This window comes from Canis aureus, chromosome 7 (genome assembly GCF_053574225.1).
Source record: "Canis aureus isolate CA01 chromosome 7, VMU_Caureus_v.1.0, whole genome shotgun sequence".
Taxonomy (NCBI): domain Eukaryota; kingdom Metazoa; phylum Chordata; class Mammalia; order Carnivora; family Canidae; genus Canis; species Canis aureus.
In genome coordinates, this window is record NC_135617.1 from 69,702,380 (window position 1) to 69,961,735 (window position 259,356).

At 47.6% G+C, this 259,356-nt stretch overlaps 15 protein-coding genes, 8 long non-coding RNA genes and 1 pseudogene across 79 annotated transcripts; 13 read left to right on the forward strand and 11 right to left on the reverse strand.

Moving 5' to 3' along the window:
• Nucleotides 1–211: 211 nt before the first annotated feature.
• On the reverse strand, nucleotides 212–16,512 carry LOC144317677 (uncharacterized). Of its 3 annotated transcripts, none has more exons than XR_013383702.1 (3): nucleotides 16,233–16,512; nucleotides 3,625–3,808; nucleotides 212–1,771 (listed from the first exon to the last, which is right to left on the reverse strand). It is a non-coding gene; the product is annotated as an uncharacterized LOC144317677 (long non-coding RNA). The 3 variants fall into 3 exon arrangements; XR_013383700.1 differs by having other exon boundaries at nucleotides 3,638–3,808; nucleotides 16,233–16,508; XR_013383701.1 differs by lacking the exon at nucleotides 16,233–16,512 and adding an exon at nucleotides 16,002–16,211 and having other exon boundaries at nucleotides 3,638–3,808.
• Nucleotides 15,891–36,670, forward strand: LOC144317676 (uncharacterized). Of its 5 annotated transcripts, none has more exons than XR_013383695.1 (6): nucleotides 15,891–16,034; nucleotides 16,242–16,533; nucleotides 17,082–17,841; nucleotides 18,202–18,278; nucleotides 26,090–30,942; nucleotides 36,295–36,670. It is a non-coding gene; the product is annotated as an uncharacterized LOC144317676 (long non-coding RNA). The 5 variants fall into 5 exon arrangements; XR_013383696.1 differs by lacking the exon at nucleotides 36,295–36,670 and having other exon boundaries at nucleotides 17,082–17,125; nucleotides 17,756–17,841; nucleotides 26,090–27,685; XR_013383697.1 differs by lacking the exon at nucleotides 36,295–36,670 and having other exon boundaries at nucleotides 17,756–17,841; nucleotides 26,090–27,685.
• On the reverse strand, nucleotides 19,448–20,852 carry LOC144317678 (uncharacterized). Its single transcript, XR_013383703.1, has 2 exons — nucleotides 19,941–20,852; nucleotides 19,448–19,488 (listed from the first exon to the last, which is right to left on the reverse strand). It is a non-coding gene; the product is annotated as an uncharacterized LOC144317678 (long non-coding RNA).
• A 2,740-nt stretch (nucleotides 36,671–39,410) lies between the features above and the next one.
• On the reverse strand, nucleotides 39,411–57,146 carry LOC144317691 (uncharacterized). Its single transcript, XR_013383711.1, has 3 exons — nucleotides 57,031–57,146; nucleotides 44,965–45,071; nucleotides 39,411–43,390 (listed from the first exon to the last, which is right to left on the reverse strand). It is a non-coding gene; the product is annotated as an uncharacterized LOC144317691 (long non-coding RNA).
• A 20,795-nt stretch (nucleotides 57,147–77,941) lies between these two features.
• ZBTB9 (zinc finger and BTB domain containing 9) lies at nucleotides 77,942–80,788 on the reverse strand. Its single transcript, XM_077904454.1, is given in 3 exon segments — nucleotides 77,942–78,963; nucleotides 78,965–80,398; nucleotides 80,570–80,788. Coding segments are annotated over 2 exon segments (1,386 nt in total). The 5' UTR covers nucleotides 80,318–80,398; nucleotides 80,570–80,788; the 3' UTR covers nucleotides 77,942–78,930.
• A 107-nt stretch (nucleotides 80,789–80,895) lies between these two features.
• LOC144317688 (uncharacterized) lies at nucleotides 80,896–90,008 on the forward strand. Of its 2 annotated transcripts, XR_013383707.1 has the most exons (4): nucleotides 80,896–81,118; nucleotides 87,591–87,730; nucleotides 88,338–88,656; nucleotides 89,220–90,008. It is a non-coding gene; the product is annotated as an uncharacterized LOC144317688 (long non-coding RNA). The 2 variants fall into 2 exon arrangements; XR_013383706.1 differs by having other exon boundaries at nucleotides 80,903–81,118; nucleotides 88,338–90,008.
• On the reverse strand, nucleotides 81,615–115,183 carry SYNGAP1 (synaptic Ras GTPase activating protein 1). 16 transcript variants are annotated; one of them, XR_013383704.1, is made up of 20 exons: nucleotides 115,053–115,181; nucleotides 109,561–109,682; nucleotides 107,359–107,464; nucleotides 101,040–101,131; nucleotides 100,497–100,618; nucleotides 98,539–98,692; nucleotides 98,216–98,314; nucleotides 96,102–96,728; nucleotides 95,812–95,956; nucleotides 95,440–95,584; nucleotides 93,712–93,948; nucleotides 93,364–93,565; nucleotides 92,977–93,155; nucleotides 92,282–92,323; nucleotides 90,816–91,890; nucleotides 90,237–90,410; nucleotides 88,350–88,561; nucleotides 87,149–87,239; nucleotides 86,262–86,339; nucleotides 83,413–83,549 (listed from the first exon to the last, which is right to left on the reverse strand). XR_013383704.1 is itself a non-coding variant. In XM_077904418.1 (19 exons), the coding sequence occupies exons 1-19, from the start codon at nucleotides 115,156–115,158 to the stop codon at nucleotides 83,403–83,405; spliced, it is 4,074 nt and encodes a 1,357-aa protein (XP_077760544.1). In that variant the 5' UTR covers nucleotides 115,159–115,183; the 3' UTR covers nucleotides 81,615–83,402. The 16 variants fall into 16 exon arrangements, 14 of the variants coding, with proteins under 14 accessions (XP_077760544.1, XP_077760542.1, XP_077760543.1 ...); XR_013383705.1 differs by having other exon boundaries at nucleotides 83,489–83,549; nucleotides 87,149–87,252; nucleotides 115,053–115,182; XM_077904418.1 differs by lacking the exon at nucleotides 86,262–86,339 and having other exon boundaries at nucleotides 81,615–83,547; nucleotides 87,144–87,239; nucleotides 88,350–88,555; nucleotides 115,053–115,183.
• Nucleotides 115,184–115,299: 116 nt separating this feature from the next.
• On the forward strand, nucleotides 115,300–116,955 carry CUTA (cutA divalent cation tolerance homolog). Of its 7 annotated transcripts, none has more exons than XM_077904458.1 (6): nucleotides 115,300–115,454; nucleotides 115,846–116,054; nucleotides 116,235–116,294; nucleotides 116,399–116,444; nucleotides 116,566–116,615; nucleotides 116,735–116,955. In XM_077904458.1, exons 2-6 carry the CDS (start codon nucleotides 115,873–115,875, stop codon nucleotides 116,859–116,861), a joined length of 465 nt encoding a protein of 154 aa, XP_077760584.1. In that variant the 5' UTR covers nucleotides 115,300–115,454; nucleotides 115,846–115,872; the 3' UTR covers nucleotides 116,862–116,955. The 7 variants fall into 7 exon arrangements, with proteins under 7 accessions (XP_077760584.1, XP_077760583.1, XP_077760587.1 ...); XM_077904457.1 differs by having other exon boundaries at nucleotides 115,452–115,586; XM_077904461.1 differs by lacking the exon at nucleotides 115,300–115,454 and adding an exon at nucleotides 115,461–115,515.
• Nucleotides 116,956–117,058: 103 nt separating this feature from the next.
• Nucleotides 117,059–121,908, reverse strand: PHF1 (PHD finger protein 1). Of its 7 annotated transcripts, none has more exons than XM_077904447.1 (14): nucleotides 121,076–121,905; nucleotides 120,902–120,983; nucleotides 120,698–120,793; nucleotides 120,167–120,267; nucleotides 119,925–120,073; nucleotides 119,629–119,724; nucleotides 119,383–119,451; nucleotides 119,159–119,282; nucleotides 118,986–119,053; nucleotides 118,713–118,817; nucleotides 118,399–118,588; nucleotides 118,215–118,309; nucleotides 117,859–117,936; nucleotides 117,059–117,697 (listed from the first exon to the last, which is right to left on the reverse strand). In XM_077904447.1, the coding sequence occupies exons 1-14, from the start codon at nucleotides 121,232–121,234 to the stop codon at nucleotides 117,409–117,411; spliced, it is 1,701 nt and encodes a 566-aa protein (XP_077760573.1). In that variant the 5' UTR covers nucleotides 121,235–121,905; the 3' UTR covers nucleotides 117,059–117,408. The 7 variants fall into 7 exon arrangements, with proteins under 7 accessions (XP_077760573.1, XP_077760572.1, XP_077760575.1 ...); XM_077904446.1 differs by having other exon boundaries at nucleotides 117,859–117,939; nucleotides 121,076–121,904; XM_077904449.1 differs by lacking the exon at nucleotides 118,986–119,053 and having other exon boundaries at nucleotides 117,859–117,939; nucleotides 118,399–118,577; nucleotides 118,713–118,806; nucleotides 121,076–121,907.
• A 1,321-nt stretch (nucleotides 121,909–123,229) lies between these two features.
• Nucleotides 123,230–136,077, reverse strand: KIFC1 (kinesin family member C1). 6 transcript variants are annotated; one of them, XM_077904444.1, is made up of 11 exons: nucleotides 135,920–136,077; nucleotides 130,667–130,804; nucleotides 130,449–130,548; nucleotides 129,679–129,732; nucleotides 129,510–129,560; nucleotides 128,904–129,301; nucleotides 127,619–128,398; nucleotides 126,803–127,093; nucleotides 126,645–126,718; nucleotides 126,425–126,500; nucleotides 123,230–123,419 (listed from the first exon to the last, which is right to left on the reverse strand). In XM_077904444.1, the coding sequence occupies exons 2-11, from the start codon at nucleotides 130,691–130,693 to the stop codon at nucleotides 123,375–123,377; spliced, it is 1,896 nt and encodes a 631-aa protein (XP_077760570.1). In that variant the 5' UTR covers nucleotides 130,694–130,804; nucleotides 135,920–136,077; the 3' UTR covers nucleotides 123,230–123,374. The 6 variants fall into 6 exon arrangements, with proteins under 6 accessions (XP_077760570.1, XP_077760567.1, XP_077760566.1 ...); XM_077904441.1 differs by lacking the exon at nucleotides 135,920–136,077 and adding an exon at nucleotides 135,727–135,877; XM_077904440.1 differs by lacking the exon at nucleotides 135,920–136,077 and adding an exon at nucleotides 135,727–135,877 and having other exon boundaries at nucleotides 130,667–130,807.
• Nucleotides 136,078–136,282: 205 nt separating this feature from the next.
• LOC144317690 (uncharacterized) lies at nucleotides 136,283–146,786 on the forward strand. Its single transcript, XR_013383710.1, has 3 exons — nucleotides 136,283–136,782; nucleotides 141,592–141,699; nucleotides 145,904–146,786. It is a non-coding gene; the product is annotated as an uncharacterized LOC144317690 (long non-coding RNA).
• On the reverse strand, nucleotides 137,770–184,771 carry LOC144317689 (uncharacterized). 2 transcript variants are annotated; one of them, XR_013383708.1, is made up of 4 exons: nucleotides 183,070–184,771; nucleotides 148,559–148,636; nucleotides 147,726–147,840; nucleotides 137,770–140,351 (listed from the first exon to the last, which is right to left on the reverse strand). It is a non-coding gene; the product is annotated as an uncharacterized LOC144317689 (long non-coding RNA). The 2 variants fall into 2 exon arrangements; XR_013383709.1 differs by lacking the exon at nucleotides 137,770–140,351 and adding an exon at nucleotides 147,050–147,286.
• LOC144317684 (diphthine methyl ester synthase pseudogene) lies at nucleotides 143,870–145,216 on the forward strand (annotated as a pseudogene).
• On the forward strand, nucleotides 164,844–177,466 carry LOC144316906 (uncharacterized). Its single transcript, XR_013382734.1, has 3 exons — nucleotides 164,844–164,900; nucleotides 169,854–169,934; nucleotides 177,366–177,466. It is a non-coding gene; the product is annotated as an uncharacterized LOC144316906 (long non-coding RNA).
• SMIM40 (small integral membrane protein 40) lies at nucleotides 177,956–183,569 on the forward strand. Its single transcript, XM_077904462.1, has 2 exons — nucleotides 177,956–178,252; nucleotides 183,253–183,569. The coding sequence occupies exon 1, from the start codon at nucleotides 177,971–177,973 to the stop codon at nucleotides 178,211–178,213; it is 243 nt and encodes an 80-aa protein (XP_077760588.1). The 5' UTR covers nucleotides 177,956–177,970; the 3' UTR covers nucleotides 178,214–178,252; nucleotides 183,253–183,569.
• On the forward strand, nucleotides 183,903–188,639 carry DAXX (death domain associated protein). Of its 7 annotated transcripts, none has more exons than XM_077904433.1 (8): nucleotides 183,903–184,041; nucleotides 185,210–185,468; nucleotides 185,624–186,452; nucleotides 186,578–186,792; nucleotides 186,950–187,160; nucleotides 187,314–187,782; nucleotides 187,944–188,166; nucleotides 188,377–188,639. In XM_077904433.1, the coding sequence occupies exons 2-8, from the start codon at nucleotides 185,262–185,264 to the stop codon at nucleotides 188,434–188,436; spliced, it is 2,214 nt and encodes a 737-aa protein (XP_077760559.1). In that variant the 5' UTR covers nucleotides 183,903–184,041; nucleotides 185,210–185,261; the 3' UTR covers nucleotides 188,437–188,639. The 7 variants fall into 7 exon arrangements, with proteins under 7 accessions (XP_077760559.1, XP_077760562.1, XP_077760557.1 ...); XM_077904436.1 differs by having other exon boundaries at nucleotides 183,906–184,041; nucleotides 185,213–185,468; XM_077904431.1 differs by lacking the exon at nucleotides 183,903–184,041 and adding an exon at nucleotides 184,184–184,331.
• Nucleotides 188,640–188,956: 317 nt separating this feature from the next.
• On the forward strand, nucleotides 188,957–192,643 carry ZBTB22 (zinc finger and BTB domain containing 22). The gene is made up of 2 exons (XM_077904474.1): nucleotides 188,957–189,398; nucleotides 190,076–192,643. Exon 2 carries the CDS (start codon nucleotides 190,145–190,147, stop codon nucleotides 192,065–192,067), a length of 1,923 nt encoding a protein of 640 aa, XP_077760600.1. The 5' UTR covers nucleotides 188,957–189,398; nucleotides 190,076–190,144; the 3' UTR covers nucleotides 192,068–192,643.
• A 156-nt stretch (nucleotides 192,644–192,799) lies between these two features.
• TAPBP (TAP binding protein) lies at nucleotides 192,800–204,360 on the forward strand. Of its 2 annotated transcripts, XM_077904477.1 has the most exons (8): nucleotides 192,801–193,021; nucleotides 193,144–193,314; nucleotides 193,522–193,782; nucleotides 200,673–201,071; nucleotides 201,461–201,802; nucleotides 201,907–201,996; nucleotides 202,112–202,149; nucleotides 203,227–204,360. In XM_077904477.1, exons 1-8 carry the CDS (start codon nucleotides 192,985–192,987, stop codon nucleotides 203,236–203,238), a joined length of 1,350 nt encoding a protein of 449 aa, XP_077760603.1. In that variant the 5' UTR covers nucleotides 192,801–192,984; the 3' UTR covers nucleotides 203,239–204,360. The 2 variants fall into 2 exon arrangements, with proteins under 2 accessions (XP_077760604.1, XP_077760603.1); XM_077904478.1 differs by lacking the exon at nucleotides 193,522–193,782 and having other exon boundaries at nucleotides 192,800–193,021.
• A 907-nt stretch (nucleotides 204,361–205,267) lies between these two features.
• Nucleotides 205,268–212,819, forward strand: RGL2 (ral guanine nucleotide dissociation stimulator like 2). 2 transcript variants are annotated; one of them, XM_077904472.1, is made up of 18 exons: nucleotides 205,268–205,409; nucleotides 205,617–205,816; nucleotides 207,025–207,108; nucleotides 207,344–207,522; nucleotides 207,653–207,703; nucleotides 207,793–208,090; nucleotides 208,358–208,609; nucleotides 208,702–208,805; nucleotides 208,891–208,975; nucleotides 209,053–209,130; nucleotides 209,331–209,405; nucleotides 210,038–210,070; nucleotides 210,191–210,312; nucleotides 210,409–210,504; nucleotides 210,601–210,712; nucleotides 210,821–211,111; nucleotides 211,906–212,020; nucleotides 212,133–212,819. In XM_077904472.1, the coding sequence occupies exons 2-18, from the start codon at nucleotides 205,658–205,660 to the stop codon at nucleotides 212,342–212,344; spliced, it is 2,346 nt and encodes a 781-aa protein (XP_077760598.1). In that variant the 5' UTR covers nucleotides 205,268–205,409; nucleotides 205,617–205,657; the 3' UTR covers nucleotides 212,345–212,819. The 2 variants fall into 2 exon arrangements, with proteins under 2 accessions (XP_077760598.1, XP_077760599.1); XM_077904473.1 differs by having other exon boundaries at nucleotides 209,056–209,130.
• Nucleotides 212,820–213,601: 782 nt separating this feature from the next.
• Nucleotides 213,602–215,088, reverse strand: PFDN6 (prefoldin subunit 6). 2 transcript variants are annotated; one of them, XM_077904484.1, is made up of 5 exons: nucleotides 215,067–215,088; nucleotides 214,554–214,701; nucleotides 214,233–214,303; nucleotides 214,029–214,153; nucleotides 213,602–213,822 (listed from the first exon to the last, which is right to left on the reverse strand). In XM_077904484.1, the coding sequence occupies exons 2-5, from the start codon at nucleotides 214,615–214,617 to the stop codon at nucleotides 213,693–213,695; spliced, it is 390 nt and encodes a 129-aa protein (XP_077760610.1). In that variant the 5' UTR covers nucleotides 214,618–214,701; nucleotides 215,067–215,088; the 3' UTR covers nucleotides 213,602–213,692. The 2 variants fall into 2 exon arrangements, with proteins under 2 accessions (XP_077760610.1, XP_077760609.1); XM_077904483.1 differs by lacking the exon at nucleotides 215,067–215,088 and adding an exon at nucleotides 214,847–214,999.
• Nucleotides 214,977–223,191, forward strand: WDR46 (WD repeat domain 46). Its single transcript, XM_077904475.1, has 15 exons — nucleotides 214,977–215,357; nucleotides 215,459–215,671; nucleotides 215,780–215,860; nucleotides 216,005–216,117; nucleotides 216,242–216,329; nucleotides 216,458–216,519; nucleotides 216,778–216,882; nucleotides 216,970–217,120; nucleotides 217,238–217,373; nucleotides 217,567–217,666; nucleotides 221,718–222,031; nucleotides 222,180–222,274; nucleotides 222,435–222,530; nucleotides 222,684–222,797; nucleotides 222,930–223,191. Exons 1-15 carry the CDS (start codon nucleotides 215,289–215,291, stop codon nucleotides 223,029–223,031), a joined length of 1,839 nt encoding a protein of 612 aa, XP_077760601.1. The 5' UTR covers nucleotides 214,977–215,288; the 3' UTR covers nucleotides 223,032–223,191.
• On the reverse strand, nucleotides 216,987–225,341 carry B3GALT4 (beta-1,3-galactosyltransferase 4). 2 transcript variants are annotated; one of them, XM_077904480.1, is made up of 2 exons: nucleotides 225,187–225,341; nucleotides 216,987–224,933 (listed from the first exon to the last, which is right to left on the reverse strand). In XM_077904480.1, the coding sequence occupies exon 2, from the start codon at nucleotides 224,908–224,910 to the stop codon at nucleotides 223,759–223,761; it is 1,152 nt and encodes a 383-aa protein (XP_077760606.1). In that variant the 5' UTR covers nucleotides 224,911–224,933; nucleotides 225,187–225,341; the 3' UTR covers nucleotides 216,987–223,758. The 2 variants fall into 2 exon arrangements, with proteins under 2 accessions (XP_077760606.1, XP_077760605.1); XM_077904479.1 differs by having other exon boundaries at nucleotides 225,060–225,193.
• Nucleotides 225,342–225,792: 451 nt separating this feature from the next.
• On the reverse strand, nucleotides 225,793–231,371 carry RPS18 (ribosomal protein S18). Its single transcript, XM_077904482.1, has 6 exons — nucleotides 231,228–231,371; nucleotides 230,689–230,787; nucleotides 226,395–226,481; nucleotides 226,215–226,316; nucleotides 226,020–226,111; nucleotides 225,793–225,911 (listed from the first exon to the last, which is right to left on the reverse strand). Exons 1-6 carry the CDS (start codon nucleotides 231,228–231,230, stop codon nucleotides 225,836–225,838), a joined length of 459 nt encoding a protein of 152 aa, XP_077760608.1. The 5' UTR covers nucleotides 231,231–231,371; the 3' UTR covers nucleotides 225,793–225,835.
• A 13-nt stretch (nucleotides 231,372–231,384) lies between these two features.
• VPS52 (VPS52 subunit of GARP complex) lies at nucleotides 231,385–246,710 on the forward strand. 7 transcript variants are annotated; one of them, XM_077904464.1, is made up of 20 exons: nucleotides 231,390–231,949; nucleotides 232,599–232,683; nucleotides 232,818–232,870; nucleotides 233,054–233,129; nucleotides 233,320–233,387; nucleotides 233,687–233,862; nucleotides 234,256–234,406; nucleotides 234,704–234,804; nucleotides 234,917–235,049; nucleotides 235,188–235,245; nucleotides 235,605–235,738; nucleotides 236,204–236,359; nucleotides 236,825–236,943; nucleotides 237,337–237,460; nucleotides 237,753–237,848; nucleotides 237,964–238,071; nucleotides 238,290–238,355; nucleotides 245,427–245,538; nucleotides 245,747–245,865; nucleotides 246,062–246,710. In XM_077904464.1, exons 1-20 carry the CDS (start codon nucleotides 231,674–231,676, stop codon nucleotides 246,206–246,208), a joined length of 2,358 nt encoding a protein of 785 aa, XP_077760590.1. In that variant the 5' UTR covers nucleotides 231,390–231,673; the 3' UTR covers nucleotides 246,209–246,710. The 7 variants fall into 7 exon arrangements, with proteins under 7 accessions (XP_077760593.1, XP_077760596.1, XP_077760595.1 ...); XM_077904465.1 differs by having other exon boundaries at nucleotides 231,391–231,868; XM_077904466.1 differs by having other exon boundaries at nucleotides 231,393–231,763.
• The last annotated feature ends 12,646 nt before the right edge of the window (nucleotides 246,711–259,356 follow it).

The following is a 259,356-nucleotide window of genomic DNA, read 5'->3' on the forward strand; positions in this document are numbered from 1 at the left end:
ATTGCTTTTATTTTTATACGAAAATTACAAGATTTCTAAATAGAACATCAAAGTTATGCAAGTTCAACTTAAAAACTTAAGAAAATCTGTTTGTAAATTTACAACTTTAATTAATTGAAAATTGATTTAAACACAACCAATTGCCAATGCTGTAAATGAACCCAAGTTTGTCTGCCCAATGCATGGCAAAACCAATCACTGAAACATCAAGTACGCAGCAGGGAAAAGATTTATTCGAAAGGCAGCAAAAAGAGGAAACAGAGGTTGGTTCAAATCTGTCTCCCCTGAGTGAAATTAGAACAAATGTTTATAATCTTAGGGGTGGGATTACATACACATTGATGCAAAAGACAGGGAGATTTATGACTATTCATGAGGAAAGATGGAGCATGCGCATCCCATGTTCACTTTAGGGTGGAGATACAAAATTAAAACGAGGCACAATTGGGTGCCTGATGTCAGGAAGTCAACTGTAGGACAAGAGGGGCTATGCCCATCTCTGAAAGGAAGTATATACTGCATAAGTTCTTGGGCTCATTATCACAGGGAAGGAATGCAGGGCATTGGTGTCAGTGAGCCTCATTTATATCAGTCCAAGCCTCAATGGAAACAGTTACTGGATTTGTTGTGGGGTCTGAAACGAAACAATAGCTGATTAGGGAGAGACAGGCCTCTGAAAAACAAGCTTTAAATTTCCTATTAGTCTTAACCTCATTAATCCTATGGGGCACATTTTCAGTCCCTCCAGAATTATGATCATTCCTCAGTCTTGAAGGAATTGGGACAATGACTGCTCTGGCTACTTCCTGCAGTTTTAGGGTTTGAGGAATGAAACAATTTTGCACTTTGTTGGAAGTATTCCCTAGTATTCGGCTTAACATGTACATTCTGCATGACCAAAACATTAGTTTCTTCTTTGGCCATTTTAGAGCAACATTGGAAAGCACATCTTATTAGTACAGATACAATTAATGAAATAAAAAGTATAGATAACCCAAATCTGAGTAGTCCTTGTAACATTGCTAATCCCTTGGGGAATCCAGAAAAAGAGTCCAGTAATCCAGTCACTTTTTCCAGGCACCTCTGGCGAAATTTGCTATGGCCAAGTGGCTTGCTCTCTGATTTTATCTAAAGGAGATTTTAGTTTTTACTGCAGCAGAAGCGTTAATATAAACACAGCGAGTTGTGCTAGCAATGGCATTCTATCCTGTTCTGCAAGAATATAGTGCAAAGCAATGTGATTATCAAGTGCTACCTTAGCTAACAAATTTACTTTCTTTTTAAGTTGGGCAACAATGGTAAGAGCAGCTTTGTTGGCCAACTAAAAATGTTCTCCCAAAAGAATACCAAGATCTAGCCTCTTGATAACCAGGCAAGTAATCCCTATCTGGTGTCGATTCCCTTTTCGCTCAATAAAAGGTCTAAAAGTTCACTGGAATAGTGAACAGAGAAAGGAGTAACCAAATTTCCCTAGTGTGTAGACCCCTCCAATTCTCCAAATGTCAGTACCTAGCTAGATAAGCCCAGGATTGGTTAGGAGTAATGAGAAGATCCCTCTTTTGACCAAGATTTTTTTCTTACAAAAACATCACAAATCAACACTGTTCCCTCATATTCATTCTGGACTGTAGGTACAAAGTCTGCTCCATACATCATGAACCAGTCTCAGTCTTGAGAATAGGTCAGTTCAGTTAAACAGCTGGGTCATCTCAGGAGGTGGTTCCTGCAGGTGGGTTCTCAGGCCTATATTAAGAGGCAATAAGAAATATTTCTGTGGAAACAAAAAGAAAAACACAGGTTAATGTTATAAATCCAATGTTTGAGTCCCGAGTGCTGCCAGTGAGAAGATTTCTAGATGTCAGGCTTCAAGCATCTTCAGATGGAGTGAGGGCAGGCAGCGGCAATCTGATAGTTTTTCCCCATTTGCAGTTTGAATGTCTCTGGTCATCTTCTTGAGTGGCCCATACGGTAACAGGCACTAAGATTGTCTACACATGACCATTGTGGCAATTTCTCTAAAATTTACTTCAAATTGTTCAGCTTCAGTTTTTCAGGGCTTTAGGAAAAAGGGCAGTTTTGGTTCTCAATGATTCCAAGTCAAGAGAATGGGGAAAAATTTTAGTTTTAGAGAGTCGTAGTCAGGTATTTGAGGAAACCAGAAGAATTCACTATCCAGCCCATTAGTTCTGGAAATTCTTTCTCAGCTTAGTTTTATGATCTTAAAGGTATCAAAAACTTGTATTCGCCGAGTCCTTTCTGTGAATCTCTCTGAAGCTGAAATACATTTGCAGGAGCAACAGATTAAAACAATAACCGTAAATGATAAGACTCAAAAATGGCCATGGTTAAAGATCTGATGAGAGTTCATTATAATGCAGGTGACAAAGAAATCTGGTTATTTCTGTGACACATAACACTTCAATAATTAGAATTACAAATGGCTGGCTCAGTTGGTAGAGCATGTGACTCAATCTCAGGGTCTTGAGTTCAAAACCCACATTAGGTATAGAAATTTCTTAAATAAATTTTTAAAAAGTTTTTTGACAATCTGTGAGAACTTCTCTGAACAGTATGCAAAGGCTTAACCCAACGTGTAAAAGTCTACAAATACTAGCAAACATTGAAAATTATCTGTTATTCTCCGCATCATGGTGAAGACCATCTGCTGGTCCTCTCCAGGTTCAGTGCTTTTGAGTTCTATGTATGTATGTATGTATGTATGTATTTAAAGTAATGTCTACACCCAACATAAGGCTTGAACTCACAACTTCAAGATCAAGAGTTGGATGTTTTACTGATAGAGACAGCCAGGTGTCCCCTAGTTTTATACCTTTTAGGACTGGTGGGGACACAATCCTAGAATTATTCTTAGCACAAATGTCACATTTCTAGACTATCTTTTGGATAATTCTCTGGAGTTTGGGGTTCACAATATATCTTATACCCACTGAAAAGTAGTATCTCACTCATAATGGTGCTTTGGTGAATATGACTATTTCTTCCATAAGATGTTCTGGGATAAGGAATACTCCTTATTCACTATATTTCTGCTGACTTTTTTTTAAGATTTTATTTATTTGTTCTGAGAGAGACAGAGAGGAGAAGCAAGCAGGCCTCAGGGAACCCGATGTGGGGCTCGATCCTAGGACTCCAGAATCACGCCCTGAGCCAAAGGCAGACACTTTAACCGCTGAGCCACCCAGGCATCCCTTCTAGCTGACTTTCGTGCCAGCATTGTTCCCAAATCCCCATTCCTTAGCTCTTCTTAGGTCTTCCAAGGAATATCTGGATTGGCATTTAGTTAGGCCTATGTCTGGCACTAACGGCATCATAGAAGGTTTTGGAGACTTCATATGGGCTGCCACCTTGGTGACAAGATCAGCCTGATTATTTCTTTGAGCTATATAATTATTAGGCTTCTTATATCCTGGGCAAAGAACTACTTCCAGTTCTGGTTATATTATAAGCATAATTCTCTCAGTTTCATTACTGCAGTTGATAAGTTTAGAACTTCTTCGGTGTGTCTAATTTGTTTCTTATAGTTAATAATTCTCTTTCTTTCCATATGGACCCATGTGCATGAATCACTGAGAAAGCATATTTTGAATCTATATATAAAGTTACCTTTTTCCCCTACCAAATAAAGGGCCCTTGTTACGGCAATGGGTCCTGCCTTTTGAACAGAGGTATCTGGTGGAGGAGTTTCCACCTCCAAAGTTCCTTAGCTGGTAATCTCTGCATATCCAGTTTTCTGTTGTCCTTGGCCCATGAAGCTGTTTCCATCAGTAAACATTTCCATGTCAGGATCCTACAATGGCACAACAGTTAGGTCCAGACAGCTAGAATAAGCTTGCTCAACTATTGAATACAATCATAAATGGGTTCTTCTGCACTAACAAGTAGCAAGGTAGCAGGATTTAAAGTGAAGACAGCCTTCAAAGTAACATTGGGGTTATCTAGTAAAGTGGATTGGTATTTGTCCAGTCTTCTAGATGTTAACCAATATTCCTCTTTTTGCTTTAGTAAGAGAAGCACACAGTGGAGGGAGTATAGACAGTGATGGGTTGGCCCAAAATAAAATTTTCTGCTGCTTTTACCAGATCACAAGTGGCAGCTCTTAAGCAGACAGGCCATCCCTTGGTAACAGTGTCCAATTGCTTTGAGAAATAAGCATCAGATCTTCTAGTACAGCCAAGATTTTGGGTTAAGACTCCAAGGCTATGGGACACCTGGGTGGGTCAGCGGTTTAGTGCCTCCCTTCAGCCCAGGTCATGATCCTGGATTCCCGGGACTGAGTCCCACATCGGGCTCCCTGCGTGGAGCCTGCTTCTCCCTCTGCCTGTGCCTCTGCCTCTCTCTCTGTCTCTCATGAATAAATAAATTAAAAATCTTAAAAAAAAAAAGACTCCAAGGGTAATAATTCCTTGTCATTCATGAACAGATAGATCAAAAGGCTAATTCTTAATATCCAGGAGGCCCAATGCAGTTAACAACTTTTCTCTGATAATCCAAAAGGTCTTGTGACATTCTCTAGTCCAATCAAGAAGACTCAGTGGGTCAATGGGAAGCTGGGGCGAGCAAAGTTGGTGACACTCATGCATATTAAACTTTATGGCAGGGCAGCCCCCGTGGCGCAGTGGTTTAGCGCCGCCTGCAGCCCAAGGCGTGATCCTGGAGACCCTGGGCCTGCTTCTCTCTCTGCCTGTGTCTCTGCCTCTCTCTCTCTGTGTCTCTATGAATAAATAAATAAAAATCTTAAAAAATAATAAAATAAAATAAACTTTATGGTGGTGTAGAGATTCTGAATCTCAGTACCCATCAAAGGAACAAGCGAAAGGGAGCATTCAGCCCATTCTCTCCGCCTTCTTGGAATTTGGCCTCATTCAGCCCGTGATTGATCTCCATACAATTCACCTATTTTTCCTCTACAAAAATCAGGCACTCAAGTGCTTCATAAAGGGGTTTAGCTAGCAGGTCAAACAAAGTTAGGTATCCAAATTCAACAAAACCCAGTCATTCATAGAAACCTGCACAATTGGGCAGTCCCAGTGGCGCAGCGGTTTAGCGCCGCCTGCAGCCCAGGGGTGATCCCGGAGACCTGGGATCCAGTCCCACATCGGGCTCCCTGCATGGAGTCTGCTTCTCCTCTGCCTTTGGCTCTCGCTCTGTGTCTCTCATGAATAAGTAAAATAAAATCAAGAAAGAAAGAGAGAGAGAGAGAGAGAGAGAAAGGAAGGAAGGAAGCAAGCAAGCAAGCTGCACAATTGTCTCTTGCACAATTGTCTCCTGCACGGTAGGGACTACCACTCAGACTAGAGCCTCCCTTCTATCAGGGAGCAGATTTCTTTGTCTCTTTGAAAACTCAAAACCGTGCTATTTCATTGGGAGATTTGGGCCTTTGTGAGATTTGGGCCTTTTTCCTTGAAACTTTGTAACCTCCCTCAGCCAAAATGTCTAGAGTCAAAATAGTATTGAAGTGTGAAGACTCTTTTGTTTTACTCAGCAATGAATATATCATCCACGTAATGGAGGAGAGTCTCCATCTCTAATTAGAGGTTTCTCAGATCTTTAGCTAGGACTTCCCCAAAAATGGTGAGGGAGTTGTTAAAACCTTGGGGAAGGATTGTCCAGCAATACTGTTGCTTACTCTTGGTCTCAGTGGTCTTCAGTTCACACAAATCTAAACCAAGAAAAATGCAAAATAAAGCATCCTTTAGATCCAGAGCAGTGAACCACCTAAAGTCCCCAGACAAGGTTGTTAAGAGAGTATGTAGATTGGGTAGCACCCAGTGGATATAGTCTGCAATATGAATAGCTCTTAAGTCTTGAGTGCCTGATTTTTGTAGAGGAAAGATAGGTGAATTGTATGGAGATCATCACAGGCCGATGAGGCCAAATTCCAAAAAGGCAGGGAGAATGGGCTGAATGCTCTTTTTTTCACTTGTTCCTTTGGTGGGTACTGAGATTCTGAATCTCTACCCACCACGAAGTTTAACATGCATGAGTGCCACCGGCTTTGTTCGCCCCAGCTTCCCATTGACCCAAACATCTGATCTTAGCTTGTGTGTGTGTGTGTGTGTAAAGTGATCTTACCTTTTGGATAACTTCTTCAGGAAGCTTTGATAGGACTTATCCACCTTCATGTAGTAACATTGCTTGAAAGGCACAAGCTTGCTCTGGGGGTACTTTTTTGTCCAGGTGACCAGGTACAGAAGAAGTAGCTTCAGCATTAAATTTAGTTAACAGGTCACATCCCAGTAAAATAATGGGGCATTCAGGCATATACAAAAACCTGTGTTTAAAGTGAATTTGTTCCATCTGTCAGGCTAGTGGTTGTAAGAAGGTTTTAGCCAACACTTCTCCCTGAGACTCTTGCTACAGCCATGGTTTGATCTGATAGCAGAGAGAGCCAGGAGTTCAGTACTGACTCTGTGTCCCCAATATCAATAAAAAAAAGTCTGTAACTTCATTTTCCACCTTCATTGTTATCTGGGGTTCCTTGTAGGAAATGATGACAAGCTTTTCAGGGTTTAAAGGAACCCCTGAGCTCCTTCATTCTTGGTCACTATCAGTCAATTCAGGCATCTGGTGGGCAGTTTGTTGTCCTGTCCCATTAAGAGACCTTGTGAACTTGGGGCATTCCTTTTTCCAATGGCCTTCCTTGAAGCCCCAAATTGAGACATCCTGTGGGGCCCAAGAACCTCAAATTTCTTATCTGGGTACACCTCATCCTCATTGTGGTCCTCAGCCTGGTCTTGGTTTTCCTTGAATTAGGGCAACAAATAGCAAGGTAGCCTGCTGTTTCATTTTCTATGCTATTTTCTCTTTTGCACATGGTCTGTTAAAAACTTTAAAGAAAAAAAAAAACTTTAAAGATAGGGCCACCTGAATGGCTCAGTCAGTTGGGCATCTGACTCTTGATTTCAGCTCAGGTCATGATCTTAGGTCGTGGGATTAAGTCCTCCATTAAGCCCCACACTGGGCTCTGTGCTGAGCATAGAGTCTGCTTGGGATTCTCTCCCTCTGCCTCCCCACCTTCCCTCTCTAAAAAAACAAACAAAACAACATTAAAAGCAATCTCAACCAATTGTGACACAGACATTCCTACTCTCTAGACTTTGGAGTTTCTTTTGAATGTCTAGGATATTTTGCCCCCGCCATGTCATATTTATCATTTTTAAATTCTCTGGTACCACAGGATCCATATCAGTATATCTCCTATATATCTCAAAAATCCTTTCAAGAAAGTCTGAAGGCTCCTCATTCTGTTTTTGCTTTATTTCTTTTTTTTAAAACAATTTATTCATTTGACACAGAGATAAAGAAAGAGAACATGTGCACAAGCAAGGGAGTGGCAGGCAGAGGGAGAGAGAAAAGCGGGCTCCCCACTGAGCAGAGAGATGGGGAGATGGGGCTCCTTCCCAGGACCCCAGGATCATGACCCAGGCTGAAGGCAGAAGCTCAACAGACCGAGCCACACAGGCACCCTATCTTTTTTTTTTTTTAAGATTTATTTATTTATTTGAGAGAGAGAGAGAAAGACAACGAGCAATGGGAGGGGCAGCAGGAGAGGATCACAAGCAGACTCCCTGAGATCATGACCTGAGCCAAAATCAAGAGTCAGATGCTTAACTGAACAAGCCACCCAGGCACCCATTGCTTTATTTCTTAAAACTCACTCAAACTTCTTTGTTTAGGGACCCCCTTTCTTTTTCTTTTTTTGTTCAAGTATAATTAATATACAGTGTTTTCTTAGTTTCAGGTGTATGATATAATGATTCAGAAATTCTATGCATTTTTAGCGCTCATCAAGATAAATATACTCTTTTTTAAAACTTAGTCACAACTTTATTTATTTCAAGTAATCTCTATGCCCAATGTGGGGCTCAAACTCAATACTCAGAGATCAAGAGTCACGTGCTCCACCAACTGAGCCAGTCAGGTGCCTCAAGGTAAGTGCACTCTTAATTCCCTTCATCTATTTCACCCATCCCCCCACCTGCCTCCCCTCTGGCAACCACCAGTTTGTTCTCTGTATTTAATTAAGAGTTTGTTTTTTGGGGCAGCCCAGGTGCTCAGTGGTTTGGCGCTGCCTTTAGCCTGGGACCTGATCCTGGAGACTTGGGATCAAGTCCCACGTCGGGCTCCCTGCATGGAACCTGCTTCTCCCTCTGCCTGTGTCTCTGCCTCTCTCTCTCCCTCTCTGTGTCTCTCATGAATAAATGAACAAAATCTTAAAAAAAAAAAAAGAAAGAAAGAAAAACTATTTTAAAAAGTTTGTTTTTTGTTTGTCTCTTTTTTCTTTGTGTTTTAAATTCCACATATGAGTGAAATCAGATGGTATTTGTCCTTCTCTGACCAATCTACCTATTTCACTTAGCATCATACCCTCTAGGTCCATCTATGTAGTTGCAAATGGCAAGGTGTCATTCTTTTCTTTTTTTTTTTTCCTTTGGTGTCATTCTTTTTAAGGCTGAGTAATATTCTATTGTATAAATATATCATATCTTCTTTCTTTTTTTAGAGATTTATATATTTATGAGAGAGAAAGAGCATGAGTGGGAGGGGCAGTGGAAGAGGAAGAGAGAATCTCAAGCAGACTCCTTGCTGAAGGTGGAGCCCAATGTGGGGTTTGATCCGACAACCCCAAGATCATGATCTGAGCCAAAATCAAGAGTTAGTTGCTTAACCAACTGCACCACCCAGGTGCCTTTATTCATCTATTGATGGACATTTGGCTTGCTTCCATATCTTGGCTATTGTAAATAATGCTGCAATAAACAAAGGGGTGCATATATCTTTTTGAATTAGTGTTTTCGTTTTCTTTGGGTAAATACCCAGTAGTGGAATTACTGGATCGTATGGTAATTCTATTTTTAATTTTTGGAGGAACATTCATACTGTTTTCCACAGTGGCTGCACTGATTTGCATTCCCACCAACTGTGCATGAGGGTTTCTCTTTCTCTACATCCTTGCCAACAATTGTTATTTCATCTGTTTTTGATTTTAGCCATTCTGACAGGTGTAAAATGATATCTTATTGTGCTTTTGATATGCATTTCCCTGATGATTAGTGATGTTGAGCATCTTTTCATGTATCTGTTGGCCATCTGTATGTCTTCTTTTGAAAAATGTTTATTCAGGTCTTCTGCCTTTATATTTATAAATCAATTTATAATCGAATTGTGTGTGTATCTTTGTGTGTGTAGAGTTGTATAAATTCTATATTTTTTTAAAAAGATTTTATTTATTTATTAATGAGAGACACAGAAAGAGAGAGGCAGAGACATAGGCAGAGGGAGAAGCTGGGAGCCCAATGCGGGACTCAATCTCGGAACTCCAGGATTACTCCCTGAGCCGAAGGCAGATGTTCAACCGCTGAGCCACCCAGGCATCCCAAGTTCAATATATATTGTAGAGTTGAAGAAGTTATATGTTTTCAGTATCAACCCTTTATCAGATACATCATTTGCAAATATCTTCTCCCATTCCGTAGGTAGTTTTTTTATTTGTTAATGGTTTCCTTCACTGTATAAAAGCTTTTTATTTTGGTGTAGTCCCAATAGTTTAATTTTTAAATTCATTCTACAAGGCCAGAATTTTCCCAAAAGCCAGACAAAGGCAAAGAAAGAAAGAAAGGAAGGAAGGAAGGAAGGAAGAAAGAAAGAAAGAAAGAAAGAAAGAAAGAAAGAAAGAAAGAAAGAAAGAAGAAAAGAAAGAAAAAAAAACAAAGGAAGGAAGCTAGCTATAGGCCAATATCTCTGATGAACATAGATACAAAAATCCTTAACAAAATATTAGCAAACTAAATCCAACAATATATTTAAAAAGTCATTCACCATGATTAAGTGGTATTTATTCCAGGGATGCAAGAGTAGTTTAATATTCACAAATCAATCAATGTGATACACCACATTAACAAGAGAAAGGGTAAAAACCATCTGATCATTGCAATAGATGCAGAAAAAGCACTAAACAAAGTAAAACATCCATTCATGATGAAAACTCTCAACAAAGTAGGTTTAGAGGTAACATACCTCAATAAAGGCCATATATGAAAAATCCATAGCCAACATCATACTCAGTGGTGAAAACCTGAGATCTTTTCCCTCTCAGGTCAGGAACAAGACAAGGATGTCCACTCTTACCACTTTTACTCAACATAGTACTGGAACTCCTAGCCACACCAATCAGACAAGAAAAAGAAATAAATGGCATCCAGATTGGTAAGAAAGAAGTAAAACTTGGACTATTTTCAGATGACATGATACTATATATAGAAAACCCTAAAGACTCCACCAAAAAAATACAGGAACTGATAAATTAATTCAGTAATGTCACAGGATACAACATTAATACCTAGAAATCAGTTGCATTTCTATACACGAATAATGAAGTAGTAAAAAGAGAAATTAATGGGATGCCTGGGTGGCTCTACAGTTTAGTGCCTGCCTTCAGCCTGAGGCGTGATCCCAGAGTCCCAGGATCAAGTCCCGCATGGGTCTCCCTGCATGGGGCCTACTTCTCCCTCTGCCTGTATCTCTGCTTCTCTCTCTCTCTCTCTGTCTCTCATGAATAAATAAATAAAATCTTAAAAAAAGAGAGAGAGAAATTAAGAAAACAATCCCATTTACAATTGCACCAAAAAGAACAAAATACCCAGGAATAAACTTAAACAAGGAGGTGAAAGACCTATACTCTGAAAACTATAAAACACTGATGAAAGAAACTGAAGATAACACAAACAAATGTAAACAAAGCTATACCATGCTCATGGATTGGAAAAACAAATATTGTTGAAATGTCCATACTGCTCAAAGCAATCTGCAGATTTAATGAGCTCCTATCAAAATACCAACATCATATTTCACAGAACTAGAATAAATAAATCCTAAAATTTGTATAAAACCACAAAAGACCCTAAGATAAGACCCTAAAAGATAGCCAAAGCAATCTTGAAAAAGAAAAACAAAGCTGGATGTATCACAATCCCAGATCCCAAGATATACTACAAAACTGTAGTAATCAAACATTATAGTACTGCACAAAAATAGACATATAGATCAATGGAACAGAATAGAAAGTCTAGAACTAAACTCATGCTTATATGGTCAATTAATCTATGACCATGGAGGCAAGAATATACAATGGGAAAAAGTCTCTTCAACAAATGGTGTTAGGGAAACTAGATAGCTACGTGCAACAGAATGAAACCGTATCACTTTCTTTCTTTCTTTTTTTAAGATTTTATTTTTAAGTAATCTCTACACTTAATGTGGGCTCTAACTCACAACCCTGAGATCAAGAGTCACATGCTCCACTCAGCAAGCCAGCCAGTCACCCCCCACTTTCTTATACTATACACAAAAACAAACTCAAAATGGATTAAAGACCTAAGTGTGAGACCTGAAGCTATAAAACATGAAGAAAACATAGGCAGTAATTTCTTTGATATCAGCCACAGAAACATTTTTCTAGATACATTTTCCTCAGGCAAAGGAAATAAAACTAAAATTAAATTATTGAGACTACATCAAAATAAAAACCTTCTGCACAGTGTGGGAACCCCCTTTCTTAATCTAGCTAAAATACCATCAATAGTATTCAAACTTACCTTGGTCTCCAATGTTGACATTCGAGTTGGGATTCACAGTAGGAACAGGCATCATGGCATTAGCTCTTAGGGAGTTATGGGGGTTTTAGCATGCAGCCAGGTAACTTCCCTAGCTTTTTTTTTTTTTTTTTTTTTTTAGTATTAAGTGTCATTCCTCAGAAGTGAGGAGAATACTTAACAAATTTTGTATATCTGCAAAAGTGGGGTTCTGGGTGACAAAAATAGATGTGAATGAGTTTCCATCCTCTTGGGGTCATCTCTGTAAGTAGGCATATTGTTTTTCCAGTTACACAAAGTGGAGAGTGGACCCAAATCATCCCTACAGGAAATCCCCCTTTCCCCTGCATTTAAGCCTCAGACTGGGACCTGCCTTAGCAGATATTATCCTCCCTGGGAACTAGCTCAATTTGACCAAATTGAGTTAGGGTATAAGAAGGGGAGATCATTCCTACCTGTTGGCCCCCTGAGGCTGAGGGTCATGGTTTGGGCTCTGTAAGGGGTTCAAGTTGTTGGGACTGGGACTGCTGAGGACAGGCAGTAGCTCTGGTGCCCCCCAGAGTAGAAGGGGAGTTTAATCCAAGTAATCAATAAATCATCCTCCTCTCCCTGGTGAGGATTAGGCAACACGGGCTTTTTAGTGTTACTGGTTTGTTGGAATAGAATTTTACATCTTTTCTGAGCTGGCTTATTTGATACAAAAGCAAAAAATGACTGAACATCCCATTTACCTTCCCTTTTACAAAGGCAAATCTAATTGCAAGATGATATTATAATTTAAGGATCCATTAATTGGCTATTTTTTTCCAGAGTCTAATGAATATTGTAGTCAAGCAGTGTTGCAAAAGATCATTTTTTTTCCTTTTCATAGGTTCACAACTAAACATTGTCCAATTTTTGAGAATAAAATCCAAAGGGCTGCATGCAGTGATCAAATTGTTATTCCCCATTTCTCAATTAGAACACAGCCAGTTTTATTCAAATACACCACAAACTGCAGGAACAAATGAGGCCAAGAGTACCTCTGTGAACAAAGATTCACTAGTTTCATTCTAAAAGTTGGGGCTTTACCAACTGAGTAAATGGTTTGCTAGTCAACCTTTTCTTAAGTAAACAAGAAAAAGGCCAAGAGATCTAAAGCCAAACCCCCTATTCATTCCACCAAATGAGAGGAAGAAAGAATTTGGTCACTTGTACTGAGTTACTCACTAAAGGGATGTCTGTCTATACGGAAACCAAAGGGATTTCCTTCCCAGAAGAGTTAAATTAAGCGCCTGAGGTCAGTGGAGTCAAATTGGGGTGTGGCCCCAGGACAAAGAGCCTATGTGGCTTCTTGGACTCCTCACCAGACTCCCTTTAATAGGCTGGTGCAGTGGAACCAAGATCAAAGAGCTCCTGGCTGGCTCACCAAATTTGTGACCAATCCAAGTTCATATGACTAAAGTACAGCAGAGCCAATCACTGAGATATGCAGCAAGAAGAGAGTTTATTCAAGAGGCAGCCAAAGGAGGGGAGACTGGCTGGCTCAGTCAGTGGAGACTGTGACTTTTGATCCTAGGACCATGAGTTGGGGCCCCAGGTTTGGCATTGAGCTTATCTGAAAAAAAAAAAAAAAAGAAAAGAAAAGAAAAGAAACAGGCAAAGGAGAAGGGAACTCAACCCTCAAAATCCTCTCTTCAAGGGGGAAGAGTCAGGGATATTTAAAGGTAAATGAAAAAGGACCTGGGTATAGGGAAGAGGAGCTACATGATTTTACAATCACATAAAGGAGGGGATCCCTGGGTGGCGCAGCGGTTTAGCGCCTGCCTTTGGCCCAGGGCGCGATCCTGGAGACCCGGAATCGAATCCCACGTCAGGCTCCCGGTGCATGGAGCCTGCTTCTCCCTCTGCCTGTGTCTCTGCCTCTCTCTCTCTCTCTCTGTGTGACTATCATAAATAAATGAAAAAAAAATTAAAAAAAAATCACATAAAGGGAGTTAACAAATAAGGGAAGGGGGCAGCCCAGGTGGCTCAGCAGTTTAGCGCCGCCTTCAGCCCAGGGTGTGGTCCTGGGGACCTGGGATTGAGTCCCATGTCAGGCTCCCTGCATGGAGCCTGCTTCTCCCTCTGTCTGGGTCTCTGCCTCTCTTTTTCTCTGTGTGTCTCTCGTGAATAAATAAATACAATTTATAAATAAATAAATAAATAAATAAATAAATAAGGGAAGGGTTGAAGTGATCTCACTGTCAGCATCTTCACAGATCTTCTGCTTGCCTCTTCATATGACTCATGATGAGAAAATAGCCCACTTGGTATGATTCCAGGGTAGGGTTTTAGGCCCTTCTATATCAAATATTCATCCATCAGACATTTGGTGCATGCTCCAAGAGAAGGTTGGGGGTCCTAACTTGTTCTGATGGGTTTCTACTGAAACCCGAGTCTCTGCAAAATAACTAAACCATATTGTTATGCCAGGCAAGAATGTTATCTATAGAAACATGGCAGCAGGGCAGCCCCAGTGGCACAGTGGTTTAGCGCCACCTGCAACCCTGGGTGTGATCCTGGAGACCCAGGATCGAGTCCCACGTTGGGCTCCCTGCGTGGAGTCTGCTTCTCCCTCTGCCTGTGTCTCTGCCTCCTCTGTGTGTGTGTGTGTGTGTGTGTGTGTCTATGAATAAATAAATAAAATCTTTAAAAAAAAAAGAAAAAGAAACATGGCAGCAGGTTGAATTCTGAGAATAGATTTGGGTAAAAAGTTACCCTTGCATTTACTGGTCCCCTTAATCGTTAGGTAAAATTTGTAGTTAGCTTTCTCTCTCTCTCTCTCTCTTTTTAAGATTTTATTTATTTATGAGAGAGAGAGAGAGAGAGAGAGAGGCAGAGGGAGAAGCAGGCTCCGAGCAAGGAGCCTGATGTGGGACTCGATCCCTGGTCTCCAGGATCAGGCCCTGGGCTGAAGGCAGTGCTAAACTGCTGAGCCACCTGGGCTGCCCTCTCTCTCTTTTTTAAGATTGTATTTATTTATTCATGAGAGACACAGAGAGAGAGGCAGAGACACAGGCAGAGGAAGAAGCAGGCTCCATGCAGGGAGCCCAATGTGGGACTTGATCCGGGGTCTCCAGGATCATGCCCTGGGCCAAAGGCAGGCGCTAAACCGCTGAGCAACCCAGCCATCCCTCTCTTTCTTTTCTTTTTTTTTTTTTTTTTTAAGATTTTATTTATTTATTTGACAGAGAGAATGAGAGAGCACAAGCAGGAGGAGCAGCAGGCAGAAGGAGAGGGAGAAACAGGCTCCCCACTGAGCAGGGAGCCCCTCAATCCCAGGACCCTGAGATCATGACCTGAATGGAAGGCAAACACTTAACGGACTCAGTCACCCAGGCCTCTCCCTGGCTAGCTTTCTAATAGCCTACTCAACTCAAATTCAAAACTCCCTGAGTCCATAGGCCAAAACTAACCAGTTGCTCTATTAAACTTTTCTTGATAGCAAGACCATAAAAATGTCTTCTTTTGAGTGATTACAGAAAGGGGCTGTGTAACAAAAGTACAGTCCTCCTCAGAGATAAACAGTGGTGAACTTCATAGCACTTCCCCGAGGACAGGCTGAGATGCCACTAGGTGTGCCATTCAGTGGAAGGCTGGTTTCCTGGGCTCAGTTTGAGTGATTTGATATAGAATGAATCCATGATGATAATCCAGTTAAGAGTATCACAACGGGGGTCACAATATGGGGGGAGAGAGTGCTTATATGACAAAATCAAGTGGGGAAGTTGGAGACGACAGAAACACAAAAATATCAAACTATATGTAGAAAATTATAGGAGTAAAATTCTCTAAAATGTTAACAGTAATTATTTCCATATATTTGGTGTGCCACAGGCTTTTCTCTCCCTCTCTCTTTTTAAAAGATTTTATTTATTCATTCATGAGAGACACAGAGAGAGGCAGAGACACAGGCAGAGGGAGAAGCAGGCTCCCTGTGGGGAGCCCGATGCGGGACTCGATCTCGGGACCCCGGGATCATGACCTGAGCGGAAGGCAGACGCTCAACCACTGAGCCACCCAGGTGCCCCCCTCTCTCTCTTTAGTTGGAAAGAGAATGGGGGGAAGGGAGTTTTAAAGATGACTGGCGTAAAACGTGAGGAGTGGAAGGCCAAGCGCCCAGGACCCTCCCGGGCGGTGTTGGCGGTCCCAGGCCGCCCCGCTACCCACGTCCCAGGGAGCGGCCCACCGAGAGCGAGGGGCGAGGTCCTCCGCGCAGCCTAGAGAGGCCGCGGTGGGCAGGGGCGGGGCCGAGGGCCGGCGGGCGCGCGGGCGAGCCGCGGTGACCCGGCGGCTGAGGGTCGGCGCGAAGAGTGCTGTGCTGCGGGGGGCGCGCGTCCTGCGCTTTGCCCTCTGTTCTCCCGTTACCTCGCCTTGGCGGTGCAGCGTGGCCCCAGCGCAGTAAGTGCGGGTTCCGAGGCCTCGGGCGGGGGTCATGCCCGGGTGGTCGGTGGTCTGTGGTCGGTGGTCGGGGCCTGCCCCCCTCGGCGCCCCTCCGCTCCCCGCGCCCGCCGCCGGACCTCCCTCCCCTCGAGTTCCCAGGCCTCCTTCCCCTTCGAGGAGCAAGTGTTGGTACGACCCGGGCCATAGCGGACCAACCTGTTGCAGGGGCCGTGACCTTCGATGATGCGGACGTGGGCTTCAGAGACCAAGGGTGGAGTCACCTGGACTGGCCTGGGAAGGCCTTTGACACGGACAAGCCGGGGCGGGGGCGCCGGGTCAGGACACCCCTGTGGCCCCCAGGCAGTGCGACTGGAAGGCCTCATTGCGGCTTCTCACTAACTGTGGACCTCTCTCGGCATTTTCGGCATTTTCCGTTTCCAATGTTGTGGAACGCCTCAGGGTCTGGAGAGCTTCCAGAACTTTCTGGATAGCAGAGCTCAACCTTCTTCTGTTTTTGGTTGTTATTTTGGTCTTGTCTTGTCTTTTCTTTTCTTTTCTTTTCTTTCTTTCTTTTTTCTTTCTTTCTTTCCTTTCTTTCTTTCTTTTTTCTTTCTCTTTCTTTCTTTCTTTCTTTCTTTCTTTCTTTCTTCTTTCTTTCTCTCTCTTTCTTTCTTTCTTTCTTTCTTTCTTTCTTTCTTTCTTTCTTTCTTTCTTTCTTTCTTTCTTCTTTCGATTCATTTGAGAGAGAGGAAGAGAGCACGAGTGGGAAAGGGGCAGAGGGAGAGAGTATCCAAGCGTGCTCCCACTGAGCCCCAAGCACCCGCTGGGGCTTGGCCTCATGAGCTGTGACATCATGACCTGAGCCAAATCCACAGACGGATGCTTAATGTACCGAGCCACCTAGGCGCCCCGAAAGTCGACAATCTTCTGAGCTTTGTCAGTTCTTACCTTTCTCACAGCTGGAGTTCTGTGTAAGCACTCCACGGGTCAGGGTCCCAGGCCTGGGACTGACCCGTAGGTTTCTAGGGCAGCTGCCCACTGCCACTGTCTTTTTTTTCATTCCAGAGGCACAAAAAGGATTTGCCTGCCAGGTCCATCCCAGCCTCAGAGTATGTTATGCCCCTCAGAGCATATTTCTCCAACCTCTCTCGAATACAGGGAATCGGTCTTTAGTTCCTTTTATCACTATAATCCTCTGTCATCAGAATGATTTAATTAGATTAAATTTGGAGGGCTATTAAGGTGAAAGATTCGCATCTGGAGTTTCTCAGCCCCCACCCCCACCCCCATATTTCGTAGTTACAAAAGAAGTCCCCCAGTATAAATGTTGGAAAAAGTATGTACTAATGGATGGAGTTGAAATCCAACCTTGATATGAAAAAGTGGCAGAAAAGAGATTCCCAGGGTATCTGGAATGCCAGAAACATAGCCCAGGCTTTCTACCCATTTTCTGTATTTCTCTGGTGATCAGCAGAAAAACCTTCATCTGAGAAGCTTATTTTAGGTTAGCAAGGACAGCAAGATAGTGGGAAGCTGGGAAGTCTACAGTTGGTCATGGGAAGATAGGAAAGAAGGAAGCAAATGGAATATCTGGAGCCAGTGAGAAGGAGCCAAGGGGCAGGAGCAAGGAGGAGGACAGTTTGCCTGCCTGGAGCCATGAAATTAGGGGGTTCGTCAGCAGAGTTGCCCTCATACCCTGATTCCTTAACATGCTGACCCTTTTCCTTGCCCATAAATAGGATTTTCAGTCTATAAAACTGAAGCAGTAAGCTATTTGGAAAGTGGGGAAGCCTTGTGTATCTGGACTGGACAAAACCATAGCCAGGTACGTGCAAGAAGGCCTTTGGGACCCCTGTCTTGTCTGCCTTCAACTTATACCCATTATAGTAGTAATTCTAAAGGCTTGTTAAGAATTAGGTTCATCCCAGTTAATTTTCTCCTCCTGGTTTATTTTATTTTATTTATATAGTTTGGTTTATTTTACTATTACCAATGACTATCCAAGCCTTTTCCCTCAGCACTGAACTCTGGTTCAGAGTCACTATGAAGGAAGACTTAAGATGGATTTCTTCCCACCCTCCTCAGGTCCCAGTGGATTTAAGATTTCTAAGTGAGCAGAGTGTAGTAGCATTTAAAGGTTTTCTTTTCATATGTTGTTAATTAACTTTTTTTTTTTTTTTTTAAGTAACCTATGCCCAACATGGGGCGCAAACTCAGGACCGTGAGATCAAGAGCACATGCTCTGCTGACTAAGCCAGCCAGGTATTCATAGCACTTACAGTTTTTATGTGTTCTATTTAGAATCTGCATTTTCATTTTTCTTTGGAAATGGAGGCAGAGTAGAGAATGGGAGTTTGGATCTGGACCCCCTCAAATTCTCAGAACCCTCATGTTCAAATAAGCACCAATCTGAATCTGGCCCCTATTCTGACTTTGGACTGAGAAAAGGTCTCGGTGATGGCAGTGGGACCTCCAACCCTCCTTCCTCACCTCTGTCCTCTTAGTGAAATTACTGGGACTTCTCATCCCAGTGAACAGGAAGAGGACAGACTGTTTTGCCTATAGAAGGTGAAGACCTTTCCTGGTTGCTTGAAGGGCCAAGAGCCCATTCCTGTTCAACTTCTGGTTGCTGGGGCTTGATACCTGGCCCCAGTGTAGGATTGATGCACTCCCTATGACTCAGACAGCTTGGGTCAGTCCTCTTACAGATTTGCTAAAAGCAAAAAGAATAACTTCAACCATCAGACATTGAAACAGTTGGTGCTTTATTGCTGATAAAATTAATTTAAACATTTGATTGTCAAATTCTCTTTAAAAACAAAATCCAATAAAGCCACTGTTTTTATTCCTTTTTATCTCCATGCTCTTATGAATAGACAAAGTTGCTAGTAATGAACCTCTTCCTGGCTTAAGAATGAAAAAATCACACCTTCCAAAAAAACCTACCATATCTATTGAAATAGTGCTACTGGGACTACAAATTATTATTATTATCATTTTAAAGATTTTATTTATTTAGAGAGATCGAATGTGTGCAAGTGGGGGGAGGGGCAGAGGGAGATAGAATATCAAGCAGACTCTGAGCTGAGCATAGAGCCTGATGTGGGGCTCGATTTCATGACCCTAAGATCACTATCGGAGCTGAAATCTAGTGTTGGACACTCAACTGACTGTGCCACCCAGGTGCCCCTCAGGATTACAAATGAAGTAACCAATCAGAATCGTCGATATTAAATTCTTTAAAATTTACAGACTTTGAAGATCACTTTCCCAGGATGTAGTAAGTGTCTGAAGTCCAGGAGTTTGAAAGACTCCTTAAAAATAACCTCAGCAAGAACACTTTCGGGACATTGTATGGTGCTTGCTTTTCTGCAGCTGTAGAAGAGAGAAATATTTTTTCCTCCCGATTTCGCTGAGACTTTTTTCACCGGTAGTTGGGAAGTTCTGTAGTTTCAAAGCCAGACTTGGGATTCTGTTAATTAGTACAGGAGGAGGGAAGAGAGAGGCAAATTTAAGAAGCTAAAAATTCACAACATAGGAAAAGGGCTGGGTAGGATAATTGTCAAAAAGACCATGGGAATGTAAAGGAGTCCGTTTTCCATCTGTAGAATGCAGAAGACACTTGTTTGGTAGAACATGCATCAAATTTAAGTCCCATCTGGTGTCAGCTATGGACGTGGTCTTTGGCCTGAAATCATGGCCTCCTGTCATTATTGTATCTGTGGCTTCTGACATTATATTGCGGCTGTAACCCCTGGAGTCCAGTGGGAAAAGGGGAACAGAGGTTCACTGGTGGCATAGACTCTGACCCTGCTGAGTTCAGATGGAGCTGCTACTCAGAATAGCTCCCTCCCTCCCCTCCTCACTGAGGCTGGGGTGGTGTCAGGGATCTCTGGAGGACCAGGGACTGAGAGATCAACTAACCTTTCCTGCCTTTCCTTCTGAAACACTTTTCACTCTATCAGCTCTGGGAAGCTGGGCCCTCATCCTGGTTGTAAAGCCTCTCTGCTTTCAGTCCAGGGATTTCAGAGATGAAGATCCCAAACTCTTGTGGGTAGTAAGCCCTTGAAATAGGTCTTCTGGATTATTTTCTAGTAAACAGTGGTTTGAAAAGAGTGGTTTCTTCCTGCCACGTAAGTAGATGGTTTTCAGGTGAAGAGCTGGAATTTACCCAAGGCCTCAGGGAATGCTTTGATTTTAACTGGGTAGCCGCATATCCCAGTTTGTTTGAGGCATTTCCAGTCAAGACCCAGTGTCCTGGTGTAATTATTAATAGCATTCCCTTCCACTCTCAGAGGTAAGAAGTATCCCCATTGTGACAACAAATTATATGGTCCCTGGAGTTCTAAGGCAGCTCACATTTGCTGAAGGATTAGTTCCTACTCTCTGAATTACCTCTTCAGTCGTTCAGGCCGGAATCAGTCAGACTGACTTGCCTTCAGACCCCTCAACAGGCAAGCTTTGGAATCTCTCTCACCACAGGTAGGTCATACAGTTGGTTTCCATCATTAATACAGCCTCTGGCATGTGAGTATGGGAACTGTAGGTTGCTGTGTGCTTTAACAACTTCCTCCCTGAGGGAACACTGACAAATATTTGAAACCCAGTCATAAACACCCTAAAGAGAATGAAGCATTGACTGGAGTGGCTTATTAACAACCTCTAAAATCCCCATCACTTTAAATTTTTTTCTGTGAGACTTTTTTGTTGTTGTTGGAACATTTTATTTATTCATGAGACACAGAGCGTGCCATGGGGAGCCTGATGTGGGATTCAGTCCCAGGACCCTGGGATCATGAGCTGAGCCCAAAGCAGACGTTCAACCACTGAGCCACCAGGTGCACCTTCTGTGGATACTTTTTAATGCACGGTTCAGGCAGCTCCAGGGCAGATGTGCTGTTGGGCCAGTGCAGGCTTTTAAAATAAGCTGAACTGGGGCACCTGGCTGGGTCAGGCAGCAGAGCATGCAACGCTAGATATCGGGGTTGTGAAATCGAGCCCTCAGGTGGGTGTAGAGATTACTTAAAAATGAAATGTTTAGGGGTACCTGGGTGGGTCAGTTAAGTGTCTGGCTCTTGATTTCAGCTCAGGTCATGATCTCAGGGTTGTGAGAACGGGCCCTCCAAGCTGGGCATGGAGGCTGATGGAGATTCTCTCTTTCCCTCTGCCCCCCCTCCCCCCACATACTCTCTCTCCCCCTCTCTCACACACACACAGAAAATCTTTAAAAAATAAATACAGTGTCTGGGTGGTGCAGTTGGTTGAGCGTACAACTCGATTTTGACTCAGGTTGTGATCTCATGGGTTGTGGGATCAGCCTCCTTGCTCAGCACAGAGTCTGCTTGAGTTTCTTCCTCCCTCTCCCTCTATCCTCTCCTCACCTTGTGTGCTTCCTCTCAAATAAATCTTTAAAATATATATGTAGGGACGCCTGGGTGGCTCAGCCATTGAGCGCCCACCTTCAGCTCAGGGTGTGATCCCAGAGTCCCGGGATTGAGTCCCACATCAGGCTCCGTGCATGGAGCCTGCTTCTCCCTCTGCCTCTGTCTCTGCCTCTGTGTGTGTGTGTGTATGCATCTCATGAATAAATAAATAAAATCTTTTAAAATACATATGTGTATATAAAATAAATAAGCTGGGATCCCTAGGTGGCGCAGCGGTTTGGCACCTGCCTTTGGCCCAGGGCGCGATCCTGGAGACCTGGGATCAAATCCCATGTTGGGCTCCCGGTGCATGGAGCCTGCTTCTCCCTCTGCCTGTGTCTCTGCCTCTCTCTCTGTGTGTGTGACTATCATAAATAAATAAAAACTAAAAAAAATATATTAAAATAAATAAAATTAAATTAAATAAGCTGAATTGAGCTACTTTTGGGGAGTCTTACCCTCTCTGGGGAGCCATAGGGTCCCCCCCCCCTTTGTCAGATTCCCAGCTGCTTCACTCACATTTACATTTCTTCCCTGGTGCCTAGAGACTGGGGAATTTGTGAGCTCAGCCCTCAATTTCCCTTTCTACCTCTGTTAGCTGTTAGTAGAAAGAGCTGAAAGCACCTATGGGCTTCTTAGGCTGACTTTACAAGGAGAGTCCCCACAGGTGAGACAGGCCTGGTCCTCAAGCACATAACCCCGTACTCGCAAGAATTTCAGAGCCAATAGCCAACCTTTACTAAGCAATTTCCACTTGCCAGGGACTGTTATAAGGGTTTACGTGTTCTAGTAACCTAAGGGCTGGGGTGCTTTTGTCCCCATTTACAGGTAAAAAAACCAGCACAGACACGCTGATTAACTTCCCTAAGGTCATATGAGTGAAAATTGAGAAATTATTGCTGCTTATTTTCTGATTACAGAAGTAATTATTGTTCAGTTATAGAAAATTTGGAAAATACAGAAAAATAAGACCTAAATTTATGAAACTACAGAATAAAACAGATAATCTCTAATTGTACCCTAAGGCATACATAACCCTATGCTTAGTAAAATTCTACCAGGTTTTTTTTTCCCTCTTGAGTAGGTTTTTTAAACAGCTGGGATTATTTGATGCATCTGTTTTATAACCTGATTTTTTATATGCCCTCTATTTGTGGATATTTTCCTGTTGCAATAATCTACTTTTGCATCATGTTTTTTAATGGCTGCGTTGTCTTATACATATGCACTATAATGAATTTTATTCTTAACCAATTCCCTATTGTTGGACATTTATGTAACTTCCAAGCTGTTATAATTAGCCAGCATGTGAATTTACAATGAGAAATAAATCTGGCAAGCGAACAAGACTATTTCTGCAAGTTGGGCACACATCATTTCCCTATAAAAAGGATATAGAAAGTCAAATTATATCATAGAATTTAAAAAAAGGGACATTGATCTTAATAACCCGTATCAGCAAGCTACGTGGTAGCCTGTTAATACAGATTTGAAGATGTTTGAATAAGATTGTCTATATCACAGCTTTCCAAGTTACATCAAAGACAAAGCCCAAATCACGCACATCGGGGTCTTCTGATCCTCACCTTTAAATCTAGCCTGAGGTGCGTGAGTTTGCAAGTGATTAATCTTGTCTTTCCTTCCACTCTTTGGGTCCTGAGTGCCTGTTCTCATCCCCATGGTCTGGCACCTGAATATCTTCACAGTTGTCCATCATGTGTACATGCTGCCTCGTCATCTTTCCCCCACCCCCATAATTTACATCTCATTGCCTTGTGTGGGGAAAATCCATGTGTTTGTAACATCTAAGTATTTGATTGATAAGATTTGTATTCACTTTATACACTTAGATGAGTACACAGATTAGTGGGAACTTATTCAATACCCTTTACTTCAAGCAGAGACTTTGTTTATTGCTATGTAGTCCTTCCAAAAAAATTTTCCCCCCACACCTCCTATGTGCCACATCCTGTTCTAGATGCTTGAGATCATCAATGAACAGAAAAGATAAAAATTCTTTCCCTCATGAATTTATGTGTAAGTGAGTCAGATGTGGGCATTATTGAATTTCACTGGGTGGCATCAATATGCTAGTATCTACAGAGCCACTCTCCTGTTACAGTTTTAGTTTAGTTTGAATTTTGCCAATTTGGATTGTTACATACACATTTTAACTTTAGCTGTATTCAAAAGACAGCTTAGTGTGTGTGTGTGTGTTTTAGTTCTTGAAATATTCTTATATACAGAGTGTGGAGAGCCGTGCAAGAAGGAAAGGGAGAGAAGGGAGTGCACACAACAGGAAGCTGCATTGCTTCCTTTTTAAATGTGTGTGTTTCAACATTTTCCCCTTAAAGGAGGGATCCTGGAAGGCCCTACCTACTTCATTTAGTTTTACTGTGCTGGCTCAAGTGTTTTTTGAGCTGCCTTTGCAATGGATACATATATGTGAGCCTGAAATGTGACTAGTCTTTATCTCTTAAGGATCCTTTTATTTTAAAATGTAGCCAAAAGTTATTTAGTAAATCTGAAAACCAAGGACTTACTCAAGCCAGTGAGTAGATGTTTAATCAAAAATGTATGTGATGTGAGCTGGAAGTTTTTTGAACCTTAGAAGTAAAGGGTGTGCAAATTATACTCCATTTGAGGTCTCTTGTCACCATTAGTTAAGCAAGGTCTCATTTACTTTATTCCCTATTTTCTCATCAGCCCACACCCAAAAGTAGACAATTACTTTTTTTTTGGAAAAAAAAATTTAAATAATATTATATTAAATTTAATATAATCTAAATATAATAGTATATTAAATAATAAATAATTAAATTTATTTAAATATTAAGTAATAAATTTATTTAGATTATCTGTACTGGGACGCCTGGGTGGCTCAGCGGTTGAGCGTCTGCCATCAGCCTGGGGCGTGATCCTGGAGTCTGGGGATCAAGTCCCACATCAGGCTCCCTGTGTGGAGCCTGCTTCTCCCACTGCCTCTCTCTCTGTGTTTCTCATGGATAAATAAATAAAATCTTTTTAAAAAAATGTGTTTCTGTTAGTAGGAAAGAAGAGAGAGGTGTTTATAGGTGACTAGCAGCCTCTGACAGAGTGCTCAGATCACATTGAAGCAGCTTTTTGAAAACTGTCCTGTTAATTGTCACAGTTCATTTTTGGTAAGAAAGTATGATTTCCACTGCCTACCCTTTGTAGAAATTTTTTCTGAGGATGTTCTCAGTAAAACCAAAATAACTTTGTAATATATATGAAGTGATGGCCCTTGTCACTATTCCCAGATGCAAATTCTCTCTACTAGAGTTTTCCCACTCTGATTTGTGAAGTGACCATGGCGGAGGGCTGGAGGGGCAGAGATGGGCTAAGAGACTAACTCTCTTGCTTAGCTTTGCATATTTATTCTGCCTTTACATTCAGCCTGTGATGCTGTTCTAACTCCAGACGCAAACATCTAGGATCCTTTGAGATATGCCATTTCAAAATTAAAAAAAAACTAAGAAATCTCCAAAATCCCAATCCAAATGTAAACAGTATTCTTGAATTGTAGGCATTTTCTGTGCAAAAGGTTTTTTTTTTTTTTTTAATTTTTATTTATTTATGGTAGTCACACACACAGAGAGAGAGAGAGGCAGAGACACAGGCAGAGGGAGAAGCAGGCTCCATGCACCGGGAGCCCGATGTGGGATTCGATCCCGGGTCTCCAGGATCGTGCCCTGGGCCAAAGGCAGGCACCAAACCACTGCGCCACCCAGGGTTCCCTGTGCAAAAAGTTTTTTAGAAAGTTTTTAAAAATTGAAAGTCATCCAAAAATATACAAAATACTCCTACAATTAGGGATGCTTGCCTGGCTCAATTGATTAAACATCTGCCTTCTGCTCAAGTCATGATCTCAGGGTCCTGGGATGGAGCCCCGTGAGGAGCCCCCATCAGGATCCCTCCCTTCTGAACATCCAGAAGGGAGCTCCCTTCTGAACAGGGAGTCTGCTTCTCTCTCTCACTCTGCCTCTCCCTCTGCTGCTCTCCCTTGTGCTCTTGCTATTTCACACATGCTCTCTCTTTCTCAAATAAATAAACTAATAAATAAAATACTCCTACAATTAAAACCAAACAACTCCATTAATCAACGGGCCAAGCAAGGATATGGAGAAAGGGGAGCCCTCTTCACTGTTGGTAGGAATGCAAGCTGGTGCAGCCACTCTGGAAAACAGTATGGAGGTTCCTCAAAAAGTTGAAAATAGAGCTACCCTGCAATCCAGAAATTGCACTACTAGGTATTGACCGCCAAAATACAAATGTAGTGATCCAAAGGAGCACATGCATCCCAGTGTTTATAGCAGCAATGTCCACAATAGCTAAACTATGAAAAGAGCCCAGATGTCCATCGACAGATGAATGGATAAAGAAGATGTGTATCTATATACAATGGAATACTATTCAGCCATCAGAAAAAAATGAAATCTTGCCATTTGCAACAACATAGATGAACTAGAGAGTATTATGCTAAGAGAAGTCAATCAGAGACAATTATGATCTCACTCATGAAATTGAAGAAACAAAATAGGATTATAGGGGAAAGGAGGGAAAAAATAAAAAGATGAAATCAGAGAGGGAGACGAACCATAACAGACTCTTTCTTTTTTTTTTTTTTAGGTTTTATTTATTCCTGAGATACAGAGAGAGAGGCAGAGACACAGGCAGAGAAAGAAGCAGGCCTCTGCAGGGAACCCAATGTGGGACTCAATCCCGGGACTCCAGAATCACGCCCTGAGCCAAAGGCAGACAATCAACCACTGAGCCACCCAGGCGTCCCAGAGACTCTTAATCATAGGAAACAAATAGGGTTGTGGGAGGGGAGGGGAGTGGGGGCTCGGGTAACTGGAGTATACACTATATGTTAATTGAATTTAAATAAAATTCTATTTTATCAAAAAATATGCATAAAAGTACTTTGTAAACACTAAATCACTATACAGAAGTAGACAGTAGGGCAGCCTGGGTGGCTCAGCGGTTTAGCGCCGCCTTCAGCCCAGGGCGCAATCCTGGAGACCTGGGATGGAGTCCCACAGCGGGCTCCCTGCATGGAGCCTGCTTCTCCCTCTGCCTGTGTCTCTGCCTCTCTCTCTCTCTCTCTCTCTCTCTCTCTGTCTCTCATGAATAAATAAATATATTTTTAAAAGTAGTTAAAAAAAGGGGGGGCCAAGGACTTGAGTAATAGACATTTCTCCCAAAGAAGATATGCAAATGGCAAAATAAGCACTGGAAAAGATGCTCAGTATCACTCATCATTAGGGAAATGCAAGTCAAACCCACAGTGAGATGCTACTTCATACCCATTACAATTACTATTACCAGAAAAAACAAACTACAAATGTTGGCGTGAGGCTATGGAGAAATCACAACCCTTGTGCATTGCTGGTGAGAATGTACAATGGTGCAGCCACTCTGAAAATGTCATGGCAGTTCCTCAAAACAATTAGAATTACCATATGACCCAGCAACTCTACTTCCTGGTATATTTCCAAAAGAATTGGAAATAGGGACTCTAGTTATTTGCACACCCATGTTTATAGCAGCATTAGTGATAATAACCAGAAAGTGGAAGCAACCCAGGATCCACCCGTGGGGGACTGGAGAAATGAAACACAGTATCTGTACACTGGACTGTTACTCAGACTTTTAAAGGAAGGACATCTGACCATGCTACTACAATGGGGATGAGCCTTGAGGACATTATATTAGTGCAGTAAGACAGTACAGAGGACAAATACTGTTTGACTCCACTTAAGTACCTTGAGGAGCCAAATTTTTTTTTTAAGATCTTATTTATTTATTCATGAGAGACACAGAGAGGGAGAGGCAGGCTCCATGCAGGGAGCCTGACATGGGACTCAATCCTAGGACTTGGGAATCATGCCCTGAGCCAAAGGCAGACGCTCAACCACTGAGCCACCCGGGAGTCCTGAGGAGCCAAATTCTTAAAGGAAAGTAGAACAGTGCTTGCCAGGGGCTGGGAGGAAGTTATTTAATGGATATGGAGTTTCAGTTTGGGTAGATGAGAGATGAGAAAAGTTCTGGAGATGGATGTTGGAGATGGTTGCCCAGCAGCTGGAATGTCCTTAATGCTACCTAGCTGTATGCTTAAAAATTACTACAACGGTAAATTTTATGTTCTATACATCATACCACAACTTTTTTTTAAGAGTGGTTGAAAAAAAAAATAAGAGTGGTTGAGGGACACCTGGGTGGCTCAGTAGGTTAAACATCTGACTCCTGGTTTCAGCTCAGATCATGATCTCGTAGACCTTGAGATCAAGCCCCGTGTTGGACTCTACATGGGCTCCGCGCTCAGTGGAAAGTATGCTTGAAGATGGTTTCCCCCGCCCCTTTTCTGATTGTCTCTCTCCCTCAAACAAATAAATCTTTAAGGGGCACCTGAGTGGCTCTGTCAGTTAAAGTGTCTGCCTTCTGCTCAGGTCATGATCCTAGGCTTCTGGGATTCAGCCCCACTCCGGGCTCTCTGCTCCTGCAGGGATCCTGCTTCTCCCTCTCCCTCTGCCTGCTGCTCCCCCTGCTTGTGCTCTCTCTCTCTCTCTCTGTCAAATAAATAAAATATTTAAATCAACCAATCAATCAGTCTTTTTAAAAAGTGGTTGCTGGCAGCCAGGGTGGCTCAGCGGTTTAGCGCCTCCTTCAGCCCAGGGCCTGATCCTGGAGACCTAGGATAGAGTCCCATGTCAGGCTCCTTGCATGGAGCCTGCTTCTCCCTCTGCCTGTGTCTCTGCCTCTCTCTCTCTCTCTCTCTGTCTCTCATGAATAAATAAATAAAATCTTAAAAAAAAAAAGTGGTTGCTGGTTGGGCTCAGCCATGAGAAAGTTTTGTTGGGGTTCTTTCAGCCTGAGTGCCATGGAGCAAAGCCATAGCCAGCCACAGCCCTTCTATAACATGAGTGAAAAATAAATCTTTGCTATTGTTTAAAAAATCAAGAAATAGGGATCCCTGGGTGGTGCAGCGGGTAAGCGCCTGCCTTTGGCCCAGGGCACGATCCTGGAGACCTGGGATCGAATTCCACGTCGGGCTCCCGGTGCATGGAGCCTGCTTCTCCCTCTGCCTGTGTCTCTGCCTCTCTCTCTCTCTCTCTGTGACTATCATAAATAAATAAAAAAAAAAAATCAAGAAATACATTTTATGTTTATATATTACTTAGCATAATAAAAGAATTTGAGAGAAAATGTTTTTCATAAAGCTCTTTGTGTAAAAATGTGGAAAGTGAATGGATACCTTTTTAAATCCTTTTTTGAAAGAATTTAGAATAAAATCCAGATTTTAGGTAAGCATATATGTTTTTGGTTTTATTTATTTACTTATTTTAGAGATTTTATTTATTCATGAGAGACACAGAGAGAGAGGCAGAGACATAGGCAGAAGGGGAAGCTAACCTTCCCACAGGGAACCCAATGCAGGACTCGATCCCAGGACCCTGGGATCACGACCTGAGCCAAAGGCAGCTGTTCAACTGCTGAACCACTCAGGTGCCCCAAGCATATGTGTTTTTTAAAAGGATCAAGCCAAATCTTGGTTTTCCACTTATAGCACCTTACTACATCATGAAACATCTCCAGGTCTTTCCATGTAAGTCTACTTTATGCTCTTTATAGCTCATGGATTTCACAGCAGAGACATGCCATATCCATCTGACCGATGGAGATTTATTATTTGTGATACTTTTAGCTGTTTACTTATTTAGCAGCCCAAGTTAAGATGGTTAGGGTACATGTGGGAAGATTTTTAAATTCTAGAGTGAAGCCTACTTGTCTTCCACATGAGGGATGCTGGGTACTTACTGTCCATTGCTGCCTCAAAGCCTGGTTTCTGAAGCAGATTTGAATGCAGGGTCAGAACTACAGGGCTGTGCACACTCCCCCTCTGTAAATATTCCTGTTCTGTGTGTTTGGTCCCTCCGTGGGCATTGGGAATGGGTCAGGGTACAAGGTAGAGGGCTGCCTCTCGTGTGTGTGTGTGTGTGTGTGTGTGTGTGTGTGTGTGTGTGTATGTGTATGTGTGTGTGTGTGTTCCTCAGAAACTTGCCCATTGTGGCCCTGAAGCCCCCACCCTCTGCAGAAGAAAGTCCTGAGGCCCAGTCATGGTGGCTGCAGCCCTAGCACTTGGATCTGGTAAGCTCTGTTTCCTCTGCTCCTTCGGGAGACCTTGGCTGGCGAATTAATCAATTGGAATTTGCATTCCCTCCCACGGTATAATAAATATATTTGGTCTTCAGCCCTGATTCCTGGCACTGAGCTTCTAAAACCCTTGGACTTGCCTGGGTGATAGGATTGTCTCTTGTTACTCTTAAGGAGTCCCTTTCCAAGAACACAGGAGTTTATGCTGATGAGGGGACTTAGGGCAGGTAGGGTCCCCGGACAGCCTCAGGATGGGACTGGCCACCAGAGAGACCAAGTAGTTGGAGGATTGCAATTCCCAGCCCCACCTGCCAACCTATGGGAAGGGGAGAGGGCTGGATATTAAGCCTGATAAGAACTGCTGGGCAGTGAGATTTGATGAGCTCTTCCTGGGGCTCATCCTTCTGCAAGGAGGTGGCACAGCCTAAGTCCACTGGGGACAGAAGTATCTACACTCTTCATCTAGCCATTTAGTCATATCTTTTAACATCCTTTGGAATAGGCTGGCAATCATAAGTAAACTGTTTTCCTGAGTTCTGAAAGTGGCTCTAACAAATTGATTGAATCTGAGGAGAGGAGAGGGTCATAGGAACCTCTGATTTTTAGCCATTCAATCAGAAGTGCAGGTGACGACTTGGACTTGTGATTAGCATCTGAAGTGGAGGCAGCCTGGTGGGGCTGAGCCCTTCACCTATCGGATCTGATGCTCTCTCCACTCTCTTGGGGCACTTGCCTGGCTCAGTCGGTGGAGCTTGAGACTCTTGATCTTGGGATGGTGAGGTTGAGCTCCATGTTGGATGTGGAGATTCCTTTAAAAAATAAATAATAATAAAATTTAAAAAATGAAGAAAAAAAAATTTCAAAATTAAATCTTTAAAAAAAATTGAGGGACACCCAGCTGGTGTCAGAGAACTGTTTGGTGTGGGAACACCCCCCTACACACATATTTGGTGACCAGAAGTATCAAGAGTAGGGGAGGGAAATACAGTTTTCCCTTGCACTTTCATTGCTGTGGCGTTTGCTGGACACAGCAGCCCTAACCACTCCCTTCCCTGCTGGAAGACCCTTGTCTTGTTCCATATCTGTCCTTGCTCATCAGGTATAAACACAGACTCAGAGCCTCCTCTTTATCCTGCTGAATAATTCCCCAAGGATTCTTCTTCTGGTGACAGCAGAAATCCTGTGTTTCAGGATTGGGTGATCTTTGAGGATGTGTGAGGCCATGGCCATACACTTCACTCATAGGAACTGGAATTGTGTGACCCTTCTGAGAGGAATCTCCGTTTAAGACGTGATGGAGAATGTTGGGAATGTGATCTGATTGGGTAAGGGCTCTCTGTGTGACTCTGTTCCTCCACTGCTAAGTCATTGTCACCACCCATTTGTTAGCAGCATGGTCTAAAGACTTCAATTTAGGGAAGCCCAGGTGGCTCAGCGGTTCAGTGCTGCCTTTAGCCCAGGGTGTGATCCTGGAGACCTGGGATCGAGTCCCACGTCGGGCTCCCTGCATGGAGCCTGCTTCTTCCTGTGCCTCTGTCTTCTTCCTGTGTCTCTGCCTCTGCCTCTGTCTCTCTCTGTGTGTCTCTCATGAATAAACAAATAAAATAAAGATTTCAGTTTAGTTGATTTTAGCTTCTGAATCCTTGTAAGCTGCATGCTCCCTCCTGATGAAAAGTGCACTATTTTTGCTTCCCATAAACGTCATACTGTGATATCTCCCTTACTGGAAATGGGCACCTTTCCTGTGATCTGAGTCTATGCTCTCCAGCACCCAGTGATCTGCCTTTGTATGGAAGACCTTGCCCATGGGCATTTTACTTCTGGCCTGAGATGGTCCCCCCCTTGGAGAGCAGCCCCTGGCCATATCTATTTCATGTTGGCAGAAGGACTAAGCCTGGTTTGGGCCCATTATCTCCCCTTTCCTGTTTTCAGTGCTATGAATAGGATTTCATTTTTCCTAGCCTGATCTGATCATCTTCCGGGAACAAGGAGAGGCATGGCAGGTACCAGATCTGCTGGCCACTGAGGATGGAGGGCTTCACCTGCATGGCTGAGTGATGGGAGCCCACTAGCACCCCTCCTTGTGGCATTGCCTTCCCTTGTGCCTTTTGAAACATTGACGCACCGAGGGCAGAGCCCCGATTTAGGTGACTCCTCATTTTTCTCTCAGTCTCTTAGCCAGTAGGTGGAAATCTGATAGAAACCTCCACAGTAATACGGTAATACGCTGGTGCCCATCTCCTCTCCCCTGGGTTAGCCCTCGGCACCCAGAGGATGCTGGCTGGTGCCATGCCTCTACCGACCAGTTGCTGAAGACACCGAGGACCTCCGCCCACAGCCGTACCCCTTTTCCTGCAGCTTTGTTTTCTTACCCCGTCCTCCTGGGGGTTGACTTCCCCTCTACCCATCAGCTGACTTCCCTGTTCATTCCCTGCGTCTTTGCCCAGCCCTGTGTTCCTCCCTCCTAGTCTCTGCATGTTATCAGTCAGCACCGTGGGCCTTCTTTGCCTGCCGGCTCCTGCCGCATCCCAGGCCCCTTCCCTCCCTTGCTGTGAAGGGTAGGTAGAATGAGGGCCACACGCCTCCGTTCTCTCTTTGATTGTTCTGTCCTCAGGTGGGTTTTTGCTCACAGAGAGAGAGCCCTCTTCTGTGGCAGGTGTGGGAAGTCTTGTGTGCAGGCCCGTGACCATCCACGACAGTCAGAAGGCCTGTGAACAAGTGCAATGTGGCAAAACCTTTAGCTCTAGCTCCCAGCTTCCGACTCGTGGGGAGAAGTCTCCTGAGTGCTGAGGATGGAGAGGAAGTACCAGGAGTCAGTCATTCAGGCTTCGCATCAATACTTTGTAATCAAAAAACCTCCATAAATGTAACAAGTGTGAGAACCTTCCAGGACAACGAGGCCCTTTCTCCTTTTCTTCCTGATGGGAAGAAGTATGTGTGTATTGGTGAGCGCAAAGAGGCCTTTGCTCAGGAGGCTGCTTTTTTTGTTGTTGATCACACGGTGCATGCTAGAAAAAAGCTGTAGAGGCCTCAAAGAGACAGGTCCCACCTCATCACACACCAGAGGGTTCATACCCCGGATAGGCCACATGTGTGCAGCAAGGGTAGAGGAGCTTTTATGGATTATATCAACTACTGAGCCCCATAGAGTTCACCCTGAAGAGAAGCCCCACAAATGTCAAAGCTCCCAATACTTGCTTCCTCTTGAGTAGTCTCTGGGGAAAAGCCTTTTACCTGTGGCGGGTGTGGGAAAGCCTTCAGGGAGCAGTTCCATGTCATCACTCATCAGGCTATTCATACTCCAGAGAAGTTTTTAAGATTTTTATTTACTTATTCATGAGAGACACAGAGAGAGAGAGGCAGAGACACAGGCAGAGGGAGAAGCAGGCTCCCTGTGGGGAGCCCAATGCAGGACTCGATCCCAGGACCCTGGGATCATGACCTGAGCCGAAGGCAGACACTCAACCACTGAGCCACCCAATGTTCCCTCCAGAGAAGTCTTGAGTGCCAGAGGCATGGAAAAGCCTTTAGCCAAACCGAATCGAAGGTTCCATTGAAAAGCCCACACAGGGGACGCCTGGGTGGCTCAGTGGTTGAGCGTCAGGCTCCCCGCATGGAGCCTGTTTCTCCTTCTACCTATGTCTCTGCTTCTCTCTCATTGTCTTTCATGAATGAATAAATAAAATCTTTTATAAAAAATAAAAGAAAGAAAAGAAAAGTCCACACAAGAGAGGGATCTGGGAGTATTGCCAATGTGGGAAGGCCTTTCTGAGGAATCCCAGCCTTATTGATCACCAGACACACCACTCTGGGAGGAGGCCTCGGCTGGGAGGGAGGAGAGAAGAAAGGTGGTTAACAATCACGAAGACTGTCACTCACGTAGTAGATTTCATACCATTTCGAATCCTGGGAGTGTGATGTGTGGGAAAACAGAAAAAGATCACACCTTCCTTCTCCCAGAGTGGATGTAGGAGACGGATTGTGCAAACATAGCAGGAGGGGAAAGCCTTCCCTGTGACTAATTCCAGAGCAGGGGCCGCCAAGCCACTTCTGTAAAGGGCCAGAGAATAAAAACGTTTGGCTCATGCGCTCTGCAGTCTCCATTGAAGCGACTCAGCTCTGCTGTTGGAGCACAGAAGCACCAGAAATATGTACCCTGATGAATGTGGCTGCCTTCCCGTATGGTTTGCTTTACAAAAACAGAGAACCGGCTGGATTTGGCCCACAGGTTGTATGTGGCCAACCCCTGTTCTAGAGAGGAAGCCTCTCAGGAAGCCTTGATAGTCAGAGTACAGTCACTAGACGGGATTCCTCCTGCAGAGAAATCTTGCCACTGCAGGATCAGTGGAGCAGAGCCTTCCGGGGGTGCTCCGGCCTTGTCAGAGAGGCTGTCAGAGAGGCATGAAAGATCCAGAAACCTGGGTATTACCACAAAATAGCTGAAGGCAAGCACTGGGTCATTTAAAAGCCACAGCGCTTTTCTAAGAAGAGCAAGAAAGTATATCTGAAAGTGCTTCCAAAGTGAATATGGTAAACACATGGATTAACTTTTTTAAGTCATCTCTACCCCCATCGTGGGGCTCGAACTCACAACCTCGAGATCAAGAGCCCCATGCTCCTCCAGTGGAGCCAGCAGCTGGGCGCCCCTCTACGGTAAACACATTTACAATGGTGATTTATGTGAAAAGGTTCTACTCTTCCAAATAGGTTTTGAGCTCCTGCTGGGCCAGGTTCCTGCAGAGGGAAATAGGGAGCGTCCACCCGTGTGCCGAGGGCGTTTGGAGCCGTGAGACAGGATGAATTTCACCAAGGGGAATCACGAAGGTCACGCTGGGGCCTCGGGCAGTTGGCTGCAGAGAGAAGACAGGTCTCAGCGGGAAAGACTGCGAAGGCTTCCAGAGGCAGGCCAACGGCTGGAGGGGCCAGGACAGCGGCGAAGGGCGCATCGGGGGATGGGGCGGGCACCCCAAGGGCGCTGCTGCTGCGGGGGCGGTGCGCCCGGAAGGCCCAGCTCGGAGCTGCCCAGGCACATGACCACCAGCCGAGCCTAAAACAGGAGGAATTCTCAGGCCTGGGGGGGGGGGGATTCCTTTGCCTCTGCCAGCTCCCAGAGCTCCTGGCGCTCCTCGGTGTGCCACCCGTGCAGGAAATCCAGGCTCCTCAGGTGTCTTCTCAGGCCCGCTATCCTGTCGTGTCTCTTCCATGGCTCCTAGGGCACTTGTCTTTGGATTGAGGGCTCATCTCATAATCCAGGATGATCTCTCTCAAGATTCTTGATTTAATGACATCTGCAAACACCCGCTTTCCCAAATCCGTTTGCATCCATAGGTTCCAGGGGCACAATCCAGCCCATGCCAGGTTTTGTTGGCGAGGAAATGGTAACAAAGGACAGGAAAAAAAAAAAGAAGGACAGGAGCCAGTTCTGGGAAGAATGGGGGCGGAGGTAGTGTAGTCCGCGAGTGAGTCTCAGCTGGAGGGTACGACTGAGTCACATTTGCCTGATGAAAGCAGGGATCCTATGATACCCGGCTCTCTGAGTAGGATGCAGCACCCTGTGCCCCTCCACACACGCACGCACGCACACGTATGCTGCACACATTCTCAGGAGCAGGGGACAGAGGAAGTGGGGAGGTGTAGCAAAGCATTCCTGTTACACAGCCAAACTTGTGATGGCCCAACTTCCGTGGGCCCCTCTGGAAGGGGCTGTGCGGGGGGGCTCGCAGAAGCCGGTTACCTGCAATCTGAGGCAACTATCCATAAAACCGTTGGCACGTCCTCCCCACAGCCACAAGAAACCTGTCCTCACATAGTTAAACCCACTTCCCAAACTTGCAGGACGAAGAGGTAGTCTTCTTGAATGCAGGGCACCCCGCGTTAGTTAGGCTTGCCCTCTCCGATGGCAATTGCTCACCCCAGCTCTATTGTCTAGGATTTCTTGAACAGTGCCACAAATGGTGGTGTGCTTTCGGGAATTGCGAGTTGAGGTCATCTCGGCTTGAGCAAAAGAGAGCTAAGCAGAAGGTCTGAGGCAGAGGCCTTGGCTGCAACAGGCCCTGTTGAGAGGAGACCGATGGTGATGGCAGGAGGGATGGAGGGAGAGCACCTGGGGGAGCACGGCTGGTGGGGAGGATCTGTCTCAAGTCTCAGCCTAGCTCCACCATGGAGGACCAGCCCAGCATCCCTAACGCTGACCGCATGAACCGGAGAAGGGGAGGCGCAACCTGCCGGTCCCCATGTCCCTTGGGGAGGGCTTCATCCTGAGCAGTCACTCTGTGCTGCCAGGGGGACCACTGCCGCCTGCCCGCCCGCAGGCGCCCCACAGCCCCAGTGGCAGGGTGCACGGGGCAGTCTCCTAAGGTCACTGAGGGCAGGGTGTGTGCGACCCTCTCTCTGCGCATTTGCCTCTCCTGACGCCTCTTGTGGCCGCAGTGATTGCTTGCCACCTCCCAGCTCTTTCCCTTCCCTGTCCTTAGTCCCAGACTGACGAATGGCATAAGGAGGAACACCCCACACACACACTCCCAGTCACCAGCTCTAGCTGAGAGACAGGGCAGGGCTGGCAGGGTGCTGCCCCGAAGGCTGGCATAAGGTCCTCTGCCCCCTGCATTCTCCCCAGGCAGAAGTACTTCAAACCATCTAATGGAAGCAAACATTTGTCCTTTTATTTCTTTTCAAAGAAATTACTTATCTTATTTGAGAGGAAGAGAGAGTCTTAAGTAGACACCACACTGAGCACGGAGCCCAAAACGGGGCTCGATGTCACGACCCTGAGATCATGACCTGAGCTGAAATCAAGAGTCGGACGCTTAACTGACTGAGCCACCCAGACGCCCCAAACATTTCTAGTTCTACGTGTGCTCCTGGAAGTGTTCATGCACCGGCATCTCTCTGTTCCCTACGAGGTGGGCCAGACAGGCAACTGTTTCTGAAATTTGATATTGGAAATGGAATTACTGGAGAGCTCACTTTCTGTGTCATGTGCGTCTAATGTATTTTGTAATCAGAAAGAGAAATTAAAATACTGAAAAATATGTGTACCAACCATGAGTTACTAGTATCTTTTATATGTACTGTTTTCAGGATGAGGGCTCTGCTCCACTGATCTTTCTATACACCTATTTCTCTTGAAATTTAATTTTGACACACCAGGTCCACATGGTATGTAAAGCACAGATTAAAAACAATTTATCAGGGCAGCCTGGGTGGCTCAGCGGTTTAGCTTTAGCGCCTCCCTCAGCCCAGGGCGTGATCCTGGAGACCCGGGATCGAGTCCCACATCAGGTTCCCTGCATGGAGGCTGCTTCTCCCTCTGCCTGTGTCTCTGCCTCTGTGTGTGTGTGTTCTCTCTCGTAAATAAATAAAATATTTTTTAAAAATTTTATCACATTTTTGTGATAAAAGGAAAGTTGAGAGAAAATAGTTTCTATCTAATCAAGTTGGCATTTTTAATAATCAAAGCCTAGTTCTAATGGGATTGCTGAAAATGGTATATAGTCTGGGAATATTTGAAAAGTATCCATTTTGGTGTACTGACAGCAATACTTTTTCTAAGTTATATTTATCTGCGAGTTGTGAACAGAGGGGGGGTGTCCCATGGTCAGCTAGGGACCCATTCCCAGACGAGGAGCAGACTTCATGACCTAGGGTCTTCTCTGTGTGGTGCTGTGTTCAGCGTGGCCCAGAAGGGATGTTCTGGCTTCCACCCCGCTCCTGACACCCAGCGCTCAATGTGTAATCTGAAAAGAAAAACAAAGATGGTTTCTGTTTTACAATTGAGGAGGAGAGTCCCTGAAATGCTTTTTCAAAAGCAAACTCTCATCCTCCACATTTCTTTGATCCTGCTTCTATCAGACTATAAACTGTGACATATTTGAATTCAAATTTTATTGTTAAGAAAGGTGATTTCCACTGTTAGAGGTTCCCTTCTGGGTGACCTCCTGCAGGTATCCCCGCCCCCTGCACCCATTGCTTGATGCAAACCTTTTCAAGGAGGGGCATTAAAGACTAGGCCTAGACTGAGCTAGGGCTTGTTGTTGTTGTTGTTGTTGTTGTTGTTGTTGTTATTGTTTTAAGATCCTACTCATTTATTAGAGAGAGAGAGAGAGCAGAAGCCGCAGGAGGGGCTGAGGGAGGAGAGAAGCAGGCTCCCCGCTGAGCAGGGAGCCCCACATGGGGCTCGACTCCAGGACCTAAACCGATGGCAGACGCCTAACCCACTGAGCCACCCCCAGACTCCAGACTGAGCCCCTGAACGCAGAGAGCCGTCCTTCGTTCATCTTGGTACCTCCAGCCCTGGCTGCGGATGAATGAGAGGCTGCGGGGCTTTCACGTGGGGAGAAAGCCAACCAGTCAAGCCAACCCGGTGCTGCTCCTGGCAGGAGCTGGGCTTTTCCGTCTGCCCACCCGGCTCTTGGATCCCGGCTCAGGGATCCCTCAAACCCTGGTGCCAGCTGTCTCCAGCGCTCGGGGTCTGAACAGCGAGAGCCCTGGGATGAGGATGCAGAGGGCGTGGGCTGAGCAGCAGGGGTTCCGGGAGGCGGCAGAAGGGAAAAGAGGCCCGGCCCAGGGAATGCGGGAGAGTTTACCCCTCTGGGAGGACAGACAGGAAAAGGTTTCCATTCCTCAGAGGAAAAGGAAGGAGAGGTAACAAGGGCCCAGGAGGCGGGCCTCCAAAGGACGGTGGGCGGGGGCCGGCCCCAAACTACAGGCAGCACAGGCATCGAGCCCCAAGAGAAGCAGGTTTATGAGCCTTGAAACCCTCTGAGATGTGAGAGATAATATCCATGAAATCCAGGATTGCTAGAAAGCCACAGACTTGCTTCTCCAAACTGCTGAAAATAGAAAGTAGGAAGTGAAATTAATAGCGCTGGGGATGAGAAGGAAACCAGGCCATGTGTGCATATCTTCAAAGCAAGAAAACAAGCCCATCTTCGGAACACATTACATTCCAGGTGCTGAACCAAGCAATTTCCACTTATTATTTCATTTAATCCTCATAAAAGCCCAAGGAGATAGGTACGACAATCCTGCTTTATTGATGAAATTCTCTTAGGTTGGGTAACAGACTCCAAAGTCACAGAGCCGAACCCTGTTCTAGCAGACTCAAGAGGATGGATTTAATCACTGTGCCTGTAGCTTTGGAACCTCTGCCATGAAGACCCACAGTAAAAGACGGATCTTAGATCTGAACCCACCGCACATAGATCTAATATATAACTGAAAGGAAAAGTTCATAAAACAGCAGGTACCCTTACCACCTGCAGGGCTCGCTGATACCTTCTCTTCGTTCTGTTTTATTTAAAAGGAAATGCTAGGAACGCCTGGGTGGCTCAGTGGCTGAGCAGCTGCCTCTAGCTAGAGGGGCGATCCCAGGATTGGGGGAATCAGTCCTGCATCGGGCTCCCCGCAGGGAGCCTGCTTCTCCCTCTGCCTGTGTCTCTGCCTCTCTCTGTGTCTCTCATGAATAAATAAAATCTTTAAAAAAAAAAAAAAAAAGTAAAGAAAAATGCTGGTCACGGCCTGCTAAATGCATTTTTTTTTTTAGATTTTATTTATTTATTCATGAGCGACACAGAGAGACAGAGAGAGAGGCAGAGACACAGGCAGAGGGAGAAGCAGGCTCCACGCAGGGAGCCTGACATGGGACTCCATCCCGGGTCTCCAGGATCACACCCTGGGATGCAGGCGGCACTAAACCGCTGCACCACCCGGGCTGCCCTAAATGCATTTCTTCATCCATTAATGGGACAGGACCCCCAATGGCCCCCCCACCCATGCCCATCACACTTGGAGAAGCCCAGCATCACTGCCTCTGGCCAGTGGAGGAGGTACCCTGGACCCAGAAGAGGGCTTTACCAAGCCCCCTGAATTGCTGGGCAGGAGGATAAACATCTCCCCAGATAAACAGAGCGGACTGCAGGCCCCTCTGGAATCTCCGGGTCCTGATGAATCACACCCCAGCACCGCAGGAGAACGTGCCTCCCAGACCTTTCAGGAGGCACTGCAGGTGAGACTGGCAGTGAATGATGAACAAAGAATTAGCAGTTATGAGGGGGAGGGTGCGCACCCGCCAGGAAGCCCTTGGGCCAGGTCTGTCCCGCTGGCAGCAGGTGCCCAGTCCCGGCCACGCAGGAACTTCAGCAAAGTGCGGGGCTGACTCCCCAAAAGCCCTGCAAGGTAACTTGGGACACGTGGGCTGCTTTGTGGCTAAGTCCACTTGCTCCCAGGTGCCTGCCCATCCCAAACAGAGCACAAAAGAGATCCTCCGTGAGCGGGTTCTCTGTAAAAATGAAATCACAGAATGAGTGGAAGTGATCATTTATAGATGGCATGCCTCTGCCTCCTCCGCCAGTGTGTGAGCCCTGCAAGGGTGGGGGACTTGTTTGCCCCGCCGCCTCCTCCCCAGCACTAGCGCAGGATCGGCACTCAGTTGCGCCTGGAGAACTCAGGGGGAATGTTATCATTAATTAATCGATACCTGCCCAAAAGGACTCCAGGGACGTGGGCCAAGGTTCTGGCCTTCATCCTCTCTCCTTGCTCCTTCTTACCTGTGACTTGGGTGGAGGAACGGATGACATATTTACCAAAGTTTCAGGTGGCCAAAAAACTGGGACAGCCGAAGCACTGGATGAGAGAATCGAGGTCCAAATATAACTTAGCAGCCTGGATGGTGGGCTGACTCAAGATGAAAAATAATAGAGCTGTGTTCTCCCTCTGGGTCTCAGACTCAGCTTGCGGAACACAGGATGGGGGTGGGTAGACCTCACAGCCACATGTGGCAGGGACTTTGGTTTTTATTGGACGCTAACAAATGAGGCAGTGATGTGGCAAGGTCACCAACACTGGAGACTCGGTGCAAATACAGGCTTAGTGAACAACAGAGGGAGGTCAGGGCCCCTCTACTTATGCGGGTCAAATGACGCTGGAAGACCTGGTTTTGAATCATGAAGGGGGATTTATTAAAAGATTTATTTCTTTATTTGAGAGAGAGAAAAGGCAGGAGTGGGAGTGGCAGGGAGAGAGGGAGAATCTCAAGCAGACTCCTCACTGAGCATGGAGCCCTGCTGGAGGGCAGGATCCCAGGCCCCTGAGATCATGACCTGAGCTGAAATAAGAGTGGGATGCTTAACTGACTCAGCCACCCAGGTGTCCCATGAAGGGTGATAGTGACACATCACAGACCTTAGAGAGGAGAATATGCTGAATCTGCCCACATCAAAATCAAGGATTTCTGTTCAGCAGAGGCCACCAGAAAGGCACTGACTGGCTGGATAACATGCCAGGAGAAAATGTTATATACAATTAACACAGAATTAACATCTAGAGTTTTTAAGGAACACCTTCACGTCAATGAGAGAAAGGCAGGAAACCGGGAGCAAAGAGGCACAGGGGGTGAGCAGGCATTTCGCAGGAAAGGAAATTGGAACTGCGACCAGAGAGGCTGGGATTCACCGCTAATCAAAGGACTGCAAATTAAAACAACGGGACTCTCTAGTAATAAGAGGATAACTCTCTCCAGCAACCCTCCTGCTGAAACAACTAAATAGGCTGGATAAAATGTCCAAAATTGCATCTGTAAGGAGCTGACAAGCTGGAAGGCACAGGGCACAGGGATCAAGGAGGGAGGAGCTCAGAGGTTGCTCTCTTCCTGAGGACCTCTGCCCACCGTGGAGGGTTGAGCTCTCTTTCTGATGGCCTCTTGAGATGAATGTGTCTCCACCACAGCCCTGCGGGGGCGGGGAAAAGTCTAATGGGAGACCCCATTGCCCCCAGTAAGCCAGGTTAAGTGTAAACCAGAAGTGGACCAACCGGCCAGAATGAACAGCCTGCTTCCATTTGCCTGGGTTACCTAGGGTATCCGCGGCCTTGACTCTGAATATCTCAGCGCTGGCAGTGCCCCCAGGCTTTTGGAAGCAGCAAACACAAATTCTCTGTGGAGGAAATTACCTTCATCCCAAATTACTCCTACAAATAATTTTTCAAATATAATAACCAACATATAGTCAAAGATAACTCGGGAAACACGGAAATCAGGCTCCAGCCTGCTGCCCTAGAAGCCCGGTTCCACATCTGCCCGGCTGCTAGACTCCACATCTGACACCTAGGGGTGGGGTGGCACGGAGGGAGTGTGTGGCATCAGGAGCCGTGTGCCCCAGTGGCCAGGCATTGTGTGAGTGCATGTGTGTGCCACCCCCAAGTTGAAATTTTCTCCCTGGTGGAGCTGGTCAGGTTTCGTGGTAATCTTCTAACTTTTCAAAAACATGTGGTTGAAGAAGGGCCACTTTTCTAATTTGTAGAAAGATGCCCTAAGGCCTAGGGGCAGCCCCATGTAAAGACTTTAGATAATGGAACTATATGATACACATGATAAAATAAGTTTATTGTTGGGGATGCCTGAGTGGCTCAGCGGTTGAGTGTCTGCCTTTTTTTAATTTTTCAATTTTCAAATGGCAATTCTTTTATTTAAATTCTAGTTAGTTAACCTACAGTGTAACATTAGTTTTAGGTTGAGCGTCTGCCTTTGGCTCAGGGTGTGATCCTGGGGTCCGGGATCGAGTCCCACATCGGGCTCCCTGTGTGGAGCCTGCTTCTCCCTCTGCCTCTGTCTCTGCCTCTGTCTCTGTGTCTTTCATGAATAAATAAATAAAATCTTTTTAAAAAAATTTATTGTTGTAAAGAAATAGGTTGAATATATCTACAGGGAATAGGAAGGTAGAAAAAGTGACACGGGTACATCTTTAAAAGAACCAAACTGGACTTCTACAAATAATAAATGCAGTAAATGAAATGGAAGGCATGTTGGGAGCCTCGGGCTCGGGTTCAGGCATGGCCAAATGCAACCAACACCGTGGATAACCAGTCACAAAGATGGCACAGAAATGGCATCGAGAAACCTAGTCACAAAGACATGAATCTTGGGGTGCCTGGGTGGCTCAGTCAATTAAGTGTCCAACTCTTGGTTTTCACTCAGGTCATGATTTCAGAGTCATGATATCAAGCCCCATGTGGGGCTCTGCACTCAGTATGGAGTCAGCTTGAGATTCTCTCTCTACTGCTCCTTCTCTCTCTCTTTCTCTCTCAAATAATAAAGAAATAAATCTTTAAAAAAAAAGATATGAGGGATGCCTGGGTGGCTCAGTGGTTGAGCTTCTGCCTTCGGCCCGGGGCGTGATCCTGGAGACCTGGGATTGAGTCTCGCATCAGGCTCCCTGCATGGAGCCTGCGTCTCCCTCTGCCTATGTCTCTGCCTCTCTCTGTGTGTCTTTCTGAATAACTAAAATCTTTAAAAAAAGAAGATATGATTCTCTTAAGAGGGCAGATCCTATGTTCCTAAGGAACATGCACTTTTCCCAGAAGCACAACAAGAAAGATTTGAAGAAGACGCAGGCCAACAACACCAAGGCCAGGAGTCCCCAAGGAGGTCAAGCCCAAGATCCCAAAGGGTGGCAGCCGCAAGCTCAACTTGCCTGCATCGCTCACCCCAAGCTTGGGAAATCTGCTCGTTGCCGCATTGCCCAGGGTCTCAGGGCTCTGGAGTCCGAAGTCCAAGACCAAGGCTCAAACAAGACTCAGACTACAGCTGTGACTCCAGCTGCAGCTCCTGCTGCGGCTCAGGCTCCCAAAGGTGCCCAGGCCCCTTTGCACAAAGGCTCCAGTGCAGAGGCTCCAGTCTGCCAGTGTGAGGACAGAAGGCCGGGTGTGACCCATGGGCTTCTATCTGCATGGGGCTTGTGTCCTCCTGCGCTATTTGTACAAATAAACATGCGGCAGGATCTGTCAAAAAAAAAAAAATGAGATGAAAAATTCATGGCAATGAGATAACCTCTTTACCCCAGTCAGAGAGACCAAAGTTAGAAACGTGGGAAATATGAAACACTGGCCAAGAGCTGGGGAGCTGGGCTCCTTGGGCAACTTTTGTGGATACATAGAGAATACCGCCCTCTGGAGAGGCACCTGTGGTGCTTTGTGCTATTGGCACATGTGCCGACTCTCACCTGGGTTCAGAGCACAGAGAAGCCCTGCCCAGACCCGTGCAGAGACAGGCCTGGGAACCTTCATCCCAGCCTGTGCGGGAGTGCAAGCAGCTGGGATGAACGCCAGCATGCAGCTTGCAGTGGCCGACTTGCTTTCTTTTTTATGATTTATTGTTTATTTTAGTTAGAGAGCACAGGGCAGGGGGGGCAGAGGAAGAGTCTCAAGCAACCTCAGCACTGAGCGCAGAGCCCACTGTGGGGGCTTGATCCCATGAGCCTGCGATCACGACCTGAGCCAAAACCAAGAATCCAGCGCTCAACCAACTGAGCCACCCAGGCACCCCAGCAGTGGCTTTCTTTTTTTTTTTTTTTTTTCAGCAGTGGCTTTCTTAAAGCAGATGTGGATAGAACATTTTCAGTGGAAATAATTTACTCTAGGGATCCCTGGGTGGCGCAGTGGTTTGGCGCCTGCCTTTGGCCCAGGGCGCGATCCTGGAGACCCGGGATCGAATCCCACGTCAGGCTCCCGGTGCATGGAGCCTGCTTCTCCCTCTGCCTGTGTCTCTGCCTATCTCTCTCTCTCTCTCTCTCTCTCTCTGTGTGACTATCATAAATAAATAAAAATTTTTAAAAAAAAGAAATAATTTACTCTGTAGCCTGTGGAAACTGAAAGAGGAAGAAAGCTTATATTTAAGGGGCTCTAAATAGGAAGGCAAGGTGATTTTTCACGTTGAGATGATTACAAATTTTAACAATATTTTACATTTTAACAATATTTTATTTGTTTTGCTTCATAGCATTAAAATCACTTAATCGGTTTGGTTAAAGTCAAACAGATAGAAGAAAGAATCCAGATTATATGATGTGGCTCTTTTAGGAAAATAAAATACTTTAATAACGTCAGTAATGGTCGTCTCTTCACAGAGTCTAACAAAAATAAACTCATGGTCAAAATACAAAACTGACCAATTAACTGGACAGAGTTTACCTCCCAGTGACTCCACAATTATTTACATCCTCTATTTTTCCTAAATTTATTAGCAGAATCGTCTTTCTATATTTCTTTGGATACATTTGCAAAGTTAATGATTAATTTTAATTAGTTAATTATTCAATGGTATTAATATCATTTTAAAGTCCCCATAGTAAAATGTAACCTAGAGCCAGATCTGAGGGGTGAAGATCATGTATAAAATTTCTATCAAATGATAAGCACTAACTTTTGTTGAAAGTTGATTAAATCAAGAAACCCAGACCAGCATTTTAAGTAAGTCACAAATTGAATCAACCTGATTAAAATCAGACCCTCTAACTCCATATACTAGGTGCAATTTATGCTGATAATATTTAAGACAGTTGGCGATTCCCGATTACCTCAGTGATCCCTGGATGATGATTCTTGGAAGAGCTGGACAGGCAAGGGGGGTGGGGGTGCTCCAACCTACATTTGGAGCGGGCACATTGCAGTGGCCTCTCTGGACCTGGAAACAAAGGATTGACAGCTGAAAAGTATTGCCACCAATTGGCTTTAACTTGTCCTGGTTTACTGATGTAAAATTGCTTAGGTTGAAGGTATATTTGCAAACTCCTTATTAGATCAAATTTACACTGACTTGCTTTGTTGTACTCAGAATGCTCAGATACATTTTTATTAGCTTCTGGGAGCTCCGGGGGTTTCTCATAAGTAAGCTTCTTGTTAATTGCCTTTTTCGTACATAAGCAAAATCTCAAATTGGAAAAATGAAAGGAAATGAGGAATGAAAGTTTCTTTACTTAAAATGCAACTCTTTTGTAGCTTTAATGCATTCGTTTTCCTTTTTCACTACTTACTCAACATGTTTTTATGATCCATGGGGTTAACTGGCCTCAATTAAAATTGGAACTTAGAAAAAATATGTATGTAGTCCAAATGATGGTGTTTTTTTCCAGTAATAGTTCTTTTTTTAATAAATTTATTTTTTATTGGTGTTCAATTTGCCAACTTACAGAATAACACCCAGTGCTCACCTCAGTGCCCGTCACCCATTCACCCTCCAGTAATAGTTCTGAGGAACAATGGGGTCAATTTGAGAAAGCATGATCTTTACAATCATTCGACCTGAGTTTTAATTGGAGTCCACCAATTAGCTATAAATTAATGATTCTTTGGCAGTTTCTGTTCTGTCGAATGGGAATTTCACCTTCCTTGCAGTTGATATGAAGGTTAAAGATATGAATAAAGTGCCTGTCACATGAGAGACAGTGTTTGTAGTATTCCCTAGTGTGAGTCTGGCCAGAGTTTGATGGTTTAAGCATGTCAATCTTGTGGGGGTTTTGCCTTGTTTTTTTTTTTTTTTTTAAGATTTTATTTGTTTATTCATGAGAGGCACAGAGAGAGAGAGAGGCAGAGACATAGACAGAGGGAGAAGCAGGCTCCATGCAGGGAGCCCGACATGGGACCCGATCCCAGGTCTCCAAGATCACAACTTGGGCTGAAGGCAGCACTAAACTGCTGAGCCACCGGACTGCCCTGCATTGCTTTTATATATAGCATGACCTGGTGGACAGTTCTTGCCCTTCTGTATACTCTTTTCGATGTGATTTAATTTCCACCTGAACTTGAGACATATCTGAGTTCATTGATTTAATGATTTAATCTTCACTATAGCCTATGAAGGTCACTCCTGAAGGCCATCAACATGAGTTCACAATCCAAAACTGGAAAACCCACAAGGAAATAATCCACCATGAATGAAAATTTACCTACCTAACAAAGAGCAGGATTAGACCCTGGATCACTTCAGACAATGGAATTAGTATAAGCTTCAAGCTATAAGTATGTTAAAAGTTATTGACATCATAAAACAAAGAATCAAAAGCATGAGAAATAACAGAATGTTATAAAAAAAAGGTCCAGTATCAATGATTACAAATGATTATTATAAACTCAATGGATGAATTAAGCAAATGATTACAAGTAGCTGAGGTTAAGGGAGCCTGGGTGGCTCAGTCAGTTAAGCATCCAACTCTTGGTTTCGTCTCAGGTCATGATCTCAGGGTGGTGAGATCGAGCCCAGTATTGGGCTCTGTGCTCAGCATGGAGTCAGCTTGAGATTCTCTCTGCCTCTCTCTTTGCCCCTCCCCCTTCTCACACACATTCTTTCTCTGGAATAAATAAATCTTTAAAGAAAAAAAAGTAGCTGAGCTTAGAATTGAGCACTAGAAGATAGATCTGACAAAATTATCTAAAATGTAGCACAGAAAAAGGGATGCCTGCTGATTTAGTGGGTAGAGGGTACAACTCTTTATCTCGGGGTCATGAGTTCAAGTCCCAAGTTGGATGTAGAGCTTAAATAAATAAATAAATAAATAAATAAATAAATAAATAAAAATGGTGAGTTAAAAAAATAAAATGTAGCAAGAAAAATAATAGAGGAAAAGGTATAGTGGGTAGAGTGAGATGTTTGAACAAATATCTGTAAAAAAATCTGAGCACCAGAGACTCAAAAGAATGACAGGGAATGGAGAAAATGCTCATTTATTTACCAATTTATTCAACAACTAAGCACCTAAAGTGTGCCAGGCATAATCTTTCACCAATAATGAGGTGATGAGATCATGGTTGATCATCTTCCAGAACTGATTTTGGACAAGAATTCTCAGTCTCAGGAAATTAATTCCAAGATACACTACTAAATATTCATCCAGATACACCAGAGAGAAACTGAAGAACTCAAAGATGGGGAAACCTTTGAAAAGAAACCAGAAAGAAAACATGTTTTCCATAATACAGTGATGCCAGGACCAATAATAAATTTCTCAACAGCAACTATAGAAACCCCAAGACAGAGGATTATTGTCTTCCTAGTTCTTAGAGGAAATACCTGATACCTTGGACCGTCACACCTAGCTAATCCATTATTTGAGGATAAAAGTGCCTTGAACCTTGAACCTAAATCCTTACTGATTTTTCAGATAATTGGAGAAATATGAATATAGACAAATTTAGATTGTATGGGGAATTATTCTTTTGTTAGAATGATATTGTGGGTAAGTAGGAAATGTCCTTATTTTCAAAAGATGAATACTCAAGTATTCAGGGGTGAAATCTCTTGATGTATGTAATAACTTTCCAAAAACCACAATGAGGGCAGCCTGGGTGGCTCAGCGGTTTAGTGCCGCCTTCAGCCCAGGGCGTGATCCTGGAGACCCAGGATTGAGTCCCACGTCAGGCTCCCTGCATGGAACCTGCTTCTCCCTCTGCCTGTGTCTCTGCCTCTCTCTCTCTCTCTCTCTCTCTAATGAATAAATAAATAAAATCTATTAAAAAACATAATGAGCTATTATTTCATCTAGTCATATTGTCAAAAGTAAAAAAGAAAAGTCTGAAAATACCAAGTATTGGCATTGGTGGAGGCATAAATTGGCTAACTGGAAAGTAATTTGGTATCAAGTGGTAGAGTCAAAGATGCAGTTTCCTTCTGCCCATTGATGCTGCTGATGGAGAAGTTGGTCAAGAGGATGTAATGGCCATTTGACCCTTGAGCTGAACCCAAGGCTCATCACACACTCCCCTCTCCTTGGAATGTACATTCTCCCTTCCATTCTCATGGTGGGAGCCTTTTTCAAATACGAAGCCTTGAGAAAGAAATATGTTATTGAGACCACCTAGATGGGATACATGACTGAAACAAGTTAAAGCCTCTATATAAACTTATAAGATTTGGTGGGTGGGTGCTGGGGATCTATTCACTGCCCAAGACAAGCCCATAAGTAATTTCCCTTGCTTATTAAAACTGCCACCTACCAATCTGAGGTGCCCCACCTCTTTATTCTGTCTCTCCCTCCCCCTGTAGATGGGGACTAGTTTCAGATTATACCAGGAAACTCCTAATGCTGTGAACCAACAGTGACATTTTAACTTTATATCCTAGCGAAAGTCTACATGTTCAGAGGCATAAGCTAGATGGTCCTACCATACTGTGTGCTAGTTAGCAGTTAAATATATATGTCCTTCCGTCTTCAGCATGCATTTTCCAACACTTCCCAGTCTTTTGTTTATTGGAACTTCCCTGGAATCTATCACACAGAAGTGCTATCTGAAGATTTTATTTATTTATTCATGAGAGACACAGAGATAGACATAGGCCAAGGGAGAAGCAGGCTCCATGCAGGGAGCCCAATGTGGGACTTGATCCTGGGACTCTAGGATAATGTCCTGAGCCAAAGGCAGGCACTCAACCACTGAGCCACACAGGTGTCCCCAGAAGTCCTATCTAAAAAAAGCCCCCAAAGCCCCAATTAGCAAGGGGCACAATCTTAGCATAGAACTTTGTGCAAGAATGTTTATTATCTAACAGCTGGATCAGTAACATAGTATTGTGAATACTGCATCACCTGTGATGTGAGGTAGCCAAGAATGTTTGCTTTAAATCTAATCAAGCCTGGAACACCTGGGTGGCTCAGCGGTTGGGCATCTGCCTTCGGCTCGGGGAGTGATCCTGGAGTCCTGGGATCGAGTCCCACATCGGGCTCCCTGAGTGGAGCCTGCTTCTCCCTCAGCCTATGTCTCTGTGTCTCTCATGAATCAATCAATCAATCAATCAATCAATCAATCAAATCAAGCCTTTGGACCCTAAATTACAGTTATAAGGAAATATAGAGGAAAGAGGAACAGGCTAAACACCACCATAAGGAAACAATCAGACCCAGAAGCGAGGATATTTCATAGGACAACCAGCCTATTCCACCGAATCAGTGTCACAAAAAAAGAGTTTGAAATTAAAAGAGGCTTAAGGGACACAATAAATAAACTGATGCAGGATGTCGTTCTAGATTGGATCTAGTTTGGAAAAACAGACACCATGGGGATAATCTGAATTATCTGATAAATCTGAATCTGATAATCTGACACCATTGGGGAAATCTGAATATGAAATGGACATTTGATGATATTAAGGAATTACTACTGTTCCTGTTGTTAGATGTGTTTGTATTAATTTGGCCTATGTGAGTAAGAGTTCTTTTCAAAATGTAGGCACAAATATTTAAGACTGAAATATCAAGACATCTAAAATTCTGGATGTTAAAAATGTAAAGTAAGTTAATTTTTTAAATGTTTTTTAAAGACTTTATTTATTAATAGAGACAGAGAGAGAGAGAGAGAGAGAGAGAGGCAGAGAGAGAAGCAGACACCATGCAAAGAGCCTGACATGGGACTCGATCCCAGGTCTCCAGGACCACGCCCTGGGCTGCAGGCGGCACTAAACCGCTGCACCACCGGGGCTGCCCAAGTTAATTTTTTTAAGTGAGGGTGAAATAAGGTCATCTTCCTTCAAAGAAAAACTCAGAGTGGAAGATTCCTAAGGGCTGTATTTCAGGATGAAGGAAAAATGGGACATTGAGATGCAAGGGAGAAAAATTTACAAATAAAGACTTGAGTACATGTAAACATGTTTAGATTATATAAAGCAATAATAATAGCATAAATATGGGGTATATAAAATAAGTTACAACTGTGTACTAGATACAGTAACACATCAGATGGAAGGGAGATGGTCAGTGTAGTAGCACTCAGAGGCCCTTTATTTTTCTGAAAGAAGGTACAGAAGTTAAGTAAATTTAAACTGGCAGGTATGCATGTTAAAATACTAAAGATTTTATTTATTTTTTTAGAGAGAGTGTGAGTGTGAGGAGGGACAGAGGGAAAGGGAGAGTCAGCATCTTAAGCTCCATGCTCCGTGCGGAGGCCAGCATAGGGCTTGATCTCATGACCCTGAGATCATGACCTGAGCCGAAATCAAGAGCTGGATGCCTAACTGACTGAGCCATCCAGGCACCCCTATTTTATTTTTTTAAAGTAATCTCTACCCCCAACATGGAGCTCCAGCTTACAACACCAAGATCAAGAGTTGCATGCTCTACCAACTGAACCAGCCAGGTGCCCCAAAATATTAAAGATATTTACCAAAAGAATAAAAACAGGAGTATAACTTTCAAACCTCTAGAAAGGAAATAAAGGAAAAAAGAAAACACAATCATCCCAAATGCAAGCAGGAAAGAAGGAAGAAGCATCATAAGAAAGTCACAAAGCACAAGATGATAGTAATAGGTCCAAATATATCACTAATCAGAATAGATATTATCTTCCTATCTTTCCAAGGATTGTTGGGTTGGAAGAATTTTAAATATGAAGCCATATGCTATTTACTAGAGCATATATAAAACAAAGAGGTACAGAAAAGTTTAAAATAGATAGATGCAAAAAAAAACCATATCAGACAGGGTGCCTGTGTAGCTCAGTTGGTTAAGCATCTATTGATTTTGGCTCAGGTCATGATCTCAGGGTCCTGGAAGCAAGTCCTGTATTGGGCTCAGTGTGGAGTCTGCTTAAGATTCTCTCCCTTTCCTTCTGCCCCTTTTGCCACTGCTGCATGCTCTCTCTCTCTCTCTCTCAAAAAATAAAAAAAATTAAAAAGACATAGCAGACAAAAAACTAACATAGAGAGAGGATCGGGGACACCTGAATGGCTCAGTGGTTGAGCGTCTGTCTTCAGCTCAGGGCATGATCCTGAGGTCCTGAGATCGAGTCCCACAGTGGGCTCCCTGAAGGGAGCCTGCTTCTCTTTCTGCCTATGTCTCTGCCTCTCTCTGTGTGTCTCTCATGAATAAATAATGAAATCTTAAAAAAAAAAAGAAATGAAGAGGATCACCATCAACAAAATGAAAAATCAACCTACTGAATAGGGGAAGATTTTTGCAAATGATATATCCAGTAAGGGGTTAATATCCAAAATACATAAAGAACTGAGCCTGGGTCGCTCAGTCAGTTTGCTTTTAGCTCAAGTCAAGATCCCAGCTTCTGGGATCAAGCCCCCACATCAGGCTTCTGCTCAGCAGGGAGCCTGCTCCCCCTGTTTGTGCTCTCTCGATCTCTCTCTGTCAAATAAATAAAATCTTTTTAAAAAGAGCTTATAAAACTCAACCCCAAAAAACCCACAAATAATACATATGGCTGCCCAACAGATACATGAAAAGATGCTCCACATCACTCATCATCAGGGAAATGCAGATCCAAACCAAAATGAGATATTACTTCACACCTGTCGGTGTGGCTAGAATCAAAAAGACGAAAAACAAGTGTTGGCAAGGATCTGGAGAAAAAGGAATCCTCCTGAACTGTTGATAGGAATGTAAATTAGTGCAGATGCTGTGTGTGGATAAGAGTATGGAAGTTCTTCAAAAAATTAAAAAATAGAAATATCATATGACCGAGTAATTCTACTATTGTGTATTTACTCAAAGAAAATGAAAACCCTAGGGGCTCCTGGGTGGCATAGTCAGTTAAGCATCTGACTTTTGGTTTCAGCTTAGGTCATGATCTCAGGACGGGGGGCTGAGCCCCGAATTGGGCTCCATGCTCAGTGTGGAGTCTCCTTAAGACTCTCTCCCCCTCTGTCCTTCCCCACCTTGTGTACTTTCTCTCTCTCAAATAAATAAAGAAATCTTTAAAAAAGGAATATGAAAATGCTAAATTGAAAAGACATATAGACCCCCCACCATGTTTATTGCAGCTTAATTTATAAGAGCCAAGATATGGAAGGAGCCCAAGTGTCCATTGAGAGATGAATGGGTAAAGAAGTAGTATATATGCACAGTGGAATATTACTCAGCTATGAAAAAGAATGACATCTTGCCATTTGCAACAACATGGGTGGACCTAGAGGGTAGTATACTAAGTGAAATAAGTCAGAGAAAGACAAATAATATATGATTCACTCATATGTGGAATCTAAAAAATAAAACAGATGAATAAACAAACAAAAAGCTGAAACAGACACATAAGTACAGAGGACAAACTGACAGTTGCCAGAGGGGAGCAGGGCAGGGTGCTGGGCAAAGTGGGTGAAGAGGAATGGGAGAAATAGGCTTTCATTATGGAATGAATAGGTCACAGGAATGAAAGGCACAGCATAGGGAATATAGTCAATGGTATTGTCACAGTGTTATATGATGACAGATGTCAAATGTTACCACACTTGAAGTGAGCATGGCATAACCTATAAATTAGCCAGATCACCACTATACACCTGAAACTAATGTAACATTGTGTGTCAACTATACTTCAATAAAAATGAAATAAAATAAAATAAAATGCCTGATGATTTTTATTTTTTTATTTTTTCCTGATGAGTTTTTTTAAAAAAATGAAGAGGATCTCTATATAATCACAGATGATATAATGCACAAGGAAGAGTTTAAAATTCTTAATTGTATGCACAAAATAACATAGTTTATTTTTTTAAAAGATTATTTATTTATTCTTAGAGACACAAAGAGAGAGAGGCAGAGACACAGGCAGAGGGAGAAGCAGGCTCCATGCAGAGAGCCTGACGTGGGACTCGATCCAGGGTCTCCAGGATCACACCTTAGGTTGCAGGCAGCGACAAACCGCTGCGCCACCAGGGCTGCCCCATATTCTTTATAAATATAAGAAGCAAACACTAACAGAACCAAAAGGAGAGATTTATAATTCCCAATGGCAATGGGTGATTTAACATGTATCTGAGAACTATCTAGATTAGGTAGACAAAGTGAGAAGTAGATTAGCACCCCATAGATAAGCAATCTTGCATACAAATATTAGAGAATTCACGTTCCTGTCAAGTCCATGTGGGACACTTACAAAAATGGCAAAAATTGACTGTGTATTGGGGAAAAAGTAAGTCTTAGCAAATTGCAAAGGTCATTATCATAGAAGACAATATGCTTAGACTACAATGCAATCAAGTTAAAATCAATCTTTTAAGAAGATACTTTTTAAAAAATATTTTATTTATTCTTGAGAGACACAGGCAGAGGGAGAAGCAGGCTCCTGGGGGGAGCCCGATGTGGGACTCGATCCCAGGATTCCAGGATCATGCCCTGAGCAAAAGGCAGGTGCTCAACTGCTGAGCCACCCAGGATCCCACACACGCAACTTCTAAGATGAGTCAGAAGTCCAGTAAAGGGACTACATCTCGAATATAAATAGCACCTGCAGCTGGAATCCCACCAGATTAAGTCACAGTCATTTTTCTAGGATTACACTTGACTTGCACAGACCAAACTGGTGAATTAAATGGGAAGGGTTAGGAGTCACTAGCTCTGCTTCTTTCAAGTCTTTGATGGGAGTGTCAATGTCTTCATTTCCCTCAGAGATGCAGTGTTGCTTCTGGTTTACTATCTTGGCAGGGAGTGGAGGTTCCAGAGGCTTCCACTTATCCCTGCCGACCATCACGACCCCATAATGATCCCATAGGTAAGAGCCAATGTGGGGATTCTGACATTGGCCAAACATCTATTCCAATTACATTCTCAGGAACCAGGGAAATAGCCCCAGGGTGAGTTCATGGGCCATGGGCCTGTTGAGAGTCACACTTGGGAGTTGAGATTCTATCACCTATCCATCAGATACCCCTACTCTGGGTAGGGGTGAGCCTTGCTGGCATTTTGAATCCCAAGGAATTAGCATCAGTTCAGAGCCATTGTCTAGTAGCCCCCGAAAGGCCCAGGTAATTCCTTTTCCCCAGTGCACTGTCACTCCAGTAAATAGTTGTGCGTTCCTTTGGGAATGCTTGAAGGAAGATTAAGGTATTTATTTTTGGCGGTGGAGCAAGGTCCTTTCTCTAGGGAACCTGGCTTTTTGAAAGTGCTTTGGGTCTGCAAACTGACTGGGTTTGGGTCTGGACACTGAGTGAGAGGGCATCATACTCTACTATGGTGACCCAAGTTAGGTGATTGGCTACCAGATGTAGAGTTTTTCCTGTTACATGGATCAAGCAATTCTAGTAGGCTGATTATCTATTTCATCCTAAAGACACCATGATCAATTAGTTACCACTAGAGATCTCCACAGGCCAAGGCATTCTGATTAATGAACCATCCCCAATGCCCTTTACGGTTGAGGTGCCCACCCTGTGTTTGACAGTTAAGTGCTTCTATTTGGCCTCTGCTACAATGGAACAGTACCAACATCCTCATTGAAATCAGACGTGCATGGGCAGCCCGGGGGCTTAGCAGTTTAGCGCAGCCTTCAGCCTGGAGTGTGATCCTGGAGACCCAGGATCAAGTCCCACGTCAGGCTGCCTCCATGGAGCCTGCTTCTCCCTCTGCCTGTGTCTCTGCTTCTTTCTCTGTGTGTGTCTCTCATGAATAAATAAATAAAATCTTTAAAAAAAAAATCAGAAGTGCAGTTTAATCAGCCATTAGAAATGACAAATACCCACCATTTGCTTCGACGTGGATGGAACTGGAGGGTATTATGCTGAGTGAAGTAAGTCAGTCGAAAGACAAACATCATATGGTCTCATTCATTTGGGGAATATAAAAAATAGTGAAAGGGAATAAAGGGGAAAGGAGAGAAAATGAGTGGGAAATATCAGTGAGGGTGAGAGAACATGAGAGACTCCTAACTATGGGAAATGAACAAGGGGTAGTGGAAGGGGAGGTGGGCGGGGGGTTGGGGTGACTGAGTGACAGGCACTGAGGGGGGCACTGGACGGGATGAGCACTGGGTGTTATGCTATATGTCGGCAAATCGAACTCCAATTTAAAAATATACAAAAAAAAAAAAAAAAAGAAGTGCAGTTTAAAAGTGGCATCCCTGGGGCACCTGGGTGGCTCAGTCAGTTGGGCATCTGCCTTCGGCTCAGGTCATGATCCCAGGATCCTGGGATCAAGCCCCACATCAGGCTCCCTGCTCAGCGGGGAGTCTGCTTCTCCCTCTCCCTCAGCCCCTCCTCCTAGCTTGTTCTCTTTCTCTCTCTCTTTCTCTCCCTCTCTCTCTCTCTCAAATAAATAAGTAAAATCTTAAAAAAGAAAGTGGCATTCCCTACAGTCATAACTGGCCTACAAGGGAGAGAAACCACAGACCTTTTAAAGGATAGAGGTGCTTCCCTCACAAATATATTTCACAATGCCTTCCCCCTTCACATAGAATATAGTTAGGGGATAGGTCACACATGATAAATCCAATCCAACATGGCAACCTCCCTGCACATCTGGATTTCCTCCTTCACTTCACACCAGAAAAGCTCTGGCATCTTGACTGCATTAAATTAAACCTCATTAAACTGGAATATTGAGTTCAAGTTTCAGTCAACCAACCAAATAAATTAAAGTCACCTCTAGCTACACAAGCTAACATACTACATCTGGAATTCTAGTAAGCATATTTATACAAAAAATTTGATATAGTGGGAGCGTCTGGTTGGCTCCATTGGAAAAGCAGGTTTTTTTTTTTTGTTTGTTTTGTTTTGTTTGTTTTTTGATCTCAGGGTTGTGAGTTCAAGCCCCAAAATGGGTGAAGAGATTACTTACATAAATTTAAAAATGTTTAAAATTTTTGATATAGTGTTTTTTTTTTAATTTTTCTGATCTAGTGTTATATATCTTGCCCTCCTTGATTTACCAACCTAAGAACCCATTCCCACACATATTCTGCAGTTACTACCAACACATGTTAGAAAAGTTCTGCAATTCTTTTTAGCCTAAATTACTTTCTCCTGGGTTGTATTGTGTTCCTGTACCTCTGGAGCATGCTAAGGCTTACACTATTTATGGGCCTAGTGGCAAAAGGGGGTGGCTGTGGTGGATCCTGAGGAGAAGAATTATCATCCTCTTTCAAGGCATCTGCTTCAGGTCAGATTGTCACAAGTTTTTTAAGTAGAGAAAAACTATCACTTTCAGACATGAGAGGGCAAACTCTGGGGGCTCAGTATGACCTGGGGGTTCAAGATTATCAGTTTTATTTGGATGTCTCAATTCATTTGGGATGTCTCAATTTCAAGGTTCAGAATCCCATTCTTTCCAGATCAGTGCCTAACTTTCACACGACAAACTTGGCAAGACTGTTAATTCAATAGCCATTATAATTCAGCAACCTACACAATTAAATTTTGGTTTTGATTTTTAGTAATATCAGCCCTGGAACTATAAGAAATAAGAAATTCCTTTAGGGTGGGATCCCTGGGTGGCACAATGGTTTGGCGCCTGCCTTTGGCCCAGGGCGCGATCCTGAGGATCCGGGATCGAATCCCACGTCGGGCTCCCGGTGCATGGAGCCTGCTTCTCCCTCTGCCTGTGTCTCTGCCTCTCTCTCTCTCTCTGTGTGTGACTATCATAAATAAATAAATAAATAAATAAATAAATAAATAAATAAATAAATAAATAAATAAATTTAAAAGGGAAAAAAAAAAAAGAAATTCCTTTAGGGTTATCATGGAAGCTTCCATACTTGAGCTGAGACTTAATAGACTGAGCTATTATTTTCCTTTTATAAGTGCTCAAGTATACTAAAAAAAAAAACAAAAACAAAAAACAAAAACAAAAAAACCTGTCCCACACCACAATCTTTATAGTCAAAATCTTTAAGATTTTTTTAAAAGTAATCTCTACACTCAACACGGGGCTCGAACTCACAACACCAAGATGAATAGTTGCACACTCCACTGAGTGCCAGGCCATTGGCACTTTTCCTGGTCATCGTTAGTGTCATAACAGTGAAAGGCCACAACCACATAGACTCCCAAGGCATGTGCTTCATTTGGCACTTCATCACAATCAACTACATATGATAGATAATCCAAGTAATTGTGATGCCACTGCATGCTATGGATTACTAGCAGCCCATTTCTCATTGACAAAGAGATCAGTGCCATGCTCAAGCCGAAAGGTGTTACCAAACCAATGCCCAAATGCCACCTCCATGGGTCTACTTCCTAGGACCATTCCTGGTACCAATTCTTTATTACTTTGTGTCTAATTGAGAGACAGAAACCACATAGTAATTTAAACAATGTAGCTTAATGTAAAGAATTGTTAAACAATGATAGGTCAGTAACTACAAAGAAGTTAAGAAGTATCCTAAAGCTGAGGGGAATGCCCAAGCCTATGGCTCAGAACTTACTGGAGAAGGTATGGCCGCAACCTACTGGATGGCAGAGAAGTTTGCTGGGTTTCCCAGGCCAGAGCTAGTCAGCAAGCAGGCAAGCAGGACACAATCCTCCAGAGCGTGGGTGAACTGAGGCTGGTGGGCAGACATGCAGAGACAGCTGAGGCATGTAGAATATGTGGTGTTCACCTCAAGTGGGAAATAACTGGGTTGAAGCAAGCTGAGGCTGGTGGGTGGGCAGGCAGAGGGAGTCGGGGCACTGCACAGCCATGAGGCCTGGAGTGTACTGGGTCTGCACTGGGGCCTCTGGGGCTTCATGGTGGCTGCAGGGCTGCATTCTCTGGGTACGTGGCTGGAGCAGAGCACTCCTGGATGGTTCCTGTCTAGGCCAACACAAACACACACATACACACATTGCTGATCGACCATGTATCAGGGGGAATAAAAGCAAAATGCTGCATATTGGAACCAGGAAGAAAAATTCCGTTCTTCCTTTTGTCCTCCTGTGCCCTCTACATTATACTCACTCTACAGAAGAAGTGCTTAAATAGTCCAGTCCATTACTGCAGAGCAAGTTCTGAAGGGTGAATTTGGAGCTGAGTGTTAATAAATTGATAGCTGGCATAATACTCTCAATTACTTTGCTATAGTGCTTATATACAAACAGTTCCGGCGGGGGAGGAGGGGGGGAGAAGAAGAGAAGGAATGTGCTTACAACTCATTTGTCAGGCTATTGCAACATTTATTTATTTAAAACTATTTATTCATCTCCTACTATGTACTAGGTCGTTGTAGGTCCTAGCATTACAGTAATGAACAAAAGAGATCAATTGCCTGCTCTCATAAAACTCACATTGTAATGAGTGAAGACAGACAATAAATAAACAAACATAAAAAGATATCAACTGGCTATAAATGATGTGCAAATAAAGCAAGAAAGGGCTGCCAAGTGAAGAAGAGACCCCCCCCCCCTTTCAGCTATGATGGGGTAGCTTGTTCTTGTCACCAAGAACAAGCTAGGCTGAATAAAGCTAAAAACAAAACAAAACAAATTTTATTTGAAGGCATCAGACAGCTACCAAGACAGCCAGAATTTGAGGGGCCAAGTTTCCAAAAAGAATGAAAAATCATTGAGGTGCGTCCAAATTCTACTCAATTCTTCATAAAGAATAAGTCTTTGCTAGTTTATAAGTGGCACAGGGTGAGACACTAAGAAGCTGGTCAGAAAGTGGCCACTAAGAGGCCAAGAAGCTCAGCAGGTTCCTCAATGACCTCACAGGGATGAGGGGGGCTCTTGAGACAATCAGGACCTGAGGGGCCCAGATCCTGGGGAGGAGAGTCCCCCCAAATGACTTTCTTTGTGAAGCATTTGCCTCTTTGCAAGGGGCACAGTGGGAGGCTGAGGAGCTGAAAGGAAAACATATACCAAGGGGATGAGAATCTAAACGGAGTTCTTGGCTATCTCATGGTGTTAGGGACGTAAAACATGGAGTTCAGGCCAGTTAAGGAGGAGAGTTCCCTATAAACCCCAGGCTGTCAGTTAAATAAGATCTAAATCCTTGGAGTTAATGGAAAACCAGAAATCTAGGACACCTGGGTGGCTTAGTGGCCGGGCATCTGCCTTTGGCCCAGGGTGGTGGTGATCCTGGGGTTCTGGAATCGAGTCCTGAGTCCGGCTTCCTGTGAGGAGCCTGCTTCTCCCTCTGCCTGTGTCTCTGCCTCTTTGTGCCTCTCATGAATAAATAAATAAATAAATCTTAAAAAAAAAAATAAAGGAAAACCAGAAATCAGAAATAGAGAAAGCCTTACAGAGCACAACAGCCACAGATTATTAGTTCAATTCCTGATCAATGTATCTGTCGTATCTCTAACTTCCTGCCTAGAGAAGCTAAAATAAGTCTTCTCTGAAAAAAGATAACTTCATCTAGAGTCTCTACAATTTTTTTTTTTTTACAATTTTCACATAAAATATTCAGCATTGAATAAAAACGTACCAGTCATGGAGCACCTGGATGGCTCAGTTGGTTGAGTATCCAGCTCTTGGTTTCAATTGAAGTCATGATCTTGGGGTTGTGGGACTGAACCCCATTATGGGCTCCACACTGGGCTTACTGTCTGCTTGGGAGTCTTTCTCTCCTTCTCCTTCTGTCCCTCCCCTTGCTCATGCTCTCTCTTTAAATAAATAAAATCTTAAAAAAAAAAAAAAAAGAAAAAAAGAAAGACCAGGCATACCAAGAAATGGGACCAAGAAAGAAAGTCAATAGGAATGGACTCTTAGGTGATCCAGATATTGAGGTATCAGATGAAGATTTTAAAATACCTAATTAATATGTTTAAGAAAAAAGATGAGGGATCCCTGGGTGGCGCAGTGGTTTAGCGCCTGCCTTCAGCCCAGGGCGCGATCCTGGAGACCCGGGATCGAATCCCACGTCGGGCTCCCGGTGCATGGAGCCTGCTTCTCCCTCTGCCTGTGTCTCTGCCTCTCTCTCTCTCTGTGTGACTATCATAAATAAATAAAAAAAAAAATAAATAAAAAAAAAAAAGAAAAAAGATGACACAATGGAGAGTTTTCAGGAGAGCTGGAATCTATAAAAATCAATAAAGTGGAAATTCTAGGGACAACTGGGTGGCTCAGTGATTGAGCGTCTGCCTTTAGCTCAGGGAGTGATCCTGGATTTCCAGGATTGAGTCCCACATCGGGCTCCTTGCATGAAGCCTGCTTCTCCCTCTGCCTGTGTTTCTGTCCCTCTGTGTTTCTCATGAATAAATAAATAAAATCTTTTTTAAAAAGTGGAGATCCTAGAATGTAAAAATACAGTAAATGAAATGATAACTTAATAGATTTGACAAAATTGACACAGCTGAAGAGAGATTAGTGACCAGAAAAATGAGTTAGTAGAAAATATTCAGACTGAAACAGAGACAAAGAGATTAAAAATACCAAAAAGAGCATAAGATACATGTAAGAAAGGGTAAAAAGTGTAACATATGTGTGGTTGGAATTCTAGAAGATGAAAAGACCGAGAATGTGACAGAAGCAGTATTTGTTAGAATCATGGCTGAAAATTTTCCCAATAATTAATTAATAAACATCAAACTACAGATTCAAGAAACACACACACTTATGCATATCATAATAAAACTGCTGAAAACCAAAGAGAGAGGGGAAAAAATTACAGCAAATAGCTGTTGCTGCATTCAAAATCCAAAAAGACCAACAGTCACTGTGCATCTTTTTGGTAGCAGAAGACGTAAGGTGCAGTAAGTTCCCCTCTACCTTGGAGATGTATCTGGACACCTTTTTCTTCACTAATATGAGCCCCAAATCTGTGTATGGCTTGTCTTCTACCCTCTGGCGTACCTGCATCTTACAGGGGTATCCAGGCTACTTGCTACTTCCTATTTCCTGGCCCAAGATGGTTTTTTTTTTCCCCAAGATGTTTTTAATATAGTTGATCAGTATAATATTCTAGAGAATGTCCAGATGACCAAGGTCGTGGTAGCCTATAATGGAACAAGAGAGCAGGAGAGTAGCTCTGGGAACGACCATGACCGTACACTGCAATCTATTGCATGTGAATGTGAATTGTTTCTGATCTTCCTTCCTGATATAGAAAAGAACACAATTACCAAATCAAAAGCCATATACAAGATCCAGAGGCTATGTTGGACTACCACAGAGTCCGCTACCATCCACCATGATCAATCTAGTTTTCACAGGCATCACAGTGCTGAAATAAATGGAAATATATATAACAACTGTATTGTTTAAGTATCTGAGGATGATACTAATCTATGTCTTCCATGTAGAATGCAAAACTACTTCTAACTTATCTTGGTTTGGTGGGAAGAGGAAAGATAGTTTTAGGGGATTTTACTTGTCTTTTCCCACCATTATGGATCTTACTCCATTGGCCTGGGAATTACTGTGAGGGCCTACCAAAATCTAAATATATCCATCCTTACCATGCTCTTAGGAATTAGAGATATTACCAGGGGATGTGTCCACAGATCCACTATGAGAAAAACTTGGGTCAGGACTCTATCACCCAGGCTCCATACACTACTTAACAGGGGGGACATGCTGTCACTTTAGGTACCTGATACAAGTGCCACCTGAGACTCTGAAACCCACACCTCTCAAAAGATCTTGCTGTTTTCTCTTTTTTCCTGTGTACAGTTTCCTTAGTTAATTGTATCAGTTCCCTTTAGGATAAGAGAAATTGCTGCTGCTTTGTCACAGTCCTTCCTTAAGATAATTCAGTCTTTTCTGGGTCTGAGAATTGGCTCAAGCCTAGCAACTGAGTGGGGGATTGTGATTTTTTTCAGTAGCAAATATCAGACTTTGGTTCAACCACTCTTGATCTTTTTTTGGTTATATAGATTGAGTAATATATTAACTGGCTTTCTATCTATCTTGTGCTGGGGATTCCATGGCCTATTAGCCATTGACACAAATCTCCATGGTTTTCTCCCCTCTGGATGCCATTCTGGCTTTGCTGCTTATTATGGTAATTATATCCACCTTGCCTCTAATTAAATCAGGGCCTCTGCTCTTTCAAAATCCTATCACCCTCATTGACCCCAGGGACTCTGGTTCCCTATCAACCTCCTTTATTATGAAACTTAGTTTTCAAAGAACAGCTACTACTGATATTCTCAACAATGTCAGTGCTCTTATCTAGCATCTTTTTTACTGCTTTATTGAGGAGAGTATCCTCTGAGCCTTTCAGGGAACACAGTCAACTGATAGGATTTTTGATCTTAAGATAAATCCATTCTAGCATATCTATACTAAATTTCCCAAGGCAGTTCCAGCGTCTCCATTTACTTTTATTATGGGGTACTGTTTTTCCAAGCATCAAGGAGCTTCCTCAGTGATGTACTAGGATCAATTCTAGATGTCTTTTCCAGAACATTAAATCCCAAGTCACAAAGAGTGTCCTTAATATATTCTTCTTTATCCAATCTTATGTCCCAATCCCCTTGGTCCAACACCCTCAAAACTGGCATATTTTCCCAGTTGCTACTGGTATATATTAGAAAGATCCATGAATATATTTTTTAATATATATATTTTTTTTCTTCCCAAAATGGAGTCAATATTTCCCCAGGTGGGCTGTGACAAAAAATGATCCAAATTATTGACCTAGAAACCATGGGAGGTTGGGGGCAAATCTTCAGGGGAGTGAATGATCCCCTGAGTGAATGATCCAAATTATTGACCTAGAAACCATGGGAGGTTGGAGGCAAATCTTCAGGTATCATCTTACAAGGCATTTGCCTCCACATGTTTCTGAATAAGTGGAAGCTGTTATCATCCAACAAAGGGGAAATGAGACATTTCTTTAGGTCCAGCAAGTTCAGGGGAATCTGGAGCTCAAGCATGTCCACACAATATCCCCATTTCAAGTACCAGAGTGTTGTCATTCTCTTCTTATCAGGGCACTGATTTTGATGTAAGAGTCTTTTTTGTTGTTGTTGTTGTTTTGTTTTTTGAGAGAAAAAACAGGGAAAGGAGGGGCAGAGAGAGGGGGAGAATCTTATGCAGACTCCACACCTAGTGCAGAGCCTGATGTAGGGTTAAATCTCATGACCCTGAGATCATGACCTGAGCTGAAATTAAGAGACTCTCAACTGACTGAGCCAACCAGCGACCCAGATGTAGGAGTCTTAACAGCTTTTAAGCCTTCTCTATAATTCTGCTACTGTTGAAATCAAGTCCTGTGCCTGGTTCTCAGCTCAATCCTCCCTGTATTCAGGAAGGTAGTGAAGGGCTTACAGCAACCAAGTAAATGCTTAACCAGGAGAAAGGCCACTGTAACAAGGCAAGAGAGCTTTGAAGTGTTTTGTTGTTGTTGTTGTTGTTGTTGTTGTTGTTTTCTTTGAAGTGTTTTAACTTAGTCTTGTCCACTCTCTCCCTGGCTTGGTGGCAGTCTCAAAGATGGCAGATTGTATTCCCAGTGTGTGTACTTGGGTTCAGAAGGAAAAGAATGGACCTTGTTCCCAAGGAATTATGTTTGTCTGTTTTGACCTGACTGGAGTTTTCCTGAAGGATTAACATAAGGACCTTACCTTCATTTCCCTATGTCAGAACTCTACCCGGGCAGAGTTCCCTATGCTGAGGATATTCTTTGAGAATATTGAAAGACAAATGAAGAAGCTGCTGCCTTCTGGGGCAAATAAAGCTGTTGGAGCAAACAACAGACACAACAAAAACCTGGGAGGAAAAGCCAGAGAGATTTGGGGAGGAACAGGGATCTTGAAAAGCTCTCATGTATACCGTGGGAACTCAAAATCCATACATATGTCCAGGGAAGAATGTATGCTCAGAAAAGACCTGAGAAGAGCATAGGCATTCATCTCTGGCTGATCTGTAGGCTCAATGCAAGCAGGAAGTGAAGGCTAAGAAAGAGTTGTAAATGGCCTAGTTAAGCACTGAAGGAGTTACTGCAATCCAGAGCCAATCTGGAAAGATCTAGAGAGTAATTTTCCTTACCTTTTCTTTTTTTTTTCATAATATTCAAGATGTCCACCTTTCAACAAAAAATTATGTATACTTTTGACGGTATACCCACTTCTGGGTATATAGTCCAAAGAACTGAAAATAAGGACTCAAACAGATCTTCGTTCACCAGTGTTCCTAGTAATATTTTTCACAGTAAACGGAAAAACTGTGAAGAAAGCAGGTGACTTAAGAGACTAGAGAGGGGCGCCTGCCTGGGTCAGGGGAACGTGGGACTCTTGATCTTGGGGTTGTGAATTTGAGCCCTACATTGGGTGTAGAGATTACTTAAAAATAAAATCTTAAAAAAAAAAAAGACTAGAGAGACATGTATATTGGAAGTGATAAAGTGTACTAAGAGGTGAAGGCATAAAAAAATATATATATGCATGGCCGTGCACGTGTTTCCAGGGAATACCTTATTTCCTGTATGAGAGAAAACAAACACAAATGATTAAAGTTTTGTTCATTCCGGAGAGTTACCATGCTCCTTCCAAGAAACACATTCCACTGGAGGTAATAATCTGGGAGGAGCTAAGTTGGAGGAAGAGCAGTATTACCAACCGAATTGTGTCCCCCCTCCCCCGCAATTTTGTATTTGACGCCCTGATGCTCAATGTCACTGTATTTGGAGATAAGGCTTTTAAAGAGGTAATTTTTTTAAAAGATTTTATTTATTCATTCATGAGAGATACAGAAAGAGAGAGAGAGAGAGAGAGGCAGAGACACAGGCAGAGGGAGAAGAGAGAGAGAGAGAGGCAGAGACATAGGCGGAGGGAGAAGCAGGTTCCATGCAGGGAGCCCGGTGTGGGACTCTATCGAGGACTCCAGGATCACGCCCTGAGCCAGACAGATGCTCAACCGCTGAGCCACCCAACCGTCCCTAAAGAGGTAATTAAAGGTAAATAAGGTCATAAGAGTGAAAGCCTAACCCAATATGACTGGTATCAGAATAGAGACACCAGGAGTGCCCGTGCACTAAGAAAGACCATGTGACCAGTAAGAATGGTGGCAGACTGCAAGCTGAGGAGAAAGGCCTCAGGAAAAACCAAACCTGCTGGCATCTTGATCTTGAATTTCTAGTCTCCAGAACTGTGAGAAGAGAAATATTTGTCATGGGTCGCCTGGGTGGCTCAGTTGGTTAAGCATCTGCCTTCAGCTCAGGTCCTGATCTCAGGGTCCTGGGATTGAGCCCCTTGTTGGGCTCTCTACTCAGTGGTGAGTCTCTGCCCCTCCCCCCTACTCCTGCTCCCTCTCTCAAATAAATAAATAAAATCTTAAAAAAAAAAAAAAAAAAGGAAAGAAATATCTGTCATTTAACCCACACAGTCTGTGGTATTTTGTAATGGCAGCCCTAGAAGACTAATATTTGACAACAAATCTTTTTTTGTTGTTTTTTAAAGATTGTATTTATTTATTCATGAGGGACAGAGAGAGAGGCAGAGACTCAGGCAGAGGGGGAAGCAGACTCCCCGTGGGGAGCCCGATGTGGGACTCGATCCTGGGACCTCAGGATTATGCCCTGAGCTTAAGGCAGATGCTCAACCGCTGAGCCACCCACGCATCCCTGACAAATATTTAAAGGAAATTTTATTTATTTTTAAAAGTTTTTATTTATTTAAATAATCCCTACATCCAACATGTGGCTGGAACTCACAACCACGAGATCAAGAGTCTCTTCCAACTGAACCAGGTAGGCTCCACTAAGAGAAATTCTAGATTATAGAGACAGAATCATCACTGTTGCTTATAAGAGATCATGATCATGACAAGAGCAGAAAAATCACATCCAAAAATGCAATTTCCGGGGCATGTGGGTGACTCAGTCAGTTAAGCAGCTAACTCTTGGTTTCCACTCAGGTCATGATTTCAGGGTTGTGAGATGGAGCTCCACATTGGGCTCCACTCTCAGGGGGGGAGTCTGCTTGGGATTCTCTCTCTCTCCCTTTGCCCCTCCCCTCTCCCCTCCCCCTAAAGTAAATAAATAAATCTTTTTTAAAAATGCAATTTCCAGCACAGTCTATGGTTATCAAAAGCTGCATAACACAAGCAAACGGAATGTAATATTGTCCATTTTTAGTTTCTTGTCGTGCTTTGTCAATACTTTCAGAAGACAATTCATGACCATCCACTTCTGAGACTCATTGCTGAGTCTCAGGTAAGCTAATTATCCACCGGCATGGATGAACCTCAGACATTTACTGTTTCACTCCTGCTCAAGCTCATTCTTGTTCACCTTCATCCCCCCACTAAACAGCAACAGTGACTACAACTTCCATATCTCCCTTCTCATCTCCAACCTCACTTAAGGGACACTGCAATTTCAGTAACCACATTTAAAAACTTGCCTTGTTTATTTCACTGCTGCTGAGTGTTATTTGCCTTTGAACATATCATTTCACTGTTCACTTACATTACAGTAACAATTGTTTAAGAGGAAAACATCAGTATCCTATGTTATTGCACAAATAAACTCATTGAGTTAATTAAGTGTTAAGTAACTGGTGTTTTAAAGGCAGAGAAACCTAGTTGATTGTTATATAGATTTTTTTTTAATTTTTTTTTATTTATTTATGATAGTCACAGAGAGAGAGAGAGAGAGGCAGAGACACAGGCAGAGGGAGAAGCAGGCTCCATGCACCGGGAGCCCGACGTGGGATTCGATCCCGGGTCTCCAGGATCACGCCCTGGGCCAAAGGCAGGCGCCAAACCGCTGCGCCACCCAGGGATCCCTGTTATATAGATTTTTAAGAGTGTTTTAAGCACTGAGGGAAATTGGTTGGGGTTTTTAGACCTGCTGGAAATACAGTATTATTTTTTTCATTTAAAAGAATGACATATGGGGAGGGAAAAACAAGATGAAATCAGAGAGGGAGACAAGCCATAAGAGACTCTTAAGCATAGGAAACAAACTGAGGGTGGCTGGAGGGGAGGGGAGTGGAAGTATCTCATAACTGGGAGATGAGCATTAAGGAGGGTATGGGATGTAATGAGCACTGGATTTTTTTTTTTTAAGATTTTATTTATTTACTCATGAGAGACACAGAGAGAGAGGCAGAGACTCAGAGGGAGAAGCAGGCTCCTTGCAGGGACCCCGACGTGGGACTCAATCCCGGGTCTCCAGGATCACGCCCTGGACTGAAGGAGGCACTAAACAGCTGAGTCACTTGGGCTGCCTGAGCACTAGGTATTATACACAACTGATGAATCACTGCTGAATGCTACCTCTGACACTAATAATACACTACATGTTAATTAGTTGAATTTAAATAAAATTTGAAAATAAAATGACATGCAAAAATAAAATAGAATAATGAGTTACAGACTCCCACTACCTAAAAATTCACTATCCAACATATTTTTAGGAATGGATTCTTAAAGATCTTCTGAGGGATACCAGAACTAGGATAAAATATACTAGGAAGAATAAAGTCATATAGTTATATTATTGTATAGTTAATGCTGCATCCCATTAGAAGACACCTATGATTAATCATTAGTGATGCTGAGATTGAACCCCTAGATTAGATAAAATTAGTGGTGAATGATCCCTCGATTTACAGTTAATGCTTTCCCTTTTGAGACTAGAAAGTAATCCACATGGTATTACTTTGACTCTGCATGCATGTTTACAATTACCAATCATCTATTGGTTTTTTTTTTTTAATTTTTATTTATTTATGATAGAGAGAGAGAGAGAGAGAGAGGCAGAGACACAGGCCGAGGGAGAAGCAGGCTCCATGCACCGGGAGCCCGACGTGGGACTCGACCCCAGGTCTCCAGGATCGCGCCCTGGGCCAAAGGCAGGCGCCAAACCGCTGCGCCACCCAGGGATCCCCATCTATTGGTTTTAACACCAATCGATAATCCTTGCCTGAGTCAGTTCTGTTGGAGTTCATGAAATTATGTTTTTCTAATTCTTTTATTTCTTTTACATTGTTTAACTAGCATTCTGTGAAAATTCTCTTTATTAACTAGAACTATTCAGTTATCCTAAAATAAACTTTTACTGGAAAAGCAAAATACATGCTTAAAGAAACCATACTTTTTGTTTTTTTGTTTGTTTCTTTTGTTTTCCATTTTATTCTTTAAAAATCTTTATTTTTTTTAAATTTATTTATTTATTTTAAAATTTTTATTTATTTATTCATGAGACACAGAGAGAGAGGCAGAGACACAGGCAGAGGGAGAAGCAGGCTCCATGCAGGGAGCTCAATTGGGACTCGTTCCCGGGTCTCCAGGATCACACCCTGGGCGGAAGGCAGGCGCTAAACCGCTGAGCCACCCGGGCTGCCCTAAAAAAATTGACTATAAATACACAAATTATAGTTTAATTTATACAATTATCTAGTACTTATGTATGTGTATATTTGATATATTTTTTAAAGATTTTTATTCATTTATGACAGAGAGAGAGAAGCAGAGACACAGGCAGAGAGAAGCAGGCTCCACGCAGGGAGCCTGATGCGGGACTAGATCCCGGGACTCCAGGACCACGCCCTGGGCCGAAGGCAGGCGCTAAACCACTGAGCCACCCAGGGATCCCCATATTTGATATTTTTATTCAATCCATAACTATGAATAAATTTATTTACCCATAAATAACAAATACCATCCAAAGACAAGAATCCTTCTTTACCACAATACCCTTATCACAACTAAAATCTTGTTTTTAAGATTTTATTTATTTATTTATTTATTTATTTATTTATTTATTTATTTGAGAGAGAGAGAGGTAGTGAGAGACAGCACCAGCAAGGGAGAAAAGGAGAAGCAGGCTCTCCACTGAGCAGGGAGCCCCATGCAGGGCTCCATCTCAGGACCCTGGGATCATGACCTGAGCTGAGAGTGAATGCTTAACCTACTGAGCCACCCAGATGCCCCACAACTAAAAACTTTAACAGTAACTCCTAATATTAGCAAGTGTCCAGTCACTTAGTTGAGTCCCCAGTTATCTCATAAGGGCCAGAATTGTCTCTCTCTCTTTTTTTTTTAATCTTTTAAATAAACTATGATCCAAATAAGGTCTGAACACTCTGGCTGGCTATTATGTCTTTTATTATTTATTTGTTTATTATTTGAGAGAGAGAGAGAGGGAGAGAATGAGCATGGGGATGGCAGTGGGAGAGGGAAAGAGAGAATATTAAGCAGACTCTCTGCTATGCATGGAGGAGATGTGAGTCTCAGTCTTATGACCTGAGACATCATAATCTGAGCCAAAATCAAGAGTTGGCTGCTTAACCAACTGAGCCACCTACGTGCCCCAGTTAATATGTCTTTTAAAATCTTTTAGGGAGTTCCTGGCTGGCTCAGTTGGAGGTGTGCAACTCTTGATCTTGGGGTCATGAGTTCAAGCCCCATGTTGGGTGCAGAGATTACTAAAAAAAAGTAATAATAAACTCTAAAAAAGAAAATCTTTGAAACTACAGATTTCCCTCCTTTCCCTTTGTCCCTTTGAAATTTTTTGGTGAAGAAAATGGAGTGTTTGTTCCTTAGAATTTCTTGCAGTCTGTTTTGCTGATTACCTCGCTGTGGTGTGGTTTGACATGTTTCCCTGTCCCCTGCATTTTCTGTGAATTGGTAGTTATATTTTGAGGCTTGATCACATTCAAGTTCAATATTTTGGGCCAGACTAATTCATAGGTGGTCATGGTCTTTTCCATAAGAAGCACATATAGTCTTTTTTGTTTCTTTTTTGTTTGCACCACTAATGCCCAATGCCTATGTCCGTTAGTTCATTCATGGTTCGGTTATTTGTTGTTGATATTGTTGTCTTATTGTGATAAAATATATGTAACATGAAGCTTACCACTTAAACCATTTTCAAGTATACAGTTCAGGAACAATAAGTACGTTTACACCGCTACGCAGTGTATCTTGATGGGCGCGGGGGGGGGGGGGGGCGGGGGGACCGGGGCTCCAAGATGGCGGATCATCCGGCCAACCCTCTCCAAGATGGCGACTTTCCCGCCACTTTCACTGCGGCCTCCAGGTCACCACCAGGAAACTGAAGTTTTCCACCCAGGAACTTCCCAGTTGGGAACTGTCCATCACGGGCTTCTCCCACCCCATGACCTCTCTACCTTACCTAATACGGACACAAGCCTATGGCCTGCCTCAACCCGATAAAAGGACCCTGCCAACTCCCTCCCAGCGCGACTTCCACGACTCACACTCTCTCTCTCTTTCTCTTCTCCTCCGTGAGTCGTGGAACCTCGCCCGAGGGTGCTTGCAATAAAGTTCATCTCTCAGATCCACTTGCCTTGTAGCCTCTTTTCTTACCACCGTCGGCAGGAGAAACTTTACAACCATCATCCATCTGCAGAACCTTTATCATCTTTCTAAACTGAAACTCAGCGCCCATGAAACAGTAACTCTCCATTCCCTCCTCTCATCAGCCCTTACCTAGCCACCACCGCTCTACTTCTTGTCTCTATGAACTTGGCTGTTCCTAATCCCTCATTTAAATGAAATCAAATAGTATTTTTTCTTTTCTGGTTTCTTATTTTACTTAACATAATGTCTTTAAAATTCACTCGTATTGGGGATACCTGGGTGGCTCAGTGGTTTAGCACCTGCCTTCAGCTCAGGGTGTGATCCTGGGGTCCCAGGACTGAGTCCCACATCAGGCTCCCTGAATGGAGCCTACTCTCCCTTTGCCTGTGTCTCTGCCTCTCTCTCTCTCTCTCTCTTTCTCTCTCGGTCTCTCATGAAGTAAATAAAATCTTAAAAAAAAAAAATTCACCCGTGTTGTAGTATGAGTCAGGATCTCCTAACTTTTTTTTTTTTTTTTTTTTTTTAAGATTTTATTCATTTATTTATGAGAGACACAGAGAGAGAGAGAGGGAGAGACACAGGCAGAGGGAGAAGCAGGCTCCATGCAGGAAGCCCAATGCGGTACTCAATCCTGGGACCCCAGGATCAAGCCCTGGGCGGAAGGCAGGTGCTAAACCACTGAGCCACCCAGGGATGCACAAGATCTCCTAACTTTTTAAGGCTGAATAACATTCCATTGTATGTAAATATCACATTTTGTTTATCCATTCACCCATCAGTGGATACTTGATGCAAACATGGTAATACTTCCTACTGAATTTAATCTAAAATTACAAGGCAAAGCAGTGATAATATAGGAAACATATACTGCAGCAAAGTCATCAGGTAATGAATCTCAGGTAATGTCAAGGGGCTGTATACACTTCCTGTGCTATCAAAAGTTAAAACAAAAAGCAAGATCAAAAAAAAAAAAGCAAGATCCCCATTCCCTCATGGATTTGAAGCATATATATTTTCTGAGCTTGAACTAAAGTTCCAGCAGTGTTTTTCAAATCTCAATGCAAGTGGAAAGAAAATTTCTATATTTCACTTAATTGTGCAGTTGAGGAGTTTCCTCCTTCATTTTGATGTGATTAATCCACAATGTAATAACATGGTAAAAGGCAAATATCAAGGAAAGAATATAAAAGAATTCTATAAATGTCTCTCAGGTGATGAATATGCTCAATTAAAATTACACACTATTGGATTAATATCAGCATTTGGCAGTACTATCTGTGTGAAAGACATATTCAAAGACGAAATATGTAAAATCTCATTACAGATCGACACTAACAAATGAACATTTGCAATTGATTTTGATGACAGGGAATACTAACTTTGTACCTCAATTAAGCAGCAGACCTCTATTACCAAAAAATTGTACTCAATCATTATACTTTGAGTTCTGTCATTAATAAATTGTGGAAATGTTTTCTTTAATTTTTATGTACTTATGTTATATCCTTGATTTTACTTTTTGGCATGCAAAGCCTAATTACTATTTGATCCTTTATAGCATAAGTTTGCCAACCCCTGGTGTAGAAGAGCACTGGACAAGTACAGCCAGCTGCTTCTAGCCATTCAGATAAAACCCTTGATCCCTCCCAGGTTCTTCTACTTCTGTCTTCCACTCAGTAAATGGCCTCTAATTCAATTACTCAAGCCAAAATTCTGGTGGTCTTCCTTGATTTTTATTTTCCCACAATCTCTATATTAATCTGTTAGAACGTCCTGTGTTAGCCCTACCTCCAATTATAATAGCTTTAATCCGTTTACTTCTCTCCATATCTGCTGCTTTTATCCACCTCTTGTCTGTACTACTGAAATAGTCTGATTTGTCTCTGTTTCCACTCTTGCCTCCAAATGATCCAATATTCCCTCTGTAGCTAGAGGAATCTCTTTAAAATGTTAAAAGATCATTCCTCTCTACTTTAAGCTCTTTATTGCCTTCCCATTGCATTTCAGATGAAACCCAAATGCCTTAACATGATCTGAAAGGCTCTATATAACTCAGCCCCAGCCTATCTCTTCTATCACATCTGCATCGGACAGAACATTTGTGTTCCCCCAAAATTCATAGGTTGAAATCATAACCCCCCACTGTGATAGTATTCTCCCCCAAATTCTCCCACCTCCTTTGGGGAGGTGATTAGGTCATGAAGGTAGAGTCCCATAAATGGGATTAGTGCCCTTATAAAAGAGACCTCAGGGAAATTCCTTTGTCTGCCATGTGAGAACATGGTAAGAAGATACCCATCTATGAACCTGGAAGCAAGTCCTCATGAAGCTCAATCTGTTGGTGCTTGATCTTGGACTTCCCAGCCTCTAGAACTGTGAGAAATGTTTATAAGCCACCTAGTCTATGGTGTTGTTATAGCATCCCCAATAGACTAAGACAACATCTCATTCCTCTCCAAGTCCATTGGTTTGTCACACACCTGCCTCATTTTCTTTCTTGGCCTTTGCATTTGCTACATACTGTATTGGAACCTTCTCCCCTGTCCCACTTTGTAAGTCTGGGTCTTTCTTCTCCTTTGGATACTAAATCAATGTGTACAGCATGCCTTCCTTTTCTGTTATCCTCCACCTTATTACTTGATTTATTTTCCTTACAGCACTGGAATGTAATCTTATGAGGGTAAGAACTGTCCACCATGCCTAAAACAGCACCCACATATAACAGTGGATAGTTGACAAATACTTACTGAGTAAAGGAAATGCCAAGAAAATTCTATGACAGCAAAATAAGAGCTATTAGAGTACACAGCAGAGGTCCCACTTTGGCCTAATGGTCAGATTTCTAAAGGAAGTGATGCTTCAGTTGATATCTGAAGAGAGTAAGAATTAGCCCACTAAAGATTATTTCCAGGGTAGGTAACTATTCTAGGCAGAGTGATAAGCATGAGGAGCAAAAAGAAAAAAAAAAAAGCAGAGGCCTAAGGAAAACATGAGTGGCAAGAGTGCAACAATTGGGAGCAGATCCTTGGACTTCATCAAAGAGCAGGAGGGAGCAAATGAAAGGTTTAAGCTGGAAAGCTAGTGAAACAGTACTTTATGCTTTAGAAAGATCACTCTGGCCATAGTGTGTGGGAATGAGACACAAAGGGAAGCAAGACAAAAAAAAAAACAAAAACAGTTAGGAGGGTGCAGTAGCAGTATTGGGAATGAAAGAACGTATCAATTTGAAATATTTAGGAGATAGCATTGATAGGGCCAGTATGGGATGTGAGACAGGGGCCCAGGAATACTCCCAGCCTTTAGTCTTGGGCATTTGGGTGGATAGTGGAACTTTTACTAAACCTCGAAACAACAGAGCAGCTGGCTAGAGGTGGGATACAGTATTTTAGACAAATTGAGCTTGAGAGGCCCATGAAGTACAGACATACCTGGTTTGTTTATTTATTTATTTATTTATTTATTTATTTATTTAGACATACCTGGTTTAAACATCTGTCTCTTCAAGTGATAATCCTGCTCTTCTCATCAGTGCCAGGTACACAGCAGGCTCCATTGGGTTTTTTTTTGTTTTGTTTTGTTTTGTTTAAAGTAGGCTTGAACTCACAACTGAGATGGAGACTTGAGGTGAAATCAAGAGTCAGAAGCTGAACCAGCTGAACCACCCAGGCGCCCCAGCTGGCCCTATTGTTGAAGGAAGGAAAGGAGGAAATCTAAGTGAATCTGGGGGTCGGGAAAAATGGAGATATAAAATTAAGGGTCATCAGTATTTAAATGGTTTAACTCAGAAGAGTGGATAAAAATCACCCAGGAATATATAAAGTTAGAAGAGGGTGCAAAGACCCCTGAAGAACTCTAGTATTTATGAGAAAGGTAATAATGACATTGAGTATGCCTCATTTCCCCCTTAGCTGAAAATATTTCCCCTTATATATTTGACCCCTCCCTGAGATCACTGATCCCAGTAAAGGTTCCCCATTAGTGGGGAACTAATGGTCTCCCTCATAATAACAGCTAACATTTATCAAGTTTACTGAGGGCAAGGTACTGTCCTCAGCATTTTACATGTATTAATTCTTACAAACCTGTGAGCATGAGTAAGGACAAATGAGGAACTCCAGAGTGAAAATGATGAACAGATGGGGTAATTAAACGAGCAAGGGTTTTGGGAAGGGGATTAGCCTTGGTCAGTAGGAGGGACACCTCTTCCATTATAAGAAGGAGAGGACAGAGGTAGAGAGGTACACTCTATAATTTATATATATATATATAAATTTTTTTGTTTGTTTTTTTAACTGGCTGCTTAGAGTTTATTTTCCATTTGGTGCAAGGCATATAGTTACAGGGTGTCAGGAAGGTTTGCATGTGATTTGGATAGTAAAGAGTGGGGTTCTCTCAACTTCCTTTTTGGTGTTTTGCTGTTATAAAAGAATCCAACTGCTTCTGTTTGCTACAGTTGGCCTAGTCTATGGGGGAGGGGAGAGGCTCTGATGAGCCTAGTGCCTCTTGAAACCTTGTGGCTGGTGAACACCACTCAAGACTGGGGCCTGGGGACGCCTGGGTGGCTCAGTGGTTGAGCGTCTGCCTTTGGCTCAGGTCATGATCCCGGGGTCCTGGGATTGAGTCCACATGGGCTCCCCGCGGGGAGCCTGCTTCTCCCTCTGCCTGTGTCTCTGCCCTTCTCTCTCTGTGTCTCTTATGAATAAATAAATAAAATCTTAAAAACACACATACAAACACTGGGGCCTTGTGTTGCCTTTGCCAGCTAGCTTTACCTGGCTAGCCACCAGGCTGCTTCCAGAGTCAAGTCACAGGTGATTGTGCTGCTGGAGGCCTGGGGAGATTCCAAGCATTCTGGGAACTCTTAGTACTGTAAACAAGACTGAGAGAACAGACTTCCCAAAAAAGAAGTTTGCCCACCAGTGACTCAGGTCACAGTCAGTTCTGGGGAGACCAGGGTGGTGAGAGATGGCTTCCCCGAGATACTTTGCACTTCCGCAGAAGCTATTCCTGGAAGTGGAACCCAGGTGGTATAATAGTCATGGGTGGCCATGAATGAGCCACTGGAGGGGATAGCTCCTGGGCTGGTGGAAACCTCCGCATGACCCTTCCCAGGCCTGGGTGCACGATCCTGGGTGGCAGGAACTGGGGCCTTTGGCCACAGGGCCCATTTGCAGAGGAGCCTGAAGAAGGCTACTCCATGACTCAAGTAGGGCACTGGTCAAAATCCAGATCTTTCGGGGCACATGGGTTGCTCAGTTGGTTGAGTATCTGCCTTCGGCTCAGGTCCTGATCTCAGGGTCCTGGGATTGGGCCGGCACCAGCCTCTCTGCTCCACAGGGAATCTGCTTCTCCCTTACACTCTCCCTCTATACTCTCCATCTCTCTGTCTCAAATAATAAAATCTTTAAAAATCAGTTTCAATCAATCCAGATCTTTCATTAAGGAATTTGTTTTCTGTATAATTCCTAATAACTTCAAAACAAAAACAAAACTCTAACATGGTATTTTAATTGACTTACAGCAGTAATAAAAAAAGTATTACAGAGACTAAGGAGAGGAAAGAAGCAATTCTGCCTTAAGTTCAGAGGGCGAGTATATCTGAGGCTTTAAGGATCCCAAGATGGGCAACATGTGGAGATTGGAGTGCACCTCTGTTCCTGTGGGCTGGCTGGCTAGCATTATTCCCCATTCCCCTCTTCTATCCCAGGACTTCAATTTCCCCTTGAGGATTACATGCCCACTTTGTTGCCTTGATGGATGGAACATATGATTCAGGGTCCTCTGGCCAGAGGCGAGACCTGAAGCAGAAGAAGAGAACTCCAAGCAGACTCTGTGCTGAGCCTGATGTGGGGCTCGATCTCACGAACCTGAAGTCATGACCTGAGTCAAAACCAAGAGTCAGACACTCAACTGACTGAGCCACTCAAATGACTTAAGTAACAAAAGAAATAAGAATGAAAAAAAAATAAAAAATAAAAAAGAAATAAGAATGACTGTCATCCCAAAACATGACCTGAAAAGATTCCCCAGGAGCAATCCTTCTCCCTGGACCCCTCAAGCTTATCCTTCCAAAGGCTGGTCCTTCAGCCCTTCCTTCCAATTCAGGAGCCATTTCACATACTTCCATAGATCCTGTTTTGGGAAGGTCAAGGCCAGCTTTTCTTGCTTGCAACCAAAGGATCTTGCTCAATGGATAGACAGGCACACCATTTCATTGTGCTCCACTTTATTGCACTTTGCAGATATTGCAGGGGTTTTTTGTTTTTATTTTTACAAACTAAAGGTTTGCAGCAAGTCTACTGGCACCATTTTTCCAACACTATTTGCTTGCTTTGTGTCTGTGTCACATTTTGGTAAATCTTGCAATACTTCAAACTTTTTCATTATTAATATATTAGTTATGTGGTCTGTGATTACTACTTGTTAAAAGCTCAGATGATTGTTAGTATTTTTAGCAACGAAGTATTTTTTAAGGTATGCACATTCTTTTTTTAAAGTAGGCTTCATGCCATGTGGAGGCCAATGTAGGGCTTTAATTCATACTCTGAGATTAAGATCTGAGCTGAGATCAAGAGTCAGACGCTTAACCACATCAGCCACCCAAGTGCCTGTGGTATATACTTTATTTTCTTTAAAGAAATAATACTACTACTGCACACTTACTAGGTTACTGTAAAAGCATAACTTTTATATGCACTGAGAACCTAAAAAATGCATTTGGTTTGCTCTGTTGCAGTGGTCTGGAACTGAACCTGTAATATCTGAGGTATGTCTGTAGCCACCTACTGAATGTGTCAAAAGAATGACAGGTAGGTGGCATTTGGTAGCCCTCTCCCTGACTCCCTTCCCAATATGTTCACAGTCCTTAACCATGAGGATGGTACCATGGCATGGCTCTTTACAGAAGCTAGAATTCACCTCCTCAGCCATAAAGTCACATTTTTCAGCCTGTTCTGGGTCCCATACCAACTTTTAAGGAAAATGCTTTGGGGAAAGCTATCAATCTTGGCCCTAGTTATAACTTCAAGTTCACTCATGTTCAGCCACCCATATTATTATCTCTGGTATAAAGAGATCTTTGTGAAACCTCTGCTGATGTATGAGACCTTCTCTTGACTTCACTTATGCCATTACATTAGCCTGTACTGCCCACTAATATGAACTTATCATACCACAGTGTTATTATTTGTCTAGCTTTGAAAGTAGCTGTGAACTTTTTGAGGTCAGAGTAAAAGGGTCTAGCATACTGCATTGCACTAAATGTTTGTAGAACAAACCATACAACCACCAAACATTATATGTAATACATGAAGTCAGGGAAGATTATAGGTAAAGATCATATGAACCAATCCCTTTAAAAATAAGACGACAGAGAACCAATTAGGAGATGCATACTACCCCACAAAAACAAAAACAAAAACAAAAACAGTTCACACTCTGAAAGATAAGGTAACTTACCTGAGATCATTCAGTGGCAAGTCAGGGCCTAGAATCTGGCCCACTGAAGTCCAGGACAGTGTTCTCTGCACCAGTGTGAAACCATCCCATTTTCCCCTCATCAATATAACCCTGCTGCATAAGTAACATATCCAAGTCTTTGCAACTCTGCTTTTGTGCTGTCTCTCCCACGTAAATTACTCAATCCAATCCACTGTCAGTTTAAATTTCAGGGCAAAGTTTATTTGAAGAAATTAAGTAACCTGTGACAGTCTCCCCATTCCAATATCTACTCTTCTATCTCTCTCAAACAAGGGCCTATCATGTGTAAGTGGGATGGATAAGGGGTATGGTCCTACTGTGCAGTTACTCTTCAGCCTTTCCTGTATGTGCTGTCTCAGTCTCTGACAACAGCCACTTGTTCAAAAACAGTGGTGCTACCCTGAGAGCATTTTAGGTCAGTGGCCATCTCCTGAGTTCTTTGGTCATATTCTAATCACCGTGATCAATATATGGGTGATCAGTGGTGGACAAAGGTAAACAAGAGGCACAGGCTATTTAGGGGATATCCTCTATTAAAAAGAGAGTTCTAATGACACATGGAACGCTCAATTTGTTAAAGTGCTCAACTACAATGTTAATAAAAGAAGTGTTGGGAAGGTGCAGAATGAGTTATGATCTGAGAGGCTTCTGGAAAGATCGAACAAAAGAAAGTACATAAAAAGAACTCTACCTAAATCATTTCAGCAATGACAAGGGAGAGGAGAGCATAGACCTTAATTGGTTTCTGAATTACTGGACCCTAGAATCAGACATCCCTAGAATAGAGACCAGCTCCTTCAACACCTCATGGAGACCAAGTGAAATGTTTATCATTACATCTTTTGTTCTAACTTTTCTCTCACCAAACTTCTAATCCGAAATCTGGTTTCCTGCACGAAAGGTCTGTTATGGGGCAAGTGATCAATTTACATATGCCCTGTAAACCACCCTCCTATGGGGTGGTTAGCAAAAAACTTGGTTATAAGAAATCTGAGATCCCAGAATCTGCCAGGTTGACATCCACACTTAAGAACCAGATGTCTGGAATATATCTATTTTCTTGGCATGATTACAAGATCCAGGAGCAGGGTGTGATGGTGGTGATGAAAAAGTATCCATCAGCAGCAGTGGCTCTCTTATCCTAGAAGTTCGTGTATGCCCTTGGCAGTCAGTTGTAAGTCCAGTGAGCAGTGGCCCAGCCCTTGGCCTTTGCATAGGTCCCGATGGCGAAGGAAACAGGCATGTACCCGAAACCGACGGCCACAATGGGGGCAGGCATGCAGGGCTCCAGCATGAGTCTTCATATGCTCTGTCAGATGGTGCTTCAGCTTGAAGCGCTTATTGCAGATGCCACAGCTAAAGGGCCGAAGGCTGAAGGTCAGCATGATATGCCTGTCACGCTTTGGCTTCACTGCAAACCGCTTTCCACACAAGCAACCAAAGCGTTTTCCATCTTCAGGGGGTATACCTCCTAACTTCACAGGCCCATGCACAGCCTGTCCTCCCCCTCCAGGCCACCCACCCCCTGACAAGATTTCATTCCCATGAAGATCAACTGGTTTCCAGGATGGACCTCCTCCTCCTCCATATGTTGCCCCTGCTCCTAAGGGTAACAAGAACCCTAGTTCTCCATTCCCTTTGGTGTCCCCTCCAGAAAACACTTTGGTCTCCTCCTTTGCTCCTCCAGACTGAGTTCCACCCCCTGGTATCTCTTCTTCAGGCTCAGAGGGTTCCTGCTTAATGTAGAAGACTTTGGGGGGTGGTGCAGTATGAAGGGCAGGAGGCTCAAGTGGGGCACTCTCGCAAGGAACCCTACAATATGTAGTGGATACAGGCAGTGGGTGGGATCCATGAGGGCAGGGAAACCCTCCTGATACCCTCTGAGGCTGAGGTGTCTGAGAAGGGGCTGCTGACCCCTGGTCCTCCTCCTCTTCTTCCTCAACTTTAATCTGTAACACATCTCCCAGTTCACTCCCCTCCCCTAAAACAGAGTTCTCCCTAGAGGTGGAGGAAGACTGCACTGGGGCCTGGAAAGAGGAAGAGCGAATGCACCAGCCTCCTGGAGAGGATGTGGTTGAAAGAAGAGTGTGGTAAGACGTCGCCCCACAGGTTGAAATTCCACCTGAGATTTCTAGTTCTCTAAGAATCTCTGAGCACTGATCTACTACTTGCCACATCTGGAGGCCACTGGCCACAAGGAGGTGGGCAGGCAGAGCATCCAGAGGCAGACGGAGGCGTCCTGAATAAATGAGCTGGAGCAGCCCCTCGAAGGCATCGGCTTCAATGACGCTGGGTAGAGTGAGACGTGGCGCATCCCCCAGCAGAAGTCTGTCGTGGAAGTAGGGAGAGGCAGCAGCCAACACTGCCTTGTGAGCTCTAAGTTCCCGGCCCTGCACCAACAGGGACACATCACAGAACTTTCCCTCTAGCCTGTGGCGGTTCAGGGCTTCCAGCAGGACCGAGCTATGCTGTGGGAACTCGATCTGGATTGTCCGTGGGGCTGGGTTGCGGGTGGGGGAGCGGGGTACGGGGGGCAAAGGCGTCGAGAGATCCATATGGCCTCCTCAGAGAGAGAAATCCCAGAGGGCGGAACACTGGAGATGAGGGGCTGGGGGCGCACCCCCGCGGGACGAAGGCTGCGGAGGAAAGGCACGCGGGTCACAGAAGCTCTGGGTAAGGGCAACAACACCCGCCTCCCCAACCCGGCAAAGTGGAAACTTTCCAGTGAGTGGTGGTTCCCGCAGATCAGGCCCGCACACTCCCCCACCAAGAAAAGAAAAACTAAAACACCACAACAAAAGACCAACCGGGGTTTCACTTCCAGGGCCTGCGGAGGAAGACGAGGAGATCCTTCCAGCCCCGGCCTGGCCTCGCCGGCCCCGGACGGCTCCTGCTCACGGCGCCCAGAGGGCCGGCTCCCGGGGAGCCGCACCAGCCAGCCGGGAGGCCCTTCCCGCCGCCACGCCCCCGCGGCTACACCGGCGGCACCGGGCCGGGGCGCCCAGGCAGTCACCGCTCAGTCCCGGGCCGGAAGCCACCGCCTTCCCGCCGGACGCCAACGCCAGGTGCGGGGGGCGGTGCCAGAGCCCCAGCCAATCGGAGGGCGGAGGGCTACGAGCCTCGCGTTGATTGGCTGCGCGGGCGAGAAGGCGGTGCCGGCGGGAGGTGTCTGACGCCCGGAGGAATCTGAGCTGGGCCTCGGGAGATGGTAGCCTGGAAGGAGGGGGCGACCCTTAAGCCCTGCGGATGATTAAACGTAGCGCCCGCTCCCTTCTAAGTGCTGAGAAGGCGAGATGAACTATTGTGTGGGCCAGGCATCGTCCACATCACCTTGTACCCTCCCCCAGCCCTACAAGGTAGGTGTTGCTCTGCTCAGTTTCCTCGGAGGAAACGGAGGCTGGCAAGTGACCGGCCTGGGATTGCAACTCAGATTTGTTCAGGGACCAAGTTCTTTGCTCCATTCCGTACGGGAGCATTTTAACCAGTCATTAAATCAACCTTATTTCTAGGTAATTACTAAATATAGTTGTGAGTGTGTGTAGATATATATACTTGGAATTCCTTGTCAGATAGTGTTCCTGCTCCCTGGCCTCTCTACTCATAGGGTTAAGTGGGGCAGTGGAGAGGGGAGAGCTGGATTGGGTAAGCTTAGCCAGGTCACAACCCCTGCTCAGAAACAGAATACATCTTATGGCCGGGTGGGAGAGTGCTATTCTGGAGGAGACTGTGGCATCATGCAGGGATATGGTTTCTCCCAGGCTGCCAGCTTCCTCTCAAAAAGCAGATCCTATCACCCTACTGAATAGGGTGATACGTCTGAATGTCCCAGCTTAGGAAAGTCAGCACAGCGAAAAAAGAACAATCTCCGTTTATTAAACATGATTTTTCTGTTTCACCACACACTCCAGAAAAAAAGGAAATGGGGCTGGGAGTGGAGAAAAAGGGATAGTGGTGGAGGACAGAGAAGGCTGGGAGTGGGGTGGGACAAGGTGGGGAGGGAGAACGAGAAAACAAAATAAAACAAGTAGGAAGAGCATCTTCCTACCTTTAGGGTGGTGGAGGGGGAGGGAAGCCTGGGGGAGGGAGGGGGCCAGGAAGCTCTATACAGAGGGGTTGCCCCCAGCCCACACACACACACCCCCAAATATGTACAGTACAAACCCCAGATAATTACAACAGCCAAAGAGAGGAGGAAAGGAGGTCCAGGGGGAGGGTCTGGGGTTGGGAAAGTAGGGAAAGGGCACAGGGATAAAATTTCACATATTTACAACTTTTATATAAGTATAAATTTGGCCCCGGCTGGGTGTATGTGTGTAGGGGGATGGGTCTGAAGGAGAACTGTTCATACAAAAGAAAGAAGGGTGAAGTCTGGAAAGAGTCTCAATACCAAACGCAAGAAAGGATGAGGGGGCAGGGCTGGGTAGGGGATAGCAGTCAGGGAAGAGGGGGTGCCAAGGAGGGGCTTCTCCCCTCCCATGACCTACCCACCCTAAACCCCATCCATCCTACCTCCCCTATCCCGCCAGAGAGCTATGTACAGAGAAACACCGAAAAATTGTGGAGCTGGCGGGAGGGAGGGAGGTGGAGGGAGATTGGGGAGGGGGGAGGATGAGAGGGAAGCCCAGCCCTGTCCTACCTCCCCCGGGGGGGACAGAGTCATGGAAGGGGGCCCCCAACACCCCTCCTCCAACACAGGTCCCCCCACCCTGGGGGAGAGAGACATGGCTTTTCCTAGAGTAAGTTCCCCCCTCCCCCTGGGAGTAGAGACCAAGAAGAGAGAGGGGAGGGGCAAGGAGGGCTGTGTGTGTCCGGGTAGGGCAGATCACCTAGTCTGTCCTCCCTAACATACACACCCTCCTAGACCCTAACCCCTCACCCTAACCTCAATTCCACCCCACCCAACACACTGGGGGAGGGGGGGGCATAAGCCCCCTCACCCCGCTCTGGGACCAGCCAAGAGCAGATCAGGTGTGGGAGGAAGGGGAGACAACTCCCATTCCCCCCTTGCCGCCCCCTCCCTGCCCCGGTGGCCCCTCCACCCCATCTGGGTTCTGGGTGGGGAGGGAGTAAATTTAAGAGTAGTAGGAAGAGAAGGAGTTTGTGCGTGCTGAGCCCCCCCAGACGCTCCTGAGAAATCAAGGGGTAATAGGGCCCCCTCACCCGGGGTCCCCTCCCCATTACAAGGGGGACAGGGGAGGCCAAAATGGGGCGGTGGAGGGGAATTAGATTGTCAGCTCTGGTTACTGCTAAAAAATCACCCTGAAGTTGAAAGTTTGGAGGTGCCACACCCCCAGGGTGGGGGTGAGGGTCTGTCCCCCAGTGCTCAGGGGAACGATGAGGCAGAGGATGGGGATAGCACCCCGGACTGAAGGGGTCTGTGTGGGGTAGGTGGTGTCCTGGGGCAAGGGTCCCTGGGGGTCACAGGGGGCAGCACTCCAACAGGAAGGAAAAGGGGCAGCTAAGGGTCCCCACTCTTCCCCGCTGGAAATGGTGCAGTGGGGGTGGGGGATTGGTGCCCCCCAAGGAGGCATTCAGGGAGGCAATCCCACTGTCCCTTGGCAACATCCAGTCCTGGTGGTGGGTGCTGTTCCAGGGCAGGGTGCATGGGGAGGGAGGAGGAGGTCTGTGATGCTGGGTGGGCTAGTGGTCTGCGGTGTTTCGGAACTCGCCGTTCTCAGTGATCTGCAGCCGGGGTGGGGGGGGCGGTGCTGGGGGGGCCAGGCCGTTCCAAGGTGGGGCCAGCGTCACACGCGGGTTTGTTGGACCCAAGGGGGGAAGCTGCCTCTCCTGCAAGACACCAAAGAGGAGAGCGCGGACTTATTGAGACGCTTCGCGGGAGCCTGGGTGCCAGCTCCCCGAGCTGTGCCCCCCCAGTAGCCAACCCACTCCATAAACCGTGTCTCCCTCCCTGCCCCCAGGACAACCCCTCACCCCATCCTCCTATTTTGTTTCTCACCTGCAGAGGAAGTTACATCTTCTGGGATCAGGGAGAAGAGAATCTCACCCCCGACTCCTAACAGGCCTTCAACCCAGGGAGTCATACCAGGAAACCAGTTCAAATGAAACAAGTTCCTACCTCACCCCAACCTAACCCCTTGGATCTTCCCCTACCCAGCCTCCCTCCTCTTCTTAGATGGAACCCCCTCCCAGCCCACCCCCAATCCGAGGTAGGAACTTTGTGTTGAGGGAACAAGGGGAGGCAGTACAGCAAAACCTCATTAATCCAAACCCCTGCGGATTTGGACTTTTTTCATAATCTGAACAAAAACTGGGCTTGAGTTTTCCTTTAGCTCTGAAGAAAGGGTGTGCTAAGCAAATTAACAGTAGAAACGTGTCTGTAGGAGGGTACCAGCTAACAGGCTTTTGAATCTATCTATTCATTAACGCATGCTCCCTGAGGACCTCGAGTGGAAAAGCCTTGTTCATTGAGCCCCACTTACTGTATGTATTTTGAAGACATACATTTCATTAAATAGACACTGCCATTCAGTTTTGTCATTTGTTCAGAGCAGTCATCTTCTCCAATATACCAGTCCAAGTTAGAGAGGTTTAACTGTACTGGGGTGGTGGGGGGGAGGGGGGAAGGCAAGGGATTGGAGGAAGTGATGGGGGATGGTAAAAAATGTGGGAGGGCTGCCTCTCTCTGGGCAGAAATGACTAGGAGTGTCTGCAGAGGCACAGCGTGCCCCCATCCCTGTGTCCCCAGGAAGCAAAACTGCTTCATTCCTTTCCACCTCCATGTTCCTTTCAATCCCTCTCCCTGGGATCCCAGTTAGAGGGAGAGGGGTAGCAGACCCTACTCCCACCCCTGGACCAGCTCCTGCCTCCTGCCTCCTGCCCTCACATCTGGTTTCTGTTCCTATGCTGGGAGAGGAACCACACTGTGGTACTCCTGTATGACACTTCTGGTCACTCACTTGCCTTTTATTTAAGATACAGGCACAAAATTAACTTTTAAGCGAACGGTTACATTGCAGAGGGACCAGTGCTTAAAAGTGATTTAGAAAGTGTCCAGATTATTTCCCGGGCCATGGGGCATTTAGGCCCATTACATGTAACCATATCTCTGTAGGATACAAAAATATTCTAAGTAGAGGCCTCGAGATCAGCTCTCCCTTCCAAATCAAAGAACCCACCTCTCAGGTCACTGAAACCCCAGCCTTAAGCAAAGCCACCCTCTTAGCTTGCTGAGCATCTCACACACTTCTCCCAAGTCAGCGAGAGAGGAAATTATGTATGGTAGGGGATCCTGAGTATGGCAGGACAGCAAGGGAAGGAAACCTCAGATTCCCTTCTCTCTGCTTGTCTGCTGGCAACAGAACATAGGCATGCCCCCTACTCCCCCATGGACCCAAATTTAGAACGTAGATAAATTAGGGTGCCATTATTCATTTTACAAAAGAATTCACTGCAGGAGTCCTTTAAATGGTGAGGTCCCCTGGTGCCTTTTAGCATCTGTTTACAGATCACGAACTACTTTGACAAAGAGGCTGGGCAGGCAGAGTGTTAAAATTACAGTGTGAGGAGCCACTGCCCACTGCAGATCAATCCCACAGAAAGAAAGCCCCTCAGAAATGATGTCAGTGGCTGACAGGTTCCCATTTACTGGTTTGTAGGTAGGACTGCATCCTGCAAGGCCACTGGGTGGCGGGAGAGGAGGAGTGAGCTCCGCTGAGAAGAACAGAGTTTATTTAACATGCTGTTCCTGGCATCTCTGCCTCGGAATCCACATGGCTACTGAGCCCATGATCTTATCTAGGAAGACGGCTCACCCCACTTCCAACTCCCACGCCACATGGGCTGGTCTGCGTCCTGACATCTGCCGAGGCTCCTTTTTTTGTTCCTTGTTCCACTCACCCTGCCTAGTGTCCTGCCATCATGAAAAGCATTCTTTCCAGCCTCCCTCCCCCAAAGTCTTCCTGAGTTAGCTCCCCATTCCTAGTTCCTACCCAGTGGGGCCCAATAAGAGCTAAAGATGCCTTCGATCTCACCGATATAAGGGAGGAGGAAGAGAGAAACAGGTGAGGAGTGGGAGGAGGGGTGGAGAACTGAGATTAGGGAAAGAAGAGGAAACTCCCACTTACCTGCTGCAGTCAGCATAGCCCCTTTAGCCAGGGTCCCCCAACCCGTCATCACTGCCACCCCTTAACAAGCCCCACTCCCAACGTCCCAAACTCCCAAGGACGCTCTGGTGAAATGGGGGGTGACAGACATACACTGGAGAGGCACAGGCAGAGGATTGAGAGGAGGCTGGGCGGTGGGTTTTGTCAAAGAGAGATGTGGGGATGTGCTGGGCGTGTCCCAGGTAAAATGCTTGGTGTTGGCAAGGTGTCCCTGAACAGTTCCCGGAGCAGCAAGAAGTGCTCTCTCTGGGCAGTGGTTTGGGAGATGGGTCTGTGCAGGAGGTGTCAGGAGGGTAGGGTATGTGGAGGGCAGCAGTGAGGGGTGGGGTGGGGAAAGGCTCCAGAGAGTCAGAGGGGAGTGGGCTTCATGACCAACCTGCAGTGGTCCGGAGTCACCTCCCCCTGTGTCCTCCGCCCGTGGTCAAAGGAACCAGGAGAATTACCTGATGAGGAGCTGCAGGGGGAGAGAGTGGGGTCATGGGGTCAGGAGCCTTGGCAGTAGTGGTGGGGAAGCCTGGCGGTCAGAGCAGAGGAAGGAGCAGCATGGGTGGGAAAGTAGAATTGGGGAGAGCAAGGGGCAAGGGTGCAGGATAGAAGTTCTAAAAGCTGGCTGAGGACAGAGGGCGCTGGAGAGCTGGACAGGTTTAAGGACCAGAGGCCTTCACTGGGGTTAAATACTGAGGGAAGGCAAGCTTACAGGGTGGGGGTGGGGGGGGCTTTCAAGAGCTGAAGAGTCAGAGGAGGAAGCTATTCGGGAGCTATCCAGGAGATAGGAAAATTGAGGAGGCAAGAGGTGATGGGGGCCATTTAGAACCTGGGAAGCTAGAACTCGTACTGCCCTGTGCTCTCTTCTAGCAAACTACAGCCTCTAGCCCCTGTAGCCCAAGAAGAGCTCAGAGGAGGCTGAATTCCCTGTGTGAACAGGAACAGGCACAGATGGGGCAGGGGTACCAGGAACTGGGTGGGATCTGGGGGCAAAGAGACTGAGGTTCTGCTGGATGCTCCAAGACCCAGACAGGAGTGGGAAAGACAGAGTAGAAAGGCACAGGGGTGGGGCTAACACTGCTAGGAGTGACAAAGGCATAGACGATGGGATGAAGATGGGGTCACTGGGGGTGCTGCCAGGAGCAGCCAGTGGACAAATGGAGGACAGTGGGAGACAGATGGCAATGGGGCTGGGTGGCTGGTGCAGTGAGTGCACAAAGGACAGTGGGATGGATGGGGATGGGACACGGAGAAGATAAATGACATTGTAATTTCCACCTGAGCGTCGAGCAGCCTCTTCTTGGGTTCAGGCAGCGGCTCAGGCATGGCGGGGTGGTCCCGGCGCAGCTCCTCCTCCACCAGCATCAGCCTGAAGGGACGGGCTTCAGTGGGGTTAGTGGCGGGCACGGGCTCGGAGCCTGCCAGTGGAACTCCTGATCCTGGGGGAGCCCCTGCAGCTCTCTGGAAAAGCCTCAGGCGTCCTTCTCCTCTGCCCTCAGAATCCTTCTATTGTTATGACCCAAAGACTCCCTATACTAACCTTCCCCTCAGGGACCCTCACATCTCCCTGCTAAGGACAGCTTTCTGGGATTCAAAGACCTCTATCACCCAGATGCCCCCTTGGCCCTCCACCCTCCCATTCAGGACAGTGCCCTCCCACAGCCCCTCTGTGGCTGAAGGCCTCACTTCTACATCTCCCATTCCATCTCACTGAACCTAGGACACCACCAGTGCCACCCCTGGGATACCCCAAGACCAAGAGGGGTCTCTACAATCATCATTCCCAGCACCTCCGTGCCTTTGATGAAGATTCTCAAAACGATTTCCCATCAAGGATGTCAATTACAACAGGGTTTCAAAGTAAGTTTCAAGTCAAGCCTTTTTCTTCTAATTAATCTTAATCCAAACTACATTCAGAGTGGATCAAAATGGGACTGGCTCTAGTTAGAGTCCAGCCTGGAGTCCCACCACTTCTCAGGATAAGCTGACCGCCTTGCTGAGATACCTTCTTTGGAAGCCAGGCCTTGGCAGAGCAGTTGAAAATGTGCATATGCTAACAGAAGGGTCATTCGGTTTCTTTTACTTTTTTTTTTTTTTTTTGGTCATTCAGTTTCTAAGAGAACATCTTTTCAGGGCTGGAGGAAGGGGCTACCCAGGATAGGAATGGCTAGGGGCTACTCTGGCTAGAGGTCTCTGCTTAGATTTGGGGAGAACATCACAGGCTGGATTGAGACTAACCAGTGGGGAGTCCAAGAACTTAAGAAGTTACTCTATCGGGAGAGAGATCAGGGTTCATTTATGCCCTGAGCGAGAAGTTTCTCCCCATTTGGTGATTGGTAGTGAGTGGCAATCTCTGGGAGCAGGTGGTGGGCTTTCCTCATGGTGTCCTGAGTTTGGGGCTGAAGGCTAGAGGGGGAACTTGCTGGCTCTCCTCAGCCTCAGGCTCTCCCTTGTGACCCCTCCCCAGGCCGCCCCTCACCTGCCAATGATGCTCTTGATCTGCGAATCCTTCTCCACCTGTTGCTGCCTTAGCCTCTTTTCGCTCTGCTCCAGTCGGGCCTGATACTGCATCAAGATTTTGCTGGTCTGCTCCTCCTGGGACAGCAGCCTCCGCTCATACTCTTCTAGCTTCCGGTTGGACATGTGTAGTCGCTCCTTCAGTGAATGGATCTCCTCCTCATACTCCTTCACCTGCCCGCCGGGCAAACGACCCCGCACTGTGAGGGGCGCCTCACCCTGACCCACCACCCCGTCTCCATTCTTGCCTACCAAGCAGCCACTGCATGGTAAGGGACAGATAACCCAGGTGCCTTCTGCAGTCCTTTCCCTGCCTGCTGATTATACCAGACATGGTGGCTTTTGAGAAGACCCTTCTATGGAGCTACCTAAGGCTCCTTTAAAATGGACCAAGATCATATGCTCCCATGCCCTGAGCAGTATATACCTGCCCGCACATGTAAATCTGGACACACAAGGACCCACACACAAACATATACAGACTCCCCTCCCACTCACCTTGAGTGATCCTACCTAGAAATGAAAGCTTAAGGTGACTCCTCAGTCCAACCAGAGCACATGGGGAGGGTGGGGAGACCCAGGAAGAAAAGACACTGGATAAGGAGAGGCTATGTGGGGTTCCAGGTCTGGGCTTTAAACAACTCCAGGCTGAGAATCTAAGACTGCCTCTGTTGATAATGATTCTGGAATTCTGGGGCTCGAAGGGCACAGAGGAGTCATTTTATCTGCCCTACTGGCTCTAGAGTCTAGAGCTGTGGTGCTATCCAATACAGTAGACACTAGCCATGTGTGGCTATTTAAAACGTAAATAAAACAAAATTTCCTTCCTCAGCTGCATCAACCACATGAGGCTGGTGACTGCCATACGGACGATGCAGATCATAGAACGTTTCTCATTACTGCAGAAAACTCTACTGGATGGTACTGTTCTAGAGCCTTCCTCAACAAAAATATCTCATCCAAGTCATAGTACAGAAAAAACGACTTGAGAGTATTTTCTCATTCTCCAAAGATGATACATACAGAACCAACCCCACTCTGGAAGCAAAGGAGAGATGTCATTTATTACCAAAGGTGGCTACCTTGGGCATTAGGGCTTAATTCTCTCATGGGACTTGCTATACCAAGTCCATCTAGACAGTCCCAACATTTTCCTCTGCTCAAAAACCACAGCTCCCAAGAAACCTCTCTCTGCTTCCCCGAGTTGGAGTCATACAGTCTTTACGTTAACCTAATCCTACAGCCACCCTCTTCTTCAGAGCCCTTGGAGCAACAGCCTCTCCAAGGAGCACTGCTGAGCTATGTGTGTGTGCCCTGAGCTCTTGCTGTCTTTTGCTCTAGGCCACCACCAGCTGAGGATCTGGTCTTTCCACACGTGGGCCAACATATACCACTTTCCAACACCAACCCTCTATCATCTGTGCTGGTGGAACAATGCCTGGGTAAGCTGGACATGGTCTGTAGTACAACTGCAGCCCTCTGGCCCCCCACCCAATTTATCAGCTCACACTGCTGGCAGAGTAGCTAGCTGTCCCTTTCCTGAGTAGTCATAGGAATCGGGGCTTCTGTTCTCCCTGGGGAAGAACATGGAAATAAAATGGAAATAAGCTTTAACATAAAACGTTTCTCCGCAGTCTATGATGTGTATAAGCCACAAAATAAAGTTGGAAGTTGGCTTTCCGACAGACTGTGTACCCAGTGTCCCCTAATAGACTGGACACTTCTTAAGAAAGGAGATCAGGTCTTTGTCTCTTCTTTCCACTGTAACTACTTGACCCCTGGGTCCTTCCCTGAGAAGCATCTAGAGGTTGCCCCTGTGGGTAATGGGAAGATGAGGGGCCCAGCGTACCCTATCCAGCCGGCTCTCATCCATCGACTTAGAGTACTCCTTGAGCTTGTACTCCTCTCGCTCGATGTGGGCACTCTCGATGTCAGCTGACAGGTGAGGCATGTTAGAGACCCAGGCCACTGTCCGCTCAGAGGCTGGCATTGTGGGGTTCAGTGTGGATGGTGCCTGAGAATGCTGGGATGGGGCAAGGTGGAAGTGAAGAGAGAGGAAAGGTGGGAAAAGGTAGGGTGCATTTAGGAGAGAGCACTGCTAAAGAAGGTGACCATTCCCATCTCATTCCCCTGCTCTAGTCTCAATCTCCTTGTGAATGCTATTTAATTACATATCATGTCTCCCCTCTGGAGAGGTGAGCTTCATGAGGGCAGGGTGTGTGTGGCACTCAGTGTCAAACCCACAGTGCCTAGAACAGGACATGGCACCTAGCAGGGACTCTGTATACAATTTCTTTAATGAATGAGAGGATGTGAGAAAAGTATGATTTCAGATGCCAGACTCTATTCTGCCCCCACTTCCACAAAGCCATTTCCTTCCACCCTCCCTGTTCCTCACCCATCCGTCCTTCTTCCCACCCTCACGTACCTGCTTGGTGATGGAGGGCTTGAGCCCCCCACCCCCTCCGCCACCGCTGCCCCCGCTGCCCCCAATGCTGCCCTCTTTGCTGAGGCTTTGTTGCCGTGGACGGGCAGGGCCATAACTTGGCTCCGGTGACTGCAACAGATTCCCACTGGATGGCCGGGGTTTCTGGGCAGCGCTGACTGTCAACTGCTGAGACTTGCCCCTCTGCAATGGAGGCGGTTGGCCTCCGCCACCCCCACCACTGCCCCCACCGCTGCTCCCACCTCCGGGCCCTGAGGGGGCAGGCCTCTGGGGACCAATGGTAATCTGGGGAGGGGACAGCATGTGCTGCAGGTTGTCCTGGAGTGAGAGCTGCCGACGGGTGAAGTCAGTGCCAGAGGGTCCAAACTCATCACTGTAGCTGTGGCTGTGAAGGATGGAAGCAGCGGGGGGCTTGGGGACCCCTGAGGAGAGGTCCTCGCTCTTGCTATAGCCATGGAACGGGGCAAAGGTGTCCCCGGGGGGCTCTCCACCTCGGTGGTGGTGATGATGGTGATGGTGGTGATGGGAGGAAGGTGGACCATGACCACCACCCCCTCCGTGACCCCCTGGGGGGCCTGGCCCATCAGCAGCCATGTGGAAGAGAGGGTTCTGGAAGGAGAGAGGGATGCGCAGTTGCTGGGCAGGGACACCGTCCGTGGTGACACCCATCTGGCTGAGACGCATGCCAGCCGCTGTAATGGACGAGCCACTCCCCTGGGAGAGGCGTCCAGCAGGCGCAGGCCGCAGCCCCAAGGCCGCGGTCAGGGAAGCCTGGCTCGAGTGCAGCAGGTCCCCAACAGCCGCCAGGTTGGATACACTGCTGCTGTTGAGGCGACCACCGGGCCCATCACCCTGCAAATCCAGCATGGAGACACTCTTGTTGACGCTCAGCATCTTTTGCTCCGGCTCCGTGATATCTGAGCTGCTTGTGCAGTATGCTGGCGAGGAACGGGCCAGGGGTGGACGGCTCACATAGAACAGGTCTTTACCCCCACCAGGGGGTGGTGGGGGTGGCTTTTCCTTGGTTGGGGAAGGGAGGCGAGCCATGTCCATAGAGCTGCGGGAAGGGAAAGGGGCAGAGGAACAGGAGGTGAGGCCGACGCTGCCGGCAATCGAGCCTGCTGTGGTCTGGCACAGGCCTTGGGGTGAGGAGTGGGACCCGCAGGGAAGGGTGGAGAGCTGGTGGTGGCAGCTCTAGAGAGGGCTGGAAGGGAGCACGGGAGGTGACACGTGGGAAGGAGGAAGGAAAGGCCCCTCTGGGAAGGGAGCAAGGCCTTGAGGAGGGAAGGTGTGGGCACCGAGAAGAGGGATGAGGGGTGGGTCTGGGCAAGTATGGAGGAAATGAGGGTGCATGGAAGAGAAGAGGAGAGGAGAGTGAAGGCCACTGGAGGGGGAGGGGGAGCAGACAGGAGAGGAGAGGGGGCCGGGGGGAGGGGAGAGCCCCTCACCTGTTGAGGCCTCGAGCCATGAAGGACTGAAGGTCGATGGAGCTGGAGAGAGATGGGAAGAGGGGCAAGCACAGACAGAGAAGGAGGTGGGTGGAAGGTGTGGACGCATGGAAGGAGAGGTGGGAATGGTGGAATGGGGATGGCATTGTGGAGGGAGACTAGGCTGGAGGAACAAGTGGGGCGGTCAGCAGAACAAGCAGCAGTTGAGGCCACTGCATTGGAACAGATGTTGGGGCTTAGGAGGTCCTGCTAGGGTGTGTATGCTACTTCTCAATTGCTGGATTGAGGCCTGTTCAGTTCTGGTGGGTGGCTGGGCCAGTGCTTATTTACCAACTAGTACAACTAGTTCAACGTTTTGTTACCACATGGCTGACCCCACGTGGCTGGCTGAACCTCAGCTCTGGGACAGGCACAGAGGCAGAGGGACTGAGAGGAACCCCAGGCTCATAGCAAGCTGGAGCCGGAGGAGCCTCCGCACTCTTCCTGGGGCTCTGAGATTCTTGCTCTCTCTGGCCCTAATGGGCTCTCAGACTAACCGCTGACTCTACCTGTCTCCTTACCATTTTCTCTGAGAGCCTGCCTCTTTTTCCTTCCTCTCAAGCCCTAGAGAGATGCACGGGGGCCCAGGGAAGCGTATCCGGAAGAGAAAAGTAGAGGCCCTTAGGGCACAGGTGCGGGGAGCCCCAGGTACTCACCTGTTGAGGTCCCGCATCATGTAGCCCTGCATCTCTGCTGATGGGCCCCGCAGCACCACAGGCTGGGGCCGAGGCCGCTCACTCTGACGACTTGGCTGCCTTTGGATGTTGGGGTTCCTCAGAGCTGTGCTGATGTCGTTGAGGAGCCGGGGCAGTGGGCCCAGCTTCAGGAGGGCTTCCTGGAAGGGTGAGGCTGTTACCTGAGGGCTGAGCGCCCAGCTCGAAGAGAGCGCCAGAGGGAGTGGAGGAAGGGTGTCCAAGCTGGGGGAGCAGTGGAGACACATTTTGGGGACAGGGAGGAGAGAAAGCACTGTGCAGGGAGTGGTCTCTCAGGCCATGGGAGCCTCTGGAGACATCTGGGGAAGGGGCAGGGGGGCATCTGCTGACCTTACTGAGCTGGGGCAGCACCTCCCAGAGTAGGGCGTGGAGTGTGGAGAGCTCTCGGCCCAAGTCGATGTAACCTTCAAAGCTACTGCTGTTAGTTAGCGTGTCTAGGTTGGAGATCTCGTACAGGAACTGCTGCATGGAACCCCACTCCAGCTCCAGAAACTCATTCATGAAGCCCAGAAAGTCCTCTTTTGAGGTAAACCTGGCCAAGGCATCCAGAAGGTAGAGGTGTTACGCACACGCGCGCGCACAGGCCTCACACCCGCCTGTCTCAGGGTCTCTGGGGACTTGGGAGACCCTTCCTGCCACCTCCATCCCCACCCTACCCCCACCTGAGGCTTCCCTCACTTTGAAAAGTTGGCCAGGTTTTGGATGACCTTGGCGATGAGGGTTAGGGTTCGTGAGGTCTGCTCATCTGGGTACTCCTGCATAAGCCCAAAGAGACTGGGCGACATAATGGCTGGGCAGAGGAAGCGCAAGAAGAGCGAGGCGCTGATTAGCCTGTCAGCGATGTCCTCCCGGCCCCGCTCTGCGCAGCGCAGTCGCCAAGATGCAAACACCTCCTTCAGCTCCCTCGGGAACACGCTGAGGGGAAGGGAGGGGGAGACAGAGAGAGAGAGAAAGAAAGAGAGAGACCAGGACTGAGCCCCAGAGACCCTCAGCTTCCAGGGAACATGCTGAGGGGGGTGGTAGGAGGTGAGGGTGTGGAAACAGAGTGGGGGAGAGACAGGGAGGGGGGGTCTGCAGCAGGAAGACGGGAGGCTACTGGAAGAAGAGGCCTATGGCAGAGGGAACAGACAGATCAGGGAGAGAGAAATGGAGGGGGAGAGAAGGTGAGGGGAGAGAGACATGCAGGGGAGAGACGGAGGATGTATGAGAGAGACAAGGAGAGGAGGAGAAGAAAAACAGACACCAGGGAGAGACAGAGATGGGAGAGAGATGGAGGGTCACTTGAGGTACAGGGAGCTCGGACCCCCCAACTCTTCTGGATTCCAGGGCAATGGGGATGGAGGTGCCCCTGCGTGACCCCCACTCCCTGCAGTGGCTCAGAGCTCACTCCCCCACCTCCCTGTTCCACTTGAGTGTCCCACTGACACCTTAAACTCTGACTCCGGTAGTGTAAAGCAGAGCTCACCATCGCCCCCACACTGGCTCCTCCTCCTGACTTCCCCAGTTCTGCCAATGAGGCCACAGGTCTCAAACACCAGCCTCCTGGCCTCTTGAGTCATCCCTGACTCCCCACAGACAAGCTCCCTTCTTCCCAGGCAGTTGACAGCTCCAGCTGATCCTTTCCTCAGAGAGGCCTTCACAGTGGGCCCCTTTCTCCCTTCCCTGTCTCCGTCCTGATCCACACCTCATCCATCAACCATTACCTCCAAATAGCCTGGACTTTGCTCCCTCTACTCCAGTCATGCCCCACGCTCCACACCACTCTTCTCAATCATGATACTTCTTGGCACAAGCACCACTAATGGCATTCCATGACCTACCGATGAACTCCATCTCCTTAGCCTGGCAGCTGAGAACTTCCAGATTCTAAGTTCAACCCCCTGTCCGGACCTCTTCTCCTGCACTCTCCATTATGAGCTACATGCTCCATTAAACCTGAGCTAACTGCTGGCCCCCCGAAAGCTCCCAGGCCCCTTACCTTCACACACATGCCCATCCCATAGCTTTCTCCTAAAATGGCTTCTTTGTCCACCATATCCACTTATCAGAACCCCACCCAGTCTTCAAAGCCCAGCCCCGGGGAACATCTCCTCCGTGAAGCCTTCCCTGTTTATCTCAATCAAAGCTTGGCCTCCTCTGATCTTATGTTGCCTGGGGGAACCCTCACTTGGTGCTTAACACACACTAAAGTGTTCTGTGGCTTTCTGTGTATCCACTCTGACCCTATCCATTCTGGGCGAGGCCCTCTAAGGGAAGGGGCCAGGCCTCATTCCTCTCTGCTCTACAGCCCCCAGCACACCGCTTTGCCCATGACCAGTACTCAGTCCTTTTTGCGGATGGACAGATGAATGAACAGATGAACACATGACCCGGGCCCCAGCCCCCACCCAGCGTTCCCAGTCTCACCAGTGAGAGTTGACCACCTTGCACAGGGCCAACTCACAGCACATCCGCAGGTTGGCCTGGTGCTCTGCCAGGCTGGACGCTGTGCACTTGATGGGGTCCACCTCACAATTCTCCTCGGACTCATACAGAGCACGGATGAATTCCCCTGGGGTGGGGGACACAACAGAGGGTGGTCACACTTGTCAAGGGCAGGGATGGGGGCTGCCTGGGTTGGGGAATCCCAAGATCCCAAGGTTGGAGGCTGGAGTCCGGGGACTCTAGGCTTAGAAGCATCAAGCTGAGGAAGGGTGACTTGGGGTCTGGAGTAGCCAGGTTTAGGGTTGGGATGTGCATCTGGTAGGTTTGGGAAGAAGACCTGAGAGTGGGCCATACCAATGGCATCCTTGAGGTATTTCTGACCAATCAGTCTCATGTACTCTTCTATGGCTTTAGTGGCGAGTGTGTTCTCGCGGAATATGAGGTGCTCCCGTTCCATGAACCGGTCCACCTCAGACATGGCCATGTCTGAAAGGAAGTCCTGAGGCCCGGAAAAATCCAAGGATCAGCCTCTGTATAACCTAAGCTCATTCTGAAGACAGAAGTGCCCTATCCCTACTATCCATCCCCTGCCCCAAGCAAGTGCCCACTCCCAGGCCACCTATTCCTAAGGGCACAGCACTCACCTTGGCCTTGCCCGTACTCTGAAGAATATGAACCAGTGCACTGGCAACCTCCTCCTTGCCCTTGACATTCAGGGCGGGCTCCAGGACTGCGCATAGCATCCGATAATGGTTGGTGACATACTCTGCAAACTCCTTATACAGCTCCATGGGCAGGATACTCATCGTCTGGTAACGCGCTTTCAGCCGCACAGCTGGGCAGCCTCCTTTGCCCTTGCCCCCTGAGCCGCTTCCCGAGCCCCCACCCCCTCCTGAGCCCCCCATACCCCCAGAGCCCCCGCTGCCTGTCGGTAGGGTGACGGGGTACCACTGCTCTGTGAAGTGGCGCCCAGCTAGAGTGGCCACGGGCACAGTCACCAGGCCAACATAGCCCGCCTTGTCCTTCTTGCGCTTTTTATCTGAGTCACGGTACAGATGTAGCCGCAGGGCACGGACAGCCGGCAGGTTGTTAAACTCGAAGTGCTCGCCCCAGAAGACGGTGTCCCCTGAGGCTGAGCGGGGCTTGGAGGTGGTGCGTGCATACAGCATGTCATCCAGGCAGAGCTCGCAGTAGTACCGCTTCTTGGGGGGCAGCTCCCGAGCCTCTATGATCCACAGCTTCAACACGTTGTCCACCCGGCGGCTGTTGTCCTGGGGTGGTGGGGTGGGAATGGCAGGTAAAGGGGAAGGGAGAGGAGACAGAGACACCAGAAGAGGAGAGACAGTTGGAAAACGAGACAGAGCCTCTAAGACAGCAATCATAAGGCTGAGAAGATGTGTACCGCGTAGAATAGTGTACCCTTCTCCAAAATTCATGTCCACTCGGAACCTATGAATGTGACCTTCACTGACAAAAGGGTCCTTGCTGATCTACTCATGTTAAAATGTGTTCATTCTGGATTAGAGTGGGCCCTAAATCCAATGCCTCATATCTATATGCAGAGGGAGATTTAGACACCGGACACACACAGAGGCAGAAATTGGACCCATGCAGCTATAAGTCAAGGAGCTATCAAGAGGCAAGGAAGAAAAAAATGACCCAAAAAACCCCCAAAAAAGAGGCAGGGAAGGATTCTTCCTAGAGCTTCAGAGGGAGCAAGGTTCTGCCAACACATTGATTTGGGACTTTTGGTCTTCTAAATCTTGGAAGAATAAAATTCTTTCATTGTAAGTGATCTTGTTTATAGTAATTTGTTACAGCAGCCCTAGAAAACTAATATAGATGGTAGCTCATACATCAGACAATAGAATCGGCACTGGGAAAAATTTCAAAAGCTAGAAGAATAAACCAAAGGTAATAAGGTGGAATTTAAAGAGCAGAATTGGGGGGTCCTCCCCAAAGACAACCAGAGATTGATTGCAAAAACAAAAAAGCGAGTTGTAAAAATACAGGATGGGTGAGGCTATATGCAGAGTTCGTGTGCAAGGGCTTGGGGCATACAGTGGACCACAAGGTCCTGGTGAAGCTCAGGATGCTGCTGAGTGAAGAGAGCAGGTGTTCCGACTCTGCATGGTCAAACAGCATCCAGCCTCTTGGGTCTAGTTATAGACAACGAAAAACAAGGCATCCCCCAGAGAAGGGTCACCAGGGCTGTGAGCTTACTGTACCCTGGGATCCAAGAAGAGCTGGTGGAACCGGAAGCATTTCTCCTAGGAAATAGAAGCCTTGGGAAGAATGCAGACTCAGAATTTCTGAGCCAGAGGGACTTTAGAGATCATCTAATTCCCACATAAACCCAATTCCCACATACACCCCATTCCCACCAGCTTTATGGAGAGGAAATTAAGGTCTGGAAGCTTGGCTAACTGACAACGGGAAGAGTCTCATGGAGATGCGGCAAGCAGGGGCACGGCATCCGGCTGTCAGGGTGCTGGTGGGGCACCGCTGCCTACATAGAAGACAGATCAACACTCTAGGTCTGTGACTTCTACAGTAGAGAAACAGACCATGAGGCAGAAAAAAATGGTAAAGGAAGTGGGCAGTTCAGAAAAGTGGGGGTCACCTCCTGGTCATCCAGGTCCCCTCCTCCCCAGGCCTCCCTTCCCTTTGGCTCACCTTGCCCCCTAGGCCCCCAGCTTCCCCTGTGGCTTGACCTTTGCCTTGCCCATGCTGTCTTTGTCTCCTTTACTCCCGATACCTTGTTGGGTTTTACTGCCCGCTGTAGATTCTCGATCCATTTGTCCCTTTCGGCCGCAGAACGACAGGCAAAACATTTTGTTCCTGAAGACGTTGTTACCTAGAGAGAGGTGGGGGTTGAGATGGGGCTCTGGAGGGGAGGTGACTCCTAAGCACCTGAGACACCCCCCATCACCATGTCTTCCCCTCCCTGGCCTACCCTCCTCTCTCCCAGGCCTAGAGGTTTTCTATTTCCTCATCATCCCCACCTGTGCCACTTTCTCCAGGTCTCTGTGCCCTCATCCTCCATCACTCCTGCCCTCCCCAGCCCACTAGACCCAGTACCTCAAAACAGAATTCCTGGCCCAGGATAGAGCTATGCACTGGCTTGATAATGGAATCTTCATCCAAGTTGAGCTCCAAGGCCTCGGCCGCACTGCTAGGGCTCAGCAAGGACTCATGCGAGTGTGACTCCTTGAAGCTCTGCATCAGCCGGGCCCTGGCGGGGAAGGGTCAGGCCACAGGGTCAGGGCCTCACTCTTCTTACACACTCAGGGGCCAGCTCTAGGATGGAGACCTGGGGAAAGAGCCCCGTGAATCCCCTTCCCCCACGGGGACACAGATGAAAAGAACATTGGCCTATCCTTAAGGAAGGACAGGAGGAAAGTGAGAGAAGTCAGGATGCTTTAAGAGACCCCTACCCTCAATTCACACCTGAGGGGGTACTGGGGACACCTGGAAATATCTCAACCCCAAAATGATCCATGAGACAAAAAAAAAAAAAAAAAAGAACAGGTGAGCCTGGGACACTTCCAGGTAGGACTTCTAGCTGAAACCAGAGTCTCAATATAAAGGAAAAAAAGTGGAACTCAAGAACCAGAAGTACAAAGAAGATGTCTCTTTGGGCCTGGCACACAGCTAGCATCTAAGAAACATTTAGTGATTCCAAAAAGAATGCATGAAGAGGACAAGGTTGAGCAAAATCAGCAGAAAGAGGGAAAGTAAGTTACAAGAAATAGGAGAAAGCTATGGGCAGAGAAGTGAGAAGGAAGAACTAGGAAATGGGGCCTGGGGAAGAGGAGGAGGTAGGGCAGGAGGGAGCAGGTGGAGGCAAAGCCACGTGCAGAAAGACGGGATGGGAGAAGATGAGGAGGAGCAGGTGGAAAGATGGGCATGGGAATGGGGGTGGGGGGGGCAGAAACTGCCCTCCCCCCCACAGCAGAAGGTACAGAGGGCTGAGGGACGGAGGACATGGGCCACACAATACAGAGGGATGGGATAGTGAGCGGCTGGGAGATGGCTAGGGGAGGAAGAGTGGAGAGCAGTGGGAAAGCGGGAGGGGGAGCTCGGGTGTGGGAGCCTCCATGAAGCTATTTATAGCAGCCCCGTCATCTTGGGCTCCTTTGCCGTCAGCGAGACGCTCCCCCAGCCCCCCACCCCCCACCCCCGCCCCCGCGGCCAGGAATACCATGCCCTCACCCCACACCCCCCCCCCCCACCAGGCTCAAATCCAGCTCTGGTGACATGGGTGGGGGGTAGGGGAAGGTGTGACTCACCTATCCCAACCTTCCTACCTGCCCAATCCTGGGGGCGGGCAGACATGGGGGAAAAGGAAGGACAGGGTTCTCCCTGGGGAGTGACTGGGTGAGGGAGAAACCCAAAGAGGACCCAAGAAGCAGACAACAGAAGCAATATCAGATCTCCTGCACCGCTGGCCTAGGCCTTGGAGACAGTACTCTCTGACAGTACCCTCCCGAATTCTCTGAGGGCTTCTTCCTCATTCTCTAGTCTGTGATTAACCCTAGAGCTTCCCCTGGCCATTCTATCAACCTGTACACTTGTGCCAGCCTCCCCTTCCCTCCTCCATTAGCACCTGCCAGCCTCATCCCCACTTCAACCTGCTGCCATTCCCTCACACCCTGCTCCCTAGCTCACAGTGCTCCCTCTCCTATCAACCCACTGCCCCCTTCTCTGGATCCCTTCAATGTTCCTCCTGGGCTCCACTACTTCTCTGTCCAGTAGAGCTCCCTGAATCCTGGGCTGGAACCCATCCTTCTGTTGTCTGGAAGAGGCCCTCCTTGGCCTCACCTTCATTCCCCATCCTGCCTCTCTGCTTGTCCTCTCCCTGCACCCTGCCCCTCTCCTGCTACTGCCTCTTCTCCATTCTGTCTCCTGCCCCAAAACATCCCTCATCCAATCTGAGGCCTTTGCTCTCTGAGCCCGGACAAGCCCCTGCCCTCCAGTCTCACCCAAGAGCCCCTGTACTGTATCCAACTCATCCACCCCGGCTCTAATCCCTGTACCTGTCATGGTCAGCACTTCGGAAGCGAGGCAGGATCTGGCGAAAGCTGCTGGTCCGGTCAAGTTTGGGTTGTGACTTCGTGCGTTTGATGGAGCTTTTTAACCTCCGGCTCAGGAAGCCTTGCTGGGGTGGGGGTGAAATGGGGATAGGGGTGGGTTGGGGAAAGGTCAGTTCTACGTACTCCCCCCTCAGCTGGTAAAGAGTCCCTGGATGAAAGTGGGAGGGGGTGAAGGGGAGTCTCTAGAGGTGAGGAAACGGAGATGGGAGACCTGCTACCAATTTGTCTTCCTTTGCTCCCAAAGGGTACAAGCTGTGTGCGCGCGCGCACACACACACACACACCAGCCTGGAGAAGGTGGGAGGGCTGGTCTGAAAAGCAGGGGGACAGAGCCAAGGAGGGGGAAACCAAAGAGATGGGAAGAGGCAAGTGCGCGCACTCTCACTCTCTCTCCCTGCAGCCCCCTTTCTTAGAACGCTGGGCTCCAGCTGGGGCTGGAGGGGAGGGGGCGCAGCTGGGCCACATCTGGCAAGCGCCTTCACTCACCGAGGGCCGGAAGGGCGCAGCGGGGGCGGCCTCCATGCTGTACTGCTTCCCCCCTGGGACGCTCTTCCTCCTCGAGCGACCCAAGTGGTATTCTGGAGGGGGGCAAAGAGCCAGAAGGGAGGTTGGCAGGGGTCGCTGTCAGCCCAGGTGACCACCACTGACCCCAACCCATTCGCCCACCTCCCTCTACCCCTCAGCTCCAGCCTCACCTACCCCCCGGAAAGCAGCAGGAAGAGCAGCGTCGGCTGAGAGGCTGGCGGCGGGAAGGAGGGGGTAAAGAACCCGAGCCGGAGCCCCCCGAAGGGGATGGGGTGGGAGGCCTTAGGCCCATGACTGGGACTGGCAGTCAGCAGAAGGGCATGGCTGAGGGGGTCAGTAAAACCTCAGTGGTAAAAGGACACTAAAGATCCACACAAGCTAGGTCCTTGGTGCCCACCCCCCCAGGAAGGGGCTAGCTGGGGGGGAGAGTGGGTTAAAAGTCATTGACCTGAGGCAGGCTTTCCCCTCCCCTCAGCTGGGCACATCTTCCACCAGCTCCCCCATCCTGGAACCCCTGTCCATCTGGAGGGCCAGGGCTGCCTCCCATGACCCCCTCCCTGGTCTGGAGGGGGGAAGTCTTAGAAAGGACCTGTGAGGAGTGGCAGGGGAAGAAGCCTGGGGACAGGAAATTCAGGGAAGGGGCAGATGGGGGGAGGGGGAAGAAGGGGCCGGTCCACGTGCACTGCAGTGGCAGGGCCTCAGAAGGGAAGGGGGGTTGGGAGGAAAAGAAAAGAATGCAGGGGAGTGGGGGAGTGGGCAGAGAGTGGGGGGGTGAGCAGTGGAGGTTCAGGGGACTCCCAAGTAAGGGTGGGGAGAGGAAGAGGAGGAGGGGAGGAGAATGCGGATGAAGCTCAGCCTGCCAGGAGTATGGAGGGGTGGCAGCTCGAGGAGGCAAGCTGAAGCTCTGCTGCCAGGGAATTTAGAGGGGCCAAGGGGCTAGAGGAGAATGAAAGTGGGGGCATGCCAAGCTCCGGCTCTAGCTCCAGAATGGCTGCCCAGGCCTGGGCTCCCCCCTCAGCCCCACAGTCACCACTGCAGCCAATGGGGGGGCAGGTGCTGCATCAGGGGCGGGGCTACCATCTCCAAGGCAACAAGAAGCTACAGGCTGGGGGGGGGGGGGCGGGGACCGGAAGAGCTGCCTGTTAACTCTCTAGGTTCCAGAACTAGGCAGGACCACAGCTACATTTTCACTGTCTACTTCCAGAATTGCAAATCACCAGCAACTTGCCCTAGAATCAGTCTCCAGCTTCCCTTTGCCTCTAAAGCCCAGGTGTTAGAAGGTCCGCACACAATAATGTGGGCCCCATGACGCAGGAACCCTTGCAACCCTTGGGAACAGTGTGTAGAGAGCACAGAAACACACACTGAACTGTGGGGGTACGTGTATATAACCACAATACAAAAAAATAGAGATCTAGGTGCTTATGAGACATACAGACAACTGTGAGCAGGGGAGTGCCACAGATCCACATTCTGAGACCTTGAGGCCCACATACCCCCACGGGATATGCTTAGACATATGTGAACACTGCAACAGGGGAGTACACATTTGGACCCAGACACCTGCTGGTGTGGACATGTGGCCCCAGTCCCTTGGGCAATCATGTGGGCAGCACATTACAGAAATGGACACCTAACCCTCACACACACACACACACACACACACACACACACACGACAAGCCAGTTTAATCTCTAAGCTACATGTTTGAATATACCATGATCCCAATCACAGCAAGGTATCCTGGTACCCCAAAAGCACAAACATTCTTCATTCACATGAAAAGTATGACCATATCCACTCCATCACGATCCCTTCTTCTCCCCCAGCCCTTCTCTGACTCTGACGCCTGCACCCATGATTGCTCTCCCAAGAAGGAAAAAATGAGTAAATGCATCAATTACCCTTCTAGGACACACTAAACAATGCATCTAAGGGGTTAGCAAGTCTTTTTCTTAGTTTCTGCCTTTCTCAGGTATGGCTGCCTCACCCCCATTCCAAAGAACCAAACTCAGCCACTTCTCATATGCAAGCTCCCCTAATAAGGGCACAGAGACAAACTTCAAATCCACTAAAATTTTGCTTTGGAACTAAAGAATGGACAGAAAGAGAACAAATTTGCTAACTGGTTTACTTGGTTCTTGGAAGTAACATAACCTTACATGTTACCAGGAACTAAGATCCAGGAGCTCACACATAAGTCACAGGTACATGGAAGCCACATACACATATGGTTACAAAGACTTTCACTAGCACGGGAAAGAAAGTAGAGGATGACAGAAACACAGGACATTCTGTTATTGAAGCTGCATTCAGTGACATGTACAGAAACACAGCACAAACCCATGTATACATACAAGCAAACCTGGTAAGTTTACACTGTGATCCTATCCCTGCACAATGTATACACACATGCACACACATAACAGCCACCTACACACACCCGTAACACAGGCATTGTGCACACACCCACACATGTACACACCCTGTGTACACACACAATTGCACTCTCACACACACAGCAAGGGCTTGGACTCCCACCTCTCCAACCTGTCTAATCTTGCCATCACCCACAGAAATCTCCCCCTGCCCTCCAATCCGCCAAATCCCTAACCTTTCCTTCAGCCTTTCTTCCTTGTCATACCCAGCTGGCAGCTCTTGAGGAGAGCCAAGGAGGGAGGCTGCCAGAGCAGGATGAGGAACAGAGTTGGACAGAGCAGAGAAACAGGGGGGTGGGGGGACAAAACTCTGTGCTGAGGACAGGAAACTCTAATGTCAGTCCCTGTGGTGACAGGCCTCACCGTGAGCCAGCCTCTATGCCTGAGTGGCCATCCCTCATCCAGCTAAGCCTGATCTTATACAATCTACACCAGCCAGTGCCCTCTCATTTTGCCCCTTTTCTTCTCTCAAGAGATAGCTTATGAACAGGCCTTTCTGCTCTCCCCACGCCACCTCCCCAGCTCCCAGACCCCTTCTCTCTCCATTTCCATCCAGTTCCCCATCTTAAGCTCTCTTCTCCTCAATCTGGCTTAAATATCTCCTACATTCCCATTCTCCAGCTAGTCCTTCTATCCTAGCCAAGCCTCCCTCATTCCTCGTCACCTCCTTTCTCCCCACTTTTCTACTTTCTCCCTGCTCCTTTCCTTTTCAGCTTTTCTTCCCCCTCTCCCAGACAGATGAGGGGCTCACACCTGCCCAGCCCAAAGGTGTTCCACACATAGTAGGATTCCAAGAAACCCACTCACACACATTCACTCCCTTCCCCCACTCGCACACCACCCACATCCAGACACGCCCTGGACACCCGTGCTGGGATTGACACAGATACCCAGGCCAATGATGGAACACATGCAAAGACACACAGCTGCCACCAGGGACAGAGAAAAATCCTGTTCATGCAGCCACACATCCCTACACACAGGAGACTGACTGGAGATGAGCCCTAGGCAGGGACATGCAAGCTCAGGGTCAGAGGTGACATGTATCAGTATGGCCAGTGGCCCGCCCAGCAGCCTCCTCGGCAGGCATCAGACAGAGGCACGATGAAACAGGACAAGCTTGCACACGGCTGACTGCACATGTGTGCATATGAGGAACTGGGCCCCGGGTACACATGGCATTGACACACGGGGGACAGGAGCATGGACACGAACACATACACCGACACACGGGCTGCCGTCTCCACCACAGGGCTCCGAGACCACCCCACACCGGCCTCCCCCGCGTGCTCGAGACCCCGGCCCCCCCGAGGCCGGTCCCCGACCCCCCACCTCCGCTGTCCCCCTCCAGTTACCATAACTCCCCCCACTCGGAAGATGCAGCGAGAACATGCGGAGGGAGCAGCTGCCGCCGCCGCCGCCGCCGCGGCTCCCCCCCCCTCTCCCCGCGCCCACGCACACGCGCGCCCCCGCCCCCACGCGCGCTCCTCGTCCGCCCGGCCCCGCCCTTACCTCGCACCGCCCCCTGGGGGGGGTCGGGGGTGTCCCCGGTGGGGGAGGGGCCCCGCCCCTGCGCGGGGGAGGGGCGGGGTGCGGCGGGAGAGGGGGCGGCGCGGCCCGGCTCGCGCCGCCCGGCGCGTTGGGGGCGGCGGCGGGGCCCGGGGCGGCCCGGACGGCCGCGCGGTGACGGCCGCGGGAACGGCTCCCTCCGCCGCCGCTCCCGCCGCTGCCGCCGTTGCCCGGGCCCCGCCGCCGTTGCTAGGAGACCGCTGCTGCCGTGGCCGCCTCTGTCACGAGCCCCGTCGCCCGGAGACAGCGCGAGAGAGACGCGGGAGGGGGGCGAGGGGACCCCCAAAACCAACCGGGTCTCCCACCATCCCCTCCCGAGCAGGACCCCCCACCAAAACAGCGGAGGGAACTAGGGGCGGCGGCTCCACCCAGCAGAGGAGGAGCCCTGGATTCCAATGCCCCTCAAAGGTCCGGCGACCTCTCCTGGGCTCCAGCGTCCACAGCCTCAGCACACACCTTCGCGGACCCAGGCCCCCAAGCCCCCAAAGATCCCTCTGTCCCCTGCATAGCCTCCATGCCCTTTACACGTTCTATGTCCCCCTGAAAACCCCCAATGTTCACCAGCCATCAGCCAGCCGTCAACTCTTTCACCAAGCCCTCCCCCCAACTATGTTTACTCCAGGACCCTCCTCCAACCCCTATTGAACCCCCAACACAGCAACCTCCACACACCATCCCCAACTCCGGACACATATGGGTGCCCCCACCCAAAACACACAGGAGACCCATAGAGACCCCAGACCCTTGAGGACTCAGGATAAGGAGAAAGATGGGGATTAGTGGGCAGAGTGGTATCAACCACCTGATAACATGATAAACATGCTCCATGAGCATGTGACAATTCTGGCCTGGACACACAGGTAGGCACATGTGCACACACACAAATCTTTCCCAGACATGGACATGACTCACACACACACACACACACACACACAGATGTGACAGACATCACACGCATTCTCTGTACACACCACTACCACCACCACCACCACCACCACCCTGGTTTTGCTTCACAGAAATGTGCTATCTGCACACCCCCATGGTCAGAGGTTTCCATGACAATGACACACATCCCTGCCCACCCACCCACCCACCCAAGGTCCCAGAGCTGGCCCCCAAGGGCAATGAGACCTGGGCCTATCAGAAGAGGGCTATATATAGGGAGCTAAGGCCACTGGATCTCTTGGAGGAAGAGAAACTGGGATACTGGATTCCTGAGGGGAGGGGTTGCTGGTGGAAGAAAGGGGTCACCAGGGGTTGGGGGAATAGAGGAACTGGATCCCTAGTCCTGGAAGGGAAATGCAGTGGTAAATGGCAGTGACAAGGGGGTTTCTGGGGGCCGAGGGCATCTCTCTGCACCTTGGCTGCAGATCTCTGTTCTCTGCCTTCATCTCTCCTCACTGTTCCCATGGAAACCTTTTAAGCGAACTTCTCAGGAAGACAAAAATCTTTTTTTAAATGACTAAAGAGGGGGGTAGAAGGGGGGGCAGAAAGAGGGAGGGAGGGGAAGAGACAGATGGAGAGAGGGAGAGAGTTGGAGAGACAGACTGAGCAGATAGCTCCACAGACAGACAGAAAGGAGATGATGGGGGGTCTGATGAAGTTCCACCGGGACCAGGAGGGGTCCGAAAGAGGAAATCAGGAGGGGTGGGGAAAATAAGAGAAATTGGGGAGGAAAGAGAAGGGGGGGGGGGAACAGGACTGCAGAAAATAGAAGCAGCTGAAGAGAAGAGGGAAAAGGGGCAAGAAAAGAAGGAGGGCCCACAGGCCAGAAGGTCTGGCTGGAAGAGGAATTGGGAGCGTGGGGGTTGGGCAAAGGTCTGAGGGGGAGGGGAAGGGCAGGAACTAGGTCATTCTCTCCACGATCCCAGACCAAGGGCTGGGAGGGGCAGGGGCAGGAACGCTGGGACGGGAAGCTAAAGATCTAAGGAGACTATTTTTATAAGTACCGGGAAAACAGGCAAACTTCACTGCTGGAGAGGAAAAGGGGAGCGAAACAGAGCAAAGACCACTGGGGCCTCTCACCCACAACCCCGGTCCCGCTCCAGATCCCCGAAGAGGGCGCCTTCTCCTTCCAGGCTCCCACTCGCGGGATGAGAGACTGTGTCGTCGTCTCCTCCTCCTCCTCCTCCTCCTCCTCCTCCTCCTCCTCCTCCTCCCACCCCTAGACAGCTCTCTTTTTCCCGACCCCCACCCCTCCCCTGCAGCCCCGTCCACCTCCAGCCCTGTCCCCGCGACTGTCCAGGGCACGAGAGCCTGCTCGGCCGCCGTACCATGCTCGCCGTGGGGCCGCCCCTCCACTGGCACGGAGACCGTGCGTCTCAGCAGTTTGTTGCGACTGGACTCGCTCCTCCGGTCCCGGATCAGAAGGGGGTGTATCTACGGGATGCGGGGGTGTGTCAGACCTCACCGGCCCGGCCGGCCTTCGCCTCTCCCTTTCCCACCGAGAAATGGGAACCTCCCTTTCCTCTCCCCCCGGGCCTGCCCACCTTTGGCCCCGGCCCCTGCACACACTCCAAGTGTCTCGGGATGAGTCGGTTTCTTTCTCCCCACTCTCTCCCAGTCTCTCTCCCTCGTTTCCCTCCCGTCCCACCCTCCTCTTTCCTCCATTTCTTTTGAAAACCCCTCCGGGAAATTCTCCCGAAGCCGACTCAGCTATGCCCGCAACCCCGGGGGAGTCTGCTACTCTGGTAATCCCCTTTCCCCTTGACCTTCAGTTCCTCCATTGTCCCCGCTTCTCTCCCAACCTCCCACCTCCCTCACCACCTTCCCTCCCTCCGTGCCTGTCATGGGGGTAGCAGAAGCTGCATTTATAATCAGGATCTACAGCTTGTCTCCCTCCCACGGCCCGGCTTTCGGCCAGACTGGGACCCAACCTCCCCGCTCCCCTCAGAGGGCCCGGTCACCTCCCCCCACCCTTCATCTCCTTCCCTTGCCCCCCACTCAACCACAGTCACTTGCCTCCTTCTCTTGAGCCATTCCCTCTCCCTGAGCCTCATCCCCAGTTCCAATCCTCCAATCTTCTCCAGCTGGACAAGAACCACCCCACCTTGCTAGCCCCTAGCCCCAGATCCACAGCCTACCCACTTCCAGCCCCGTGTGGTTCTACACACTGCTCACCTCCCCATCCACCCCCACCATTCCCACTCAGACCTGTGCCCAGCTCTCATTCCTTCATTACCCCACCCTCATCCTTACAACAATCCCCACTCTTATTGGTTCCAGTTCCCCCAGTTCATCCTACAGACTCCAACCTTTGGTCAAGACCTACAACCACTAGTGAATCACTCAAATGCCCCTCAATGCCTAAAACTTGGGACTTTTGAACCACCTCTGCCTTTAAAGTCATCATGTCCTCCCCTAGACACCTGGATTTCACTCTGTGACCTGGAAGCTCTAACCAGCCTCTCTACACTCTCCTTTGGCTCTCAGGTGCCTCCAAACCCTGGTTAACCCCAACTCTGATTCTAGCCCTGCCTCACCACACCCTCCCCAACAGGATCAGAAGCACATCTCTCATGACCTCACTGGTCTCCAAGGCTACCTATCACTCTCTAAAGCAGGTTACCCAAATCACCCCCACTCCCTGAATCTGGGCATCTACCTTTCATATCTGTACCCTCTGTTTCCTCTGATGAGTCCTCTGCTGCTGACCCAGTGCCCAATTGGAACCCCCCCGCCACCCCCCCACCCCCCACCCCCGCTCTAACAGCTCTGCATGGGCCCCAGCTCCCACACTCTGACTAGTCCCTGCCAACTTCCACTTGAAGTTCTTCAGAAAATGTCCCCTACTTCCAGTTCCCCTCATTCCCCAGGCACCTCTTCCCTTATATCCCCCACCCCCCATTGATGTGCCTGGTGAAAGCCCAACTGGTCTCTCTAAACCCTGACCTCAGGTACCTTCCCAGGCTTCACCACCATTCACACCAAGATCCAGAATGCTATCATTTCTCCCAGTACCCTCTGACCCCCTCTCAGTCCCAGTTTCCCTCAGTCCCCACTCCTCCCATGATAGAGGCAGGCCTGGGAGTGGTGAGTGATGGGTCTTGCTGGGGTGGGGGGAGAACAGGAGAGGGTTCTTGAGGACCACTCAGGAAGTGGTCCCTCCAAAGCAATGCCCATTTTGCCACCCCTTCCCCAAGGCCTTGTTTCTATTTCCTGTCCTAACCTATCCCACAATCTGGGCAGAGCTACAACAGGAGCCACCCCCAAGTCTTCAGAACCACATCTCCTCCCCAACACTGCACATGGCCCTGAAAGATCCCCTGGCCAAGGTGAGAGAATGCCCGCACTTTTGCACACCCCAATCCAAATCTCAATCTCAGTGGCCATCCTCCTCAGACCGCTTGCAAATGTTTCTCTTTTTGCCTTCTCTGTGTCTCTCACCCCTTCGCTAATGAAACCTTTCCTTATCTTTCTCTCTACATTCTCCATGCTACCCAGAGGTCTTTCCCCAGCCTTCCCACTCTGCTCACCTCATCCTCATCCAGCATGAGAAGCTGGTTCCCCGAGATGATGCAGAACCGTGGGTTCCAACCAGGACGATCATATGGGGAATGAACGTATTGGGTTCGATGCATAGGGGGTCCCCGAACATCTAGGGGACAGAGACACACAGAAACGGTAAGGGAGGTTCTATGCACTTAGGAGACAGAGGCCCAAAATGGCAAGAAAAGAGTCCACAAAGTGGGAGTAGGAGACCCCACCCGCCCTGAGATCACAGATGGGGGGGAAAGCACATGGTAACTTATTTTAAGGGAACAGAAGATAAGCCTGTATGTCTGGGGGGAAGGAGAGGAGGGGAAATCACATCACAGGGGGCTCTGTAGACTTGAGGAAAGAAATACAGAGGGGTGCTCCAGGAGGGGAATTATATCATGACACAGAGGGTACACATTCAGAGGCAGAGAAAGATAGTCAAGATCTCCATCCATGTCCAAAAAATGAAAAGATTGAGGGTACAGCAGAACTGGCAGAAGAAAAGCACACACAGATGGTGGTGGCAGGGGACAGGGAAGAGGGAGGGCATCTAGACAACTGCAGAAGATAAGGACTTGGAGGGAAGGTGGCTCCCCCAGCTGTAAAACTGAGTGGAAAAAGCTACACAGCTGTGAGAAAGAAGGATGGGGTAGGGGTGTAGGAATATTTGGTCTTGAAATTCTGAGAGCTAAACATCTGGAAAAGAGAGGAAGGGAGGGAGATGACCTGTTCAGAGTCAGAGACAGGAGAGGGCCTCTTCTGCCTCTCCTCTATTCTCAGCTCTTTCCTCCCTAGCCCAACCCTGCTCAACCTCTAGGGAAAGTTCTGGTTCTTCTGATGGTAGGGGAAGGATAGGTCTTGTCAACATCTGGCTATAGGGGGGCACGGCTAGAGAGTGAGGAGGTAGGAAATATGCCTTTGTTTGAAGGAACAGAGACTGAATCAATCTCTTCTCTCACTCCATGCCCAGAGATCAGAGATTCTATACTGCCCCCTCTCTTCACTTAGTCTCCATAGACAGGATGAAAGCCAACTCCACAGGTGAGGAACCTCTCCAAGGCACAGTGAGGAGCTTGAGGAAAAAAGGGGAAGGAAGAAAGGAAGATCCAGGCCTGGGATGGAGAGGGGGCCTCCAAAAGCTCAAGCTGGGGATGCAGACAAACTTCTAGAAAAGAACAGTAGACCAAGCGTTGCCCATGCTCAGAGGTGCCCCCAGGGGCATCTTACCCAATTTAGCTGTTCTTCCCAATCCCCTATCCCTGCAAACTGTCTCTCTTTTAAATCCCAATGCCACACACCATCACAGGGAACAACAGGCCTTATGGAAGTGAGAAGGAAATCAAATTGGTGACATTAAAGGGATAGAAAATGGGTCTAAGGGATCCCTGGGTGGCGCAGCGGTTTAGTGCCTGCCTTTGGCCCAGGGCGCGATCCTGGAGACCCGGGATCAAATTCCACGTCGGGCTCCCGGTGCACGGAGCCTGCTTCTCCCTCTGCCTATGTCTCTACCTCTCTCTCTCTCTGTGACTATCATAAATTAAAAATAAAAAAATGGGTTTAAGGTATCAGAGTGAGAAACAATTTAGAGGAAGAAGAATCAAATTCTGTCACCTTTACAAGATAATCATGAGTACAGTGCAGGAAAATAACTTGGCCCTTAAACTTCACTGTAACTGAATACGTTGAACAGGAAACTTTTTGAAAAGTCTAGCCCCTTTCTGTCTACAAACGTGTTCTTCAAATTTACCCAAACTGCAAATAAGAGTCAGAGATGAACCCCTAGCATACAATCTTCAGAAACCCCAACACTTTGAGACTTTCACCATCTTAGAGCCATCTCAGAGATTCCATCTGATACCCGCCAGATACAGAGATCACCAGTCCCTGGGCTCTGAGACTGCACACACTGCAGGCAACATGCCCACTGCACTCAGACTCTGAGGACTCCCAGAGGAGAAATCTGTTGATATATCTAATAATTCTTGGAGGGGCTGGTTCAGGCTGCAACCACAGGGAGGCAGGTTAGAGTTCAGGGGATACCTTCCTCCTGGGGAGCAGGGAAGGATACAGGGATCTTAGCTTAGAAGCCACTCTGGAGACATACACCCCACACACACATACTGTCTAGACTTAAGTAAGGATGATTCTGAGAGGCAGATGCAAGAGACAGACCAACACAGCTGAGGAAAGGGAAAAATTTACTAGGATAAGAAGTCCCACAGGGATCAGATGGGGATGCCTTGTAGGCCCTGTTCCAACCATCAAAACCTGCCTCTTTGCACCCAAATCTCCAACACCCCAGGAAGTAGAGGAGACAAGAAAAGAGGAATGGGTGGTAAGAGCTGAGGTGTTAGGGGAAAGTGGGTAGGCATAGATTTGCAGTGACAAGATGGGGAGTGAGGCAGGGACAGAGGATGGCCTGGGAGACAAATCACAGGGATAGATTTCAGAGAAAAGAACGCAGAAATGAGAGTAAATTCCTGGGGACAAGGGAATATACGAGAAGAGCCCAACTGGACATGGGGCAGAGGAAACGAGGTGCACCTAACAGGGGTATTTAGACAAGGGGATCATGAAGGACAGGTGAAGAGGTGGTAGAGATATAAGGGAGCTACCAGATAGAACAGAGGGAGAGAGAATGGACCAGAGAAAGGACTGATATGAGGGAAGGACAGAGGGGGACTCATATAAGGAACGGACACCATATGGGGGGAAAGATATAGGTGAGGGACACCAGAGGAGGGAGGGGGAATGGTAATAGGGACTGGAGGTGGGGGAGGGGGGTAAAAGTGGTGAAGTGAAGGGAGCGGATAGGACCCCAGGGGATACATTTCACTGCTCAAAGGCCTTAAGGAGGGTCAGAGTCTAGGGCAGGGTCCTAACCTGTCGTCTACTTCCATCACTCAAATCTTACTTCTATTGCCCCCTCCCCCCTCAATAAACACACACATAATTTGGCCCTCCCCCTGCCCTGGTCTATCCTCCCCCAGCCCATTCCCTCTCTCCTCTCTTCCCTCCATCTGGACCCTCCATTTCCCCCACCCCCCACTGCCTCCCTCTCTCTCCATCTGGCCCCTTCTTCTTTCCCTCCATCCTCCTCTCTTCTTCAACCCCCTACCATCCTCTGAGCCCTTCCACCGTATTCTACCCCCCATCTTCTTTGCTTTTTTCACCCCTATGTTTTCATTTCTCCCTCCTAGCCCCTCTCCTAAGACTCTGTCCTCCTATTTCCTTAATATTTTCCTCATCTCTCAGCTCCTACCTCCAAATTATTTCTGCAGCTCTTCCCCCAACCCTAGCCTTCTCTCTTCCCACCATTTCTGGCGATCTATTTCCTCTTCATCATTTTCCCCTCAGCCCCCTTCAAAGCCTGTTTCCTGGCGCCTACGGCCCCTAGCTACCCCTACCCTCTGGCCTCCAATCTCTCCTTCCCCACTGCTCCCATCCCAGCCTTCCCGGTCCTCTCTCTCCCTCCATTTCAGCTGCTCCCCTCCCTGGCCCCGGCTCTGCTCCCCCCCCCCCCGCCCCTGCCCCTCCCCCTCTTGCCCCCCCCCACTGGCCCTCCCCCTCCCCTCCCCACCGTACCTCTGAAGGGGGCATAGGACATCGCGGGGATGCTCCCCCGATGGATGGAGGCGCGAGACCTGCTCATCAGGCCTGGGGGGGAGGGGGCGGGGGGACGGGGGAAAAAGAGAAGAGAGAAAGAGGGGGAGAGAGAGGGGGAGAAGGAGGAGGAGGTGGAGGAGGAGGAGGAGGAGAGAGGAGGAGAGAGGAGCGGAGAGGAGCGGAGAGGAGGAGAGAGGAGGAGGAGGAGGAGAATAGGAGCCAACGGCAGCAGCGGCAGCCGGGAGAGAGGGGGGGGGGCGGGGGAGCGAGCAAGAGAGGAGAGAGCAGGAGGAGGAGGAGAGAGAGACTCTGCGGCCCCCACCCCTACTGAGTGAGAACCAGAGAGAGAGACCCCTGACTCAAACACACACCAGACTGAGAGAGAGTACAGTTCTAAAGATGTAGACCTCAGATCCCGAGACTGACAGACCCCAGACCACAGATATCTTGTTGCCCACCCCAGGGGTGGGGATTAATCTGAGGCACAAAACCTGAAATCTAGAGGAAAAGAGACTCTGATCTCAGAGAAAAAAAAAAAAAAAAAAAAAAGACCCCGGGTCCCCCATTGAGGGAAGGGTCAGAGGTCAAAATATGAGTGTCCAGTTTCAAAAAGGTTCTCCACAGCCACAGAAGTCTTAGACTCTAGAATCAGACAGTGATTTCAGGAACCAAGATCAGAGACCTAGAGTCAAAGAAAAAGATGAGATCCAGATTCAGAAAAAAACAGAGCTAGAATTAGTTCTTAGGGGACTCAGATCCAGAGAGATACCAGACCCCAGACTTAAATCGCAGAGAAAAGAAACTGCAGACTCCGAGACTGATAACTCAAGAAAGAGACAGAGAAACTCCAGACCTGGGGTTTGAGGATGGGGAGAAGGCAGAGGGGCAGGGAGAGATATTCATGTAGCTCAGAGATGTTAAATGCAGAGACCCCCAAGCTCATAAAGAGTTTGAAAGACCTCGAAAAAGAGTCATCAAGCTCCCAGAAACACAGAAACTCCCAAAACAAAAAGGAAACTTGGTCTGGAAAAAGATCCCACTGCAAATACTGAAAGGCCCTACAGAGATCTAGCTCAGAAACTCCAAACCCAAAGACAGAGTTCAGGAAGACCCCATCCTCAGAGATGCAGCTATGAGAGAACTCTGATCAACACCCAGTCACACCCACCCAGCAGGTGGAGACCCCAAAACTTGAAAGGAGGGGGAATACTGGGTAGGGGGAGTGGCAAGAGGCTTTCCTCTGCTGCCTCCCTCCCACCGGTCTCTCCTCTCATTGGCCCCTCTCTCCATTTTTGGGTCACTGGATGTGCTTGGGCCCCAGGGAAGTTATGTAGGACAGGTCCTGGCTCCTAGGGGGATGGGTTAAGGGAAGGAGACCCAAGACTCAGAGGTACACTAGTCCGGGAGAGTTAAATAGGAGGGAGGGTAAGGGACAAAAGGACTATCACTGCTTCCTTGTGTCCTCCATAACCCCAACCCGAAGCCCTCTCTCTCCTCGGCTCCCCCCTTCACCAGTCTGTCTCCTCCTTTGGGGTTTCAATTAGGAAGGCTGAATTGCCCTCAGCCCCATTTTCATCACCCTTTATCCCACTTACAGGGTCTCACTGTCCTTTTAAAATGCATCTTTCCCACCTGACCATCGTCTTGCATTGCCCATCCCTGCCTAATCACTGTCCCCTGCCCAGGGCCAGCTGGCTCCTCAGATTATCGTGGTTCACCACCCAACCCGGCATGTGTCGTCCTGGCCAAAGAGGCAGGGGGCGCTCTCCACCCCTGAGCTTCGATCTTCTCAGACCCGCCCACTCTTTAAGGCCTCGGGAACAGTGCAGGGGCTGTAACTGGGCACACTCTGGGGGTTAAGGACGATTCCCCACGCCACAACCTGACGCATCTAGTCGGCGGGGTCTCCAGCCCCCTTTTCTAGCGCCAGGTCTCTCGTCACGTGGCCTGCGGGGCTGGCCTGTGATTGGCCTCCTCGCGCAGCTCATTGAGGCACGGCCGCCTGAAGACGACCGGCCCCCTCACGTGACAGTGGAACGCCGCTGCGGCTCTCCTCAGGCCGCAATTGGCTGTTTCCGGTTTACTCGGAAACGCGCGTGCCATTTCCGTGCACGTCTGCAGATCCAGCTGCCGATTGGCCAAATTCCCTTTCGCTCCTCCCCCAGCAGGAGGCGGGGCAAACCGGGCCCTGTGAGGGCCAGGATTGGCGGGCTCTGGGGGTTCGGGGCCGGCTTCTACTGTCACGTGGTGTGTGCGGTTTTCTTATCACGTGGGTGCTGCCCAGGTAAGAAGAGGCCGCTCTTCCTGGGTCTGGGGTCCCTTCTCGGCGTTCCGTGCGGTTTTTGGTATTCAACTCCCTGCCAGCGTAGGCTGCATGAGGGGAGGGCGGGCTCCCGCAATCCTGCTCGGCGGAGGGGTGAGTGACCGGCCCCGCCCCTTCCGGTCCTCGAAGCCTCGACCACCGCCCTCACCCAAAACCCTAGAGGTTGGCTCCTGAGGGGGGAGCGAAAGCCGAGTCTGCCTTAGTTAACCAAGTTTCTCTTCCAGCTTCAGGGACCTTTTCCTTCGGTGTGCAGAAGAGGGTGGGCAGGCCTGTCTATTCAAGGGAAGGGTTCCCGAGATGCGACTTCCTCGGGTACTTGTGGGGTGACACCAGGTTCATTTCGTGCTCTCAGGCCGCTCTGCTCCTGTCTCTCCTTTGGATGCCGGCGCTGTTGCCTGTGGCCTCCCGCCTTCTTTTGCTACCCCGAGCTCTGCTGTCCATGGCTTCAGGAAGCCCCCCGTCCCAGCCTTCGCCGGCTTCAAGCTCCGGCTATGTTCCTGGCTCTGTCTCTGCAGCCTTTGTCACCTGCCCCAACGAGAAGGTCGCCAAGGAGATCGCCAGGTGGGGGGCCTCAGTGTGGAGCCAGGAAGGAGGATCATGACCGGAGAGGGTTGGGGGTGGGAAAGAGTGCGCTCCCTAGCTTCCTGCCTGATCTCGGGCTTTGGAACCCTGTCTCTGGGCTGCCAGTGCAGAAAGTCAGGTCATAGGGCGTTCTGAATGAGGCTTTGTCTTCACCTTCAGGGCTGTGGTGGAGAAGCGGCTGGCAGCCTGCGTTAACCTCATCCCTCAGATTACATCCATGTGAGTCAGGAGTTGGGGGGTTAACCTAATTTTAGGGGCTTATGGGCAGTACTTTTCCTTGAGGACAATCTTTGCTCCCTAAACACTCTCCCTAACCTTTTCAGCTATGAGTGGAAAGGAAAGATTGAGGAAGACAATGAGGTGCTGATGGTGAGAAACATTTTCCCATCCGATGAAACCTCAATTCCCTGACTCTCATCCCTCTCCCTCATCTGATATCCTGGAATCAACCCCACTCCTTGATTCAGTCATGTTTATCTTTGCCTCTTAGATGATTAAAACCCAAAGTTCCTTGGTTCCAGCTTTGACAGATTTCATTCGGTGAGAATTTTGACGTGGGTAGCCATGACGGTGTGGGGGTCGGGCACTTGCTGGGTGGTCTCGGGGTGGGGGCTCCTTTAGGTATATCTTTTGAGTGATCCCCTCCCATTTTTCCACAGTTCTGTGCACCCTTATGAAGTGGCTGAAGTGATTGCATTGCCTGTGGAGCAGGGGAACTCCCCATACCTGCATTGGGTGCGCCAGGTTACAGAGTCAGTTTCAGACTCCAGCACAGCCCTACCGTGATGAACCCTGTCTCTGCCATGTTCCTCTCATATACTTCAATGCCCTTGACTTCCAGGTGATGACTGGGCCCCTAATAAATCCTGTCTGTAGTTCACTCTGCCTTTTTCCTTGTCACATATGTGAATTTGGCTGGGAAGATTAGAAGTGCTTCTAGTCCCTGGTGTTCTCATCTTCCAGAATGACCCAGGGCTGCTAGATTTGTTTATTTACCTTTATTTCAATCATACAGAGTCTGGGACCCCTTATCATTCCCCCCCTCCTCAGTCTCCGTCCCCAGGGGTTAAATAATTTTAAAAAATATTTAAAAAGCTGTAACAAAATAACATCAAAGGAAATAGGAAGAGGGATGGAGGAAGGGTCAGGAATCGGGAAGGGAATAGAGAAGAGAGAGCCTCTTCCCCAGACCCCTCACCTGGATTCCAGCCTGGGCAGTAGGGAGAACTATCCCCCTACCTCCCCAGGTACATCCCAGCTGTAGGTGAGGTCAGAGGTCAGGGTATGAAAGTGCCGGTGTGTGTGAATGGGGAAGTAGGCAGAGGCAGGCTGTTCAGAAGATGCCCCCACCTCCCCACTCAACCAGGTACTGCACAGAACCATCAGGCCGTACTCTCCGAGCAAGGACCCGGACAGGGTCCCCTCGGGATAGGTAACCAACCCCACCTCGGACTCCTCCCCCAGTCCCAGGAGACAAACTACGGCACAGGGGAGAAGGGGGTGCAGAGCGTCTAGGAAGACCTGGGGAGGGGGCTGGGACTGAGGAAGATGAGGCAGTCATCGAGTGGGGGGCACTTTTAGGGATGTCTGTGGGGAAACCAATGTGAAGTTCCAGGGGTGACCTAGGGAGAGAAGGCAATCGTGAGTCCAGATGCTGATAAGGATGGACCAAAAACGGAGCTGACATGTGAATCAGAGGCACCAAGATATCACATTAGAGACTGAGGAACTTAAGAGCACACAGGTGAAGAGGGGTGGCACAGGTAAAGGGGTAGAATCTCACCTGTCTGGGGGTTCACCATCCCCAGAGGTCCCTGCGGTGCTGGCAGAGGGGTGGAAGGAAGCGAACATCCGGATGGGACTGCTGGGTTTAGGGAGGGGGAAAGTCAGGACCCGAAGCAGGGGAACAGGATCCTCTCCCACGAAGAAGAGCAAAGCTCAAACAGCCCCAAGGAATCCCCATCCCCAGAACACTAGAGATCCAGACATTGGTTCTGGAAGTATCTCTAGGACAAGAAGTGGGTAGCCAAGTGGGAGACGGACAATAATTCTGGGTAAGAAAGTCCAGAAGATGTAGACAATCGAAGGAGAGATTCTAAGGGTACATGCATCTGCTTGGAATGAGGAAGGAGCACTGACCTGGGCAGGCAGCGGGCGTCTGTGGGCCGGAAGTTGTAGCCGCTGCTGCCCTGGTAACTCTGGTTAGGGCTGGGGGATGGTGGAGACACTGAGGCCTAGAAGAAGGAGCAAAGAACTGAGAGGGAATCCTTGATTCCTTCCCACACCACCATTTGGCTCCACGGGGGTGCCCCTGCCCCTGTACCTGCAGTGCCCTCTGCAGACGAGCCCGCTCCCTTTGCTCCGGGGGCTCGGGCTGATTGCGCACTGCTGAGGGTGGCCCCAGCTCCTCCATTTTCCCCTTCTGCCTCCTCCTCAGGGGCTCTGGCTCCGGCCTCCGGCGCTTCCCCAGGGGACGTGAGACCCCTCCCCCAGGGCCCTGCCCTGAAGGGAAGCTGTAAGAGGCCTCCTTATCCCCCCAGCCCCCTCCCGGACACCCCAAAGACCTCCCCATATCCATACATATGCCTCCCTCCATTAATACCCTGAGAACTTCCCCATCCTCCCTGGACCAGTGACCTGGTGGGGGCTCTGTCTCCAGTAAGGGGCTCCACAGGGGGAGGGATCCGAGCATGGAGACCAAACAAGCATTTCCTCTTCTTAATCTCCCTCCCTGAAATGAAACTGGGGTGAGAAAAGAAATGATATAGGGTCAGTGCCATAATAAAGGGCCCCTCTGATGCTATTATTCAATCTTTTTCAGAGATGATCTTCCAGGTGAGTCGCAGCCCCTTCCCTCCCAGGCTTCCATATTTGCGTCTGCATTTCTTTCTGAACCTCTTTCCAACTCACCGGTCTTTGTGGCTGTTGAGAGCAGAGAGGAGTTTGGAAGAACGTTCTCCCTTGGGGGTGTCTGAGAGCTGGGAAAGGAGAATGGGATCAGGGGAGAAGTAGTCCCTCTCCCTTCTCCCTTTCTCCATCCTTCCCTGTTCCACTCTCACCCCCAAAGCCTCAATACCCCTTACCTCCCCGAGGAGCAAACTGTCCCAATTCTCAGAGGTGAAGGGGAGGATCTCGCGGTCAAAATCAAAGTATTTTTTCTTACAGCAAACGCTGAGGTGATAGAGGACGAGATGGGCCACATCCACCCTGGAGAAATAATGATTTGTCAATACAAAAGCCTGGAGAGCCCAAGGTGGGAGGCTGGGGGTGCTGAGAGAGGAGCCATGTGGAGGTGGTGCCCACTCACCAGCGAAGCTGTAGCCTCCTGACCTTCTCAGGGCCACCCCGACACACACAGCATTCGAACTCGTAGAACCTGGAAGTGGGCGAGGGGGAGAGAGCGTGGAGGACTTATGAATAAGGATGGGGTGCGTAGGGGAGGTGAGCTTCAGAGGCTGGGGAGACATGGAGCTGAAGCAGCATGGGGGCCTGAGAGGGTAGAGCAGGGCAAGAGTATTCTCCCTTGGCTCCCAGAGAGCCAGCCCCATCTCACCTGTCCCCGTAGAGGAGCGGCTTGCTCAGACACTGGGTGCAGGCCTCATGGAACCACTGCAGGCAGCTCTGGCACTGCAACATTTTCAGGTTCCACCTGAGAGGGAACACAGGACTGGTGACCTCCAGACACTGCCCCGACCTGAATGGCCCCAAACCCTACTCACCACCTACTTCTGCTTTCTTCAGCACTCCCTTCATCCTATTTTTTCTCCTTCATTCCCCAGGATCCCCCCACCCACTCCATCATTCATTCCCTCCCCACCACTCCTCCACCCCTGTCCCTCATTTACTCACTCCCCAGGGCCACCACAGTAACAGTAGCTCTGCTGTCGGTTGCTCAGATGTCCAGCGTCCCAGTCTAGCCCCTTTAGTCCATATGGCAGTGACAGCTTCATGCCCAGCATGGCCCGGGCATAGGGGCCCTTCTTCAGTGCACCCCCCCTCTGCAGGGAGGAAACAGGCCACCTCAGACGGGTAGGGAACAGGAAGGCTTGGGAGAGGTGGTGGGGGAGGCTCCCACAGAATGGTGACCTTACCTTGGTGGCAATGGCAAAGACACACTGGCGACAGACCCAGGATGTGCCCTCTCCCTCTCCAGGGGCTGGGGCTCTTGGAACGTGGCAGTCCTGGTGATAAGCTGAATAATGATAATATTGATGGTAGACCATTTATTGCACAATATACCTGTGTGTGCTAGTGACTGGGATAGGAGGAGTCTGGGCCACCTCATTTCATCTTTGACTGTGATCTGGCTGCAGTAGATAAGTTACCCTTATTTTACAGGTGAGGAGACAGGCTCCTAGGGGCTTGGGAATTTGCCCAAGGTTTTATGGTTAGTAAAGGTGTATTTGAACCATGCTCTGTCTACAAAGCCCACACCTCCTGATTCCATGGCTATTTCTCCCTGTGCTGGAAGAGAGGTTACAGAGTTGAGCAGACTGGCCAGAGCAGTGGCTTGGGGACTCAGCCAGGACAGGTGGCCTAAGGATCAGTGGTGGAGGGAAGACTTAGAGGCAGCCTGGAAGGTTCAGGGCAAGCTAGACCATTTAGGTATCCTGCCCTCTCACCGTGGCGACACTTCTCACAGCTGACCAGCCGGTTTCCAGGGACCACAGTCTCAGAGCGACAGACACAGCAGAGGAGTTCCTCCCCGGGGAGGGCAGCTGTGAGGGAACAGTGTTGTGGGGCCTGTCCTTAAGCCCCCTTTACATCCCCCAAGCCAGGTTTCTGCTTTCCACAGCATGCATATATTTGGGCCTCTAAGGTCTCACCAGGGCTAATGTCTTTCCATAGAACCAGAAACTGGGAATCGTCCTCAAACTGGACCAGACACACCTCCCGGGAACTGTCCACCTGGAATGGATGAGCACAGGAGATGAAACAGGAATCGGAACTACATAAGGAGAATGGGGGGAAGGTAATAAGTCAGAAGTCAAAGGTCTTACTTTCTTGATGGTCCCCAAGTATAGCAGTCCATCCGTCCACCTGGCCAGCACATCTTGACCCTCCCAAAGTCGAGGCCTGGGGCCTGAGGTGGGAGCAGGGGAGGCTGGGTCCCAAAGTGGGGGGGCACCAGAGCGGCTCAGCCGGGGGGGCTGTGCCATTGCATCCTGGGGGGGGGGGGCTATCCAGAAGTGGGATGGGAGAAGGTTATGAATGTTGAGAAACTGTCCCCATTTTTCTATGCCTCAAGGACTCAAGCAGCTGTGCTACCAGTCTCCAAATATGAAATACCTGGATAGGAAATCACACAGCACCCCTCCCAAGCTTCATGACTCCAGCTTTTCCAACTCTGGTGACTGGCTCTCCTCTCCCTAACACCCCCCACCCCCCAACCTAGTTCTCTAGTTTCCCAGCTTCCAGAGCTCCCCTGGGATACTGTATCCTGGCCTTGAGATTTTAGGAGGAATGATGGTTGCAGAAGCAAAGGTTACCATTCAGTTTCTACTGTCACCTTCTGTTTAGAGATACTGTAATTGGGGTGTTCTGCTACCCAGAGAATGTGTTTTGGGAGCTTTTCTGGAAATGTTTTCCAAATTAGAAACGGCTGCCTCCCCGGGCCCCTGTGTCTCCAGAACAATAATCCCGATGCCAGGTTATGGCAGGTCACCCTCAAATACGGGGCTCCCTGTCCCCCGGGTTAGATAACTTCCTTGAGTGCCCTGGGAGGGGGGCGTGTCCCAGTCCCGGTCTCTACTCCCCAGGACAGCGAGTCCGAGAGGGGACTTGAGTCAGCCCAGCGCGAGCTGATGCCTGGGCGGCGAGGCTCTCCCGCCCGCGCCCTGCGCGCCGACCCCCGGCTCCCTGCCCCCCCCCACGGGCGCCTCCCGCCGCCTCCTTACCAGTGACAGCTGGGGCCGCCGGGAGCCGGGCAGAGGCAGACGTGGGAGACCGAGGCGAACCCCCCGCGCGGGGAGGGCACGTCTGGGCGTCGGAGGGCGGGCAGGCAAGGGCCGGGGGGTCCCCAGGCCCAGCCCCTCCGTCCCGGCAGCTCTGGGGCGTATGACGCAGCAGCCAAAGCAGCGGCAGCGGCAGGAGGAGGCGGCGGGGGGAAGGAGGGGAGGGGAGGGGAGGGACAAACCGGCTCGGGGGGAGGGTAGTGGGAGGGGAGGACTGAGGGGAAGGAGGAGCCGGGGGGGGGGGCGGGCACCACCTCACCCCACCTCCCTCACCTCCAACGGGCCTGGAGGGCGCCGAACGGGTGGCGGCCTCCCCACGGCTGGGGCGGGTGGAAAGTCAAGACCCAGTGCGAGAGGGAATCCCTGCAGCCCCTTCCTCGGAGGGAGATCCGCCCTCGGGGCAGCAGGGAATCCCCCCCTTCCCCGCAGCTGGTCTCCAGCCTGGCCCCCGCCCCATGCCACATCCGTTAACTGCCCCCCCAACCTCCATGGTCACTCCAAGTCCCGCCCCTCGGCCCCAGTTCACGACCCCGCCCCCCATTCACCCGTCCCGTCGCCCCCGCCACGCCCTCCTCCCTCGAGTGCCCCGCCTTCCTCCCGCCTTTGCCCCGGCCCCGCCCTCCCCGTGGTAAGTCTCCCCCCGCCACACCGCCGCCGCGCTTCTGCGCATGCGTGACCCCTCCCGCGCGCGGCACCTGGGTGGACCGAGCCCCTCCTTTGCCGGGCGGTGGCCGTTGGCGGTTGGCGCGAGCGAGTCAGCGGGCGTGCAGCCCACCCAGCGCCTGTAGGGCGGGTACACGGACCGGGAGAGCTAGTAGCGAGGCGGTAACGCCGCCGAGAGCCAGCCAATGGGCAGCGGGCGGGCCGGCCCCGGTTCTTCGAATGGGACGGCAAGGAAAGAGCGGGAGGGAGAGCCCGCAGTTTGCAGGAGGGCTCGCTGGCCCGGCCTCTGGACTCGGGCTTCCACTTTCCCGCACCCACCAGACGAGCTCTCCGCGTGGAGCTGGGTGGCCTGCGGCAAACCAGTGACGGCGGTCGGCCAGTGGGCACATCTCCTAGAGGCGGACAACCAGGGTAACCATCTAGTCTCCAGGAGATAGCCAGGTAGAGAAAAGCTGAAACCCTTGCTCTGCAAAACACAAATACTCGGCAGAGTAGACGATCCACAGTTCCACAGTTCCCATTTTTACAGATACGGGCCATTGTTAACAAAACCTTTATTTAAAGAAAAAAAACTTGTTCTTTATTTGATAGACCCAGGTCACAGAGCGCCCCTCCCCCCAACAAAGCATCCTTCAGCGCCACCCCCACCCCCCCTTCCCAAACAGAGGATCTGGATCTGTCTTCATTTCCTGTTAGCCTGGGCCGTACCAATAACACACTGGTTCACCTGCGGGCAGAGGTTTTAGAATAAAAATATTTTGTGAGTAACCAAAATAACAGTTTTCTCCAAGATCACCCCCCACCCCCAATATTGGGGCTGCCCTCAGAAAATACTAAAACAAAGGCTCTGAAGGCAGATTCAGCCTGGTCTCAGTTAAGGTTAGGTCTATGCCCACTAACCACACCAGGACTGGAGGAAGTGAAGAGGCCTGAGAAGGGATAGAAGCCACACACAGGAGCAGAGATAGATGGAGCCTCCATTTCCAGCAATACCATGGCCCGGACACCCCAAGCCTTCCTACCATTTAGTTGTTAATAAGTTAGATAGAACAACACTCCTTTAAGAACAAAGGCTCCTTGGAAAATAAATGATCCCAAGTCTACGCAGGATAGGTACAAGATGAGTCTAGAATAAAGACTACTGGGTCCTGTCTAAAGGACACAGGAGCCAACTTAAAGGAGCTCCCATTGGCCAATGATGGGGCAATCTGAACATCAGAAGGAATAATGACTATAAAGGATATATATCAAATCAATAAGCATCTGCAAAATGACACCTCCCAAACCAAAACTCACTTGGTCACCTTTGGAAGTTGCCAAGACATCAACTTCTAATACTGAAAATTGATAAAGAATCCTACAGGCATCACTGGGTGGCTCAGCGGTTTAGCGCCTGCCTTTGGCCCAGGATGTGATCTTGGAGACCTGGGATCAAGCCTCCCTGCATGAGGCCTGCTTCTCCCTCTGCTTGTCTCTGTCTCTCATGAATAAATAAATAAAATCTTAAAAAAAAAAAAAAAAAAAAAGAATCCTACATTTATCCTGCCTTTGCTGCTACATAGACTAGATTTCAGAGTAACCAAATAAATGGCAAGGGAAAAATTCTTTGTAGAAGAGACAAGACTAATAAATGTAAAGTTACTGAGAAAATTAAACTCCTTGATGAAGTAACAAATCTAGGTACGATCATTATTCCAAAAATCACTAAGTGAAATCATTAGGTCAACAGGGAGTTTTCAAATGGTCACAAGCTGGTAACACCCAAATCTGATGATTTTTAATTCATTTAAGAGTAAAGCAATTCTAGGGATCCCTGGGTGGCGCAGCGGTTTGGCGCCTGCCTTTGGCCCAGGGCGCGATCCTGGAGACCCGGGATCGAATCCCACGTCGGGCTCCCGGTGCATGGAGCCTGCTTCTCCCTCTGCCTGTGTCTCTGCCTCTCTCTCTCTCTCTGTGTGACTATCATAAATAAATTAAAAAAAAAAAAAAAAGTAAAGCAATTCTAAAAAAAAAAAAAAAAAGTAAAGCTATTAGATATTAGGTGACTTCTGATGCAATGAAGTGTACTGTACCGTTTCAAGTTTTCTTGTCAAGAAATAAGCCTGATTCAAATCAAATTCAAATCCAAGCCCTTAAGTGTACTACTAGATAACAAAAAGTATGGAAGGAGGAGGAAGCAACTGACCAAAATCCAGAATATGGTATTTTCTATAAGACAAATGACCCTATTTCTTCAACAACAACAACAACAAAAAGACATAAAAGGAGGTGAGATTATTACGGATTAAAAGAAATTTTAAAAAATAAAAGAATTAAAATGAAATGGGTGGCCCTTGCTTTGATCCCAATTGGGACAACCTAATATGTTAAAGACATTTCTGATACAATCAGGTAAAATGTAATAACATAGTAATTTAAGGATACTAAAGAGTTTATGGTGTTGGCTGTTAATGACGTTGCTATAACTTTAATTGAACTTGCAAGATAGCAAGGGAAATCCTGATCAAAGCAGAAAATCAGGGCAGGGTACCTAGGGAATGGACCACTTCTATGGCAGCAACCAATGCTTATTGGGGAGAAGACCTGAATATAGCAGAAGGGCACACCTGCCCAGAGATCCTAAATAAAGCCAGAACCCATCATAGGGCTATCCCTTTGGAAAGGAGCAGCCAGAGAAAAAAATCACCCTCCAGAGACAGACAGTAAAGAAACTTTACTGAAAGGAGCATAAGTCTCCTAGAGAATTCATGGCATGGCCTTCTATTTAATGTTTAAGTGGGTCTTGGAATCTGGATTCACTCTACTCGGAATGGTCTGAAAAACTTTTTTTTTTTTTTTTTTTTTGAGAGAGAGAATGTGTGCACATGAGGAGCAGAGGGTAGAAGGGGAGGAAGAGAGAATCTTAAGCGGGCTCCATGCGATGTGGGGCTTGACCTCATGACCCCAAGATCATGACCTGAACCATAATCAAGAGTCGGGCGCTTAACCAACTGAGCCACCCAGGCGCCCGTATCCAAGTCTCTTATGATCCAGCAATCCCATTTCCAGGAATCTCCCTAGATAGCTATAACTGAACAAATACAAAATGACATCTATGTATAAGGTTAGTCAACGTGGCCTTGTTTGTAATAGAGAAAAGAGTGGAAACAACCCAAGTGTCCAGTAGAGGGAACTGGTGGATAAACTTTGGTGCAGCCACACAGCGGAGTCCTAGGCAGACATCAAAATAATGGGGTAATCTCTGTGTGCTGGTGGGAGAGTAATCCCAGGAATGTCTGTTTAGCAAAACAAAGTACAGAACAACATACATATATGAAAAAATAGATGTCTTCTATATAAGAGGTAAGGGAATAATATGCATGTTGCTTCTGTTTGCAAGAAGAAACACTGAAAGGATAAGTAAAATGATAAATGACAAAAATGACTGCCTCTACCAGGACAGGTAGGGAGAATGGGGTACACACGGGAGGTGGTAAAACTTCCATGTTGTGCATAGCTTTTATACAGTTTTGACCTCTTAACTACCTATTTTTAAAAAATAAAAACCCCAAAACCCAATAGCTAAAAATGGATTCAGAGAGGTAGTGTCCCAGATGCCCGGCAAATGTGAATCCTTTCCAGATGAATGTGCCCTTGGCCTAAAGGACTGAATGGATCCCTAAAGGGTCAGAATGGAGAAGCCTACAAGCATCCAGGAGTCCTGACAGGGCCTGGGCCTGGTGGTAACTGCACCTTGGAGGCAAAGCGTAGGGAGTTGAGGGACTCAGAGACGTTCTCTTCTAGGGGAGAAATGTTCACGAACATGAGCCTGTGGAGAGAGAAGTGGGAGCCAAACCCCAGCATCAGTGGCTGGGTGGAGCCTGCACCAGGTTCCCACTATTTCCCCTTTCCCACCCCTGATCCCAGCCTCACAGTCTCCAGCCAACCCCTTCTGTCTGTCCCTTTCACTCACATCTTAGCGCTGCCACCCAGAGAGTTCTGCAGCAGGTAGGTGAGTTTGCTGTTCCGGTAAGGAATATGGGACTCCTAGAGGGTTGAAGGACATAGGTGATTAGGATAGGAGCACCCCAACCTACCCCAGGTCCCACTGGCCCTCATCCCCATTCCTACCTTGTTGCTCAAGGCCATGATGACCAGCCCCAGGGTGGACAAGCTGCTGTTAATGGCTTGTGTTTCCCGAAGGCGTTCCCGCTCCCCAGGGCCAAGGGCTAAGCTGGGGTCTAGCCGCTCACTACCAGCCAGGTCCACAAGGTTGAGGGAGGCCCCACACTGCAGGCCTCGTCCGGTGTGCTCCCCAGAGATCTGCAGCTGGAACACGCTGTGACTACGAGATGATCGCTCATTCTGGGACGTGCGGGCCACTGCCCGGTTCTGGTGGGCCAGATGGAGCAGGGCCTCCACCTGGGGTGGGGGTAGCAAAGGGCAAAAGCAGGCTGGGAATCAGCAGACAGCTATGTCAGTAGCAAGGGACCAGAGCACCCTAAGCTTTCTCTCTAGCCACTGAAGAGGCAAAATGACTAAGTAAAATGCACGGTGTGTCTGAGAGTACCAAGGAGGAGAATAAAGCAAAGTAACGAGTGTGTGAAGGTAGGGTGAGGGTTGCAATCTTAGACAAGATGGCCAGGGACAGCTTCAGTGCCTGGAGACAGCAGAGCGGCTAGAGCTATAGTAGGAATGAGGCCTGAGATGCGGTGGGTGGGGGCCAGGAAGCCTTCGGCCACATGCACCACTCTACCCCCTCGTTCCCAAAGACAGACAAATTTATCCTGTGGCCCATAGGCCAAAACTGATGTGACCACCCACCCACGCAACCTGCCCTTCCTCCATCCTCCCACTCTCTCCTGTTCCTTTTCCATCCACCTGCACCTTGTGCCCCCTCCATCCGCTCTTCCCCGTTCTCCAGCCCCAGAGGCCCTCAGTCCTTACCTCCTTCTCACAGGAGACAGGAACGTATCGGGCATTGGTGACAGTAAGCTCCTCACTCCCAGGCCCTGCCCGGCGGATCTCACACTCCCCGCCCTGGCCCTTCCGGGGCCCAGTGGCCAGCAGGTCTCGGACAGTCTCATTATAGATCTCCACGTAGCTTGCCACAAAGCTGTAGGTCCAGCCCTGGCCGCCCAGCTCCTGGGCCACGGAGAAGAGGTGCCGCAGGGCCCGAGGGATCAGGCCCTCCACCTGGGGGTCTCTCCCAGGCCCACCCTCCATTGTGAAGGTCTTGCCACTGCCTGTCTGGCCATAGGCAAAGATGCATACTGGGTAGCCGTCCAGGGCTGACTGGACAAGCATGGCAATCTCCTCAAACACTTCATCCTGCCCACTCCCTGGGGGGAATACCCGGTCAAAGGAGAAGTCGTGGCGGGTGGCAGGGGCTGGCGCCCCACTCAGGGTCCCACGGCGCTCATCACACCGGGAAACGCTGAGGCGTGTGGGCAGATCAGCGGGCCCGCCAGGGCCAGAGGGAAACAGGAGGTAGCCAGGGGGTGGGGTGGGCTCCCCTGGAAGGACAGGGCGGACCCGGCAGAACACGCGGATGTTGCCTTTGAGTTCCTGTAGCTGGTTGTGTAGTCGCCGGCGCTCCATCTCTAGCCCGTGGAGACGTTCTCCTTGCTCCACCAGGAGGGCCGCCTGGCTTGTGGCCTCCTGGCGCAGAGATGCCACCTCTGCTTGGCTGCCCGACAGAGCTGCTTCTGATGCCTGCAACCGCCTCTGTCCGGAACAGAATGGACAGAGAGAGTGAGACACTGAGGAGTAAGGACAAGTCACGATGATGTGGGGTGGTGGTGGTAGGGTGGTCCCTGTCCCCAGGGACTGAGTCTGCCAGGGAAAGAGGTAAGAAAATAGGAACCAGGGTCCCAGATTAGGGAGTGCTATGGAAAGAGCCAAAAGGGGCACAAGGACAATGATACCCAAAAGTATAGGAATACGCCAACAAAAAGACAGAGAATGGAAGGAACATTCCACAAAGAGGGAAGTGCATATGCAAACTGCCCCAAACAGATGATTAAATCATTTGATAAATGACAAGTAATTCCATCTAGTAGGGAGAAGTGGGGCAGAAAGCAAGATACAGGAGTGAGCAGGGGTGGAGAAGGACAGAGGACAGAAGGACAGAGGAATACTGCTGGAGAGGTGGTCAGGGACTCCCAACCCCCAGAGACTTCAGGGTAACCCAGAAAGGTGGGCTGGCGTTTGCTGAGACGATGGCCCTTACCTCCTGCTCCTCCAGCCGGGCAGCCAGTCCCCTCCGCTCCTCCTGCAATTCTAACTGTTCTTTCTGGAGCTCTCGCAACAAGCCCTCCTGTGTGCACTGCTGCTCTTCCAATTCCAGGACACGGGCCCTGAGGCTCCCCAACTCCTGCTGGCCCTGCTCAGCCTGGGCCTGCACCCTGGCCAACTCCCCTTCCAGTGTCCTACACTCTGCCCCCCGGGCCTTGGCCTGTTGTTGGGCCTCCCTGAGTTGGTCCTGCAGCTGTTGGTTCTCCTGGGCCAGTGTCTGAGTCCTCTCACGGCAGCATTTCAGCTCTGCATTTAGGTCACACAACTGACCCTTTAAGTCCCAGGCCGGACGCTTGGTGGGTTTCCTCCCTCCCACCATTGGAGGGGCAGCTGCTGAGATGGACATAGAAAGGGCAAAGGTCAGGGAGGTCGTGGCTTTCCCTCTCTGCCCCCCTCCTAGCCTTTAAAGCCTCCACACCTGATGCTACATCTCTTTCCCCTCCAGACAGGGAGGGAATCAAACAGATTTTTAGGGGAGTCCTCACCACCTCTTCTCTTCCCGCTCCTAGCCTCTCACCCAATGGTTATGGCAGTCACCTACCTCCAGGCTTCTGGGCAGGAACAGCAGGGCCCGATTTCTGATTCTTCAGCACTAGAGAATTGGAGAGTGAACATAAGGAATCACAGCACCAGTATCCTTCTACCTCCATCACCCTCCCTTTCCACATACTCCGAATCTCTTCCCAGCCCCCACTCTGAAGCACTATTACCCGTGGCAATCGCTGTGGAACATCGGGGTCCTGTCTTCTTGGGAACTTTTGGAGCTGTTGGGAGATGGGAGCAGAAAAAAGTAGAACAATCAGTCTCAGGATGGCATGAGCTCTGGCTGGGCCAGGGGCAGAGAGATTGCTTTCTCTGAGGGTGAGAAATAAGATAACTTCCCTCATCCCTGAAATCTGGCCAGCTTCTAAAGATATCCCTCCCATGACCAGAAATTACTCAAGACACCAAGGAGTAAGTTGGACCAAGATAAGCAAAAAGAGCAGGGAGCAGAACTGGGTTAAGTATGCTACCACTTATAATAATAAAATGTTGGAGAACATGTCCAGATTTGCTTGAACATTCATAAATTGGCCCTGGAAGGGACAAGGCAGTTGTCCCTGGGGAGGGGAACTGGGTGGCTGGCAGACAGGGGTCGGAGGGAAACTTTCCACTGTATAATGCATTTTGTGCGTTTGGAATTTGGGGGTGGTGGGCAGAGGGAGAGGGGGAGAGAGAACCCCAAGCAGGCTACACACCCAGTGTGGAGCCTGACACAGGGTTCCATCTCATGAGATGGGAGACTTGACTTGAGGCGAAATCAAGAGTCGGATGCTTAACCCACTGAGCCACCCAGCCCGCCCCTTGTGCCTTTGTAATTCTGAAACAAGTGAAACCTATTACTTATCCAAAATTAGCTAAAATTGAAAGAAAAGAAATAAGTGAGTTGAAGAGCGCTGGACTTTCATGCCCTTGGTTTCTGCCCATTCATAGAGCCCACCTGTGATCTGGTTTTGTGTCTGTGTTCTTGCAGTGAGGGCTGGTGCTCTGGATTGGGATGTGGCAATTTTAGTCACTGTATCCAGTCCTCGTGTCCTTTTCTGGAGGTAGACAAGAATGGAGTCCATTTAGTCTCTCTCACTGGCTTAGACACACTCTCTCTCTCTCACACACACACACACACACACGTGCATGCAAAGCTTTCCAAACCCAGCTTACCTTCTCAGGCTCTAAGGCATCCTCCATCTGGTCAGGCCCCCTCTTAAACCTTGTTCCAGGGAGAGGCAGCCGAGAAGGAGCCTTGACCAGGGGTCTCTTCAGCTCTATGTTCCCCCTCACTTCCAACAAGGGGGACCTCTGCTGGGAAAAGAGAGACCCTTCAGACAACCCTTGGAGCCCAAAAGTCCTAAGAACTCCCCTTCCTGTTCTAGCCTAATTATCAACCACCATCAAGTACTGACTGAGTACCTCTCGTGTACAAACCGGGGCCCACGGATTATGTACCAGCCAAAAGGCACAGATAGAAGTGCAACATGATGCAAAAGAGGGAGAAATCTCTACGGGAAGAGCTGGACAGACGCTGGACCTCAGCTAACTCTCAGGGTAGTACCTACACAGGCAGAGAGAAATGGACACTCTTTTCAGAAGGCAAAACTTCAAACATGCACATGATATATGGCTGGGAAATCAACAGGCTCTTTCAGCTAGAATGTAGGATCACAGTTAAGGGAGAGACTGGAAAATGGGTAAGGCTGAAGACTAGATGATGGGAGGAACAGGTAACATTTTATTTTTATTTTTATTTATTTATTTATTTTGAGAGGCTCCACACCCAGCAGGAGCCCCATGTGGGGCTCGATCTCACGACCCTGAGATCAATCATGACCTGAGCCGAAACCAAGAGCCTGATGCTCAACTGAGCCACCCGGGCACCTCAAGCGGGTAACATTTTAGAAATTGTTTTAAATGCTTCATCTGTATCAACTTAATCCTTATAGGAGCCCACTGAGAAGGTGCTATTATTAGCCTTATTTCACAGATGAGGAAGGAAGGCATCTAGAGGTAAAATAGCTTATCTAAGTTCATCAGTGAGTAAAAGATAGAGCCACGGTTAAAATCTAGACAGTCTGGTTCTGGAGGCCATGCGTGTCTTTAATGCCAGGCAAAGGAGTTTAGGCTTTAGCCTCATTTATGTGGAGAACCAGATATAGTTTCTGGTCAGGCATGTGAAAAGTATACAAAAGAGCCTACTTAAAAAAAATAGAGTTAGGTCAGCCTGGGTGGCTCAGCAGTTTAGTGCCGCCTTTGGCCCAGGGCGTGATCCTGGAGACCCGGGATTGAGTCCCACATCAGACTCCCTGCATGGAGCCTGCTTCTTCCTCTGTCTCTCCCTCTGCTTGTGTCTCTGCCTCTGCCTCTCTCTCTCTCTCTCTGTGCGTCTCTCATGAATAAATAAATAAAATCTTTTTTAAAAAAAAAAGAGTTACAAGTAGGCCGACTTGCATGAAGAGAACTAAGAAGCAGCATGACACATGTACCACCAAAGTACAGGTATTGGGCGGGGGCAGTGGGAGAGATCCTCTCCTAAGCACTGCAATTTGGTGCTTAGAGATTATATTATGTCCACTCCATGGCTACTCTCGACTAGGGTGACCAACTATTCTAATTTGCCCAGGACTAAAGGGTTTCTCAGGACAGAGAACTTTTCCATGCTAAAACCAGGTCCTTAATTATGCAAACCCTGCTCCTATCTGACCATCAGGAGAGTAATATGTATACAGATCAATGTTTAATCTTCACTATAGTTAACTTTTAATTCCAAGGCTAGTCTCTCTGCCCTTTGGCTCACTTTATTCACTCAATACTCTTAGTGCTCACTATGCCAGAAAATGATTTGGGTTTGGGAATAATAGATGTTATCCCTGCCCTCAAAATACTCAGGGAAAATGGAGAAGAGAAGCATTTTTAATATTTTTTTTCAATTTTTATTTATTTATGATAGTCACAGAGAGAGAGAGAGAGGCAGAGAAGCATTTTTAAAGAGATTATTAAAATTTTACTGAGTGGTATCATAAAAAAAGTATACCCCAAGGAGGGAATGAGCATGTAGTTCAGATGCGGAGAGTGTCAGAGAACACCTCTAAAAAGTCTTTTTAGGCAAAACCTGGATGATGAGAAAGACTTAGCCAGGGGACCTGGGCCAAGGAGGAGCCTCCCAGGCAGAAAGCAAGGACGGGTGCATGCAAGGATGCCAAGTTGTTCTGTTCAGCTGACACATGGAGTGTGCATGGCAGGCAGTATGCCATGATAAGGAGTCTAGCATTTACTGAAGGCAAGAGGGACCCTGATGGTGGTTTTTAGTTAGGAGAGTAGTAAGACTAGATTTGTACCAAAAAAGTAGTGTGAAGCAATGTGAAGAAGTAGATGATGAGGGATATGACAGGCAGAGAAAATTCATCATTCCTTTCTTCCTTCATCCAATAAGGATTTGTTGCACTAAGATTTGTTGCAAGACTGCTCTGGACCAGACATTGTTCTAGAAGGTGAGGTGAGTGTAATGAACAAAATCCCTGCCCTTCCAGACAGGTTCCCTGTAGGGAGCCTGATGTGGGACTCGATCCCAAGACCCCAGGATCACCCGAGCCGAAGGAGATGCTCAACCACTGAGCCACCCATGTGCCCCTCAAAGGTTTGTTTATTAAGGACAACTCCAAAGAGTACAGTATTAATTCTCTTCCCATCTGTGATATAGAGCCAGACACAATGACTCCCAACTATCCACAATGAAAAGCATAAGAGAAATGCTTCCCTTCCATGTATACATCAGACTCCAGTCCTTCATCTATCTATTGGGAAAGAATCCTACCAATCCTTCCATTTCTCCTCTACACCATCAACTTTTCACTCTACTGGATTATTCCTATCTGTATTATAACACATGCTATTATTTCTTCCAAACTGAAAAGAGTTTCTTGACTCTGCTTTACCTGTCAGCTTTTTGTTACTCTCTGCAGCAAAACCCTTAAGTGTTCACTAGAATATTGACCATGTCCAGATTCTCTCCTAAACTCATCCCAATCAGGCCTTCACTCTCACTGTGTCACCAAAACTACTCTCCTTGAGGTCACAAGTACATTGTGTGTTGCTATGTCAACTCTGCATCTTCCTGCTTCTTGACCTATCACAGCATTTGATAGAGCTGCTCACTCTCACGTCCTTAATACACTTTCTTCATTGAGCTTCCAGGAGACCATCCTCTCTTGGTTTCCCCATCTCTCACGGCAGGTCCTCCTCATCTTTCCAAACTTTAATGATGGTCTTTCTATTCTCTATCCACATTCCAGTGCACTCTCATCCATACGCTGACAACTCCAAGATTTATACCTCTAGCCCAGACCTTGTTCCTGAACTTCTATGCAACTACCTTCTCAATGTCTCCACTTGGAAGTCCAATAAACGTGTCAAACTTACATCCAAATGGACTTTCTAATGTCCAAATCCCTTTCGAACTTGGTCCTCTTACAGCTTTCTCCATCCCAGTTGATATATATCTTTCAGTTGTTCAAGCCAAAAAATCCCAAGTCTTCTCATTCTCTTACATACCACATCTAATGTCAGCAAAGGATGACAGAACTGACCACATGTTACTACTTCCACTGCTACAACCCCGATCCATGTCAGCATCACCTCTCAGGTTATCATTCTCCACTGGTTATCAACTGGGGGTGATTTGACTCCCTAGGGGGCATTTGATGAGGTCCGGAGACAGTTTGACATTGATTAGGTGGGAGTTGCTACTGACATCTAGTGGGCAGAGGCCAGGAATGCTGCTACCATCAGACCATGTATAGGACAGCCCCTACAGTAAAAATGTCAATAGTATGGAAGTTGAGAAAAACTGCTGTATTCCTTCCTAACAGTCCTCCTTGTTTCTTTCCTTACCCTTGATGTTTACTCTCAGTGTGGCAGCTAGAGTGATCCTCTTAAAATGTAAGACAGATCTTACCTGCTTAAAACCATCCAAAAGTCAAGGGCCTCACAACAAAGCCCCAACAAGAAGCAATGGGGTCGACAATCCCACTCTCCATGCTCTGACTTCCCCTCCCACAATTTGCCCCCTTGCTCACTCCATTTTAGCTTTTGCTACACAATTCTTGAAGGACTTTGCTCTAGCAGATTCCCTCTGCCTGGAACGCTCTTCCCTCAGTAATCACTAGCCTTTGTCCATCATCTTGTTCAAAGCACTTATTCAACTTTCATCTTCATAATGGAGCTTACTAAGACCACCCTATTTAATACTGTATCCTGCAAGTTGGCCTCCCCTCCTCTTCCTTAATCTGCTCAAGTTTTTCCTTCTGTTCATAGCATTCATCACTTTGAAATAGAGTTATGTAACTTATATTTCCTGGCTCCCCACAGAATGGCAGCTTCTCATAGAATGGCATCTGTAGGGACGACAGGGATTTGTCTTGTTTGTTGCTGCATCCCAAGTATCTACCACTGTGCCTGGTACACAGTAGGTGCTCAGTAAATATGAGAAGGCTTCTACTGTTTTTCACGGTCACATCATACTCATCTGCTCTTTAGCTGTCGGGATACAAACAATATCTCTTCAGTCTGAAACCTGCTTTGGGTAAATCTGAATGTGAAATACTAGCAAACAGAGGATCCAGGCAGGAGCATTTCTCTGGCACCAAAAGTCAATACACTCTGGCTGTCACACATCTCTCTCGACTGGAGAGGGGAGGCTGCTGATGGTTGTGAAGTGCAGTAGGGCCACCGATAAGAGAAGAAACTAAGTCCCAGGGGCAGAGATCTCTGTAAAACCTGACGAAGGAGAGAGAATGAGGAATCCTTCAGTTCAGATTACCGCATTCCCTCTATCCCCTTCCCGCCCTCCGAAGCGACAGCAACCGGAGAGAACAGGAAAGATCATCAGCGCGGATTTGGCCTCAGGCACCACTTCCCCGAGGGAGACGGAATCTCAGAACTCCTCTCGATCACACACTGCAATCGCTGGCAGGAATGGAGAGGTGGGTACAGAGTCAGATAAGCCCGAGAATTCGAAATCGAAAAATCCTGGAGACATCAATCAGAGCGGGGAGGGCTGGCAGACGTGCACCCCGACGCCCCGGGGCTGCTCCCAGCCCTCTCCCTCCCGCCTGTCCCCTGCGCGAGGACGCACGGGCCTCTGCTCTCCACGAGGCAGGACCGAGGCCGGCCGGGGGCCGGGGGCTCGCCAGCGTCGCGGGCAGGAGACCCCTCGCGGCCCTACTCACCTGCGGCTCCATGGCCAGCACCGGCCCACACGCGCCAGGGGCGCCCGCCGGAAGAGGACAGGGCGCCGGGGCTTCCGGGACCCGCGTTCTCTCGCCGGCTTGCGACACAAGCCACGCGTGTGCGGGGCTCCGGGGCTCCCGACCGACGCCACACCCGCCACTTTTGAATTCCAACCGTCGCCACCCTTCTCACCTCCCTCCGCACGCAAGGGCCAATCGTCGCCGTCGCCACGGCCGAGACCAATCGCAGCGCCCCCTGCCTCTGGAGGCCACACCCCGCCAGGCCGGCACCTTCCCCTTCCTGCTTCGCCGGCGCGCGGGAGGCAGGAGGTTAGTCACACTTCCGGCTGCCCTCCCACCTCTCTCGCCCACCCCGCCTCCAGCCGGGGTCGGGCTGCACTTCCGCTCGGCTCCCGGCTGCAGCACGTCACGTCAGAGCATTCCCGGACGGCGCCGCGCGAACTCAGCGGGGTGGGGGCGGGGACGCTGGGAGAAAGGAATCACGCGAGAGCACACGGGACTCGCTTAGGGGGAGGGACGCGACGGGGCAGCCCCCGCCCCCAGCGAGTGCGGCGGGGAGCACCCCCGTTACCCCCGGCCGCGTCTGTGCGATTAGGGTTCGTGACTCGGCGCCTCGCCGCGGAGGCGAGGTCCCTAAAGCTCCCGGGAAGTGGGAGCAGGAGCCCGCCGGTGGCGTGAGAGTGGCCGCGTCTACCCCCTCCCCAGTCATTTTGGCATTTCCCCCCAAACCTAGGGACTTGAGGTGCAGCTTGGCGCTCCTGGAAGCCCGACAGTGGGGATTCGAGGCTCAGAGGGGTTTTCCCTGCAGTCCCCCTCGGCACCCCATGTCCTCGGTACCTGGGCGCCGGTACCGGTGCTGGAGCTGCCTTAGGGCTCCGGAGCCTCCATCCCACGGACGGCAGACTGCTTACATTTAGGAAGTTTCTATGCTTCTCAGGCTGTCTGCACGTGCATTATCTCTTAATAATCGCTAAATTCATTGAGCTCTTACTACGGTCGAGTGTTTTGCATCCCTTCTCTGCAAGCTGGACAAAGGTAGGCTTAGAAAGGTTAGGTATCCAAGCACAAGGTCACACTCATGATCGGGAGTGGATCTAGATTCCAGCAGCTTCAAAATCCAAGCTATATGTTACCCCACACAACCTCTAACAATCTTAGTGTCAAAGACATCAAACCCTTCACCTGCGAGGAATATGCAGTGATTGTACTGCATTTATTCGTCGGAGTTTCCAACCAACCTGGAGGTGGGACAGGGATTTTATTGATGAGACTGAAAGGAAGGGGAGTTCTGTCTTGGTGCATTTTTGGAGATCGACAGAGCTGGAATCAAGCCACCCATCTTCTACTCCAGTGGGAGGTTTTTTATTATTACTTTTTAAGATTTAATTTATTCATGAGAGACCGAGAGAGGCAGAGACATAGGCAGAAGAAGCAGGCTCCATGCAGGGAGCTCTATGTGGGACTCCATCTATCCAGGGTCCCTGGGATCACGCCCTGAGCTGAAGGCAGATGCTCAACCTCAGCCAGGCGTCCTTATTCCAGTGCTTTGACTTAAATTCAAACCTGCTTGTGGAGGGAGCAGACTGGGGATCTGAAAAACCCAGTGTCTGAAAACTGGGTGGTCATCCCCCAACGGTTGATAGCCTAGGAAACCTACAAAAAGCAGGAGCTTGAAAAGAAGAGAGAGGAGTGTGTGTGTGTGTGGGGGGGGGGGGGGGGGGGGGATGGTGATAAGACCAACACTTAATGGATGGGTAAAGAGGGAGAACTGAGGGAATCCCTGGGTGGCTCAGCGGTTTAGCGCCAGCCTTTGGCCTGGGCATGATCCTGGAGTCCCAGGATCGGGCTCCCGGCATGGAGCCTGCTTCTCCCTCCTCCTGTGTCTCTGCCTCTCTCTCTCTCTCTGTGTCTCTCATGAATAAATAAATAAATCTTAAAAAAAAAAAAAAAAAAAGGGAGAACTGAGAAGAAACTTACGGCAAAAGACATTACTCAAAGTTAAAAACAAACGTTAGACTACAAGTATGGACCCATTAAAGGGGCAACAGTTTATTCATGTCAATTGGCATGTAAAAACTACTCAAAATATTTAACATCTGTTGCTGTTAAAGAATGCACCATAACCTGATAAAGGACATCTTGAAAAATCCTGCAGCACACGTCACAATAATAGTAAGCATTTCTCTTAAGATGAGAAACAAGGGGCAGCCCGCGTGGCTCAGGGGTTTAGTGCCAACTTCAGCCCAGGGCCCGATCCTGGAGACCCAGGATCGAGTCCCGCGTCGGGCTCCCTGCATGGAGCCTGCTTCTCTCTCTCTCTCTCTCTCTCTCTCTCTCTCATGAATAAATAAATAAAGTCTTAAAAAAAAAGTTGAGAAACAAGCCAAGGATGCTTGCTCTTAATAACCCTAGTCAATACAATAGTGGAAGGTTAGCCAGTCCAATAAACAACAGCAACAAATATATAAGGATTAAGGAAAAAAACTAAGGAACGTCAGTATTCATGAATGAAATTACTGTGTGTGTAGCAACCCCAAAAGAAAATTAAGATAGAATTGGTAAGTTTAGCAAGGTTGCTGGATATAAAACAATATAGCAAAAATCAATATACAATATCTATTGCAATTCTAGCAGCAGCAACCATCAGAAGGTATAACTTTTAATAATATTTCCCACTTAAGGGGTGCCTGGATGACTCAGTCAGTTGTGTCCAACTCTTGATTTCAGCTCAGGTCATCATCTCAGGGTGGTGAGGTCGAGCCCTGCATTGAGCTCTGTGCCCAGTGGGGAGTCTGCTCAAGATTCTCTCTCTCTCCCCCTCTCCCTCCCCCTTTGCACCACCCACCCCTGCCTTCCCCAGGTCCACACCTTCTCTCTCTCAAATAAATACATTTTTTAAAATATTTCCCATTTGGTTACATGAACATATACATATATAAAGCCAAGGTATATACTTGATTTGTGCACTTTGTTAAATGTTGTGCACAAACATTTTAATAATATACCATTTGCAATAGCAACAAAGATATAAAGTACTTAATAAATTGAACAGGTATGCCGGCCTTTGTGGATAAAATGATAAAGTTTTACTGAAAGATATTAAAGAAAATCTAAATTAATGGAAAGATAAACTGTGTGCTTGCAGAGAAAGACTTGATATTGTAAAGATTTCACTTCTCCCCATGACCTTAGTATTGAGCCAAGGGGGATAATAAGAGTTCTCCAAGCCTAGTCTTAGTAGAGTCTCACCCATCTGCTCATCTCAGGAGCAGGCTGAGTGGGATCACCCTTGGTGGTCCTTGACTCTTCCCCAGAGATTTCCTCCTGCAAACTGAGGAGGATTTCTTACCTTGGAAATCACATTCCTGAAACCTTCATCTTTTCCTCCTCTGCTTCTCTTTCTGGCTTATCTGGCAGTTTCCTTTTCTCTTCCCCAGCCCTTTGTAGACCTCTCCACAGACGGCAAGGTGTGCAGTAAAATTACCTTGATTGTCTGAAAGATGTCACCCTCCATCCCCCCACCCTACCCCAGCAAATTCTTGTGTTCACTCTCCTGGAAAGTGTGTTACTTAGGCCCTGACCCTTACAGGTATTTTGCCTCTGTTACCTTCTCCCACAAAATCGGTTGTCATTGCCTTGATCCTCAGACCCCTTGGTCTTAAGAGTGGGGTGATGGGGCAGCCTTGGTGGCTCAGCGGTTTAGCGCCACCTTCAGCCCTGGGCGTGATCCTGGGGTCCTGGGATTGAGTCCCACGTTGGGCTCCCTGCATGGAGCCTGCTTCTCCCTCTGCCTGTGTCTCTGCCTCTGTGTGTGTGTGTGTGTCTCATGAATAAATCAATAAAATCTTTAAAAAAGAAAAGAGTAGGGTGATGATTGAACAATTCTGTGACTATGCTAAAATCCATTGATTTGTACACTTTAAAGGATGAATTTTATTTCTAAAACTATTATAAAAAATAAAAAAATAAAACTATTATGAAAAATGTTAATAGGTCATTCAGTTTTCAAGTACAATTCATTCAACATTTCTGAAGTGCCCACTCATGCCATGCACTGTGCTAGGCTTTGATGAAGAAGACAAACATAATCTCTTTCCTCTCAGAGCTTCCAGTTTTGGAGTGAGGGGCAGACAACAATAATACCACAACAATACCATATGGTGAAAGGAACACAAGTGCTATTAGATCACCTTTCTCAGAAGTGAGGCGCTGAAGAAAGATTTCCAGAGGAAGCTCTCATCTCAGCTGTGAGCGATGAGATAAGTAAGCATTCAGAAAAAGCAGCTTCCATCTTGGCAGGAGTAGAGATGTGGTTACAGGCCGGAAGCTGAGGTTCCAAAGGTTGGATCTACTTCTGTGGGTCTGAGAGGACCCAGCCAGAGGTGATTGATTTCCCCCAAAGTTTTTCTCCCTTTATCCCAGGATGTTATTTGGTAACACAACCAAGACATATAGTTACTGGTCCTGTGAGGAGAAGACCCACTCATTTCCACAGGAAGTCAGGAGAGGAGTAGGTCTTATGGTTTATTCTGGAAAGGAAGGCGTCCAGTTTTTCCTAGAGTATTACAGCACTGAGGTGACTCCTGGGTCCTTGTCTACAGGCTCTAGGGGAAAGAGTGCAGAGAAGCTCTTTCAAATAAATAAAAATAAAATAAAAATTTAACTAGGCTCTATACCCAACATAGGGCTTGAACTCACAGCCCTGAGATCAAGAGTTGCATGCTCCATAGACTGAGCCAGCCAGGTACCCCTCCACCAGTGGATAGTTATTAAATAGAAGATGACAAAACTATATTATGTGATGTAAATTTAATTTGCATATATTTCTAACAACACGTATACCTCAGATAGAACACGTATTGGGGCCGTGCATCTTCTATGTGTGCTATTGCCTGTGATTCAACCCTGAACCCAAACTGACACAGCCCCGCCTTCAGGGAACTTAGAGTCAATTGGAGAAACAGACCTTAAATGCCATTCCGTTTAAACACTCCACAGTAGCAGGTGTGGCATAGAAATAAATTATAAATTTTAAAAGATTGTAATTCAACCTTGGTTCAAATCAGTTACAAATGAGAGTGATGTCTAATGGGAAGTGTTGCAAGAAAAGCACTTTGTTGACATGAGGTCTTTCAGTGCGGCTTAGGTACAGGCACATACAGGTAGAGCTATAGCTATAGACAATAAATATCGGGATCCCTGGGTGGCGCAGCTGTTTGGCGGCTGCCTTTGGCCCAGGGCGCGATCCCGGAGACCCGGGATCGAATCCCACATGGGGCTCCCGGTGCATGGAGCCTGCTTCTCCCTCTGCCTGTGTCTCTGCCTCTCTCTCTGTGTGACTATTATAAATAAATTTTAAAAAAATTAAAAAAAAAAGACAATAAATATCAAGCTAGACTCCAGGTTGCAATGGACCAACATCTGGCCAAGGGAAGAAGCTTTTACAAAATTAGTTTTGGGCATGCTCTGTCTGCAGTTAAAGAGGAGCTACCATTTCATTTTATTTTTTACTTGTTTTTTTTTTTCATGTCATTTTAAAAAGTGGGAAAATGTGGAATTTAAGAAACAAAACAGAGGATCATTGGGAAAAGGAGGGAAAAATAAAATAAGATGAAATCAGAGAGGGAGGCAAACTGTAAGAGACTCTTAACTATAAGAAACAAAGAGGAGGTTGCTGGAAGTGAAATGGGTGGGGGATGGGGTAATGGGTGATGGTCCTTAAGGAGGGTATGTGAGGTAATGAGCACTGGGTGTTAAATGCAACTGATGAATCACTGAACACTATATTTATTTATTTATTTATTTATTTATTTATTTATTTATTTATTTATTTATTTATGGCAGACACTGAGAGAAAGGCAGAGGCACAGGCAGAGGGAGAAGCAGGCTCCCTGCAGAGAACACAACGTGGGACTTGATCCCGAGGCTCCAGGATCACACCCTGGGCAGAAGGTAGCGCTAAACCGCTGGGCCACCCGGCTGCCCTGAACACTATTTCTGAAACTAATGATACACTATTTGTTAAGTAATCGAATTTAAATAAAGTAAAATTTTAAAAAATAATAAATAAATAAAAGGGGGATAAAATCAGGTAGCCTCTCTGATAGGCTACTTCTAACTCCAGAAATTATAACCTAAAATTTAAGGTTTTGTTTTCTTTTATTGTAGAAAATTGAATTTGTCATAGCGAAGTATGTGTGTTCACTTCAAGTTAAAACTATATTTGTTATATGAAGCTACATTTGCCCATTGACCTTATATTGATAACACCAAGTTTGAGACCTTGCTGATTTTGTTATAATTAACCATATCTACATATTATCTTGCCAAGTTAGATTCTAAATCTAGCTTCCTTCCTTGTGAGTTATTCAAGTAAAAAAAAAAAGTATAGCATATTTGCTTTCAAAAACACATCACTACATCTGGATTCTCCACAAAGGAAAGCATTTAGGGTGTTAGGTACATGAAGAAGTTCACCCCCTTGCATATACACTACATTCAAAATTGTGTTTAAGAAAAAGAGCATGCCTAAGAAAAAGAAAAATAATAAAAATGCAAAACTTTTCACTATGTTTTCAAATGTCATGTAACATGGTTATGATACCTAGGCATGAAAAGTTATTTTAAAAAGGTTTCCCTGAAAAAAAATAAAAAAATAAAAAAAAAAGGTTTCCCTGATGGGCGCCTGGGTGGTTCAGTCCATCTGCCTTCTGCTCAGGTCATGATCCCGTGGTCCTGAGATTGAGTCCTGAATCCAAGCATCTGAGGTCCCTGTTGGAAGGACCAACAGTGGGAAGCCTGTTTCTCCCTCCCCCTCTGCCTGCTGCTCCCCCTGTTTGTGCTCTCTCTCTGTCAAATAAGTAATTAAATCTTAAAAAAAAAAGTTTTCCCGGATGGAGGATTAAATCCCTGCCCCCTCCCCTCCATGATATTCATTGAGATGTTTTTGAGGACAGAAAGATTGGACGGGGAACATGGCAAAACTCCTGTTTGCATTTTTCTACCCAAAGACCAATAGAGATTTTTAGTCCATGTGGTACTTATTCTCCCAATAACTTTCCAGTTCTCAGAGTGATAAGAGAGCACCCAGCATTAACTACAAACAGACGGCTGGATTCTCTTTTGCCATCTCATTCTTCCCCATTCTCACGGACTATCCAAACTCAGCTAACAGCACAGATGTGGAATTGGAGGGGCAGCGGGATGGGGGATGAATTCTCATATGACACTGGGCTGGAGGGCACTTTCAGAGGCCAGGCACCATCTAGATTCCAATTCAAATTGCTACAAGAATGCTCTTTTCTACCATATGTCCGGATCACAAAATTCCACAACTACAAACCATATTGAATGGACATCCTAGAGAGTTTCTCATAATGGAAGATTTCATATCCAGACTGGGAAATATTTGGTCACATAAGTAGGGTAGAGGTTGTGTTAGAAGAAAGAAATGGGGCTTTCTATATTTTACTGTCATTTCTTTGATGAGAAATGCAAGGTGTTAAATAAAAAGAGGGTGAATGCTCATGATCCCGGCCTGTAGAGCAGACCTCCCTCTTCAGTCTCCAATTGCCAAGGAGGCATCACTAAACACCACCACACCCTCTCTCCTCACATATAGGCTTCACAGGAGACAGACACTCCCTGGAGTGAGGTCCACTATCGCTCTGCAAAGCAGTGTCAAAGATTCAGGGAAGATACACCCTTCAAAGTAGGTCTAAGGAGCCATTTTCCTTTCTTTGATCAGTGCTCCTCAGAAAAAATTAGTCATAAAAGAAGAAAGAGTGTTACTACACTTAAAAATGTCTTGCTCCATATTTTTAAAGATTTTATTAATTGAGAGAGAGGGGGAAAGAGAGAGCATGAGCAGGGAGGGGGAGAAGAGGCAGAAAGAGAGTAACAGGCAGATTCCGCACTGAGCAGGGAGCCTGATGTGGGGCTCAGTCCCAGGACCCCGAGATCATGACCTGAGATGAAGGCAGTCTCCGAATTAGTCACCCAGGTGCCCCTGTCTTGCTTCATGTTTATGCAGGATGCAAATTCAGTGTAAGAAGCACTCCAATCCTTAACTGCTTCTTCAGAAAGGGAGCAGTTGGTGGTCTCTGTCCCCCTGGACTTTGAAATGTGTTACCTGGTTAGCTTGGGCTTGGGTGATGCCAAGAACATCAACATTCAAGGGCCTGGAAGCTGTAAAATGCTGCACTCAAGTGTATCTGGAAGCCTATACCTTAGTCTTGACAGTAGGGAAGAAAACCCTGGAAGAGCATGGAAGAAAATTGATTCTTGCTGATAGGGAAGAAGTGGAACAAGAAGCAGATAATATTTTGAAGGATGCTGATATCAATGATGTTGCTTGCCTCATGGTTGATAATCCACTTGGGGATACAATACACAGTGATCTTATTCTGGGAGGAACAAAACTGGGAATCTCTTATCGAGTTATTCAAAATGCTTCCATAATAAATGCTGTAGGCTGCTGTGGTTTACAGTTGTATAAATGTGGAGAGAAAATTTCTATTGTTTTTTGGACAGACACTTGGAGACCAGAAAGCTTCTTTGACAAAGTGAAGAAGAATAGACTGAACAACACACACACACACTCTCCTTACTAGACATCGAAGTAAAGGAGCAGTCTTTGGAAAATCTCATCAAAAGAAGGAAGACCTATGAACCTTCTTAGTATATGAATGAAATCCAAGCAGCACAGCAACTTCTGGAGAATCGATACTCAACAAGGAGACACTGTGTTGGCTTAGCCAGGGTTGGAGATAAAGACCAGAAAATTGCAGTTAACTCTTGCAGCAAACATGTACTATGGATTTGGGAGGACCGTCACACTCCTTAATTATCACATGAGACAATGTGCATGTGCTGGAGATGAAGATGCTAAGTCAGTCAGTTTTCCATACTTGAAAATACCTCAAAATCCCCAACCATTGATGGACTCTGAACATAGACATGTTCTATTGTTAGGTGGTTAATTTCAGCCATGTATGCCTCTACACATGTTTGTAAAACCAACTCAACAGTTCTTTTGGTTTATCTAATAAGTATAAAACAAGCGACCAAGAAGAAAGCTGTTGACTCAGCAATTAAAACAAACACAAGAAGCCAGGTCAGTTGTGGCACGGAGTCAGGGGCTGTGTGCATGTGTCATACTGTGCTGGATGCTGGGCTCACGGCAGAGACAGGACAGACTCGTCCCTGCCTTTTTGGAAGTTCTCAACCAGTGAGGAGTACAGATAGATGAGCAGATACAGAGGCAATGACAAAAACAAGAGATCATGGATGTGACAACCTCAGCACAGTATGTACAATCATACGCATTCTCTTCCCTTTGGATGCCACAGTCTTGAGAGCAGTAAGTGCAATGCAAAAATGAATTCACTTTGAGATTTGTATTTAGCTTTTTGAAGTTTTCCAAGTCCAGTTAGTGAGCCCTTTGCTAACTAAAAACAGATTTCCTAGGCAGCCCAGGTGGCTCAGTGCTTTAGCACTGCCTTCAGCCCAGGGCCTGATCCTGGAGACCTGGGGTCGAGTCCCACATCAGGCTCCCTGCATGGAGGCTGCTTCTCCCTCTGGCTCTCTCTCTGTCTCTGTCTCTCATGAATAAATAAATAAAATCTTTTAAAAAATAAAATAAATAAAAACAGGTTTCTATCCTTCAAAGAAAAATTTATATCTGATCTTATATTTTCTTTTCTTTTTTAAGAGTTTATTTTTAATAATCTCTACATCCAACCTTTGGCTTGAACTCACAACCCAACATCATGCAGTGCTGACTCTACCACCAGGTGCCCATTATATTTTCTTTATAAAGAAGGCCTTTTACAGGGGTGCCTGGCTGGCTCAGTTAGTGCCTGGTGACTCCTGATCTTGGAGTTATGAGTTCAAACCCCATGCTGGGTATAGAAATTACTTAAAAATAAAGTCTTTGAAAAAAGAAGGCAGGCTTACATGTGTATTTCTGTCATCATGGCTTAAATGGTCCAGTGCGCTGCCCATGTCCACGTGGCCAGACTTCTCCTGGGCAAATCCAGCTGCAAAGCTTTTTTAAATTCCTCAAAAATGGACGATGTTCTCTCACATCCAGGCCTTCACATTTTTTAAAGCCTAAAATGATGTTTTCCCCCATCTCTTTCTTTTTCAAAATAAGGAGCTCTCCATCTGACCACCACGGTGCTGCCACTGTGGACACAAGCTGTTGCAGCCCATCAAGCTGACCAGGACCAGGAAGGTGCTGCAGGGACTGTGCAGGCGGGTGTGCGTGCAATTCACAGAGGACACCAGCCTCTCCACTCTCCGCAACCGCGACGGCAACGGGAAAGGCCCGGAGGCAAGGATGACTGCTCACCCTATCAGTCAGAGTGAGAGGCTCAGGGGTGGCGCAGGACTCATGGTGGGCCCTGGGTGTCTGGCCCACAGGGATGATCAGCGATTGTTAATAAGGTGTTTATATTATTATTTTTTAAGATGACATTCTTTTAAAAAATTTTATGTTTATTTATTTATTTTTAAAGATTTTGCTTATTTATTCATGAGAGACAAAGAGAGAAGCAAAGGCATAGGCAGAGGGAGAAGCAGGCTCCTCCCAGGGAACCGCATGATGGACTGGATCCCCAGACTCAGGATCACACCTTGAGCCGAAGGCAGACGCTCAACCGCTGACCCAGGCGTCCCGACATTCTTTTTTTTTTTTTTAATTTATTTATGATAGTCACACAGAGAGAGAGAGAGAGAGGCAGAGACACAGGCAGAGGGAACAGCAGGATCCACGCACCGGGAGCCTGACGTGGGATTCAATCCCTGATCTCCAGGATCACGCCCTGGGCCAAAGGCAGGAGCCAACCGCTGCGCCACCCAGGGATCCCCCGACATTCTTTCTTAAAAAAGATTTATTTATTTGCTAGAGAGAAACCACTAGTGTGGGGAGGAGCAGAGGGAAAGGGAGAAGCAGACTCTCTGCTGAACAGGGAGCCCTACCCGGGCTCCAGGCTCCTTCTGGGGACCGTAGGATCAGGACCTGAGTCCAAGGCAGATGCCCCAAGTTGAAATTTTCTTTCTTTCTTCTTTCTTTCTTCCTTCCTTTCTTTTTTCTTTCTCTTTCTTTCTTTCTTTCTTTCTTTCTTTCTTTCTTTCTTTCTTTCTTCTTTCTTCTTTCTCTTTCTTTCTTTCTTTTTTTCTTTCTCTTTCTTTCTTTCTTTCTTTCTTTCTCTTTCTTTCTTTCTCCTTTCTTTCTTTCTTTCTTTCTTTCTTTCTTTCTTTCTTTTTTTTTTTTTTTAAGATTTTACTTATTTATCCATGAGAAACACACAGAGAGAGGCAGAGACATAGGCAGAGGGAGGAGCAAATTGAAATTCTTAAGTAGAAAACCAAGTAACAGGGACGCCTGGGGGGCTCAGCGGTTAAGCGTCAGCTCAGGTCATGATCCTGGGGTCCTGGGATGGGTCCCACATGGGGCTCCCCAGAGGGAGCCTGCTTCTCCCTCTGCCTGTGTCTCAGCCTGTCTCTGCGTTTCTCATGAATAAGTAAGTAAAATCTGAAAGAAAGAAAGAAGAAAGAAAAGAAAAGAAAAGAAAAGAAAAGAAAAGAAAAGAAAAGAAAAGAAAGGAAAAGAAAGAAAAGAAAAGAAAAGAGAAAAGAAAAGAAAGATAAAACCACACAGCATGGCAATAATGAAACCCCACGGAATCACCACCCCCTTTCCGACACTAACAATTTGCCCCCCCTCCTTTTTTTTAGTAAGTAAAATGTTGTAGAGTCAATTGATGCCCCTGTGTCCTCCTTCCTGATACCTTCCCTCTCCCCAGAGGTAACCTCCAGCCTGAATCATTATCATTCCCATGAATTATTTTGTACTATCACTGTATTTTTATGTGTCTGTGAGAATATACAGCATTTTAATGTGTTCAAACTGGATATATTTATTAGCTAATACATTACAGTTTTGTCTTGTGTTCACATTACATTTTTCTTACCAGTACTTTCACAACTTTTTTAGTCACAGTTTCTCAGTTTCACGTGAAACAAATACAAAAGATTGAGCAGGATCTTGCTGTAGAAGTTTCAATGAAAATATTCAAATTTTGCGTTCTGTGGAAATTGTAAAATATCACAGAAAGGAAACACAAGGTTATTTTTTTAGACAATCTGGTGGATAGGTTTCAATAAGTAACCAGTAAATATGGTTTTGCCAAACTCCAAAAAGGCTTTACATGCCTTAAGTGTTTTTCTTGAATTGGTTGGAGCCAGAATTTATTTTATTATATTTGAATAGATGATACAATTGCATGGTTCAGAATTTAAAAGAGGCAAAGGATGTATATGAAAAGTCTACCAACCACTTCATCCCTCACCACACACTTCACATCTCTGAAGGCAATGGATGTTATGAATTTCTTCCAAACCAGTCAAATGAGAGGATACTCTAAGTGTACAGGCAGCTTGCTGGCTTTTTCCTATCAATATTATATTTTTGAAACATATATTCTGAAACATATAGACCCGGATGACTCATTTTATCTACTCTATAACATGCTGTCCAACAGAACTTTCTGCAATGACGGAAATGTTCTATAACTACACTGTCCAGTATGGTACCACACTGAACAATTGATATAAAACTAATGTGATTGAGGAACTAAATTTAAAATTTGAAATTTAAAACATAGAATTAATTTAAATATTTAAATTTAAGTTTATGTAGCCCCATGTCGCTTGTGGCTACCATGGGGAACAGAACACCACTGTTGTATTCAATTATATGAATATACCACAGATCAGGGTGCCTGGGTGGCTCAGTAAGTCCTACCTTGGGCTCCCTGCTCATCAGGAAGTCTGCTTCTCCCTCTCCTTCTGCTGCTCCCCCTGCTTGTACTTTCTTCTCTCCCTGTCAAATAAATGAATAAAATCTTTTTTTTTAAGGGTCCCTATTGCCCCATAGAGTCACCAACATTTGCTATTACCAGACTCATCTTTGTTAATTTGATGGATGTAAAATGTTATCTCATTGTTATTTTAATTGGCAGTTTTTGTTTTTCCTTTGAGGAATTGTCTTTTGTACCATTTTCACTTTTTGTGTTGGATTTATTGTCTTTTTCATATTGATTTGAAGGCGTTCTCCATAAATTCTTCTTGGTTATATGCCTATATATGATGTCTCCTATAGTGTGCCTTTTGTTATTAGCTTAATTTTTGGAATAGCAATATATTCACATGTATTTCAAAAGGCACACAATGATAACCAGGGCTCTTTCAAAAGTTAAATGCAGAGTTACCATATGACTGGAAAAGATTCTCTCCTTGACCAAACTCCAACCAGGCTCCTCTAAGCCCTTTCCATCTAGCTCTATAAAGACTTAAACTAATACCAGCATCATTTCTAATAGCTCAAGGCCACAGCTCTAGGATGATCCTTGCCCCTCCTTTAAGTGCCTACCTGAGAAAACTCAAGGCTGCCAAAGGAACTTACTGTTTAGCCAACGCCTAAGGTTATCACCCCTGCCTCCCAGCCTCTGTGGGAGGGTAGGAGCCTAACTTGGATAAGCACCAGTTAATAAACTCGAATGGATTTCACATGGACCAAACCACTGGGATTCCTGCTTTTTAAATTTTTCATTTCCACTCTACTAAGTTGCCACTCACTCCCCTTTTCAATGCCCAGTTACCTCTGTATCAAAGTTGAGTTTCATTCATGCTGGCCTCTTTTCCCTGCTGCAACAGTATCTTACTGACTAAAGTTTGTCCTTACCACTTTAAGGAGGGTCCAGTTTTGTTTATGTTGACACAAACCAGCAATTTTACCTGAGAAATAAAAGCATGTGTCCACACAGAAAATTGTACAAGAATGTTTATAGCAGCATTATTTATAATAGCCAAAGGCAGAAACAACTTAAGTGTCCATCAACTGATGAATAAACAAATTATGATATATACATAGAATGAAATAGTTTCAGCCATAAAAAAGGAATGTACTACTGATACATGCTACTTTGATGAACTTTGAAAACATGCTGAAATAGGAAGCCAAACACAAAAGATCATATATTGGGTGATTCCTTTTCTTTTCTTTTTAAGATTTTATTTATTTATTGGGGATGCCTGGATAGCTCAGTGGTTGAGCCCCTCCCTTTGGCTCAGGGCATGATCCCGGGTCCTGGGATTGAGTTCTGCATCCGGCTTCCTGCAGGGAGCCTGCTTCTCCCTCTGCCTGAGTCTCTGCTTCTCTCTCTCTCTCTCATGAATAAATGGATAAAATCTTAAAAAAAAAAAAAGATTTTATTTATTTACTTAAGAGAGACAGAACCGAGATAGCGATGGAGAGAGCACGAGTGGGAAAAAGAGGAAGAGGGAGGCTCTCCTAGAACAGAGAACCCGATGCAGGGCTTGATCCCAGGACCCTGGCTCATGACCTGAGCAGAAGGCAGATGCTCAACCGACTGAGTCACCCAGGAGTTCCTGATTCCTTTTTTTAAAAAAAGATTTACTTATTTATTTTAGAGAGAGAGCGCGAGAGTATATGAGGCAGGGGTGGGGGTGGGGGGAGGCAGTAGGCAGAGGGAGAGAATGGGGAAGCAGATTCTGCACTGAGCAGAGAACCTGATGTCAATGCCAGGAGATCTCAAGACACAAGCAGGGGGAGAGGCAGAGGGAGAGGAAGAAGCAGGCTCCCACTGAGCAGGGAGCTGACACAGGACTGGATCCCTGAGCCAAAGGAAGATGCTTAACCGACTGCACCACCCAGGTACCCCATAGAATAGTTTTTTGTGTTTTTTTTAATTTTTTTTTAAATTTATTTATGATAGTCATACAGAGAGAGAGAGAGAGAGGCAGAGACACAGGCAGAGGGAGAAGCAGGCTCCGTGCACCGGGAGCCCGACGTGGGATTCGATCCCAGGTCTCCAGGATCGCGCCCTGGGCCAAAGGCAGGCGCTAAACCGCTGCGCCACCCAGGGATCCCCAAATAGTTTGAAAGTATACTCTTACATACTCTTTCTCTTCTCTGGGAAAATGTATGTTTTTTTTTTTTTAATGTTTTTGTTTTAATGTTGGTTATAACTCTGTATCCATTTCATGGAGCATTTTTACTTTTTCTTTTTTAAAGATTTATTTATTTATTTATTTATTTATTTATTTATTTATTTATTTATTTATTTATTTGAGAGAGACAGTGAGCGCGAGAGAGAGAGAGAGAGAGAGAGAGAGAGAGAGAACTATCTGAGGGAGGGGCAGAAGGAGAGGGAGAAGGAGACTCCTCATTGAGCAGGGAGACTGACTCAAGCCTCGGTCCCAGGACCCTGAGATCATGACCTGAGCCAAAGACAGACACTTAACCAACTGAGGTTAATGTCTCACTAAATGTAAATATTTTCAGCTGGGCCACAAGTTGCACAGAGGAAGGGACCTACAGTTTTGTTAAGCACTACTCCAGTGGTTAGCACACTGATGGCACAAAATTGGCCATCAATATTTGCTGACTGTTTGATTACATGAATGAATAAAAGAAATAGCCTCAAAATGGAATATGAACCAAGTTATTCTTAAATATGGGCAAATTTGAGCTCCCTATGAAGGCCTTCTACTTCAGAGCAAGTAAAAGATAAGAACTGGGAAAGACCATATAGCCCCAATTATGAAAGCAGAGGGTTGTAGATGGAAGTGGATGCCTCATCATGGTCCCTCTATGCAGAAGCCCAATATAAAAAGATAGTGATGACAGAGATGTGTCAGTACCAGGGACCCCATCATCACTGGAGGTCTGCTAGAACCCTGGGCATTCATCATGCTATCTGAGAGCCAAGTGCTATGTAGGTTCTTGGGGAAGACTCTGCAGATACTCTCACAGACAGGAGACTGGGCCTAGAAAGAAGTAGATTTCTTAATAGAAAGAAGAGTCCCTCAAAATACCAACTTAAATTATATATTTCTTTTTTTAAAATATTTTATTTATTTATTCATGAGAGACAGAGAAGAGAGAGAGAGAGGCAGAGACACAGGCAGAGGGAGAGAGCCCATACAGGCTCCATGCAGAGAGCCCGAGGTGGGACTCGATCCCGGGTCTCCAGGATCAGGCCCTGGGCTGAAGGTGGCACTAAACCGCTGAGCCACCTAGGCTGCCCATATATTTCACTCTGTAACAAAACTGTATCCAAAAATAGATTACACTTACAAAATTCCCCTATCTTCTCGAGGCAGAGGTGGCTCAATGTCTTCTATGGGGAGCCAGAGAAAGCTTACTCACCATGTCCTCACCCCTCTGACTCATGCTCAGTGACTATCATGTTTATTCTGCATCTATATGTCAATACTAGGAAGTGCCTTGGACAGAGGTATGAGAAATCTATTCCCTGGAAAGATATTATATCCTAGGTATCCTAGCCGATATGTCTCACATGACTTTGACTAGCATCAGTTAGCCCTTTAGGTTCAATTACCAAATACACTGGCCAACAGATCTCTAGAGTTGCAGTAAGGATCATCACAAATCCCAGATTGTGATTTGTTCATTCATTCAGTACACTTGCCTGAGCACCTCCCGTGTGGGATATAATTGTTGGGTCAGTCCCTGGTATCTACCTAGACAGCTATTTCCACATGACCCAGAAATCTTGATCTATAGAATAGATTTGAAGATTGATGGCTTAGCCTGCTATTTGCCAAATTTCCTTTTTGTTGTTTCAAAAAAGAACAGAGGGGATGAAGGGAGCAGGAGTTTGAGAGAGCTTGTTTTAAATGTGCAGGTTGATTAAATTGTTGAGTGGGGTCACCATCACATGACACCTCTCCTGCATAAAACTCAGGGAAACCCCAGGACTCTACATCTGAGTAGAGCTCTATATTTGAGTAGCCTCTGGTGCCTGGTCCTGGCTCTTCTCTGAGTTGTTTGGCTACAGGGCCAGACCAAAGCCATGTTGATATTTTTTACTGCTATGACCAGACTTTCTGCTTTTTCACCATGGAGTCATTTAATTGCATTATCCTTTGAATCAGCTGCCATGTATATTAGGGGCGTCAGCCCCACACAAGACTTGGAAAGTAAGGTATCATAGTAAGGTAAAAAAAGGCATGTGCTCTACAGACAAAGCTTGGGTTCAAATCCAACCTTCTGCACTTACTTCTCTAGGCCTTATGGAAAAATAGGGCTAATAGGAGTCCAGTATCAGTTGGATGTACTCAACTGAAATCTACAAAAAACTCAGCTAACAATAAACACATCAAATTGTTTCGTATTACAAAAGTCTAGAAGTAGGTGTCTGCTAAAAACATTCAACTCGGGGATCCCTGGGTGGCTCTGCGGTTTAGCACCTGTCTTCAGCCCAGGGCGTGATCTTGGAGTCCCGAGATCGAGTCCCACATCCGGCTCCCTGCATAGAGCCTGCTTCTCCCTCTGCCTGTGTCTCTGCCTCTCTCTCTCTTTCTCTGGGTCTCTCATGAATAAATAAATAAAATCTTTAAAAACAACAACAAACAAAAACACACATTTAACTCTATCATCCAAGACCCAGGCTTTCCTCACTCTGCCCCATCATGCTTGCTGTGCTGGCTTTCGGGGTCTTCTGTGATGTTCTACTGATACTCTTTGCTCAAGGGAAATATTGCTCCTAGATTTCCTAGATCAATTTGGGAATACTGCTGTTTTGAGGAGGGAAGAAAGAGTAGGTAGGGGACAGTGGTCCTGTGATGGTTTGGATTGTTATTCCCCATACTTTGCTTCCTCTTTAAGTACACATTCATGCCCTTTGGTATGTGACTCTCTTGGACCAATGGAATGTCATGACATGATATAACCAGATACTTTAAATGTGCTTTTGTGACTTGATTTGGCCTCTTACACCTCTGTGATGTGTCAAGAGAAAAGCAAATTCTATATATCCACTTCCCCTTTAGCTTGGCCCAGGTTAAATAACTGAACATAACCAGGAGCCTGAAGTTCTACCATTCTCTGTTAAGCCCAACATGGATAAGCCAAACCATAGCCAACTTCTACCACCAAAAGCATGAAAATAGGTGATTGTTATTGTAAGCCATTGAGAGCTTGGAGTTGTTTGTTACACAGTAAAAACTGAGTATTGCAGGCCATTTTGAAGGCCCCACCAATGTCTAAGCTCTTTAGTAGGATCAATTATCTTACACCACAACTCAGAGATGTGAGGAGAAATAGTTTATCTATAAGTAATGTGGTTTTTCTTACAACCTTCATTCACTAGGTAGCATGAAAAGCTGGAGTTGTTTCAGTGCAATACCAAAGAATAAGTGGGTGTTCAGATACTTTTCAGTCTCTCTAGATAAAAATGCTCAGAGTCTCAGATCTCTCAGACGTCTTCCCTGCCCCCAGGCTTCTTGCTAAGTTTCTGTTGGGGGTGCATGAAGAGAGAGATGAGGCTTAAGTGATCTCCTCAGGGATGGGTATAAGAAGGGAACTGGGGTTCTCATGCTTTCAGTATGTCCTTTGGTTTATGGGCCAATATGCGCTTGGTCATGTTCACCCTGCCGGCCTTTGACTAAAGTCAGCACTTAGAGTATCTCACATGTCTCTCTTGGCTAGACCTGATCTCATCTCTCTGGCTGACTCAACCTCCCTATAGCTCTGCAAAGCCCAGTGGGCCCCTTGAATTTCCACTATGTCCCCCATCCAGCCCCTGACCCAAGCTGTCCAAACCATATGCCTCCATTTCCTTTGCCATCCTCCTACTCCACCATGGCCCATGGCAGGCCCTTGACTCTCAACTAAATGCTCATCATTGGGGAAGGACTGACAGTACAAATTAGACACTATCTCTCTGACAGTTCACCCTGATTTGCTCAGTTATCTACATTGGGTACCAGTTTATTATAACTTCAGTGATTTCTTCTATTTTCTGGGTATTTCTGAAGTCATTTCCCCAATTCCAAGTTAAACCTCTTTGATTCTTATCTCATTCTCCCCTCCCAGATATCTTCTTCAATGTCCAAGACAGGAAAGGGCAAGCTTCTCTTTTTTTCCTTCCATATCATATCCTTGGCTTGCTGACTCTGGTTGCCACTTTAGAAGACAGAAGTTCCTTTTGGAAACAATTCTTTGATGTAGGTGTTATCAGCATCATGGGTAGATGAGGAAACCAAAGACAATAGACTAAGTTATCCCCTCCTTTGGTAGAAATTTGAATCTGGGTTTGGGTCTTGATCTCATCAAATATTAGCTAAGTGAATATAGAAAATTATTTCTCTCTCACAGAGCTTGGTTTTCAAGACTATTGTTTTGTTGAAAAATTTTGAATTTCAATAATGCATATTAGCTCTTTTCTTTTTAAAAATATTTTATTTATGTATTTATTTGAGAAAGAGAGAGGGAGAGCACTTGGATGTGAGTGCCAGCAGGGAGGAGCAGAGGGAGAAGGGAGAAGGAGAGAGTCTGAACCAACCAGATGTCACACTGAACACAGAGCCCAACAGGGCTTGATCTCACAACCAGGAGATCATGATTTGAGCCAAAACCAAGAATCAGATGCTTAACCAACTGAGCCTCCCAGTTGCTCTTCCTCCCCCCACCCACCCAACAAGATTCATTTATTTATTTTAGAGAGAGAGAGGAGAGGCAGACTTCCCAATAAGCACAGAGCCCAAGACGTGTGGGGCTTGATCCCAAAGCCCTGAGATCATGATCTGAGAAAAATCAAGAGCCAAATGCCCAACCAATTGAGCCACCCACCCTTTTTTTTCCTTCTCTTAGCATTCCTTCTGAAACAATCCGAACCTCCTCACAAGATTGATGCCATAACCAAATAAAGAGGAGGTCATTTTCTGGCTAAGGGCAGAGTGAAAAACTCATTAATAGTTTCTAAGTTCTGGGTAGCCCCGGTGGCCCAGCGGTTTAGCGCCCTTTTGCCCCAGGGTGTGAACCTGGGAACCCGGGTCCCACGTCGGGCCCCCTTCATGGAGCCTGCTTCTCCCTTTGCCTGTGTCTCTGCCTCTCTGTGTGTGTGTGTGTGTCTCTCATGAATAAGTAAACAAAATCTTTTATAAATAAATAGATAAATAAATAAATAAATTAGTTTCTAAGGTTTTAAGTCAGTGGTGAAATTTATTCTAGCTCCCTGCTCTGCTTGACTTCCCTATTGTGAAGTCCAGTGAAATTTTGTCCAGTCCTTTGAGTGTGGGCATGCCCACATGTGTCAGTGTGTGGGTATGCATGTGTGTATGCATATGTGTGGCCATTTTGTGAAAAATCAACTTTCCAATTATTCTTTCAAAACTGTTTTCTTATGCCATGAGTCTTTGGCTTTTAAAACCCCAAAGCAAAAAAATATCTGACTCATTTATAATTGGTGTTAGCTATTATCATTTCTTCCTTGAGATAAAACCAGAACTCTGTTTTCTATGATGAGAATAGGGACAGGAGTTACAGGAAGTAGAGGGTAACTGGTTACTATTTTAAAGAAGATCCATTATCTCTAGGATCTATGTCAATGGCAATAGAGAGAAGAGAAGGCAGTGATGGTGACCCAACCAAACTGCCACTGAGCTGACTAGCCCTCTGGCTCCTCATTCTACTACCATGAGACATAACCCTGGCTCCAATAACCTTTGAATGCAGCACAGTGAACCAAGATATTTTTGAGTCTTAACCATACATCCAGCAGTATGTTATGTACTTTCATACACATTACCTCATTTTATTCTCAAAGCGATCCTTTAAGGTGGGTATTAGCATTCTCACTTTTTAATGATGAGGGAACACAGACAGAGGTTGGGTAACTTCTCCAAAGCCTCACAGCTAAAACATGAAAGAAATAGGATTCAATCCCTATCCCCTGTGATTTCTAACTTCATCTTCCTTTCCTTACTTTAAGGTATTTCTTGAGAGAATGTGCCAGCACCACAGGGGGAGGATTCTATAAAGATGAGTATTTTCTTTCTTGCAGGAGTTTATTTTTAAAACAAGTATGAAAGTGAGTTTACTTAATCTGGCTTTAAACTAAAGGCATCAGATTTAAGCCACTGCTAAAAATATATATATATATCACAAGTGGAGAGGGAGGCCCCAGCTCCCTTGGCACGTATTAGAGGGAGCTCATACTGGGACAGGTCAAAGAGCCACACAATCTGGCACTGGTGTTTGGGACATTTCCCATTCTTGTTGGGTTTTTGAAGCCTAACAAGAAGTAAAGAAAACGGTTGCCTAGGTCCATTTTTTAGAGCGCTTTAAAAATTCTAAAATGCATATTTTCTTCCAAATCAGGCTATGCTTTTAGCTGCCCTGTATGTTTAGCTCTTTTTGAGCACATCTAAATGTCATCAGATCTTTTTGGTGAGTACAGGGAGTCCCTCAAACATCAAGAACCCAGAGTTCTTCTGGTTCAGTTGGGTTATCTATTGATGCATAACAAACTGTACCAAACTTGTCTTAAATCAGTAACCGTTTTTATTGTTTCTCACAATGCAATGGATCAGGAATTCTGGCAGGTCATAGCTTGCCTCTGACTCCCATGATGTCTGCTGGGGCTGGAAGGTCCACAAGGGCTCCCTCCCTCACATGTCTTGGGACTCAGCTTGGAGGGCTTGAGTGGCCAGGGGATGACTGTAATTGCTCAATGGGAGTCATACATTTCAGGCCTCAATTCTCATTGTTGCTGGCTTCCTTCCTTCATTCTTATTCTTCTTCTTCCTTTTTTTTTTTTTTTTAAGATTTTACTTATTTATGAGAGAGAGAGAGAGGCTCCATGCAGGGAGCCCAATGTGGGACACGATCCCAGGTCTCCAGGATCACACCCTGGGCTGAAGGCAGACACTCAACCACTGAGCCACCAGGGCTGACCTTCGTTCTTTATTGTGAAATCTCAGGGCCCCTCTCTCTCTGTGTGGCCTTTCCACCCGGTCTCTCCAGCACAGTAGATAGACTTCTTACCTAGAGACCCAAAGTTTCCAAGAGAGGAAAAATGGAAACCACCAGGGTTTCTTTAGGCTTAGGCTCTGAACTGGGTCATAGTGGATACTATACCCTATTGGTTATATTCATGTGACCGAGCCAGCGACAGATTCAAGAAGAGGGGACTACACAAGGTTGTGAATATTGGGAGTCATCTATTAGGGGTCACCAGTGCAGCAGGCCACCATAGGTCTCAACTTGCATAGCCAATCCTGCAGAAAGTTCCTTCCCTTGGTATTTGTAGATAAGCCCACAGGAGGCCTTACATGTGTTTGTAAACAACAGCTGTAGCCACCAGGAAGTATCTGCTGTGTTCCTCCTCTCCTATTCTGGTTCAGTGACCATAGTTCTCAAAGTTGCTAAGGAAGCTTCGCTGTTATTATAACTGATATCCTACAGAGAATGCCATCAGCCAATCCTGAGTACCACATTAATGCTGGGGTTTGTGACAAACTGGGACATTAAGCCCCACAGCAGTAGGACTTGTGTCTGGAGTCCCTGACATTTCTCAGGAAACAGTTCCTTCCACTAATGAACTGGGACCTACTAACCACTAGCACTCAAATTTGTACCAGGGTCTGGTGTGATGGTGAGAAGACATCACTTTATCCCTTTCTCTCTCTCATAGATACATAGCAAAAGGTCAATCAGTGCTTCAAGCTTCTAAAACAATAAAGGCAGAAAATAGAAGGGGGAGAAATCTTCACCAGCCAATCAAAATGCCCTGTTACTCAAATAACTTTGTGATAATCTCTTTGAGAAGTTACTGAAATGAAGTTCTCCCAGTCAGTTAGAGGTAAAATGTCACAAATATCTGTAATAAAATAGTAGATTATAAAAGGACACAGGAGGAATTCTGATAAGGAACTCTTTTTAATGACCAAAATCACACAGCAAAGAGAATAGAAAAGGAGACAATAGCAACAAAATGTTGGAAACTTGAAAGCTAAAAAGTAGTGGTAACTAGTTTAGTAGACCAGAGAAAGCTGGGGAAAGCAGAGCAGCAACCAAATTTACATCACAGAAGCTGCAAAAAGAATTAGTGACACTGGTCACCTATGGAGGTGAGTATGGGGCTAAAAGCAGAAGGTTTAGTTGGAAGTCCACTTAGCAGCTGAACCCCAAATACCTCTCTTTTGAGAGCAGGCATGTGACTCCTCCTCCTAAACTAGTAAAAGTCTGAGAATTTATATCCTAGAACTTACCAATTAGAGAGTCTCTAGACTGGAGGACACCAGACAGCAAAGGTGCCATCCGAAAACAGGAGTATTAAGTGAAAGTTTAGAGTTCTCCACTGAAAGTTGAGATTCACAGCCTTTTCTCCCACTTAGCTCACAGAACTCTGGCAACCAGACTGGAACTCTCCAGACAAGAGATTGTCTAAAAAAAACCTGACAAGGACAAAAGAAAGGACCTAAAAGTGCAGATGAATATAACCAAGTAATAGCCCAGCTAGGTCACTACTGACGGGCTGGCGAGACTGGGGACCTCAAAATGGCCGATTGAAGGCCGCAACCTCCCAATAATGCCGCCTTGCCGCCATATCCTAACTTGGCTTACAAAGACCTGTAACTCTTCCCCGAATGCCGCCCTAACCCCCTTCTTCCCGCCGAAACTCTTTATAAACCCCCCTGCGGTTTGCCTGGGCCGACTTCCCTGACTCGGGCCTGTCCGGGAACCCGTCCCCAAGCGCTCCCCATTAAAGCGCTCTCCAACCCACCGCCTGGGTCTGCTGTCTTTAATTTCCTCCGCCGGTCATTAAAAGAAAACCTAACAACTACCCCCACCTTTGTCCCCTGGACAGCCCCACTTCAGCGTATCTTGCTGACTTCCAAGTGCCAGCATCTGAGTCTCTGCTTGTGATCTCTCTCCAAAGCCAAGGAAAGCTACTCTGCTTAGGCATAAGGTAGGCCAGAAGTGCTAGGGAATTAATACTTTCCCCCCCAGCAGCAGCTCTCAGCCAATGACTGTCAGGATTTGATGTATGAATATCCCATCTCCCTCACTCTTGCCTGGAATAATTCTGAGGTGTGGGTTTTGCAACATTTTCTCAATTTCTCCATAGGATTAAGGCTTAGTTATTCTCAGTGATAGCTAGCATTATGGCTGCCCTCTCTCCCCTGTCTTACTTCCTTGCTCCCCTACCTGTGTTTCCACTGAATACTTTCATTTGAATACATGTCTGATGTGTGTGTGTGTGGGGGGGTCCTTTTTGAGGGAAAGCAAACTAAGACAATCACATCAAAGTTGAAAATCTCCATTCAAAATGAATAGAATATTTATTTATTTATTTATTTATTTATTTATTTATTTATTTATTTAGATTTTATTTATTTATTCATGAGAGACACACACAGAGGCACAGACACAGGCAGAGGGAGAAGCAGGCTCCATGCAGGGAACCCCACAAGGGACTTGATCCCAGGTCTCCAGGATCATGCCCTGGCCCAAGGCAGCGCTAAACTGCTGAGCCACCCAGGCTGCCCGTGAATAGAGCTTCTAATCAGCTTTGTGGTGCCCCATTCTAAATATAAGCAGTCAAGGATCACCAGAAATTGAAGGAAAAATCCTATCTTGAAATACAGAGATCAAACAAAGCAAAAAATAAAATAAGTTGGAGGAAACAGAGACTAAAGAAAACTTACCAAAAGATCTTTTATTAATATCTTTAAGAAAGTTAAGGAAAGAAATTTGATGCATGAATTAAAAACAGAGGACTATAAAAAATAAGATCAGAGAACAAAACAAAGCTCTTGAAAATAAAAAAAAAGTGTGATAGCAGAGATGAAAAACATGATATGAAAGATAGACAAAAAAGAAGATAGATGAAAAAAGAAAAAGAAGATATGGAAGATAAAGTCAATGACATCTCCCAGAAAGTGGAATAAAAAGAAAGCAATATGGGGCCCCTGGGTAGCTCACTCAGTTAAGCGTCTGCCTTCAGCTCAGTTTATGATTCTAGGATCCCGGGATTGAGCCCTGCATCTGGTTCCTTGCTCTGCGAGAAGCCCGCTTCTCCCTCTCCCTCTGCCTGCCACTTCCCCTGCTTTTCATTTTTCTATTGTGTTTTCTGATTTTTTCCTATTAATTTGTGGAAATTCTTTATCTATTTTCATATTGGCCTTTAATTGTCTGTATGTATTGTGAATATTTTCTCTCACCCTATTGACTACTTATTTTACTTTTGAACTATGTTGCATAAATAAAAGCAAGACCCAAATTATATGCTCTCTACTAGAAACACATCCAACACAGAGACATATTTAAGTTAACAATAAAAGGATACAAGAAGGTGTACTATACAGACACAGTCCAAAGAAAGCAGAAGGACTATATCAATACCAGACAAATTAGACTTCAAAATAAGGAATATTACCAGGGATAGAGAGGGACCTAACAACAAAGGAATCAATTCATGAAAACATAACAGCCTTAAATGTTCATACACTGAACACAGCTTCAAAATACATATAGCAAAACTTCTAGAAGTGAAAGGCAAAATAGATAAGTCCACAGTTGGAGACTTCGACATTCCTGTCTCAGTAATTGATAAGACAACTAGACAGAAAATCAGCAGAGTATAAAAACCTGAACATAACATCAGTGAATTTGATCTTACTGACATTTTGGGAACATTCCACTCAACAACAGAAAAACAACATTCTTTTCAAAGACACATGGAATATTTATCAAAATAGATCACGTTCTGGGTCATAATATAAGCCTCATCAAATTTAAACTAATTGAAATCATAAAAAAGTATGTTCTCTTATCACAACTGAATTAAATTAGAAATCAATAACAGAATGATGTTTGGAAAATCTACAAAATATTTGCAAATTCTAAATAACTCATGGGTCAAAGAGGAAGCCACAAGGAAAATCAGAGAATATTTTTAATTTAATAAAAATGAAATGCAACATTATCAAAATTTGTGGACACTGCCAAACCAGTACTTAAATGGAAATTTAAACATTAAACTAGAAAACAAGAAAAATTTCAAATCAGTAATCTAATCTTCCGTCTTAAGAAATCAGAAAAAGAGGGACGCCTGGGTGGCTTAGTGTTTGAGCGTCTGCCTCAGGCTCAGGACGTGATCTGGGGTCCTGGGATTGAGTTCTGCATCAGGCTCCCCAGTAGGGAGCCTGCTTTTCTCTCTGCCTCTGTTTCTGCCTCAGTCTGGGTGTCTCTCATGAATAAATGAATAAAATCTTAAAAAAAAAAAAAAAACAGAAAAAAAAAAGAGTAAATTAAATCCAAAGCAAATGCACAATGACGTAAGAAAGAACAGAAATCAATAAAATTGTACAGAAAAACAATAGAGAAGCAATGAAACCCAAAGCAGATTTTTCAAAAAGATCATTAACATCAATAAACCTCTAGACAGACACATGGAGAAAAACTATTTTTAAAAATCTGTAGTGTCAGAAATCAGACCGGTGCTTGCCAGTAGCTCTACCTTGTGGGGAGGAGTTGACTACAAAGCAGCAGGAGGGAATTTTGAGGAACATGGAAATGTTCTAGAGCTTGATTGTAGTGGTGTAAGTGAACACATTTATCAAAACACACAGAACCTGGGGCAGCTCTGGTGGCTCAGCGTTTTAGCACTGCCTTCAGCCCAGGGTGTGATCTGGAGACCTGGGATCGAGTCCCAGGTCGGGCTCCCTGCATGGAGCCTGCTTCTCCCTCTGCCTGTGTCTCTGCCTCTCTGTGTGTCTCTCATGAATAAATAAAAATCTTAAAAACAAAAACAAAAAAACACACACAGAACCTAAAAAGAGTGAATTGTGTTACATGTAAATGATATCTCAGTAAACCTGATGTTAAACATCAGACTCCATTTTAGCATTTTAAGAGGAGAGTTTCACAATACTTTTGTTTTGGATGTGACTGTGTTCTGTATTACAAATAAAATGTGTGTGTGGTGGGGGGGTTGTTCATTTTTTTGTTTTGTTTGTAGCCCATATATTACGGTTAAAAAAGAAAGAAAGCATTGCCCTAGAACATGCCAAGGTTTTTTCTGCCTTGGAACTTTACACACAAGCCACTTCCTCTGCTGTAATGCTAAGACAGGTTCATTCTACTTGAAGTCATATTTGGGAGCCCTTTCCCAGTCACCCTGTCTTTCCACTCTCTAACTCTCTCACACTGTTTCTTTTGCTCCCATCACTTACTACAATCTGTAACTTTTTACTTTTTTTTTTTTTTTAAGATTTTATTTATTCATGAGAGACACAGAGAGACAGGCAGAGACATAAGCAGAAGGAAAAGCAGGCTGCCTGCAGGGAGCCTGATGTGGGACTCAATCCCAGGACCCCAGGATCATGCCCTGAGCCAAGGCAGACACTCAAATGCTGAGCCACCCAGGGGTTTCCCCCAACTTCATTTTATTTTATTTTATTTTATTTTTAATTTTTATTTATTTATGATAGTCACAGAGAGAGAGAGAGAGAGAGAGAGAGGCAGAGACATAGACAGAGGGAGAAGCAGGTTCCGTGCACCGGGAAACCGATGTGGGACTCGATCCCGGGTCTCCAGGATCGCGCCCTGGGCCAAAGGCAGGCGCCAAACCGCTGCGCCACCCAGGGATCCCCCCCAACTTCATTTTAAATTAAGTTTCTTCTCTGGGCCAGCTAAGCCTGGCTTGATGTGGAAAGCTGAAGTGGGAAATGGGCACAATGTGGCTGGCTTCTTCCTCATGCATTTCTTTCTAGGCTCCCTCAGTGTCCACCTTTCTCATCAAAGCTAGTTGCAAGGAGGTCTGGGAGAAAATGCTTTATTTACCCAGCACAGACCAGAAAGGGTTTGGGTTTCCTCTGGCTGAGGCAGATGTTTATATTGACTCTTGCTCTTGCAGGATGTTTATGAGTCTGTGTACTCCCTCAATTGCTGGTTCTCTCTCCCTTGCACTCTCCATTCAAGACCTTGTATTTGTCTTGTGTTTATTTTTGCACTCCTTGACTCTGGATTGGCTTTGTGACTTGCTGTGGTCAATAGAACAAGGTAGACGCAATCTTGTGCCAGCTCTGAGCCTAGGCCTCAGGAAGCCTTGTTTGTAAACTTCTGCTCTAATCTTGGAACCCTGACAATAGTCAAACTCAAACTAGTCTTCTGGATGACAAGATATGGGGCCCAGGCACCTCTTTGTCACCTCAGGAACACACAGCCAACCTCCAGAAGTAATGCTGTCTGGCCAACACCTGATCACAAGCATATAAGTGAGTTTTGCTAAGATGAAAAGAAGAAAAAAAAAGAAAGAAAGAAAGAAAGAAGAAAGAAAGAAAGAAAGAAAGAAAGAAAGAAAGAAAGAAAGAAAGAAAGAAAGAAAGAAAGAAGGAAAGAAAGAAAAATATTCATTCTGGCAAGAATAGAGCAGAGAGAGTTTGACTTAGAGCAAAGCAGCTCACACTTTAAAGCACCAAATCCTCTTTTTTTCTCTTGAAAAATGACAAAAATCACTTTTTGTTTGTTGTTTGAGCTAATTATAATGAGGACAACTGTTACTTTTTAAAATTAATTTGTTTTTAAAAAGATTTTATTTTTAAGTAATCTCTACACCCCACGTGGGGCTTGAACTCATTTATGACCCTGAGATCAAGAGTCTCATGTTCCATCAACTGAGCTAGCCAGGAGCCCCACAACTGTTACTTTTCAAATGCCAGGAGCTTCTTCTTGTCATAAAAAAAGTAAAATCTGGATCTTAAAATTAGTCTTGAGTTTTTCTTTCTCATCTACTGTGGATCTTACAGCTCTTTGTTGATTTTTTTATAGCATCCTGTTCTTTTATATATATGCTATCTTCTCTTATCTATGAGGAAGCTTATTTTTTTATTTTTTTTTTATTTTTATTTTTTTAAAAAAAAATTTTTTTTTTATTTATGGTAGTCACACACAGAGAGAGAGAGAGGCAGAGACATAGGCAGAGGGAGAAGCAGGCTCCATGCACCGGGAGCCCGATGTGGGATTCGATCCTGGGTCTCCAGGATCGCGCCCTGGGCCAAAGGCAGGCGCCAAACCGCTGCGTCACCCAGGGATCCCGGAAGCTTATTTTTTTAATGAGGAAGCTTATTTCAGTTTATGTGAAGTTTTCCTCTTATATCTCTGTTTGCTTTATGATCTTTTTTACTTTTTATTTTTATTTTATTTTATTTTTTCTTTTTTACTTTTTAATTTTGATTTGTTGTTCTTGTCCAGGTTCTTCCTCAAATAACTGAACACTCACATTTAAGATGGAGCGACCAACAAGCTGGTAGGTCACTCTGCTACCTTGGTGGGAACTAGTAGCCTTCATTACAGGAGAACCCAGACTTTTAAAGAATTTAAATAACCCCCAAATGTCAATATCTGTAGGTATTTCTCCTTCAAGGGGTCAGTTTCCCTTTTTTTTTTTTTTAAGATTTATTTATTTATTTATTTATTTATTTATTTATTTATTTATTTATGATAGACAGAGAGAGAGAGAGAGAAGCAGAGACACAGGCAGAGGGAGAGGGAGAAGCAGGCTCCATGCAGGGAGCCCGACATGGGATTCGATCCAGGGACTTCAGGATCACGCCCTAGGCCAAAGGCAGGCGCCAAACCACTGAGCCACCCAGGGATCCCCAAGGGGTCAGTTTCCTTATAGAATTAGACTTGTATGGTGTGAAAGGAGATTTCCATCCTCTAGGGAGGGCTGGGAAAAGGGAGCTGAAGGGTTCACTGCTTGGGATACAGACCTCACTAACATCCCCTGTGCTTGGCATCTCATCTCTGCTCTCAGTTGGGTCTGGAGTCTCTAAAGCCAGAATGCATCTGGTTTGTCTTTCTCCAGTCTTCTCCCAGTGTGATGCACTGGCCTAGGAGGGTGCCTGGTTATCAACTGCAGGGAGAACTAACTCTGCTTCTTCAAAAATTTTAAATCCATCTTCCCCCTTTGCTTTCAAAGAGAACTGGGGCCTCTATTCCTGTATCTTCCCCAAGTTCTGCCTCAGGAATCACCTTGTTTCTTGTGACCTACAGCTATTGCTCCTACCCCAGGGTTTTGCTTTCCCAGGTTGGCAAAGTCAGTTAACACTCTTCTCTCAGCTCCATCAGCTTTCCAATTCTTAAAAAGCTGGCTTCTCCTGTCTGATTCGTGCCTTCTCCTGTCTTCTTTGTCCCTGTAGGCTTGTGCCTTTTTTACTCCTTTACTTCAGGGAGATTTGGGACATGAGGAGAGATAAACTTGAATGTCTACTTCTCAAGATTTAATGAAAAGAGCTTAAAATTGCCTTTGTATTCAAAGAAATGAAGCTAAAATTTGTCCTTGGATCAAGATATACCTTTGTTTTGGGAGGGACTACTTTTGTAAATATTTTATTTAGCATTGGTTCATTCATTAATCCATTAAAAAAATATTTCCAGGGATGCCTGGGTGGCTCAGCAGTTTAGCTCCTGTCTTCAGCCCAGGGCGTGATCCCGGAGTCCAGGCATCAAGTCACACATTGGGCTCCCTGCGTGGAGCCTGCTTCTCCCTCTGCCTGAGTCTCTGCCTCTCTCTCTCTCTTTCCGTGTGTCTCTCATGAATAAATAAACAAAATCTTTAAAAAATATTTCCACGTATCCTGTATACTGTACAGACTTGACAAGACAAGGTTTGTTCCTGCCCTCATAGAGCTTAGATTCCAGTTCTGAGAAAGGAGGAAAATAGATAAAAAAGAGAGAACCAACAAATAAATATTATAAAATATAATAAATATAAAGCAAATAAAAGAGAATAATAAAACTCTGTTCTCCTCCTCATTTTTACATCCCAGTAAGAATTGTTAGTATTGACTGCTTCTATAACCTGCTTCCCACTCATTTCCCATAACCTAACTCTGGTTGGGCTTCTCCCTCTTACTCTATTAAATTCTCCAATGACTTCCATGTAACCAAATCCAATGGACTTTTCAGACTTCCTCATATTTGGCTTCCAGCAGCAGGTGAAAAATTGTCTTCCACTTTCTTGGGACATTTGTCCTTTGGCCTATGTGACCTAACACTTTTCTGATACCCCTCTCACCTCTCTGCCTTTGGTTACCATTGCCTTCTTTATCTTGACATTAAATACTGGAGCTGCCCAAAGCTTGATCTTGGACCTTCTTCTCTTCTCACTTTATAATCCTAGGAGATCTCATCCTTAACATCTGGAAATTTCAGGGGTGCCTGGGTGGCTCAGTCAGCAGAGGATGCAAATATTGACCTTGGGATTATGAGTTCAAGCCCCACATTGAAGGTAGAGTTAGTTAAAAAACAAAAAAACACAAAATACAAAAACTGGAAATTTTGGTACTCATCTTCCTGCCTGGCCTCCACCAATAATCCTGATGTTACTTTTGCATACAGCCTGGACTCCTTTGTTACTTTATCCTTTCCCAGGATTTTTGGCAAAGCCCTAAATCTGCCAGCTCCGCCACTGTACTCATGTGGTTAAACATATCCAGAGGGAATGAAAATCACACATCCATGCTGGCTGATCTCACTTTGAATTTATCATAGACCTCAAGTAGACGTCAGTGCTGGCTGACGATCATATTGCACTTCCCTACTCCAGGGCCCTTTGCCCTAGAATGTTCAAAACCCAAGGAGTACACAAAGACCTTACCAGGGGTATGAGGGTATGGCCAGTTATGAAGATATCCATTTTTGTATTCTCTATTGCTATATGTCCTTTTTCCTAAAACTGGTTTGCCTGAGAACTGTTCTACAGATTCTTTTTCTTTCCTCCTCTTTTTACCATTGCCTACAAGGTGGGGAAATGTAAAAACATCTGGGTTGTCAAACAAAAGTACAATTTGGAATATTTGGAATATTGTTTTTGAAAATAAATGACTCTAATGATCGAGTAATGAGTCCTTTAGCAAGTCAGGTGGTTTCCAATTCTTTGCTTTCAACAAAATTAAAAAAGAATATAATTGAATTGTTAGCTCAAATATCATCATTAAAATACTTTTAATGATAGCTCATTATGTGATTTTCGACAGGTAACTCAGAAGTGAGTGATTTGCTGTAATAAAACAATTTCAAAAAAAGAAAACAATTTCCATTCCCTTTTACTTATTTATGTGAACAAAAACCCTCAGCCCTTACTCTGATGAAAAGGAAAAAATAGAAAAGAAATTGATAATTAATGCTGCCTCATTCCAGCAATATGATTCAATGATATATGAACTAGTTGAAAACTCATTAAGAGATACATTTTGGATAACATTTTATATTAATATTTAATAATTATCAAATTTTATAAATATAATTATATTTTATAATTTTATATTAATATTTAATAATTATCAAATTTTATAAATATAATTATAAAATTATCAAATTTTATAATATACTAATGTGATTTTCATCACATTAGTGCTACTGTTAATGGTTCAATCCAGAAGACAAATTAAAACATTTAGAATGTTATGGTTAAAAGAAATTAAAAGGAACTAATTTTAAAAAATATACTTCATTGCAGAGAAATATAGGGAGATCATCACAAGACTTTCAAATATCACGTCCATTAAAATAAGATAAAATTCTGTAGTGGAAGTGAATGAAATAGGAATTCAAGGAGAAAACTAACGTAAGATCTCTAACTGTGGAAGAAGGGTTCATTCGTATCTTTTAAAAAAAAAATAGCAGGGGAGCATTAAAGGGTATGCTTTAATACCCTTTACTTGGCAAGTCAGTAGGTTTTTTAAGTAGGTTCCATGCCCAAAGTGGGACTTGAACTCATGACCCTGAGGTCAAGAGCCACATGCTCAACCTGCTGAATCAGCCACACACCCCCATTCATATCTCTTTCATTTTTATTTTTTAAAAAGTTTGTTTATTTATTCATGAGAGACACAGAGAAAGAGGCAGAGACATAGGCAGAGGGAGAAGTGGGCTCCTCTCAGGGAACTCAATGTGGAACTCGATCCCCAAACCCTGGGATTACACCCTGAGCCAAAGGCAGACACTCAACCACTGAGCCACCCAGGTGTCCCTCATATCTCTTTTAAAAGGGAGATGTTGGGGGTGGATGGGGGGCTCAATGGATTAAGTGTCTGCCTTCTGCTTGGGTCATGATACCAGAGTCACTAGTCCCATGCTCCCCTGCTCATGCTCTCTCTTTTTCTCTTTCTCTCTCAAATAAATAAATAAAATCTTTAAAAAAAAAGGTGATTGTTGAATATCAAACAATGATGGCATTTAAATTCTATTGGATACATTTAAAAGATATTATTAAAAGAATATATAAAGTTTTATGTTAAAATTTCAACATTTATAAGACATCAGAATTTTATACCCTTTGTAGTTATTTAAATTCATAAGAAAAACAATTAGCTCTAAAGTGAAAAAGATATGAAAAGGTCACATAGTTTTCCAAAGTGTGTTTAGGAAACATGCAAGCAAAAAACTTGAGGTCTGATGGACTAATCCTAGCACTGTTTTTATACCCACACAAGAAGGGCTTCTGGCTTGAGCTCCTGCACATTCTGAAGGCTCATCTAGGAAAGGACCTGTTTTTAAGCTCACTCCAACAGTTATTGGCAAGATTTAGTTCCTTAAAGGTTGTTGGACTCAGGCCATCAGTTTCTTATTGGCTATTGTCCAGAGGCTACCCTCAATCTTTTGCCATGTGGGCCTCTCCAACACGGCAGCTTACTTCATCAAAGCCAGCAATAGAGTGCCAGCAAGATGAAAGTCGTGTCTTTTATAACTTGATCTTAGAAGTGACTTTCCAGGCTAAGTCCCAGGCTGCTCCAGCCATTCTCCTTGATGTCCTTCCCCCACTGTGTGGGCTCGGCTTCATTGGTGTGCTGGGCTGGCCACTGAGCAGCCAACTTTTTTGCCCTTCGTGCCCAAGTTGAACCCCTTCATGGGGTTCTGGGGAATGTGTGCAGTTGCCTCTGACTCTCCTCTGTCTCAGAAGGCCCCAAAGCCCAGAACAAGTCTCTGTTCATGCAGCTGACTTTGAAACCTCACGGTCCAGTGCAGATAGCAGAGTCAGGGCTGAGCTAACCTGCCCTCTGGACAAGAATGAAATAAAGGAAGGTCTTAGACAAGTTTTGTAATGGTAAAGAAAGTCGGAAACTGGATGTTGATTATGGACTCAATGCTAATCTCCTCCACCAAGTTCTCATAAGCTTTAGAAATTATATCATGCAGTCTCCTTCCCTCGATGTGGATATTCACATTATTTTGAATGTTGTTTGCTTCAATGCAGTTCCTGTGGATGATTTATTTCCAGTTTTCTGAGGATGTGAGAAACAAGTATCTCCTGTGTTGGAATGTCAAGATGATCTAGGTAAAATCAGTGACTTAAAAATATCACCTAACTGATATCAAGAAGCCAGAGCCATACAGTGGAAGATAATATTCCTTTCAGGCCCCACAAACAGTGGAAAGATTTATCATGCAATCCAGAAATTCTTACCAGCAAAATCTGAGTATATTGTGGCCCTTTAAAATTATGCACATTCTGGATGGGTCAGCTGGTTAAACATCCAGCCTTTGATTTTGGCTAAGGTCATGATTTCAGGGTCCTAGGATGAGCCCTGGGTCAGGCTTTCCCCTCAGCTGGGGAGAGGACTCTCTTCCTCTCCCTCTGCCTCTCTACCCACTTGTGTGGGCTAAAATAAATACATCTTTAAAAAAATAAAATTACTGGCACATGAGATCTTCAAAAAGAGTAATACTGCTCTTGGTACAATTAAGTGGGGTGGGAGGTGGGGAGAGGGAGAAGCAGACTCTCTGTTGAGCAGGAAGCCCAACCCCAGCAGAAGGCAGACTGACCAAGCCATTCAGGTGCTCCTATTTCTGGGTTTTCTATTCTGTTCCATTGATCTATGTGTCATTTTTGTGCCAGCACCAGGATTTTATACTTTAGTTTGGATAGCTGATTTAAACATTAGAAAAATAATATTTGAAAGCATGAGCAAAATTTTAATCTGACATTAACTTCATTATACATCTGTATGCAAATGTATTCAAATACTGTAAAGTTTGAATATGGTTGCATTTAACTTTTAAATTCAGCCCATTACCATCAATAGAACACAGATTATGTGAAAATCTTGACTATAATAACATAGTGACTTTGCTAAAGTAAAGATAAATATAATTCATTTTATAACATATATATTTTAGGGGTACCTGGTTGGCTCAGTCAATTGAGTGTCTGACTCTTGGTTTCAGCTTGGGTCATGATCTCAGGGTTGTAAGATCAAGCCCCGCACTGAGATCTGCACTCAGTGGGGAGTCTGCTTGAGATTCTCTCTTTCTTCCCCTCTGCCCCTCCCCTAACGCCCCCCATCTCTCTCTCAAATAAATAAATAAATAAATAAATAAATAAATAAATTTAAAACAATATATATATAATTAATTTGTAAATAATGCATATCTTTATTACTCATCCAACTATATCTGATCCACCAATAGAATACTTAGGGACATGTGATAATAATTAAATGTAGTCATTTTTTGTTCTTCTAATTGTGTTGTTTTACATATTTTTTTTTATTTTGTAATGAAGGTACATTTGTCAAGGTATGAGTAAAGAACATACTTAGCAGTCCATTAGCCTGATTAGTGACTTTAAAAAAATTTAGACCTATGATATGTAGGCCTCCATTTTTACTCTTGCACTGGGACCCTGCAAATGTCTACACCTTCTTTTCTCTCCCTGGTGAATCTATCCCCTGGTGCCCAACTGATTATGTTATTTCCTAGTTCACTAGAAGCAACAGAAGAAAACTTTCTCCACCTCCCACTACATCTCCCTCACTCACTACATTTCTGCCATTAGACTCTGTCTTCCCTCCAGGCACTACAAATGTGTCTTTCTAAGGCCAACTCCTCTATTTACACACTGAACCCTGAGCCCTCTCACTAAAGGACACCACCCCTACCAGGGACCTGAGTGGCTCAGTGGTTGAGCATCTGCCTTTGGCTCAGGCTGTGACCCTGGGGTCCTGGGATCAAGTCCCGAATCAGGCTTTCTGCAGGGAGTCTGCTTCTCCCACTGCCTATGTCTCTGCCTTTGTCTCTGTGTCTCATGAATAAATAAATAAAATCTTAAAAAAAGAAAGAAGAAAGAAAAAAAGAAAGAAAGAAAGAAGGAAAGAAAGAAAGAAATAAGAAAAAGAAGGAAAGAAAGAAGAAAGAAAGAAAGAAAGAAAGAAAGAAAGAAAGAAAGAAAAGAAAAGAAAAGAAAAGAAAAGAAAAGAAAAGAAAAGAAAAGAAAAGAAAAGAAAAGAAAAGAAAAGAAAAGAAAATCCAGGGACAGGAATATTACCACTCCTATAATTACCACTTTACTCCCTTGTTTCCTCCCTCCCTACTTAGTCATTCCTATAAGCAGATAAAAATACCAGAATATAAAAAAAAAAAAATACCAGAATATACCCATTAAAAAAATCCTTCCTCATGATCCCATATCTCCTATATATCTCCTGCATTTCTCTACTTCCCTTTAGGGCAACATTCTTTGAAAGAGCTGGCTGTGCTCTTGTTCTCCTCTTACTCACCTACCATTCTCTCTCTTGAACTCTCTCCACTGTTTCCATCAAGAGGTGGATTTATGAGATCTGTATCTCCTCCCTATAAATATGAACAGGTTTATGACTCTCGTGTAATGCATAAGATGCAATGAAGTCATGCTGTACACTTTCTGAGGCTAGATCTAAAAGGTGATGCATCTTCTGCCCTTTTCATTGCAACACTTGTTTTTGGAGCCATGAGGGCCATATAAGAATTCTAACTACCCCAAAGTTAGTATGTTGTGAAGAAGCCCAGGCTCTGTGGAGAGGACTCCTATGGGTGTTCCAGCCAAGAGCTCCAGCAGAGATCCAGCTGACAGCTAGCATGAACTGTCAGAAGATGCCTCCACATGATTCCACCTCAGCAGTTAAGTTACCCCCAGCCTTAAGGTCTTCCCAGCTGAGGATCTCTATAGACATCACTGAGCAAAGATAAGCTGTCTTACTGTGTCCTTCCTGAATTCCTGACATCATTCCACAAGCATTATAAAATGGTTATTTTATACCACTAAGTTTTGGGTATGTTAGGCAGCAGTAGTAACTGGAATAGTGTGTGTGTGTGTGTGTGTGTGTGTGTGTGTGTATGTTCACATATTTCCTAGCTTGGTTTACAGAAGGGCTTAGAAACAATGGCATCCCTGTAGCAATAATGACGTCCACCACCCAGATTTGGGTTTCCAAGTACCATCTTATTAGAAGAAGCCAGAAAAAGACATAGCTGATTCTTGGGCTGAAGCAGCAAAAGTACAGATTGAGAGCATGGATAACCTCTTGTCGAGAAAGTAAGGAAGCACTCAAATAATGTTGAGAAAATTTCAAAAGGACACAGGATCCAGCTTGAAAGGCTATTTCATTAGCTAAATTTGGGATAATTTGCACATCAAAATAATAATGATAGTAACTGATTATAATTCATTAAGTAAAATAGAAATCCACAGTCCAGACAATAAATATGAGAGTAATGGATTTTAGTTCATTTGAGTAAGATAGGAATCCATTATAAATGAATAAATGAGGGAGAAGGGAATGCTCTCTTTCATAGTAGATTGTTGACTAAAAGCTGAAGAGGAAATGATGGAGTTAAAAATAAGTATTTAATAAGTATTATCATGGAGATTATTCCAATGGGGGTTATCAATGGATGCTAAGGCAAATAGATAGAGATCTGATGATGTAGCAGATTCTTAGGAATTATAGACAGACAAGTGATGACTTTATGAAGGAGAAACCTGCTAAACTGGGTTGGTAGTACAGGAGTGAGGTGCATTCACTTCCTGCATTTCTTTTTTTTTAATTTTTTTTAATTTTTGTTTATTATTTATGATAGTCACACAGAGAGAGAGAGAAAGAGAGAGAGAGAGAGAGAGAGAGAGAGGCAGAGACACAGGCAGAGGGAGAAGCAGGCTCCATGCACCGGGAGCCCGATGTGGGATTCGATCCCGGGTCTACAGGATCGCGCCCTGGGCCAAAAGGCAGGCGCCAAACCGCTGCACCACACAGAGATCCCTCCTTCTTGCATTTCTTGATGTAATTCACTGGTGCACTGAAAAGACACAACATCATATTTCTCTTGCTCTTATGTGGCACCTGGGTTGAGAGACACCTTGCAGAAATGAAAAGCCTGTGCTCTTTAGTTTTGGGGTTTTTATTTTATTTTAAAGATTTTATTTATTTATTCATGAGAGACAGAGAGAGAGAGAGAGAGAGAGAGTCGGGGGGGAGAGAGAGAGAGAGAATGAGAGAGAGGCAGACACAGGCAGTGAGAGAAGCAGGCTCCATGCCGGGAGCCCGACGCGGGACCCGATTCCGGGTATCCAGGATCACACCCTGGGCTGAAGGCAGGCTCTAAATCACTGAGCCATCCAGGGATCCCAGTTTTGTTTTGTTTTGTTTTTAATTTTTTTTTTTAATTTATTCAGAGAGAGAGAGAGGCACCATGCAGAGAGCCCGATGTGGGACTCGATCCCGGATCTCCAGGATCACGCCGTGGGCTGCAGGCGGCGCTAAACCGCTGAGCCACCCGGGCTGCCCCAGTTTTGGGGTTTTTAAAAAGGATTTTATTTATTTATTATATAGGGGGGGAGAGAGGAGAGAGAGAGAGAGAGAGAGAGAGAGAGAGAGAGAGAGAGAGAGAGATAGGGGGGCAGATGGAGAAGCAAAGGGAGAGGGAGGGGAAAGAATCTCAAGCGACTTCATGCTGAGCCCTGACCTCAATGTGAAGCTCAGTCTCATGATTCTGAGATCATGACCTGAGCTGAAACCACATCCAGGCACCCCAAGCCTGTGATCTTTAAAACTGATTCTGGAAAGCCAAGGCAGATAAAGGATCTGCCCAGATTAAAGGAGACTGTAGATATGTGACAACCAGATGCAATATGTAATTCTGGACCCAAAAGGCCAGAATTATATTATTAGATATATTATTGAGACAGCTGGTGAAATTTGAATGGTATCCAGGATTTGAACAGTGGTGCTGATTTCCTATTTAGAATAGTGTATTAGTTTGCTAGGGCAAACTAGGGTAGTAATGAAGTACTACAAACTTAGTGGCTTAAACAATAGAAATTTATTGCCTCATGGGTTTTTTTAAAGATTTTATTATTTATTTATTTATTTATTTATTTATTTATTTATTTATTCATGAGAGACACACAGAGAGAGGCAGAGACATAGGCAGAGGGAGAGGCAGGCTCCCTGCAAGGAGCCTGATGTGGGACTCGATCCCAGACCCAGGTTCCACGGCCTGAGCTAAAGGCAGAAGCTCAACTGCTGAGCCATCCAGCATCCCTGCCTCATGGTTCTAAAGGCTGGAAGTCTGAAATCATGGTGTTGGCAGGGTTGGTTCTTTCTAAACAATAATGTGAGAGAAAAGTCTAATCCAATGAGTCTCCACCAAGCTTCTGGTGGTTTGCTGGCAAGCTTTGGCATTCCTGGTCTTGCAGACACATCAACCCTCTCTCTACCTTCATGCACACGTGGTGTTCTCATTATATGCAGGTCTGTGTCCAAATTTCCTCTTTTCATAATGACATTAGTCACTTTGGATTAGGTATATACCCTCCTGCAGTATGACTCATGTTAATTTATCCAATTACATCTATTATCACCCTATTTCCAAATAAGGTCCCATTCTAAGATACTGAGGGTTAAGACTTTACTATACAAATTTTGTGTGTCAAAATGCAACCCATAACAGATGGTTATATTGGGGTTGAGAGAAATGAGTAAATTTACCCAAATGTAGACAAGTGGGGAAGTAGGATGAAAAGGATACCAGTATTTTTTTTTTTTTTTTTTTGGAGAGAGAGAGAACACCTGTGAGTGTGTGGGGGGGAGAGGGGTGCCAGGAGATGCAGAGACTGGTGTGGGGCTCAATCACATGACCCTGAGATCATGACCTGAGCCACAATCAAGAGTCGAACACTTAACTGACTGAGCCACCCATGCACCCCTGCATACTAGAGTTCTTGAAACCATTCTTAAATGTTTTCTGTAAACTTGAAATTATTTCAAAATTAAAAAAAAATCCTATGAAGTGCTAGGTTTATATATCATACAAGACATTGGTGCTGAACCTACCATGTGGAAGGAAAGATAAAGGTGTTTGTGTAGCATTATTGTAAACTTGCCTGAAATGTAAGTGAGGGTATCAGAAATTAAGATAGTAATATAGCACTTCACAATTTACAAAAAGTAAAAACAAACAAAAAACTCCTTACGTGGGCAGCTCTGGTGGCTCAGCGGTTTGGCGCCTCCTTCAGCCCAGGGCATGATCCTGGAGACCCGGGATCAAGTCCCACATCAGGCTTCCTGCATGGAGCCTGCTTCTTCCTCTGCCTGTATCTCTGCCTCTCTCTCTGTGTCTCTCATGAATAAATAAATAAATAAAATCTTAAAAAAAAAAAAAAACTCCTGACGTCATTTTCTCCTTATAACAATTCTGTGAGGAGAGAGATTTATTAATTTTATTTAAAAAACTAGGGGCACCTTGGTGGCTCAGTTGGTTAAGCATCTGTCTTCAGCTCAGGTCATATTCCAGGGTCCTGGATTGAGCCCTATGGAGCTCCCTGCTCAGCAGGGAGCCTGCTTCTCCCTCTCTGTCTGCACCTCCCCCTGCTTGTGTTCTCTGTCTGTCAAATAAGTAAATATTTTTTTTAAATTAAAAAATTTGAATTTTTAAATTTGAATGGGGCAGCAGCAGATCAGAAGTGCTTAGGCATGCTCTGTAGACAGAGCATGGGGACAGACTTATATAGATAAAGTACAGAAGCAAAGAAAGGCAATTACTTGACTGGCTATATAGCTTAAAGCCTAGATGGCAGATCACCTGGGTGGCTCAATGGTTGAGCGTCTGCCTTCTGCTCCGGGTGTGTTCCTGGGGTTGTGATCTCAGGGTCCTGGGATTGACCCCCACATTGGGCTCCCTGAAAGGAACCTGCTTCTCCCTCTGCCTATGTCTCTGTCTCTCTCTGTGTCTCTCAAAAATAAATAAATAAAATCTTGAAAAAAGAAAAAAAAGCCTAGATGGCTGTGACTGTCCTCAGTGTTTTGGTTTCCTATCCTTGAGGAATTTACAAGCTTAGGTTTTGATTTGCTAATATAGGCCACCATGCCATTAGTGCCACCTCAGTCTAATGGCTTCCTTGTTGAATTAATTTAACATAAGTCCTCACTTGGCCAGTACATATACTAAACAAAAATTTAACATACCTCAAAAGTAATTTGTTTGAACCCATCCAGCTTTTTTGACTCTTAACACAGCCCTCTTGGGGCAACAGCAAATAATAACATAAGTTGACTCTACATAAAATTGTGATATCATTTGTACCTTTCGGTGGTGAACAAGGTCTTCCTATTAAGGTAAGTAAGAGACCCTAAAGGCTCCGGGTATGAGGTCCACCACCACACACTGCTTCCTCTGCTGGCTGCCCTACCTACCCCCTGCCCCACTTATCGCAGGGGTGGGGGAATCCTCAGGTCTCCACTGGGCTTCCACTTCTGTTATGGACTTTCCGGCCAGTGCCTGGGCAACAGGGACAAGAAATGGCCTTCAACCCTTGCCCCAGTGACAATCTCCTGGATGACACTCCCAGTCAGCAACTCTTCCTCAGAACTCCTGCTCTCATTATTGCCCCAACACTTAAGTCCTAATTACTCTCCGGCTCTGCTGACCAGTCACTATCTTTCTCTTTTTACAGACGTTCCCTTGGGCCCCTGCCCTCCAATTATAGTTGTCCTCTGGACAGCATGGCCCAGAAATGAGGAGGAGAGTGCATTGGGTTTCAACGGGTCTGCAGACTTAGGGAGAGGTAGGCCTGTGCAGGCTGGAGCCTGCTGCTGCTCTTGCACCCCCGCTTCAGTTCCCCTAGGCCTTTTCTCACCTCCCATTGGACAGCTGGAATGGGCTGACAGCGGCTTACCGGCTCATACTAGCTCCTCTTGTTCACCCTTTGTCAGTAGGGGCCCAAGACGCTGGGCCCTGAGCCTAGGGACCTGACATGACTGGACCAGCTTGCATAGCTCTCAGCTGGGCCTTCAGTTGACAGGTCACAGTTACAGTAAAGGTGGACAGCCTTTATGTATCATTTAGTCTGGACCATTCACATTGCACTGGATGATCATATGATGATTTCAAAGGCTCAGAGGCTTCTCTCTCCTTTCTCTCTCTTTGGTAGGGGAATTAGGGTCAGGCTCAGCAGGTGTAAGACTTGCTGTGGCCATGCCCCTTAATCCTCGATTTGCTGAGCAAGGGCTTCCATCCCAGTCTTCCCTGATCCTGTCAGCTCTCAGACTATGAGTTAGTATGGCTGAGGAGGAAGGTGATGTGGACGAGGAGGATGTGTTCCTGGCATTTGCCCAGGGTCCCTGTCCTCCAAGGAGTCCCTTCCGTAGGGCCTTGGACAAAGCCTTCCTTGTCTTCCTGTTTCTCATCCTGACACTACTGACACTGGAGGCTGTTTGTAAGCTGCTGTGGCTGCTACCATGGACAAAGTTTGGGGACTGGCTCCTGAGAACACCTCAGAAGGAGGAGGAGCTGGAATTGTGACCACCTTTCCTATAAATATTCTCTTCCCCTGCTACAGAGGTGAGAGGGGAGGCAAGCGGGAAATGGGACTGCTGGGGGCTGTGCAGGGGACACTTGGATAGCTTAGAACAGCTGTCTTAAATTTTTTTGCACCTATACTCTGGAAAATAATTTTGAAAAAGTTTGTACTTCTTGCATATTTTTAAGGAGCCATCTAAAAATCTTCATCATAAATTAAAATTGTTTCAAGGATGTAATTTCTGGCATATTAAAAACATTCACTTTTTAAAAATATTTTATTTATTTGACAGAGAGCGAGAAAGCACAAGTGGGGGGGTGCGGCAGAGAGAGAGGGAGAAGCAGGCTCCCCACTGAGTAGGGAGCCCAATGTGGGACTTGATCCCAGGACCTTGGGATCATGACCCGAGCGGAAGGCAGCCACTTAACCAACTGAGCCAGCCAGGCACCCCCAAAACATTTACATTTAAAAATAAAACATATTACCCTTTAAATGTCCAGGGGAATGGTAATATCAAAGTGACCGGATAGTCACCACTACCCATTTTTTTTTTAAAGATAAACAAGCTCTTAACAATTGGGATTATTCCTTTCCTTCTTTCATGAATCTTTTCTCCTCAAACACCTATTATCAGTCCACTTCCCTACAGACAATTTTAGGCTTTTATATGTGAAAGTCTTTTATTGACCAATCTATCATACTTCCCTGCATATACATATATATATATTAACTGAAATGCAAAGTATTTTCCTTTCTTGTGACCACGGACAGCAGTTTTTTTTTTAGAACTTCTCCATATCACAATTATTATGAGGACAGAACTGATTAAATGGCATAAAGATTGCACACATTTTTAAAATAATTAAAAATTAGGAGCACCTGGGTGGCTCAGTGGTTGAGTGTCTGCCTTTGGTTCCTGTTATGATCCCAGGGTCCTGGGATGAGTTCCGCATTGGGCTCCCTGCAGGGAGCCTGCTTCTCCCTCTGCTGTGTCTCTGCCTCTGTGTCTCTCATAAATAAATAAATAAAATCTTTTTAAAAAATTAGAAGTACTTTTTTAATTTTTTTTTTAAATTTATGATAGTCACAGAGAGAGAGAGAGGCAGAGACACAGGCAGAGGGAGAAGCGGGCTCCACGCACCAGAAGCCCGACGTGGGACTCGATCCCGGGTCTCCAGGATCGCGCCCTGGGCCAAAGGCAGGCGCTAAATCGCTGCGCCGCCCAGGGATCCCTAGAAGTACATTTTTAATGAGATAGGAAAGGTGGTGCTTATGGTACCTTGATGAAAGAAATAGGCTATTTTTTTAAAGGTTCTATGTATTTATTTGAGAGACAGTGAGAAAGAAAGCATAATCTGCGGGGAGGGGAAAAGGGAGAGGGAGAAACAGATTCCCCGCTGAGTAGGGAGCCCGACGCAGGGCTTGGTCGCAGGGTCCTGAGTTCATGACCTGAGCCGAAACCAAGAGTCAGATGCTTAACCGACTGAGCCACCCAGGTGCCCCACTATATGTTTCTGTATTTAAGACAAGGTAAAATTTCATGATTTACAGGCATATTTTGGAAATTTGCATGTTTGATTCCAGATGACCACAATAAAGTGAATATCGCAATAAAACAAGTCAAAGGAACATTTTTGATTTCCCCGTACATATAAAAGTCATGTTTACACTATAGTGTAGTCTATTAAGTGTGTGATAGCATTATGTCAAAAAAAACCCAATATACATATCTTAATTGAAAAATACTTTATTGTGGGGCAACTGGGTGGCTCAGTTAGTTAAGCATTTGACTCTTGATTTCTGTTCAGGTTTTGATCTCAGGGTCATGAGATGGAGCCCTGCATTGGGCTCTGCACTGGGTGTGGAGCCTGCTTGGCATTCTCTCCCTCTCTTTCCCTCCCCATGCGCATGCATGCACTCTCTCTCAAAAACAAAACAAAACAAAACAAAAAACCAAAAAAACTTTATTGCTAAAAGATGCCAAACATCGTTTGAGTGTTTGGGGAGTTTTAATCTTTTTGCTGGTGAAAAGTCTTTCCTAGATGCTTTTGGCTGCTGACTGAACAGGGTAGTGGTTGCTGAAGGCTGTGTCAATTTCTTAAAATAAGACAACAATGCAATTTGCCACATCAATTGACTACTCCTTTCACAAATGATTTTTTCTGTAGCATGTGATGCTGTTTGATAGGACTTTACCCACAGAAGAACTTTCAAAATTAGAGTCAATCCTCTCAGACCCTGCTGCTGCCTTATAAGCTAACTTTATGTAATATTCTAAGTCTTCTGTTGTCATTTCAATAATCTTAGCATCTTCATCAGGAGTAGATCTCATCTCAAGAAAACACTCTCTTTGCTCATCCACAAGAAGCAGCTCCTCATCTCTTGAAGTTTTATCTTAAGATTACAGCCAATTCAGTCCCATCTTGAGGCTGCACTTCTGATTCTAGTTCTCTAGCTATTTCTACCATATCTGGAGTTACTTCCCCCACTGACATCACTGACATCTTGAACCCCTCAAAGTCAACCATGAAGGTTGAAATCAACTCTCTCAAAACTCTTATTAATGTTGATATTTTGGCCTCTTCCCATAAATCATGAATGTTCTTAATGGCATCTACACTGATGAATCCTTTCATGAAGGTTTTCAATTTACCTCACCCAGATCCATTAGAAGAATTACTATGTATGCCAATGATAGCCTTATGGAATGTATTTCTTAAATAATAACCCTTGAAAGTCAGAATTATTCCTTGATCCATGGTCTGCAGAATGGGTGCTGTGTTAGCAAGCATGAAAACATTAATCTCATTGTACATTTTTATCAGAGCCCTTGGATGACCAGGTGCATTTTTAATAAGCACTAACAGAAAGGAGTCTTTGTTTTTGAGCAGTAGGCATTAACAATAAACCAGGCTGTTAAGAGATGTGCTGTCATCCAGGTTTTGGTGTTTCATTTATAGAGCACAGGCAGAGAAGATTTAGCATAATTCTTCAGGCCTCTAGGATTTTTGGAATGGCAAAGGAGCAATGGCTTCAATTTAATGTCACCAGCTGCATTAGCCCTTAACAAGAGTCAGCCTGTCATTTGGAGCTTTGAAGCCAGGGCACTGACTTCTCTCTAGCTATTGAAGTCCTAGATAGTACCTTCTTCCAATATGAGACTGTTTCATCTACACTGAAAATCTGTTGTTTAGTGTAGCCACTTTCATTACTTATTTCGGCTAGATCTTCTAGATAACTTGCTACATATTCTACATCAGTGCCCGCTGCTTCATCTTGCACTTTTATGTTACAAAGATGGCTTCTTTCTTTATACCTCATGAACCAACCCTGCAAGCCTCAAACTTTTCTTCTGAAGCGTCCTCACCTCTCTTAGCCTTAGGGCCTCTGAGAGTCAGGTCGTAGCTTAAGGGAGTGTTGTCGCTGGTTTGACTTCTATCCAGACCATTCAGGCTTCCCCCATATCAGTAATAAGGCTGTTTTTCTTTCTTATCATTCATGTGCTCACCAGAGAGGCACTTTTAATTTCCTTCAAGAACTTTTCCTTCGCACTCACATCCTGACTTTTGGCACAAGAGGCCTAGCTTTCAGCCTATCTCATGCTTTCAACATGCCTTCCTCACCAAGCTTAATCATTTCCAGATTTTTTTTTAAATTTTTTTTAAATTTTTATTTATTTATGATAGAGAGAGAGAGAGAGAGAGAGGCAGAGACACAGGCAGAGGGAGAAGCAGGCTCCATGCACCGGGAGCCCGATGTGGGATTCGATCCCGGGTCTCCAGGATCACGCCCTGGGCCAAAGGCAGGCGCCAAACCGCTGCGCCACCCAGGGATCCCTCATTTCCAGATTTTGATTTAAAGTGAGAGACAGGTGACTCTTCCTTTCACTTGAACACTTAAAGGTCTTTGTAGGGTTATTAATTGGCCTAATTTCAATATTGTTATGTCTTAAAGAATAGGGAAAGCTGAGGAGAGGGAGAGGGATGGGGAAACAGCTGGTCAGTGGAGCAGTCAGAACACACAGTATTTATTAAGTTCGCTGTCTTATATAGGTGTCATTTTTGTGGTCCCCCTAAACTAAGACTATAGTAACACCAAAAAGCCACTGATCACAGATCACGGTAACAAATATAAAAGTAATGAAGAAGTTTGAAATATTGCAATACTTACCAAAATGTGACACAGAGATACAAAATGAACAAATGCTGCTAGAAATAGGATGCCAATAAGGGCGCCTGGCTGGCTTAGTTGATAGAGCATGCGACTCTCGATCTTGGGGGTTGTAAGTTTGAGTCCCATGTTGGGTATAGAGATTACTTAAAAATAAAATCTTTAGGGGCGCCTCAGTGGCTGAGCATCTGCCTTTGGCTCAGGTGGTGACCCTGAGTCCCGCATTGAGCTCCCCAAAGGGAGCTTGCTTCTCCCTCTGCCTGTCTCAGCTCTCTCTGTGTCTCTCATGAATAAATAAATAAAATCTTGAAAAAAGGAAAAAATAGTACTGATAGATTTGCTTGATGCAAATCTTCAATTTGTAAAAAACACATATCTGTGAAGCACAATAAAAGGAGGTATGCTTGCATGCATTTTTTTTTTTTTTAAGAGGGAGCAAGTCTATTATAAAAGGGAACCGGAAGAAAGAAAACCTTTACTTGCAGGCATTTACTCAGATCAATTTTGGGAAAGTCGAGAATCTGTAAATTAAATTCCTATGTCTCCTAAGTCTGCGTACCCTTTTGGGGAGTTTTCGTATTCCCTAATTTGAAGACTGTAGGCTTACATATGGTGTGGGATTCTTTAATGGCAGTGAGGGTTTGAGGTTCTGGTACTCTGTGGTCCTAGAAAGTGGCAAGATACTCACCACTTGTGGAATGTGACGCAGGGGAGGAGAATCTCCGTGTTAACCGGTGTGACTTCCCCATAAGCTCGTATTTGGACCCAGCGTGGCCTCCACGAGTCCTTCCGGCCTCTTTAAAGTTGGGTGAGGTGCGGGTGTGGGCGAGGGGGCGTCAGTCAGTTTCTTGTCTCCCCGTTCTTTTCTCAGCTCTCCCAGAGGAAGAGGAAGAGACCAGTGGAGACTCAAGGTATTTTACAAGTCTCATTTCATCCAACAGCGGCAATTTGCACAGATTCTCCTCAAAGCCCCCGCCCCACATCGCGGTCCTATGGCCCTGGAGCTCCTGGACAAGGCACGGCCTCCAGGTCATCACTGCATGCACCTCGGGCACCCCACCAGAAAGGAACGGAGAACCACCTAGGTCTCACCTGCTGGGTTGGTCATTAGTTCCTTGGAGGCGCTTAAAACGAAGTCAATAACAATAGTAATAATAATAATAACAAATTTGTGTAGCGAATTGTGCTCGTTTGTATGCATGTGTTATGATTTCACTATTGGGAGGTGTGGGCACGGGGAAGTAGAAGTAGCTGCTGGACAGCGGCTGGGGAGCGCGCAGCCTGCAGAAAGGAAAGGGCAGGCGCAGTAGATGAAGCCGCGGAAAGGGTACCTGGCAGGTAGGAAAGCGGCGCCGGAAGGCTGGTCAATGGCCCAGCGGAAGGAAGAGGGTTTTTTTCCCTCTTAGGAGATTCTCGCTCTCCTATGCACCCCTGCACAGTCTTGGAGGGCCCAGTTCCTTAGCTGTCCTGTTCCGTCCTCCCCTCCCCTACTTGGAAAGGTGGCTCAGTCCTTCCAGCACGCGACCCGCCGGCGGTTGGGCTGGATGCAGGAAGTTTCTGATTGGTGGAGTCGCAGAAGCACCGGGCGAAAAGAGCTCCGTCGGTGGCGCCCCCGAGTTCGGGCGTAGCCAGTACCGTACGGCAAGATGGCGGCCCCCAGGTACTTTGGGACGTCCTGAGGGGACAAGCCCGCCCTCTACTGGTCACAGGAAAGAGAGCGGCATACTCTGTGGGCGGCACTGGGCGGGGGGGCGGGCCTACCGCCACTTCCTGCCTCAGGGGGGCCGGGCGCCGTACGACAATATGGCCGCGTCTAGGTGTCCGTAGGCGGAAACTCCGCGACTTCCGGTCCAGAGAAGGGCCTGCGGTGGGTGGGGGAAGGAAGGCGGAGGGAACCCTGCGAGGTTCTGAGATCAGCAGCGAGGGTCGCCTCGAGAGACCGTTTCTGAGGTGGGGGCCGGACCGTGCGGGGAGCGAAGGCAGGGGCGGGAATGTCGAGGGAGAGGTACTGGGGAGTCCCAGGCGCTGAGTCTGAGGTGCAAGCTGTGGTACCTTCCTTCCAATCCCTGAAGGGGAATGGGGCGGCCGGGGGCTGAACTGGGGGAGGGGGACTTGGCGGGAAGCTCATTCGGGGGAAGGGGTCGGATGCGGGGTTGGGATCTGAGAGGAATCCGGAGAGCTCAGTACTGGGCTCACAATCGGTTACAGGTCACAGAGAGAGAATGGGGGAATTCGGGTGGGGTGAGAGGGAGGGGACTTGAGGTGAGATCTCTCCAACCTAACGTCCCGGTTTGAGGAGACCCGTCAGAGGGTGGAATGTGAGAATAATCCCAGGAGGGGAAACGGGAGTGGATTGTTGGGAGAGAACCTCCTTCGCCTCTGAGAGTCTAGGAGTTGGGGGTGATCCTTCAGGATGGGATGAGGGTGTGGATTTGACGTGTTTGAGAGCGAAAGGGGGAAGGCTGGTGAGGTGGTGCTGACGGGGATGTGGTATCTGTGCGAGGGAATGTCGAGGAAATCCAGAGTGCACACGTGCAGGAGGTGGTCGAGAGATTGGAAAAGTCAACTTGGCAAGTATGAGAGATAGTGGGGAAACTGGATCTCGACAGAAGGGGTAGAGCTGGGGGTGGGGACTTAAGGTTTTCAGGTGGTTTCAGGTAGTGAAAGGTCAGAAAAGTGTCTGGTACTAGTGGTTGCTGAAGTTAGGCAGTGAGGACACTGTTGAGCAGGGCTGGGTGTTACTGAAACCCAAGAAGATTGGAAAATGTGTGAGATGAAGGGAGGGGCTATGCTGGAGGGGCTCTTTCTGAGGCCCCATCCCCTTCCAGCAGGAATTCCGAAATCCCCAACACTTCCTTCCTCCGGGGGATTTGATCCCCCATGGCCACCGCTAACAGCATCATCGTGCTGGATGATGATGACGAAGATGAAGCAGCTGCTCAGCCAGGGCCCTCCCACCCACCCCCCAATCCGGCCTCACCCCAGGCAGAAGCCCCTGGCTCCTCCCAGCCCCATGGGGCTGGAGGAAGCAGTAGTTCTGGCGGCAAGAAATGCTACAAGTTGGAGAATGAGAAGCTGTTTGAAGAGGTGAGCTTTAGGGGAGAAGATTCTTGTGCCCCAGGGAGGGGGATGGCTGACTGGCTCTGTAGTCCTTTCTTCCCCACTAATCCCGCCTTGCCTTCTTTCTCTCAACCCCTCCCCTTGTCTCTTTCCCCCCTCCCTTCTTCTCCTGAAACCTCCAGTTCCTTGAACTCTGTAAGATGCAGACAGCAGACCACCCTGAGGTGGTCCCATTCCTCTATAACCGGCAGCAGCGTGCCCACTCTCTGTTTTTGGCTTCGGCGGAGTTCTGCAACATCCTCTCTCGGGTCCTATCCCGGGCCCAGAGCCGGCCAGCTAAGCTCTATGTCTACATTAATGAGCTCTGCACTGTTCTCAAGGCCCATTCAGCCAAGAAGAAGCTGAACCTGGCCCCTGCTGCCACCTCTAGTGAACCCTCTGGGAATAACCCTCCCACAGACCCCTCCTCGGACCCCACAAATGCCGAGACCACTGCCTCTGAGGCACCAAGGACCCGTGGTTCCCGGCGGCAGATCCAGCGCTTGGAGCAGCTGCTAGCGCTCTATGTGGCAGAGATCCGGCGGCTGCAGGAAAAAGAGTTGGATCTCTCAGAATTGGACGACCCAGACTCCACATACCTGCAGGAGGCAAGGTTGAAGCGTAAGCTGATCCGCCTCTTTGGGCGGCTTTGTGAGCTCAAAGACTGCTCTTCCCTGACGGGCCGTGTCATAGAGCAGCGCATTCCCTATCGTGGCACCCGCTACCCAGAGGTTAACAGGCGCATTGAGCGGCTCATCAACAAACCAGGGCCAGATACCTTCCCTGACTATGGAGATGTACTGCGGGCTGTGGAGAAGGCAGCTGCTCGGCACAGCCTTGGTCTTCCCCGACAGCAGCTCCAGCTCATGGCTCAGGATGCCTTCCGAGACGTGGGCATCAGGTTACAGGAGCGACGTCACCTTGATCTCATCTACAACTTTGGCTGTCACCTCACAGATGACTACAGGCCAGGTAGGGATTAGTGAGATGCCTACTGGTAACCCTTGTATGTCAGATGTTTGGTGGAGGGAGCATCTCTCTAGTCCCTTCTTCTAGGGTTTGGGCTGAGTACTCTGACTTTATATCTTCTCATGTAGGCATTGACCCTGCACTGTCAGATCCTGCCCTAGCCCGGCGCCTGCGAGAAAACCGGAGCTTGGCTATGAGCCGGCTGGATGAGGTCATCTCCAAATATGCAATGATGCAAGACAAGAGTGAGGAGGGTGAGAGGCAGAAGAGGAGAGCTCGGCTTCCCCAAGCTACCTCTTCCCACTCTACAGACCCCCTCAAAGCCTCCTTGGATTCTGGTGAGGTATGGAAGGGATAAACCCTTCAGACAGACCTTGTCCTTTCCTTGCACTGGCCAACAAGGATTTCAGGGTCATTGAGGGGGAAGAGTGTGGAAGGAACACGAGAACCAGATCCTCTGGGGCAAGGGATTCCTTACAGAAACTCCTTTGTCCCCCCAGGGCCCTAGTGGAATGGCATCCCAGGAGTGCCCTACCACCTCCAAGCCTGAGACAGATGATGAAGAAGATGAGGAAAGTGAAGAGGAAGAGGAGGAGGAAGAGGAAGAAGAAGAGGAGGCCACAGATTCTGAAGAAGAGGAGGATCTCGAACAGATGCAAGAAGGTCAGGGGGACGATGAAGAGGAGGAGGAGGAGGAGGAGGAGGAGGCAGGTATGTCAAGAACAGTTCCTTTTTGTGTCAGTTCCCTCCATTCTGTTGGATGTGAACCACCTGTTTGAGACCCTTCCCTTCTTCCTCTTACTCTCAACAGTATTCTTTCCCCAAGTTCTCATGCTCCCTCTCCCCTCTTTTCTTCTTTTCCAGGTCAGGATGGAGACAAGAGCCCTATGTCCCCACCACGGATCTCCACTGAAAAGAATCTGGAACCTAGCAAAGGGATCAGCAGGTCTATGGGGGAGCAGCAAAACAAAGAATTCACGGTGTCACCATCATCAGAAGAGCCCTTGGCCCCCTCCAGCATAGATGCTGAAAGCAATGGAGAAAACCTTGAGGAGTTACTCCTGGAGGAAGAGAGCCCTATATCTCAGCTCTTTGAGCTAGAGATCGAAGCCTTGCCCCTGGATACTACCCCTTCCCCTGAGGAGAGGGACATTTCCTCTTCCAGGAAGCAGTCAGAGGAACCTCTCACCACTGTCTTGGAGAATGGAGCAGCCATGGTCACCTCCACTTCCTTCAATGGAGGGGTGTCTCCTCACACCTGGGGAGATTCCTGTCCCCCCTGCAAGAAGTCTCGGAAGGAGAAGGAAACTGGAGCAGAGCCATTAGGAAACAGGTAACAACAACAAGGAGGAAGAATAGGGAGGCCAAGGAGACATTACAGGGGGCTTTCTGAGAGGAATATTGAGGAACTGGGTCTGCTGGGAGAAACTGGACACTCCCCCTCTAGCCTCAGGCTCTCCATACCTCCCTACATATTTGCATTTCTGTCCCTAGCTATGTGGAAAGGCAAAGGTCAGTGCATGAAAAGAATGGAAGGAAGATACCTACTCTGCCCAGCCCACCTTCTCCCTTGACTTCCATGGCCCCAGTTGCGGATTCCTCAACGAGGGTGGATTCTCCTAGCCATGGCCTGGTGACCAGCTCCCTCTGTAGCGCATCTCAAGCCCGGTTGTCCCAAACCCCTCATTCACAGCCCTCCAGACCTGGTACCTACAAGGTAAGAGGGGGAGGCAGTTTTTCCCTGACTTAATTCTCTTTCATTGTCTGTTCAGTTTCAGGATTTTCATCTGAATATTGCACACACCACATCCTCTCTCTTCCTTTTTTCTCACCCCAATTTTTAATCTCGGATAAGTCCTTTCCTCTGCTCCTCCTCTCCGTATATTCCGGACGCTGCTTTCTGACTCTGTCTCTCACTCCCCTGCAGATGAGTGTGGCCACACAGTGCGATCCAGAGGAGATCATCGTGCTCTCAGACTCTGATTAGCTGCCTCTCCTCCCACTCCCAGCCTCCAAAGTGTTTTGGGATAGTATTTGGAGGATGGTGGGAAGCTGATGACTGAGGAAGGGATTGACTGAGCTAATCCCCTTTTTGGTGGTGTTTCTTTAAAAAACAAAAACAAAAAACCAACAAAAACTTAAGTTTTACACAGAAACATTAATAAACAATAAAGTTCTTTTCTTATTGTATCCCTGTCTTTTTCCTTGTCCTTCTACGTTCACCGCTCGGCACCAGTCGTTCTCTGGCTCAGGGTTAACCTTGGTCCTGGGCTACCCCTTGGAGCTGTCCTTTGTAGCCTGTCTTTAGCTCGCCTCCCGGAGTTCCCTCGCCCTCAGACCTTCCCCTAGCCCTCGGCCAGGCACTTAAAAAAAAAAAAAAAAATCAACTTGCTGCAGCCTCCCAAACTCGCTTTACTTTTCTCACTTCGAGCGGTAGGAGTAAAAAGGCCAATCAGGGGCCGACTCAAGGTTATTTTGGCCAATCCGTGCCCGGAGGAAGGGGGCGGGACTTCAGGGGGGACTGTCAGAAGCTGGGACAGCAGGGCGATTAGATCCCGCAAGCCCACTAAAGGCCACAGCTCAGGGGCGGGGCCTAAGCAGCGACGGCCGAGACCCTTCGCCAATGGGAAGGGCAGGCTTACAGAATTAAAGGGGAATGAGTGCTTCGGCCGAACCACCAAGTCCTGAGTTCTTCAGCGGCAGAAGAGGCCTGGTACCTTTAAGGTGGAATGAGGCGGCTGTTCTTTAAAGGAGAAGTGGACGAGTCGGCCGAGTATTGCCTAGTGGCACGGGCAGGGGTGCCCGCCTGTACCTTTAAAGTCGGAGGGGCGGGAGGCGGAGCGGAGGCGGAGGGCGGAGGGAGTCGGCGCAAGATGGCGGCGGGAGGGGCCCAGGCTGCGGCTCTGGCCGCCGAGTGAGGGGCGGGGGGGCCCGGGGGCGCGCGGCCCGGTAAGCGGGGACGCGCGGGGTTGGGGGCGCCTTCCGGGTGGGAGAGGAGGTCGAAGTAGCGCTTGGGGCGGAGCAGAGGGGGGCGGGGTCCAGCGTGGGCGGGGGTAGACAAGGGGCGGGGCCGAGAGGGCCACGGGGGTGGGTCTTGAAGAGGCGGGGCCGAAAGCCCACGGGGCGTGTCTTGAGGGGGCGGGGCTAGAGGTAAGCCGGGGGGCAAAGGGGGGCTTTGGCTCGCGAAAGAGCTGGGGGGCATAGATCCGGAGGGAGGGATGTTCTTAGTACAGGAACAGACTTGCCCCCTCCCAAGAAAAGGGTGCAAAACACCAGTAAGGTAGATTTGGGAAAGTCAGGCGCTCAGGCAAATGGGGAGTTCTGAGGAGAGGCGCCCCACTCCCCAAGAGTACCTTACTTCTCTTAATATCCAAGGAAGGAGCACTGCATTTGGAATCAGGACATCTGCGTTTGCTGGCACTGCCAGTTACTGGCTGTGTGATCTTGGATAATCTCGTAATCTGAGCCTCGGTTTGCTCATCTGTCAAATAGGGTTGAGAGGAATGCCTACTTTAGGGTGTTGTGGGGAACTACTCAGATAAAGGGTACGAACATGTTTTTAAACTGTAAAGTGAAGGGCTGTGTCATTATGGAATGTTATCCTTCTTCTTTCTTTTTCTTCCCAGAGACCCCCCCGGCCGCCCTTTTCCTTCCCTTGTTCCTGTGGCTGGGGGGGTAACCCCTCCCTCCACGCCATGGAGCCATCTCCTCTCTCTCCCAGTGGGGCAGCACTCCCCCTGCCTCTGTCACTGGCTCCGCCCCCACTGCCCCTGCCTGCAGCTGCAGTGGTGCACGTGTCCTTTCCTGAGGTAACCAGTGCCCTTCTGGAGTCCCTCAATCAGCAGCGGCTACAGGGCCAGCTCTGCGACGTGTCCATCCGTGTGCAGGGCCGAGAGTTCAGGGCTCATCGTGCTGTCCTGGCTGCCTCCTCCCCTTACTTCCACGACCAGGTTTTACTCAAGGGCATGACCTCCATCTCGCTGCCCAGCGTCATGGACCCAGGCGCCTTCGAGACTGTCCTGGCTTCGGCTTACACTGGCCGTCTCAGCATGGCTGCTGCTGACATTGTCAACTTTCTCACAGTGGGGTCGGTGCTCCAAATGTGGCACATCGTGGATAAGTGCACTGAACTCCTCCGCGAAGGCCGGGCCTCAGCCACTACCACCACCATCACCCCTGCTGCAGCCACCTCTGCCACTGTTCCTGGTGCTGGGGTCCCATCGGGGAGTGGGGCCACTGTGGTCCCTGCCACCGTGGGCTCCGTGCGCTCCCATGCCTCCAGCCGGGCCAGTGAGAATCAGTCCCCCAGCAGCAGCAACTACTTCAGCCCCCGAGAGTCCACTGATTTCTCATCTTCCTCCCAAGAGGCATTTCCAGCTTCTGCGGTGGGCAGCGGGGAGCGTCGAGGAGGTGGCCCTGTATTCCCAGCCCCTGTGGTTGGCAGTGGGGGGGCTACCTCTGGGAAGCTGCTGCTGGAGGCAGATGAGCTGTGCCATGACGGCGGGGACGAGAGGGGTCCTGTGGTTCCTGGGGCTGGGCTCCGGCGGCCCACCTACGCACCCCCCAGCATCATGCCACAGAAACACTGGGTATATGTGAAGCGGGGTGGAAATAGCCCAGCACCAGCACCCCTGGTTCCCCAAGACCCAGATCTGGAAGAGGATGAGGAGGAAGACCTGGTGTTGACCTGTGAGGATGATGAAGATGAAGAGCTGGGGGGTGGCTCCAGGGTTCCCGAGGCGGGAGGACGGGAGGCCACCCTAAGCATAAGTGATGTCCGCACCCTGACTGAGCCTCCGGACAAAGGAGAGGAGCAGGTCAATTTCTGTGAGTCTTCCAATGACTTTGGCTCCTATGACGGTGGGGGTCCTGGAGCAGGGCTTGATGATTCAGGGGGGCCAACCCCTTCCTCCTATGCCCCCTCCCACCCTCCAAGGCCCTTGCTTCCCCTGGACATGCAGGGCAACCAGATCCTGGTTTTCCCATCATCTTCGTCCTCCTCTTCCTCTTCCTCTTCCTCACAGGCTCCAGGCCAGCCACCAGGGAACCAGGCTGAACACGGGGCGGTGACCCTGGGGGGCACGTCGTCAGGGGCCCTGGGCATGCCTGGTGGTCCTGGGGGAACCCCCGGAGGGACAGGCAGTGGGGATGGGAATAAGATCTTTTTGTGCCACTGTGGGAAGGCGTTCTCACACAAGAGCATGCGTGATCGGCACGTGAACATGCACCTCAACCTGCGGCCCTTTGACTGCCCCGTGTGCAACAAAAAGTTTAAGATGAAGCACCACCTAACGGAGCACATGAAGACACACACAGGCCTCAAACCCTACGAGTGTGGTGTCTGCGCCAAGAAGTTCATGTGGCGAGACAGCTTCATGCGCCACCGGGGACACTGTGAGCGAAGGCACCGCCTGGTTGGGGGCGGGGGCGGGGGCGGGCCAGGACCCGGGGGGCCCACCGGGCCAACCTTGCCCCTCAAGAGAGAGTCCCCTGGAGCGGGCGGGGGCAGCGGTGACGAGGCAAGTGGGGCCACGCCCCAGTCCAGCCGCAGGGTCTGGTCCCCACCCAGCGTCCACAAGGTGGAGATGGGCTTTGGTGGAGGTGGAGGAACAAACTGAAGGGGCAGCTCTGGAGGTAGCTTTCCGGTTTGAGGAAACGGAGGCTGAGCCAGGCCGCCGTGGCCCTCAGGTGATCTCCCGCCTCACTTAATGTCTTCCTTATCTCTACAGACTTGTATATATTCTGGAGGGGGAACCATATTGCACCATTAGCCACTCCATTCCATTCCTCAGCCCCTCTCCCACGAAGTATCCCCGGAACTAAGTCCTTCCTTCCCCTCAGATGGGTACACTGAAGCCCCAGCTCCAGACTAGGACGCATATGGTGGGGGGGAGGGAAAGGGGGACCATGGAGCATCCTGGAGTCACAGGGTCAAGGGTCAGGTGGTTGTAGTCTGTACCTGAAGTTTGTGTTTGTGTTGTTGTGGGGACCAGGCCTTTGTCCTAGCACCTACCCCACTTCCCTAAGGACGTGCCCTATATTTCTACCCTCATCCCTCCGATTCCTCCTTGGGCCCCCCCCCCCACCCCAACTGGATTCTCATTGAGGAGGGAGTGAAGACGTAAGAATATAAGGTTTTTATTTTAAATCTTATTTTTTTTAAATGGTGATTAAAATATTTATTGGTCATTTCACTCGGCTTACCGAAAGCCCCTCTGTGTTTGCTGGGGACCTGGCGCAGGTGGGGGAAGGCGGAGTCTCCGTACTCCGGGAAGTGGATTGGTGGGGTGGTGGGGACGGAGGGGGAGCCTAGGGTTGGGGAGGGCTCTTGGACTGGGTGGTGTCTTGTGGCCCAAGAGGGCGGGGCGGGGCTGAGGTCTCCGGTCTCGAGCGGGAGATAAGGTTTGGGGAGCCCTGCCGCCCACGTGCCCTCACCGGACCGGAGCGGGTATTTCTCCGCCTCTCCCCGCCCTTTCAAGGAAAGCGAAAGTGAAGGGGGAAGTGGAAGCTCCGGGGCTGAGCTGATCGCGGCGCCATGAAGCCCCTATCTCTGCTCCTCGCCGTGGCGTCGGGTGAGCGAACCCCGAAACCCTTTGCCCGAGAGCCAGGGGTGGGCGGAGGGAGGTGAGCCCACCGCGCGCCAGCCTCGGACCCAGGGCGTGGGGCGCCCCCTCACCCGCGCCCCTCTCCGCAGCCTTGGGGACGGCCGTCTCGGCGGGCCCGGCGGTGATAGAGTGCTGGATGGTGGAGGATGCGGGCGGGGGCCGCCTGGCCAAGAAACCCGCGGCCCTGCTGCTGCGCCAGGGCCCGGGCACTCCACCCCCGCGGCCGGACCTCGAACCCGAGCTCTACCTCAAAGTGCACGGTGAGTCGTTCCGGACTCGCCCTCCGCTCTGTCCCTGCCCTTGAGGTCGCGCTGTGACCTCGGGCCTCAGTTTCCCCTGTAAAGTGAGGTCAGATTGCCTCTAAACTCTCGCTACCGGGCAGTTTGTGCGTTTGGAATTCCCGGGACCTGCCCTCCCCGCCCGTTGCCGGCGGGAACGGCGGCACCGACTCCCTTCTCCGCGCACAGACCCCGCGGGAACCCTCCAGGCCGCCGTCAGGAGGTACCCCTCGGACGCCCCCCCGCCACACTGCGAGCTCAGCCGCTTCATCCCGCTGCCCGCCTCGGCGAGGTGGGCCCGTGGCCTGACCCCGGGGCGGAGCTGCCCGCGGGCCCTGGACGGGGCGTGGCTCATGGCCAGTGTGCTCAGCCCGATCTTCAGCCTCTCCTGCCTCCTGAGACCGCAGTCCGAGCCTCAGCCCGAGCCTGCGCTCTTCACTTCGGCGACAGGTAGCTGGGGAGGGGAGGTGGGAGGAACGCGGGCCGCTGAGGGCCTGGGTCTGGCGGGACTCGCGCTGCGAGCCCCCTCGCCCAATCGGGGCTTAGTTTCCTGATTGGTAAAGCGAGGCGGTTCCGCTGCGATTAGAGCTGCGGTCTCCACCGCTTCTAGCTCCCGAGGGGTTTCGAGCAAACAAGCGCAACCCTCTGTTGGGGACGGGGCTTCGGACAGAGTCGGACTCCTTGCTACCTTGAGGAACTTGTATGGGGATGGGGTTGAGGGGCTCAGAAGCCCCCCAAAAGAAGGAACTCTTTTTCTCTTCTCCTCCCAGATCTGTGTCCTGCTAGGTAGACACTGCCGTCTTGGTGGTTAACCCTGTTTCAGAAACTACCGGTCAAGCCCCGCCCGTGCCCGCTTCTGGAACTGTGGCACCCCGCAGAGCAACAAAGGCTCTAGCGCTCTAGCGCTCTAGCGCGTGGGCCTTCCTTGCCAGCCCCTTTCCATGGCTCGTGCGGATGCCCTGAGTCTGTGGCCGCCAAGTGGTGGGGCTGCACCGGGCCGGAGAGACAGCTTCCCACTGCAAGCGCTGCTTATTGCACGGTGCAAGGCGGTTTGCCGAGCTGAGGCAGGAGGGAGTGGGCAGATAGAGCAAGAATGGGGTGCCTAGGGGGCGCCTGGGTGGGTCAGTGGGTTAGCTTCTGCCTTGGCTCAGGTCTGGATCCCAGGGTCCTGGGATGCAGCCCTGCATCAGGCTCCCTGCCAGGCAGGGAGCCTGCTTCTCTCTCTCTCTGCCTACTTGTGTGTGTGTGTGTGTTTTAATTTATTCATGAGAGACATACAGAGAGAGAGAGAGAGAGGCAGAGACACAGGCAGAGGGAGAAGCAGGCTCCATGCAAGGAGCCCGACAAGGGACTCTATCCGGGTCTCCAGGATCACACCCTCGGATGCCGGCGGCGCTAAACCGCTGCGCCACCGGGGCTGCCCTCTCTCTGCCTATTTGTGCCCTCTCTCTCTGTCAAATAAATACAATGTTAAAAAAAAAAAAAAAAAAAAGGAATGGGGCACCTCGGAGCTCACCCTTCTCATGGCAGAGGGTGGGTAGGATATGAACAGTCGTTGGCTTCTCGCAGTCCTGTGAGCTTTTTTAAAGTTTATTTAAAGTTTATGTATGTATATATGTATTTAAGTAGTCTCTTCACTCAACGCCGGGCTCAAACTCAAGACTCCGAGATCAAGAGCCACATGCTCCTCTGAGCCAGCCAGATGCCTCTTGTATGATTTTTGTAAACAACACAGCACAACTGGCAAGCTAACCCCTCCCTTCCCCCCCCACTACCTTCTTCCCACCCCCCCCCACCCGCCCACCCCCCCTACCCCCGCCCAGAGAGTGAATCACCCACAGGACCAGGGAAAGGGACTCAGCACCCACCCATCACCTCTGTCTACATTGACGTTCTTGGTTGCCAGGCCTCACCCTGGGCAGGGCAGAGGCAAACTATGGGGATTATAGCTCTCTCCAGTGGGGAGGAGTATCTCCCAGGCCTGCTGGCTTCACTGAGGTGGGGGTGAGAAGAGGCTTTTCATTCTGAGTCTGTTTTTCCAACTGTAAAATGTGGATGCTATTTCCTGCTGCTTTTCTGTTGTTGTGACTCTCAGGGGAGACACTTGGTTAATTAATTCACTGGTTCAATATTTATTAGCACCAAGAAGAAATTAGGCCCCAGTTGGTTCTCAATCCAGGCTGCAAGTAAGAGTCCTTTTGGAAGTTTTTTTGTTTGTTTCTCTTTCTTTTTCTTTATTTTATTTTATTTTTTTTAAAGATTTTATTTATTGAGAGAACACAAGCAGGAAGAAGGGCAGAAGGAGAGAGCAGACTCCCCGCTGAGCAGGGAGCCTAGGATCAAGACCTGAGCCAAAGGTAGACACTTAACCACCAACTGAAACACCCACATGCCCCTGTCTTGGAAGTTTCTAAATGACACTGAATTGTCCCACAACAGGCAAATTAAATCAGAATCTCTGAGGTGGCCTTGGGCACTTTTAAGGGTCACGAAGGTGATCAGATTCTGCTCTCAAGGTTCTCAGTAGATTTATAATGGCTAATTGTAGAGTGGAAGACAATTTGGGCCATAAGAGAAGTGCAGATAGGAGCCGTAGGAGTGCCCAGTGGGACAATTTTCTGCTTCTTATAGACCCAAACCTGGGGGTAAAAACTAGTTGCTGTGCTCGGTCTTCCTTTTCAAGCATTTCTACTTGATTAGAGATTGAAGAAAATGAAAGTTGTTGTTTTAATGTAAATTTTAAAAAGGAATCTTCCTAGGGGCACAGATCATTGGTATTTTTCCTAATATACATTTATACAGTATTTCTTATCAAATACTTCAAAATGTTTATTGACAAATACACTGTCCTACTATACTTCACGTGTATGGTTTTTAAAATCTCATTGTTCTTTTAAAACATTGTAATGGAAAATTTCAAAGACACATGAAAGTAGAGAGAATGGTCTAATGAACCCCCATAGACCAATCACCCACTCACTTGTGTAGTTATTAGGCTTTACCACATTGTTTTGCTGACCCTCCTCCCACCTATTTTCTTGTTTTGAAATTTATACCAGGCACCATATGATTTTATTCATAAGTACTTCAGTAAGAATCTCTATCAAATAAGGGCTTAAAAAATATTGTCATAGCAAACCAAACAGGTCTCTATATTTTACATTTGGTTCTTGCATCTGCTTGGGTTGCCATAACAAAATATCATCGACTGGATACCTTAAATTTATTTTCTCACAGTTCTAGAGGCTAGAAGTCCAAGATCAAGTCTAAGATCAAAATGCTCTCAGGGTTGGTGTCTGATAAGAGCTCTCCCGTTGTGGTTGCACATGGCCACTTCTGGCTGTGTCCTCACATGAAGGAAAGAAAGTGAGCTTTGCTGTTTCTTCCTCTGCTTAACAGAACACCAGCATATAAGGTTAGAGCCCTGTGTTAATGATCTCATTTGACCATGATCACCTCTTCACAGCCCCTGTCTCCAAATACAGTTTACTCTTGAATAACTGTGCATGTGTGTATGGTGGGAGGTTAGAGGCACTGACCCCACCCCCAGCAGTCGAAAATCTGAATCCATTTGACTCCCCCGAAACTTAACCACTCATAGCCTACTGTTGACTGGAAACCTTACCAATAATGTAAACAGTTGATTAACACATATTTTATATGTTATATATATTACATACAGTACTCTTATAATAAAGTAAGCTAGAGAAAAGAGTTATTAAGAAAATTAATCATAAGGAAGAGAATATGCATTTGTAGTACTGTACTGTACAAAAACTCCCACATATAAGTGGACCATTGCAGTTCAAACCTGTGTTTAAGGGTCAACAGTATAGTCACATGGGAATTAAAGCTTCAACATACGAACTTGAGGGGGTCCCACAGAACTCAGTTCACAGCAATTTTGTCTAAGTCTCCTTTATTCTTTTTTTTTTTAAATATTTTATTTATTTATTCATGAGAGACACAGAGAGAGACAGAGAGAGGCAGAGACATAGGCAGAGGGAGAAGCAGGCTGCATGCAGGGAGCCCGACGTGGGACTCGATCCTGGGTCACACCCTAGGCTGAAAGCAGCGCTAAACCACTGAGCCACCTGGGCTGCCCAAGTCTCCTTTATTCTATAATTGCCCTGCACTCCCTAAATGCTAGTGGTTTATCACTTGTTCAGCAGAACTTCCCATGTTCTGTCTTTGGTCAACTGTCTCCTCATTGTGTCATTTTCCTCTTATTCCTGTCCTCCATACTTCCTGCCAGTTGACAGTTCTAGAAACTTGATTAAATTTGAGCTTACATTTTTTTTTTCACTAACACTTTATAATAGTTGTCTACCGTTCACTTTATTAACAGAAAAGCGAAAATCTCTGTGATGTAAAAACAGGTACAGATTTCCTTCGTGTTCTGGCCCTGTTGTGCTTAACATTTGTATTTTTCAAGACAGGTTTGTGGGATGCAGGTCTAAAATTGCTCCCTCAACCCACATTAAAGAGCACTGTTAGCTTGAGGGTTAAACTGTAAAATCTTCGGATTTTGTTTATTCATCTCATGAATCATTTGTAATAATTTAAAATTTGTGTCTGGATTTTGAGAAATGAAGTTTATTTTTTATTTATTTTTAAAAAAGATTATTTCTTTATTTGACACAGAGACCAAGAGCACAAGCAGGAGGAGCAGGAGACAGAGGGAGAGGGAGAAGCAGAGCAGGGAGCCCTATGCAGGGCTCGATCCCAGGACCCCAGGATCATGACTTGAGCCAAAGGCAGACGCTTCACCGACTGAGCCACCTAGGCACCCCTGGTTTTACTTTATTGAAAAAAACTGTCCCATGAGGTTGAGAGAAGTTTAACCTTGTAGGAGTTAAACTAGGATTAAAAATTACAGTGTCACAAGAGAAGAAAGACTACTTTTACAGGAAGGACTGACATTTCGGGGAAGAAGTAGTTATGGAACTGACCTTGGGGGACATGGAATACTTAGATGTTTGGGAGACAATAGGCAGGGAACTGAGTTAGACCAAAGCAAAGAAAGGCCTTATGATTAGAATTTCTACTAGTTTCAAGAAAGGGATTCTTTGGAGCTAGTTCTTAGGATGCAAGAGAAGTCTGGAAAGGTGAGTTGGGGCCTGGGCTGGATCATCAAATACCCTGAGATCTGGGCTTTATAGGTGACAGTGAACTATCAGAAGTCTTATGTATAATAATGTGTGTGTGTGCTGGCACGTGCCATCTCCCCAAAAGCCTGCTATTTTACTTGATTCTTTTTTTTAAATAAATTTTTATTTATTTATGATAGTCACACAGAGAGAGAGAGAGAGAGAGAGAGGCAGAGACACAGGCAGAGGGAGAAGCAGACTCCATGCAGGGAGCCCGATGTGGGACTTGATCCCGAGACTCCAGGATCACGCCCTGGGCCAAAGGCAGGCACTAAACCGCTGAGCCATCCAGGGATCCCCTATTTTACTTGATTCTTACAAAGGTAGGCAAGGAACAGATCATTGGACTAATGAGAAAAATACAGATGGAATGATTTTGCTGAGATACCCAGCAAGTCCACGAGGATGATGGTGGCAGTAATGAAAATAGCAACACCTAACATTGATCGAGCATATTCTAAAGATGGGTCCTGTTCATGACCTGAGCCAAAGGCTGACGCTTAACCCTGGGCCACCCAGGCATCCTGGTAGCTCGGTTTTTTTAAACAGGCATGTGAACGGCTTAGACTTGTAGTCACACTGTGCAGAATATGGATTGAAGAAGAGAGAGACTGAAGATAAGGAAGACCCAAGAGGAGGTTGTCATTGTCCTAACAAATGTTGGTGAGAACTTGAGTTGGAGTCAGAGGTGAGAATCTATCTGGAAGACAATTAGGGCCTGGTGGGGACAGCAGGTGGTATGTTATATTTGGCAATTTGCTCATCTGTCTCCCTTACTAAACTGTAAGAAACATGAGGGCAGGGACTGCCTGTCTCATTCACTGCTGTCCTCTACCTTGAGTATCATAGGTGCTTAGTAAGTATTAGTTGAGTGAGAGAATGAGTGACTCTAAGTATTTTCCCTTAGCGTCCAGAGTAGGGGTTGATCTTTCCACAAGGCAGGGAGAGTGGACTTTTGGAGCGGGGTGAGGGAATGTTGCAGAGATGCTGTTGAGTTGGGGCACATTAAGTTGGTCTAATAGATGGTTAGGTGTAATCCCAGCAAACACTTGGTGGACTTACTGTATTCTAGGTACTGTTCTAAGCACTTCACATATAGGTGTCTTTGTTATCCAGAATCAGGAACTGAATAAATCTGGGTAACCAGAGGCATTAAATCATTTAACCTGCATTACAATGCCATGAGATACGTATTATTATCATATTATTATCTCATTATTTAGGAGATGAAGCTGAGCCATGGCAACATGAAATAACTGGCCTCGTGATCCCAGGACCCAGGATCGAGCCTACTTCTCCCTCTGCCTACGTCTCTGCCTCTCTGTCTCTCATGAATAAATAAATAAAACTTAAAAAAAAAAATAACTAAAGGGATCCCTGGGTGGCGCAGCGGTTTAGCGCCTGTCTTTGGCCCAGGGCGTGATCCTGGAGACCTGGAATCGAATCCCATGTTGGGCTCCCGGTGCATGGAGCCTGCTTCTCCCTCTGCCTGTGTCTCTGCCTCTCTCTCTCTCTGTCTGTGACTATCATAAATAAAAATTTAAAAAAAATAGCTAAAAAAAATAAAAATAAAAAAATAACTAGCCTATAAGGTCATATAAATAGCGGCAGAGTTGGGATTAACCAGGGAGGGCGGGCTCCAGGCACTTAATTGGCATACCCTGCCTCAGTAGAGCATAGATGTCTGTTTGGGTCTAGGCTAGAGCCAGAACCTTCCAGAGTCAATAAGTACTCTATACAGCACCAGAGGATTGACAGCCCTGAGTCATCACAGTCTTTACCAGCAAACCAAGAAAGGCCTGGTTCTTCACAGGTGGTGCATGGAGACTGGACTGGTTCAGGCTGTGTTGGAAGTGCACTCAGAGCCCACTGTCCCCAGAACTTGAGTGGGCTGGGTGCTCAGACCAGCCTTCAAAGGCTGTATCCACTCACTGCTCCTAATCACCTCTAGACCTGTCTGCTCATGTGTAGCCGCTCTGGGTTGCACGCAGGCCCAGAACAAAGGGGATTTGCAGGGAAGACTAGAAGAAAGACTAGAAAATGGTTTGGTATCGGAAAAGGAGGGGTCCTCTGAGGGGTGGGTGAATTTGAGTTGGGTACTCCTCCCTATAACTCTGTTTCTCTATTTCTTTCCTCTTTGTTTCTCTCCTTCATGCCCCTTCTACTCCCTTCTCTCCTCCTCTTCCCCAGCTGTGCTGACTGTCCTCACCTACAGCCCCATCGCTCAGATCCAACTGGGACAAGATGCTCTGCTGGACTTGAGATTTGCCTACATGCCCTCCATCTCTGAGGCTGCTGCATCACTGGCCCCAGGTCCCCCTCCCTTTGGGCTGGAATGGCGACGCCAGCACCTGGGAAAAGGGCACCTACTCCTGGCTGCAACTCCAGGGCTGCATGAGCAGATGCCAGCTGCCCAAGACGGGGCAGTGGCATTTGCCGCCTGGGATGATGATGATCCATGGGGTCCATGGACTGGAAACGGGACCCTCTGGCTGCCTGCAGTACAGCCTTTCCAGGAGGGTACCTATCTGGCCACTGTACACCTGCCATACCTGCAAGGGCAGGTTGCCCTGGAGCTTTCTGTACAGAGTGAGTTGGGGTACAGGGATCCCCATGGGTAAAGCAAAGGTGGGCACTTGATAATGGCCATACCATAATGGAGGAAGGATGGGGGAGAAGAGGGTGCTGGGTGAATGGCAGGAGGTAGACTGGGATCCTTGGGAATCAGAAAGGCAATGGGTAGAGGTCCCTGGGAATTTAAGTGACTGGGATGAAGGTTCCCAAATATGAGGAACAGGATCCTTGAGAATATGGGTTTCAGCATGGGGTTTCCTGTGAAGCACCAGTGGGGAGACCGTGGGTTCCCCATCCTGGAAGAAAAAAACCAAACCACCTCAGTTTGGGGGAAGCCATAGGGCAAACTGATAGAGACAAATGTGGATTGATTCCCCCATGCTCCTTTCCTATTTTCTCCCCAGAGCCCCCCAAAATATCCTTGACACCGGCACCTCTTGTCTGGGCTGCCCCTGGGGAGGCACCCCCCGAGTTGCTCTGCCTTGTGTCCCGCTTCTATCCTGCCAAGGGCCTGGAGGTGGAATGGGAGCTCCGGGGTGGCCCAGAAGGCAGCTTTCAGAAGGCTGAGGGGCAGAGCTGGCTCTCCGCCCTGCGCCACCACTCAGATGGCTCTGTCAGCCTCTCTGCGCACCTGCAGCCCATCCCAGTCACAGCCAAGCACCATGGAGCGCGCTATGCCTGTCGTGTCCACCACCCAACCTTGCCCACCTTGGGGCGCAGTGCAGAAGTCACCCTGGAGGTGGCAGGTAGGAGCCAGAAGGGTAATCGAGCAGCCAGGGGTGGGGTGGTGGGGGTCCAGGGGTTCAGGAGGATACTACAGAGTTTACTCTTCCCCACTTCCACCTGCCAGGACTCTCTGGGCCCTCCCTGGAGGACAGCGTGGGCCTCTTCCTGTCTGCCTTTCTCCTCCTCGGGCTCATCAAAGCGCTGGGCTGGGTGGGTAAGTGTGACTCTCATTGCCACAGTGACAGTCCCTGCCTACTCCCAGAAGCCTGACACCTATCACTCTACCCTACCACACCTCCATCCCAACCCTTCTTAATCTCTCTCCACAGCTGCCTCCAGATCTACTTCAAAAGATCCAAAGGAGAAGGTAACAGGCCTCTTCCTTTTCTTTCCGTTGTCATTTGAGCTCCTCTTGGAACTTCTCACCCATGGAGGGAGCCTGCTGGCATGGGGTGGGGGGGGGCAGAACTTGGAATTCACAGACCTGGGTTAACTCCTGCCACCTTAAGTATTCTACTTCATACCTCAGTTCCTTGAGTGTCAAGATAAAAAAATTACTTAGGCAGCACTGTCCGACAGTATGATGCCAGCCATGTATGTTAATTTAAATAATCTAGTAGCCACAATAAAAAGGTAGTAACAGGTAATATTAATAATACCATTTATTTCATCTAATATATCCAAAATGTTATCATGTAACATGTACTCAATATAAGAAATTTTAGTATTTCTGTTCTAAGTCACCTAAAACAGGTGCTTCTTTTAAACTGTCAGCTCCTGGGCACCCTGGGTGGCTCAGCAGTTTAAGCGCCTGTCTTCAGCCCAGGGTATGATCCTGGAGACCCGGGATCGAGACCCACATCGGGCTCCCTGCACAGAGCCTGCTTCTTCCTCTGCCCGTGTCTCTGCCTCTCTCTCTATCTGTCATGAATAAATAAATAAAATCTTTTTAAAAAATAAAAAAATAAACTGTCAGCTCCTGTCAGTTCAGACTGGCCACATTTCGAATGTTGCACAGACACATGTGGGTGGTGGCTACTGTACAGACAGCAGAGCCTCAGAGGGCTGTTGGGAGGATTAGGCAAAATCACTCGGCGCTGTGTGTGCCAAGCAGAAAACCCACAGAGACCGTTCTGCTGCCCTCTGTGCTCACGAGGGTTCATTTACCTCTGGACTGATCGTGAGCATTTCTTTTTTCAAAGATTTTATGTATTTATTCATGAAAGACACACACAGAGAGGCAGAGACACAGGCAAAGGGAGAAGCAGTCTCCACGCAGGGAGCCCGATGTGGGACTCAATCCCAGGACCCTGGCATCATGCCCTGAGCTGAAGGCAGGGTGCTCAACCACTGAGCCACCCAGGTGACCCTGATCATGAGCATTTCAATTTCACCTCTCTTTCTAAAACCTGGAATTCCTCACCTCGTTTTATTTTTCTTCCAGAAAGCACAGTGAGGCCACTCACCACCATCCTGGGGAAGCTGCCACCATCTCTGGCCTGAGCTACTGGAGTAGCTCCCCCAAATTGTACACCATCATCTTGCTCCCTCCAATCTCTCTCCACAGAATGGCTGGAATGCTTTTTCAGAGGATACAAATCTGTAGCATTTCCTTTCTTAGAGTGCTAAGGCAGTGCAGTGGTTCTCAAATTCTTTAAGTCTCAGGACTGCTTAAAAAGCGTCAAGGACGCTAAAGAGCTTTCGGTTATGTGGGTGACAAACTACAGATATTTATGCTACCAGAACTTACAACGGAGAAAAATTTAACAAAAGAATACGCAAGAACATGTTCCATTAGTTGTGAGGACAAGGATATCAGCATGCAGCTTCTGGAAAGCTCCAGGGTGCATTTCTTTGGAGAGAGTGAAAGAGGCAAGGAACATTTTAGTATTGTTACCAATAGTCTTAACTTTGCACACCCACTGAAATAGTCTCCAGGACCTCTGGGACAAGGGCCACACCTGAGAACCAGTGCCCTAGAAGCCAAACCCATTCTTGTCCTGCTATGCATCTCCGGGGCTGGAGCCGCTGCCTGCCCCTACAACCCCACCTGGTGCCCTCCAGCCCTTCCCTCAGTGTTCATCTCACCGAACGTCATTTCTCTTTTCCAGTGGCTCCCACCTTCCCCGTCTGTTCCGTATGTCAGGTCCACCCCTCGCCCTTCTTGGGCTGCAGACCAGGTCAGCCTCATTCCCTCACACCGCCGCGTGTCCCTCCTGTGCGGTTCACCACACTTGTATTTGAATGATTGTGCGAATCCTTGTTAGATGTCCTTGTTAGATGTGCGAATCCTTGTTAGAGGTCCGCTCCCGGGACTGCCGGTTCCTCAGAGGCAGGAACGTGCCCGTCCGTCCGCCGCGTGGTCCCTGCTCCCGCACCGGCCCGGTGCCCGCTGGAGGGCGCTCAACGCAAACATTAGTCCTTTTTTCGTCCTCTGTATTTGAAAGCCAGGGTTGGACGAAGTAACTACTGGAGGAAGGAAGTGGCAGCTCGGACTAGGGACCTCCAAGGGAGGACGGTCAATTAGACCGAAGCGGGTCTAATCGTGCGGGAATAAAGTTGTGTCCTATGCTCCCAACAGGGTGTCTCCTTCCACCCCACGGGTCCCCCTGGCAAGGGAGCACAGGCTCTTAACAACCACCTCTGGTCCCTTCTCTTTTTTTTTTTTTTAAAGATTTTATTTATTGATTCATGAGACACAGAGAGAGAGGCAGAGACACAGGCAGAGGGAGAAGCAGGCTCCTCGCAGGGAGCCCGATGCAGGACTCGATCCCCGGACTCCAGGATCAGGGCCTGAGCTGAAGGCGGCGCTAAACCGCTGAGCCACCCGGGCTGCCCTCACCCCGAGCGCTCAAACGCTTTGGCGACACCCCAGTCCCCGGCACGCTGCAGGGTCGGGGGCCACCAGCGGCGGGCGAGACGCCCGGTGCCGCGGGCTCCGGGGAAGGCGGGGCGAGCCCAAGGGAGCGCACGTACCACGCAGAGCGCCGGAAACGCGGGACAGAGGAACCGAGAACCGGAAGTGGCGGCTTCCTGCCCCGCCCCCTTACGCGAGGGCGGGAACCCCGCGCTTCTCGGAAAACGCGGACTGGATTCCGGTCCGCTACAGGCGTGGGTGCGGGTGGGGAGTGTAACCCCGTCAGGGGGAGTAAGCGATCCCTGTCGGCCTAAAACGCTTCCCCCGGGAGTTTTAGCTTCGGTGTTGTCGGGGGGCAGGGGAATGTCAAATCCGGCTCCTATCCTCCCTCGGGGTCGGGAGACGGGAATCCACTCGGATTGAGTGCGGGGCGGCGTGGGCTCCAGGATCCCTGAGCGGGGGCTCCGAGGACAGCGGGCGGGGGCCCGTGACTGCTGGGGCCTGGCCGCTGGGCGCCCGGCGCTCCCCGAGTCCGCGGCCCTGGCTCCTGTCCTCACTTCCTTCCCGTTTTGGCTCCTGCAGTTGGAGCAGGCGGACGTGGGGGGGGGAGGGGGCGAGCGGAAAGGGCGGGAGGGCCCGGGAGCCTGGCGGGCGGTAACGGGGGTGCGGAAAAGCCGAGGAGGGGACTCGGGCCAGGGACTCGGTTGGGGACCGGAGACCGACGGGAACAGCGGCCCGGGACCCGCGCTGCTCCCACCGTTCCCGAGCAGGTCAGAGCCTGAGCACCCTGTGACCCTGCCCGTTCCCGTACTCGTGACCCCCAAACCCCAGATGCACCAGGGACCCCCATAGCCCACTCCTGTGTTGCTTCCCTCCCCAAACTCCCGTACGGTCACCTGGGCACTCACCCGCGTCCCTCCCCTCCCCGATCCCCCGCGCCCACCTGACTCTCCACCTGCCCCCCCGTTTCTCCCCAGGCGCCCCCATGGCCCGACCCCGCTGATTCCTTCACTCGGCCATGCTCCCGCGGCCCCTGCGGCTGCTTTGGGACGCGAGTCCCCCCGGGGGAGTCGTGCTGAGCAGCTTCCGGAGCCGAGACCCCGAAGAGGGTGGGGGCCCAGGTGGCCGGGGCGTGGGCGGGGGGCAGGAGGAAGAGGAGGAGGAGGAAGAAGACGAGGTGAGACGCGAGTGGTGGGAAGTCGGGAGGTGGACATGTCGGAGACGCTCTGCCTCGCCCTCGGGTCTCTGTCCCTCCTCTCTCCCTCCGGCCTCCTGCTGGGTGTCTGCCAGTCGGCCCGGCGGGGAGTCCCGGAGTTCCTGGGGCTCCCGCTGGCGGTGGGACTCAGCACTGGCCCGCGGGAACCTTCCCTGGCTCTCCCCGCCCCGGCCCCAGGGTGCCAGCCTTTCCGGCCGTCGTGTCTCGGTCCCCGTCGCCCTCCGTGTTTTTGTTTGGCGGGGTGGGGTTTGTTTCCACAGTAACCGGCCTCTCCGACTCCGGGATTGGGGAGGGAACCCTTCGATTTCGTGACCCCTCCCCCTCTCCCGCTGGGCCGCGAGTGGAGGCGGGAAGCCCGGGTTCTCGGACTTTGGAGGGAACATCCCAGGCTGGGCCGGGGGGGTCACCTGCTCTCCGCCGGGACTAATGGTGGTGGCCAGGAGCGGGATCCGGGGCCCCAGAAGGGGCCAGAAATTGGATTCGGGGCCCCGAGGCCCAGGACTCCTGGGTCCAGAGCCTGGGTGAGGGCAGGGTGACTGGCAGGGCTGGTTTTTCGGGATCGGTTGGGGGAGGGGCTGGGGCCACGTGACCCTGAGTCGGCTGCACAACCCCCCTCCCCATCATCCCGACTTCCCCTTCTCCTTCCTGTACTGGCATTGGAGCCGCCACCTTGAGGGGGTCTCCCAGCACTGAGGGACCAGGGAAGGGGGGCTCCCCTGAAGGAGTAACTCTTGGGGCTCGGTCAGTTCCTGCGGGGGAGGGCGGAGCTTGCGGCTGTGCCCGTGACTGAGGTTCCAGCTTTCAAGGCCTCTGCCTCTGGCTTTCTGCCTTTCTCGCTTCCCCCTCCTATCCTTCGCACCTTGCTTCTCTGCTGTGTTGGGGTTCAGCTCTGGGGGGAAAGGGCGACAGAGGTCTCCGGGCCCAGGGTTCCTGCATTCCACCCACCCCCCCACTGCCACCCCCTCGACTCCACCGGGCCCTGAGGCGGCTTGGGGGGGGCTGTCTAGGCCCCAGTGGGGGAGACCTGGGGTCACCAGCCCCCCCCACCCCTCGCACTCGCTGGTACTGTTCCCCGCCACCACAGGTGAGGGGTACAGAGGGAGGATTAGGGCTGGGGGCAGTAGGGGGTGGCGTGGGACTGTCTCACCTCCCCTTCCTTGCTCTGCCAGGCCCCTGTGTCTGTCTGGGATGAGGAGGAGGATGGTGCCACCTTTACTGTCACAAGCCGCCAGTATCGGCCTCTTGATCCCTTGGTGAGATCCTAACTTTGGCTTCTCACCTCTGACCCATGACCTCCCAGTCTCCTGTCCTCTGGCCAACTTTTTGGAGACCTGAACTCTGCCGTGTGACTTCGGTCAATCAAGTTTTTGGCCGTCTCTGAATCTTCGTATAACGAGCCCCCAGCATTTCCTGAGTCTGGGATTTTCCCCAGAGGTCTAGGGGCTAAATTGAAAACAGGGTCAGTGACTTTCCTTCTGTCTCCCCCAGGCCCCGACGCCTCCCCCTCGGTCCTCCAGAAGGCTCCGAGCTGGCACTCTGGAGGCCCTGGTCAGACACCTGCTGGATGCCCGGACATCAGGGGCTGACGTGACCTTCACACCAGCTTTCCTGGCCACCCACAGGGCCTTCACTTCCACCCCTGCCCTGCTAGGGCTTGTGGCTGACAGGTCAGGGTCATAAGGGACCAAGGATCATGGAGGTGTCTGGACTTCTTAAAGCCAGAAAATCCCCCCAGAATAGTCAAAGCCACTGGGGGCTTGGGGAAAATGGGCAGATCGAATCTCTTCTCCTTCCTAGGCTGGAAGCCCTCGAATCTCATCCTACTGATGAACTAGAGAGGACAATAGGGTGAGTGACCGCTGATTGTTAACCTCACAGTCCCCTCTGGCTGAGCTGCAGCTTGATAGCTGACCCCTGGCTGATTCCCCTTCTCCCAGGGTAGCCACCTCTGTACTGTCAACCTGGCTGGCCTCTCACCCTGAGGATTTTGGCTCTGAGGTCAAGGGCCAGCTTGACCGGCTTGAGAGCTTCTTGCTTCGGACAGGGTATGCAGCAGGGGAGGGTGTTGGGGGGGGCAGCGCTGACCTCATCCGCAACCTCCGGTTCCGGGTGGACCCCCAGGCCCCCGACCTTCCTAAGCCCCTGGCCCTCCCCGGCGATCCCCCTGCTGACCCCACGGATGTCCTGGTGTTCCTCGCTGACCACTTGGCCGAACAGCTGACCCTGCTAGATGCGGTGAGACCCTGACCTCTGCCCCTGTGCCCCCTGTCCCCTTACTACTCCCCCTGACTCCAGAGCCTTCTCCTTGTTTCTAGCCCTTCCTAAACAAGCTCCCAGCTTCCCCTGTCCACTCTGTTTGATCTTTCCCCCTTCCCCATGATTGTTACCCTTCAAAGCCCGCTCCCCTTTGGTTCCTTGGCCACCTGCGATCCTCACGCCCCTGATGTTGGAAGGCTGAGCCCACTTGACTCCGAACCTTGATCTCTGTCCTCTGCTCCACAGGAGCTGTTTCTCCATCTGGTCCCCTCTCAGTGCCTGGGGAGCCTGTGGGGTCACAGAGACCGGCCGGGACATTCCCACCTCTGCCCATCTGTCCGAGCTACTGTCACACAGTTCAACAAGGTGGCAGGGGCAGTGGTCAGCTCTGTCCTGGGAGCTACTTCAGCTGGAGAGGGGCCCGGGGAGGTGACCATTCGGCCACTGCGTCCTCCGCAGAGGGCCCGGCTCCTGGAAAAGTGGATCCGCGTGGCAGAGGTAAGAGAGAGGCTTGGCTCTGTTGGGGACCCTGGTGTGGAGAGAGTGGGCCCAGAGCTCTGGCCTGCCTCTGTGACCCTCCCCTCCCCCAGGAGTGTCGTCTGCTCCGAAACTTCTCTTCGGTTTATGCTGTGGTGTCGGCCCTGCAGTCCAGCCCCATCCACAGGCTTCGAGCAGCCTGGGGGGAAGCCACCAGGTGGGAGCACGGGGGCACCTGCCTGGCGCCGAGGGGGCGTGGGGCAGGCTGGCCCATCCTCAAGGCTGCTGCCCCCCACCCCCAGGGACAGCCTCCGAGTCTTCTCCAGCCTCTGCCAGATCTTCTCCGAGGAGGATAATTATTCCCAGAGCCGGGAGCTCCTCTTGCAGGTGAGTCCCTGTTCCCTGGTGCTCCCAGCCATCCCTGCTCCCCTTGAGGCACCCCTACCTCCCTGTCCTGTCACCAGCAGGAGGTGAAGCTGCAGCCCTCTCTGGAGTCAAATTCCAAGAAGGCTCCGAGGTCTGGCTCTGGCTCCCGGGGTGGGGTGAGTGACTAGCCTAGCGGGGGGTGGGGTGGGGTAGGGTGGGGGGGAGTGTTGTGAAAGAGTGAGAAGTGGAGTGGGGAGGCATTCAGAGGGACGGAAAGGGGAGGCATGGCAGGAGGGAGGGATGGGATAGGCAAGGGCAGAGGGATGGAGAGCCCTCAGATCAGGAGTGGGCATCTGATCCTGACCTCTGACCTCAGGGCGTGGTCCCATATCTTGGCACCTTCCTGAAGGACCTCGTGATGCTGGACGCAGCCTCCAAGGATGAGCTGGAGGTGGGTGGTGTGCAAGGTCGTTGTGTGCATTGTGATGAGGGAACAGGTGGGCCTCAGGGTTAGATAGACCTTCCAGAAAGGTGTTGCAGGGCGTCAGCACCAAACTCCAGGGCTCGAGCCATATTGTCGGAGTTCTGGTTCTGTTACTTGAGCAAGTAGCTTAACTTATTTGTGGCTCAGTGATTTGTAAGTGAGAGCGCGGTGACCATGTCAATGCCAGTCTGTTGTCAGGAGGATTAAATGAAATACTTTTCAGCAGGTGCTTAGAGCGTGTCTGCAGTGTTAGCGTATGTAGCATTTGTTAAAGAAACAAAAACTGGGATCTTGGGCAAGTTCCTCATTGTCTTTGAGCCCTAATTTTCCCATCTGTGGAATGGACACCACTTCTACCTGTGATATTCAATTTCTTTTTTTTTTTTTTTTTTTTTTTTTTTTTTTGTGATATTCAATTTCAAGGGTAAGGTAGAGAGCTTGGGGCAGGGCAGAGGTGAGGGGGAGCTGGGGAGGAACAGAGGATTCGGAGGCCTAGTGGGTGAAATGCTTGAGAAGTTGGATGTGGATGTGTGTGTGGAAGAGGGTATGTTCTCTCTGTGGCAGAACTGGGCTTCACCCCATCCCCAATATTCTTGCAGAACGGATACATCAATTTTGACAAGCGGAGGAAGGTGAGGGTAGTGCACGCATGGGATGCTAGACCTCTCTAACCATGTCCCGACAAGGGGAGGTGGTGGGGAAAGTCAGGGGTCCCTGAGATCGGCTCCTGCAGTCTGTGGGCTCCTTCTTAGGAGTTTGCTGTCCTTTCTGAGCTGCGGCGGCTCCAGAACGAATGTCGTGGCTATGACCTCCGACCTGACCCTGATATCCAGCAGTGGCTGCGAGGGCTTCGGCCGCTGACAGAGGCCCAGAGGTGACTGGCTGGGTGAGGTTGGGACTCCAGACCTAGGGCTGAGTGTGGGGATCGGTGTGTCCTGTCCTGACATCTGTCCATTGGACCTCTTCACAGCCATCGAGTGTCCTGTGAGGTGGAGCCACCTGGTACCAGTGACCCTCCTGCCCCAAGGGTGCTTCGGCCAACACTGGTCATCTCGCAATGGACAGAGTAAGGGTGTCAGCAGTTAGAGGGTAGTGCCATGGGGAAGCTCCTTGGGAGAAGAGCCCTTCTCCCTCTGACCCTCTTAATGCCTTATTGCTCCAGGGTCCTGGGCTCTGTCGGGGGACCCACCCCCCTTGTCTCCTGGGACCGGCCCAGTGTGGGGGGAGAGGAGGTACCTGGAACCCCTGCTCCTCTGTTGACCAGGCTGGCCCAGGTGAGCTCTGTTCCTGACCTCTGATCTCAACACTGACCTTGCCTTTGTGAATGTTTCTTCTTTGACCTCTCTGCCTTCATGCCAGTCCCACATGTTGTTTGTCCCTAGCACATGAAGTGGCCATCTGTCTCATCTCTGGACTCTGCCCTGGAAAGCACTCCATACCTGCACAGTCTGGCGGACCCCAGCCACCTCTCTCCCCCAGCCTCCTCTCCCAGGCCTTCTCGAGGTCACCGCCGTTCCGCCTCCTGTGGCTCCCCACTCAGTGGGGGTGCAGAAGGGGCCTCCAAGGGGACTGAATACAGGGGTGGGGGATCTGGGCCAGGGGCCTCTGATTGCCGAATCATCCGAGTCCAGATGGAGCTGGGGGAAGATGGCAGTGTCTACAAGAGCATCTTGGTGAGGAAGCTGCCCCGTGCAGTGGGGCTGAAGGATGATGCCTTGTGGGACTATAGATGTTGTCCTGAATAGCCAAATGGGAGGATGATTCTAGCCTTGGTTCTGACCTGTGCTTATGATAGCCGTTTTGTTTTTCATTTTTCAGAGCAAGTGAGCAAGTGGGGTGGGAGGGGCAGAGGGAGAGGGAGACAGAGAATCTTAATCTTAACTCCACACCCAGTACCGCAGAGCTGGACGTGGGCTCTGTCCACCTCACAACTGAGATCATGACCTGAGCCACAACTGAGAGTCTGACACTCAACCAGCTGAACCACCCAAGCACCCGTCAGCTATTTTGTTTTAAAGGTTACTTGGTGGGACGCCTGGGTGGCTCAGTGGTTGAACATCTGCCTTCATCTCAGGGTGTGATCGTGGGGTCCTGAGATCGAGTTCCGCATCGGGCTCCCTGCAGAGAGCCTGCTTCTCCCTCTGCCTCTGTCTGCCTGTCTCTCTCATGAGTAAATAAGTAAACATCTTAAAAAAACAATAAAGGCTACTTGGCATTAGCTGCTGCAGCTTGAACTTTGGGGACCATATTAGATCTTCAGAATCCATAGCAGTTTCCTCTTAGGGAAGCAGTCCTATTTCACTGGACACTGTGGGGTACAGGTAACCACTACATAGTGCTTCCCTGTTCATTCTAGAGTGTTTGACATGGGTCACCATTTTCAGTTGGGATCAGCAGTTAGAGCTGAACGGATGGAAAGCAGAGGCAATGGCCAGTTTATTGCTCTTTTGGTCTCCTGTCCTGCCAGGTGACAAGCCAAGACAAGGCTCCAAGTGTCATCAGTCGTGTCCTTAAGAAAAACAATCGTGACTCTGCGGTGGCTTCGGAATATGAGCTAGTGCAGCTGCTACCAGGGGAGCGAGGTAAGAGGCCGTGAGGGAAGGCAGACTTGGGAGGAGAGTGGTGCTTCCATAGCCAACTGGTTGTGGGGGCAATGATCATGTCGCTCTTGATGTTCCTTCTCTGAACACACAGAGCTGACCATCCCACCCTCGGCTAATGTTTTCTATGCTATGGATGGAGCATCACACGATTTCCTCCTACGGCAGCGGCGAAGGCCCTCTACTGCTACACTGGGTCTCACCAGCAGCCCCTCAGCCTCAGGAACTCCCCCAAGTGAGGGAGGAGGGGGTTCTTTTCCCAGGATCAAGGCCACAGGGAGGAAGATTGCCCGGGCACTGTTTTGAGGAAGAAACTCTGCGAGCTCAATAGAACTCATGGTGGCCACACCAATGTGGGTTGCCATCCTGAGTGGTGGCAGTCATGTTGCACCGGGAAGAAATCCAGAAAGGTGGCCAACCACCCTGGGGCAGTGAAGTGCTACTGGTTTAACCAGAAGGCTGAGAGATTCAGCTTTGTGAGAACTGGTTATCTTGGTAACCAAGTTGGGATACCTGTGTATAGCTCCCTACTTTCCATGAATGCAGCACATGGCCAGTACTGGAAAAAGGGATCAGTTCCCGGTTCCTGGCCACATCCTAGCATTCTAAGGCCAAGGAGAGGCCTACAAGGAGGAGGGAGAGGAAAAGCCTAGAGGCTCTGAGCCCTGGGGAGAGGGGATGGCAAGAAGTAGGATCTAGTAGGAGTTTATTTTCCTACTCTGGGTGTTCCTGTCACTGTGACAACACTAAGATAATAAATCAAAACACTACCTACATTCTACTCCCCTGTCCTTGAATTGTGTATGGTTTAGCTTCTGGGAGTGGCGGTGGGGAGATGGCCAAAGGTAGACACCAAAGAACAAGGGGCCCAATGTTTTCTGTCCCCATTGCTGAAAATGAAGCGTTGGCGAAAACAGTTTCCTCACAACAGTTTCCTTCTCCCCAGTAACCTCTCTGCTGGCTCCCTCTATTTGCTATTTTTCTTCTCAGTTGTCACAGACCCATAGCAAGTACCAGTCACCAATTAAAGTGAGCAGATTAAAGAACAATCCGTGGTTGGACATTTGTAAGAAACAATTTTAGGACAAAGAAATGGAAGAATGACTTTGTGGATAACGTATAAACTTGAGGGCCTTACAACATCACAAAGTGTTCCATGCTGGGATTTTAAATCAGCCTAAACTTCATTCAAACAAATTCTAGAATGAGACTAAGATGCTGGGGCTTTCTGGAGGATGACAAGAAAGCAGAGCAAGAGGGTCACCACATTTCACCCTGGGGTCTCAGTTTAGATTACCGTGAGCTCTGTAGTTAAACTGGCCTTCCCAATGATCATTGCGTGGTAAATGCTCTTCTCATGTTTCCTAAGGGGCATGCCAATCAAGGCAAGCGTAGTGTATATAGGCAAGTAGGTGTGAGACGTTTCAGATTTTAGTCTCAGTGAAAAAAGGAGGATTACTCTGTGGCAATTCCAGTCACGAGAATTGGGACCGAACAGAGTAATGCAGGTGGCATATATATAAAGTTGAAGGGGCCCAAGGAAGAGACCATCATGACAGGAAGTGGCTGGTCAGAAAACAGCCAGGGGTTTTCACATTTTATTAGCTACAGCATAGACCCTTGAGCTGCCTCATTCCCTCCCCCCCCCATGGGGTCAGGCCTTCCCAGAAGCCCCTGCCTTGGCTGCCTGGGCCCTCTGGAACTCCTGCTGCAGCTGAGCCAGGGTCTCCCTCTGTTGCTCTGACTGCCGCTCAAGGTCCCGGAGCTGGGATTCGTATCGCTTACTGAAGAGAGGCAAGAGAGACAAGCAAATGAGAAATTGATGGGATTTACTCTTGAGGGTGCTGAAGGGTTGGACTCTCCTGGACTCCCCGTGGAGGGTTTGAGGAAGCAGATCAGACAGGGCTACCCTGGAACTACTCCAACGGCTCCTCGACATTCTACGCTGGGGGCGTCCGGTGCCTTGCAGGGTGTCAGAACAAAGACTCACATTTCAGCTGTGATATAGTCCAGCCTCTTCCCCACTGTGGCACGAGCCTCTCCCAGCTCCTGTTTGACCAGCACAGGACCCAGAAGTTTAAAGACCACGTTGGATCCATCTAGCAGGGCCAGCTCCTGATGGAGGGATGGGACATACAAGATCAGAATCACTTCCAGGTCAGGTCCCTTCTGGCCCGGCATATCCCTCTCTCACCTCCTTCACGATATTATTTTCTGTTAGCTGCGCCTCAAGCTTCTGTCTCCCCGACATGGATTTACTCAAGTCTGGGGGTTAGGAAGAAAGGGTTGATTAAACACATCACATGTGCCGCCTAACCCCAATCCTGGTGAGAAGAAAACGGAGCTGAGGAAGTAGACAAGGAGGCGGCAACAGGTCAGTGGGTGGGGACGAGCTCCGAGATGGGGAAGGAGCTGCACGCGGGGCCTCTAGTGGGGCACAACATATTATCTTGGTTTGGCTTTGGGCTGTAAGTGAAGGGTCTGGGGCGAGGCCGCGCCGACGCTGCTCCCTTACCCTTCTGTAGCTGCTGATATTTCTCCACTTCTCCCTGTAGCTTCTTCTGGATTAGCTCAGCCATGGCGGGGACGAAGGCCCGCGGGGAGTGGGAGCGGGCGCTGGGTCTCACTCTGGGAGGTACCTAAACTCCCCTTTCTGGCCCGGCCTGCGGAAAGGACAGCACTCTTGCGAGGCAGCCTCCCAGGGCACCACAGCCTCTCCTCGTCCCAGAGAGCCCTCCACGCAGGCCCCAGGAGGTGGCGGGCGCAGCAAGACCCCAAGCCCCTCAACCGTAACCCAGCCATACTCACGTTCTCGCTTCACTATTACTAAACCTGGAAGTAAACAAAGAATGCTGGGAAAAGAAGGCGCCGGAAGCTGTCTTCTGACGCATGCCGGGAACTGTAGTTTTGGCACGTTTAGTGAACGGTGTTCCCCCAGAAAACTGGACCCGGGAGGTTTTAGGCAAGACAGGGAAACGGAGCTGGAAAAAAAAACTGCACCGTTACTTTGTCCCCAGCCCCAGACTACCTTTCTTTCATTACTCGGGCATAAGCGGCTGCTCGGGATTGCGGAGCCAAGACCTGCCCCGCCCCTCGAGAGAGAGTGGGCCCTCATTCAAGATGGCGCTCAGACGGCTTCAGACCTGGTAGGCACTGATTGGACGAGGGCCGGCGGGCTTCCGGGAGTTTCCGAGCCGTCTGTGGACAGCTGAGAGAAGTTTGCACGTGGGTCGTCGTTCCGGTGGGCTAGATGGAAACAGCCTCCAAACCCGGCAGAGATGTCCAGCCCAAGAAGGCCAGACTTCAGACCAAGAAGAAGGTAGAGACCTCGCTAGGGTGGAAGGGAAATTTTTAGCTGCGGGGTCCCGGGGGTGGGGGGGCGAGGGCTATGGAGTGTTAGAGCTTGTGATCTGCCCGTAGAAACCGCGGAGGTACTGGGAGAAGGAAGCCACTCTGACCGCTGCCGGAGCCTCTCCAGGGCCCCCTCGTAACAAGAAAAGGAATCGAGAGCTCCGCCCCCAGAGGCCAAAGAACATTAACCTCCCAAAAAAGTCTCGGATCCCCGGGAAGCCTCAGTTCCCGAAGAAACCTCGAGAACAGAGAAATCTTGAGCCTCAGAGAAATTTGTCCGGGGTGAGCCTGGGACCTGATAAGGTGGTGGGGCAAGTTGCCTTGTACTTTGCAGGTGCGATGGTTGGGGTCAACCCTAACCTGTCTGCTAATTGCTTCCTCCTTCCCCAGGCCCAGGATCCATTTCCAGGCCCTGCTCCCATCCCTGAGGAAGTGGCTCGCAAGTTCCGTCGCATTGACAAATCCAAAAAGGTGAGGACCAGCTGGGAGTGAGGAGGGATTGCAGCTTGGGAGAGCATATGAGTGAGTTGGATGAAGTGGAACTGTGTGACTCTCCTGGCACCCCACATAACACCTGGTTCTTTTTTCATTACTCTCCTGCCAACGCTGGTATAGCTGCCACATTCGAAGTCGAAAACACGAAGCCGACTAGAGGTGGCTGAAGCTGAGGAAGAGGAAATAAGTATTAAAGCTGCTCGTTCTGAACTGCTTCTTGCTGAGGAACCTGGGTAAGTGGATCCTAATGTGGACCTCCCCAGGCCCTGCTTGATGGGGCTTCTCGTTCTCATTTTTACGTTGGTACACCCACTGTGTATTTGTAAGTTTTACTGCAACCCTAGTGCTCACCCTTAGGTTTCTGGAAGGGGAGGATGGGGAGGACACAGCAAAGATACGCCAGGCTGAGATTGTGGAGGCTGTGGATATTGCAAGTGCAGCCAAGGTGAGTCTGAGGTTGGAAAAGGGGCCACTGGTGGCACAGATAGAAGTGGGAACTAGAGGTGGAAATTACCAAGAGGAGCCCATTCTTCCTTGATTTTTTTTTTTTTTTTTCATTTTTCCCTCTCTCAGCATTTTGATTTAAACTTGAGGCAGTTTGGACCCTACAGACTGAATTACTCCCCAGTTGGGAGGTAAGATTGGATATCAGTGACTCTTGAACTAGGATGTGGTTCATCTCCTTAACCATTTCAGCCACACTCACCTCAGCCATATGGTATATGTTTAGGCTGATGAAGTGGGGATGGTTCTGTGATTTGTTTGCATATGAGGGTGAGCATGTAAAGCATCTCCTTATCCGGAGAGGCGGGGCCGGTGGGGGGGAAGACCTCATGGTCTGAGTCAGGGTGCTTCCCTGTGTTGACATGCTGCCTGTCCCCCACCTCCAACAGACACCTGGCTTTTGGAGGGCACCGGGGTCATGTGGCCACCCTTGACTGGGTAACAAAGAGGCTCATGTGTGAGATCAACGTCATGGAGGCAGTGCGGGACATCCGGTCAGTGGGGGTGGGGCATCTCCTTCCTGACTGAATGACAGTCCCTTGACCCTCTTTCCCTCTTAACCACTCTTCTCCTCCTTCCAGGTTTTTGCATTCAGAGGCACTGTTTGCTGTCGCTCAGAATCGCTGGCTTCACATCTATGACAACCAGGGCATCGAGCTCCACTGTATCCGCCGCTGTGACCGAGTCACACGGCTGGAGTTCTTGCCTTTCCATTTCCTTCTGGCCACGGCTGTGAGTGCCTCTGGAGTGAAGAGACTGGGTGGCAGCCCTTGAGAAAACTGTTTCTTCTCTGGGATCTCAGTAGAAGGATGGAGGGCAATCAGGACTCATTCTTTCTCTCTCTCTCAGTCAGAGACAGGGTTTCTGACCTACCTGGATGTGTCAGTGGGAAAGATCGTGGCAGCTCTGAATGCTCGGGCTGGGCGGCTGGACGTCATGACTAAGAACCCTTACAATGCTGTCATCCATCTCGGACACAGCAATGGTTGGTCTCTAGCTGAGCTTTGACTCTTTGACCATCCTGACCTGCTTTGCTTCCTTGTTTGTACTTTGCACGTTCCTTCAAGTAGCCCCTATTCCTCCCTCTCGTTACCTCTTGGTCTTGAGACCCTGTCTTTCCCAGAGGTAATCACCTCAGTGCCTGTTAGTGACTTTGGCTCCTCTCCCCTGACATCTAGGTACTGTGTCCTTATGGAGTCCAGCCATGAAGGAGCCGCTGGCAAAGATTCTCTGTCATCGGGGTGGAGTCCGGGCTGTGGCAGTAGATTCTACAGGCACGTAAGTCACTTGTTTGGTCCTGAGGTGCTGAGAACGTCACAGCTGGGTAGAAAGGTATAGAAGGCAGTGTACCTTTAGGAGCACAGACTCACAGTCAGGCTGTCTAGGTTGTAAATCCTGGTTGGGTAGCCCAGACGGCTCAGTTGGTTAAGTGTTTGACTCTTGATCTAGTTCAGGTCTTGGTTTCAGAGTGGTGAGTTCAAAGCCTGTGTTGGTGGAGCCTACTTAAAAAAATAATAATAAAGTAAATAAATCGTGATGGTAGCCACTGACTGACCATGTAAGTGTGGGCACATTCCAGAACCTCTGTGTGCTACATGCTTTCCTTACCCCAAGAGTATGGATGAGTATCTAGCTCAAAGGTAGAAAGCTTTTTCTATAAAGAGCCAAGTAGTAAAGATTTTAGGTTTTGGGATCCCTGGGTGGCGCAGCGGTTTGGCGCCTGCCTTTGGCCCAGGGCGTGATCCTGGAGACCTGGGATCGAATCCCACATCGGGCTCCTGGTGCATGGAGCCTGCTTCTCCCTCGGCCTAGGTCTCTGCCCCTCTCTCTCTCTCTCTCTCTCTGTGACTATCATAAATAAATAAAAATTGAAAAAAAAATTTAAACTATTAAAAAAAAAAAAGATTTTAGGTTTTGCTGGCCAAGAGGCAAATTCGAGTGTGTTATATAGGTACTTAAGTAATGAGAAAGCATCACGAATTTTTAAGTGATGAAATTCAAAATATAATAGTTACCGAGTACAGGTAACTATTTTTATAATACAGGTCTACTAATGGGAAGAATTGGATTTCTCTTTTTGAGGATAACATTTTGCTCAGTTGAGGTTCATAGTTAGTGTTCTAAATCAGCAAACTCAGTTGCAAATGTTTATCTGTTAATGTCAGTCTGTGGAGAGATTTTACTTAGTCTTTGAAAACGTCTTTCACACAAGCGATGAGATAGGTGGCACATGAAACACTGTCAAGTTGTAACCATGTCACTGAGTTGTAGTGCACCCACAGTGGTGTAAAGAGATGACATGCCATACGTGATGTTGGGTCTTGACTGCTCTCCCGGGCTGTTGTACAAAGCAGCCACAGAAGAAGCCAAAGAATGAGTGTGATCGTGCTCCAATAAAACTTCCTCTGTGGCCACTGAAATTTGAATCTCCTATATAATTTTCGCCTATTTCAAAATATTTTTGAATTTTTTCCAGGCACTTAAAAAAATGTCCAAAACATTTGGAGCTTGAGGGCCGTCCAGAAGTAGGTGGTGGGCTGGATCTGGCATATGGGCTGTAGGTCCCAAGCCCTGGGGACCTAGACATTAACACGAGTTAAGGCATGGTGCCCAGGGAGCATGGAGCACTGGGTTTCACCATTGGTATCAGAAGTGATCATTCTCTTTAGGCCTGGCTGGTGATGTGAGGGGTAGGAGTGGTGGGCATGCTCTGAATCTCTACTCTTTGGGAGTTTGCAGGTGCCCTGCTGGGCTGTGTGAGGTGTGCGTGCACATGCATGTGTGTGTATGTATTAATGTGTATACCTGGTACACTGTTCCACACAAGTTCCCTCTGATGGGATTAGTTGGTGTTCCTTTAATACCCCTGTTAGGCACTCACATATGAGGACCTGCTGTGGGCTGGACTCTGCTGCAGTTCTGAGGGGTACAGGGATGAAGGGGCCATGGAACTTGCCATGGTGTGGTATTCCACCTTATGAACAGAGACAGGGACTGTAGTTTATGGAAATAATTAGCCAGGAGGTGTATTTAGTTTCTGCTGAGTTGTCTTTTGTCACTTGTCACACCAGACTTAATGTGTCCATCCTGGGATAGGTCAGCCCACTCGCAGATTCCTCCTTGCTAGCTCTCTTTTTACTGTATTTTCCTGTCACCTAGAATTTGACTTCCTGTCACCTGGCTACATAGCCTTATAGTCTTCGGCTATCTGGGTGCTTTCTGAGTGCCCAGGTTCTGCTCCTTGCTTTGGTGACAGAACTTCATTACTGCCTGTGACCCATGAAGTCTTGGCTGCTTTCCTCCCGAGAGCCCCTCCAAGGTCTATTTCTCTCCGTCCTTGCTGTCTCCTGTGAACACCCACGATGCTCACAGCCACTTTCCAGACTCTGGTTCTTCTTCCTCGAGGCGTGGCCTAGGCTGACTTTCCCACAAGCTACTTGGCTGACTTTCCCACAAGCTACTTACCTCCTTTTATACTGCTGCACCGGAATCTTCTACATGAAGTATAAACTATGTAACTTTATTTTTAAGTAGTCTTAAAGTCAGGAAAGGTTTTAAAGAAAGTCGGGTTTTGGGCAGCCCTGGTAGCTCAGCGGTTTGGCGCCGCCTTCAGCCCCGGTGTGATCCTGGAGACCCAGGATCGAGTCCCACGTCAGGCTCCCTGCACGGAGCCTGCTTCTCCCTCTGCCTGTGTCTCTGCCTCTATCTCTCTCTGTGTGTCTCTCGTGAATAAATAAATAAAATCTTAAAAAAAAAAAAAAAAAAGTTGGGTTTTATGAAAACCTTCCACATGCTCAGACCCTCTTTGTTCTCCACAATTGTTGTATCTTTGGAGACAAGTGATTTGCTTCAACCATTTTTATTCTATATTTTTGCCAACCTGGCTTTAGGAGAGTGCCTTCTGTGGGCCACTGAATCTAAGCTGTGGTTTGCCTTCCCTCTGGGCTGCTGTGGTCAGGTACTGCTGTGCCCAAGGCCTCACCCCTTAAGTTCCCTGAGATTTGGTCAACCCCTTGAGAACAGCTCTGGTCCTTGATCTTGAGCCCACCTCTTCTTATCTCTGGTCCTCCTCAGGAGTGCTTCAGACAAGCCACAGGGGCTCCAGAGATGAGGCTTACTGTCTGCCTTACGAGGCATTCTGGGAGCTTGCAGTAGGATTGGATTGGATTCTCAGAGCCAAATTGTTGTCTGCCAGTTTAGAAGTGTGGTAGTGTACCCTGGATATCTTCTGGCCAATGGGCTGGTGGTATTTGTGCAGGGGATCCCAAAGGTGGGTATGTGTGGGGAGAGAAGCTAGCATGTGCCCTTGTGTTGTGGGTTGAATGAAAGGTATGACCCCGTGTCTCGGGAGCCGTCAGTAATTCCTGGTTAGCACTGATGTCTTTCCATCTGTTGGAGCTGGGGTCCTGATTGTCTTGTCGTGTCTGGAGTCATATCCAGCTGGGCCTCTCTTCAGCCCCATCACAGGGTTAGTCCCTCTCGTAGGAGCCCTTCAGTCCCCTCTTCTGGGGTTCCCAGCCAAAGCTAAGAAGAGAGTCCATGGCCTATTGGCAAACTTACATCCCCTGGCCTGCCTGGTCTTCCGTCAGCCTCCGTCTCTGAGGAACAACTTGAACATAGAAACTCCTAACCTCTGAAAACAGACAAAACCTCTGTGCCTTCCCTTCTTCTGGGGAGACACAGGGTGGGGCAGGATCCTCCAGCACGTTATGTCATTGCTTCCTCAGCTTCTCTCAGGTCCTTGCAGTCTTCAGCTTATGGTCTCAATGCCAGAGAGTAGTGTTGATGACTCAGGGTTGGGTCTTCAGTCTCAGTTTAAAGAGCCCCCTGAATCTGTCTCCTCGTCATCCTCCTGACCACATGTCCCTCCAGTCCTGAAAGCAGACCTCTGCTTCCATCTTACCACCTCCACACTCTGATGTTCATTCATTTTACCTGCTGTATATGTTTCTTGGTTTTCTTGAGAATGAGCTAGAACAGCTCTAATCCCAGTTTTATTATGAAGTCCTCCCTGACCACTGTTGTCAATCCTTCTCTTTGCTGAGCCACTGCACTGTGTGTGTGCTAGAACATCACGTTTTGGTATAGATGGGCCTGTGCACCGTAAACTTTGGTCAAGAGGACAAACAGAAGGGTCTTGAATTCTAGCCTGACGTGAATTCCAGCTCTACCATACCATTCACCCTAGTCTTCTTTCTCTGAGCTTGTTTCCCTATCTGTAAAAGGGGAATAAAAGTTGTTTTTCCCCAACAAGACTTCATGCCCGCACTTGGCCATAGCCCTGCTCAGTAAGCCCACACGACAGATTAATTGACCTCTTCTCCGCCAGGTACATGGCCACTTCTGGCCTGGACCACCAGCTGAAGATCTTTGACCTCCGAGGGATGTTCCAGCCTCTGAGTGCTCGGACCCTGCCCCAGGGAGCGGGGCACCTGGCCTTTTCTCAGCGGGGACTGCTGGCTGCGGGCATGAGTGACGTGGTCAACATATGGATGGGGCAGGGCATGGCCAGCCCCCCGTCCCTGGAGCAGCCTTACCTCACCCATCGGCTCTCAGGCCACGTGCATGGTCTTCATTTCTGCCCCTTTGAAGATGTGCTGGGGCTGGGGCACAGTGGGGGCATCACCAGCATGCTGGTCCCTGGTGAGTAGGCTAGGGGATGGGATCCACGTGGATGAACTCTGGTTGGAAGTTTGGGTTTGCTCAAGACAGCCAAGAGCAAAGGGCTTGGTGGAGCTGGAGCTGCTGGACTGGGTTCTTTTTATGGCTCCATGCTTCTCCCTTCCTCCAGGGGCTGCTGAGCCCAATTTTGATGGCCTGGAGAATAACCCTTACAGGAGCCAGAAGCAGCGCCAGGAGTGGGAGGTGAAGGCCCTGCTGGAGAAGGTGAGCCTGTGCTGTGTGTGCTTTGGGCTGGGGTTGGGGAAAGCTTCCCGTGTCCCAAGTCTTGGGAAGAGTGGGATTCAGCAGCGCCCTGGCCTCTGTCCTTCTTTGGGTCACTCTCCTATGGCTCTTGACCTGTTCTTGTCCCTTTGTGACACCTCAGGTGCCTGCAGAGCTCATTTGTCTGGATCCAAGAGCCCTGGCAGAGGTTGATGTCATCTCTTTGGAGCAAGAAAAGAAGGAGCGGATAGAGAGACTGGTATGGAGCAAGGCCCTGGTGCTCAAACCTTTCTCACCTCTACAACTTCCCTCCCCCATGCTGTGTCCCCAGAAGTATGGCACAGGAGATGGGGGCTGCCACAGTTCTTGGCCTCTGAGACTGTTCTAGGTTTCACCCTTGTCCCTCCCTTAGGGCTACGACCCTGAAGCCAAGGCTCCCTTCCAGCCAAAGCCAAAGCAGAAGGGCCGCAGCTCGACAGCAAGCCTGGTGAAGAGGAGGAGGAAGGTCATGGATAAGGAGCACCGGGTAAATGATCATTGCCGGGGGGGGGGGGGGGGGGGGGGGGGGGCTAGGCATCCTACTTGGCTGCATCCTCCTGCTAGTGCCTCTGCCATTGCCAGCCTGACACATCTCATCTTGCCCCCTCTCCCTACCCAGGACAAAGTCCGGCAGAGCCTTGAGCAACAGCCACAGAAGCAAGAGAAGAAAGCCAAGCCCCTGAAGGCCCGGCCATCTGCCCTGGACAGATTTGTACGCTGAGCCGTGCTCCAGGATGGCCTGAGAATGCCATCTGTCCCCATGATTGCCTCTGGGGAAATGACCCTGTTCCTTGGAATAAGGAGAGGGCACTGTGCCCCTTCCTCAGCTGGAGAGAGACTGCTGGCTCTGGGGCAGGGTTGGTATTAAAGAAGAAAGTAGTTTTGTTTTGTTTTTTTTGGATAATGTGTGTAGATCGTCCTGGGGACCTGTTCCCCTCCCTTTGCCCAGCATGGGACTACTCTAGGAACTGAGGGGGTCGTGGTATCCTGCTTTTACCCTCACCCCCTATCTTGTCACTATGACCTCAGCCTTGTTCCTTAGGGGCCTTCCTCTTTCCCATGTCCCTGGAGATGTCCTTCCCATCCAGAATGGTCTGGCAGCCTCCAGGCTCCCCAGGTTTGCGTTGTTAGACTCCTGGTGAGGACTACGCTGCACTCGAAGAGGTAGACAGACAAGTTTATTGAGGAGCTTGTGCCCCTTCCCCGCCATAGCTGGAGAGAACAATCCCGGCATTGTTTTGCTCTTCCTGGTGACCATCACTAGGTCTGGCAGGCCAGGCCCCTGGATTTCTCCTGTGTCCCTCCATCTTCAGTGATAGATGGAGCATTTGATAGAGGAAACCGATCAGCTGCAGCCAGTCAGGGCCCCCTGTGTTGGGCCTGGGCCAGAGAAGGTTGTGGGTGTGCTGGCTCGACCCTCAGCTCCTCACTCCTCTACTATGGCACTCTCAGCTATGAAGCCAGGCTATTACCCGACATCGCAGGATGCCCAAAACTTCCTGAAGCCAGGAACAGAAGGGTGCAGTCCTTTCCCCGTCAGAGCCGCCCACCAGCTTCCAGGCTTCCTGCATCTTCCAGGGGTCCAGTTTGTGGGATGTCAGCAGGAATTTCCCATAGCAGCACCGGTCCAAGGGGTAGTGGGTGGCCCCAGCCAGTTTAACACAGTGGGTTGGGGTGAGACCTCCTCGTCGGGCGCTCACCCCCACAAAGACATCCTCCAGTGGCAGAGGGGGTGCCCGGCTGGCCACTTTTAGGATGAGCTGCACAGCAGAAGCTGACAGCACGTACCCTGTACCAGAGGCATAGGGTGGAAAGGGGCCCCAGGTGGGAGGCCACTGCTCCTCCGATATCTGGTGCTTGCTCCCTGGTGTCCGAGAGGGGTGCACCCGCCAGTGCACACGGCCCAGATACAGAAGAGGCATTGGCTGGCTCTTCAAGATGGGCCTTTCTTCCCACTCTTTATCTCCAGCCTTAACTGCTCTTGGAGGCTCCTTGCCCTTCTCCCATTGTTCCCAATGGCCCCCTCGCCGAATCAGCTCTGATACCAGTTCGGGGACGTTGACAAACACATCATCATCTGTCTTGAGGATGTAGCGGGCCATAGAACAGTGTTTGTCTGCCCAGTTCAGCCCACTGAGGGTCTTGAGAGTAAGGTTACGGTAGGAATCCCGGAAGGCCGCCTGTAAGATGTCCCCCTGGGCCGCTGCCTCCCGTACTAGGTCGATGTCGTGGGGTTCCTTGGTAGGATGCCACAAGCTTGGCTCTCCCAAAAGAAAGAGAATCTGCACCCGGAACCCTTGGGCCTCGCGCAGCCCGCCCCACGAAGCCCGAATGGCATTTCTTTGGTTCAGGTTCTCTGGGGCCGTGCACACCAGGATGAGCAGGAAGGGTGGGGAGCCGGGACCCCCGCACGCCTTCTCATTGGGAATCAGGAGGCGGGGCAGGGCCAGGGGCGGCCCCGGGGAGGCGGGAGCCGGGCTCAGGGAGGCCAGAGAGAGGCTCAGCAGCTCCTCCCCGATGCCCGAGGGCCCAAAGAGGGTCCAGATAATCACCAGCAGCAGGGCAGCAAGGAGAAGGCGCCGAAAGAGGCTGAGGGGCATGGCGTGGGGTAATCAGAAGTGACCTGGAGGGAAACACGAAGGCGGTTAGCGGGAGGAAGCCCCGGGTCCCTAACCGGCTACGCCTAGGCTGGAGCGCGCGGCGGGTACCGGTGCCGGAGGGGGCCGCAGCCAGGACTGCGGGAGGTTACCTCGTCGGGGCCCCGCCGCCCGAGCTCGGTTCCGAGATTAAGCTGCAGCGCCGGCCGCCCCTCCCCCGCCCGCGGTGGCGGCTGGGCCCGCCTCCCTCCCGGGGAGGGCGTGGGGCCGCGCGCACACCCGCCTCCCGGAAGCCGCTCCGAAGCTTCGCGGCTGCGGCGGACGCTGTACGGCAGGCGGAGCACCGGCGGCGGGAGCGGAGTCCGGAGCAGCGTTCCGCGGACGCAGAGCAGCCTCCCGGTGGCGGCGAACCTCTTCAGCCACACGCGCGCCCCCTTGCTGGGCCGCGGAGCCCAGCTCTTCCGGGTCAGAGATTTGGAGGATTTTATCCCTACCGGCAGCCCGCGACTTCCGGCCTCCGCGGGCCTGTTTTTTTTTTTTAAAGCAAGCCAGGGGCGCCTAAGGCCTGTAAATACCCCCCAGGCCATCCAGTGCTCAGGGTAGACACGCCCGCCACGCCGCTGCGCAAACCTCTGGGGACCTCCGTTGTCTACAAACGGGCTTGGGGTCACCCTCAAGGTCGAGTGATTTTTAATTTACCTCTAACGTTAGTGGGCAGGCGCCACAGGGTCGCTTCAGGTAGGGCGGCGATTGGCAATGCCACGGCTTCAGCCCACACCCGGGGCAGCTTAATGAGGCCACCCCACAAGAGGACAAACAGCCACAGGGCCCGGTTTGATAGCCCCCCCCCCCAGGAGAAAGAAGAGAAACACACAGAAGGAAGCCTTAGGTGTATAAACGATTTATTAACAAGACAAGGCCTACAGGTTTATTTCTTCTTGGACACACCCACGGTGCGACCACGGCGCCCTGTGGTCTTGGTGTGCTGGCCTCGGACACGAAGTCTGCAGGTGAGAAAACAGAAGGGCCACAGGTTATACACAATGCGAAGGAAGGAGGCAGAGCATGGCAAAGCTCTGGGAGCCTAGGGGCAGGGAGGGACCCCCACTCACCCCCAAAAGTGGCGCAGCCCCCTGTGGGCTCGAATCTTCTTCAGTCTCTCCAGGTCTTCACGAAGTTTGTTGTCCAGACCATTGGCCAGGACCTGGATTTGGAAGAGGGGGTGAAGAATGTTTATCCTCTGACCTCCTAGGACAAATTCTGACTAGACACACCCTGCCTCTTATCTCTCCCATCTTAATACACACCTGGCTGTACTTTCCATCCTTTACATCCTTTTGTCTGTTCAAAAACCAGTCAGGGATCTTATACTGGCGTGGATTCTGCATAATAGTGATCACACGTTCCACCTGGCAGGCAGGACAAAAAGTCAGGTACAGGCTTCCCTTCCAAGGCAGGCCCCAATCCAACCCGCCCTCCCTCCTCACCTCATCCTCAGTGAGCTCTCCTGCTCTCTTGGTGAGATCGATGTCTGCTTTCCTCAATACCACATGAGCATATCTTCGCCCCACACCCTGTGGAGAGGTTTTGGAATTGGGGTTGAGTCTGTTTTTGGTTCCCTTTATAGCCCGACTATTCAAAGAGGACACAAAGGTAGGGCCTGCAACCACCCAGTGTGATACTTTTCTAAATACAGAATCTAACTATTAAATACTTTTTCAGGGGTAGGTCGGGCAAAAAAAAGAATCTTTTTTCACACTGCTCAGCATATATAGCCATCAGATGTTGACTGTTAAAGACACTTGCAACAGCACCTAAGAACAGTACAGTATCTTCTAGTCTCTGCATTGTGGAGGACAAAGGGCTTGGCTCTCAAAACTGATGGGTACCATCTCAAAACTGATGTGGTGCTCTGGGTCTGTAAAGGTCATAATTCTTTGGGCAGATCACCCCATCGCCATCATGAACAGTTTCCCAAGATCACAAACTTGATTTTGTCAGTGTCCGGAGATGACCAGGGAAAAGGGAGCTAAGTGCCCAAACGAAACTGAAAAGGAACTAATGCTTAAACTGGTGGCACTGTCAGCACCAATACCGGTTCTCCTTGCTACCTGAACTCATGAAGAAAACACATATGAATTGTGAAGAATGATGTGCTGGGTTGAATAGTACTGCCCACCTACCCCAACAGGTCCATCTAGAATCCCAGGATGTGACCTTAATAGGGCCATTGCAAATATAATTAGTTACAGTGAGGTTACACTGGATTATGACAGGCCCCGAATCCAATATCTGGTATCTTTTTAAAAGGAGAGGACACAAAGTAGAAGGCCATGTGACAGGAGAAATGATGCAGCTAACAAAAGCAACAGAAAGGATAACCTTGGGTGACAGCCACCAGAACATAGGATTCCCAGAAGAGCATGGCCTTGCTGACACTTTGATTTTCTATGTTTGGCATCCAGAACTATGGTAGTTTTTGTTGTTTTAAACCAACAAGTCTGTGGTAACTTGTTTCAGCAGCCTCAAGAAATGGAGAGATATTTCCTCTGTGTAAAAAGTGACCTAGGGGGCACCTGGGTTGGTTAAGCATCTGCCTTTCAGTTCAGGTCAGGATCTCATGGTCCTAGGATTAGGGCCATGCAGGACTCCCTGCTCAGTGGTCAATCTGCTTTTCCCCCTCCCCACCAAATAAAAATCTAAAAAAAAAAAAAAAAAAAAAAAAAAAAAAAAAAAAAATTTGACCTAGAAAATCAAATTACAGGTTGATTCAGAAGAGATTAGGTCTCTTGGACACGTGGGTAGTTTATTCAGTTAGGTGTCCTACTCGTGATTTCAGCTCAGGTCATGATCTCAGGATTTTGAGATTGAGCTTCATGCTGGGTTTTCTTCAGCATTCGGATTCTTTCTTCCTCTGCCCCTCTGCTCACACATATACTCTCTCTCAAATCTTAAAAACAAAACCCTGAAACCCAAAAACAACATTAGAGTTTATAGATAAAATAGTATGTCTGAGATTTAGATTTTCTTTTAAAAAGACTTTTATTTATTCATGAGACAGAACCAGGCTCCCTGCAGCGAACTGGATCTGGGACTCGATCCCAGCACTCTGCGATCACAACCCAAGCCAAAGGCAGATGCTCAACCTCTGAGCCACCCAGGTGGCCCTGAGATTTACTTTTAAATGATAGTGAATATAGATGAAACAAGATTGCAAGTTTTTAGCTAGGTGATATTCATAGGGGCTAATTTTCTTCCCTCTACTTTCAAACGTTTTAATTTTTCCATAATAAAGTTTTTAAAAAGTTGCTGTAAACTACCTTAAAAAAAAAAAAAAAAGTAGGCTCCATGCCCAGCATGGACTCTGACTCTGAGATTAAGACCTGAGCTAAAATGAAGAGACAGATGCTTAACTGACAGAGCCACCCTAAGTGGCTAAGATTTTTGATAGCGTTGTTTGCTGACTGATACGGACCTGCCAACTTTCTAAATTAGATCCCTTTTCCAAGGGGACCACCTGTTTCCTCCATCCAGAAGGGTAAGTATATTCAGGGGACCATCTCTCTTATGCCCAACTCCAACCTCTCCCTTCCAGGTTTCCAAATAACCCATAGAGCAGTGTCACCCTGATTTAGAGAAGGGCAGAAGACCAGCCAACCTTAAATAGCCATAGCGAAAAGTCTACAAGTAGAAACAAAACAATTAGGAAGGGATCACAGGATAAAATAATCTTAATAGGATCTGTATTCTCGCTCATTCTCTTCTACTTACTGTCAACTTCCACTCCATTCTTCATCCTTCCCTAGGCAATTAATCTTGCTTACCACTCTTTAACCACATCTTTTGAGGAATCCCTCCCCATCCCCAGCTCCCCACACTGCACTTTGTTCCAGTTTCCAAGTATTACCCCTCCTCCTTTCCGGATCCTTAACAACAACAAAAAAAGACCCCCTCCTGTTCAAGCTTCAGTTCTATCATCAGAGGAAGAGCTACCTCAATTTGCTGGCTCTCCACACAATCAGCAATAATCTCTGTATAATCTATCTCTAGGGATAACCTTTCCCAGTGATAAGCATCGGGATCCCTAAGAGACTTATTACAAAGTTCATAAAGTACCTTAAAGTCCTTTGGTTAAATTGTTTTAAGTGGATTACAAAGGCTATGACATATTTAATGAAAGTAAATACAAATCCAATTAATTTTCAGAAACAAAGAGAAAGGGTTTAACACAAGCATCCCACTAACTGCAACCATCTTCAATACAGGTACACCTTGTTTAAGGACGCTGTGCAGATACCCTGGTTTTGTTTACAAACTGAAGGCTTGCGGCAAATCCTGTGTCAAGTCTCAGTGCCATTTTTCCAACAGCATTTGCTCACTATGTGCTCATGGCACTCTGGTAATTCTCACGTTATTTCAAACCTTTTAATTATTTTATGTTATAGTGACTTGTGATCATGGCTCCTCGAAAGCTCACAATGATATGCATTTTTTAGCAATAAAGTATTTTTAAATTAAAGCATGTGCTTTTAAAAGACATAATGCATTACTACACATTCAATACTGAAATACTGATTAGAGTAAATATAACTTGCATATGCACTGGGAAACCAAAATATTTGACCCACTTTATTGCCTAGAACTGAACCTACAATATAGACCTGTGATATGCAGGTCTATTCACTATCCCATTTAAGCCTCATAGCAATCTTTAAAAGTACTAGTATATTTTATATTGCCTTACTAGTTTCAAAAAAACAGAAAAAAGCAATCTTCTTATTTACCATTTAAGAACAAGTGAAAATTGTACATCCTGCAATAAAACAAAAGAACCAAAGAAATCTAATCAATCTTATGAACCAAAGCTAGAACATATAGCTTTGATTGGTCAAGTTACCTAATACTTATGTTTCCTTTAAATTCTTTGAAACCAGGCTACAGCATCCCTGGATCCATTTCTAACATTTCATGAGCACCTATTATGCACCAGGAGCTGGGAACTGTGAACAAAATAGGACTACCCCGTTTTGTTCAGTTCTATCCCTGTCTATCCCTGCTCCCACGGTGTCCACACACTGGCAAAACCACATTCAACCATATCCACAATTACATATACTAACAAAAACAAAACAAAATGATGGAATGACCCCAACTGGAAGGCCAGTTCATTAGGTCAGTGAAAGAAAACACCCAAACTTATGCTCACCGACCTAAGGCATAATATGAGCCAAATACCGATGGTTCCTATGAGGTAGAAAGGGGAAATGCATTGTATTCACCTCTGACATTGGAATAAATACTGTTCACGATGTAATGATACTCCTCCCACTTCCTAACTATAGGTTTCTTCACACTTGGCAGTCTGTTGGCATTTCGACTACCCACCATGTATGATTACAAAATTTCTAGGGCATGTAGATCACAGGAAGGGTAGCTGTCACGATGCTCTGCAGTGGGGAGCAGAAGCAGAAACCAAACCTAGAACGAACTTCACAGGATGACAACAGGTGACGGTCCAACAAACTTTTAGTGAATTCTAGAAGCCGAGGGAACCCACTCCCCATCTAGAGTATCTTGGCTTGATGTGCGACTCTTCTCTGGCTTTCATTACTTACCTTTTGGTGGAAATGATGTAAGAGACCAGAGGACTAGTCACTCTTTTAACCGTTCTTTAGTTTACCCAGCAGCTAAGGTGATCTGGTTGGGACATGTCTCCTGGACCCTTCCTCACTTACAGCTATCCTGTCTCATTTACAGGCTCCGTTCCTTACCCTACCTTACCTTAATTGCTGTGATGGCAAAGGCTATTTTCCGCCGCCCATCGATATTGGTGTTAAGTACTCGCAAAATGTGCTGGAACTTCTCAGGGATCACTAGAGACTGGCAGAGACAGGGGGAGAAACAGGACACCGTCAACCACCATCAAACAGTAACGTCAAGAGGAACGTCCGGGTTGTCACACCGGGAGCAACAACCCTCCCCCCTTCAGTCCCGCTCGCAAAACCTTAAGTGTTCAAGCTCGGGAAAACGCAACCTCTGGGAGGGGGCAAGTCTTCTGCCCGTTCCCAAAAGTACACTGAGAGGCGGAGACCTCAGGTCCCCATTCACGCCCAAGCCTTTTCGCCGGTTTCGAGTGACTCTTCCTCTGGCCTACTCCACAGAACTGGAAGTCCTCAGTCATTCCTTCCCAGGGGTGCGCTCCAAAGATTCACACAGAAAGTTGCTAACCCCTAAAACAGGGCGTTTTCTGATCCCTAACAGCAGACTTTCCGTGTCCCGGTTCCGATGTCGCCGGATCCCCGCACGAAATCCACTCTTACCATGGCAGCAGCCTCTGCAGCGGCGTGCGGGCCTCCCGTGGAAGAGAGAACGGAAGTGACATACTAGGCTTATATAGCTATCAGCGGAAGAGGCGGAGCGATCACGCAGGAGCGCTTCCGGAAGCCGCTGGTGCCAGAACTAATTCAACTATGAGAATCTCTCTTCTTTACCAGAACTTCCGGTGCGGCCTCTCTTTACATGTTCGTAAAGTCCTTAAGAGGGAGAGCAGCAAAGGTTCCGGGGTGCGATTGTGCTTCAGATATCCAGTTCCCATTTGCAGTTGGGTCAAGTGGTTAGGGCTGAAAGGGGAAGGCTGGAGTCCAACAACTTAATTCAAATATCTGGGAACGATTTCGCTCTCTGCAAGACCCTCTAGGATTTGTAGGTCCACCCCAGGGACGGACCTACGGCGACTGGACAGCTGCCGGAAGTGAGGCTACGCAGAATGGCAGCTGCTGCGACCATGGCGGCGGCTGCGCGAGAGCTGCTGCTGAGAGCCGGGACCTCGGATATGGAGGAGGAGGAGGGCCCGCTGGTGCGGACGTGGGGCTCTTTCTCTCCGGAGTCTTGTCCGGGGGTCCTCGCGTCAGAAGGGCCTGGGCTGGGTTTAGGCAGAAGAGTGGGCGAGCGGCTGTTAACGGTGATGCTCCCTGTGTGTTTTTCCGTATCCGTCCTTGGAGTCGGGTCTGAGTCTGCCCTGGAGTCAGAATGGCCGACTCAGGTGCCAGTGGCAGAATTTCAGTTAACTTCCAGATCTGAGGGCAGAATACAGCGGCAGTATAGTGTAAAGGTTAAGAACGTGACTATGGTCAGATCGCCTGGGTTCTAATTCCAGCTTTGCCTCTTGCACGCTGTGTGTCGTTGGGCGGGTTAATCAGTTTCTCTGTGTTATACTTTCCCCACGTATAAGGTGAAGGAAATGATAAGACTTCACCGTAGAAATTGTTGGTTATGATTAGATGAATGAATGTATGAAAAATGGCACCTGGCCCGCAGGTAAACACTGTTAGCTGACATTTCTAGAAGGGCAGGTGATCCCCACAGGGATTGTGATAGAACACCTAAGATAGCAGGAGTCTGGGGATCCTACACTCAGCTGTAAGTTTAGCCCTGTCCTCTGCAACTCCTCCTTTACTCTTGTGGTGACTTTTGAGTCTTTTTGTTATATTCCCTACCTAGGAGCCCCAAATAGCAGATTGGGGACAGTGTGAGACTTTTGGAATTTTTTGACCCAGTGCCCATGGCTTCCCAATAAAAACCCAGCCCAGCCCCACCTTCCCCAAACCTTGAAGGTCTGTGGATTATCCCGTTATATTTGTTCTCTCTCTCTCTCTTACTGTGCCCTTTCCTGTTGACTTGTCCCTCTCCAGGGGGGTGGCCCTGGTCTTCAGGAGCCATTGCCACTTGGAGAATTGGACATCTCCTCTGATGAATTTATTCTGGATGAAGTGGATGGTAAGTGATGGCATGAGGTGGATGCAAACTGCTTGTGATCCAAGAGGTATGGTGCTGGAAGTAATAAGGTGGGGAATGGTGTACAGATGTTCGTTTGCGGGAGCTGGACCCTTATGATAAATTTCTATTTCCAGTTCACATTCAGGCAAATCTGGAGGATGAGTTAGTAAAGGAAGCTCTTAAAACGGTGAGGCTTTCTGCTGTACTGATTTATCCCTCCTCTTACCCTCCCCTCAAAGAGGAAAAAAAAGGACAGTCTCTCACTCTTACAACATCACCCTGGTGTCTCACCTTCTAGTCCTTTATTGATTCTTTCTAGGGTCTCTTCACTGCCACTTCCTCTTAACCTGTTGTGTTAATGTTCCCCTAGGGTGTGGATCTCCGTCACTATTCAAAGCAGGTTGAGCTGGAACTACAGCAGATTGAGCAGAAATCCATTCGAGATTGTATCCTCCAGTAGAGAAAAAGGGTGATGTTATTAAAATAGAGATTTTGCGGAGCATGGTGCATGCAGCCCAGCAGGGGCTGACATCTTCTCATGGCAGTTTCTGTCATCTCTGGGAAAAATGGGAATAGTCCCACAGGTCTGAGAATCTCCAGCTTTATGGTGAGGCCCCTTGACTTTTTGTGGATTAGATATCCAGGAGAGTGAGAACATAGCGTCTCTCCACAACCAGATCACAGCCTGCGATGCTGTTCTTGAGGTTAGTAACCATGACCTGTGATCCCTCTTAACCCTGAACCAGATCATGGTCTGGTGTTGTTCTTTAAGTCATCATCCTCAGGTGGGGATAGTTAGATTCACGTTCAGGATGACCTTAGCAGACCTTTTTGTTGCTACTGCCATAACTAATGTTATTTGCCAGTGACCTTTTGGGTACTTCTTACCTCATCACCTACCTTCGAGGACTGATACTGAAGACTTTACCAATAAACTTAGGTGGCCCATTTGTCCCTTGCCAACCCTTTGGTGCTCCAACAACATCTTCTGTCCTCCCCCCAGCGCATGGAGCAGATGTTGGGAGCTTTTCAGAGTGACCTCAGCTCTATTAGCTCTGAGATCCGGACACTGCAGGAACAGTCAGGAGCCATGAATATTCGGCTTCGAAACCGCCAGGCAGTTCGGGGAAAACTTGGGGAACTTGTCGATGGTCTGATAGTGCCCTCTGCTCTGATCATGTAAGTTGCCATTTTGAAGAGTTACAATGTCTATAGCAGGTAGATGGTCTAGGATGACCTACCACATGGGTCTCCTGGCCTCAGCTCTTCAAGCACCTTCCAGAAACTGATGGGTGGTTGACAACTCAACCTTGATGCATGCTTTAGGCATCAAAGATTAGGAATATCCAGAGTCAGGCATTTAGTTGGGAGGTTTAGTTGGGAGGTTTAAGGCTTTATGGACGTGGGATTGGGGGAGGTTCCAGGAACAGGAGACTTTGTACACGTATCCTGACTATGTGACTTAGCGTGTGAAGGGAGAGGTGACAGGCTGGATGTAAGGAATATAGTTTGGGACCTACTGATGTCTGGGTCTCCCTCCTATAACCCCTTCCACCTGTCCCTGCTACCCAGGGCAATTCTGGAGGCACCAGTGACAGAGCCTAGGTTCCTGGAGCAGCTGCAGGAACTGGATGCCAAGGCGGCTGCAGTCCGAGAGCAGGAGGCTAGAGGCACAGCGGCTTGTGCTGATGTCAGAGGCATACTTGACCGGCTACGGGTGAAGGTGAGGGGTGGGGATGATACCCCCAAGATTACTAGAACCAGCCTCCCTGACACCTTCAACCTGGGTTTCCCCAGCAGCGCTCACTGTAGCCCATCCCCAAGAATTTCACCCTGCCTTTACTGGCAGAGCTCATCTTCACATCTCTAGGTTCCCCTGAACACTTTCAGAAATACTGATGAGGTCTTCTCCAACCTCCATCCTCCTGTATTTGAAATGTGACCCTCCCCCCACCATTTCCATAACAGTCATAAGGTTGCAGCTTCATGCCCTGTGTTTGTTTCCTCCCCCCATGTCCAGGCGGTGACGAAGATCCGAGAGTTCATCCTTCAGAAGATTTATTCCTTCAGAAAACCAATGACCAACTATCAGATCCCCCAGACGGCCCTGCTCAAGTACAGGTCAGTGCCCAAAGGAAAGGCTCAGCATGGCCTCTGGGCCATCAGTCAGCCTGGTGAGGGGTCTGCTTTCTTGGGGAAGGTGGGGAGACTGACTTGTCCCTGGCCTCTCCAGGTTCTTCTACCAGTTTCTGCTGGGCAATGAACGGGCAACGGCAAAGGAAATCAGGGATGAGTATGTGGAAACGCTGAGCAAGATCTACCTGTCTTACTATCGCTCTTACCTAGGGCGGCTCATGAAAGTGCAGGTGAGGCCAAGGAGGGAGGCATGGCTAGGATTGGGGAAGAGGGGCCACCCCCAGGCAGGGCTGGACAGTGGGGAAAAATTGTTTTATCACAACAGGGGAGGAGATGCTTACTGGTTCCCTTTTCTCTTTTTTTCTTAGTATGAGGAAGTTGCCGAGAAGGATGATCTAATGGGTGTGGAAGACACAGCAAAGAAAGATATCCTAGAACTGAGGAACCCACGTAGTAGGCCTTGATAGTGACAGTGCCTCAAAGGCACTGCTTCTTGTCTTTTTCTCTGGGACCAAAACCTTTGAGAATGTGATAATGGCTATCCCCCTCCCCCCCTGCCGCCCGAAAAAGGCATGCATCCTTTTGACACATAGTTCTACATGTGATGGCAGGGAGGGTAGGAGCTCTCTGAAGCCCGTTCCCGGGTGTCAGATGAAGTGGGGCCAAGGTACTGGGAAGGAGGGACATCTAGGCTGTGTCTGGCTGCCTGCGGTCCCTGGAGGTAATGAGCCTCTGAGTCTGTCACCATTGTGATCTAGTTGTTTTCCCTGACTCTGATCCTTTACGATTCTTCTCAAAGCCTTCCCTCCGCAGCAGGAACACCATCTTCACCCTGGGGACCCGTGGCTCTGTCATCTCCCCCACTGAACTGGAGGCCCCCATCCTGGTGCCCCACACTGCCCAGCGGGGAGAACAGAGGGTAGGAGAAGGGATGAGAGTCAGTCATGAGGGTGTGCTGGGCATGGGTAGGAGAGGCCAGACCTCTGGGCAAAGCTTCCCGCCCTGCAGTCCCCTGTATCAATCCCCTTAGAACGGGGAATGACCTTCTTGGATCACCCAAGTGTTCTGTGATGTGAAGAGGGTTGAGACCGTTGACTTCAGGACATATATAGAGAGAGATTGGCTGAAGGGAACATCTTGGGGTAGGTTGTAGAGTTGGGTGGTGCAATAACAGCAGGTGGGGGTGGGTTCTTCTCTTGAGCCCCTCGTCCCTCTACCCCTTTCAGTACCCATTCAGGATGCTCCTTCACAGCCTGCACCTGGGTTAGATGGGAAAGACCTGAGCTCTCGTTACCCAGGCTTGCTGATTTTCCAGCAATATCTATGGAGAGTCAGCATTGGGGTCCATCCCTTCTGTCCCTCTTCTTCACCTCTCCCATCCTAGTATCCATTTGAGGCCCTCTTCCGCAGCCAGCACTACGCCCTCCTAGACAATTCTTGCCGTGAATATCTTTTCATCTGCGAATTCTTTGTTGTATCCGGCTCGGCTGCACATGATCTCTTCCATGCTGTCATGGGTCGCACCCTTGGCATGACCCTGGTAAGATCCCCAGCTCCTGTGCTCTTAGACCCCTTTGTCCTCAGTCCTCTGCAGCACTGTAGGGGGTCATAGCTCTGGTAGTACTGAAACCAGGCCCCCCCTAATTCTAAAATGTCTAAGCCTTGTACTCACAGAGCATATGAAACCCTCAAAGCTTGGGGTCCCTGAGGTACCCCTACTACTGACCCATAGCCAGGCAGTAGCATCTGAAAACGGAGGGGCCCCTGAAATGGTGCTCAGCCCTGAATTCTGCTGTGATGGGCTTGTGATCTTAAATCCTGATGGGCAAGGCAGCAGGACCACCTGAGGGGCTAGTGGACAGGGAAGGAGGAGGCATTTCCTGAGAGCTCCCTACCCTCCCTCCCAGGGCTGCATCCCCAGAGGAGTACATGCATTTGTCTGTAGCCACTAGGAATGACAGAATAACGAACGCTCTTTTCCAATTCTTCTATCCCTGAATCGTAGAAACACCTGGAGTCCTATCTCACGGACTGCTACGATGCCATTGCTGTTTTTCTCTGTATCCACATCGTCCTCCGGTTCCGTAACATTGCAGCGAAGAGGGATGTTCCTGCCCTGGACAGGTCACTGAGTTCTGGTCCTTGATGCCCCATTGCTCTTGAACCCTTGGCTTTACATGGTCCTGTTCTGACCATTGGGCTGCTGCTGACCAGACACCTGACTCTTACTCCCGTTCATCTGCCTGGGGACAGTACTGCTTTCTGCCTCACCATTCATACTAGTCCAACCTCCATCAGCCATCAGCTGGGTTCCCCCACAGAAACCCTACCTCCGTCCTCCCAGATTTCTTTTTGGCCTTTTAAATTTTTATTTTAATTCCAGTTAGTGAACATACAGTATCCTCTTAGTTTCAGGTGTATGATAATAGCGATTCAATATTTGCATGTATCACCTAGTGCTCATCACGACCCTCACATTTCTTGCCAGCTGATCTCTAATTCTGATTAAGTCTGCAGGTACTGGGAGCAAGTGCTTGCCTTGCTGTGGCCACGGTTTGAGCTGATCCTGGAGATGAATGTCCAGAGTGTCCGAAGCACTGACCCTCAGCGGCTAGGGGGGCTGGATACTCGGCCCCACTATGTGAGAGAGGGCAAGGGTAACAAAGGGGTTCCCAAAAGGCAGGGCTCTAGCTTCACTATGGGGGTTGGTCGGGTTCCCAGTTGTGTTGTGGGCCTGGCTGGATATTGGGGCACACTCTGTGTGTGGGGCAGTCTAGGAGTATGTGAATTCAGGGTGAATTTGGCATCATTTATTATAGTGATTGGGGGTGGGAGTCACAGAGGTTGATGGGCCAGCTCCTAGGGACTTGCAAGATTGCTTTGGTTGGGTCAGGGGGATGGTGTGATTTTATTACCACTTTTCTTTTCCCAAGATCACGCGCCGATATGCAGAGTTCTCGTCTGCTCTTGTCAGCATCAATCAGACAGTTCCCAATGAACGGACAATGCAGCTGCTAGGACAGCTACAGGTGAGGGTGGGCAGGAGAGACTTCCCAGTGGCTGGGCTGCCTCAGTGGCCTGCAGTGTGAGGAGCGCTGTGTGCCCTCACCTTCTCATGTCACCTCTTCCTTCTGGCTTTTCCAGGTGGAAGTGGAGAATTTTGTCCTCCGAGTGGCAGCTGAGTTCTCCTCAAGGAAGGAGCAACTTGTGTTTTTGATCAACAACTATGACATGATGCTGGGCGTGCTAATGGTACAGACACTATTTCTCTCTTCCTCCCTACCCAGAGGGTTTGGCCTCCCCCACTGCTCTGTTTGCTCTGTGAGGACAGAGCTTGGTCTTGTTCCGTAAGTTATTCTTGGCATCTGGCGCATTGCCTGGCCAAGTACAGTAAATGTGGAAGGAAGGGGATATCCTGAAGTCAAGGGCTGCTTCTCCCACACTTGAGATTTCCCTTTGTCTTCCCTTAGGAGCGGGCTGCAGATGACAGCAAAGAGGTTGAGAGTTTCCAGCAGCTGCTCAATGCTCGGACACAGGTAGGGGGGTGGGGAAGAAGAGAGGGAGAGTCTCATGTGCTATTTTCTCTTCTGTGTGTGTGTGTTTAGGGAGTGGCAGGTAAAGGGCTTCATGTACCCAGAATTGGAACTACTGGTTTCCTTTCCTTTTGTGTTTTTTTTTAACGATACACATACCCCTGAAGCCTTCACCTACCTTGACGATAACCAGCATTAAACAATGAATTCTTCCTCAGCCCATTTCCTTGCCCATCACACTTTTAAGTCTTTTCTTGACCTAAGTATTGTGTTTACCATGCTCTTGCTTTCAAAAATATAGCTGTAAGTATGGCAACTAATTAACTTAGTTGTACTTATTTATTTCTAACGTTTTTATTTTTTATTTATTTTCTTTTTTTAAGTAGTCTCCATGCCCAACATGGGGCTCAAACTCATGACCCCGCGATCCAGAATTGTGGGCTCTATCTGCTGAGCCAGCCAGGTACCTCCCCACCTGTATTATATTTTTATTTTTATTTTTATTCTTGAGTGACATAAAAGCAATCACAGGATTTTTTTCATGCATAATTTTTCCAACATTATCATATTATGACATATGGCTACAGCTTTTTCTTTTTTACTTTATATAATTTTATATTGTGTGAATGTAACGTTTTTTCCTGCAAGTGGACCTTGGGATTATTTCTAGTTTTTTGCAACTGTGAGAGTTGTTTTATGAACAGTTATGTTTTTTAGTGCATGTAGATGGAGAGAAGTTTTATAAAAGTTTCTCTTGGAAGTAGGACTTGGCTTGTTGCTTGTAGGGTTTGCCAGCATTCAACCTTATGAGACAGTGCCATATAGTTTTCCTAAGTGGTATACTAGTTTTTTCTTTACTGGCAATGTGTAAGAATTCTCATTGAGCTATATTTTCTACAACACATGGTATTACCAAACTATCTTTGCCATTCTGGTATAGGTATCTCCTTAGGGGTCTTTATATGCATTTTTCTGATTACTATTGAAATTGAGCATCATTTCAAATGTTAAGTAGTTATACAAAGTTTTCTATTCCATAAAATATCTGTTGTAGCATTTGGCCTTTTTAAAATTGGGTTGTGTATTTCTTTTTGATTTATATGATTTTTAAAATATATTTATGAAACCAATTTTTTGGTTGTATAGGTTGCAGATATATTTCAGAGCTTTATTTTTTATTTTTATTTATGTTGTCTCATGATGGACAAATTCTTAATTTTAATGTGATTGGCTTTACTGATTTTTTCTTGATTTTTCTGTCTCATTTAAGAAATCTTGTATTGGGCTTTTGAGGGACTCAGTCAGTAAAGCGTCTGCCTTTGGCTCAGGTCATGATCTCAGGGTCCTGGGGATCCAGCCCCACACTGGGCTCCCTGCTCAGTGGGGAGCCTGCTTCTTCTCTCTCTGCCCCTTGCCCATGCTGATGCACTCTCTTCTCTCTCTCACTCACTGTCTGTCAAATAAATAAATAAGATCTTAAAAAATAAATCTCAGGGACGCCTGGGTGGCTCAGTGGTTTAGCACCTGCCTTCAGCCCAGGGCGTGATCCTGGAGTCCCGGGATCAAGTCCTGCGTTGGGCTCCCTGCATGGAGCCTGCTTCTCCCTCTGCCTGTGTCTCTGCCTCTCTCTGTGTGTCTCTCATAAATAAATAAAATAAAATCTTTAAAAAAGAAAAAAGAAAAGTCTCATATCATCCTAACATCAGAAAAACATTATACTACATTTTCTTCTTAATGTTGTAGAATCTTGCTTTTTATGTTTAAGCTCTAAATTTACCTGGAATTGATTTTGTGTATGATGTGAGGTAGAACCTAATTTAATGTTTTAATATAGATAACGATGGGCCCAGAAGCACTTATGGAAAATCCCTTTCTCTACTTGATCTGCAGTGTGCTTCTGTCACATAGCAAAACTATAAATATATGTGTCTTCCCTCTATTCTATTCTATTGATTAATTTGTCTGACCTGTCGTGCAGTTTTAATTATAATGCTTTATAACTATGCAAACATTATGCTATATAATTATGCAAATTCTATCTTTTTCAGGAATACCTTGAATATATTGGCCTCTTGATTTTTTCATATAAATTTTATAGTTAGCTGTTAAGTTTTCACATTGAAAAAACTTTTAAGGATTTTGATTGGAATTGCATTGATCAGTTTGGATCAATTTTGAAGAATTGATAGTTTATGATGTTGAATCTTCTCATCCATGAACTTGGGCTTCCCATTTTTAAAGATATTCTTTAATATCTTCTTGCAACCTTTTGTAATTTTCAACACAAAAACATTGCAAATCTTTGGCCAGAGTTATTCCTAGTTAGATGTAATATGTAGATTATGTAGATTTCACCCGCCTAGGAGTAAATATATAGTTTCCAATCCTTTGTCTTTAGTTTCTTACGTCTTTGATCTACTACTGTTCTGGCTAGGATCTCTCTGACAATGTTGAGCAGTTGAATAGAAGTGTAATAGTGAGAACCCCTATCCTGTTCCTGATTTTAAAGGGAATGCTTTCCTCATTTCCCCATTAGGAGTAACACTGCTGTGAGTGTTTTTGTAGATGCCTTTTATCTGGTCAAGAATATTCTTCTCAATCCCTAGTGTGCTAGTTGTTACTGTAGTTATTCCTACTAGGAATAAATCCACATTTATTTAGGGATAATTACTAGGAGTACTAGGACTTACCAGGAAGAATTACTTTTTTTTTCTAATTGTTTAGGCTTTTTGATCTATTCTTTTAGAATTTGTCCTTTAAATAAACTTGTTACTTAAATAGTATCATTTTAGAAAGAAATTTTCTTGTTGTTTTAACTGCCATATAGAAATGCTATTGGGGGACGCCTGGGTGGCCTAGCAATTGAGCGTCGGCCTTTGGCTCAGGGCGTGATCCCAGGATCCAGGATCGAGTCCCACTTCAGGCTCCCTGTGGGGAGCCTGCTTCTCCCTCTGCGAATGACTCTGCCTCTCTCTCTGTGTGTCTCTCGTGAATAAATAGAGAAATCTTAAAAAAAAAATGCTATTTTTTTTTTTTTTTTTTAAGATTTTATTTATGGGAATCCCTGGGTGACTCAGCGGTCTAGTGCCTGACTTCGGTCCATGGCGTGATTCTGGAGTCCCAGGATCGAGTCCCACATCGGGCTCCCTGCATGGAGCCTGCTTCTCCCTCGGCCTGTGTCTCTGCCTCTGTCTCTCTCTGTCTCTCATGAATTAATAAATAAAATCTTTAAAAAAATAAAAAAATAAAGATTTTATTTATTTATTTATTTATTTATTTATTTATTTATTTATTTGTGAGAGACACAGAGAGAGGCAGAGACATAGGCAGAAGGAGAAGCAGGTTCCCTGTGGGGAGCCCGATGCAGGACTAGATCTCTGGACCCCGGGATCAGGACCCAAGCCAAAGGCAAACACTCAACCACGGAGCCACCCAGGTGCCCTAACTAACCACATTTTAAGTGATTGATAGCTACATGTGAGTCATGGCTACTGTGTTAGGACAGCTCATCTCAAAAAAAAGAAAAAAAAGGACAGCTCATCTCTCTTAGCTGAACTTCCTTTTGCAGTATATTCCCTGTGCCTCCCCACTGTTATATTGTTAAAAGTGGGTTATTGCATTTGGGCGACTGGAATAGGTTGAATTTGGTTATTTAATCTCTGTTCAAAATGACATTACAAATGAAGATCCCTCAGTTATAGAAAGATCCGTTCTTAGGAATGTCTTCCCCATCTCATATTAATTACTGGACATTCTTCAGTGATGTAAGTGGATTTTTGGTGGGAAGAGTAGAAAAATATTTTTTCATTTTTATTTTTTTTAGAGAGAGCATGCTCAAGTAGGGGTGAGGCGGGGAGCAGGGAGGGGCAAAGGGAGAGGGACAGAGAATCCCAAGCAGGCTCTGCACTGAGCCCCAACACAGGGCTTTATCCCACAACCCGAGATCATGACCTGAGCTGAAATCAAGAGCCAAACACCTGACTGAACTTCTCAGGTACCCCAAGGATTTTATTTTTAAATGGAAATTGTTTTAAAAGTTTCACTTTCACCCTACCAGATCTTACTATCAAGCTTGGGTTTCTGCTTTCATTCAGCCCTGCCATTTTAAAAAAATTTCTAAAGGTTATTTATTTTTATTTTTATTTTTTTTAAAAGAATTTATTTGACAGTGAGAGAGCACAAGCCGGGGGAGTGGCAGATGGAGAGGGAGAAGCAGGCTCCACGCTGACTATGGAGCCCAGTGCGGGGCTCAATCCTAGGACCTTCAGATTATGACCTGAGCCAAAGACAGACGCTTAACTGGCTGAGCCACCCAGGCACCCCTAAAGATTTTTTTTTTTTTTAAATATTTTTATTTATTTTTTATTTATTTATGATAGTCACACAGAGAGAGAGAGGCAGAGACATAGGCAGAGGGAGAAGCAGGCTCCATGCACCGGGAGCCTGACGTGGGATTCGATCCCGGGTCTCCAGGGTCGCGCCCTGGGCCAAAGGCAGGCGCTAAACCGCTGCGCCACCCAGGAATCCCCTAAAGATTTTATTTTTAAGCAATCTCTACACCCAACATGGGACTTGAACTCACAATCCCAAGATCAAGAGTCACATGCTCTACTGACTCAACCAGCCAGGCACCCCAATTTTAACTTTTTATTGTGGGAGATTTCAAATGCACATACTAATAGCATAGTGGATCCCCTGGGGTCCTCTCCCAGGGGTCGCACCCCCAAGTACCATCACAGATCTTCAATCAGTAAGTACTTGGGGACAGTTTTATTCCTTTCTATCAGCACCCATTGCTCATCCTTCCGTGCCTGCCCCCCAGTTATTTTTTTTTTAAAGATTTTATTTATTTATTTATTTATTTATTTATTTATTTATTTATTTATTTTTATTTTTATTTATTTATGATAGGCACACAGTGAGAGAGAGAGAGGCAGAGACACAGGCAGAGGGAGAAGCAGGCTCCATGCACCGGGAGCCCGACGTGGGATTTGATCCCGGGTCTCCAGGATCGCGCCCTGGGCCAAAGGCAGGCGCCAAACCGCTGCACCACCCAGGGATCCCCAGATTTTATTTATTTATTCGTGATAGACACACAGAGAGAGAGAGAAAGAGAGAGAGAGGCAGAGACATAGGCAGAGGGAGAAGCAGGCTCCCCACAGGGAGGAGCATGCTCCATGCAGGGAGCCCCATATAGGACTCGATCCTGGAGTCCAGGATCATGCCTGGACCGAAGGCAGGCGCCAAACCGCTGAGCCACCCAGGGATTCCCCCCGGCCCCCGTTATTTTGGATTAAATCTTATACATCATCATTTCATCTGTGTCAGGATGTGTTTTTAAAAACACAATATAGGTAGCCCCAGTGGCTCAGCAGTTTAGCGCCGCCTTCAGCCCAGGGTGTGATCCTGGAGACCTGGGATCGAGTCCCACGTCAGGCTCTTTGCATGGAACCTGCTTCTCCCTCTGCCTGTGTCTCCGCCTCTCTCTTTCTGTGTGTCTCTCATGAATAAATAAAATCTTTAAAAAAAGAAAACCCACAATATATTATCACACTTTAAAAAAATGATCTTAAAAGAGCTAGTGTTCAGATTTTCTCAGTCATAAATGGTTTTTATAGTTCAAATTAACATCCATGTATGGTACATACATATGTCTCTTTGTGATCTATAGAGTGCCCTTCCATCTTTGCTTACCTCCTCTGCAATTTATCTGTGGAAGAAACCAAGTAACTGAGTCATCTGTCATGTTAGAATAACAGAATACAGTCTAGATTTTGCAGATTGCATTCCATGGTATGGCTAGACTTTTTTCTTTTTTTCCATAAATGTGTAGTTAGATGAAAAGTCTTGATCAGTTTGCAGTTAGTTGCCCACCCCCCCGCCCCCCCCTGCCCCAAGGATAGTTGAGAGCTAGTGGTATGTACTTCCATTGGGGGCACATAATGGTTTCTTGGTTCCTTTTCTGTCAATAGCCATCAGTGATCACTGCCTACATCCATGAACTAGATTTCCATAACCCTCAATGTCTCAAAATTTCCCATCTCATCTGTGCTACATTTTAAGTCATTTCTTCAATTATAAAATTCAATTTGCTGTATCATTCTTCAGGTATTTCTAATCTGCTGTATAACCTGTTGACTTTTTAAAATTAAAGACTTTTAATTTTTAAGTCATCTCTTGAAAGTTTCATTTTGTTTCAAGTCTGTCCATTCCTCATCTTGTTGAGTCGTCATCTTTGTGTCTATATTTTTAATTCTTTGAATGTTTCATACAGAACTCACAACTGCTGTGTATATGACAGTTTTTTTTTAAAGATTTTATTTATTTATTCATAGACACAGAGAGAGAGGCAGAGACACAGGCAGAGGGAGAGGGAGAAGCAGGCTCCATGCCGGGAGCCCGATGTGGGACTCGATCCCAGGTCTCCAGGATCACACCCCAGACTGCAGGCGGCGCCAAACCGCAGTGCCACCAGGGCTGCCCGTATCTGACAGTTCTGATGTTGGCAGTCTTTGGTATACCAGTCTAAGTCCATTGCTTATTGTTTATACTGTTTCTCATGGTAGTTTCCTTTCATATGTGTCTGACGATCTTTGAGTTCATTGCTCTGTCTTAATCAGGGGGAGTCATATGGGCCTAAAATGAGATTGAGGATATTTTTCTGTCAAGAGGATTTGCCTCTGCGTTTACGGTAGGCAAATTACTGAAAGACCTAATCCACCTCGATTTATGTCAGCACCCCTTTGAGGCTCTCACAAGAGGCCCAGGCTCCGCTTCTCCACTTGAGTCTGGCATCAGGCTCAGATTCCAGATAGCAGAGTTGCCATCGCCATTTGTCTTCTGGCAGCCTTGCCTCTCCCAGCTTCCTACCTTTCTGGTTCTGGCTCTGATCCCAATTACTTGTGCTTTGCTCCCCAGTTCAAGTTTAGTGTTTTGGGACCATTGGTGTCTTAAAGTATGTAATTTGCTCTGGCAATATTCTGAGGATCTAGTCATTCATGATGCCAGAAGTGGGAAAATGTCTTGATACCAGGACATTTGACTATGTGTATGTGTGTGTGCTTATTTCTACAGGAATTCATTGAAGAGTTGTTGTCTCCCCCTTTTGGGGGTCTGGTGGCATTTGTGAAGGAAGCCGAGGCTTTAATTGAACGTGGACAGGCTGAGCGACTTCGAGGGGAAGAAGGTATGCAGATGATGTGGTCAGGTGGTGGAGTTAATGGTAAGGGGAGTGGAAAAGAAAAATGAGAGGAGGCAGATTCCATGAGGAGGGGGTAGAGCAGGAAAATGAGATTGGATGTGGAAGAGGGCTGTGCCTTGGGGAGGACGTAAGGGTTAAAGATCACCTAGCCAAGTCCTTTTCTGAGACCCTCTCTCTTTGCTCCTGCCATCAGCCCGGGTTACTCAACTGATCCGTGGCTTTGGTAGTTCCTGGAAATCATCAGTGGAGTCTCTGAGTCAGGATGTAATGCGGAGTTTCACCAACTTCAGAAATGGAACCAGTATCATCCAGGTAACTTGCAGCTTCCAGGCCTCCCTTCCCTCCAACCCCTATCATTAGTTGTTTTCTCTGGGCTCAGCATCATCCAGGTGACCCATGACCTTCAACTACCAGCATGCCCAAAGTTCTGGATGAGCCCTAGCCTGATTCCTGATACCATCTCTAGCACCACTCCACAGCCTGATCTTTCATGACTTTCTCTGACCAGGGAGCTTTGACCCAGCTGATCCAGCTCTATCATCGCTTCCACCGGGTACTCTCTCAGCCCCAGCTCCGAGCTCTCCCTGCCCGGGCAGAGCTTATCAACATTCATCACCTTATGGTGGAGCTCAAGAAGCACAAGCCCAACTTTTGATGCGCCAGACCCTGGGATCCACCCGCCTTCTCCATGGACTTCCGTACCCCATCCCAGACTCTTCTTCATCTGGGGTTTCCTTAACAGTTGTCCACCTGCCTCCCAGGTCCTTGACATGCCTCACCCTGCCTCATCAGAATAAGCTGGATCACCTTGTTTTTGGGTTCCCAGGACCACTCCCCCCGGGCTTCCAAAAGCCTTTATCATTTCCCTGATTTCACCACCCCTTCCCCCACACCCAAGTTCTCTTCCCCCAGTAAAATCTTTACTGTTTCAGTCTCAACTCTTGTCACCATGGCCTGAGGTGCAACGCCTCAACTCTTGGAATTGGTGGCAAGGCAAGTCATTGATTTTTTTTTTTTCCCCTTTCACTCAGTGATTTCTTTTCTGTAGCTTTTTGACCTAAGATCTCAGCAACTTGAACACTAACAAGACCTCTCCTGGCTTGAGAGTTACTCCAAGGTCAGTCTGCAGAAAACAATAAATATTTAATATGACATAATACTCTTCTCTCATTTCCTTCCTCCTTCTTCCTGGGGCCTTCAAGTGGCCCCCACCTCTGCTCCAGGATCACTTTTTTGTTCTGGCTCTCTCCTGGGCTTATCTCCCTTCTGGTGGGTGTCCAGAAGAAGGGGTACAGATAGTAACTTCTAATCTCTAGCTGCTTCAGGCCAAAGAAGTAGCAGCGTTGGTTTTAGGGAGGGGACTGTGTCGTGAGTAACCAGCCTGGTGGAGGAAGGTGGCCCCTGGTTAAAAATGGCAAATACCTCAAAAAAAAAAAAAAAAGGGCAGATCCCTCAAGGGCTGGGAACACGGTTGTACAGCCTCAGGCACTGTTCCACAGGCTACCTTGATTCCCTAACAGGGGCTTAACTTGCATGGGGGGCTGGAGGGCTGTAGCACTCACACCAGGGCGGGGGTGGGACAGGTTTGCAGCGTGCCTGTTTCATCTATTTCTGTGTTTGCTTCCTACTGCACCCCTACACCTCGTTTGAACTCAGACTCTAGACAGAAGAGACACGGGGGCGCCTTTTTAGTCCTAACGGGAAAGGCGCAGGCAGTCGGGAGAAAATGGTAATTTGGGGATGTTTCCTCTGTTTCCTTCTCCCACATGGCCCGAGCATTGCTTCCCAAGTCCCAGCGAGCTACTGAAGGAAAAAGAATTCCACCCCCGGCGCGGGCTCTCTGGACGCGAGCCGGGCCTGGGGCGGGGTGGAGGAGAGGGTGCCTCTAGGCCGGCGGCGGCGGTGGGGCGGGGCCAGGGCGGTCCCGGCGGGCGGGCTCTTGCGATTGGCTGCCGCGAGGCGGGGGCGTGGCGGGAGGGCGCCTTCCCCCTCCCTCGGGAACCGCGCTGCGACTGGGAGGCCGCCCGCCGAGCGGCGTCCTCAGTTTGGGGAGCCTTGGCGCCCGAGGCCGCCGGGTGTCGGGCGGCGGGGGGCATGGGCGGCTCCTGATTGGCCCAGACGCCTCAGGGGCGGGCCGGGGCAGTGTCCTCAGCCGACCCCTCCCGGCGCCGCCGCTCCCTCGGCTCCGGGCGCCCTTCCAGCGTTACCGCGCCTGACTCGGCCCCAGACGTTCCCCGAGGCCCGCCGCGCTCTAGGCGGAGGTGCGCTGGGCTTCGAGGGCCGCAGCTCGCCCCGGGACCTTCTGTCCTCCTGCCTGCCTCTCCCGCCCACCTACACCCTCCCCTGCTTCTACTTTCAACCTTGGGGGAGCCAGTTCTCCTGTATGACCCGACTCCAGCCTCAGGAGAAGGTTCGCTCAGGGTTTGGGACTCGGGACGGAGGCGGCACCGGCGGCTTTGACAAAGAGCAGTTTCCCAGAGCAAAGGTCTCCGGATCCCCCACGAGGGAGACTACCTCCCAGATAGACGCCTTCGTGGAAAGCCTCTCACGCTCCCGTGGGAGAAGGGCTGCGCTGGCAGGCACTTTGACTTTACTCGGTACAGGCCACTCCTGTCCATTCCCGAATGCAAATAAATATTCAAACAACCGGTAAGCGCGTCATTTTGCAGGGCTGAGGGGCGGTGCCGGAGTCTGAGGAAGCTCTTGATTAGGGAGCCGGAAGGCATTCCCATTTTATTGTAGCTCACAGTGTTTGGGGACATCCATCTCCCCGGGCACCCGGGAGATCTCCAACGGACTCTCAAGGACCCGCGAAGTCGCAATGGGGTGAAAGGGAGCCGCGGTACCCACACAGACCTCCAGGGGGCAGCATCGACCAGGAGATGGAGTTGTTCCGGGCTGCTTGGTCTCGCGGCAGGTGGCTGCGAAGGTTCCCCCAGGGCTCCCATCTCTCTGAAAGGACGGAGAGAGTTTTCCTTCAGCCTAACCACCCACTCCACACCCCCTTTAAGCTGTTTTTAGAAGCATTTAAAAAAATATTTAATTTATTCATGAGAGACACAGAGAGAGGCAGAGACATAGGCAGAGGGAGAAGCAGGCTCCCTGCGGGGAGCCGGATGCAGAATCCTCCATCCCAGGACCCCGGGATCACGCCCTGAGCCGAAGGCAGACAGTTAGCCACTGAGCCACTCAGGTGTCCCTCATGCAGGACTCTTAACCAAGATCCTAAAGGCTCTGTGATTGAGAATTAGAAAAAATTACGTATTATTTTCACGAACCTCTAATGGAAATGTAGCATTTCCTCCAATGAAAAGTGTAGACAACAAACCACAGCAGAATTAGCAGTATCTGTGACTGTCATCAATAGAAATCAGATGCTTTTATATCACATCACCTTCCAGTTGCAGAAATCTTAAAATGTCATGTGTGCTCATCATTGCTTTATAGTTTTGATAGTGGTTAGACCTACACTGAATGTTATTATATATCACACATTTTTAAATTTATTTTTTATTTTTGCTGCTCGGAACTATGCCATCACGTGCAAAATAATCCTCACTTGACATGGCTTCCTATAAGGACTCCCAATCTGGTAGAGGAGATGGACTGTTTATTCACATGGGTCACCTGGGCTGCAGCTTACTGACAGCAAGCAGAGGGAGAGGTTGCTCCAGTGCAGGAGCAAGAGGATGTGTTGTCTGTAGAAAATGTTAAAATAGGGATCCCTGGGTGGTGCAGCGTTTTGGCGCCTGCCTTTGGCCCAGGGCGCGATCCTGGAGACCCGGGATCGAATCCCACATCGAGCTTCTGGTGCATGGAGCCTGCTTCTCCCTCTGCCTGTGTCTCTGCCTCTCTCTCTTTCTCTCTCTGTGACAATCATAAATAAATAAACATTTAAAAAAATTAAAAAAAAAGAAAATGTTAAAATAATACTGAAATTCACTTTTTATTGTTCTCATCATGCACCAACGATTCTATAACAGTGTTAGTGACAAAACACTTCTCTCTGTGGTCCTGCCCTCTTCCACTTCACCTCAGTTGGTATCCCACTGCACACACAGGGGTTTAACAATTAACAGTGTCTATTTTACACACACACACACACACACACACACACACCCTTTTGAGACTTCTCTTTCCCTCCTTCAACCTCCCCATCCCAAATCTCATCTCACTCCACTCAGGGTGGGATCTGTAGGCTTTTGGACCAGTCTACTCCAGGGCTAGGATCCAAGCTGTCTTTGAGCCTCGTGTCCACCTGTCCTGAGTGATAATAATGTGACTGCCACATATCCAGGGCTTGTTCTTTACAAGGCACTGCTTTTCTCCCCCACTTTGTTGAATTTCTTCATCGGACATTGCTTTTTCTATTTTATTAATGCCATCTCTTTATTATTTCTTCAATTTGCTGTGTTTGAGTTTGATATGCTAGTCTTTTTTTTAGTTAAGATGAATTTCGAATCATTGGTTGTCAGCCCCGTCTCCTTTTCTAACAGGACTTAATGCTATAACCTTTCCCTCTAAACACTGTTTAGGTGTATCTCACAAGTTTTTATATCTTTTATCTCTTTCTATTGTTATTCAGTTCAATAGATTTCCTAATTTCTATTGTGAAGGCTTCCATAATGCAAGGATTATGTAGGAGTATGTGGCTTGATATCTGAGCAGTTCAGTATTTTAAAAATTTTATTCTTGATTTCTATCTTCCAGAAAACATATACTGAATGGTTTCAATCCTTTGACACTTTTTTTGAAGCTTGTTCTGTGACATAGCATGGGGTTATTTTTAGTAAGTAAAATTCAATATACAAAAGAATGTGGATTTTTTTTGCTGTTGGGGGAAGTGTTGTATATTTGTCGAATAGGTCAAGTTGTTAATTGTGTTCTTCAGATGTTCTATACAGTTACTGATTTTTCCTTGTGTTTTTTTCCTATCAGTTATTGAGAATGGTGTTCCAAAGTCACACACTATGAACATGGATTTTTTTTTCATTTAACTTTGCTGAATTCTGTTTTGTGTATTTTAACACACTTTGGGTGTACCTTACACTGGGTTTGGGGAAGGGAAGGAGTCATGTGTCTATGGAACTGCAATATCCTATTGTCTCTAAAGTGGAATTAGGATCAGAGTCAACTTTAAGTTCAGGATCAGATCAGAGTCAAAGGAGGTTGACACTGTTCCTGGGAGGTGGGCTGTGGTGGGAGAAACCCAGGACACAGCTACAGAGATGATCATCATTATTGGAGAAGCCACAAGTGGCCTTATGTGTAGCAATATAACCTCCTGTGCTCTCAGGGAACGAAGCCTTCTCATCCAGATCCCACTTATAGGAGGTATCAGCCAGCTGCTACCTGAAAGAATCCATCTTTTCATTAGGATCTTCTTGATATCTCCATGTAATTCTTGCATTCCCAACTGCTCATGCAACTTGTCCTTCCAATCCAAGTGCTTGCCGCTTGTGCTTTCCACCTAGCACAGGGGCAGGGTCCAAGTGGGGAAACAGGCTGCTGTGCCAGCAGTTTGGGAGCTACAGCCAAGTGTATGTGAGGCAACTACCCAGAGACTTAGCACAGCAAGTCATTTAATCCCCACAGCAGCCCACTGAGGTCAGTACTCTTGTCATCTCCATTTTATAGAGAGGCCCACCTACTCTACACTACAGTGTCTTTGTCTCCATGACACCCTGTACTCTGGTCCTGACCCAGCTCTCCACTTGCCCCTCCCTGAGCTACCCTCATGGGCTCTTATAAACTGCAGACCCCCTCATTCCCTTAGCTTCTCCTTAGAGGGCTCCCTTCAGTTCCCGGCTTTGGATGAAACATAACTCTCCCCTGGGGGCACTACCTCCTCTGCTGTCTTCTGAAATAAGAGCTGTTTATTTTCTTATAGGTGAGGGTACTTTCCTTGCTCTAGATGGCTGCCTCCAAACTATACCTCCTCCAGGCTCCAGTTTTGAATTTAAAATTACCCTCTGCTTCTGTGGCTCGGGCATTCAACTAAATTGCCCTCTCCTCTCTGCTTACCATCTGCCACCTGCCAGACCACCTTACCTCGCTTTACCTCTCTCAAGGGGACACTGGCACCCAGTGGATTGTGTCTTCCCATCTCATTGCCCACACGGAGGACCCATTCCCCACCTGGCCTCTTAGCAACTCAATGACATCATCCCAGGACCTTCTGCACTCTAAGCCAGCCACCACTCCCTTTGTCACACCCCGGACATCTGAAGGAGCCCCTCTTTGAAAATCCCTTGTTCAAGCAACCTGCATGATGTGGCCTCCATGTTCTGACCTTGCAGCCATCACCCTGTCTAGCCCCTCACCACCGTTTCTCAGCCTCCCGGTACCTTCAGGTCAATGATATTTCCCTTCTTCCAACCCATCAGTCCGTCCTATTCACTTTCAGCTACATGGCCTTTCTTTTCTTTTCTTTTTGTTTTTAAAGATTTTATTTATTTATTCATGAGAGACACACAGAGAGGCAGTGACATAGGCAGAGGGAGGAGAAGCAGGCTCCATACAGGGAGCCTGATGTGGGACTCGATCCCGGGACTCTAGGATCACATCCTGAGCAGAAGGCAGACATTCAACCACCTGAATCACCCAGGCGTCCCTGCATGGCCTTTCATTTCAGCAACTGTCTTGACAATGTCCCGAACTCCTTTGCCCCTCTTATATTTTCACCTTTTGCTCCTACCTGGCAAAGCCCCACCCCTAGATGAGTCCAGGGATCTATTTTCTTCAGGATTTTACTCTGATGGCCCAGAAACATTGAAGGAAGATGCACAACTGGGAAATAGTTACCATGCCTTATTCGTGGCCACCAGCCCCAGCATTCCTTAGTGATCCAACCACATTGCACTGGTCAGTGGCTACTTTAAACTCCCGGATCCTGGGACCTGTGAAGCTCTCCTCTGTCTCATCTCTCTCACTTGATAATCTCACTTATGTCATGGGGGAAATTGAAGCCCTCAGAGGTGAACTCCCTTAAACATCCATTACCAAATTTATACTATCCCCTTGTTCCTCACGTGAGAGCATAAGTTCAATTTCTGTGTGTCACAATTGCCTCGAGGGCATGCTAACCATGTATTTCTGTTTCATTAGTTTGGGCGAGGGGGGCTAGAATTTTCATTTGTAACTAGTTCCCAGGTGATGCTTATGGCTGCTGGTGTGGGGCCCCCGCTTTGAGAACCACTGATGTAGAGGAGCTGCCTTTCTCCCACCCAAGGCCAGTCTCTCTACCATGTTCTGGATCCCTTTCCCCTTCCTTTATCTTCAACCTCTCTCTCCTCCCCCTCTCCTTCCACTATTCCCAGCACCTTTTAATCACCTTATCCAGCCTGACTCACACAAAGTGTGTGTGTGCCTTGATTGCATCCTGGTTGGGGGTGGGGGGGGACAAAAGACATTTGCAGGTGAATTGGGGTGAATTTGAATATATTTTGCATATGAGATGATATTAGGGACCAATGGTGATTTTCCTATTGTAACGATGGCATTGTGGTTACCATAGGAGAAAGTCTCCAGTTTAAGGATGTATATGCTGAAGTATTAAAGTGTGAAGGCTCATGATTTCCTAAGTTTTCACAAGGTTCAAGAATATACATAAGTACTGGTGTGTCTGGGTAGCTCAGTTGGTTAAGTGTCCAACTCTTGGTTTCAGCTCAGGTCATGACCTTGGGGTTTTGGGATTGAGCCTCACATTGGGTTCTGCACTCAGCACGGAGTCTGCTTGAGTCTCTCTCCCTCCCCCTCTACTCCTCTCCTGACTTGTGTGCACGCTCTGTCTCTCAAATAGATAAATAAACAAACAAATAAAATCTTTTTAAAAAGTATATAAACACATAAATATTTGTATGTATGTATAAATAAGAACTGTTAAATCAAAAAAAAAAAGAACTGTTAAATCTAAGTAAAGTAGTGGACGCACAAATGATAATTGTAGTATACTTTCACCTTTTATCTATGTTTGAAACTTTTCATGATAAAAAATTGGGAAAAACTTCTCCATTCCCTCACTTCCACTCATTCCTCAACCCCTGCAGGTGAGTGTCCACCTCTCTCATGCCACTTGACTGCTTTTGCAATGATTTCTGCCATTAAATCCATTTTTCCCGTTTTCCCCTGCTTGAATTCATCCCAGTAGTCAACTGTGTTGACCAATTCTTTCTTGAAACATTATCTTCATTTAGTTTCTAGGACTGAGCACTTTTCTGATTTTCTTCCTTTCCCTCTGGCTTCTCCTTGCTTCTTTGTGGGCTCATCCTGCACTATCTAGCCATAGTAGAATTCATCAAGGGCAGTGAGTCCCAAATCCCTCTTCTCATGCTATATCCTCCCTCCAGGGGACTCATCACACCTGACCCATGGCTTCAACTGCTATCAGCTGATCACTCTAAAATTTGTATTTTTTCTCTGATCTCCAGTCTTGTATATCTGACTGCTTACATTGGGAACCCTACTTGGATGTCTCAAAGGTACCACAAACATAGCATATTTGAAACTAAATCATGATCTTCCCCCACAGTGTCATCATCATATCTGGACCACAAGGGCCTTGCCCTGGCCCACATACTTTAGGGGTCCTTATCACACACAAAAATTATTAAATGACACCCAGGCACTTGGAATCTGGCCCTCAGTGCTGGCACAGCACAACCTGAAACCCTGAACATCTGCTCTCAATAATTAACACCATCTGGGCCCCAGGGAAATGCTTCTGCAATCTTTTGCCCTGTATCCTGGAAACAAAAGATGACCACAACTGAGTCCTGTGAAAATTTAGGCTATGCCTCTGCCAGATTCAGAGGTGCACACTGGGTTGCTGTGTAAGCAGGATTTAAGTGGCAGAAACACTTAGGTAAGAGAAAATGCAACTTAATTAATTTGTCAAATATTAGCTTTCAAATGGCATGATAAAGTATCATTTCCCAATAGTGTTGAGTATCCATTTTTCTTGCTTCTCTTTGTGTTCCAGAGGTATTGATTTATATTATGCTGCATTCACAAATGACAGTTGCAAATGACAACTGAGGAACATTTTGCAATATTAAATGATTTTTATTACTGTTAAACTAGTATACATGTATGTCTAGGCATAACTTTTGTGCAGTATCATATTGATTTTCTGTTTGGTAAGCGAATGAACATTGAATACTAGATTGCAAATAGTTTGATTTCTATAAAGCTATTTGATAGGATTTTTAAAGTAAGCAGAAAAGAGTTTATTTAAATTAATTTGATTTAGAATATTAATAGTCATTAGTTATAATTTTTATTTTGCCTTTTTCAATTCATAATTTTGAGTATTTTAGAAGAAAATATAACATCTAAAATGATTTTAAGTTTTTTACATTTACATATTTTGATAAAAATACATTTAAATTTTGTAAACGTTGGCTATAATTATATGCATATATATATTTAAATCATAGATGATTGAGAATGAGTACACCTTCAAATCATGATAGAAGTAGAGGGATGCCTGGGTGGCTCAGCGGTTGAGTGTCTGCCTTTAGCTCAGGGTGTGATCCTGGAGTCCTGAGATGGAGTCCCACATCAGGCTCCCCGCATGGAGCCTGCTTTCTTCCTCTGCTTATGTCTCTGCCTCTCTCTCTCTCTGTCTCTCATGAATAAGCAAATAAAATCTTTTTAAAAAAGATAGAAGTAGAAACTATGAATGTGGAACTCAAAGAAAAATGGAGCATCTCCAAGGAAGCAATTTACTGAGATATTTAAAAAGTGAGAAAAGAGTACAAATGAAGACCATGTGTATCTTCATTGTTGTGATCTGTAACTAAATCAATAAAGAATATGAAGTTGTGTAATTTTATCTGATTTGTTCAAGCTGTAGATTTGATAAAATCATTTTCTTGCTCATTTTTCTCAAATCCACAAGCTGAACCAGAAGATTAAGTCCTTGCAACTTCATATTCTTTATCTGTACCCCCTCAAATGTCAGAACTTCTCTCTCTTCCCCTCAGGAGGCTTGCTCCCCAGGAACCCAGCCATCAGGGGTGGGAGCCTACAACCTCAACTAAGGTTTCAACCAACTACGAGCATTGGCTGGCAGACATGCAAGCAAAAGCCTCCAGACAATTTAGCTCCCAGCCGTCCAGTCACTTTCAGTGCAGTCCCAGGACATTGTAGGGAAGACACAGGAGGCCCTAGCTATGCCCTGCCCAAATTCCTACCTGTAGAATCCACAGGATAATGTATGGTTATTGCTGTTGTAAACTATTAAGTTGTAACCAGCTACTGTTTGTTACTTTGTTATGCTGCGTGGGTAACTAATACAACCTCCTCAATTCACTGTCATCCACTCTACTTCTTTCCCTTCCACTGAACCTGCTTTCACACAGTAGATCTTCTCTTTGCAAATCTAATGGACATTTTTTTCACCTTTGTTTTGTTTTTCTTTCTTGGAGCAGTTGACCCTGTTGACTACCCTATAAAATTCTTTTCTCTGCTGGTTTTTGTAAAATCACTCTCTTGTGTTCTCTCCTCTCATTTGTCCTTCTGCCTGTCTTCCCAGCCTTTCTCAAGCTACTTTCTATCTCTTGGTCCAGGCTCTCTTCTCTCCTCATCTGCACATTTTCCCTAGGCACTCTCATGCCCATTGCTATGCTGGTTGACTCTGAAATGTGTATTTTTAACCCAGATCTCTCCTTTGACCTTTACTCTCAAATACCTGATTCTCATGAATCAGATTCTCATGAATCTTTCCATTTGACTGTCCCCAGTTGCTTAAAAATTAATGTTTCAGTTTCAACCTATTGAGCAGACATTCCCTAATTTGCAGTTTGTGCCTTCTCCCACACCTGCTCCTTCTTCCTTAATCCTGGTTTCAGTTGACAGAATCATCAACCACCTAGTTGCCCATGCCAGAAACCTGGAAGGATTCCCAAGTCACACTCTTTCTTGACTCACCTCATCCCACTCCCATTCTATAACCAAGTCCTAGTGATTTTACTGTCTAGCTAATCAGCATATCATTACATTACCAACCCTGCTGCCACTGCCTGCCTACCAACCTCTGGCCTTCCCCAAGCCCCTAGCACCATGTGCCCACCCACTTCACAGATGAATCACAAGCTCTCCTTGGGCTTTGGGGCCTCTGCTTAGGACCCCTGCTGGTCATTTTTTTTAAAAGATTTCCTTTATTTATTTGACAGAGAGAGCATGAGAGAGCACAAGCAGGGGGAGCGGCAGGCAGAGGGAGAGGAAGAAGCAGGCTCTCCGCTGAGCAGAGAACCCAATGTGAGGCTTGATCCCAGGACCCCAGGATCCCAGGATCATGATCTGAGCCAAAGGCAGAAGCTTAACTGACTGAGCCACCCAGGTGCCCCTCTCCTGGTCATTCTTCACCTACTCCCCCAGTCTTGCTTCTTTCCAGCTTCTAACTCTCAGCTCTAGAGCTCCAACCTAAATCTCATCTCTGGACTTCTGGATTCTAGGGCTTGACTCAGTTTTCACTGTTGGACTGTGGCATGGTTTTCAGTGTTCTATGAGCTTCGGAGACAATCTTCATCCTACTTTTCCCCCTGAACCTAGCCCCCAACTTAGCCACTTGGTCAGCCACAGGTGTCCTCTGCTAGTCCCCATGAGGAGGGAATGCAGCACTCCCCACCCAGACCTTTGAAGATGTCTCTTTACTTGGTCCTCTGCTTCTAGTTTGCCACCCCCTCTTTAGCCCTTGCTCTTCCCAGCTGCTAGAGAGATGCTTCTAAATCATTTTTAAAAAGATTTTATTTATTTATTCATGAGAAACAGAGAGAGAGAGAGGCAGAGACACAGGCAGAGGGAGAAGCAGGCTCTATGCAGGGAGCCTGACGTGTGACATGTGACTCGATCCCTAGTCTCCAGGATCATGCCCTGGGCTGAAGGTGGCACTAAATCACTGAGCCACCTGGGCTGCCCTAGAGAGATGCTTCTAAAGTGAAAGCCAGAGCCTCTCACTTACTCACAGTTCCTTAATGGCTGTGTCTCCCCTTCAGGTAAAATCCCCACTTGTTCACCTGGCACACCAGGACCTTCAGGATCTGACTTACTATATGAAGTATGGTGGGAAGAGCACACTTTTTACGAGCGGCTTTAAACCTCGCTCTGCCATTTCTAGGCTCTGTGATCTTTGATAAGTTAGTCTGGACCGCAACCTCATGTGTAAAATGGAGATAGGGATGTTGTGAGGATTAATGATTTATTTATTTTTAAAAAGATTTTATTTATTTATTCATGAACGACAGAGAGAGAGAGAGAGAGAGAGAGAGAGAGAGAGTCAGAGACACAGGCAGAGCAAGAAGCAGGCTCCCCACAAGGAGCCCAATGTGGGACTCGATCCCAGATCCTGGAATCACACCCTAAGCCAAAGGCAGGCGCTCAACCGCTGAGCCACCCAGGCATCCCAGGACTCATGATTTATGATTCTGTGAAGTGTGTGTCACTGAGCCTGGCAGGTAGTAAGTGCTCAAGAAATGTTTGTGATTGTTCCCTGCCTGCCCGCCTCCCCCACCCCAGTCCTTGCACTTTATGTTCCAATCAGCAAAACTGACTTAATTGGGAATCACAGAGTATGTCATGCTTTTCGTTGTCCATGCTGTAGGCATGCTTTTTCCTCCTTCTGGAAAGTTCACTACTTTTGATCCACTCCCCCTCCGCACAAAGGGCCAATGTATGTCTTTTTCAAGGATTAGCTCAAAACTCAAGTGCTATGAACCCATCTCTGACTCTTCTAGGTAAAGTGACACCTTTTTTCTAATGCTGCCTTGTTTTGGTTATCTATCCCTGTTCTGCAAGCCACCCTAAATATTAGTGTTTTAACAGAAGTGTATTGTTTCTCACAATTCTGCAGGTTGCCTGGGCAATTCTGCTTCACTAAGTGTTGGCCAGGGCCCTGGGGTGGTTGCATGTTCCAAAGCAGCCTCATCACTTGGCAAGTAGTTGATACTGGCTGCCAGCTGCAGCTCAGCCACTGCTGGCATCTGGGGGCCTTAGGTCTAATTCATATGGGTCTCTCGGTGGCTGCTCAGGCTCCTCTCAGCATGGTGACTGGGTTGGTTCCAAGGAGAATGTTCCAGGTGGCAAAAGTGGAAGCTGCAGACCTCATAAGACCCAATCTCAGAAGTTACACATTCACTCCTGCCACATTCTGTAGGTCAAAACAGGTCACAGGGCCAGCCTGGACTCAAGAGAAGGGAAGATAGACTGTACATCTTAATGGAAAGAGTGACAAAGAATCTGCTGCCATCTTCAATCCCCCATGCTCTGAGTGCACTCGTCACTTGCCTTTATGTAGCTTTAATTACACTGTATTTTTTAAAGATTTATTTTTTATTTATTTACGATAGAGAGAGAGAGAGAGGCAGAGACACAGGAGGAGGGAGAAGCAGGCTCCACGTCAGGAGCCTGATGCGGGACTCCATCCCGGGACCCCAGGATCATGCCCTGGGTCAAAGGCAGGCGCTAAACCACTGAGCCATCCAGGGATCTCCCTAATTACACTGTATTTTTAAGACCTGCTCCTACATCTATCTCTGTGGTAGCCTCCGTCTCAGAGCCCAGAAACTGGCAACCCACTCAAATATTTCATCTGGTTCACAATGTGCTTTTATGATTCTTTTGAATTAACTGCAACACTTCAAAATGGAGAAATTTTACAGAAAAATTGGGACTTATAGTATTGCAAAAAAAAAAGAGTTTTAAATGTGGCAATGCTAGCTCTGAATTCCTACAAGGCAACACCGAACCACGAGCTGTTGCCTCTCTGGACAACCTTGCACTTGGCACATTACCTGCCTGGCT

Excerpts from the sequence above, each read along its gene's own strand:
- TAPBP (XM_077904477.1), top strand. The coding sequence starts at position 192,985 with ATGAAGCCCCTATCTCTGCTCCTCGCCGTGGCGTCGG. Across the intron at positions 201,803-201,906 it reads AGTCACCCTGGAGGTGGCAG|GACTCTCTGGGCCCTCCCTG; the intron begins GTAGGAGCCAGA and ends TCCACCTGCCAG. Across the intron at positions 201,997-202,111 it reads CAAAGCGCTGGGCTGGGTGG|CTGCCTCCAGATCTACTTCA; the intron begins GTAAGTGTGACT and ends CTCTCTCCACAG.
- VPS52 (XM_077904464.1), top strand. The coding sequence starts at position 231,674 with ATGGCAGCTGCTGCGACCATGGCGGCGGCTGCGCGAGAGCTGCTGCTG. Across the intron at positions 237,849-237,963 it reads AGCTGCTAGGACAGCTACAG|GTGGAAGTGGAGAATTTTGT; the intron begins GTGAGGGTGGGC and ends TGGCTTTTCCAG. Across the intron at positions 245,866-246,061 it reads ATGGAACCAGTATCATCCAG|GGAGCTTTGACCCAGCTGAT; the intron begins GTAACTTGCAGC and ends TTCTCTGACCAG.
- SMIM40 (XM_077904462.1), top strand. The coding sequence starts at position 177,971 with ATGGCTGAGGAGGAAGGTGATGTGGACGAGGAGGATGTGTTCCTGGCA.
- RGL2 (XM_077904472.1), top strand. The coding sequence starts at position 205,658 with ATGCTCCCGCGGCCCCTGCGGCTGCTTTGGGACGCGAGTCCCCCCGGG. Across the intron at positions 208,976-209,052 it reads GCCGGGAGCTCCTCTTGCAG|CAGGAGGTGAAGCTGCAGCC; the intron begins GTGAGTCCCTGT and ends TCCTGTCACCAG. Across the intron at positions 209,406-210,037 it reads CCTCCAAGGATGAGCTGGAG|AACGGATACATCAATTTTGA; the intron begins GTGGGTGGTGTG and ends ATATTCTTGCAG.
- RPS18 (XM_077904482.1), bottom strand. Across the intron at positions 226,482-230,688 it reads TTGCCATCACAGCAATTAAG|GGTGTGGGGCGAAGATATGC; the intron begins GTAAGGTAGGGT and ends ACCTCTCCACAG. Across the intron at positions 226,317-226,394 it reads GAGAGCTCACTGAGGATGAG|GTGGAACGTGTGATCACTAT; the intron begins GTGAGGAGGGAG and ends CCTGCCTGCCAG.
- ZBTB22 (XM_077904474.1), top strand. The coding sequence starts at position 190,145 with ATGGAGCCATCTCCTCTCTCTCCCAGTGGGGCAGCACTCCCCCTGCCT.
- WDR46 (XM_077904475.1), top strand. The coding sequence starts at position 215,289 with ATGGAAACAGCCTCCAAACCCGGCAGAGATGTCCAGCCCAAGAAGGCC. Across the intron at positions 215,358-215,458 it reads GACTTCAGACCAAGAAGAAG|AAACCGCGGAGGTACTGGGA; the intron begins GTAGAGACCTCG and ends ATCTGCCCGTAG. Across the intron at positions 216,520-216,777 it reads AATTACTCCCCAGTTGGGAG|ACACCTGGCTTTTGGAGGGC; the intron begins GTAAGATTGGAT and ends CACCTCCAACAG.
- DAXX (XM_077904433.1), top strand. The coding sequence starts at position 185,262 with ATGGCCACCGCTAACAGCATCATCGTGCTGGATGATGATGACGAAGAT. Across the intron at positions 186,793-186,949 it reads CCTCCTTGGATTCTGGTGAG|GGCCCTAGTGGAATGGCATC; the intron begins GTATGGAAGGGA and ends TTGTCCCCCCAG. Across the intron at positions 188,167-188,376 it reads CCAGACCTGGTACCTACAAG|ATGAGTGTGGCCACACAGTG; the intron begins GTAAGAGGGGGA and ends ACTCCCCTGCAG.
- CUTA (XM_077904455.1), top strand. The coding sequence starts at position 115,545 with ATGAGGGGAGGGCGGGCTCCCGCAATCCTGCTCGGCGGAGGGGTGAGT. Across the intron at positions 116,295-116,398 it reads ATCCCTCAGATTACATCCAT|CTATGAGTGGAAAGGAAAGA; the intron begins GTGAGTCAGGAG and ends TAACCTTTTCAG. Across the intron at positions 116,445-116,565 it reads AAGACAATGAGGTGCTGATG|ATGATTAAAACCCAAAGTTC; the intron begins GTGAGAAACATT and ends TTTGCCTCTTAG.
- B3GALT4 (XM_077904480.1), bottom strand. The coding sequence starts at position 224,910 with ATGCCCCTCAGCCTCTTTCGGCGCCTTCTCCTTGCTGCCCTGCTGCTG.
- SYNGAP1 (XM_077904416.1), bottom strand. The coding sequence starts at position 115,158 with ATGAGCTGCGCGAGGAGGCCAATCACAGGCCAGCCCCGCAGGCCACGT. Across the intron at positions 95,585-95,811 it reads ATACCTCAAGGATGCCATTG|GGGAATTCATCCGTGCTCTG; the intron begins GTATGGCCCACT and ends CCCCCACCCCAG. Across the intron at positions 93,566-93,711 it reads AACCTGGCCAACTTTTCAAA|GTTTACCTCAAAAGAGGACT; the intron begins GTGAGGGAAGCC and ends TGCCTTGGCCAG.
- KIFC1 (XM_077904439.1), bottom strand. The coding sequence starts at position 135,383 with ATGATCTTTCCTGTTCTCTCCGGTTGCTGTCGCTTCGGAGGGCGGGAA. Across the intron at positions 130,805-135,317 it reads AAGGGGATAGAGGGAATGCG|AGGTCCCCCTTGTTGGAAGT; the intron begins GTAATCTGAACT and ends TTTTCCCAGCAG. Across the intron at positions 129,733-130,448 it reads GACACAAAACCAGATCACAG|CTCCAAAAGTTCCCAAGAAG; the intron begins GTGGGCTCTATG and ends ATCTCCCAACAG.
- PFDN6 (XM_077904484.1), bottom strand. The coding sequence starts at position 214,617 with ATGGCTGAGCTAATCCAGAAGAAGCTACAGGGAGAAGTGGAGAAATAT. Across the intron at positions 214,304-214,553 it reads ATATCAGCAGCTACAGAAGG|ACTTGAGTAAATCCATGTCG; the intron begins GTAAGGGAGCAG and ends CCTAACCCCCAG. Across the intron at positions 214,154-214,232 it reads AAAATAATATCGTGAAGGAG|GAGCTGGCCCTGCTAGATGG; the intron begins GTGAGAGAGGGA and ends TCCCTCCATCAG.
- PHF1 (XM_077904446.1), bottom strand. The coding sequence starts at position 121,234 with ATGGCACAGCCCCCCCGGCTGAGCCGCTCTGGTGCCCCCCCACTTTGG. Across the intron at positions 120,268-120,697 it reads CTGTGAGAAGTGTCGCCACG|CTTATCACCAGGACTGCCAC; the intron begins GTGAGAGGGCAG and ends ATCATTATTCAG. Across the intron at positions 119,283-119,382 it reads AGGAGGCTACAGCTTCGCTG|GGTGGATGTGGCCCATCTCG; the intron begins GTGAGTGGGCAC and ends TTATTTCTCCAG.